The sequence below is a fragment of the Pituophis catenifer genome, unplaced genomic scaffold (assembly GCF_029215685.1).
Source record: "Pituophis catenifer annectens isolate HBS135680 unplaced genomic scaffold, rPitCat1.0.hap2 SCAF_10, whole genome shotgun sequence".
Lineage (NCBI taxonomy): Eukaryota > Metazoa > Chordata > Lepidosauria > Squamata > Colubridae > Pituophis > Pituophis catenifer.
Window position 1 is genome coordinate 826,721 of NW_027256890.1, and position 246,568 is coordinate 1,073,288.

At 48.2% G+C, this 246,568-nt stretch overlaps 7 protein-coding genes across 10 annotated transcripts; 2 read left to right on the forward strand and 5 right to left on the reverse strand.

Moving 5' to 3' along the window:
- Window positions 1–7,318: 7,318 nt before the first annotated feature.
- Window positions 7,319–15,232, forward strand: LRRC75B (leucine rich repeat containing 75B). The gene is made up of 4 exons (XM_070951311.1): window positions 7,319–7,609; window positions 10,929–11,057; window positions 13,106–13,218; window positions 14,078–15,232. Exons 1-4 carry the CDS (start codon window positions 7,319–7,321, stop codon window positions 14,631–14,633), a joined length of 1,089 nt encoding a protein of 362 aa, XP_070807412.1. The 3' UTR covers window positions 14,634–15,232.
- Window positions 15,233–17,384: 2,152 nt separating this feature from the next.
- On the reverse strand, window positions 17,385–18,674 carry SNRPD3 (small nuclear ribonucleoprotein D3 polypeptide). The gene is made up of 3 exons (XM_070951312.1): window positions 18,549–18,674; window positions 18,268–18,460; window positions 17,385–17,530 (listed from the first exon to the last, which is right to left on the reverse strand). The coding sequence occupies exons 1-3, from the start codon at window positions 18,672–18,674 to the stop codon at window positions 17,469–17,471; spliced, it is 381 nt and encodes a 126-aa protein (XP_070807413.1). The 3' UTR covers window positions 17,385–17,468.
- GUCD1 (guanylyl cyclase domain containing 1) lies at window positions 18,625–29,357 on the forward strand. Its single transcript, XM_070951310.1, is given in 6 exon segments — window positions 18,625–18,694; window positions 18,697–19,081; window positions 19,661–19,826; window positions 20,198–20,289; window positions 26,330–26,571; window positions 26,759–29,357. Coding segments are annotated over 6 exon segments (1,047 nt in total). The 3' UTR covers window positions 26,851–29,357.
- A 1,626-nt stretch (window positions 29,358–30,983) lies between these two features.
- Window positions 30,984–46,935, reverse strand: UPB1 (beta-ureidopropionase 1). Its single transcript, XM_070950683.1, has 10 exons — window positions 46,646–46,935; window positions 45,501–45,672; window positions 44,187–44,274; window positions 43,149–43,243; window positions 42,069–42,230; window positions 38,973–39,142; window positions 36,846–36,927; window positions 36,370–36,412; window positions 33,114–33,268; window positions 30,984–31,298 (listed from the first exon to the last, which is right to left on the reverse strand). Exons 1-10 carry the CDS (start codon window positions 46,744–46,746, stop codon window positions 31,215–31,217), a joined length of 1,152 nt encoding a protein of 383 aa, XP_070806784.1. The 5' UTR covers window positions 46,747–46,935; the 3' UTR covers window positions 30,984–31,214.
- A 20,319-nt stretch (window positions 46,936–67,254) lies between these two features.
- Window positions 67,255–89,907, reverse strand: ADORA2A (adenosine A2a receptor). Its single transcript, XM_070950469.1, has 3 exons — window positions 89,869–89,907; window positions 76,056–76,690; window positions 67,255–69,030 (listed from the first exon to the last, which is right to left on the reverse strand). Exons 2-3 carry the CDS (start codon window positions 76,403–76,405, stop codon window positions 68,166–68,168), a joined length of 1,215 nt encoding a protein of 404 aa, XP_070806570.1. The 5' UTR covers window positions 76,406–76,690; window positions 89,869–89,907; the 3' UTR covers window positions 67,255–68,165.
- A 7,298-nt stretch (window positions 89,908–97,205) lies between these two features.
- Window positions 97,206–156,084, reverse strand: SPECC1L (sperm antigen with calponin homology and coiled-coil domains 1 like). 3 transcript variants are annotated; one of them, XM_070951569.1, is made up of 18 exons: window positions 156,038–156,084; window positions 148,375–148,563; window positions 141,538–141,697; window positions 137,629–139,262; window positions 136,402–136,609; window positions 129,743–129,816; window positions 120,803–120,978; window positions 118,014–118,177; window positions 117,739–117,831; window positions 116,970–117,092; window positions 116,482–116,573; window positions 114,182–114,272; window positions 112,292–112,375; window positions 111,563–111,719; window positions 106,688–106,790; window positions 101,854–101,970; window positions 100,397–100,456; window positions 97,206–99,947 (listed from the first exon to the last, which is right to left on the reverse strand). In XM_070951569.1, the coding sequence occupies exons 2-18, from the start codon at window positions 148,525–148,527 to the stop codon at window positions 99,858–99,860; spliced, it is 3,579 nt and encodes a 1,192-aa protein (XP_070807670.1). In that variant the 5' UTR covers window positions 148,528–148,563; window positions 156,038–156,084; the 3' UTR covers window positions 97,206–99,857. The 3 variants fall into 3 exon arrangements, with proteins under 3 accessions (XP_070807670.1, XP_070807667.1, XP_070807668.1); XM_070951566.1 differs by lacking the exon at window positions 117,739–117,831; XM_070951567.1 differs by lacking the exons at window positions 116,970–117,092; window positions 117,739–117,831.
- Window positions 156,085–162,700: 6,616 nt separating this feature from the next.
- BCR (BCR activator of RhoGEF and GTPase) lies at window positions 162,701–241,135 on the reverse strand. Of its 2 annotated transcripts, XM_070951618.1 has the most exons (24): window positions 240,670–241,135; window positions 239,655–240,627; window positions 210,030–210,214; window positions 206,668–206,772; window positions 206,048–206,233; window positions 204,280–204,387; window positions 202,909–202,969; window positions 201,538–201,590; window positions 200,590–200,730; window positions 194,340–194,461; window positions 193,561–193,729; window positions 192,876–192,995; window positions 190,802–190,877; window positions 190,230–190,334; window positions 189,233–189,307; window positions 188,879–188,976; window positions 187,783–187,914; window positions 185,891–185,950; window positions 184,887–184,996; window positions 183,376–183,515; window positions 182,669–182,803; window positions 181,546–181,651; window positions 168,240–168,402; window positions 162,701–166,204 (listed from the first exon to the last, which is right to left on the reverse strand). In XM_070951618.1, exons 1-24 carry the CDS (start codon window positions 241,033–241,035, stop codon window positions 166,115–166,117), a joined length of 3,879 nt encoding a protein of 1,292 aa, XP_070807719.1. In that variant the 5' UTR covers window positions 241,036–241,135; the 3' UTR covers window positions 162,701–166,114. The 2 variants fall into 2 exon arrangements, with proteins under 2 accessions (XP_070807719.1, XP_070807718.1); XM_070951617.1 differs by having other exon boundaries at window positions 239,655–241,135.
- Window positions 241,136–246,568: the final 5,433 nt, after the last annotated feature.

Genomic DNA, 246,568 nt, shown 5'->3' on the forward strand with positions numbered 1-246,568 from the left:
GTAAAGTATTTGGGAATATGGATATCGGCAAGGTGCTCGGCCCTTAAGGAAGACAATTACGTGCCCCTGATCAGAAACATTAAACAGGACTTAGAAAAATGGGGGAAACTTCAGATATCATTTTTAGGCAGGATCACAGCAATAAAAATGAGCGTGCTACCAAAGTTGCTGTACCTGTTCCAAACTGCCCCTACCAAATTGGATAAAAAATTCTTCTCAGAACTTAACTCCATCATAAGAAAATTCATTTGGGGTGGGAAGAAACCCAGGATAGCGATCAGAAATCTGCAAGATAAAAAGGACAGAGGCGGGTTCAGACTCCCAATATGGGAAATGTACTACAAAGCAGCGAATTTGGTATGGTTGAAGGAGTGGGCAACCCTGGAAAATAAAAGACTCCTGACTTTGGAAGGGCACGATCTCCAGAAGGGTTGGCACGCCTACCTCTGGGACACAGGGAAAAGAGCAAGAACATATTTCCATAGTCATAAAATAAGGGATACACTAATGTATATGGGGTGAAATAAGACGAAAACAATATACAAAAGTCCCAAGATGGCTCTCCACAATGGAGGCCATGATATATCCCAACACATTGGAAATGGGGAAAATTGTCAAATATAAAGAGATATTAGATGGGGGAGGGAACCTTAAAACAAATGAAGAACTGAAAGAACAGGGCATTCACATCGATTGGTGGCCATACGCACAAATAAAATCCCGTTATAAAAAGGATAAGGAGGAGTTTGGCATTGAGATAGGTATCAACGGATTCGATAAGATATGGATGGGAACTGACCAAAAAATATTAGTTAAATTGTATAATTATTTGCTGGAATACGACATGATAGAAGAGGTGGTTAAGAAGCAGATGATAGCATGGGCCAAAAACATTGGACAAAGTATAAATTTAAACGAATGGACACAATTTGGAATAGCAACCTTAAAATGACTAGGGCGATGATTTATAAGGAAAATCAATATAAGATGTTGTACAGGTGGCATCTAGCCCCTGCCAGGATAGCCAAAATTTATCCCAACATGAGTCCCAATTGTTGGAAATGTGGCCACCACCAAGGCACCTTCTACCTTTGTTGGCGGACTAGCCCCCAAGTGAAGAAATTCTGGAAAATGATTTGGAAATGGATTATGGAAACAATAAAAGATAATATTGATTTTGAACCAAAAATCTTTCTCCTGGGAGTCCTGAAAACAGAATACGAAAAAAAGAAGAAGTATCTAATTATACATATAATGACAGCGGCAAGAATAACCTATGCTCAGTATTGGAAGGAGAAAAAACTACCACCCGAAGAACAAGTAATCAGGAAAATATTAGAGCGCGCCGAAATGAACAAGCTAACATTAGAAAGAGAGAACATGGAATATTATAATGTGTGGGAGTTGTGGTATGAGTGAATAGAGAAAAGAAACAAAAAGTGAAGTTTGAGAAGTATAAAGATTAACCAATAATGATCATAAAGAGTTGATTATTATTACTTGCATTACTGAATGAAGGATGCAATTTATGTAAACAACAAGTAAACAACGTGTATATATGATCATAAAGAATTGTGCATTACTATCTGTAATATTTTTCAAATCATATACAAGCAAAGATGCAATAACATGTAAATAATATGTAAATAATATGTATTTATATCTTAACACCACGGAACCGAAAAACGTTGAATTGTATTTCTATATTTCATAATAAAAACCAATAAAAAAAAAGAGAGAGGGAGGGAGAGAGAGAAAAAGAAGGGGGGAGAGAGAGGGGGGGAGAGGGAAACAGAGAGGGAGGGAGGGAGGGAGAAAGAGCAAAAGAGAAAGGCACCACCTCTCTTTGCCTAGCTTACGGCTCAAAATTGTTCTCTGTCCAGAGGGTGGCAAATCTCCCCCCAACAAACTGGACCCTTTGCACGGCACGGCAGCCCTCTCCCCTCCGCATTCCTACCTTTCTGCCCACCCAGAGCCCTGGGCTCAAAGTGCCAAGACGCTCCCCTGCAGTTGCCTCTCCTGGTGGCCTTTGGCTTGCTGGGGAAGAGCCGTGTGAGGACAGTGGTGGCAGCAGCAGCCACAGGTGAACTTACTGAAGGGGAGGGGCAAGGAGGAAGGGAGCCAATGGCCTGGGCAGGAGATGGGCTCAAAGGTCTTGGACTTCATGCCCTGCCTCTGGGCTGCACCTCACAGGGAAAGGCCAGAAGGGCACCGTTTGGGGTGGATCAAAAGTGCCAGAACCAGCCCTTTGAGGGATCTGGAGGAGCATCCCAAGGAAAGCAGTTTCCTGCTTTCGGCTGAAGAAGGGGTAGCTCCCTTCCTGCCTGGCTGGCTGCAAAAGAGCAGCAAAGCCACCCTGCAGAGAAGGACGGCTCTCCTTGGCTGGAGGGGCTGATTCAGGGGTGGGTTCTACTTACCTTTACTACCAGTTGGCAACGGGAGCGCGCCCCTGCATGTGCAGAAGTTTCTGCGCATGTGCAGATCACTCATGATGTTGTGGCGGGTGGCCAGAGCCTCCCACCGGTTTTACTACCGGTTCTATAGAACCGGACCGAACTGGGAGCAACTCACCACTGGGCTGATTCCATGGGCCCTTCCAACTCTAGGATTCTCCCACCCTATGAAAGGAGACTTGGGGGCCCAGAGAAAAGGAAAGACCCCAAGCCAGCCCTGGGGGCTCCATGGCCCGACTCTTAGCCGGGAAGCTGAAAAGAGGTTCCATTTTTCCTTCTCGCTAGACTGGAATCCAAGAAGGATGCTTTCCCTGCCCTGCTGAGTCGATTAAGATCCATTGCAATTATAATAGAGCTGCTAATGTAAATTCAAATCAAAGGTGGGTCTTGCCCGCCTTCTTCTACCTGTGGAATGAAGGTGCCTCCCTTTGTGAGTGAGTCGGCTCAAGCCATCTGCAGCCCCCTCGCAGCCCTCTGGGGCAGTCTGCCAGACTTGAAGGAGAAAACCCCACTGGCATTCTGTCTCTGCCCACTGGCAAGCCCTGAGCCTGCAGCGGCACCAGTGTGACAAACTGTGCCAGCCTCATTCTCAGGCATTGGCCATGTTGAGCAGAGGGCTGGGGGCGTTCCTAAACTTTATTCTTCCCCTTCCCTCATCGTCAGCTGTAAGGGAAACATCCACCCATCAGTCTCCTTAACCCTGCCTGGGAGTGGCTGGAGGTGCATATCAAATGGTTTGGTTCCACGTGAGTCAGTCTGGCCCCAGACACAGGAGTCCTGAATGGGCCGGGAAGATGGGGCCTGGTGACCAGAAAGGCTCTCTCTGTGTGTGTGCACAAACCAATGGAACCAGGACTGACCTCTGACCAGAGCAGAGGCCAAACAGTTGGTGGTGGGCAGATCGTCTCCGCAGCCCAAAGCAGAACAGCAAAGAGGAAGACCAGAGGAAGGGAACACCAGGTGGCTGCAACATGAGAAAGAGGCAGCTCATTATGGGCCAGTGAGAAATGACACATTGAGGCAGCGTGTTTTCCCCTCTTTCAACACGGGCTTGGGCAGCCCCAAAGGGGGAGAGCTTTGTGGAGGGAAGTCAAGAACTGTGGCAACTGGAAAGGGGGTCAGCCATGGGGCAGTCTGAGAGGGCTTCTTCTGGTCAGATACTGCACCTCCTGAAACTACTCCACTCGCCAGACGCCCCTTCAAAGCACCCTCAAAGAAGCACCAAAGAGCCGGCTGATGCTGGACTTCACGGACTCAACGTGGGGAGGGGCCTCCACGAGAGACATTTGGCAAATGAAACTTCTTCACATATATGTAAAGTCTTCATCTAAGCGTGTCTACACTGATTGATAGCAACTTTATTCTTGGCTCGGATAAAGTCCAAAGTCCCACCAGTGGGCTGCTCGCTCTCCCAAGGGCTGCACTGGGAGGTTTTCAAATGTTCTGCCACCCAAAGCAGGGACCAGCCATGTCTGAGAGGCTCTGGGTTCAGGCTGACTGAGACAAAAGTGGAAGGTGGAGAGGAAACCCGCAATTAGGTGTTGACAGAAACGAGAAAATGGCAGCTCACCGTCTGTCAGGGAAGTTCCAACCGCCTAGTTTCCAAAACAACAACAGCTTCACTATGAGGAAGTTGGCTTGGAATGGGAGGGAGGATGGGCGAGATCCTTGTGCGATGTGGAGTGTTGTGAACCAGGTGAACCAGCAACCAGGTGAAGCCTGATCCGTAGACAAAATGCCAGTTGGACTCTGGCCAACTGAAGCAAAACAATGACCGACTTTGTTTTGGCTGTTGTTACTGTAACCCTTTGGGACCTCTTGTACCAGTCTCAGCTGAGGTATCCCGTAATAACCAGTAAGATGAGACCCCTGCTGAAATACGTTCTGCCAACGGGGTGGATGAGCTGGGGAGGGTTTGCTGACATTTGGCATTAAGAGTGGCTGGGTGCAGATCTACCTGGGCAGAATAGCCCCTGCTGGGCATCTGTGCAGTGGGCACAGCCAGCATCGCCCTTAGGGCTGAAACTGAAGGGGAGGAAGGGCAAAAAGCATCAGCCATTTCAGAGGAATTATTCAGTCTGTCATCTGCATCTCTATAACTGTCTGGTTTGGTTCTGCAAACCAACAAGACAGACACAGATTTCAGAGGATAATTAGAACTGCAGAAAAAACAATTACTACCAACCTGCCTTCCATTGAGGACCAGTATACTGCACGAGTCAAAAAGAAGTCTGTGAAAATATTCACAGACCCCTCGCATCCTGGACATAAACTGTTTCAACGCCTACCCTCAAAACGATGCTATAGAGCACTGCACACCAGAACAACTAGACACAAGAAGAGTTTTTTCTCCAAACGCCATCACTCTGCTAAACAAATAATTCCCTCAACACTGTCAAACTAGTTATTAAGTCTGCATTACTATTAATATTCTCCCATCTCCTCCCACTTACGACTGTATGACTGTAACCGTGTTGCTGGTATCCTTAAGATTTATATTGACTGTTTCCTAATATGATTCGATTGCTTATTTGTTCCCTATGACTATCATTAAGTGTTGTGCCTTATGATTCTTGATGAATGTATCTTTTCTTTTATGTACACTGAGAGCCTATGCACCAAGACAAATTCCTTGTGTGTCCAATCACACTTGGCCAATAAAGAATTCTATTCTATTCTATGGAAAGCTTCTTGTGAGCACCAAGAGTTGATAGGTGACTAATTTCTCTCTCCATTTGCTATGAGGGCATGGCCTTCCTTTCATGCGGTAAAAGTCCACTCTGGCCAAATGGTTTCTTTCTTTGATCTCTCCAGGGTGCCACCCAGACCCCCAGTCCAGGGCTCCCAGGTGAAGCCTACAATGGGACCGGGCTCTGCTCCAGTCCACCACCTTCACTCCAGGGCAATGGTTGGGAAGAGAGAGAGTTCACGATCAGTTTGCTCAGAAGGACAGCTCAACAACTTATCAAGGGCCACTAGAATGCCAGCCAGTTCACATGGGGGGGAGGAGGGAGCATGCCTGACTAAGCTGGACAACGGCCCTTGACAGATGCCATCTCCCAAACTGAGTCTCTGGCTTTATGTCCCCATTTGAGCTGACCCAGGATGGGGCTGTCTTCCTGCTCTTCTGGTGATGCCCTTCTTCCCCGGCTGAAGCAGCCCAGCTAGCAGGGAGTCAGTTCCCTGGTTCCAGACCAGGAAGTGACCCTCTCTCTCCTTCTGCTAGACTTTGAACCTACCTGCACTGTGACCTCCAGGTACCAGTACAACCACCCTCAGGCAGGGATGGAAGAAGCCTCTGCAGGTAAGAAATCAGTGCTTGATAGGGTGAAGGGTAGCCCAGAATCGGCTCAAATCCTTTCTGACATAAAGAAAAGCAACCCAGGCCAACCCAACATTCCCCACCTGAAGAAGGAGACCAGTGGAATTAAATGGGCGCTTGCCTGGCACCTCTGTGCCCTGGCTAAATCCTGAGCGGCTAGCACTCTTGAGAAGGCAGTTGCAACATGAAATCACCACATTTTGCCAATGGCCACAAAGGATGAAAGCGATCACAGAGGTGCTCAACTCACTTAACCGCCCTCTTGCAAGAATCCAGCCCGGTTAGCCTCTGCTTCATCCTTCCCTGGCCTTGGTGAAGGATCTGCTCCAAAGCCCCTGGCTGATTCCACCACTCTCTGGGCAGGGGGCTCAAGACAGTCCCCACATGATGCTGGTTCCAGAACCCTCACCTAATGAGGCCCCTGCTGCGTCTTAGCCCCGAGTTCGCTCTTTGCTGACATCCAATTATGTGATTGGCAACCATGGGGGGAGGGGTCCTCAGGTGGGTTGGGGAGCACAGACTTCTGCTGCAGGGTGAGAATTGCGGCTGCAGCACTGAGTCTCTTTTGGCCAGCTCAAATTCCCAGTGTTTTTCCTAGAATATGGAGGATTTTCCTTTCTGGCTTAATTCTCTTGTGTGTTGGTCTTCCACTTAATTATCTTAAGGCATTCTAGTCTACTGCCTAAAAAGGCAGAGTGGAAATTTTATGACATTTATACACACCATTGAAACCTATGGTATGGCGCCCTTAAGCACACAGCTGATATGCTCCAGATGTTCTGAGTGGCCACTCCCTAATTTACAGCGGGCAAAACAGAGGGGGCATCTTTATTCCAGGAGCTCAGAGACGTGGAACAAGACCCCCCACTCCCATGGTGCTGAAGAAAGGGAAAAGGACGGCCCAAAGGGCTGGGCCACTCTGCGAGGATAGGTTATAGAATCGGTAAACTTAGGCCAAGCAAACTGAGTAAAAGAAGTCAGTGCAATGTAAGAGACGGAGGGACCTTCGAGATCATTAAGTCCAACCCTGCCAGAATCCGGAATCCAGCATCTCCCACGGTTGCACCACACAGCCTGTTTAAACGGCTCCGGGGCTCTTCAGGACCTTTTTCCTGATATCAAACCAAAACCGACTTCTTTTTTATCTTTTTCACATCGGAGACTCTTCCATTGCACCCATCAAGCGGAGCCTCTCTTCCCGCACTCCAGCCTGGCTCTGCACCCCCAACCCCAACGGCCCCACCGGAAAGCGAGCTGGCCTAAGCCGTGACCCCCCCATTGCTGGCCAGCGGAGCAGGCGCCTCGAGCGGGGTTCGGCGGAGACCGGCCAGGGACGGGAGAAGCCTCTGCAGGTGAGAAGTCAGTGCTTGGGAGGGGGAAGGGCAGTTGCGTCCCCCGGGACCACAGGGGCTCCTCCCCGGCTGCGCGCCGCGGGCACGTGCCCGGAAAAACAGAGCCGCGTCCCGCGAGCGGAGGGCTGCAGGGGGCTCCGCTCGCTGCATTGCGCCGCCCGAGCCCCGCCAGCTTCCCGGCGCGACGGGCGATGGGCTCCCGGCTGAGCCGGCCGAGCGGCGCGGAGGCGACGGGCGTTCTCGGCCGCTCCAAGGGGTCCCTCGGCGGCAGGAGCCGCCCGGAGGAGCCGCCGCGCCGCCTCGGCCCGGGCTGCCGGCTGGCTTCGTTGCTGCGGGGCTCGGAGAAGCGGCCGGCGGGGCTGCGCAAGAGCCGGCCGGCGGCGCCCTACGTGCGGCGGGTGCGCTGGCTGCGCGAGATCCAGGCCGCCCTCCGCGAGCACCAGCGCGAGCGGGCCGTGCAGCTCCTGCGGCTGCTGCGGAAGGTGAGCCCGGCCCAGGCGGGAGGGATGCGCGCCGCGCCTTTGCTTTCCTCGGGGTCGAGGCAGCCGCGAGTCCGAGGCCCGGGAGGGAGGGAGGGAGGCGCTTCTCCGGCAGAGCCAGCTGGGCGGCCGCGGCTCGGCCAAGCTCCGCCCCGCTCCGAGCGCGGTTGTCGGTCGGGCCGGCGGGATGGAGGCGGCGCCGCTGAAGCCCTGGCCGGCCGCGGGGCTGGGGGCGGAAGCGCGGCCGTGGCGCTTGGCCTCTTCGCCCGACGGCGGGCCGCTTCGGCCTGGGGAAGGCGGGGCAGCGGGAGCGTCTCCAACTCGGGGGGGGGGGGCGGCGGGCTGCCTCCGAAGGCGGGTCAGACAAAGAGGAATGGAATGCAGTGCGAGAGAATAGAACTTAATTGTCACTTTCAATGTACACTAATCAGCATACATTACCATGAACTTTCATTAGGTTCAGCTCTCAGAGGATAACCGTTATGCATATATCCACATGCACACACATACATGACACAGAAACATCACAGTCTAGTTCCAAGGTATACATGTGGGGGGGGGAGAATCCTGCAAATTTACAGACGGATGACATAAGGAACAAAGCTGTTACAGAAGAACCTAGTAATCCTGCTATAAATACTTCAAAACCTCCTCCCAGAGGGGAACAACCGATACAGACATGGGTGTGTGAGGTCCAATCGCACACACACTCACAAGATTTTGTACTAGCTGACGTTTCAGGATCTCCTCCACCCCAACACCAAAAAAGTCCTCTAACATAGAGGCAGAAATGTGGCAGATGTGGGGCCAGTTGCAAGAGGCTCTCCTAGGGGTCCCTTGCATGGGCATTGGGATGCCCCGGGCAGTGCCAAGCAAAAGAGCCCTGTCGGGTTGGTCCAGTCTTTCCAGGCCCACTTCCATGGGGCAGACCAGGCTTTGCGTGACTGCTGGAGAGCGATTGTGTTGCCCAGTCAGTTGCTTTGACTCTGTCAGTTGTGGGTGCACGGAGTTTGCCTTTCTGCTTCTTAGTAGAAAGTGTTGCCCTGGTCCAGAGAGACGCTACACCGAGAGCAGGAAGGGTGGGCAGTGGCACAGGGTAGATGAGTCCCCACCCACTCGCATTCCAGGATTTGAAGAAATGCTGGAGGAAGCAGCTTTGCCAAGCAAGCCCTGATGGGGGTGGGAGGCAGCTGCTCTCAGACCTTTTTTTCCATCAAAAAATTCAGTTGGTTCAGTTGCCTCAAGAACTGTGGCCAGGATCCGATGAGAATCTGAAAGAGTTTTAGGGGCTGCAGCTGCAAGGATGCCATCTTTCCAGCCTCTGGGGCTACCCCACATCTGGATGACAAGATCTGCATCCTCGCCCCAATGGTGAAATCCAAAAATTTTCCCTACCAGTTCTGCGGGTGTGGCTTGGTGGTCACTCATGTCACCCACTGTTAGAGCCAGGAGCTGCGCATTCTGAAGCACATTCTGCCCTTCTGAAGCCCTCAACGCTTTGAGTTTCCCTCCACCATCTGGCTTGACTGCCCAAGCGATTCTCGGAGCTTTCTCTTGCCCCACTCTCCATCCTGAAGGGCCACGCCCCCCCCCCCCCCCCGCTAATCCTCCATAGAAACCGCCCGCCCTGTTTCTGCAAAGGCAGAGGCCACCCCCTGCAGGGCGATCCAAAGTGGGGAAGGAAATGCTACAGAAAAGGCCGCCTTCCACTCGGGCCTGTGTGCCTCCCGTGCCGGCTCCACGGGGCTTGGGGTTCTGAAGCAACCCATTGGCTTTCCACCCGGCCACCTGCCTGCTCTCTTTGCAGATTGGCTCGGCCGACCGCTGGCACCACTCTGGGAGTTTGGCCTGCGGAGTCCTGGCTGAGCGATCACCAGGCCTCCCCAGCAACAGGTGCGCCGGGGCCGCCTTCTTGAGCTATGCTTGGAAGGGGCTGCTGCTGCTGCTCTCACCACTCTCCCTCCCTGCCTGGCTGCAGAGGTCCGCCTGCCCTCCTAAAGCACCAGTGTGGCAGCGCCATACGCTTTTTTCCTTCCCCCACCACGAAACAAAAGTGAATGGCAGTGGTGATGCTTCGGGAGGGCAGGCGGCCTTGGCGGGGGCTGCATCAGCCTCTCTGCCAGTGCCATGTCCTGCACTGGCCGGGCACATGACTACAAGTGTGGCGACCTGGTCTTCGCCAAGATGAAGGGCTACCCGCACTGGCCTGTTTGTGTAAGCGCCGCCGCCCAGGCCAAAGGAAAAGTGCTGCGGGCTCCACAGTGTCGCGGCCAGGCCTGGCCCTCTACCTGTGTGGAAGGCTGCCGCCCAGCCGCCCACCAGTAGCTTCCGCACCTCTTGCTCCTTCCCCTGGAGCACTGGACTCCGCAGGCTGAGTGTCAGCGGTCAGCGGACCCAACTGCAAAGAGATGGCGAGGTGGGATCTGCAGGCTGGTGGCCAGATGGGAAGCCAGTGGGTTGCTTCGGAGCCCCAAGCCCCGCAGAGCCAGCATGGGAGGCACGTGGGCCCAGATGGAAGGCAGCCTTTTCTGCAGCATCCCCCTTCCCTCTTTGGATCGCCCTGCAGGGGATGGCCTCTGCCTTTGCAGAAACGGGATGGGCGCATGTGCAGCAGCCCCGGGACATCTGCCTGCCCTCCCAGAGCACCGCCGCCCCTCTCAGCCCCAGTGCAGTGTCTGTGTTTCCACCAATGGCCTCAGAAGGCAAGGGGGCATGGGGGATCACCGGGAAGGCCACGTGGAAGGCAAGCAAGCATGGCAGGGCTGCGGGGAAGGGAGTAGGCTGCTAGCTCCCTTCCGCATGGCCCACAGCCCCTACATACTTGCCTCCCTTCCACGTGGCCTTCCGCTTGCCTGCCTTTGCAAGCTGGCCACGGGGATGCCGGGAAGGCTGCGTGCGTGGCAGGGAAGCATGGCAGGGCTGCGGTCTGCGGGGAAGGGAGTAGAGGTGGCAGGTTGGGATGGGTGGGGCAGGGGCAGCTAGCTAGGCTGCAACTCGCAGGCTTACCTGGCAGGCAGATCAGGGCCGCTCAATTGGGGTGCAGCGCTTTGGGCAGGCAAGCTGCATAACAGAGACTGGGCGGGGCGGGTGAGCGAGCAGCGACCGGGAGACCGGTTTGGGGGCGCGGCCAGCCAGCGGTTGCTACCAGTTCAACGACCCAGGCCAAATGTCCGCTACCGGTTCACCCGAACCTGTCCCAACTGGTTAGATTTCACCCCTGCCTCACCCTCCAGAGGCCTGCCTTGCTTGCTGGCCAGTGGTATGGGGGGTTTCCCTGTCCAGTGCCCCCCAGTTCTAAGCCACTTTCGCTCTTTGCTCGTAGGACCTTGGCCTGGAGGGGACGTTCCTCAATGATGTGCTCTATAAGAAGGCCACCTTCCTCAACCTGGTGGATCCCATCTCCCACGACCTCCTGATGAACCTGGCCAGAGACCTGCAGTGCCCCAAAAAGGTGAGCGCCACCAGGCCCCTTGGGAGGAGCACATACCCTAATGTACCATCAGCACTTAGATCTCTGGGTGGGGAAAGGGCCTGATGGCTGCAGTAAATGGGCCAGTTCCTATCCAGCCCTGTACAAGACTTCCTCTTCAGCAGAGTACAGGGCACGTGAGGTCTCCATCCCATCCCATTCTGGCCTGGCCTGGCCGAGGAACTCCAGGCCTCAGACACCCCAGATCCTCCTGCCTTAGGAAGAAGGACAGAAGCAGGTTGCAGCTTCAGGCCAACATCACCCCAGTTTGGTGTGCATGTGAGGAAAGGGGCCGTTTCACACTGCGCCCCTCCTTGCTCTGCCTTGAGGCTCATCTTCCTCTCCCTGGCTCTGAGTTCAGTTGAGGGAGGGGAGATTTCAGCTAGGAAAGATCGGAGGAGCTTCCCAGCAGCAGGAGCAAAGAAGGCCCTTGGTCCCCCTTGCCCTGACCCCCAGCCTTCTTTGTCCTGAGTCGGAGCATTGGGTAACCTCGCGTGGGCATCTTGTCAGGTGGCCCCGCCTCCCAAGGTTATCCAAGTCTTCCCAAGTCCCCCCCTGGAGAGACCTCACAGGGTCCCCTCTCCAAAAGAGCATCCTGTGCAGTGAGCCAGTCATCTCAGCCCGGAAGCCCCAGCCAGAATCCCAGCCGGGGCCTCCTGCTTCGCAGCAGGAAAATACCGGCTTTTCTATGCCTGTTTGGTGTTCCTGCACTGGATGAAAGAGAGGCAGAGGCAGCACAGGCTGGCAGATGAAAAGGAAAGGTTTTGAGGCTGGCCTTCAGTAGAGACTTGCTAGATTTTTTTAGATTTAAAAACATTCAGATTACTCTGCTCTTCTTTTAAGAGGTACAAAAGTCCTATTATAGTTAGGGGCTCCAAAATTTGGCTTGAGATCTCTGGATTTCTGAGCAGAGAAGAAGGAAGAACGAAAATGATCTAGTAGAATCAAGCCCTCCTGAAAGTCGGAATTCTTGGATAGCTAGGGAGATCCCATATTGGGGGGATTTATTTCTTATGCACAACCAGTTCTTGAAGAAGTCCAGGCCTTGTTGTTGAACAAGAGCAGAGCTGATGTGGCTCTCCTGTCTGTATTTTCAGCCACACAATCCTTGTTGCTTTTCAGCAAAGATCCTGATTCTCCCCCTTCCCCTCCCGCCTCCTCCAGGCATTAAGAGAAAAAGGGAAGGGCGAGGTAGCTAGCCCAGAGCCCCACCTTGCCCGTCCTCCCCGGATATTGCAGCCATTGTCTTCCTTATCCCAGATTTGGCTTTGGAGTCTGCGCTTCAAAACATCAGGGATACATGGAATTGTCCCACGTTGCATTGGGGAGGGGGGGAACCAACGGAAAGTCTTTGGAGACTGCCGGTTTGCTTTCTCCTTCCCAGCTGCTATTGAGGGATAGAAGAGGGAGGCTCCATTGGTGGTGACCTTTGCTCATGGCTCTCCTGAGCCAGCTTGTCCAGTAGGATCTGCTTCTGCCAGCTGTGCTTTTGATTCTGGCCAAGGGCTGGGTGGATTCCCCCATGGACTAGCAGGAGACCCCTGGCTGCTTTCTGTCCCTTGCCCTTCCTTTCTTTGCCACACACACACATACACTGTGCTCTGGTGTCCCCTTCCTGTGGAGAAGGGCCAGCGGGGGTGCGGGGGCATGTCCTGATGCTGCCTGGGGGGCTGGGGCTGCCGATTGCAGCTGGAGAGACAGGGAAGCAGCTCCATATCTTGGGGTCCCTTCAGCCCTTCCGAGCCCCTCCTGGCAAAGGTCTCTGATCTCACAGGGCCCCCTGCAAGGGATGATTGGCATGGCCCCCGATGGTTGCATGGAGTTCTTTGATTCCTGGCTGATATTCACCCAAGCCTTTGGAAAGGCAAAGCAGCTGACTGGGGGCTGAGCTTGCAGGTTGGGCATCTCCCAGGGCCCAGAGAGCCCTCAATGGCAGAGTTCAGGGTGTGAGGAAAGGATGCCAATGTGGGGCTGTCAGCTCTGCAAACTGAGAGGGCCCCTGCCGATGGCTGCCACTTCCCTGCTTTCAGGAATACGATCCGTGGAAATCCTCTGACCGGATTTGCCGGCAACTGATCTACCACTTGAGTCCACATTCTAAATGGCATCGATCTGGGCTGCGCCATCGCAAATCCCACAGCAGGTGAGCAGGAATGGTGGGCTACAGAAGTCCTTGGTTGGTGGTTGCAGGAGCCAGGAGGACACCAGTTTTAGAGGGTGTGACATGTGCTCAATTCCCACAATAGATGAAATCCAAAGTAACAAAACAAGCGGCCTTCCAAACATATCATAATATGACATAATGCGATAGCCTAGTTCACGCAAGGCCTGGATTTCCACCCACAACATACTGAATCACAAGTTGTGTGAAGCTGCATCTCTAGAATCCTTGCTCCTTGCAAGCATTCATACATGCAGTGGCTTTGAACACCCCTTCTTCCTATTTCAAGAACCATGGTTACTGACTTTACTGTTGCAAAGACAACAGCTCAGCCAAAGCTGCCCCCTCCCCCCCATGTCATTCTGCCCCTCTTCGGCCAAGGCAAGCCCCCAGGGCCATTCCCAGGCAGCCAGAACACAGAGCAAATGCAGCACACAGCTCTCCCACCTGGGCAGGAGGATGGGAAACTGGATCCAGTGGGTGGAACAGTTGCAAGCACTTATTTTGTGTCTAATGCTGTAATCCCTTCCCCCGCTCCAATCTTGGGCCGGAGGACCTCTGCATAAAAGTTACTCAAACTCCTTGACCGATGAGCATCTACCAATGGAGAGGGATGGCTTGGCCAAAGTAGCTGGCTCATCCTGTAGCAAACAATGGTGATGCCAGACTTAGACCGGCCTATGGCAATGCTGTCATGCAAACACAAATCCAACCCAAACAGGCCAGCTGCAGCATTTGTGGTCCATTGCGTATTGTCCCCCTCTGCACACACCCAGTTTTCTAAAGGGAGTAGCCCTTCCTTCTGAAGCCCCTTGCTTCTCTTTTCCTTCTTCTTCTTTAGTCTGAAGAGTAGCCTGCAGAAGAAGCTCAGCCAAGAAGCCATCCATCTATCTGGAGTCCCTCTCTCTACACACGACATCCAGCATCTGGCCAGCTACTTGCAGGACAGAGGGGGCCCCCTTCTCACCCTCGACCTGAGTTTCACCGACCTGAAGGATGAGGAGATGCGCTTCCTGATGCCTTTCCTGCGGTCGCTGCCCAACCTCACCCACCTCTCCCTTAACGGGAACCACTTGACCCGAGCCACTGTGAAGGACCTCACCGATGCCATGAAGGACATGGCCAAGTTCCCCTCCTTAGCCTGGATCGATCTGGGCAACAACATGGACGTCTCCTCCATGCCGCAGCCTCTGCTTGTTGGCCTACGGAAGCGGCTCAGCCAGCAGACCACGCTGCCCACTATTTACGAATCCTTGGACTGCACTTCTGAGGCATCCAGTGGGCCTGAGACCAGCCTGCTGGAGGAGGAGGAGGAGGAGGAGGAAGATTTGCAAGGGGAAGAGGGGATCCCACCAGTGGCCAAGCACCGCTTCCACCAGCAGTCGTGTGAAAGGTGACTGGACATGGAGGTGTCCTCTGGAAGACAGAAACCACTGCTGTGGAAGCTCTGATGGAAGAGATGCCGCATCAGGCCTCACCTGCCCACTTCCTTGAGCCTTTCCTAACCTTTCTGACTCGCTCCCCTTGCCCTGTCCTCTTCCTCCTAGTCGGACTTTCTCACATGCACCAAATCAGGCTGGTCACTTACCATGATGCCGCAAATGGAGACCATCTGGAGATGCAGGAGGTGGGCTCCTGTTGTGGGGAGGCGCATGGAGCAAGCGAGCCCTGGGCCCATCCTTTCCCAGCTGTGCTGGGTCCACAAGCCCAGAGAGCCCTGTGAGAATGGCATGGAAAGACTGAATGGGGGCCGAGACGGCACCGGGATGGCACAACTTGCCTCCTCCCCCTCCTCCCCTCTGAACAAAGGGTGGCGGAATGCGAGGCATGCCGGTGTCTGCAGCCCAGACATGTGACTGATGGCACTGCAAGAACTTGAGGGCAGCTGGATGTGGTTTGCGCAGGTGTTTGTCTGGGGGGGCCTGTTTGGAGCATCCCCTTCCCCCCTAGTGTTTCTGCTCTTCATGGACGTCTGCATTCAAACACCTCTGTGCTTTCTGCTCTGTCGGGCTAGGATGGTAACTCTGCCTTATGCCCAGGAGGAAACGGTAACCTGGGCAAGCCCAGTTCAGCAGAAATATCTCGTGGTGTGTGATTTATGATAGTAAATGACTTTCCTGGAAAGAGGATGAAATCATTGCTCAGCACTTTGTTGGGCAATTATTTGCCAGAGTTGCAGAAGCCTCGTTCTCTCTAGAAACTCCTATTGAAATATTCCCAACCTGTTTCTTCATAATGGGGGTCTCCCTTCTTTTGACACCATTTCTCTCAAAAGGAAGAATGTGCACATTTTCAACTGTGCCTTGGTGCCAGGGGAACTGCAGTGCTTTTCTCATCCATCCAATACAAGGATGCTTGGATTTAACATCCCTTGTGATGTTCCTTCATGGAGAAAGGAGAAATTGGCTCTCCTCCATTTAATAGAACCCCTCCCCCCCAAATCAATTTGGGGCATACAAAATAGTGATGACATTTAAGCCACAGTGGAACAGCCAGTTAGAGACGAGGGGTTTGCAGAATGCATCGCTCAATTAGGGCTTAACATCTGTGGCTCAGATGTGAAAGAAAACGGGGCACTCTGAAGAATCTTTTAAGACAACAAGAACTCCCAGAGAACTTGAGCCGTTTGATGATTCGAAGCACCCAGCCTGCTCCTGAGTGGTTTCGTTTCAAAGTGTGGCCATTTATGCACACCTTTGGGGTTCTTTCCACACAAGCCCCCTTTTGGAACTCAGATCCTGTAGATAAAAAAACGTTTAAGATGCAAATAAATTCCCCCCCCCCCCCAGAAAGTGCAATCCTCTAAGCCTTGGGCAGCCACTCTTGAACACCTGAAAGGCTTATTAGACATCTCAGATAATAATTTAAGAAGAGATTGGATAACAATTTGTCTGAAATGGTATAGGGCTTCCTGCCTGAACAGGGAGTTGGACTAGAAGACCTCCAAGGTCCCTTCCAGTTCTGTTATTCTGTTATAACCAGGATGGATTTGATTTAAATCAAGTTGATTTAAATCACAATTTAAATCATGATTTAAATCACTAGTAAAAAGGCTTGATTTAAATCAACTCGATTTAAATCATAATTTTTAAAGAGCAACTGTCGTTTCTGCTACTCCTTTGACCCACTGTTGACTCACTGGTAGTCCCAGTGTTGCAGAATATACAGCCTCATGCTACATAACTAAGCTCCATTTCATGCTGAATAAACTAAATTATTTATGTATCTTAAATAGAAAACTATCTTACGATAGATTTTTACTCCAAAAGTTTTTTATTAAAATAAATCTGATTTAAATAAAAAAAATCTGATTTTTTTGATTTTTTTTAAAAAAATGATTTTTATCCACCCTGGTTATAACCAAAGCTAAGAGTTCTGCTTGTAAGACTTGCAGCTTCCCAATTAAGAGGCTCTCTGGCTGAGAGACCTGCAGGCAGCAGAGGAAAGCTGGTCAAAATGGATTGAGCAGGCAGGAGCACCGGTCATCTTCAGTCAGAGGGAGGCAAACTTTCTTTTCTCAATATGCAATATGATACTCTCCCTTACAATGAAATTCCCAATTCTGGTCTAAAAGGTTTTTATAACCTCTGAGAACAAACCAAGCACTTCATCCTCTACTTGTCTCTCCAATCCACCATTGCATGCTCAAAGATAATTAAAATTTTAGAAACATACAAGTGAACACAAAGATACTTGCTAGATAAACCTTTTAATTTTTATTTTGCATTTTGCAAAGATTGGAAGAAAAAAAACCTTGAATTAAGGAAACACTAAATAAGAGGTCTTATACCTTACCATGATTTAGATTTTATGGACCTGTCTGTTTTCATTTTATGCATTACCCGGAGACTTGGGTTTACCGATTAATTGAAACTACAATAAATTATTTTAAAAATCAAACAGGACATTTTTAAACTCATGGCCATTCTTTTAATACTGCTAACAACCTGTTTATTAAACCTCACATAGGAAAGCTACCCTGAAAGATTGTCTTATTAATATCACCTAAAAGGCAGATGACTGATTTTAGTTTAATTAATTTCTTTTTATTTTTTAAAAAACAGCTCCTGAGTCATGTACTGCAAGGTACTGCAAGCAGCCAATCTATACCACAGTTAAGTCAATGATACACAGATGTTCTCTTCCTATTTTGTAAAAAACATATTTATTAAAGTACACACAAGTACAATTAGCACACTTTTCTCTTCAGCAAAGCAGGGTTTGATCCCAAGTTACCGCCGCTTCTGGAAAATGTTGCCACGTCCCATTCCTCGTCCCCTTCCTCTTGCAGCCACTGAAGAAAACAGAACACAAAAATCAGCAAAGGACAAACTTCCCTGTCTGAGTGCAGAGATGTTTCCGAGAAGATTAAAAAGAGGTGAGAAAGCAGCAGGTAGAATTAGTTGCTTGTGATATTTTAAAGGCAATAAAACAAAAGCCTATTCACTATTCTCAAATAGTGAACTCCACAATAGGCAACACAAATCTCTTTCTGCCCTCCAGCACTTATAACGTTGCTGGAACCTCTCCACTTCTGGAGTTCCATTTGCAGCCCTTCATGGTGAGGAAGGATGAGCGAAAGGGAGGCGGAGGAGGATGCAAAAGCTGGTCCAGAGAAGGCTGAAGGTGGGAACCCTCCCCAACCTCTCCCCCTTGTGTCCTCTGGGCAGGGCAGTTCTCAAAATTTCCTCCCCCCCCCAAAGCCCGAAGCCCCAGCTCCTCCTCCTCCTCCTCCGCTCCTGGAATAAGAGACGGGGATGAGTTTGAGCAATCGGAGATTCGACTTGGGGCAGTTACCAAACGATCCCAGATTGTGTTTAACCCCAGCCGAAGCTCAACGGCCGCCTGGCCAGCGGGCGCAGAGTCGCCACTGAGGCTTCAGGTGTTAGGTGTCATTCGTGCCAAACGGAGAAGGTCCCGTTCAAGGAGGCGCCTTTGACGGGGCCCTCTGGCCGCCGTTCTAACCGGGCTAACGGAGACCCTCCCGTGCCCCCGCCCCCCACCGCCCGCTTCCGCGGCTCCCAGGCTCACCCTGCGCCTTGAGGATGGCGGCCTTGCCGCGCCCGGCGCCCGAGCCCTGGTTCTTGTTCTTCATGCTCTTCAGCATCGGCGCGTTCTTCAGCATGTCGGGCAGGATCAGGAAGCGGATCTTGCTGCCGCGGATGTAGACCTGCTCCAGCTGCGCCACGCGCCCGTCGCGGTAGGTCACCGTGATGTTGGACATCTGAGGGGAGGGAGGCGGCGGTGAGGCCCGGCCCACAGACCCCGCGCCCGCCCGCCCGCCCGCCCGCGACCCCGGCCCGCAGCCCTGCCTGGCAGTTCATGTTGTCCTCGGCCTCGATGAGCTTCCCGCGGTAGACCTCGCCCGTGTTGGTCTCGCAGGTGACGATGTGCCCCTCGGCCTCGTGCAGCACCTTGATCGGCACCCCGATGGACATGGCGGCCAGTGGAGGAGGAGGAGAGGCGTTCCCGGCCTGCCCCGCGCGCGCGCCGCTCTGCCCCGCCGCCTCTATGGCGCGCCGCTCTCCGCGGGAGAGGAGCGGCGCTCCCGGCCTGCCCCGCGCGCGCGACGCCCCGCCCAGGCCGGGCCCGGCCCCGCCAGCGCCATGAAAAGCCCGGCCGAGGAGGCCGCCGCGCCGCCGCCCTCAGGTGGGTGCTCCGGGCCTGGGGCGCCCTCTTACGCGGCCGGGGGAGGAGCGGCCGAGCTCCGGAGCCCCCTGCCCTTGGCTGCCCTTGCCGACGCGGCGGCCGAGGGCGTCGGGGACGCGGTGCAGCTGAAGGTGCCGGCGCTGCAGCAGCTCTACCACTGGGACTGCGGGCTGGCCTGCTCCAGGATGGCGCTGCGGTGAGTCTTCCGACGGGACTGCAACTCCCGGCATGCCCCTCCCGCCAGGCCCCGCGACGCCCCCCCGCCAGCTGTCAGGGGCATGCTGGGAATCGTAGTCCTCGCTTATAGGCGGCGGCGGGGGGGGGGTTGTTTGGTGTTCCGCCTTCCTTCTCTCCTCCTTGGAGCTCCGAGCGGGAGAGAGAAATCCTGGCCGGTGCGGAAGGTCCGCTGCGGGGGTCGCAGAGGCTGCGAAAAGGAGAGCAGAGCGAGGCCTCTGGAGGGTGGAGCTGCTGGTCTCTGCTGCGGCTGGGACTCCAAGCGAGAGCGAAGCAGAGGCCTTCCAAGGCCAGGGGCTTTATTAGATGTGGACCCCCACTCTGGCCGGGCCCAGCTGTTGACCTCTGTCTGTTGAACTTCTGTCTGAGCTAAAGGTGACGATGGAATCTGCTTTGTCGTGGAAAGAATGGCTGGCAAATCCATGGTCTCCAGAAGGAAATGGTTATTCTAACTGTAAATTGCTTTTTTTGTCCCCTCCTTTTGACTCTGATGCCCACCCTGGTCATCCCCCCCTCCACCCCCCATTTGACCTGACCTCAGGTACCTGAACCTGCTGAATGATGAGGACTTCCAGAGAGCAGTCCGGGACCTCCAGTTGACCAAAAGTATCTGGACAATTGACTTGGCGTACCTGATGCGTCACTTTGGGGTGAAGCATCTGTTCTGCACCCAGACGCTGGGCGTGGACAAGGGCTACAAAAACCAGGTAGCTTGTTTGGATGCTGCTGCTCCAGACACAAAGGCAGCTCTAGGAGGGACGCTTGCACTCTCTTAAGAGGCGTAGTGGTACTCACACATTCGTGGCCATTTGCTGCACAACTGACATTGGGCGCCATCTACTAGAAATCCCAGGGTTGCCTCAACGGCAGGTTTGCCCTTTGCTCACAAGATGCCTCAAAGCCTTCTGTGAAGTCTTCCAAGACGATCTTCTTTGGCAGGCTTGATTCAAGACGGCTGCCCCACATGTGTTCCCTTGGGGGAGGCAGTGGGGGTCTCCCCTTAGAGATCCTAGCAATCCCTCCCTGGGCTTTCCGCCAGGAGAAGGGTTTGTCATCTGACATGGCTCCTTGTCTTTAGTCTTTTTATAGAAAACACTTTGACACAGAGGAGAACCGTGTAAACCAACTATTTGCCCAAGCAAAAGCCTGCAAGGTGCTGGTGGAAAAACGGTGAGCTCTCAGTGGATGCTTTGCCTTTCTTTCTTCTAGCAGGTGATCCAGCTGTTTATCCGCGGGTCTGTACCTAAACAAGCCTGCATCACCTTCCTCTGGCTTTTAGGATGTAGCCATGAGAACTGACGGTCCTTTGGATGCAGGGTTTGAGCTCTTCCGCTGGGAAATAAATCTGCCTGAGATGAATGGGATATGCTGAGCAAGAGGGTGCAGTGTGACCGAGGGTGCTTTTTTCCTCGCATAAAAAGCGTTAGAAATAATAAAGGATGGCGTTCCGAATCTGCTTCTGCATGGACCAGGGGTGCCAGTGAGAAAAACAACCAGCTTTGGCTGTACTGCTCTCCCTGCCACTTGCAATTTCTCCCACATCCTCATTTCTCACAAGTTGTGGTTCCCCTGCACTGGGTAGGAATGTTCCACGGACGTTCCTAAGGGACATCCCAAGGCATAGGGTGGCTCTATGGTTGAAGGGAAGAGTTGGAGAAGGAGTGATGTTGAGGGACCAATTTGTTCCCCAGTCCCTCACCTTGAGGACAGGAAGAGAAGGATGGAGATCCCACTTAATACTTTTAGGAAAAGGCAAAAGGTTCCACACACAAATCCGTTTATACACAGAGCAGGCAGTTTCAAGTAACTTGAACTCAAATAGAGATGTGAATGTTAGATGTTTTGGTGCATGCCCAGACTGAAAGGAGGCTCTTTGGTTTTGAGAGGGGTGGAGGGGTTAAGAGCAGGAGGAAGGCTGTCAGTGGCAGTGACTTGGTCCCAGCAGCTCATCTGTGGCCTGCATGACTCTTGCAGGCCACAGTCATGCAGGCCACCGATGAGCTGTTGGGACCTTGTGGCAGCTCAGGGGAGTGAGGAAAGTGCTGGAGGGATGGGAGGACAGAGAGGCAGGTGGATATTCCACCCTGGGAGCTTCTCGGGGGTTCCCACATCTGCCCTGTTCTATTTTTTCCCCATAAAATCCCTCTGGCTTCTGCTTTTATTTTTACTTAATTTTATCCCATCTTCATTACTTTTACAAATAAGGTGGCAAGCATGCTTAATATTTACAGAATACAGAACAGAGTTGGAAGGGACCTTATAGGTCATCTAGTCCAATCCCCTGCTCAAGCAGGAGACCCTATGCCATTTCTGCCACTTCCTCCTCTTTATTTTCCCCATGGCAACCCTGTGAGTTGGGTTGGGCCAAAAAAGAGAGACTGGCCCAAAGTCACCCAGTTGCTTTTTATGGCTGATGCAGGACTTGTACTCCTGGCCTCCTGCTTGTTAGCCTGGTGCCTTCACCACTAGACCAAACTGACGTTCTTCTAAATGCAGAAACCAGCAAAACATTTCAGGCTTTGTTTTCTTCCCAAATCTTATATTTGGCATAACAGTTCGGCAGAATTTCTGGAGCATGGTATGTAGTAGTTTGAAATAAAACATCCAAGGGTGTGCATCCCTGGGCACTGCCAGGCATTTTGGGATTGGTTTATTTTGATTGTAGCAGTAGGTCTATTTTTCTGACTAGAAGCAGGAAGCAGCAACCGGTCGGTTTCCTTTGCAAGGGGATATACTGAGAGGGGCAGGATTGTCCCTCGTTGCTGTTGGGGTTCAACCCCAAGTATGTGAATGACGGTAGAAAAGGTGCAAAGAAAGTGGGTTATTCTGCTTCATTGGTGACTGTCCCTCCATTTTGAGGATGCCAGCCGCAGGCATGCCCAGGATGGGGTGCACAAGCTTCATGCAGGGAAGATCCTGATGGTTCTTTAAGTGGTCATCTGCAGATTCCCCTGGAGGGGCTTCTGGCCTGTGTTGACATTGGAAAGCTCCTTCAGGGCCTAACTCAGCCTTTGGGCAGGGAGCCGCTGTGGAACAGCTGCATCTGTCCGAGGAAGTTCCCTCCCTTTATCTCAGGCTTCTGAACTAACACAGTGGTCTTTTACTCGCAGAACTTTCTTGGCAAGGGGATGGCAGATGGCCACTCAAAGAACCAGAGTTACAGGTAAGCAACCTGTTCTTATGCCTTGTGGTCTCCACATTCACACAGAGGAGAGAGTAGCAGGCTGTGCACCCAGAAGTGGGGCAGAATTCTAGCTAAGTAGATCAAGACTAGAAACTACTTCATTTGCAAATGAAAAACCCACCTTGTGCTTAATGGAACCTGGGAAAGGAGGATGTGCTCTGGCTTCCATTCGCAATGGTAGACGTAGTTGCATTATTACATACTTTTATCCTGCTTTTTTAAAAATGTAAATAGTTGCTAGCAAAAGAGAAAGTGCGTATAAGTAACTGTTCAAGCTGCAGACATCTATGAAGATGGAGCCCAGTGGAGCCCAGGATGTGCTGTGAGGGATACGCACATTTGAAACTTCAGAAAATGCTTGGCAAGGGAAATTGTGGGTGAGAATGCTAAATTCACTTCCAGGGCAAAGGAAATCTTGGGCCATAGAAGCAGGGAAGATATGTGTCAGGGTTCCAAGTAACATAGCAAAGAGAACTCCAAGGCAGGTAGTTTCCTTAAAGAACAGTTTAATTGGATATATCATATTGGTACAGACTGGTGAAAACCGACTCTAAAGGTTTCTGCAGATTTCACCTAATTAAAAGTAAAGTTTCCCCCCTTTCTCAGTCAGTCAGTCAGTCACATGGTCCAATCAAGGTACTGTTCGGTTGCTCCAGTAATTCTGAACTTGGGAGATGAATAAGAGAGGCACTCGTTTTAAGTTCATGTGGGTGTATGAAAATCCATCAGCTGTATAATTTACGCTAATGAATTGTACTATTTTAATTAGATTTTAGTTTCTCTCTTTCACCTCTTTTTATGCAGCCTCAATCCTTTGACGGGGAAGCCACCAGCAGGCAGCTCTAACCTTAGCATGGTCCTTCGGTCAGAGAATGGCGTTGGCCGTCCCTTCTCTCGAGGAAAATGCCAAGATGAAAAATGTACCAAGAGGGGGAAAGTCTTTGCTGGAAGTGGGGTCCCTGCTAAGGCTGCTGCTAAAGTAGACCAAAAGGAACTGGGGTCAGCAGGACCCCCTCCTTGGGCAGATGTGGGGGATGGTTCTCATTTGCACGGGTCCCGCTCGCTTGCTGAGCCATTGCTCATTGCTCCAGTGCCAGGCCTGCGGGGGGCTTGGTTTTAGACGCTGTCGCAGTGCACTTGAGGGACGGTTGGGCAAGATTCTCTGTTGGAGGCAGATTTGGTACTTTTATTTTTAGCAACATGAAGATAAATTGATAATGTTTTTGTACAAGGAGGCAGCACTGTGTGCATAGCACCTGATCCGTATCGAGCTCTCAGTTGTTTGTGGGATAGAATCACAAAGAAATAAACCACAGGTGAAAACAAAGATTTCTCTCATTTTCTTTACTTAAATCTCTGCCCATGAGGGAGTAATTTCAGTGCTGGATGATGGGATGTCTGGCACTGCTTTGGGGAGGGGGCGAACAGGGACTGGCAGGGCACGTGCTGCACACAGAAAGGAAGTTAGGTCAATCTTGACCATAGGACTTGATCTTCCCTACTCAGACCTGTGAGTTTCTGTCACAGTTTCCAGCGTGGAGGAGAGCTTTAACTCAAGTTGGCTCAGAGCAGAATTCACTGCTCTGCTATCTGCTGTAGGTATAAATAAACGATACCTTATTTGTCTTGCGGCAGCAATTGGTGGCGGGGGGGGGGGGAATCTGCCATTCATGTTTTATAACCTTGCAGCCCCTCCTGGGGTTCCGGATGTGTTTCACATAGAGCAAAATTTCTCCAGCATACGGAGTCCCTTGACGTGCCTCCTCAGACTCTCTCATCCTGGGATCTTGCTGGACTCTGCCATAAAACCCTCCAAACTAGGTGGCGGCTGACATTGGAGCAGGAGGATTTTCAAAGTTTTCCCTGCAAAAATTGGTGATGCAGCTGCCTCTGCCCCCTTGGTGGCGTTTGGTCAAGTTTGGCTCCTTTCATGCTCGGGGCCTGGCCCAGCTGCCTTGAATAAGGGGGGAAATGAGGATGGCCGAGCAGTGTCTCTGTGGGATGGACCGGATCCAGTTCAGAGGCCGCTTCCAGATCCTTTTCAGGCCCATCAGAATGAGAAGCGACCTAGGAAGGGCGACACCAGTAAAGTGTGGAAAAGCTGTTCCTGTGTGGCAGATGAAGGCAGATAAGGGAGGAGCTGCTTGCTGAAGTGGCTTTGACTGCAAAGGTCTCAGCTGGAGGACAAGAACAATCCAAGCTCTTTTTGTTGACTCCGCTTGTCTCCTGGGAAAACTAGGGAAAACTAAAAGCTCAGACTGGCTTCCCGAGGGCTCTCTCATTACATCCCACAAGAATCCTCTGCGGGGGTTGTGCAGAAATTGCTACCCAGGAGTGGAGGGATTCAGGCCTGGGTCTCCTCAAGCAGCTTCTCCCTATGTCTGGAAGTTCTGGGTGTCCATGTGAAGAGACTTGGGGGGCTGGGGAGAGGCTGAGGGGCATCTTTCCCTGGGCCTTGTCAAGTCATGGCTAAACCGCCATCTCCTGCAGGCCTCAGTGAGTGTTGTGAGTAGGCCCCCCAAGACTCCCACCCCTGTAAGAAACTGATGGAAGACCCCTGAGGAGGAGCCCATAACGTTGAGGGTCAGGAAATGCTCTTCCTTCATTGCTTTTATCTCTCAGGAGAAAAAGTGGCAGAAAACGTTACGTCTGTAGATGCATACGTCTGTGCTTTCATTGTAATTCTTCTATCTTTGTCTGTCTTATTAAATAAAGCAGAAACATTCATTTCAGGTCAGAACGGTTATACTAATAGGTGCTTCTGAAGGGAAAGCCACTTTTATGCATCAGGAGATAGTTCCTCTGTGAGGGAGATGGGCAGATGATAAATAAATAAAATAAGTATTCCTGAAGTAGAGGTTTTTGGCCCAAAGTAGTCCGGGCTCCCCTTTCACCCCTCTGGACTCCTGGCGTGGGAGACCCTCTTGAACCCAGGTCTCCTCCTCCCCTTTAATTCTGCTTTATGTAATTGGATACTGGATTTCCTTATTGATAGGCCCCCGTTTGTGCGAGTTGGAAGAAAAGTTTCCAACTCCACCTCAAGTGCGGGTTCCCCACAGGGCTGAGTCCATTACTGTTCACCTTGATAACCCAGGACTGCTGTGCCAAATCTGCTACGAATCATACTGTGAAGTACGTGGATGTCACGGCAGTGGTGGGTCTTATCCAGGATGACAACGAAGATGCTTATAGGGAAGAAGTGAGGGCTCGGGGGACTGGTGCAATAAAAGTAACCTGGTTCTAAATGTTAATAAAATGAAGGTCGTCATAGATTTTAGAAAGAGCCAGCACGGTCATACTCCTCTCAGCATCAAGCATGCAGCCGTACAGGTGGTCAACAGCATTAAGTATCGGGGGGTGCAGATAACTAACAATCTGAATTGGTCTTGCCACATGTCATTCTTAGTGAAGTATGCAAACCAGAGTCTGCATTTCTTGCATCGGAAGACAAGAACACATCTTTCTCCTGTCCTGGCCACTTTTTACTGAGGCACAGTTGAGAGTATTTTAACAAACTGAATCCCTGTTTGGTTTGGTGGCAGCAGAGCCTCAGTTAGAAAGTCCATACAGAGAGTGATGAGGACAGCAGAGATTATAGGAAGCTCGCTTCCAGTTATTTAGGATACAGTTTATAAGCACTATGTGCTTAGAGCTCAAAGCATTGTTATAAGAGACCCCACATCCCCACTCTACTTTCTGTTTCTGTTGCTCCCCTCTGAGAGGTTTCAAACGATTTCTAGCAGGACTTCCAGATTCTGTAACAGCCTATGCCATCTGTCTGGTAAACTTGCAGTATTCATTTTTCTCGCCGTGTACATGTATACATCCGGACTAGACTGTGTTGTTTCTCTGTTTCATATATGTGGGTATATGCATAATTTTGTATTTATTTTGTCATGTTTATGTAGGGTATATTACAGCTCTCAACCTTTGAGAGCTGTATGCAGTGAAATTTCATTTTAATGTATGCCGATTAGCGTGCATTCAAAGTGACAATGAAGTTATGCTAAGTCCCTTCTCCGGCAGCACGGTGACCATCAGGGACATCCAGGAGCACCTCTCACAGGGCCACATCGCCATTGTGCTGGTCAATGCCGTCTTGCTGCTGTGCGACCTCTGCTCCAGCCCAGTCAAGTACTGCTGCTTCCTGCCCATCGGCCAGAAGTGCTTCTGCCGCAGCCCCGACTACCAGGGTCACTTCATCGTCTTGTGTGGCTACAACAGAGCTTTGGGGTGTATTTATTACAACAACCCTGCCTATGCAGACCGTGAGTAACTGCACCCTCGCCCAGGTGTCGGCCTCCAGGCCCTCCCTCCCGTCCACAACTCTCTGGGCTCCTCGTTTCTCGGGCAGTGTGGTGGGGTCATTCCCTCTGCAAGGGGTCTGTGTGTAGGCTGAGGGCGGTGGTGGCACGAGGCGGGCTGGGCCTGTCTGACTCTGGGCCTGCTCCACAGGAACATGCAGCACCAGCATCCATAACTTCGAGGAAGCCAGGACCAGTTACGGCACAGACGAGGATATCCTCTTCATTTACCAAAACAGCTGACCTTCCGGCTGGGGCTCCCAACTCACCGCCATTGCGGCAGCCATCTCAGGACTCGGAGACCTCCGCTCCTAGACCGCGCCGTGTTGGAAGCAAAGGAGGCGTTAGACTCGAGGAGACGGAAGGGAGGAGAATGTATTTTATGCCACCTTAAAGCAAAATACCCATTGCAGTCACAATGAATAACAGAACACGTTTTCCAGTTGGGGTCTATCTGGGGACCCCAGGTGATTTTGCTGGGGGGGAGGATCCCAACTCTGGCCCCAGATTAAAACTTGGCCAGTCCCCCCTCCCTAAAGAAGACTGAATTCTGAAACAAAATGAGTGTGCTCTCTTCTGACGCCGCAACCAGATTCGGTGTGGTCGCCCAGTCCTAAGCCTGCACCCATCTTCCCTCCCTCTGAGCCTTTCTCAGTTCGGCTCTCTTGGTCTGCTCCGGCCAGGCTGTTACCTGCTTCTTGGCCAGGCTGCTGCTGCCACCCGAGGAAAAAGCAAATCCGTGCATTTTTGCACATTTGAAGTTTTGAGATGCGGAAGGTCCTTTCACAGGAATGAAACTCAAAGGCAATCCAGCTTCCTGAATCCCGTAAGAGCAGCTCCTTCCTAACTACCATTCACCCAGTTTTTTAATCTGCTGATAAAAATCAAGCCAATAAATTAAGTAATAGAGGGAAGAGGCAGAAAGGAAAGGAAGGAATCAGTGTTTTAGAAAGCAGAGTTGAAAGGGGTGGTTCCCAGAACCAACATCCCACTCCCTCCAGAAACTGCAGTCAGTGGCTCCTTCTGAAGCCTCATCCCCCCTTACAGGGACTTTTCAGGTGAGATGGAAGTTTGGCAACGTTGGCAGAAGATGGAATTCCTTTTTGGAAAAGGTTTTTTCAGAGGACTTAAATCCTTTCTTTATGACTACAGGTTTTGGATTGTGTGAATCAGTACAATCGATCATTTGAATAACGTCCATTTAATTGATATTCGGTGATTAGATTACTTGTGAAAGGCTGCTAGTCCAGATTGTGCTTAATTTCGTCTTTAAAAAGACCACAGCTACGTCGTGTTAGTTCAGCGGTCCCAGTTCATCAGCATTTTCCTCCTGGAGCTCATCCGAGGCTCACCTTCACCCAGAAGCCAATCTTGCTAGATGCAGTCAGCTCTTCCTCCCAACTCAGCCAAGATAAGACTGCCGTCTGAGCACCATCAATCCTAAGGGGCTGCACTTTTAGCCGTCCTTAACTCCTGCCACTTAAGCGAAGCTGTGGGCCTGCTTCCCACCCTTTGCCCCAAATTAGCTGCCCACGTAATGGCCACTCTGGACCTCAAGCTTGCTCTGCCAGTTTTAAAATGGCCACAGCAAGTCCAAATGTGATCTGTTTTGGCCTCGAGAAGTGCCAAAAGCATTCAGGAGAAGGGCAGGTGCCTCCTGCTGTCGGGCAGGGAACTGGCCTTGGGCTGGAAATCCGCCAGGGAGTCCCAGCTCCTTGGTGATGCCTGCTGGGCGGGGGAGAGCTACGCCCCTCTGGGAGGCCCAGGTTTCTACCTCAACACACCATATTTGCCCTCAGATGAGGGCGACGGGGGTGGCTTCCCTGATGGCTTGAAATAACTGCTGTATGCTCTGCGGTCAAATTCTTGTAAGTGGCTATTAATGGCAGAGAATTCTGGGTAGCATCTTTGAAGTTATCCAAGCGAAGCTTCTAGCACAAAGAAAGGGAGTTGGGTGAGACGACGATGGAAGTAAGACAAGTGACGGAGCCTCTGTGGCTCCCATCCAGATCGTGTCCCTTTGGACTTTCTGCAGTTCTTCCACAGGGAGGAGTCCAGCTTTCAAAACCTTTAGTATTGTTGAGGCTTCAGTGCTATTTCCGTCTTGCCTGCTTGTAGCATTGATTTTGTTCATAAATAGTAAAGACTTAACATGCTGCTTAATCTTCTAGTCTCCAGTTTAAGGGTGCTGCTTTTCAGGGGCTCCCTCTGGACCGAGCTGAAGCACAGCAGCTGCTTCCATTAAAAGCTCCTTAGCAAGGGTGAGGATGCAGCTCCACTGGCCAGAAGGATTGCTTGGTTACAAGACGCCACTTTCACAAAGAGAACATTCACACGGCTGAGGTTGGCCGTCTGTCTTGGCATCCTCCAGTTACGGGATGATGCGCCATCTGCCTTAGAGGCCAGTGGGGGAGGCTCTCCAATCTTGGTGCAGAACCTGCAAAGGGAAAAGGAGAGGCTCCGAGTTCTGCCTTGCCGTCCGAGAGGGCAGAGCTGCTCCTGGCTGAGCTGCTGGTGCAAGAGAAGGGGCAGGGGGCTGCCTTGGGAGGGGGACGGAGGCATTGGGGAAGTCGAAAGAAGGCCTGCCTGGGCCCTGCACGCTTTCTCTTTATTTGGGTGCTCTGAACAAGTAAATGTTTATGCAAACTTCACGATCACATGACAGTAAAAGGGAAGAAAATCTGCAAAATAAGTTTTATACACAAAAGTATATTTGTTTGTAAACCATTCAATAAAGCCTGCTTTCTTGAGCATGCTTAGACTTTTTTTTTTTTAGATGGAATGGGCAAAGTGACTATATAAGGAAACATTCACTTATTTTTTTGCAGGTCTTTGTGTTGTTCTTTCTAGGCTAATGCTTTGCTGCTTCCCAGAGCGTGGAAGGAAAATCCGTCTTTCAAGGAGATGAAGTTTGATTCTTTAGGGAAAAGCAGGAGACGGGTTCATTCCCCAAAATAGTAGAAATGGCTGGCTGCTGCAAAGCGGCTGCCACTGAGCGCTTGGCCCTTCCACTCTGCTGCTCCCTCCTTGTTCAGAAAGTGGCTTTGGGAACAGCCCCACCCCCACCCCAAGCATCTACTTTAGAGGGAGTCCTGATGGGCAGGGAGTGCTCAAGGGTGACAAACTGAAGCTGGGAAAAGGAGACTCCCAAAGCCACAGGGTAAAGCCTGCCCAAGGTGTCCTCGTGCCTGGTGGTCTGCCCACCTTGGGAGTGCAGGGGAGGGTCTTTGCCTCTTTTCAAAGCAGGTGAGGAGGGGCCCCCAGAGGGCAGCTGCCAGCCTCTGAAAGGAACTAGTTCTTGAGGTGGGAGAGGGACCAGCAGAGCCCAGCAGCTAGGAACCTTTACAGAAAGCTGGGCTTGGAAGCGGCCAGTGAGACCGTGGTGTGTTTGTGTGTGTCCTGCTTCTCCATGCAGGAAGCCAAATGAAAGCCCTCTCCCCCATCCTGCCCTTCCTTAAACACAGCCCACCAACCCTCTAGTGGTTGGAAGGTCCAGTCTCTCTCTGCATTCTGGAACAAGAGCCCCATCTTGGCCTGTATGACTCCCTTGGGGAGGTGAGCAGTGCTGTGGGCCACCAGACCAGTTCAATGGACCTGGTTGTCTGCCATATTTTTCCTTCCTCCTTGGACCAAGCCAGCTGGGCCTTTGGCCTGAAGTCCACTTTGGATTGGGGGGGCAAGGGGGGGCTGGTTCCCTTGGCTCTGATCTGGTTTCTGCATGTCGCCATCTTCACTCTGCCTCCTTTTTCTTAATGTTTTAAGCGATTTGCAAAGCACCCAGTGTTGCTGGGAGTCAGATACATTTCATTAATGTCCCAAAGGTGTTTTTTTCAAAAGGAAATTGGAGTTTTGTTTTTCCTTGGAAGACATTTCACTTCTCATCCAAGAAGCTTCCTCGGTTATGACCAAATGGAAGGATTTATATTCCTTGCAGTCATCTGGTCATTAGCACTCTCTGAGAATTGCCACCTGGAGGCTCATTTGTGCCCTCACAGTCACCTGAATAGTGCACATATTCAGGTGACTCTGAATGAATTATTTCATTAATAATCTCCATCCTCTTCTAGGCGTTTCATGCTTGTTTCCTGAATGAAACATTCTGCCCTTGTCTCTCTTAAGTTTGACTGACTCTAACACTATCGAGATACCGTGCTGAAACTGATTTCTGGGTTCCATCCAGGTATCTATCACCCCTTGGCTCTTCCTCCAGGTCTCCAGTGAAGGAGAGGGCTCCTGGGTCTCCCCGCTCTCTTCCTCACGGACATCGTCCACCAGACCTTTATCATACCTGATAATTTGCCTTTCTGAACTAAGAACTTGTCTTGAGTATTTCTCATCTTCATTTTTCATTGTTTTTAGGACAGGATAGGACCAAATATTTATTTATTATTTATTTATTAATTCAATTTGTATTTCCATTTAATGGGGGAGACCCTCAGTGCTTGTCTCCATGCCCCATTTACAAGACCTTTTGCAACGGAGAAGTTATCAGGGCAGCTTTTAATATATGAGAGGAGACCAGTCAGGAAGAGACAGTTTGGAAAGAAGAGGCCATTCCTGTACAGGTGGAAATATCTGGAGAAGAGCCTCCTCCGTGGGCAGAGAGGTCACTCTCGGATGACGTTGGGCACAAAATTGGGTTGGGCAAATGCAGAAAGTGCCTCTGCGTACATCTTGTACCTTCCAGTCATCTGGAAAAGGGAGAAAAAGAAACCACTATTTTCAGCTGTTCCTGCAAAGCATGTCCAAATTGGGGCTTCAGGCCTAGGGGCTGCCTTGTCTTTTTAAGCAATCCCTGCTAGCAACCCATAACAAATATTCACACTAGTGGTGGAAAAGGAGGCCCAATTTTCCAGGATTAATTTACCAAATGCTTCATAAAATGAATTGCTCCTAACCATTATATAGCTGAATATGGCAACAGTCTGCTCAGATGCAATAAAACCACAGTGAATAAGCCATCCCCAGAAAATGAGATGAAAAGTACTGTTAGGGCAACTTGTGTTACCCCCATTCTTCAGAGACCCTCGATGGGCAGCTACAGGCCAGAAGGCAACCAGGTTGGTGGGGAGCAGACTTGTTTTGGTAAATCACTGAATAGAATAGAATGACAGAGTTGGAGGGGACCTTGGAGGTCATCTAGTCCAACCCCCTGCCCAAGCAGGAGACCCTATACCAAATGGCAGTCTAGTCTCTTCTTGAAAGCTTCCAGTGATGAAGCTCCCACAATTTCCAAAGGCAACTTCTGTTCCATGGGTTGATTGTTCTCACTGTCAGAAAATTCCTCCTTATTTCCAGGTTGAATCTTGCCTTGGTCAGTTTCCATCCGTTATTCCTTGTCTGGCCTTCGGGTGCCTTGGAAAATAGCTTGACCACTCCTCTCTCTGTGGCAGCCCCTCAAGTATTGGAAGACTGCTATCGTGTCTCCCTTGGTCCTTCTCTTCACTAGATTAGCCATGCCCGGTTCCTGCAACCGTTCTTCATGTTTTAGTCTCCAGTCCCCTAATCATCCTGGTTGCTCTCCTCTGCACTTTTCTAGAGTCTCAACATCTTTTTTTATAGTGTGGTGACCAAAACTGGATGCAATACTCTAGGTGTGGTCTTACTAAGGCTTTATAGAGTGGTCTTAGTACCTGACTTGATCTTGCTCGTATCTCTCTATTAATGCAATTTAGGATTTGATTGGCTTTTTTGGATGCCGCCGCACTCTGTTGGCTCATATTTAGCTGGTTTTCCACTAAGACTCCAAACATGTTTTGCACCAGGTGAAGGTTCTGGATTTCTTCTGAAATAATGCAAAATGTCTGCAGCTAAGCAACTCACCGCTGAAGCTGAGACTGGTCAGAGGTGTTTTGGCCAGAGAAACTGCTCAAAACTGTAAGGACCAGTCCAAAAGCAGCCTCGGCTTTGTCTCTGGTGCTTCATAGGGTGCATTTCCCTCCTCAGGTCCCACACAGCAGAGGCCCTTCTGGGTTGGAGGTCCTGTTCATCTAGGTTCAGAGGGGATTCTTGCCCTTTTGAGAAGCAGCCACACCACTGCTAAGCCTGAACTACTTACGGAAAGCAGGGGGTCTTCTTAAATAAGTGACATGGTGGGCAATTTTTGAAAATATCTCCCATCTTCTTAGGTAATTCCTTAAAGGAATGTGTGTGACTAACTGGGATCATCATGATGGAATTATTCACGTTTAAATTAGAGCACTTTTTTCAAAAGAAAGGTTTTAAAACTTCAGAATGAGCATAATGAATGTGTTTTTCCAATCTAAATGGCAAATATCCTGTAACAGTCTGGTTCCCCTTGGTCACTTAGAATACAATACTGTTTTCCAATTGTCGATGATAATTTTTTGCAGATCCTGCAACATATTAACCTTCCCAGAACAGATGTGTTTCTCCAGAACACACATATAAAAGATGATATTCAGAAGAATAAAAGCCAGCAGAGTTCCAAATTCCCAGATCAGACATACACATTGAAGAGCTTAGAGAGAGATGGGAAGTCTTACCTTGAAATTCCATTCATCATTAACTTGTCTGCAAAGATTCAGGTCCATCTCTGCCACCAACAGTCCATCTCGGGTTCGTGACAGTCCTGGGCTCCGACTTCCGTTTGGAGCGGCTACGTAACTTGAGCCATAAAAATAGCCCAAGTCACGATGGGCTTCATAAATCAATACAGAACAACGGGATTTTATTAATAATCAACAAAGAGATCCACCACAGCAGAGAGTGACAATTGCACGTGACCAGGGCTGTATTGTTCTCCTGTTGGAGATCATTTAAACTCAGTCCATCCTTTGCCCATCAGGTTCCAAATTCAAGCACCCCAAATACAAGCTTGAGGCTTTCCAAGTGCTCCTTTTCTTAGGCACCATGAGAATCTGCTTTCCTGTCTCTTAAATCCGTTAATCCTGACCTTTGGCAAGAGAGGGACACCTTGACTCTTGCTGGTGTGACCTCTTTCCAGCTGCTATCTTCTCTTCAGGAATCTTTCCTCAGAGCTCTCTGCCCATCTACCTAACCACCCATGAGACTTTTCTTCAGCTCGTGGAATATAAGTAGCCCCCCTCCAAATTCTCCTACAATGTCCTTACAAGGTACAGTTGCAAGAAAAAGTATGTGAACCCCTTGGGATTACGTGGAGTTTTGCATGAATTGGTCATAAAATGTGCTCTGAACTTCATCTAAGTCACAACAATAGAAAAACACAGTCTGCTTAAAATAATACTACACAAACATTAGATGTTGCCATGGTTTAATGGCACATAACATATAAACATTCACAGTGCAGGGAGGAAAAAGTATGTGAACCTTTGGACTTAATAACTGGTTGACCCTCCTTTGGCAGCAATAACCTCAACCAAATGTTTCCTGTAGTTGCAGATCAGACCTGCACAACGATCTGGAGTAATTTTGGACCACTCCTCTTCACAAAACTGTTTCAGTGTAGCAATATTCTTGGGATGTCTGGTGTGAATCGCTCTCTTAAGGTCATGCCACAGCATTTCAATCGGGTTGAGGTCAGGACTCTGACTGGGCCACTCCAGAAGGTGTATTCTGTGCTGTTGAAGCCATTTTTTTGTTGAATTACTTGTATGCTTTGGGTCATTGTCCTGTTGCATCACCCATCCTCTGCGGAGCTTCAGTTGGCAGACAGATGGTCGTACGTTTTCCTGCAAAATGTCTTGATAAACTCTGGAATTCATTTTCCCATCAATGACAACAATCCATCCAGGCCCTGAGGCAGCAAAGCAGCCCGAAACCATGATGCTGCCTCCACCATGTTTTACAGTGGGGATGAGGTTTTGATGTTGGTGTGCTGTGCCTTTTTTTCTCCACACATAGTGTTGTGTGTTCTTCCCAAACAACTCAAATTTGGTTTTTTTTGTTTTTTTTTTAATTTGATTTATATGCCGCCCTTCTCCGAAGACTCAGGGCGGCTTACAATGTGCTCAGCAATAGCCTTCATCCTTTTGTATATTTATACAAAGTCAGCTTATTGCCCCCACAAACTGGGTCCTCATTTCACCTATCTTAGAAAGGATGGAAGGCTGAGTCAACCTTGAGCCTTGGCGAGATTCGAACCCTGCAGTAATTGCAGGCAGCTGGTCTTAAGCAGCTTAATAACAGGGTGCCTTAAACCCTTGTACTACCAAGGTTTCATCTGTCCACAGTATATTTTGTCAGTAGTGCTGTGGAACATCCAGGTGCTCTTTTGCAAACTTCAAACGTGCTGCAAATTTTTTTGGGGACAGCAATGGCTTCCTCCGTGGTGTCCTCCCATGTACTCCATTCTTGTTTAATGTTTTCCTTATTGTAGATGTGTCAACAAAAATGTTAGCATGTGCCAGAGATTTCTGTAGGTCTTTAGCTGACACACTAGGATTCTTCTTTACCTCATGAAGCATTCTGCGCTGTGCTCTTGCAGTCATTTTTACAGGACGACCACGCCTAGGGAGAGTAGCAACAATGCTAACTTTCTCCATTTGTAGACAGTCTGTTTTACCGTGGATACATGAACATCAAGGCTTTTGGAGATACTTTTGTAACCCTTTCCAGCTTCATGCAGTCAACAATTCTTGATCGTAGGTCTTCTGAGAGCTCTTTTCTGCGACGCATGGTTCACATCAGACAGTGCTTCTTGAAACCAGTAACCCCAAAACAGGTGTGTGTTTTTAAAGGGCAGGACAGCTGTCAGCAACATATCCAATATCATCACACTGATTGGAGTCAAGGTTGGCTCACTCCTGGCTCCAATTAGCTCTTGGAGAAGTCATTAGGCTAGGGGCTCACATACTTTTTCCTCCCTGCACTGTGAATGTTTACATGTTATGTTCCATTAAACCACGGCAACATCTAATGTTTGTGTAGTATTATTTTAAGCAGACTGTGTTTTTCTATTGTTGTGACTTAGATGAAGTTCAGAGCACATTTTATGACCAATTCATGCAAAACTCCACATAATCCCAAGGGATTCACATACTTTTTCTTGCAACTGTAGGTTGGGTTGCACACAGAGGGGGGGAGGGGGAGAGGGAGAAGGAGAGAGAGAGAAAAAGAGAGAAAGGGAGAAAGGGAGAGGGAGGAGAAAGAAAGAGGGAAAGAAAGAGGGAGGGGGAGGGAGAAGGAGAGAGAGAAAGAGGGAAAGAGAGAGAAAAAGAGAGGGAGAGGGAAAGAGGACTTGGCCATCAACTGAGCTTCTACAGTTGAGGATGGGCTTCAATCTGCTCTTCCCACCCTGAGTCCTTCACCCCAACTTTACCCTGATGTTCCCAATCTGTTCTCCTGTTCTCGGCACATTTCTTGGTTGTCTGTTCGCCATCGCTGTCCTTCACAGAAGCCTTTCCAATTTGTCTGAATTCTTTTCAGAAGCCCAGTGTTCAACACTGACCAACGTTAGTTCATGGAGAGCAGCGGGAAATCTTGTTCTATTTCTGGGTCATGATCGGGTTGTGCCCAATTGGAATTCTAGGCTCTTTTCATGCTCACTTTCCCAAGCAATAATGTGTCTGACTATTCCTCAGTGCATGACCGCCTCGTGTATTTCCATTGTTGTTTCCCAGCTACCATCAATATCACTTTCTTAGGTGGGTGGAGGCAATAGAGCCCCTTGGGAGTTGGGCGGCATAGAAATGTGACAAAATAAATAAATAAATAAATCGCCAAGCTGACATTCTCCTTTGGGGAGACCAGTGGGAAAAAGCTCCTGCAGTTGCCAGCCAGCACATCAACCCCCCCCCCCAAGGAAAAAGCCATACGCACCTGGTTTTCCATCTCCAGATGTAAAGGGGTGTGGGAAAAGTTCCTGTGAGAAGCCAAGAGGTACAAACTGAGACCCCTTTTACTCTAAAGCAGGGATGGGGCACTATGGCCCTTTTATGACTTGTGGACTTCAACTCCCAGAATTCCTGAGTGAGCCATGTTGGACTTCAGCATACACACAGGTATCTTTACCAATTTCTATACCAAGGGCTTATTAAATATTTGTTATATATGGAATTCTGTTGCCCCTTAAATCAACTATGTTTCGTGTTAACTGCTCCATATTTAGCGCAATTCGGTTTAGCAGAGACTTATAGCCACAATATAGTTAACAAAGCACTTAAGACTGGCTGAAATTTGATTCATGGCATGAGGCCCCCACCCTCCATTCCTCAGCATGGGGATTATGTCTAATTTCTCTAAAGTCGCAGTTTCTAAACCCAAATCTTTGGCCAAGGAGAGCTGAAAGATCTTACCGTCCCCACGCGGTTGATGGCACAGGTGAAGCAGTGGTTGGCAATGGCGGCATTTCTTGCTTCGATGGGCCACATGGATTCACTGTAAAGGCCACCAAGAAAATTATATTCTGCAGACACATTTTCTCTTCCACCCAGGCAGCTTGTTTGGTCAGGAAATGGGCCCAGGGCGCCCTGACAGACATACAAATGCAGCAAACCATGTAAGACCATGAATAACCAGGAGCAAAAAAGGAACCTGCTCCATAGAAACCAGGAGCTACAGAAGAGGGTCAGACTCCGTGAAGGAGCCCCTTTGAGAGGGCCACAACATGTTCCCCCTGGGCAATGGGGCACTCAGCATAGCAGAGCCCTGTGGGAAGAGGGCCCCTGTGGCATTCCTCGGGTGCCTCAGGGCAAACTCGAAGCCAGCAAAACTCTTTCTGATGGAACCCCAGTGCCACATTATGCACCAGCACGTTTCAAGGAAAGTCCAATTCTCAAAGTGTCACTGTTGGAATGACAGACCAGCTAAGAGCAAGTGCCAGAGCTTCCCCTTGACTTTCCCAAAGCAGTGGTGACCTGAGGACCACATGCTAAATTTCTGGAGTCAGCATTATCCATCCAACCAACCCAGTGGCCTCCTGAATTCTACTGATCACCCAGGACCTCTGATGGGTGTGTTTGGGCTGAAGCAGGTCTGCTTATTTTCATCCTATCCTTTGTTGCATCCAAACTATGATTTAGGCTTTTTCTTCCCCTCCCAACAGTTGAAGAAGAGATAGGGAAAAATTACGGGGGAAACCCAACTTCCAAACCCTGGGGGAGGGGGGGGCAGGGGTGTGTGAGGCTCCTCTGGGTCTTCTTGAAAGAAACATGATGGTCTACGAAATCTGTCATCTAAAACAGCAAACAGTACATAAAGTTAATAAAACCTGATCAGGAGGAACCTGCCTGCAACTAGTTATCTGCGGAGTTATGGGTGAACTCGTGCACACAGGTTACCTGCTTATGAAGCATCCCTTTACCTTTCCTGCATAATCTTGGACTATTCTGCATTAAATCTTAGTCTTGCTAAGACTAAGACCAGTAATGGGTGAAGGTTGCATTTGGCTGTTTAATCTTTTGCATTTGTGTAACGTAGGTTCCTTACATGAAAAAGATTCCACCTCTAAAACTGAAAATCAGCTTACTGTATCGTCTGCTTTATGCAATTGATGTGTGAGACTATCACAGATCTTGGAAGGCCCTTTTCTGAAAGGGAGACTTAACATGTGAAATCCATCATGAGTCAAGTAAAGTCCCATGTTTTGCCTTGGACCTTCAAGAGGCACAAAATGGAGCAGATTCCTCTCTCTTGTTGCATTGCAATATTTGGAGAACTGGCCAGGTGGCTGTAAAAGCCCAAGGGAGGTCAGGAGAACTACCAGCTGCACTGAAAAAGCTGAAAGTTTTCTCACAGAAGAAAGAGAGACCCTCACCTGACATGACCTCCCCATCACAAGACCTACTGACCACACAAAGCCCCTATAGCCAGAGGAACACCAACACTGACACCCCTAAACTCCACTGACGGTGCCTGGTAACAAAATGTTTGGAACGCAACACACAGGCTCAGAGAACAAATCTCCACCCTCATCCTACACTCAAGCCAGATATTTGCCATCGCTGGAGAGAGGGAGAAAGGGGGGGGGAGATGATAGAGGGATAGAGAGAGGAGAGGAAGAGGGAGATAACAGAGAAATGAAGCTAGCAAGTCTGCAAGTCTGTTTTGAAAAAGGCTCCCAGACTTCTCATCAGTACAAGAAGCAGATCTGAGAGAAGCGGCTCAGATATCTTCTGGCTTTTCTGATGCAAAGAATGGAGTTGGAGAAGGTCATGGCCTCCTTTTGGCTCTCCTGGCTGAAGGGGGCAGAAGTGGGGGGAGATCCACACATGCTGTCCACTTGGCAAGCTAAGGAAAATGCCAGAAGTGCTGCAAAATGGATGGAAGGATCTGAGCTTCTGGAGACAAGGTTTTCCTTCATGACAGATAAGTCACAGACCAAGAGACTATCTCATTAGGAAACTGCAAAATCCTGCTATTCATGGGATCTATCCAGCTATTTATTCCATTTTACTGCAACAAAAAAATGATGGTAACTATACCTGAGTTTGCCAATAGTGGCCGAAGGGTTAAAGATGATCTCTGCTCCATTCAAACTGTACATGAGCCAGTTGAGCGGATGATGGCGACCAAAGCAAATATTCACCGCAATCTTCCCAAACTGGGTCTCAAACACTGGGTGTCCTCGGTCCCCTTCCAGATAATATCTCGACTGTAAAAGAGATGATCCAACACCTCAGGACTAAATCACGGTTAGAACTCAGGAGCCTCCGCAGGAACAGCATTAAGCCACCATGCCTGAATGGCTGATGTCCAGCTTCTTCTCACAAATTTCAAGATGGAGAAGCCACAAGCCTCTGCAGGTAGGCCACTCATCTTCAGAGCAGCACTTACCGCCAAAAGCTTTGTCCTTGCATTTAACCCAAGACGTTAAATGGTGTTTCCATCATGAATCCATCACCGTGTACCTGTGTGCATCCTATATTTTACCTCCCTAAATATAATACCTGGCATTTCTCTGTGTCCCGCTGATCCCAGACCGTCTATATTATCCAAATGAGATTGCAATCTCCGTCTGGGTGTGGGCCAGATCTCCCAGCTTTGTGAATGAGTCTGGGTGGTTGAAATCTCCCATCGCAGCCACTTCATGGTGTTTTGAAGCTTCAGTTATTGCTTTAATAAATATTCCAACTGGTTGATGATCTGTAGCCAAGCCCCAGCAGGACATCTTTCCTATGAGATTATCCTTTTATCTTAACTCAGACGCCTTCCACGTCTGGGTTAAAGGATAATCTGGCCTTCCATGACCAGCAGGACTGGGTCCAGCCAGGACTTCAATACCTTCCTCCCCTTTGGTGCTGCATCTTCCTCTGGTTCAAGGTGTCCAATGTTTCTCTGGTGGGATCTTGGGATCCTTGATAGGTCTTTGTGCCTCATGATATTCAGCTCATGTTGTTACCCATATTTCAAAATTTAGTGCAGAAACAGTGAAGATAATAGGCTTGATTCTCTGACTTCAGTCTCCCCTTTGCTTTTATTTCCTTAGTTTCTTTATTAAACATGTAGCCTCCAAAACATTTTATTTCCCCACTCCATTACATACAAATTCATTATTTCCAAATGAATCTCTAAAATCTCTCTAGATACACTCCATTCCTTGATGTTCCCTTCCTTGAAAAAAAAATGTTAATTAGAAGGAAAATAAGCCAAGTTCGGACACAGAACAGGCGGAGAGATTCATTTCAGGCCCTCCTCTCTCATTCATTTAACCCTTTGTTGTACTACATAGCTCTAAGCTGATGGTAAAAGCTCTGTGGCTACATCTGAAAATATTCAAAATAGCTAAAGAAAACTTTACCTATTTCATTCAAGAGCAATTTCACTTGTTTTGCTGGCCTTTGCACAAATATATTCCTATCCAGTCTATGTCCAGCCCAGGGGTGAAATGCTCCCGGTTCGGACAGGATCGCCCGATCTGGTAGCGATGGCGGTGGGTGGTTCGGAGAACCGGTAGCAAAAATCTCTGCGCCCCTCCGATGCCCAGCTGAGCCGCGCGATCATCAGAGCCTTTTTTTTAACTTTTTTCTACAACCTCTTCGGCCAAAAAAATGCTTTTAAAAGTAAAAAAAAAATGCCTCTGATGATTGCGCGGCTCAGCTGGGATCGTCAGAGGCTTCTAAAAGCATTTTTTCTGCAACCCCTTAAGGTTGTAGAAAAAATGCTTTTAAAAGTAAAAAAAAAAAAAAGTTGGCCACGCCCACCATCACATTTCTCCCCCCCCCCCCAAAGCCACACCCACAGAACCGGTAGTAACAAATTTTAAATTTCACCCCTGGTCCAGCCCCATCTACAGGACACCCCACCAAGACTGAGCTGTTCATGGGGCTGACCTCCACCCGTGTCCTCTTCCACAGACCCCTCCCCAGCCCTGTTTCTCGCTTCCACATGAAACCCAGACAGCTGCTCAGCACCAATCTTAGTTTTCAAAATTCATTGCTTGATCCATTGCATTGATGCTTGAGAAGGCATTTTGATTGCTCCCACATTCCCAGGAAGTCCCTGTAGTTAAGGGAGATGCTTGGCAGTGTGTCTGAAGGTGGGGGGGGAAGCTGGATGTTTGGCTAAGCCAAATGTCTGCTTGAACCCAGAGCCGCTTGGTGGGTTGGCTCCCTAATAGCTGACAGATTTGCCCCAATGCTCAGGTGATTGGAGGTTTTGTCCTTTGCCCGGGATTATTCCACTATCACAGTCTGAGCACTAATAAAAATAAATCTGCAGTAGAAAGTGAACTTTCTGTACAACTGGTAAAAAAAGCAACATGGAAAATATTCCAGGGAGGGAACTATTCTAATTGAGTCCCCAGTTGCTGGGGGTGGGGGGGGAGGATACATGTCACTAGAAATCTGGTGGCCATTGGTCCCTTCCTTGTTGTTTGCTTGGTTAGGAGAGGGAGACCTAATGGAACCTGTTCCAGAGAACCTTTGCCCCTCAGGAGATACGGGCCTTTCGTTCCACTGCTGGCACATGGACATCTTCCTGGCTTCGCTGGGCGTTGATGAGGTAATTGCAGGTCCTGATACCTGTTGCAGAACTCCAGGGCTCCTCCGTCCCTCAAGAGCCCCTCCTGATACGGCCCCACAATGCAGCTTCTCTGACTTGAATCTCAAATCCTCAAAATAGCCCATTTCACCTTGAGTTTTGCCATCAAAATGGGATCCAATGTGAAAGTTTGTCCTGGAGCCCTTTCAAAACCAAACACTGTACACCCTCTATCCTTCACCAAATGCCCATGTCTGGAGAGGTTCCCGGCCCTGCCAGGTCGGAGGGAAAAGGCCCCAGCCTCACCCCCGATCAGATGATTGCAGCCTCTGCTTGCTGGATGCCAATTTTTTTCTTTGGGCTGCTTAGCTGGATCATCCAACGTGCTCCGAGATCTTTGCCTTTCCATCGGCTACTTTCCCTTGTGGGGATTAGGCCAGGAGTTCTTCCCTGCACACGACTCCCTCTCAGTGCAGTGGGAAGGATTAACCATCATTTCCAGTCTTCGGAATGTTTTCCTGCCCCCCTCCCCAAAGCATCAGCCCTGCAGAGGTAGTTGGGGTCTTCATGCCCCCCCCCCCGGCCATCCCACAACTCACCTCATTGAAGTCGCCCACCCGGGGGATGTGATTCTTCCTGCTCTTCCCCAGCACAGAACCAGAGCTGGAAATGACCACGGCTGAATTCCACAGGGTTCCTCCGTGGGCAGCGTCCCTTTCCAGGATGGGAGAGACCACAACCAGATTGTGTTTCTTAGCCAGCTGCAAACAAAATTATGCCACGTTGTATGCCGCACTTTTGGGGGTTTGTTCATTCAGAAAGGGCAACGGTGAGCAGAACTGCCCTTTCGCAAAGCCCATCGGAGATCAGCCAAGAGCATCGGGTTCATTTTCTAGAAACATAGCAATTATCCTCTCTGTGCAACTGAAGAGTGAATGAATTATATTATTGTCCTTTCTGGAAAGAGCATTTTGTATTATATTTCATTGATCCAATTACATTCTCTCTTCCTTCCCCTTGGGTCATCTTGTGATCTCATATGTCTGAATGTTACCACAACATCCCCCAGGATGCAATCAACTAACAATCCACACTAACAGTCACCCATTCTTGAACTTAGACTTTAGTGGAAACAGTGGAGATGTGAACCAGAGCAGACCATTTGCCCCTTTGGAGTCAGCAAATCTCTTCATAGAACAAGATGCTTCCCACTCAAGAAGGAAGGATCAACTTTCAGGCAAGTTCACTTGGATGCACAAAGCTGCAAAGATGCAGCCCCTCTCTTCTTCTTCTTCTCAAGGTCATTCTTATCTTATCCATCCATTTTTGACTGAAACAATATATGGAGCCAAATAGCCCAGGCTATTCGTTTCTCACTGTTAGTTCCTTCCCAACACACATTCATAATAAACAAATTGAGTTAAATGAGCCTGACTCCAAAATGACGATGCATACAATCACAAGCATGATCAGTCATAACCTCCTTTTGGCAAAGAGTTGCTGGCTCCTGTAGTAAAAGACAGTCACAGCCCTCCCAATTTGCAGAAGGATGAGGACGTATAGAGAAAATGCAGGATATGAATGGAAAATAATATGCAGACCCCAAACTGTGTGCCGCAGACAATGTTAAAAGCACTATTTGCAGGGAGGGAGGGGGGGAGCAAAAAGGACTTCTCTACCATCTGGCAGAATCTTGTGGTGGGTCCGTCTTCTGCTGATTCCGCAAATTCAGTCCAGGGCAGTTTCTCTTGCGTACAGAAAGCAAAGGGCATGGCTGGTGAAAAGAGCATAAAAGGACATCAGCACCAGCTTTGCTCTGGTTAAACAAAGCAGCTTTTAAACTGGCCAGGAAGCCTGTAAATATTGACTCTGCCTCTCTGCCACTAACGCAATCACCTCTGCAAAGGTGGAACTCTAAACCAGGAGAGGGTTTAGGCATTGATTTTGCAGGTTTTCATTCCTTAAAATCAAGTCAAGTATTTGCAAAATAGTCTTCAATTTTATTTTAAAACTCAAGTTCCTAACAGAAAAGATTACAACCAATTTCAGAGGAATACTGGTTTGGGCCTTAGATCAGCCCGTTTCCGCCTACCCCCCATCCATTCACTCTACTGAAGCCAATCAGGATCAATCGATCTATCTATCTATCCTCTCTCTCATTATCATCTATCTCTATCAATTGATTCAGCCATTTATTCATTCAACTTATATGCTGCCCATCTTGCCTAGATGACTCTACGCACTTTACAAACAGAGTGAAAACAGCAACGTAAAACAACGAAGTATTTTTCCCACTGGGAGCCAGTGCAGCTCGCGCAGGAGGGGAGTCACACGGGCACAATGGGTTGCGCCCATAACCACCCACGCGGCCGCATTCTGGACCAGTTGGAGCCTCCGAGTGCTCTTCAAGGGGAGCCCCATGTAGAGAGCATTACAATAGTCCAGCCGGGAGGTGACAAGGGCATGAGTGACAGTGCGCAGGGCGTCCCGGTCCAGAAAAGGCTGCAACTGGCGGATCAGGCGAACCTGATAAAAGGCCCCCCTGGCCACGGCCATCATATGCTCTTCTAAAGACAGCCGTGCGTTCAGGAGGACACCCAGATTGCGAGCCCTCTCTGTGGGGGGCAGAGACCAACATTTGTCAGGTTACTGAACTACTCTATGAATCCGGGCTTTGAGTGGGCAGAGGTTGAGCACGGAGACCACCTGGGACTTACTCCAAGCCTCCTGGAAACAGATCACATTTACTCCACATATTTCAGCCACTTCCACAATCTCTTGTATGCGGTTGTGCAGTGCAGTTACCTAGGTAGAAGCAACATCCCAGGTTAAAGCAACACAGAGTGTTAATAAATTACTATTACTCTCCTTCCCCCCTCCGGCTCAAAAACACAGGAAAATGCCAAGTGAGGAAAGGGGTAGATGCCCAAGGATTGTGAAAGAGCGGTTTTAGTGAGTTCCATACTTAAAAACCTCTTAAAAGATGTAAAGGAGCATCTCCCCCCGCCCTCTTTGAAAGAATAAGAGCTAGCATTTATTTGAAGAATAAGACTAACAATGTTCTAAACCAGGGATGGGATTCAAAATTGTTTACTACCAGTTCTGTGGGAGTGGCAGGGGAAGGATACTGCAAAATTCCCATTTCCTCCCGATTAGCTGGGACTCGGGAGGCAGAGAATAGATGGGAATGGGGCCAGACAGAGGTGGTATTTACTGGTTCTCTGAACTACTCAAAATTTCTGCTACCATTTCTCCAGAACCTGCTAACTACCACCTGCTAAATACCACCTGACCTGACCAGGTTCTGACCAGAACCTGGTCAGAACCTGCTAAATACCACCTGTGTTCTAAACCCAGCAAAAGGGGCAGCATCCCCCCACGCCAAAGGGGCTGCTGCCAGGGACATCCTGGAATCACGAGCAGCTGCTTCTTCATCATCCCAAGAAGGGCTTCCTTTGCCACGGGCTGGACAAGAGGTGCCCCGCATTTTGCTCACTTCAAGCCAGTGCTCAGAGCCAGGATGGCATCCCAGTGGCCATAGGACCCGCACACCTCGAAGTCGCATGCCAGGCACAGAACTAAAGTCTTGAGTAACAAGAAGGTTATCAAAAGAGGACAGCCTCCGCTGTTGTGCACTTCATCAAAATGACTTTTGGATAATTTATTGTACTGAAGGCGATTGCATGAGTTACCCAATGATGGGCACCCAAACTTCCTTGTGGCCTTTTGAAGGAGGAAGCATCTTTTGTGGATGATATCTGAGGATCTGTATCTGTAGCTTCAGTGGCCTAGAGCCCACCCCAAAACTCAGGCTGCCCCACCATCTCACCACCCTTCCCTAAACTTGCAAGACGAGGAGCAGGCAGCAGCTCCCCGATAAACATGCGGAGGGTGCAGCAAGAAGAAAGCCAAGTTTCTAACTGTCCAAAAGTGCTGGTTCCACATCTTCCTTCCAGGTCCAAAGCCCACTGCAGATGAATGGTTAATACGGAGGCTGTGTTGATCTCCTTGAGAAGCCCCACAGCTCCTACCTGCTCAGCGACTGGCGCGTCTGTAGTCAGAGGAATCTTGTTCTGGATCAGCCCCACTCGGACCAGGCGTGGCTGCCGCAGCTGCTCTGCTGCAGCTTCAAATTTGTGGCCCTGCAGCTCAAAGTCCCTCTCTGCAGCAGCCGAGAGAGCCTCCTTGGGCAGTTCCAGTGGCCTGCAATAAATTGGAAGAAAAGGAGGAAAGCCTCTCTTTTTTCTGTAATTACCTACCAGATAATAAAGGCATCTTCAGACTTTTTAGATCCAAATGAAATGGGGAAAATGTATAATTGGACTGAAGAGTAAAATACAATCATAGGATCATACAATCATACAAACACAGGATCTAAAGCGTCACCAAGGATAGTTTTTCAATGTATCCTTAACTATGAATAAAGTTGGGACAGGTGATATATCACAAACCAAAGGAATTTCTAAAAGTCTCCCTTAAACTTTGAGCACTTTTTATTCACTTGAAAAGCACAACCGATTTTTCAGGGGGACACCAGGCACAATCTCCTGTGGATGAGCTCATGGATCATTCTTCATGGCTCTTACTCTCAAAGTGAACATGGCTATTCATGTCTGAGCCCTTCTTCCCAATCCCTGCAATCCCTGGACAAACACTGGGGGGGGGGGCTGCGCCTCCTCCTCCCAGCGCCTTGAACCAGCTGCGAGGGAATGGGATGGGGGGGCAAAGGAAGGGGGAAGTTGGAAACGCCACAGAGACCCCCCTTCCACCACGTGGGGGAGGAGGGCCGGCCCACCCCAGGAAGGAAGGGGAGCCTCTGAGGGCCTTTCCCGGGGCTGCTGAAGTGGAGTGGGGATCCTGCAGGCGAGACCCCCGTGGCTCGGGTGGGCCAGCGTGGAAGGCCAGTCCAGGCTGCGGTCCTCCCGCCCTCCAGAGCTGGAGTTGCCAGGGCCGGGGCGCCCGGGAGGCTCCCCTCTTCTGCTGCCCCGAGAGGCGGCCGCTCCGCTCCTTCGCCCGAGGAAGCGCCCTTCGCAGCCAGCCGCGCTCCGGGCCGGGCTCGGGCACCCCCGGACGGAGCGACCGGCCCAGGCTCCCGCCACGGCCGCCCAAGCCCGACGCCCCGGGACCTGCTCAGCGGTCTCTGGGCGGAGGGAGGGGCCCGGCTCCCCCGACCCACCTGAGGGGCTCCCCGAAGAGGAGCCGCTTCGCCTCGGCCAGCTCGGCGGCGGGCAGGTGCCGCTCCAGGCAGCGCTCCAGCGAGTCCAGCCGCGCAGCCATCGCCGCCGCCGCTCCGCTCTGCTCCGCTCCGCTCCTCGGCCTGGGCGGCGCGGCTGCTGGGCGCGGGATGCGGACGCCGGTTAACCATTAAGCCAAGCTGGGGGCAGCTGCCCGGCCGGCCTCCCGCCCCACTCCACTGCCGCGGACGCCTCGGGTCACGGAGGCTGCGGAACCCGCGTGGGCAGCCGCCCTCCTGCCTCGCCCCCCGCCGCTCAGTTGCGGGGGCCTCTCAAGGCAGTGAGAGCGAAGCCCAGCGGGCGGGGGGGGAGCGCAGGACCCCCGGGCCAAGCTCAGCGTCCAGCCCAGGCCGGAGGGTTCGTCCTCCCTGCCCTGCATGATTGGCACATTGCGCAGCCGCCAAGCCAAGGCAAGCCGCGGGGGTCCCCGGGCCCGCTTCTCCCGGCGCTCCCTCGGATTCCCCAGGCGGGTCCCCGCAGGGCCTCCCTCGGCCGGCTCCTCAGCAGACTCAGCCCTGGGACGGCGACGCCCCCCCCCCCCCCCAGACAAGCTCTGGCCTGCTTCCCACGCTCACCCAGCGTGCCTTCCGGACGGGCTGGTCTCGGTGTGGCGAAATAGGCCGGAGGGGCTGAAGCAGAGGCCGCTGCGTTTGTCCCCCTCCCCACTGTTGAATTGGGCAGCCGGCTGGAAGTCGCATCTCTCCAAAGGGAGGAGCAGAGTAGAGTGTGCAGGAGTTTTACTCCCCAGCCATGGCGACCAAGCAGCTGCCTCCCCCCCCCTTGCTAAACGTTGCCCAAGCGACTCTGGGGATCCAGGACTCATCGGGCTTCCCTGCCAACCCATTTCCCATGACTGGATGGGATCCTAAACCTGCAATTGAATTGCCCTCAATGGGACTGGTTGTTGCATGGACTTTGTATTGTGGCAGCCCCTCAAATACTGGAATCCTGCTATCATGCACCCCCCCTTCCTTTCTCCCCACATGCCCAATTCCTTCCACCGTTCACCATAAGTTTTTGTCTCGTTCATCATCTTAGTTGCTCCTCTTTTGAAGGAGCACAGCCAGCTGGGTCTGGGGGACCCCTTTGGTGGCTCGGCCTGTGTGGGTCTGGTCCCAGGATGGCTTCCAGCTCCAGCTGATTCTGCTGTGGGACTCATGCTCCCTCCGTATCCCTGCAGGCTTCGGGGCTCCAGGAAGAGGCCTGGCCTTGTTTTGGTGTCCAAATCCTCAAGGAGGTTGCCTGGCTGACCTTTTGCTTTTCTATTCTTAGTCTGAATTTCCAACATTCCTCCCCATGCCTTGTTTGTTTGCAAAGCCGTCTTGCCCAAACTCTGTACGTGCACAAGGAGCTGGGATGAAGATTGGAAAGTGGATCCCACAAAAGGAAAGATGACTTGGAAAAAGGACTTTTTACAGCAGCTTAGCTCAATGGAGAAGGAGGCCCTTTTGCCTGCAGGAGGTTTCTTCCTCAAGTACAAAATGCGCACAGCGAAAAAGGCAGGCGGCCTGTCTGCTCACAGGAAGCTGTGGGTGTCCACGGAGGGGTCAAGGTGGCAGCCCCCAAACTCTGCTCCATGCACATAAAAACGGGGGTGTCGATTGCACCATTGTAGCCACCGTCTTCACTACATTGATCAGAACCTGCAGATACCCCTGGAAAGCAGATTCACTTGCTGAACTTCATGTCAGCAAGAACAATTAACCAGTGAATGGCTTCCCTCCAGAAGTTGTGGGGGCTCCATCACTCCATTCTTAAGAAGAAATTGGTCAGCCGTTTGTCCAGAATGATAAAGGATTTCCTACTTGAGCAGGGGGCTGGACTAGAAGACCTCAAAGGTCCTTTCCATATCTGTTATTCTGTATTCAGACAGCCTGGAAAGCATGACCGAAGTCAGTTGGTGGATCGCAGCGCATTATGGCATGCTGAGTTTTGCTTTCAAATGGGATGGAAATGTTCAAGTTAATCCTAGGTTTGTATTAGTTTTTGTTATAATTTGGGGAAGGCAAATACAGGAGGTGTATATTTTACGTGCATCACAATTCCTTCGGTCCTTGTGCAGTGCTACTGTCTTCTGATCCCCTTTTAAAAAATAAATCTGGTAGCCAAGTTGAATCTCCCTTCCCCAGCCTCACGCCCACTTCACCCTTCCTTGCATTGTTTTCACCAAAGAGAACAAATAACCTAAGGATCAGTTTCCCAGATGGGACGGGTCTTTGGTGGCCTTAAGAAACACAGCCTGGAGATAACTACGAGCAAACCCTGGATTTAGGCCAACCTGGGAAAACGAGCATGCGAGTACTTCCCATAGCCCAGTGTGGTCAAAATTTTCCTCAAAGGGCTCGGGTCACATCTGCTTTTCTCTACTTCTGCAGCAAGAACTTTTCCCTTTAGTAAGAGATGCAAAGGTTGAATCCAGATGTGCATCAGAGCAAAACCCGAGGCTCCCAATCCTCTGCTCCATCCATTGGGGATGAGGGCCCGTGTGCTGGCACTGGGTGAACTGGGAATTTTTTCTGAAATCAGTGTTGGCCTTGGAAACTGGTTTTCAGGAGACAATCCTGGGTGGGTGGGATTTTGGGTGATGATTCAGAAAAAATGAGCCAGACTATTCCAATTATAATATTTGAAGAAAAGTAAGAACTTCATCAAAGTAAGTTGTGCTTATTTCTTGGTTGCATCATGTGTGACTCGGTTTCAGAGAAAAAATGATTGTTGCAAAAAGAGGTGAGAAAGAAATTTTTCCATATGGAAGCTTAATCTTTTCTTTAAAACCTGAGTGACGGATGCGTCCCATCAGATTTATTATTATTTTTTTAGTTAAGCTTGAGTTCCACTTTCTTGCATCCTTTTATTGCTTCTCTAGACTGGAATGATCAGAATAAGCCTGAACATCCCTTTTGCTTCTCCCTCTTTTACACAAGAGAATGGTGAACATTTTCTCTCTTTTTTTTTCTTTTTCCTCTCTCTCTCTCTCTCTCTCTCTCTCTCTCTCTCTCTCTCTCTCTCCCCCTTTTATGGCTGTTGGGATGCAACTCTTCCTGTTGGCTCCGGATCAAAGGATCAGGACAAAGCTTCTCTGAAGCCAGGGTGTTCCTCCTCTCAGGCCTATTCTGAGCCTGAAATCCTGCTCTGAGTCACCCACTCTTCCTTGGCAACATATTTATTGGGCCTGGGAAGGTCATCTCACAGGGCAGAGATTGACCATCTCTGGTTTCCCTTGCAGACAAGGGAAATCTACCTACAGCCACAAGGACAGTTTCACCTGCTTTGGACAAAGGTCCCTGTAGCTCATGAGCGGCTCCTCCCTCCCTGCTCCCAGGTGGGAGTCTTTCCAGCATCTGCTAGAAGAAAAGCTCTGAGTCTGCGGAGCCTAAGAGAAAGGGGGCATTCTTGGAGGGTCCTGGCTGGCTTTTTCTGCCTGGGCTGGCAGGTCTGAGCTTCCATTACACCAACCTGTCCTGTGGAAACAGATGCTGCCTTTTCTCCCCTCAGAACCCAGAGTAAGCGCAAGGGCTGCATCTGCTTCAGATAAACATGGATATATTTGTAGGAGAATTTTAATAGTTCTCAGCTGAATCACAATCAGATTTTGCTGAACATTGTGCAGAAAAAAAATTGGCTTTCAATTGGAGCTACATTATCATCATCTAGAAGGGACAGTTGTCTTTTGAGATAAGAATCTTTGCTGAAACACACATTGTTTTAGTTATGATCCACGTGGGGACAAACGACACACCTGACACAGCCTTACAGCCACTGCCAGGACTGACTCTCTGGGCGGGAGTGTGAAGGGGCTGGGTGCAGAGGTGGGTCCCTCCCTCCCATTATTTCTTATAAATCTTATAAAGCATTCTGTTTCATACAAGCATACAGTATTCCATACAAACATATAATACATTTAGAAAAGATTAACATTCTGTTATTTATATGGATTAGAATATTTAGAATAGAAAAAAAAATGTTCTATCAGAGTTAATTACTGTTTAGGATGGCATAAAATGCATCCACTTCAGCTCACATAAAAATAATCGTTCCTATACAAAGTTTGAAGCTTATTACATATTAAAACCTTCCTTAAAACCTTATTGGTTAGCATGTGCACGTGTGTGGTGTTTTCTTCATGCCTTTCTGCTGAAGTACCTAGTCTGGGGGAGTGACACACAGAGACCCTGAACATCTGTCTGCAGAGATGGAGCCCCCCCCAAACTGTTTGGGTTCTGCAATTGTGGAAGGCCTTTGTGGGACTCAGAGAAAGTCTGGTTGCATCTCACGAGAACCAGGAAGGCGGAGTTTGCTAAATATGAGCCAGCAGTGTGCAGCGGCAGGTAAAAAGCCAATGCAATCCCAAATTGCGTTAACAGAGGGATACAATCACGATGAAGTGAGGTACTAATACCACTCTATAAAACTATAAAGCCCTAGTAAGACCATACCTAGAGTACTGCATCCAGTTTTGGTCACCATACTATAAAAAAGATGTTGAGACTCTAGAAAAAGTGCAGAGCAGAGCAATCAGGATGATTAGGGGATTGGAGACTAAAACATATGAAGAACGGTTACATGAACTGGGCACGGCTAGTCTAGCAAAGAGAAGGACCACGGGAGACATGATGGCATCTTCCAATATTTGAGGGGGCTACCACAGAGAGGAGGGGGTCAAGCTATTTTCCAAGGCACCTGAAGGTGATACAAGGAATAATGGATGGAAACTGACCAAAGAGAGATTCAACCTAGAAATGAGAAGGAATTTTCTGACAGTGAGAACAATCAACCCATGGAACAGAAGTTGCCTTTGGAAGTTGTGGGAGCTTCATCAGTTGAGACTTTCAAGAAAAGATTGGACTGCCATTTGTCAAAAATGGTGTAGGGTCTCCTGCTTGAGTGGGGGGGTTGGACTAGATGACCTATAAGGTCCCTTCCAACTCTGTTAATCTGTCTGTCTAAATGGGGGGGGCACCTTCTAAAGCTGACCTGGTTTAAACTGAAGCTTCTGGCTGAAGTAGGCAAGCTCCTCCCACAAATAATGATGCCAAGTGACTGAGAAAGGTATGTAACATGTTTGCAAGGAATAAAGAGCACAACGTCTTCAAAATATGTGTTTTTATATGTGCAGGAAACACACACGTGCATTAAGGTCCAGAAATGTGAGCAACAGCATAAAATTTGAGCATTGGGGAAAATGTTCCATACCAACCTTCTCCCCCCCAACCTCCCTCCTAGCTGAGTCCTGCCCACTGTGATCAAAGGACGTGGAGGGAGCTGTAATTCTGTCATGAAGGAATCTCGTAATGCATCTGGGCTACACCAACAGCGTAAATTATGACGTTTAGCCAAACCGTTTTTCATTTCATTTGCCACCCTGAGTTCCTTGGTGGATGGGGTGGCCATATCAATATATTAAGTATAATCAAACTTAAGAGCCTGTAGTACAGTGGACTAAAGCACTGTTATTAACATCTGCTGCTTGCAATTACTGCAAGTTCAAATCTCACCAGGCTCAAGGTTGACTCAGCCTTCCATCCTTTCAAAGGTAGGTGAAATGAGGACCCAGATTGTGGGGGCAATAAGCTGACTTTGTATAAATATACAAAAAGTATAAAGGCTATTGCTTAACGCATTGTAAGCCGCCCTGAGTCTCCGGAGAAGGGCGGCATATAAATTAAAGCAAAAAATGAAAAATGAAAAAAAAAGAAGAAATACAAATCCAAGGACACTGATCCATGCAGCGCCTTCAAACAAGCATGTGATTTACCTGCACAATGTAACTTGCCTCAGCCCTCAACAAGCCCTGAATGGGAAGAATAACGGCTCCTGTGAGAAGGGAGGGAGGGAGAGAGGGAGGAAGGAGGGAAGGAAGGAAGGAAGGAAGGAAGGAGGGAGGGAGGGAGGGAGGGAGAGAGGAAGGGAGGAAGGAAGGAAGGAGGGAGGGAGGGAGGGAGATGGAAATGAGAAGGAGGGAGGGAAACAGGAAGGCAGGCAGGCAAAGCACATTCCTGGTCAATTGGTGGGGAGTCTTAAGTCTTTCTAACCATCCTCCAACCCCACACAAATAGTTACCATTAGTAGAAGATGGACGAATGAATGTGAAGAATGACATTTTACATTCCCATTTCAGTTAACAAGCACGTGCTCTACCTAAGGCCCTCATTACACCTGGCTCTCTTCTTGCCCGAGTATTGATTGCCCACGTGGCCCACTGACTTTGCCCCTTATTAAGATACAAATAATTCCCTCCGCCCCTCCCCCACTGCCTGCCTGCCTGCAGCCCCCAACAGAAAAGATGGATCTGCTTCTGGGCATTTGCAATTGTGGGCCAGCTGGACTCTCTCCCTCTAGAAGAGCTCCGTGTTGGGACCATTACTATCCCATTATGCTCTTCCTCCCTTGGAGACCATCAATCGGGCAGTGACTGTGCTGGACAGATGCTAAGAACTGGACCTGCTCCTGGGAGGGCAGAGATGGCCCCCCAGTGGGGCATGCTCCCTCTTCCTGGAGATCCGGAGGTAAGTCACCTTCTCCAAGTAGTTTTATTTTGCAGAGCCAAACAGAGCCAAACAAAACAGCAGAAGAGGCTTGAAGCTGCACCTGGCCAAAAGTTGATTCGGTTTCACTCTGTCCCCCAAGGGCCAAGCAAAGCCTTTTTTTCATGACAACTACCAGAAGCAATTGCCACTGGTGGCCAGGCCTTGACGTGGAGAGTGGATAAAATGAGGAGAAGCTGCTGTGGCCACCAATACATGCCCACTGCCATTATGGGAAGCTGCCACTGACTCTTCTTAGGCAGAGCAGCCAGGAGGCTATGCACCCCTTCCCCTCGTGAATGTTTCCTCATCCCTTTAAAAATCCAGCCATGATGGTGGCCACCACCACATCTACATCTCTCCAGTCAATCTCAGCTCCTGGACAGGTCCAAGTTCTTTTCTTAACAGCTCCAGCTTTCTTTCACAATTTATTTATTTATTTCCCCCTCCCTAAGATGATCAAAGGCCTGGAGACTAAAACATATGAAGAACGGCTGCAGGATTTGGGTTTGGCTAGTCTAAAGAGAAAAAGAATTTGGGGTGACATGATAGCAGTATTCTGGTATTTGAGGGGCTGCCACAAAGAAGAGGGGGCCAAATCATTCTCCAAAGCACCGGCGGGCAGGACAAGAAACAATGGTTGGAAACTAACCAAAGAGAGAAGCAACCTGGAATTAAGGAGGACAATTAACCGGTGGAACAGAAATTGCCTCCAGACGTTGTGGGTGCTTCATCACTGGAGATTTTTAAGAAGAAGCTAGACAGCCCCTTCTCTGAAATAGTATAGGTTCTCCTGCTTGAGCAGGGGGCTGGACTAGAAGACCTCCAAGGTCCCTTTATTTCTATTATTTCTATTTTATTCTAGATACCCTTTGCTCCCCTGGTCTTTTAACCTTGAGTTTTCTTGATCATCTTCCACCCAACTTCAGATCAGGCCTGCTTCTGCTCCTCTAGATTGCAAGATCAGCCAAGATCAGTTGGATACCCAACTTGCTGCAACCCTTTTGATAAGTAGCAGTAGAAATATCTGGCAAAACCAACTCCACCTAATTCCCGTGGTTTTCATATAATTAAAGAATAGAATCTTCCTTTCCCCCATTAGTGCAGGTCACATTGTCCAGGCATTGTTATGGGAAAATGTTCAAGTCTTTGCCGAACACCTGTTTAAATGACCTTGGTTCCCATGGGACAATTTCTTGTGGTCTGGAACTGGCATTCCAAACCTGCCCTCCTCTCCTCCCTGGTTCTGTGGCAAGCTGAGAAGCAAAAATGGCTATGACAGCATAAGCACGCTTCAAACTTGACAGGTTTCCCTTGCTCAGTCGTGTCTGACTCTAGAGGGCAGTGCTCACCTCCGTTTCTTGGCCAAGGGAGCCAGCATTGTCTGAAGATGCTTCAGGGGTCAGGTAGCCAGCATGGCTATATGCCAAAGGCGCACAGGATGCTGTTACCGTCCCACCAAAGTGGTACCTATTTATCTACTCACATTTGCATGCTTTCGAACTGCTAGGTAGGCAGGAGCTGGGGCAAGGAAGGGGAGTTCATCCTGTTCTGTGGCGCTTGGGTCTTCAGCTTTCCATCTGACAAGCTCAGCATTTTTAACTGCTGAGCCATTGCAACCCTCTCAGTTGCAAAACAAACAAAAACAGATAGAAAATAAGAAAAGGAGAAAAGGGAAGGAAATGGGAAAAAATACAATTACAGGTAGTCCACAATTGAGCCCAAAATTTATGTTGCTAAGTGAAATATTTGTTAAGTGAGTTTGCTCCATTTTACAACTTTTCTTCCCACAGTTGTTAAGTGAATCATTGCAGTTGGTAAGTTAGTTACATGGTTGTTAAGTGAATCTGGATTTCCCATTGACTTTGCTTGTCAGAAGGTTGCAAAAGGTGATCTCACGACCCCAGGACACTATAATGGTCATAAATATGAACCATTTGCCAAGCATCTGAATTTGGATCCGAATTTTGATCATGTGACCACGGGGATGCTGCAATGGTCGTAAGCCTGAAAAACAGTCATAAGTCATTTTTCTCAGTGTTGTTGTAATTTTGAATGGTCACTAAATGAACTGATGTAAGTCGAGGACTACCTGTATGCCTTCTACCCTTCTATCACATAGTTATCATTTTAATCTTTTTCCCAACCTCTTCATTCCCTTTTAATCCCCAAATCATCTTCTTTCAGCAAAACGTGACACATCCATATAAGGTTCCCAACCTTTCAGAAAAGTCTTGTCATTTTTTTCTCTGATTAAACTGCTCAGCTTTCTACATTTCTGCAAGTTCAGTTAGTTTTGTCACTAACTGTATTTCATTGTATTTCAATGTATTTCATTGCTTTTCCAATTTTTTGCATACAATGATCTTACCACAGTTACCGTATACAGTATTAATTTTCCATATTTCTTTTCTAATTCTTTGTCCATGAAACCCAGTAGGGGTAATTCTGGTAAATGTTACCAATTGTTGTGGATTGAAGGTTAAAAAAAGACAACCGTTCCCAGAATCAATCCGTGTCATTTTCTCAGGGACCAGGTGGAAGGTCTCTGACCTCTTCCAGAAGGTTTATGAATTATGCCTTGACAAGGAAATACTTTTCTTAAGGCCACGGAGCTTGTCAAATCCATATGTTTTCAGAATACTGTATAGCAACTAGCCAGAAGTCAACAACAAAGGAGGCTAAAAAAAGCTCAAAATAAATAGAAGTTAAATAAACAACATTCCTGGGGGCAGCAGTTGGGGTTTCAGTGAATTAATGATGGTGGAGAACTTCTCTGGCACCAGAGGGCCTCCTTGCCCGCACTTCCTGGGTCGGCGAAAGCCCTGGAGACAGCCGCTGTCTGGCCAACAAGGTCCGGTCAGGGAAGACGGAGCCAGACTTGTCTGGCCAGATTCAGCAGCCGGTGCAGGATGACCAAGAAAAATCCACCTCCTTTTTGCATTTTTTGCTGGCCCATTTCTGAAATGTGCTTAGAGCTCGAAGCATTGTTAGAGACCCCACACACCCATTTCACAGTCTGTTTCTGTTGCTCCCCTCTGGGAGGAGGTTTCAGAGCATTTCTAGCAGGTGCAGAAGGCTACATTTCCATTCCTTTGGGTCAGTGAAAGTTCTTGTATTAAGTTTCTTTTTTTTTCTTTTCTTTCTTTTCTTTTTTTTTTTTTTTTTGTGTAGAGCAGAACTGCCTCTCGGCAGGACAAGGGCTCCTGCCATTCCTTCTTCCTCCTGCCCAGAGTGGTGAGTGTGAGAGAGATGGGTGGCTTCATAAATCGATAAAACATGTGCACACACAGTTACTTATTGGCATTTACTTAAAGTCATTTATTTGGGGTCAGAGATGTAACGTCCTCAGGTAGAAGAGCCTTTGTTTGTAATGTCACCAGAACAAGCAGCCGTTTCCGGAAGGCAGAAATGAATGGCATCACGGGCATTAATCACCCATTCACCACCCATCCATTGTGCCCTCTTTTCTGTGCTGTGTCCCCCACCCCACCTCAGCGCTCCTGTCCGCTTGGCAAGAGTGTGCTTGGGTTGAGTGGGTGAGGGCCAAGCCATCGATCCTCAGCTACTTTCTGGAGAAGAAAACCCCCTTCCGCTGAGTCAGTGCTTAGTGTGCGCTTTAATAGCTTTTAAAACTCTCTTTGCCACAAGTGCCGAAATAGCACATGGGATGGATATCTCTCTAGCACATACAAAGTGGCTGATTCAAAATCCAATAAAAACATGATTTCATTACCATTTTTCTTTTCCTAAACTGGTTAGTTTTCCTCCTGGATTTGAGCATGGGAAAACTAGCCAGCTCTGGAGAACAAAAATAAAAATTTGTCGGCATCTCTGATATGCTAGGTTGGTGATTGCTTTCTTGGTGACGACAGCCACCTTCCACATCTTATACGTGTCCCTGTTAAATCTTAGATTTGGCCTAGTGGTGAAGGCCCCAGACGAGAGAGCAGGAGGCAGAGTTTCCGCCTTAGCCATGAAAGCCAACTGGATGGCTTTGGGACAGCCCCTCTCTCTCAGCCCAGCCCACCTCACAAGGTTGTTGTTCTGGGGAAAATAGGAGGAGGAAAGGGGGTATACCATCTTGAGCCATTTGAAAAAATAATAAAGGTAGAATACCAATGAATAAATTAAATATTCCTCTTGCTTCAGTTTTCTGGCTTCTTCCTTTTTTTCCTCATTGAAATGATAATCACTTCCAGACCCATATTTATATTTATGAGACATTTCCATCTTTGGCCTGAAGGTGTCTGCATACGGCTGGGGTGTCAAACGCCCAGTTTTGTACCATCAGGTTTCAGTAAAGACTCTGAAGTGTATTCCTAGGCTCATCTGTCCTTACTTTATTATTGACGGGCCCTGGAATCTCTTTTGCCGCTCCAGAAAATAAGCGTTCTTATCAAAGGGCTTGGTACTTATTTCTTGGTGCTATTTTACCTCCATGAAGGCTTCCTGGGTCCAATCCAAGAATTCTTCATCAGGAAGATCAACACATTTGCTTCCAGCCCTTTCCCCCTCCCTCCCAGGTGGCAATCAGCCTGCACTGGCAGCGGGGACTCTTCAGAGAGGACTCGGAGCATGGCCCATTCCCTACAGCTCATCCTTCCATCTCCACAACTACAAGAGAGGAAATTTCTCCATCTTCCCTGCTTCCCACTTTAGTCATTTTTTTTAAAAAAAGAAAGTTCTTGGCAGACTTGAACACAGGGACCTATCCAACAAAATGTGTTTCAGTGGTGAGAAAAGTAAGATTTTGCACACAGGCAAGAAAAATAAAAAATGTACAGGAATAGAATACAGGACTGAAGAGCAGTAACTGTGAGGGGGAATCACTTAACCATGAGCTACTGCCAGTCAGGTGTTGCAGCAGCCAAAAATGTTGCCAGCAGAGTCCTAGAGTTCTGCATCAACAGAGGGATAAAATCAAGATCAAGTGAAGTGTTAGTGCCACTTTATAATGCCCTGGTAACACCACACTTGGGGTATTGTATCCAGTTTTGGTCGCCACAATATAAAAAACATGCTGAGACTAGAAGGAGTGCAGAGAAGAGCAACAAAGATGATTAGGAGACTGGAGGCTAAAACATATGAAGAAAGGTTGCAGGAACTGGGCACGGCTAGTTTAGTGAAAAGAAGGACATGGGGTGACATAATGCTGTAGCAATTGTCCAGTACTTCAGGAGCTGTCACAGAGAAGAGGAGGACAATCTCATCTCCAAAGCACCTGAGGGCAGGACAAGAAGCAATGGATGGAAATTAATCAAGAAGAGATCCAACTTAGAATTTAGGAGAAATTTCCTGACAGTAAGAACAATTAATCAGAGGAATGGCTTGTCTCCAGAAGTTGTGGGTGCTTCAACACTGGAGGTCTTTAAGAAGCGATTGGACAGATATTTGTTCAGAAAGGGCCTCCTGCTTGGGCAGAGGGTTGGATTAGAAGACCTCCAAGATCCCTTTCAACTCTGGAAAGGCTTTGCTTCGCTTTGATTTTTCCTGACCTTTTCCATCACTGCAGAACAATATTTCTCAACTTTGGCAACTTTAAGACATAAGGACTTTTAATTCCCAGTATTCCCCAGCCAGCCATGCTGGTTGCATGGTTGCATGCATAGCTGCAACACTTTTGCATGCTGACTGGAGAATTCTGGGAATTAAAGCCCACAGACCTTAAAGGTGCCAAGGTTGAGTACTGTATTTTATTTCTGTAAAAATATGTTAATGCATTCTTTGCCGAGGGATTAGATTACAGAGAGCATGCAAAGAATTGAGACCGTGGTGTCTGTTCACTCCTTTGAGTGCTTTGGCAGTCTGACAGTGAGGAGACTCGCCTGGCAGCCTCTTCCTCTGCTGCTCCTTGCAGGGTTGAGGCAAAGGACGCCTGGTCTCATCACAGCTGTGCTGGCACGATGGTGGGGTGACTCAAAGATACTTGGTGCTTCACTAAGTGCTCTCCATCCATCCTGGAGCTGGCATGAAATGTGGTGCCTCCATTGCCAGTCCCTGCCTCACCTCGGGCTTCCCAGTCACTGCTGCCCCACCGATCCCCATGCAGGCCAAACTAAGCAAAAGGTTTTGGTTGAATCCTCCAGCTTTATTTCCCTTCCCTGCTCTGAAGGGCACCAACTGGCAGGAAACCATCCCCCAGTCCAAACCAGATGCTGGAGTGAGGGGAGTCTGGTGGCCGGGAGCTTCTGCAGCCTTTTTTCCCTGATCAGTAAAACCTAAGGAAGCATAAGAGTCCTTGGGCATCAGATGGCATGTAAATTCATGATTACGATTATACTGATTATTGGATCACAAAGGGAGCGCAGTCTCATACATACAAAGCTTTTGCACAAATACAGGTGTGCTGTTTTGCACCTCTGCACCCACATAAACAAATACAGCTTCTTAAGGTTTCCATGGATTACCCCAAGTGTCTCATGGGGGGGGCATGGATCAGCCCAACCAAGCCTGTTAGGGCATCATATCTGTGCATCACTACTCCCCACCCCCACCCCGCTTGGCACTCCCTGCTTTGGGCACCCTCCAAGATGGCAGAACAGGCTGCAGCCAGCAGGGCCAAGACTTTTGTCTTCCCAGCTCAGAAGAGATGTTGCGGTCACCAGCTTCTCCTCCTCCTCCTCCTCATCACGGAGAGTCAGGAGCCACCAGTTGATGACCCCACCAGCCAAATCAGGAGACGGTGCTGCCCTTGGTGTGCGAGTGTTTCAACCAGAAGGCATCACTTGGCAAGACCTGGCTGGCAGTCCACAGGCCAGGCCAGGTTCCTCCCTGGCATTCCTGCCTCTCTGGGCCAGCCAGGCCCATTGTTCCCTGGGACACACATGCTCATTGTTTTCTCAGCTTGGGGCAAAACAGCCAGTTCTGTGGGGCCAAAGGCTTCCTGCCTCTCATTTCTTGTATGCACCACTCACCTCACTGGCTCCGGCTCCTTTCTTGGCGTCTCAGGCTGCACAGTCCGCTGCTTGGTTCCTCCAGCCTGTGTCCCAAAGCTGTCTTGCCTGAGGAGAGCCATATATACCCACCCCCAAAAGCCTACTAAAGCCCAGTGCCACCTGTAGGCCATTTAAGGAGGTGCTCCTCATGCGCAGACTCGGCTCCCTGGAACTTGTGCACAGAAGCAGCCAACTTCTCAAGGCCCCTGGCATCCCTTTAAAGTCTGTTATGGGCTGCCCTTTCCACTTGCCCCATCACTAGGAGGGGCCACTCACCCCCAACCCATTGCAAGGGCTCTCCGTGTTTTGAAGCTCTAGCCAAAGAGCCCCCTCACTCTCTCCTGAAGCCATGATCTGCAGTGCTTCCTTTGGGTGTAATGACAGACCCAGATCAGATTTACAAGGCAGCGCATGCTTCCCTTCCAGGAGCTGGAAAGGGAAAGTTTGCAGGAGGCCCCAGCAAGCATTGGGGGAAGTGAGGCTCAGCTGACATTTCCTACCACACTCACTTTTTACCCTCTTCTTTTGGCACCTTTAATTTCACAACTGGGCGCACTTTCCAGTCCAGTCCACTTTCCACTGCCTAAAACTGAACAAGGGGAAAAAAAGGAAAAAGCAAACAAGGGATTGTTGCTTCCCAACCTGATCCTCCCAATTCCCCCTCTTTCGGTTTCTTCTTTCTGATTTCAGAGCTCTTTTGGGTAAGAAATGTAGAAATCCAAATTTAGCAAGACTTTAAAAAGCTTTTCACCAACACAACTGCTCAGACTTCCCATTGAAATCCTGTTTGCAGGTCCAGGGCCTGATCTGCTCATGTCTGGATTGCTGCAGCAAATTTGGGGTAAAAATGGACAAATAGAGAAGGAGCAGTAATGTGAACATCCAGGAGGATTATGGCTGCTGCTTCTCAGCAGAGGAGGGAACGGGGTTTGTTAAAATCAAGGTGGAAATGGATACATAAGCAACCCCCCCTCCCACCTCCCCCGTGGAAATTCCCTCCCCTGCCTGATCTCTAGTGAGGTCCTGACAAGCCAAGAACAAAGAGAGTTTTGCAGCCCATCAACTATTCCCCTTCCATTAAGGAAAAAGCTCCCATTGCAGTGGGAGAGTTTAACTGACAATGAACATGGCCTGTTCTTAGAGGCCAAAGTCCAGCATTTAGGCAGAGACCCTGGTTCAGAAAGACCCCCCAGCCGGGAGGGGTTCAGGACCCTTCAGTGGGACCAGGAGAAAGGCTGAGCGGCCTTGGGGGGACTTGCAAATGGAAAGCAGCAGCCTCTGAGGGATAGCACCTCCACCACTGCAGAGATGTCCCCAGGAGGCACAGGAGGGGATTTTCAGCCCAGTGATTGGGGCAGATGCTGTGGGGGAAAAGGATGGAAGATTGATCAAAGCACCAGTTCCCTCTTTCCCAGAGTTAAAACTTGGATCGCTGCATTCTTTGGAGTAAGCCATTAATCTACCAAGACAAAGTCTCCATTTTTTTGCAGGAAGTGCCCCAGGCAAATCAGGAGGGACCAAGAGCTGCCATTACTTAAGCAGAGACTCGGATTAGATGCAGGTTGGAATCAGTGAGGTCAGCTCAAGAATTTATTTGCCTCAATGGATATGAGATGTCCAAGGAGTGACAGTTTCATGAAGTTTCCTTGTAAGTTACTGCTTCTGGAGGTAGAGCGTGTTCACTTTTAAATCTGATTGTTTTATGTTCAGAGGGTGTGAAGCAGTTACAGAAGCATCAGGAAAAGAGATGAGGATCAGATAATCGTCTAACTTTTTTTTTTTTAATTTGATTTATATGCCGCCCTTCTCCAGAGACTCAGGGCGGCTTACAATGCGTTAAGCAATAGCCTTCATTCTTTTGTATATTTTATACAAAGTCAGCTTATTGTCCCCACAAACTGGGTCCTCATTTCACCTACCTTAGAAAGGATGGAAGGCTGAGTCAACCTTGAGCCTTGGAGAGATTCGAACCAGCAGAAATTGCAGGCAGCTGTGTTAATAACAGGGTGCACTAAACCACTGTACTATCAAGGCTCACATTATGTGACATGTTTTGTTTGGTATGTCAACTCAAACGCACTGTGTGTTAAACTCCCAGGGAAATGACAGGATAGAAGCAGGACAATCAGCAATAAACAAACCCACAACCTAATTGGAAGCTATTGAGTAATAATGTCAGTGTCAACTTTGAATGGAACCTGACAGAAGCCATTTTTCTATTCCTCAGTTGCCACATAGAGGGGAGAGGGGGAAGGAGGATGAAATGCGTTGTCAGACAAAACACAGAACTTTCTCAAGGGAACCAAGGTCATCTCTACAGGTGGTGGATAAAGATGGGGAGGAGTGCCTGGAGAGCCCACCAGTTAACCCAATTGCCAACGTGACCTGTGAATTTTTTGGGAGGGAGTTATTTCCTACTTTAATTATACTGAAACCTCAGGAAACATTTAGAGTTGGTTTTCCATTTGATCATGCCAATATGATGTACCCAATAAAAAAGTTCTTAAGAACTTTTCTGAGTTCTTAAGAACTCAGCCTCAGAGTTCGGGATCATGACAGTCAGCTTACATCTTTCAAGCTTGCTGCCAGCTCCATGAAACGGTGGGTGGGGGAAGCAATGGGTATTTGGAAGGGGAAGCGTGAAGGTGAGAGTGGAATCTCTGAGAAGGACTCAGAGATTGGGTTGTTTAAGGCCAACCATCCTGGGATTGGCATGCACCTGGACCGGAGTCATTCCCAAAATATCTTCCTGGCTGATGATTGGTCACTTGGCTACTAGGTGATGGGCTCTGGGGTTAGTTTGATTTTTTTTTCTTTGAGCGTGTTTTGCTTCAGACCTTGCCTGACTGAGGAATTCTGGGAGTTGAAATCTACAAGTCTTAAAGTTGCCAAGGTTGGAGACCCCTGTTCTATTGGGTAAGTTTTTTTCCCCTTTGGGAGCTTTAAAAAAATAGTTAATTGGGGTTTTTTTTAGTTGTTCTTTTTTTAGACCTAGCCATTTAAAGTTTAGGAAGTTTTAAATTTAGCTGCTTTTATATAAAAATAAAAATAAATTAAAATAAAATAATATTTGTGCAGCTTTCTGAGATTTAGTGTGTTTCTGTAGTGTTTCACTCTAACTACACAAACACACAAAATCTCACAAAGCTGTATGTGGAATTTTGTGTGTGCTCTGCCAGTGGGTCCTCAAAATGTTGGCGAAAGGCTCCCATAAAGTGGGAAAGTTGGTTTTTTGGACTTTTTGTGGCTGTGTGAGGTTCCTGCTTGTTGCAGGGGCCATTTTGGGTCTAGCACAGCTGCTTTTATATTATGGCTGAGCCAGTTGTGTTGTGTTGTGTTTTGTAGTTAAAAAAGGGCAAAGAAGTGACATTGACTTGGCCACGCCCACCTGACCAACAAGCCATGCCCTCCCAGTCACCTTATCACCAAGCCCCACCCACTAATTAAGCCACGCCCACAGAACCGGTAGCAAAAAATTTTAGATTTCACCCCTGCCCCAGCCCCAGCGGTGCAACCAGCAGCAGCTCCTGCTGCACAAGCCCCTCCACTTGCAGGAGCTGCCCCTCGGAGATGCCGGGCCCAGAAGGTCCCAGCCTTGGGAGTGAAGTATGGGGGGGACCCCAAGCAACTGGGGTTCCTTCTGGCACAAGTCTGGGGAACTACATGCAAGAGTGTGGGGCTGAACTGGGGCTGGAGGCAGCCTGTGTAAGATGCGTGACTGTGGCTCTTGAGGGTGCAGCAGCCGAACGGATGGTCTCCCTCTGTAATAGTGCCCCCCAGCTGTGGAACTACGACCACTTTATGGGACCCTTTTGCCAACATTTTGAGGACCCACTGGCAGAGCACAAGGCACGGACCCAGATGAAGACCCTCACCCAAGGTCAGCGTACACCCAGGAGTCCTGAGAGTTGGCATGCCAGCTAGCCACGTCCTGATTGATTGCTTCAAAGATGGCCTCAACTACGTCTACCACACCTGCATCTTGCGTGGAGTCTCACACCCCCCACAAGATTGGTATGTGCTGACAGATGAAATAGAGCCTGAGACTGACACCTGGTGGCCACAGGTGATGCAAATCCTCGCCTCCTGGGCGTAAGGAACCCCTGAAGTCAATGAAGGGTGAATCTGGGCCCAGACTGCGACCCACGGTGTGCTTCAAGTGGGGCATCGAGCTGTGGAATGCCGATCCACCAAGCCCAACCTCAAAGTGGTGGTGACCCGGGGGAGGAAGGCAGAGAAGCCAGCTTCAAGAACCTGTGAGACAGCACTGCAAAGGGTGGAGGTCATTGAATTTGTCCCTCCTGATTATGAGGGGCTGGGACCAGCCCAGGTGAAAGTGAAGCCAACCTCAATGGGGACCCCCCTGGTAAGTTGACACGTCATCCCCGTAACCATTCCAGAGGAACTAGTGGCTCCCTCATGCCAGGGGAGGATGTTGACTCTCCTGGACTTGGGTTGCACCAGGTGTGCAGTTAGCCCTGAATGATGGAAAAGATGGGATTGAGATTCAAGCAGCTGAAGGTGCCAATAGCTTTTTGCCAACTGGATAGGACAGGTGTGTGTGTGTGTGTGTGTGTGTGTTCCTGGCTCATTTTAAACTGAGCCAGTGGAGAGGAGAGTGGGAAAGCCCAAAGAGACTCTGAGTTTTATAGTCACGCAGGGGATGGAGAGACTGTCTTGGCTCCAGAAATGGAATCCTTCGGTGAACTGGAAGACAGGGCTCTTGGAAATCCGGCAGAAGGCGTCCAAAGAAGGGGAAGAAGGAAGGAAATCTGATTTAAAAGAAGAGAGTGTGCAAATTCCCAGAGTGAAATGCAGACATTTTCTCCCTTAAACTGCAGCTCACACCAAAGAGCCCATCCTTTGTGAGCCTCATTGCAAGAAAAGAGTCACTGACTGAAGTGTAGCAGTGCTGCCCATCCTCGTCTTCAGAGAAATCATCTTTAGCTTCCCAATATGGATTTCAGGATAAATAACGCTGCCACAGATGCATTGGGCATTATTGTGCAGAATGTGCTGGTCTCTGCAGAAGGTCTGCACCACAGTCCTCACTTTGGAAAACCAGCTGCCTCTGAAAAGACTGGCCTTCTCAGTGGCCAACAGGAGGTCAGCAGCATCTCTCAGTAGCCTGGGCTCCATTTGGACCCTTCAGCCAACAGAGTTTCTTTTGTGGCTTCAGCAGATGACGGCCGAGCTTCCGTCTGGTTAAGCAGCTGCTCCCCACCATTTTGAATGGGGAGTGAAGCTCCCGGAGGTTTATCGCCTCCTTGCACTCGCAGCCGCCTCTCTTATCAGGACACAGCAGCCTGGCAGTCAGTGGGGAAGCACCACCTATTCCTCCTTCAAGAGCTTCGTGGGCCCAGCCCCTTCCCAACCCAGGGCAGGGCTCCACGCTAGAGAGAAGGAGCCCCTTTGCCTGCCTTGCCAAGCCCTTACTCTTCCTTACTCGGGCACTAAATTCCTTTTCATCAGCTGTTTAATGGTTCAATGCCTTCTCTTAACGTGTTTCTTAGTTTTTAACTGCTGCTTTTGTGGATTAGTGCTGTTGCATCCGTTATCCTTTGGGGGTAGGAAATGTGTGTCTGGAGAATGCTTTCTTCCTCTGTCACCCAATGTCGCTTCCATTTCCTGCCAGACCAGCCAACTATCACTGAGGTTTCCCCTTTGCTTTGGCTTGGAAAAGCGACCTGGGGGGGGGATGTGTGTCACTATCTGGTGAGACAGTCAGAGGCTGGGAGGGAGGGAAGGGGGCCCACCACTTCTTCCACCAGCCTGGAGGACTTCCTGAGGTCAGCCCTTCCACCTCTGGTATTTTCCCACACTGGGGCTGCCTGTGGATCCCAAGTTCATTAGCCCAAAGCCAGCCTTGACCTGCGCACTCTTCGTCTTCAGGATGAAGGAGGAATTCTCCTTTCCAGTTGGGAAAGAGTGAGCCAAGAGAGAAGGCTGGAAGAGAAAATACTGGGAAGGGAGCTGGCCCAGAATCGGACTTCTCTTCTCAGCAGCCCTAGTGGCTCTGCTCCTCTTTTGCACCAGGCCAGAGGCTGCCAGGTGGGGCTTCTTTGCCAGGCTGGCTTCATGACTTCAAGCTCAGAAGCACGAATTGTGGTCCGAGGGATCAGAATATGGGGGAGGGGGCTGCAGTCCTTCTTGCCTTTGATCCCCCCCTCCCCTGCATCCAGGCATGTTATCTTGCCAGAGCTGGGCAGCTGGAAAGGAGCAGGGGAGGGGAGCTTCTGAATGACTTGACTTTTTTAGATTCCAGATTTGTCTGGTGAAGGCGAGGTCCTTCCAGGACTTTGTTTAAGGTGCCAAGGAGCAGCACAAAGCTATTTTTAACTGGGGGGTTCTGCTTGCATGGAACGCAATGCCAGTGCAGCCTGGGCATCTCTTCCTGCCAGGGGGGATATTGCCCACTGGACAGACCAACAGGAACTGTTGCCTTTGGCTTCTTGGAATCCCTGCCCGGCAGTGGCTTTGAAGAGGCCCAAACGGGCTCCTTCACCCTCTCCTTGCCCCAGGCACTGTCCAGAAGAGCTCCACATGAGTGGTCTCCAGAGAGATCGGATTTCAACCACCATCATCCTGGTTAGCATGGCCGGTGATTATGGGAACTGTAGTGGAGACATCTGGAGATTAGCTACTTGGGGACAGATGCTCAGGAAAGCAACCTGTGTCCCAGGTTTCAACCTCATGCGAGATAGGTGGAAAGTAGGACTTTCCATTTGCACCACTCCAAGCTACAGTTGAGGGGACGCCTGCACAACGTATGGCCCACAAAGTATGTGCAGCCGGTCAAGCACCCGTGCCCAATCTTGGAAACCCAATCAATCCGCCGCTGCCAGTGTTGCCACCGCTGCCTTGAAAGGCCTGGTGCCAAGGGCCTCCAAAGCCTCCAGGCTCCAGTGGCCCTTGGCTCCATCACGGCTACCCTGCCACTCTTCCACCAACAGCTGATGGCCATGCCGGCCACTCCGTGGCAGCTCACAATTATTTCTAATTTGCCAGTCTGGCCTTTCCTTTCTGAGCAGTGAAGTCCCGGTCTATGGAGACATTTTCAATTAAAATGGCACGATAGACAGGTCACCCTTTCATAGTTCCAAATCTATTTTATGCTTCTGCAGAAAAGTATAATGTTTAGTTAGAACAAAATTCGAGAGAAAGCAAAAAAGGCTCAGGGGAAGGATCCTAACAGGCGGCAGGCTTAGCAAACCCAGCAGCAAGAGGAAGCCTGGAAAGATCCTCAGGGGTCCAGAGAGGCAACAATCCCCCATCGCATCCTGGGTGCAGAAGACCCTTCATCAGCCTCCCAACAGCCATTTTCTTAGAGCTGCTCCTGCTGCCCGGTGGGGGCTCCCTCCTTCACATCAGCCCCCTCCCTGCTCTGCCCCCTGGACTGGGCCTGAGCAGCCATTTACATCCAACAAGAGAGCCCCAAACAGCTTTGCTCTCCCTCCTGGGGGTTTTGGGGGCACAGAGCCTGCCCCCCCACACCCCCAGGAGAATAAGAGTAGCCAGACAGCAAAGAGTTTGCACTGAAGAATGCTCTACTTGTGTTCTTACATGAACAATGGCATTTACACAATGATTGTTGGGCTTCTGGCCAGCCAGCCGGATGGACTCCGCGACCACTGGTCCCTCCCCCCACATGCAGTTTCCTTGCCCTGTGATTCAATAAGTACATCTAGACTGGCAAAATTTGGCCACCGACTGGTACGATCACATGGGCTGCTGCCCCTCCCCCATCCTCCAAGACCCCTTAAGCAGCCATGAAGTCGTTGGCTTGCTGGCCCTGTGCCTGCAAAGGTTTCTGCCTGGTTCTGGTGCCCTTTCCCTCTCGTGGCAGTCCTCTTCTCCCTTAACCGAAGAGAGGGATGCCTCCTTTCTTAAACCCTGCAGCCTAGCAAGGTTCAGCTCCAGCACAGCAACAGCCCCACCACCCTCAGGACGCCTTCGAGGCTTCCAATGAAGTTGCCATAAAACCCAGGAACCCCAAGAGGCTAAGGGGCTCCGTTTTTCTGGAGCTCCCCATTTTTGCAGGAAAGTACAAGGTGCCCGTTCACTTCTCCAGTCAGTCCATTCTGGCTTGGGGTCCATTCCATGCAGATGCTTTGCCCCCCAGAACCGCCCCCATGGATGCTCCTGAAGTCTCTGCTGGAGTAGAAGTTGAGCGAATAGTGGCTCATCTGTATGGCCGTGTTTTCGGTCTCACCATCGTGAGCGGAAGTCCTGCGGCTGGCAGTGGCGGATCTGAAGCCCTGTTTCCTGCACAGGATGTGCCGCTGGATGATCTTCCTGAAGGTGCAGCGGAACTCTCGGATCTGATACGCGTAGATCAGGGGGTTCACCACGGAGTTGGCATGGGATAAGATAATGGCCAGGTACATGACCCCGGGGGGAGGGTCGTTGCAAGTGGGGCAGAAGAGGGTGAAGCAATTGATCAGGTGTAATGGCAGCCAGCAGATAGCAAACATCCCAACAATGAAGGCCAGAGACTTCGCTGCATGGACCTCTTTTTGCAGAATGTATCGGGATCGTTCCCCATGCATCATCTTGTTTTCCATCTGCTTGAGCTGCTGCCGGGCTGTCATGAAGATCTTCAAATAGATCCCAAACATCAGAAGGAGAGGAACCAGCACGCATGCAAAAAAGTTGTAGTAGACCATGTAATCCATGGTGACCACAGTTGCAAAGAAGCAACGCACCATATTGCTGCTGCAGTTGGTTCTATTCTCAGTTTGCCCATTCTCTTCCAGAGCCTTCCTGTGCCAGCCCAGCATTGGCGTCAGGCCAATAATGAAGGATAAGAACCAACAGATGGCGATGACTCCCTTGGCACGTGAGCTGGTGACTAGAGCATTGTACCTGGAAGAAGAGCAGAGAAAGGCAATGCATGAAATTCCATCTACACAGGAAGAGAAGATAGCAGAACTGATTAATTGATAGAATCTGTCTAGATTCCAGCTTCTTGCTGCAGAATAACTCCATCGCAACAGGAGAGAGCTGGGATCTGATGCTGTGGAACGTGGCCAGCACTGTGTGGACTGACCGACATGGGATTCAATCCACCTCCTCAGCAGATCTCAAGCCATGCCTGGCATTGCCCTCAGTTCCAGGGCAATGGAACAATTAGAGGTAGATGAGAGAACTGAACCCTACACCTTTAAAAAAAAAGTTGTTAAAGTTCATCCTAAAAGGATCCTCTATCAACAGGAAGCCAGGGATTTATGATTCTATCCACACTGTAAATAATCTGGGAAAATGTTCACTGTGGAGTTCCTCAAAAGAATTCTGGAAACTTAATCTCAGAATAGTGAGGGTGTCTGTTGGAAACTGCATTCACACAGCTCTAGTTCCCAGCCATGAAGGTGGGGCCATTTTAAGGCAGAGGGAATTGCCTTCTGGGTATCACCAGGACTCGGCACAGCCCAGCTGTAAGGGGGTGGAGGGCCTGGGGGCAGAATCAATGCCCACCCCCTTGACACTATCAGTGGAGTGGAAGGAAAACCCAACATTGCCCCGTAGACTCATCTTTGGCCAGTGCACATTCAGACCCAAAGTGAGCCAATCCGTTGAAATCAAGTTTCATGTGGCATTCGTTGTAATAAAGACGAGGGTCATGTAAATTGATGATTGACATAAAACAGGGTAATATCGATTCTTGGAACCAATGACATGAGGGTGCTGATAATAGTTTTTTTCCTTTAAACAGAGATTTCTGATCAGTACTGGAAGCGCTTCCTGTTCCAGCTGGAACTCCCTGGGGCTCCACAGAAGGGCTTTGAGACCAGCAGTGATGGGGCTGATGGATCCCGGAGGTTCCTCCTCCAGAGGTTGGGGGGGGAGACTCTCTTGGGCATCAACAAGGGAAGGGGGCCTTTGTCCCAAAAGACAGCTTGCAAGTATTATAAATTAATTTTAAAAATTAAGAATGGGTCCTAGTTTTATTTGGAGAAGCCCTGGGACTGGCCGTGCCCAGAGTGGCCTCTGCCAGGCGACAGATCCCCTGATGCATTTGTTGGAGGCACTGCCCGCTCCCTTTCAAGTTCCATCCTTATTTGCTGCGCAGAGCGGGCCAAGAGCAGAAGCCTAACAAGGGCTGAGAAGAGGCAAGGAGCCCCTTCTGAGGAACATACAACCAGCGACTTAATTTATGCTTATTTTTCCAGATAAACCATGGCTGGATTCTCTAACCAAGGCTGGGAAGGAAAGCTATTTAGATTTCCGTCTTTGTCCAGGTCCTGCCTTTAGGCCTGGCTTCTGGATGGTCAAGCTCAGATTATTGATCACACAACTTCTGACCTATACAAGAAAGGAGGCAGATCGGCCAGTTCTGCTTCCTGAGGCCGGAGGCTGATCTGCCCCATCATCTCAAATTGAGGGAGGCAAACTGAACACCTCAACATCTGGAGGTGCTGTGAAAGAACTAGAAATTGTTTTCTAAAGACGTTGCTTTAAAAAAACACACACAAAGAGTTTCTAGAAAAGTGCCTTTTAGAGGGCCGGTCTTGAAGTTGGATATAAAATTAATAAATAATGTTCACAATCTTTTGTGCCACTGACGAACACGGAGTGTGGTCTGGTGAATCCTGGGTTTGAAGCATTCGGTGCAATGTTCTGTGTTTGAAGATCCTTTGTAAAGAGGACTCAGCTTTCCATTTTCCTGGAGTCAGAGGAGAAGAAGAAGGGGAACCTGGATGGCTTCCCCCCCTCCTTATGAACCGCTCCTGGGCCAAGAATTCTGGGCAAAGCCTTGGCATGAAGGAGCCTCACTGTGAAGCTGGGGGATCATCGGAAGGCTCCAGAGAGAGGGAACCAGCCAGTTCACCCTCCCCTGGTGCCTGCAGAGATACAGTCTACACAGGCTGTGCTCCCAATCCATCTTCCTGCGTTTGAAAGGTCCCAAGAGGCTCCCGGAGAATTCTCTTCTGCGGTGATGGTGGGAGAGACCCTGGGAGACTCCGAGCTCAGAGTCCTTCAAGGCCTTTGAGAGGCCCTCGAGCAGCCTGGGGAATTTTGTAATTGAAGACGATTCCTTCCGGGCTCATAAAGAGAAGTCAAAGGAGATTTCTAAGAGCCACATTCATTAAAGATTGAACGTTACAATAAACTGCTTGAGTGGATTCAGAAAATTGTGATAAGCCAAGGAGGAAATCAACGGAGCTGAGAGGGAGAGGGCAGACAGATAAATCACCCAAATAAATAAATGAAAATAAAAGTGGTCCCTGTCTAATTATGTTTGCAAAAAGGAGCCTGATGAGAACCCATTGCTGGGAGTTAGGAGGCAATTGCAACATAACGGTTTTGTGGTGTGAACCCCCCCTAAAAGACAATAAAAGGAGAGTTTGAAAAAGGGAGGAAGATGGTGATCAGGAGAGAGAAAAAGCTGTTTGGACTGTAACAAAGGCTGCAGAACTGTAATTCATTTCAGCTCCTAAAGAAAGACCTCCCCATGTGGAGTAACATTTATTACAAATAAAACGCTATTGCTATTCCTTCGTTAAAACAATGAAGAAATTCTTAATGTCCATTTCCATTAAGTGAAGAACTTGGCATCTCTCTCTATTAAACGTAATTTTGCTATTTTCAACCGATTTACTTGTGCTATTAAGGTTTTTTAAAAATATATTTCTGTCTTTTAGGATAGTAGTAATCAAACTTGTGCCATCTGCAAATTTATTAAGCATTCCTGTGTTTGTTCACCTGAATCATTATTATAAAATCCTGAAAAACAAAAGTTCCAGGTCCGATCCTTGCACTTCACTCAAATTTGATTCTCTGGTCAATTTTTAGCCAATTATATATCAACTTCATTTTCATCCCATCCAACTTGGTTGTTTTTAATGTTTTAATTGGCTGAGTTTTATAGTCTTTAATGTTTTTAAATTTTTGATTAGGAGGAGCCCAGAGTTGGTTGAAAGATGGGTGGCTATGGAAATGTTTACTCACAATTAACTAATCTTTTTTTTTTTTAATTTGATTTATATGCCGCCCTTCTCCGGAGACTCAGGGCGGCTTACAATGCGTTAAGCAATAGCCTTCATTCTTTTGTATATTTTATACAAAGTCAGCTTATTGCCCCCACAAACTGGGTCCTCATTTAACCTACCTTAGAAAGGATGGAAGGCTGAGTCAACCTTGAGCCTGGTAAGATTTGAACCAGCAGAAATTGCAGGCAGCTGTGTTAATAACAGGGTGCACTAAACCCCTGTACTATCAAGGCTCAAGAATCTGCGATCAGAATGCCATGGACTAGTTTGTTAGATGCCCTACCTCAATCAAAATAGATTAAATCTGCAGCATTTCATCCAGGCTGTTATAGGTCTGCTTCTGCTTCTAGGATCTTCCCAAATATTCATGTCAGACTGGTAGTTCCCCATAGATACTTTTCCCCTTCCTTTGAAGGAAGGACCTCCGCTCGCTTTCACTTCATAGTTTGTCCAGGTTTTCCCAAAGAGAAAGCTTTCCCCGGCTCATAAGCTACTTTATTCTTTGTAGATGGAAACTCAGATGTTCCCTACCTCAAGCTTCAATTCCGCCCCTTTGTTTGGTTTCCCCCAATTGCCTAGTGGAAAGCACTTATCTCCTCGCTGGAGAAAACTGGAGCAAAAAAGGATTTGGGTATCTGTCTTTTTTGTTGTATAGCATTTCATTGCCCCCAGTAAGGAGCAAGTATTTTGATTTTTTTAATTTGTGCATATCTAACGAAACCTTATGCTGTTCTGAAAGTCTTTCTCCAACCGTAGTTCAATCCTACCCAGAGAGTCTTGTTGCTGAACAGCTCCAGAAACTCTTGAACAAACAGCTTTCTAGATTCAGTTTCATGCAATTCTAACCCAGGTTTTGAGCTGAAATTGCTCGGGCCGCCTTTTAAGGCCTTGCAAGAAGGAAGGGAGGCGGTTGGCAGTTGTCTTGGACTGTGTAGCCACTCAACCTTGGCATCCTATTGGAGCCTTCCTGGCTAGGAAGCTGGGACTCTGTGTTTCAGGGGGGTGCTACTACTTGTGTGCTACTACTTCCAGAAGGAAGCGCTGGGGGATGGCTGCTTTCTCCTGGGCAGTTTTGCTATGGGTTTGCCTCCTGGAACCGGAGCCCATGTCCTTTAGCCTCTGGGGCAGCTGATTCAGGGACAAGGGTTGAGATGTCACAAGATGCAGAGAACACCTGCTTTATTTCTCATTGTCCAGCAAAAAAGTGCTCTGCGTGTTTGGAAGGAGGCTCCCTGGGGCCAGCAGGAACTCGTTCTGCTGCGCTTGACAATCACATGCACAGGCCCTGCTAAACCACAACCTGGGAATTCTGCAGAGAAGTCCCTCCTGCCACAAAGATTTTCCAAAGCACCAGAAGGCAAGACAGGAAACAATGGATCAAGGAGAGGAGCAACCTGGAATTATGGAGAAACTGCCTAACGGTGAGGACAATTAACCAGTGGAAGGGCCTGCTTTCAGAAGCTGTGGGTGCTCCATCACTGGAGGTCTTCAAGAAGAGACTGGACAGTCGCCTGTCTGAAATGGTCTAGGCCCGCAGTGGTTCTCAACCTTCCTAATGCCACGACCCTTTAATACAGTTCCTCATGTTGTGGTGACCCCCAACCAGGGGTGGGTTCTAATTTTTTTTACTACCGGTTCTGTGGGCGTGGCTTATTTTGTGGGTGTGGCTTGGAGGTCATGTGACCGGGTGGCCGTGGCTATGTGTATAGGGACTACTCAGAGGGCTGAAAAAAGTCATTTCTGACAGGTCCTCGCACTTTTGACCATCCTTACATTTATGCCCGTGCAGCATTCTTGACAACCATGTCACTCATTTCACAACTGCTTCTCTTCACCATGGTGATAAGATAGGGCAAAAAACATAAAATGTGAGGATAGTTGTAAATTCGAGATCTGGTCAAAAGTGCGAGGACTAGTCAAAAATAACTTTTTCAGCCCTCTGAGTAGTCCATGTGCACAAAAGGACTACCCAGAGGGCTGAAAAAAGTGATTTCTGACAGGTCCTCGCACTTTTGACCAGTCTTCGCACTTATGACTGGTCATCATTTATGTCCATTGTAGCATTCTTAACAACCATGTCACTCATTTCACAACTGCTTCTCTTCACCATGGTGACAAGATAGGGCAAAAAGGTAAAATGTGAGGACAGTTGTAAGTTCGAGGACTGGTCAAAAGTGCGAGGACCAGTCAGAAATAACTTTCAGCCCTCTGAGTAGTCCATATGCATAAAAGGATACAGCAATAGAGAGGGATGAAGGAAGGGAAGGGAAATTAGAGTAGGAGTGAGGGTAAGAGAGGGAGGAAGAGAGGAGGAGAAGGAGAAAGGAAGAGGAAGTAGGGAGGAGAAGAAGAGGGGGAGGAAGAGAAAGTAAGAAGGAAAGAAAAGAAAAAAGAGAGGTGGTAGGTTTGAGGAGAAAGATTGCTGTACAATAAAAAAGATGAAAGGGAAGAAAGCCAACCTCAAACAAATATAAAGATATTAAAATAAAGAATGAATTGTTAAACTTTAAAGAATAAAAGAGAACAAATATGAATAAATAACAATAATTAGAAACACACATACAAACATACAATGTATTTTCTTTGAACAGAGTATTTGGCCGGTTCACAAATTTAAACAGTGTTTAGTCATTTCAATTAAATTTACAATTTCTATATTTCCTTTTTGCCATATTTATTCCTCATCTATTTTTGAAAAAAAACAATATTACCCTTCATCCTCATCTCTAATCTTAATCAAATTCAATTTTTCCTTTCTATTCTATATTATACCCCTTCCCATTGTCATCTATTTTTATATCCATCCTCACATTGGTTAATTATGTAATATTACAGTTGTTTAATATAAATTCAACATTTTAATATAAATCAATTAGTTATATAACTACCTTTTTTGTATATTAATCAATATGAACATGAATATTCCAATTATTTCAATGCAATCCAATTTCTTATAAATCAATTAATTATATTTACCAATAATAATAAACCAAATAATTTCCCCCATATATTTCTCCAAACCATAACTTAAACCATTTCTGCTTTCAACACAATATACAATTAATAGTATCTCAATTATTACAATTCCCTAGTTAAATAGAGCTTTTTTTCTTTTGTGCTTTAAAATCTTGAACTCTCCTCTTTTTCCCTAAATTTCCCATTGTTTGCACCTACCTTTTTTGGTGAGGAAAAAGAAAAGAAATCTGCCTGCCTAATTTTCCAATGTTACAGCAAAGCCAACAGCCTGCTTTACTTTCAGTTTCGTTTTTCAGCATAGATAGGAGAAAAAAAATCTGCACTCTTTGCAAGCAAGCAGCAGAGCCCTGCGCAAAACAGCTGAGAGCAAATCAGCTGAGAGTTGGGAGCCGATCTAATCAAGGGCTAATTAGCCTATGCTGAAGCTCCGCGGGCCAATAAAATTACAAAAAAAAACACCAAACAGTTTGTTAAATTGCTGGCTCGCCCGCCCCTCGCCCACCACTATTTATTGGCAATAAATAGTGGTGCGGAGGGGTGGGGCAAGGGGCGGGGCGGAACCAGCAGAATCCCACCACTGGCTGTAGGGCGGCCCTTTGAAGCCCCATGGCAAGAATTTAAACAGTTTTTTTCCTCTAGCCATCAGCTGGGACTCAGGAGGCAGCAATAGATTGGGAGTGGGCGGGGTAAGCGAACGGCCGGCGATCCAACAGAGCAGAGAGTGAGGGTGAGTGAAGGCATGGGGGGGGGCGAGAGGGCTTTGGCGACCCCTGTGAAATGGCCGTTCGACCCCCAAAGGGGTCGCGACCCCCAGGTTGAGAACCGCTGGTCTAGGTTCTCCTTCTTGAGCAGGGGGTTGGACTAGAAGACCTCCAAGGTCTCTTCAAACTCAGTTATTCAATTCTGCACCTTTGGCATATTTACCTGAGAGGGATACGGATAGCAATAATCCGATCGATGGCAATGGCCAGGAGGCTGAAGATGGAGCTCTGGGTCAGCACCAGGACAAAGCAGGCGATGAAGAGGCAGCCGTAAAAGAAGGCGCAGAAGCCGGTGCTGATCGTGATGGCGAAGGGGATGGCCAGGACCCCCACCGCGATGTCAGCTACCGCCAGGGAAGCCACAAAGTAATTGGTGACGTTCTGCAGGTTGCTGTTGAGATAAACGGCCCAACAGACCAAGACATTCCCAAAGATGGCCAGAAGGGCAATGACCAGCTCAAAGGCAATGTAGATGACGTCGGTAAGGAAGTTCTTGTCCCCAAGCACTAGCATGGTGAGGGCAGCTCAAAGCAGGGGTCGGGGACCCTCGTGTCCATAGCTGCAGGCCTCTTCAGGCTGTGATGGCAGAGAGGGTGGGCCGGCCTTCAGGAGGCCAAGGCTTGGCCAAGCTCCAGGCAGGGCAGAAAACGTGGCCTCCCGCATGGAGCCAATTCATTCTCCAGATGGCAGCTCAACACTTGTTTCTGCCCAAAACTCCCTGCAGGGACAGCAGCTCTTCACTTTTCCTCCGAGAGGAACCCCTTTGGAGAGGGTGCAGAGGAGATTCCGTGGGACGTTCTGCATGGGGGAGAGGAGAGGAGGAGGAAAAGAAAAAGACGATGATGAGATGGAAACCAAGAGACATCCTTCAACGTGGGGGTGAAATCTACTTACCTTCCTTACTAGCTTGGAAGCGCACGTGGTGCGCACACTGGCTTGCTTCACTCACGCGCGCAGACCTTCTGCGCATGCGCAAAAGGTAAAAAACATTACTTCCTGGTTACAACCAGGAAGTAATGACACCCGGCCAAGATCGCTACCAGATCAGGCGATCCGGTCCGATCCAGGAGCATTTCACCCCTGCTTCAACGGAGCAGCCTCCACTCAGGCCACCCCTCAACTTCCAGACTGATAAAGCTCATTGTTTGTTCTTTAGTATATTCCGCCTTTCATTCAGGACTTCAAGTGGCTCCCTCTGCCCCTCTTCTCCACACCACCATCCTGTGAGGAAAGCGGGGATGAGAGAAGGGGACTTGGGCAGGGGCAGGGGTGAAATGTTCCCGGTTCGGACCGGATTGCCTGATCCGGTAGCGATGGCGGCAGGTGGTTCAGAGAACCAGTAGCAAAAATCCCTGCTCACCCCCCCCATGCCCAGCTGAGCCGCGCGACCATCAGAGGCTTTTATTTTTAAAAGCAATTTTTTTTTGGCCGAAGAGGTTGTAGAAAAAATGCTTTTAAAAGAAAGGGAAAAAAAGTTGGCCACGCCCACCCATTACCCCCCACCAAGCCACCACATTACCCCCCACCAAGCCACACCCACAGAACAGGTAGTAACAAATTTTACATTTCACCACTGGGCAGGGGACTCCCGTTCCTAGACCAGCACTCATGTGGCTGTACTTTTCCAAGCTTTGGGCCTCAAAGGGAGGGTCTTGGCTTCCCCATCATCTTACTCTAGACCAGTGATTCTTAAACTGTCTGACTCAACTGTCCTCCCCTCTTCTCATTACCTCCCCAAAAGCCCAGACTCTGTTATATTACATAAGTATCATGGCGGTGGCAGTCATTTCAATCAGGATCCTCAGGTCACAGACAAGTGATGGCAAATCACTTGCAGGGCGGCGCTGAAAATTTTGTGCAGTTCCTGCATGACAAAGTCACTCAGATTCGGGAAGGTCTGGACTCTGATTGGGTAGATCCGGATGGAGTGATGGAGGGGAATCTTGAGAATGTTATCTGGGAGGGGTTTGACCCTGTGACTCCCGAGGACGTGGACAAAATTCTGGGGAGGCTTAGCGCTGCCACGTTTGTTGGATCCGTGTCCCTCCTGGTTGGTGCTCCCGGGAGGTTACATGAGGCTGGCTCCAGGGGATCATCAACGCTTCTTTGAGTGAGGGTTATTTCCCCCACCTCTTTGAAAGAGGCAGTGGTGAGGCCTCTCCTCAAGAAGCCTTCCCTGGATCCGGCTACATTAGCGAATTATCGCCCAGTCTCCAACCTTTGCTTCGTGGTGAAGGTTGTTGAGAGTGTGGTAGCGCGACAACTGCCCCAGTATCTGGATAAAGCCGATTATCTAGGCCCGTTCCAGTCGGGCTTCAGGCCAGGGCACAGCATGGAAACGGCATTGGTCACATTGGTTGATGATCTCTGGAGGGCTCGGGACAGGGGTTGCTCCTCTGTCCTGGTCCTATTTGATACCATCGACCATGGTATCATGCTGCGGCTTTTGATACCATCGACCATGGTATCATGCTGCGACGATTTGAGGAGTTAGGAGTGGGGGGCACTGTGTTGCGATGGTTCTCCTCCTTCCTCTCCGATCACACGCAGTTTGTGTTGGCAGGGGGGCAGAGGTTGACCTCGAGGCGCCTTGTTTGTGGGGTGCTGCAAGGGTCAGTCCTCTTGCCTCTTCTGTTCAACATTTATGTGAAGCCGCTGGGCGAGATCATCCGTGGTTTCGGAGTGAGATTCCATCAGTACGCTGACGACATTCAGCTGTACATCTCCACTCCGAACCACCACAATGATGCCCTTGACGTGATGTCCCGGTGCCTGGAGGACATGCGGATCTGGATGGGGAAAAACAGGCTCAAACTCAACTCCTCCAAGACTGAGTGGCTGTGGCTTCCGGCGTCCCAGTATAGTCAGTTGGCACCATCGCCGACTATTGGGGGTAAGATCTTGGCCCCCACAGAGAGGGCTCGCAACTTGGGTGTTCTCCTGGATGCACAGCTGTCTTTGGAAGAGCACATGACAGCCATAGTCAGGGGAGCTTTCTATCGGGTTTGCCTGATGCACCAGTCCTTTCTGGACTGGGATGCCCTGTGCACAGTCACTCATGCCCTCGTCACATCCCGTCTGGACTACTGCAACGCTCTCTACATGGGGCTCCCCTTGAAGAGCACTCGGAGGCTCCAGCTGGTCCAGAATGCGGCCGCACGGGTGGTTATGGGTGCAACTCGGTGCGCCCATGTAACACCCCTCCTGCGCAAGCTGCACTGGCTCCCGTTGGTCTTCCGAGTGCGATTCAAGGTGTTGGTCACCACCTTTAAAGTGCTCCATGGCTTAGGACCGGGATACATACGAGACCGCCTTCTGCCATCAACAACCTCCCACCAGCCAATACGCTCCCATAGAGAGGGGCTCCTCAGGTGCCGTCGGCCAAACAATGCCGACTGGTGACACTCAGAGGGAGAGCCTTCTCTGTGGGGGCATCAGCCCTTTGGAATGAGCCTCCCCTAGAGCTTTGTCTTAGCCCCGACCTGCGTACTTTTCGCCGTGCCCTAAAGACCTTCCTGTTTCAGCAAGCCGGATTGGCCTAATATGAATTTTAAGTGGGTGTATGTGTGTTTTAATTTGAGGGCCAAATTGTATTAAAACAAATTGGTTTTAAATTTTATAAATTCATGTTTTAATGTGAGTCCCCTGGGAGAAGGGCGGTATAGAAATTCAATAAACTCTAAACTCTAAACTGCTCCATTCCCTCAGGTGCCCAAACCACTGTGTGTGTGTGTGCGTGTGTGTGAGAGAGAGACCGCCCCCAGTTTAAGAAGCACTGCTCTGTGTGGTGATGAATGGTGAGATCAGCTACAAAGCCATCCGATAGCCCCCAAAGCATTTTTGCTTTGCAGAAAGCCTCTGGAATCCACGCAAAATAAAAAACAGTGAAGCTGCACCTCAAAACTTTGTCTGGAAGCCTCTCCACTGGTTTAGGAGTCTCCTCCATCACCTGGGGTGGCTGCGATGTCCCAGTGGGCTGAAATATGGCCAAATCTGTAGCCAAATTTGTTAGCACCTACAGTATAGCACATGCCCAAGTTGCGTTGGGGAGACTTCGGAGCTGCACTTTCATCATTAAAAAGAAAATTGTGCACACTTAACATGTGTTTTATATACATAATGTATGCATGCTTATCTAGTTTCTAATTTGCCTGATTTATTTTAACAGGAAATGGCTAGAAACCCCAGTCTAAGTCTAAGTCTGAGAATCTTATCCAGGCACAGATGAGACCTAGAAGCCTTTTGAAAACAAAGACAGAGTTGCTCAGGAATCTGGACCAATTTCTTCCTGGCTGTGGAAGAATCCCATCAGCTTCAACCCCCTGTTCATGTAAGTCCCCGTCTTCAAGTCCTATTTCTTCTGGAGTTATTTATAAAAAGGAAGACATGAGGGAAGGACCTAAAACTGAAAAGTAATTTTCAAGCTGTCTCCCCCTCTCCCCCCAGCAGCCCTTTCTTAAAAGCACATTCCTGATCTAGTCCACATTTGGCCTGAGTCGAAAGATCGCTGTCCTGGGAAGACGGTCTCATGTCAGCTCAGCCTTCCTCATCCAGGATGGTGCTGGGGAAAGCCGGAGGAAGGGCAGGAAGCTCCAGAGAAGGAAGCTACCGGTAGTGAATCTGATGAACGAATAACTGAAGTGTTGTTGTTGAGACTACTTTATTATCTGCTGATCGCCAGAGGCCTCAGAAGTTATTTGTATTATTTTTGGCTGCAGGATGTAATAAAATAATAAAGATGGATAGTCTCCATGAGGGGGACACCCCCCACAGCAGTTGCATTCTTCACCGATTGCCTGCCCACAAGGAGTCCAAATGTGGTTTTATGGTGGCACAGTATGGAGTAGCAACCATGATCCCATGGCCGAAGATTGCTGGACTTCCCATGCTCCTTGTTCTTAGGTGATTTCAACAGGAGGAGGACTTGGACCAAATGACGTGATGGACCAGAACTTTTAGCCAATGTAAAAGTCATTTGGAAGACAAGCTGGAGGTCAACCTCAGGATGATTTCTGCATTGTCAGTTGGATAATTTCATGTCACACTCACACTGGAGGAAACTAGACAACTAGGAAGTCACCTTATTTGTCTGTGGTGGGTGTTGCATCTCATATGTTGCCTGCCTCCCTGGCAGGAAACAGAGTGCTTTCTTCTCTGGTGCCCACCAATGGGCTTTGGGCAATGCAGGTGAAGACATTGCTGATAGGCACCAGAAAGAGCAGTTTTTGGGCCCCTGAAGCCTGACGATTAGAAGGGTTGGGAAACGGGGTCCAAAGAAGAATCCTTTGGACAGTATGACTGGCCTTTAGATTAGCGTTTCTCAACCTGGGCAATATTAAGATACCTGGACTTCAACTTCCAGAATTCCCCAGTCGCCATGCTGTCTGGGGAATTCTGGGAGTTGGAGTCCACAATGTGAACCTCGGCACACATTGCCGAGGTTCAGAAACACTAATGTAAAGGCCAGTCATACTGTCCAAAGGATTCTTCTCGGTCCCCATGGGATGCAGTGAAGCCAAAAATGCCAGGATGGGGCATCAAAAAGGGCAATATTAAGGTACAGGTGACAATATTATCACTGCAGCCCAGCTCCACAAACACCACACTTTGGAATTTAAAACTAAATATCCTCAAGAGAGAAATCTTGTAAGATCCCACAGCAATATTCCTTGTGTGTCCAGTCGTATTTGGCCAAATAAAGCTATTCTATTCTATTCTATTCTATTCTATTCTATTCTATTCTATTCTATTCTATTCTATTCTATTCTCTATTCCATTCCATTCCATTCCACCATTTATGGAATGCGATTCTGTCCTTCGGAGATGCTGTTATTTCATTCCTACCTGGGATATAGCAACTTGTCGAGCACCCAGTTTCACTTAATACAAGTGAAGGAGTCATGCTATTAGACACAACCAGAGGTTTTCCTGCTAGTACAACATCTGGCTGTTTGTGTAGCAGTTGATGTACCTAGAATGACCTCTGTATTCTTATGCTGTCTCTGCCACCACAGTCCAATCTCTCTCAGGCTTCCTTGATGACTACTTTTAAAGGTACAGGTGGTCCTCCTTTAACAATTATCTAGCAATTGTCCAAATTTATGATGGTGCTGAATGAGTGGTAGTAATGACCTGTCCTCATAGTTCAAGTTGTTGCAGAATCCCACAGTCACATTAACCATGATTTCTGATATTCCTTGCCAAGGGCAATGGGGAAGCCATCAGGAAGTCAGCACGGTCACATGAGCATGCTCCAACCAGCAATGCCAGGACTGCCATCATTGAGTAGCCTGGTCAAATGACAAGCACTTTAGAACTGCATCGCTTAGCAATGGCAATTCCAGTCCTAATTGCCATCGTTAACTGGAGAATACCTGTATGGCAACATTGATTCAGCCGAGTCCCCAACTGCATCAAACTTCAAAAGAGCATTTCAAAGGTAGGCACCAGCCCTTCTCCATTTCCTCTTCTTGGATTAGAAGATCATTGTTAAGTAGACAGAATGATTTTGGAAAATAGAAGTTTACATCTCTAGCATTTTATTTCTCATAAAATCTGCATTCCTGCACAGCTGCTCAGCTCTTCTACAGCTTCAGCCTTAATCTTCTAGGGCAGCCCAACCTCATTCTGAGAGTCATGTCGGGGTAATGGCTGAAGGCACCAAATTACAAACTAGGAGTCCAAGTTCTCCTCCAGAATTCAAGTTGCTGGAGGACTTTGGCCTGGTCCCTCTTGGCTCTCGAACAGGAAACCACTTCAAAAACCTTGCCAAGAACACGAGAAGGGCTCATCCAGGTTGACTCGCAGGTGCACAGCTATACACATTCACACCCCTTTCTCTCACACAGGAATCTAAATAGTCTCCCAAATGCTACCAGGTCCATTTTTGAAGGAGGGAAACTAACATTCACAGTATTCTGGCAGGGCAGTCTGGGCTAAAGTGTGGACCGATTGCCAGTCATGTTTGCAAGGGCAAGAAGGCGAGCCAGCCATTTTATGGTGAAACAGCCATTTTATCATAATATCGGTGTGCTGATAAAATAATAGTAGCCATGGAAACAGAACATAAACATTCTCATTTCCTTTGCCACTAATTGCATTTCTAATGTATCTTGGATATTTGGTCTGTTTCCGGTAATAAGAGGAAATTAAGTATTAAATCCAACAATTTCCCTTATGGTTGCTTGAAGGAGGCCCCACACCCCTCCCCATGCTCTGCTCCCTGCCCAGGTGCCTGCTAGGCTCTCCCTCTGGGGAAGGTCTGTGTTTTTGCCCAATGCAGAGGGTCTCCCTCTGGACCTGGCACCCACGGACCCCAGTGGCAGAGATCTGGTTTTGCTCCCCTCTCTTCCCTCCAGGAAGACAGACCAAAGAGTCTTTCTCAACTCTGGCAGCTTTAAAACACGTGGACGTCAACTCCCGTGGCTGCTTGCCGAATTCTGCTAGTTGAAGGCCACGTGTTTTACAAAGAGAGACGCATCCTCAGCTCTACAAGTAATCTTTGACTTATGGCCACGATTGGGACCAGAATTTCTATTGCTAAGCAAGGTGGTTGTTAAGTGAACCATGCAGCTGTTAAGTAAATCTGGCTTCATTGACTTGCTCACCAGAAGCCAGCTGAAAAGGTCATAAATGGTGATCACTTGATCCTGGGATATGGCAATCATCACAAATACAGGTTGGTTGCCAAATGCCTGAATTTTGATCCTGTGTCTGTTGGGATGCTGCAAAGAGTTGTAAGTGCAAGGACCGGACATCACTTTTCAATGCTGCTGTGGCTTTGAATAGTTGCTAAACAAATCGTTGCAAATCCCTTGATTTACAACCTCAGCTGTACATCTCCACCCCAGACCACCCCAACGATGCCCTTGATGTGATGTCTCGCTGCCTGGAGGCCGTGCGGGTCTGGATGGGGAGGAACAGGCTCAGACTCAACCCTTCCAAGACCGAGTGGCTGTGGCTTCCAGTGTCCCGATATAGTCAGCAGGTGCCATCGCTGACTATTGGGGGTGAATCTTTGCCCCCCACAGAGAGGGCTCGCAATCTGGGTGTCCTCCTGGACGCACGGCTGTCTTTAGAAGAACATATGACGGCCGTGGCCAGGGGGGCCTTTTATCAGGTTCGCCTGATTCGCCAGTTGCAGCCCTTTCTGGATCGGGACGCCCTGCGCACAGTCACTCACACCCTTGTTACCTCCCGGTTGGACTATTGCAATGCTCTCTACATGGGGCTCCCCTTGAAGAGCACTCGGAGGCTCCAACTGGTCCAGAATGCGGCCGCACGGGTGGTTATGGGTGCAACCCGTTGCGCCCATGTGACACCCCTCCTGCGCGAGCTGCACTGGCTCCCAGTGGTCTTCCGGGTGCGATTCAAGGTGTTGGTTACCACCTTTAAAGCGCTCCATGGCATAGGACCCGGGTACCTTCGAGACAGTCTTCTGCCACCAATAGCCTCCCACAGGGCAGTTCGCTCCCACAGAGAGGGTCTCCTCAGGGTGCCATCGGCCAAGTCATGTCGGCTGGTGACACCCAGGGGGAGGGCCTTCTCTGTGGGAGCCCCAGCCCTGTGGAATGAACTGCCCCCGGAAATACGCAAGATCTCCGACCTCCGGGTATTTCGCTGCGCACTCAAGACCCTATTGTTCCGCCAGGCTGGGTTAGCAACATAATTTTTAATTGGATGTTTTAAATTTTTGGGGTTTTTAAATTAAGCCAAATTTATTTAATACTTTTAAATTATTTTAAATTGATGTTTATTCTGTTTTTAAATAGCCTGTACATCGCCCTGAGTCCTTCGGGAGAAGGGCGGTATAGAAATAAAATTATTATTATTATTATTATTTCTTTAGCAACTCTTCAATTTGTTGGAGTTATTTTCCTTCTTGAAATCCTGTCCAAGGGCAGCCTCAAAGTGGCTGAAATCCCACAGCAGGCTGGGGATCAGCACTGGGGAGAGCCTGTGTTGTGCTGCTCTTTTCTCTCAAGGAGGCATTTAGAGCACTTCAACTCAGGAATCAGGAAAGGGAAATTCTGCTTTGCAGGAAAAGGCTCCCATGCAGGAGAGTGTCCCTCTGGATGGCCCCTTCTTTAGTCAGACAAGGCAATATTCCTACCCTGCTAACAGAAAGCAGAGGAGATCCACCTGTGTGGGAATCTGAACTGTACTGCACACAGGTTGCCTTCCAAAAGTATGTCTAAAACTTATTTAACCAAACTTTCATTGCCTAACTCAGAGGCTTGGATGGCCCTTCCCAAAGGCTAGTCTCCATCATTCAGGATTTTCAAGCCTCCCCTCCCCCCCCCAAGCTTATGCAGCAGAGCTTCCTTGAGCTTCCCAATCCTCTCGTGTGGCTGAAGGCCTGGAAAACAGCTTTTCTTCAGGACATGGGACAGCTCCAAAGAGTCTCTCACCTGATGGGTGCCAGATTTCCATTTGAGCTGACTTTAGGTTCATCCTGCGTAGGAAGGAGATGGTGCTCCTGTCCATGCCCCACAACTCAAGCCATGGAAGTGGCCCCCTGACTATATGGGAAGAGGGGAGATACAACCTGGAGATCAAAACATGCTCCAAGAACCCAGAGACACAGTGACAGCTGCCCAATTTTGGTACAGCATCCCTCAATATCCCTACTAGGGTAAGGAGGCAATATCCAATGCCACCACTATGGCCCTGGCAATGCAAATTTGCACCTCATCCAGGACATCACACCCCCTTTTTCCCATGAACTGCCCAAAGAAGCCAGCTGCTGCCTGGATGCCAGATTCTTGGTTGGCTCCCTCCTCTTAGCACTTTCAACGCTGCTTCCCAGCTAGTTTTACATTCTGAGTCAGACATGCATTCCCACGACACAGAGCAGCCCTGGCACTTCAGGGGAAGGGGCACCGTAAGTAGACTTGGCTTAGCACCAACCCACCTCCTCACCAGCGGATTCCTCCTATTTGTGCAAGAAAACCTGTTGAGGAGGAAGCAGGCGCCCGGCCCTCCTTTGTGTAGAGGGGCCAAGGGTGGGTTCTGGATGGGCTAAGTATGCAGCATTTGTAGAAGTTGGGACCTCCCAGTGAGTTTGAAGAGGGGACAATTCTTTTCTTGAGGCTGCAACTGGTTAAAGAACATCACTTTCGTACAGGTTGTCCCCGAGTTATGAGTAGTTGCTTCACATTTTGGGCTCTCAACAACTGACCCAGGTTTACGGCTGTTTGCAGGATCCTGCAGTCACAGGCCTGAGATTTATACACTATTAGTTTTTTTGTAGAAAACTACCATTTAGTTCCTCCCATTGCAAACAATGGATTTGCTTAACGACCACAGTGTTTGCTTAACAACCATGGCATTTGCCAACATATTCTTTTAATGACAAAAATGTTGTAATAGTAGGACTGACCCATTTAACAACTGGCATGACTTATAACCGTAATGCTGGGCTCCGTTACAGTCATACGTCGAGGACTACCTGTATGGGAAAATTAGTTAGTGTTCCTTAAGAATGTCTTTGTTCAAAGAGATGTGGAATACAGAGGATACTCAGACACAGATGATGCCCAGTTGTGTATCTTCACCCAGGCCATCTGAGGGATGCTGTGGAGGTCCTGCTTTGGGCTGGGAGGGGTCTGGATGGGGGACAAGGCTTCAGCTCAGCCTCCTCAAACCAAGTGGCTTTGGGTTTTAAGATGTCTTGGTTCTCTTGTTCTGGGTGGGGCTGCACTGCCCCAGACAGATCCTTCCTGGACTCGGTAGCTAGTAAAAAAACTTGGCTTTGTCATCAAACCTGCAGCCCCGAGAGCACGGCTGGGCCAATGTTGGAGCTGTTTGTGTTTGAATTGTTTGTTGAGTCTTTACTCTGCTTTTGTCTCAATTGTTAGCCCACCCAGAGTCAGGTAAACAAATAAATGAATAAATACCGCACAATACTGAATTCAATAAAATTGAGAAAAAGCAAAATGAAAGAGTGAGGTGGGTCTGCCTCCCCCTTCCCAAAATGTAACCAATGCTCAGAGGAGCTGAGGATCTTCCAGCTGATCAAGAGGTGGCAAAGCAAAAGGGCTTCTTGAGTAGATCAACGACCTGGGTGGATCCTCCTCCAAATGCCCAGAGAACATAAGCAGCACATTTCTTTGCAGGCTGTGCAAAACACAGCTGTTGCTGTCCAGGTGTTTCAAAGGGCTTGGCAGGAACTCCCAACATCTTGCAGCAGCCGAGTCTCGTCACCACAATGCCAAGCACATTTTTGTAGCTGGAGAAGCAGCCAAATCCCCCTTTCAGAACTGACCCTTTCAGGACCCAAAGGAAGCCCAGCCTTGTTTCCATACATGACCACCTTGGTTGGGACTGGTCAGAGTAGCCGAAGGCAGGCTCGGAAACACCCGACCCCACCAGCCGTCCTGAGTCTGGCACAGCAGCCATGAGAAGGACAGACCTGCCAATCCCAGCGTTCTCTTTACTATTCCTGCACAACATACCAAACACACATAATCTGCAAGCTTGCTTTGTCTGGGGCTCTTTAGCCAGGAGCCCAGTGAGGAAGGGGCTCCTCCTGAGTGCAAAGGAAAGAAAAGGGGGGACTGTTGTTGCCTCACCAGCCAATAGCAGCACTCCGAGACCCATAGACCCACTGCTGGACCCAGGAGAGAAGCCAGAGAGACTGGCCTGTTGGCCACCGCTTGCAAGGCCATCTGTGGCTCCTCCTGGAAGTTCCCTCGCTCTCCAGCATATGCCACACAAGCTCTATTGGACTGAAGCAGGTTACCGTGATTTGCATCTCCATCTTAGTTAAGCCTTCTAAGCACTACAGAAGCCATAGCAGCAAAGGGCCGGCCTTGTACACACCTCCATAAAAACCATGGCTTCAGGGGGAAACCAACCTTATGTAACAGCTGGGGTGGGGGCAATAGTGCTCCTATGCTGAAAGAGAGCAAGGAGGCTGGAGGCAGAGAAGGACCTAATGGGCAGGACACATCAACCCTCACCTGAGATGCCACATAGATGCTCCTCTCCGTTTGCCAGGGGGCAGTAAAAGCAAGACTTTGGTGCCCTGATCTTGAAGGGCAGTTCGATCCAAGAGGTTGTCCCAAATTCCCAGTCCTGAATCTGTTGCTACAGATGGACTCTGCTGGTTGCCAAGCCCGGCCCCCTCCCACAAAAATGGCCCGGGATGCCAAAGCTGCAAACTCGGAGGATCGGTTTGTGAGCAGCCCCTCCCCAGAATGGGAGCTATTCTGTGGTAAGATGGGCAGCCAATAAATTTCATAAACTAAATAAATAAATGGGGAGATGTGGAGACCAGGTTCTCAGGGCTGGGCTGTCCTTTTGCCAAGCTCAAGTTGGAAACAATCTCCCATTTTTGAAACTGTCTTGCAGGAGGGCTCCCCCAAAATCACTGGATGGGGGAAAGAGGCCTTTTTAAGGGGAGTGGGAGGCATCCCCCCACTCCAGAGAAAAGATCTTGGTTGCTGAACTGGAACTCTTTTTGGCAAACATTTTCTGCTTTGGCAAAGACTCTGGCTGTTAAACAGAGCCAAAGATGTTTTCAGCTGCTGCTGCTTGTTATTTATTGGGTTCAGCTCTTGTTCTAATCCTGGACGTATTTTACAGGAAAGCAATAATTGCATAAAAACTGGAGCCTTATTTAACATTTTTGGATGGCAAGTTTCTTGGGAGGATGTTCTGTAATGAACAACAAGGCCAAACAGCTGGAATACGCTCAACTGTTTCAGAAGCTGGGCTATTTTAGGGCTTGCTTCAGTTTTTGTGGGTTTCTTTTTGGCAGTGGTGGCTGTGGGGCTCCACGGTTGCAAAAAGGGACTATGGGGGGCAGAAGTGAAATGCACACCCCGCCTGCCCTTGGGCTCAACTATATCAGCAAGGTAAAGTAGCCACACATTAAAGCACCCAGGTGAGAGCTGGAAAGGCCCCATCTTTGGTGCCCAGGACACCAACCCCAAAGAAAGTATCCAGATGGACCACCTGCCCTGGGCTTCAGCACCTGCAGGGAAGGGAGCCTCCATCTCTCTGGGCGATTGTGCCAGGCTGGGACCCCTTAAGCCCTGCGTCTGTGTCCACATGGCCATCTCTCCCAGGGCCTCTAATTGGAGGAGGAACTTTCAAAAGACAATTAGGAATTAGCTCCCAGTGCTACTGCGAAGTCTGAGAAGGCTGCAGGTACAAGCACCTGCGTGAGAGATCAGCCTTGAAAGTGGGGCTTGTCTTTCACACCAACCCCAAAGTCGGAGCGGGGCACAGCCATTTCCTGGGTCCTCAAGGGTGGGGAGAGGTGAGGGAAGGTTTAAGGGAAAACTTCCAGGGACAGAGGCAGCCTCTCCCTGAAGGGCCCAGCTGACCACCCACGGGAGCCCCCCCCCCAAAGAGCCACTCCAGGAGGCCCCCGCCTTTCTCTGGGTCTGCCCCCCCCAAGACGGGACCAAGCTGCTCAAGAGAGGAGGCGGCCACAAGCACTTTTAGCTGGCGGGTCAGTTGGGCTGGTGGTTCCGGGCGGGGCCGGCTCTCTCTGGGGACTGGAGCTCCAGCAGCAGATTCTGACCTCTCTTCCTGCCTCGCTTCTGGCTTTCCTTGCCCCCCAGAAGGCGCCCCCACCGACGGCCCGGCCCTCCGTCTCCCCGGACTCCCCCAGCAGCGCCTCCCCGGAGCCCTGCAGCTGCGGGCGGTGCCGGGCAGAGCGAACCCGCCGCTCCCGAGACCCCACGGCCCGGCATCTCAGCGGCGGTCCTGGCCGCTCCCAGCAGAGCCCGTCGGGCAGCGCCCAGCGACGCCTCTCGCCCCGACCAGCCTCGCCCGCCCCGAGGGCTGCGCTGCCCGGCCGCGGAAGGCGCGAGGCAGGGGCGGCGGGGCTCCGTCGAGGCGCCTTTCTGAGCCGACGGAAACTTCCCCGGAGGGCCGAAGGGGGCCGGAGCCGCCTCTCCGTTGCAGCCTCCGCAGCAGCCCCGCGAGGGTCGCCCCGGACGGGACGCCCCGCCCGCGCTCACCTGGTTGCCGCCGGCCGGCCGGCCGCTCCTCCTGGCTCGCTGCTCTCCCTCGAGTCCCGCTGGCCGCCCGCCCCGCCCCGCCCCGCCCCGCCCCTCCCGGCCCGCCGGGCAGGCGCGACCTCTGCTGGCCAGGCGCGGCGCCTGTGGCTCGTTCCTCGAGGGCAGAGCGGGCGGAGCTGCTCCCACCGCGGCCCTTCCCGCCCGGCCCTCGGGGACTGCGGAGCGCCTGGCGGCAGTGGAGGCGAAAGAGCCCGGCCGGTGCGGAGCCTGCCCTGCGGAAGGCCGCTGCTTGGCGAGGGAGACGTCGAGGCGAAGCGGGGCGGCCCCGAGGGCTGAGGTCTTCTCTTCGGGGAAGCCTCCCCCCAAGACCGGCGGGAGAGCGAGCGGGAGGTCTTCACGTGGGTCATTTGAGGGAATGTGATCGAGTGCCCCCCCCCCCCGTCGGTGATGCTACCACAGAAGGGAAGGGGCGGATCTCAGCCCGGAGGGAGGGAAGGAGGCAGCGGCCAGCAAGGTCCCTCTCGCTTCCTCGGTGCAGCTCCTGGAAGAGCCCCGAAAGCCACCAGAAACTCCGAGAAGTAGCCCCTCCCCACACCCCTCTCCCACCCAGGTGGGTACCAGGGCAGCCCTCTCATCCTGGATTAGATCCAGTCACGATTAGATCAGGGGCCTCATTGCAGGTGCTGACCAGTATCTCTTGTGACCCAGGACTGCTGGACTGCAGGAGGGTTGGGAGGCGTTTCTGCCCAGCACTCCTGCTGACGCTTTGGCTGCCCCATGGGGAAGAGAGCTCATCCATTGAACCCCGTTTTTCTGGGACTCCCAAGCACCCTTTCCCACAAGGTGGGGCACCTCCTGCCCTTTGGCAACTTCTCAGCTCAGGAGGGAAGCAGGCTGGGAGGGATTCATCTGAATGCTTCTTCTTGAGCCTCTGGTGATCTGGCCAGCTGCAGAGTTGGCTGCAGTTGTGAGTTGCTGGCAAGGCACTTGGAGGTGGGATGGGACAACCTGCCATGGCCAATTCAACAAATACAAAAGTTAAATTAATTTTGATGCAACTGTGGCTAATGATAATAAAATAAAGTCAATCCAGAAGTACAAGTGTTACAATAATTTCAATGAAAACATGGTCACCAATTATAAAAAGACCCAAATGAAATGATTAATTCAGCAGTGAATTGTCCCCTAGTGAGTTGGCCGTGGTGAGTTGCCCCTGTTCATCATCCTTTCCACTCCTGTGCTGGCAGAGTTGGGCCCCGTCTGTCTGGACAGACTTTGTGGGACAAGTTTCAGTTTCCATAGACGGATGAAGACCACCGGTGCTGCCCTGGGAAAACCAGCACAGGTTCCTTGTTTTTGTGGGTTGGCACATCCAGGGGGAGAGAAGATACCTAGTGGGGTGTGGGGGTTATTAGTGCCATTAGTGCCTGCAAGAAGTGGACGTGGCCTGATTAAAGGAGGCCCAGAATCACAGATGCCTCTCCTGAAGAAAACAAGTTTTGCAACCTTAAGAGGTTGCAGAAAAAATGCTTTTAGAAGCTTCTGACGATCAGGCAAGTCAACTGGGATCGCCAGAGGCTTTTAAAGGCATTTTCTTTCTTACAACCTCTTCAGCCGAAGGGGTTGCAGAAACAAATGCTTTGAAAAGCCTCTGACGATCCCAGCTGAGCTGCGCAATCATCAGAGGCTTTTTTTTTTTACTTTTAAAATCATTTTTTCAGCCGAAGGGGTTGTAGAAAACAGCCTCTGATGATCGCGTGGCTCAGCTGGGCATGGGGGGAGGGGGTTTGCAGGGATTTTTGCTACCGGTTCTCCAAACCACCCACCGCCATCGCTACCACATTGGGCGATCCGGTTCGAACCAGGAGCATTTCACCCCTGGTTTATACCTAGAATTTATTTATATTGTACAGAAACTACAAAATGTTGCAGCAAGAGTGCTGGCTGATGTGTCTTCAATTCAACTAGCAAAAGGTTTCATTGCCTGAATATGCGCAGGAGGCGGCAATGAGGCCCAGTTTCAGCCTACCCAGTGTTCTCCATCTCATGACTGCATCATCCCAATGAAGAGAGTAAACATCTGCCTGGAAATTTAGCTGGTCTTTGGTCTACTCTGCATTTTATTTATTTTTTATTTATTTATTTATTATTAGATTTATATAGACTCAGGGCAGTGAACAGCCAAGAGATAAAACACACAGAATTACAAAATTTAAAAACAGTATAAAAACCTAATTAAATAAATTTGGCCCAGAACAGATTAAAACACCCCTAAAATTTTAGACAAATTTAAAATTTACAATTAAAAATTAAAAAGGGAGGTTAGGCCAGGCCAGCCTGTTGGAATAAAAAGGTCTTGAGGGCGCGGCGGAAGGTGTGTAAATCCAAGATCCTCCGTATCTCCGGGGGGAGGTCATTCCAGATAGATGCCCCCACAGAGAAGGCTCTTCCCCTGGGGGCCGCCAGTCGACACTGTTTGGCCAATGGCACCCTGAGGAGCCCCTCTCTATGAGAGCGTATTGGCCGGTGAGAGGCGGCCACCAGAGACTGGTGGCAGCAGGCAGTCCCGTAAGTACTCGGGTCCTAAGCCATGGAGCGCTCTAAAGGTGGTAACCAAAACCTTGAAGCGTACCCGGAAGACCACTGGGAGCCAGTGCGGCTCACGCAGGAGAGGTGTTACATGGGAACGCCACGTCGCTCCCATAACCACCTGCGCGGCCACACTCTGCACCAGTTGGAGCCTCCGGGTGTTCCTCATGTAGAGAGTATTACAGTAGTCCAGGCGGGAAGTGACGAGGGCATGAGTGACCGTGTGTAAGGAGTCCCAATCCAGAAAGGGACGCAACTGGCGAATCAGGTGAACCTGATAAAAAGTCCTCCTGGCCACAGCCGTCAAATGCTCTTCTAAAGACAGCCATGAATCCAGGAGGACACCCAAGTTGCGAGCCCTCTCTGTGGGGGCCAACGACTCGCCCCCAATAGTCAGTGATGGCACCAGCTGACTATATCGGGACACCGGAAACCACAGCCCCTCTGTCTTGGATGGGACCGAGTTATTCTCCTCACAAGGACCCAAAGTAGAAAGCCTGCTGCATTCTTATTTGGTGGCTGCTCTTAAGGAGAGCCCATTTTCCTGGCTGCTTACTTATTGGTTCAGTCTGGGGCCAGAGCCATAAAGGATTAACTGCCCTCCGCTGCACCTGAAGATCCTGTCCAGTGGGGAAAAATGCCTGGGCAATGGTCTGAACCTTTATCTTCCGTGATTTACTCATCCTGCACTATATAAAGAAATGCCTGCATCTGTGCAGAGATTGCACCCCAAGTGTAGCAGTATCTGAAGAGTTGTCCAGAGCAGCCACCAGTCAAGCTTGGGGGATTTTCAGTTACTGAGGCTGGACGGTGTATATAAATTGCTTGCATCTGTTGTCTGGCTCTTTGTTTATCCTTATTGTTAAGATCAAGCCAAGAGGGAATGATGGAGAAGCAGTATCGGTTGTGTTATCCTTATTGGTTACCATTGATAAAAATTTGAGCAAATGAGACTAGGAAGCGTGCAGAGAAGAGCAACAAAGACAATCAGGAGTCTGGAGGCTAAAACATATGAAGAATCATTACAGGAATTGGGTATGTCCAGTCTAATGAAAAGAAAGATTAGTGATGACATGATAGCAGTGTTTCAATATTGGAGGGGCTGCCACAAAGAAGAGGGGTCAACCTATTTTCCAAAGCACCAGAAGGTAAGACAAGAAGCAATGGATGGAAACTAATCAAGGAGAGAAGCAACCTTGAAAGAAGAAGAAATTTCCTGACAGAACCATTGTGGGTGGTCCATGACTGGAGGTTTTTAAGAAGAGATTGGACCTCTGTTGTGGTATAGAGTTTCCTGCTTGAGCAGGAGGGTGGACTAGACCTCCAAAGTCCCCTCCAACTCTGTTGTTCTGTTAAATGTGAGTTGTGCATTGGACTTTGGACTTTGGTAGGAAAAGTATGAGGACTTCAAACAACTCCAAGCAGCAGAGGAAACAAAATAAGCTTCATGATGGTCTACAGATTTGCTGGGTTGTCCTTCTCTCAGGGAAAGTGCTCATTTGTCCTTATTGGAGAAAGAAAAGGGGGTTAAAAAGAGTTTCTACACTGTAACACATTAAGGCAGGGTTTTCTGGCTGAGGAGTTCTGCATCTTGAAATCCACCCATCTTAAACTAAAGATGATGAAATTCCTGGAGGGAGGAAGTTCCTCAGGAGGGGCAGAAAAAATAAATGCCAGAGAACCCAAAGATGTAGAAGCGTCTGATCTGGAAAAGTCAGAAGACCAGGAGGCCCTCAGTCTGATACAGCTCAGCAACTGGCATCAGGCTCTAGCAAACAATCCAAAGCCACCTCGGGAATCTTGTCTTCTTGAAAGTGGAAGAGTCACCCCTCCATGGGTTGAAGAAATCCAAGGATCTCTGAAGAAGAGGAACACTGCAGGGGATGACTCCACCAAGGCTGGTGGGAAGACCTGACACAACACAGTGAGAGTGAGAGTGGGCTGTCTTCTAAGTGTCCACTGCAGGATGTGCGGGATGGACGACTGAGACTCTTTGAACTCACAAATACCGATCCCTTCCCAATACTTCTTGAAGGAGAACACAGAGAAAATGACACTGAAATAAAAGACCCTGAGCAGATGTCCTTGCGAAGGATGGAGAAGGAACAGGAAGTGCAAGTGAAGTGGAGCATTACAGCATCAAAAGAGAGACCAGAATCCTGGAAGTGAACAATTGGCAGCATCAGCAACCAGACATCCCCAAGGCTTTAATCTAGCCAAGACATAAAGTACGGAAAGAGCCTCAGCTTCTCTTAGTAGCACCTTGAGGGCTGTCCAGCCCAAGGGACCCATCATTTGACATTATTATAGTCTGTAATTTTATGTTTTTTATATTTTGTATCCATGGAACTCTATATACGCTAATTTTAATCTGAAACACTAGATCAACAAATGAAACTGACAATATAGGCTAAGAACTTTGGGCATAATATACTGATAGAACAATGGGAAAATGTGTGGATGAAAGGACTGAAATTTATATCTTAATTTAAAAGAGAACTTTTATAAATGGATGTACACCATGTGCACAATTATTAGGCAAGTGAGTATTTTGACCATATCATCATTTTTATGCATATTTCCCACCTCCAAGCTGTATAAACCTGAATGCTTACTGGATATAAGCAGATCAGATGATGTGTATTTGTGTAATGAGGGAGGGTGTGGCCTAAGATCAACAGCCTATATCAAGGTGTGCATAATTATTCGGCAGCTTTTTTTCCTCAGGCAAAATGGGCTAAAAAAGAAATTTAACTGACTCTGATAAGTCAACAATTGTAAAAAGTCTTTCAGATGGATGCAGCACTCTTGAAATTGCTAAGATATTGAGGGTGTGATCACAGAACCATCAAACGTTTTGTTGCAAATAGTCAACAGGATCGCAAGAAATGTGTTGAGAAAAAAAGATGCACCTTAACTGCCAAAGATTTGAGAAGAATCAAACATGAAGCTACCAGGGGCCATTATCCTCCAGGGCTCTCATATTCCAGAACTGCAACCTACCTGGAGCGGCCAGAAGTACAAGGTGTTCAGTGCTCAGAGACATGGCCAAGGTATTAGTGAGTTATTATTCCCACTGTTGTTGTTAGTTGTGAAGTCGTGTCCAACCCATCTCACTTTAACAGATGAAAATAAATGAGAATGGGAAATTTTTTTTTCATTTAGTTGCATAATAATTCTGCACACTAATAGTGCACACATTAATTGTGCACACATAGATATTCTAAGAAAGCCATAAACTCACTTTTACTTTAAATATTCAGGTTTGAGGTTTATTAACATTTTGGATTGACCACTGGACCACTAGTGTTGTTCAATAACAAAATTAATCCTCCAAAATACAGCTTGCCTAATAATTGTGCACAGAGTGTAGTTGATGTAGGACTCCAGAATAATTATTCAGAATGTACAAAAGTACTTAACATTTATGTTGGAAATATGGATAACATGAAGGGACATATTATGTCTGGTAGACTTGCTAAAAGCCAGAACATTTTGGGTTCAAATATATAGGGCAATACAAGCATTTTAAAAAATTAATATTCAGTTTGAAAGCAGAAATCTTCTTGTTGGGACTAACGGACCAATAATTAGAAAAGAGTTATGGGAGACTGTTATATACGGTAACTGCTGCAAGATTATTACTGGCATATGCAAAAATAAAAATGGACAGACTCTGAAATGCCCACAATGGAGGAATGGCTGCTGAAGAGGACAGGATTAGCAGAGATGGCAAAATGGCCTTGTTTGATTTGAAGGACAATAATTACATTTATTACTGGTTGGAAGATGGACTTTTTGCTGAAAGAAAGAAAGAAGAAAATGTGCCTTCCCCCTCTCAAGACCTCTGGAAGGCTTTGTCGTCTTCCCTTCCTACCTTAAGAGCAGATGCCAGAACGTAACTTTGGGAGGGCCCACCTTCTCTCCATGGCCTTGGGGATATGGAAGTCTACCAGGCCCTCCTCTGAAGGTCCCAGGAAGGATCAACTGGAATTCTGGAGCTGGATATTATTTTATGGGATAACCCGGAGATGTTTATGCCTCTGGTCATCAGAGGTGTTGACTCTATGGGAGTCTCCGGCTTTGGATAAGATGAAGAAACCAGGGAAGTCCTGAGGGATTCCTGGTTGGTGATGATTTCTATGCAGTCATACCTGCTCCCCCTGAAAAAGCAGACTCACGGGGTGTGTGTGTGTGTGGTTATATTTGAGCCTAGTCTTTCCTTGAGTGCTCAGGTGAGACTTGTGGTAAAGGGATGCCTCCCTCCCTGGATAGTTGTCTCCTCTAGCTTCCATCATCCATGCATGGTAATACAATTTACGTGGGGATCTCAATGTAGGAAGAAGTATTTGGAGAAGGGACTGCTCCTCAGTAACCACACACAAACAACAATGGTCTAATTCCAGGAGAGGAGAAAAGGTGAATGGCCACCAAATAGGGGCCTGTGTGTGTGTGTGTGTGTGAGGCCCCCCATGGCAGGGATAGCCCAAGGCAGCTAGACCATAAGTTGCCTAAACTCCTGTTCTTGTTGGAAGAGGATGAACCATCTGAACTCCCACTGGACAAAGAGGCCTCCCCTCTAGTTCACCATGGCCGCTCTCTCTCTCTCTCTTCCCCTCCCCCTCCCTTTGAGACATCTTGGTAAAACTTCCCCAAATAGTAATGAGGAAAATCAAAATACAAGAGCATTTACCTACAGGTACCTACAGGAGCATTTACTGAAACATAGAAACATTGAGCAGAGCAGCTTTTTTATCGCATATTCAAAATATTTAATAAGACAAAAGTAACAAGAATATATCTTTACATAAATTAGTTGGTTTTTAGAAGATGGCTAAAGAATTCAAGAATATTTAAAGAATCTAACAAAGAACTTCCCTGTTAAACATTCTTCTATTGTAGAGTAAGAACTTCTTTAGATTTCTTTCACCCTTTTGAGTGCTTTCCTTGATAAAATAATTTTTGGGTGAGATCTTAATAAAATCCCATCTCTATCAAAAGTTACAGATCATCACTGCCAGAAAGCAGGTCAGACGCTTTCTTCCCCTGCTCTCTCTGCCTTTCATTCTCCAGGCTTTGCTTCTTTGCACGTCTCCCTTTCACCGAGGCCTCCTTCCCTCCCTAGAAGGCCAGAGCAAGAACTCCTGGAGAGATTCCTGTATAAAACTCACCTCGCTGTTGCTGGGCTACAATGAGTTGCCATCTGCTTAGAAGAAAAATATATGTCTTTCTATAGCCGTGATGGCGAACCTGTGGCACGTGTGCCACAGGTGGCACGCGGAGCCATATCAGTGGGCACGCAAGCTCAGCTCTGGCGTGCATGCGCGTGCTGGCCAGCTGATTTTCAGGCCCTCGGGGCCCACCGGAAGTCAGGAAACAGACTGTTTCTGGCCTCTGGAGGACATCCGGGGGTGAGGGGTGGGAAAGGCCTTTTCTGCCCTCCCCAGACTCCTAGAAAGGCTCTGGAGCCTGGGGAGAGCAAAAAACGGACCTACCAGGCCCCCTGTGCCAAAAGCGGGGTGAGCGGGCACATGCGCAGGGGGGTGGGTGGCATAGAATTATGGGTGTGGGCACGCGCACATGCGACCCTCCTACACTCCCCCCACTTTTGGCACACAATGGCAAAAAGGTTAGCCATCATTGTCCTATAGGGTGCAATACAATTGTGGGGAAGGGGGGGGGGGACGGGCCTCATAATTTAGACTCTGGAAGAAGAGACGAAGGCCGCCTTCCTTCCTTCCTTCCACCACCACCTCCAGAGAGTCCAGGGATGGCCAGGGCACCGTTTGGTGCAAAGGCTCCTTTTAAGACAAACAGAAGAATGCTGGGAGGCGTAGAGCAGGTTCCCCATGTATTTCCTCCAATGCGAATCTCCACGGAAGGAATCCCAAGGCAAATTTGTTGGTATTTGCAGGCTCCTTCAGGAAAACCAGAAACAGACATCGAGCACTGGAGTGGGGAACCCACTAGGCAGCTTAGAGACGAGAGCAGTTTGTAAAATGCTTTTGCGCTGTGAATGACATACATGAGGCACAAGAAAACTTTTTGGCTACATTCTTCAGAGTTCATTCTGACTAGTTGCAAGACCTAGTCTGGTTTCAATGCCTGTCCAGAGCGTTTTCGAGGCTAAATTGTGGAACTGGATTATATCCTCAACAGCTCACAAACCAGCAACATTCAAAGTCCTTTGCCAGGCACATCGAAGAATGCAAAATTACGTTAAGTGGGAAAAGCAAAGTACATTTGCAAACAAAGGTAACAGACCTGTATTCAAAAAGGCAACGGGTTTTCCCTCTGGCGTGAGCAGATTGACACTTGGCCCCTCCATGGAAGGGGGGAAATCCCTTATTTCATTGCCCAGCAGCAAATCCTAGCACTGCCTCTTTGCCAAGGCCTCCCGGGGAAGCGGGGGGGGGGGCACTAGACACTCCCTGGAGCTCCCTGGTCCTGGAGGCTGCTGCTGCTCTCCCCAGGGTCAGGTGGGGCACTCGCCTCCCCCCACAGGGTTGGGCCAGGTTGACTGAAAGCCCCAGGCGGAGATCCAAAGTCTTTCTTCCGTCTCCTTATCACCTATTAAACCAGTTTTAATCCAGCAGCCTGCAGAGCTGCACAGGGAGAGCCCCAGAAGCCGCTTTTCCTTCAACCCATATACAGGAGCAGCAGTTAAGCAAAGCCCCTTGCAGACCCCACAGGGGCAAGAACTTTATCTTGACCAGTTTTTGAAAAGCTTATCCTGTCCTGTGACCCAAACATTCTCTTCATCTGAAACAAACTTATCCGGAGCACCACCAAAAAGAAAAGCCAAGAAAGAAGTTAGTTCTTCCCAAGGAAAAGTCAACTGATCTCCATATGGTTGTCTCCTGGAATCTGGGGCTGATTTGCCTGCTCTCCCAGATCCCCCCCTTTAATTGAGGCAGGGCCTTTATTACAATCGAACCTCGGAAGAGGCAGCCTTAAGACACGGACTCCTCGGCTGCGCACAGCCCTGGTGGGACAGCACCTGCGGTCAGGTGAATGTGGCAAGGAGAAGGCACCTTTGCACTTCTTTTACTGAAGAGACGGAGATGATCTCAAATGGCTTTGATGAGGTTACAAGAAGCCGCTTCTTCTGCTCTGGGGAGCACTGGGGTGTCACAAAAGTAATATTTACTGAACCTTTAGGAACACTTTTTAAAGAAAGTCTTTGTGATACAATCAGATGACCTTCTTTAGCCTTGTGCTTTTTGCAGCTTATATTCAGTTTGGTCTCTGGCAAGAAAGGACGAAATCTTCGTTAACACTTAATGTTGAGTTTGCCCAATCATTCTGGTAACTAAACTGACCAGAGGGGTCCATCAAAAGAGGCCAGTTGGTTTTAGGGTACAGTCTTGAGTTTCTGCTTCTCTCCACTATTCCTGTTCTCAGGTTTCAAAGTATTTGTAAATTGCTGTGACGTACAGCATAACATTCTGCCAGTCTGGACGCTCCGTTCGTACCATTTCATTAATATCCTACCAAGAAAACAAGAAGAAAAAAACAGGAACATAAAAAGATGCCAGTCACGTAGAAGTAACTTCTTCCCCTCTGAATATAAGCTTGTCTATGGAAGTAATTACATTAATAAATAAAACTCTGCAGGCTTTCAGCTACAGAAAAAGCTGTCTCAGAAAGCAGGTCAGGGCTGGGCTGCTTTCCTTACCCCAAAGGCCTGGCTGGCATTCAGACAGCCTGTGCTCCTGGTCTGTGTGAACCAGCTTCAGCACTCCTCTGCAAAGAGAGCAGCGGCTTGTGATGCCCTCAGGCCTTCCTACTGGGTTGGGGAGGGAGGGAGAAAGAGAGATGGAGGAGAAAAAGAGAGAGGGGGGGGAGAGGCTGCCCTTCACATTCCCCAACTTCACACTGTTTTCAATCCTAAAACTGCCATTTTGGCACAAATGGAATTATCTTTGCACAGACTTACCAAAGTGGATTTGATGCCAACACTCTCAGCGGCCTGGAAAGCCAGTGTGAAGTTTCTTCTCTGAAATAGAGTTAAGTCACAGTAACTGCACAGCAAATAACTTAAATACAAAAAAAAAAAAAATGGCTTAAAGGTCTTCCCTCTTAATCACTGCTAGATAGTCCTCAACCTACGACCTATGTATCTATGTATTTTATTGTTTGGCTGTTCACCGCCCTGAGTCCTTCGGGAGTAGGGCGGTATACAAATCAAATAAACTAAACTAAACTAAACTAAACGACCACAATTGAGCCCGACATTTCTGTTGCTAAGCAAAGCATCTGTTAAGTGAGTTTTGCTCCTGCTTTCAACCTTTTTGCCATAGTTGTTAAGTGAAGCACATGGTCATTATGTGGATCTGGCACTGATTTTGCTTTGTTGTAAACCAGCCGGGAAAGTTACAAACGGTGATCACGTGACCCCACGACAATGCAGCCGTTGTAAGCGCTCAAATTTTCATCATGTGACCATGGGCATAAGTGAGGAAACCAGTCATAAGTCACTTTTTTCAGTCATTAAACGAATGGTTGTAACTCAAGCACTACCTGCACCTGAGGGCTCCTTGCTTGTCGTAACATCACAGGTGCTAGTTTGGGGAATGAAACGTCTGCAAGAAAACAAGGAAGGCCAGAGAGCACCAAGGACCCCTCGGAATTGGAAGGGACCTTGGAGGTCTTCTAGTCCAACCTCCTGCTCAAGCAGGAAAACCTGTATCATTTCAGACAAATGGCTGTCCAAACTCTTCTTAAAAACCTCCAGTGTTGGAGCACTCACAATTGTCGGCAGTTTGGCAGTTCGAATCCCTCGTCTCCTGCGTGAGGAGGACTAGATGACCTTCCAACTCTGGTACTGTTACTGTCCTCATTGTCAGGAAATCCCTCCTTAGTTCTAGGTTGCTTCTCTCCTTAATTAGTTTCCACCCATTGCTTCTTGTCCTGCCTTCTGGTGCTTTGGAGAATAGCTTGACCCCCTTTCCTTTTTGGCAGCCTCTTAGGTTTTGGAAGACTGCTACTGTATCACCCCTCCTCCTTCTTCAGTTAACTAGCCATTCCCAGTTCCTGCAACTGTTCTCCATATATTTTAGCCTCTAGTCCCCTATCATTATTATTAATTTTTTTTTGCTCTTCTCTTTAAATGAAAACCTCCAGAGTCCCTTTGGATAGTGACAGTGAGATGGGAGGCATGTAAATTTAATAAATAAGCATATTTGCAGAGCCTCCCTTGAACACAATCACTCCAGTCTGTTCCAAGCGGGATGCCTGCTAGGATGCAGGTCAAGGGGAAATGACTGGGCTGCAGCCTTGCCTAGTTCCTCTTGGGCCTATACTAAGAGGAAAGAACTGCAGGCGTACAAAGGGAGCTGTGAAGGCTGTGCCCAGAAAGAAGGTTCCTGGCATGGGCAGGTTTGGGTAGCGTACCTTGTCCTGACTGTTCAGCTCCTGGTAGGGAATGTGTGCCGGGAGGTACGTATGGAGGACGGCACAGAACGCCAACCCATCGTTCCAGCTGCTGCTGAAGTTGGTGATATCAATATTCTGAAATGGGGGAAACCAAAGCAGGTAAGAGAAAGCATGTCTTCTAGGAGGAAGGGCCTTATATTCTTAGACCCAAAACCAAAGTAAAGATAAAATGGAACAGTAAGCAAATAAAAACAAGGGAGGGACGGAGGGAGAGGAAGAGGAGCATGGGCTGCTAGCCTCCAAGTATCACAGAGTCACTTAAGCAATCAAAGCCAATCTGCATCCTGCTCAGAACGGGAAACCAAACTGGAGCATCCTGGATGGATGGATGTTTGTCTGCTTCAAAATCCCCACTGTGTCTCTGGATCAAGGGATGCTCTGCCTCCCTGCCCTGCCCTCTGCGATGCCCTAGGAGGAATACTGGCTCCTTCTCTTTTTCTTTGGGGTTCTCAGCTTCCGGTCATACAAGCATCCTCCTGCCCTCCCCTGACCTTGTGTCAGGTTCTCTCTGCATCATTTCACACCCTGCGGCTTCAGGGTTTTATCAAGCAAATTGTGACTCTTTTATAGAAGTAGAGTTAACATGTCGGGTTTATGGAAGAAGAGCATCTTTCAGCCATTTACACGAACCACTCAAGAGAAAAGTTTTGCACTTTTCTCTTGTTTTGCTTTGTCACAGAAAACGTCTCTACTTGGCTTCTTCTCTCCCAAGGCAACTCTGCACACAGGATGTTCCCAAATCAAATTAAAGCCCCAGAAGAGCAGCGGAGAAGAGATCCCTTCCATCCCTCTGATCACTATAAGATCTATGGCTTGTGTGTAAGAAGTCTGAAAGTGATACACAATGGGAATTTTGAAAAAGATTGAACGTGGCTTTCCCCCACCCCCAAAGTATTCTTAGAAATACAGGGGCTGGAAAGCAAGATGTGGACAGGGTTCTCACTTGATTTCGTTTGTCTCGTGGATGGTGAGAAAATGCTTAGCGCTCAAACCCATCCGGTGGGGATCTCTGCCATAGTCAGTAACCTCTGGCAGCCCTGGAGATGACTTAGGTTCTTGATACATTTGGGAGGGTGTAAACTTCCCCTGATCAGGGAATTTATATGAGATCATTTCAACTATTTAAGGTCACTGGCAAATGCCCAACTATGCTTAGCGTTAATTCTAAGCAAGCAAAGGTAGACAAAGATTTCTGCAAAGGAACTTGTAATAACGTTACAGGTTTATGGAAGAACTGCTGACTGACGGCAACCTTGCTACCATCCATGGCACTGTTTGCTCAATTTGCTAAGCCACCGACAACTAAATGCTGAGGGCTTATCTCTCTCTGGGTGATGCTCAAACACCAAGGCATGAGGTCTCTAACATTTTGCTGAGAGACCACTTAGAAATCGTCTACACAAGTTGCTAAGTTTTTTTCTCAATTAAATATATTTGTCAGCACAGAAATGTCGGTATAGGTAACTATTGCCAACCAATACATGGTAAGCAATTGTATTTCTCTATATGCAGGATTAATTCCACTATCAGGTTGGTTTATGTATTTGTTAGCTAGACAATCCTTCTCTGACAATATTATTCTGTTTGTTCCTTTCTATTGTAAATAGAAATGTCAGAATATCAGAAAACTACAGCGACATTTGATAGCTGCAGAAACAAACCGGTGGATTAACTGCCCTTTAATGGAGGCTGCAGATTGATTAAAGGCTGGGAAAATGTAGTCACGATGTAAATGGAAAAAACAAATTCTCCAGAAATAAATGAACACTTTTCTGAATTTGGACCATCTACAGTTACACATGTGTAAAAAGAAATAGAACAAAACCAAAAAAACCATGAATAAATCTTTTTATAGGCATATCTTGATTAAAAAGATCTATCTAAATATAAAATATACAAGGCAGAGAAACTCAACTCCCTTCCCATAAAATGATTCCAAGTGATGTCAGAATTCTTTGGAATTGTCTCCCCACCTCTCTTTTCCAAGCCACAGAGTTCACCACACCTCAATATTTCAACTTTAGCTCCCTATAATCCTCTTTAAGGTGCCTGTTTGGGATTCATAATACAGTAAACCACTTGACTTCGTTAAAGAAAACAAAAGTATAAAAAACAAACAACTACAACTTGTCATTAATTCCTTAAGTACTTTCCTAACAGAGTTTTCTTTATCTAACTGGTGTCAGATCTGCCAGAAACACCATTTTAGACAAGTGGCACTGAGATTATGAAATGAAGCAGAATACATCCAAAGTAAATATTTATGGTATAGAAATCAGGCACATGTTTACTAACTCGGTGGCAGTTAGGAGGAGTCTGTCTTTATGGTATACTGAGGAAAATATACAATAATTAAATTCCTCTTTGGGTAGTGGTATTAATGCTAGTAGAGGGGCTAGTGCAGAGGCCCAACAAACAGGTTACATTTTTAATAGTTTTGCAAAACTGTACAGTAACTGTATGGTGCCAGATACACACACCCACACCCACACAGATAGACAGACACACTCAGAAAGAAAAAAGTCTATTCTTTCGTTCTATAGCAAAAAGGAGGACGTGTTGACCAACAACTGCATGAGGTTGAGATTTCTCTCCAGAAACCAAAAAAAAAAACCCTGGCCAGAATGGCAGCCACTTAAAAATACCAAGCAACCAGGCAAATGAATGGCAAAGCAATCGGGGCCTGCAGGTTGGCTAAGGAATGAGTTTGGAGCATTTAAGGATGTGGCATAAACAATTTGATGGGCCTGGAAAGTCAGAAGAATCGTTCCATTTGGGCCATTTTAACAGAATCTGAAAGTAGTTACTATTATTCAAATTTCACTGATTTTTAAGATGATGCAATTAACTGTTTTCAGGGTTGTTTGATAAAAACGAAAGATAAATATTTTAAAACATTTTCTAACACAAGTGACCTCACAACCAACAAGCAGATAACAACGGGGAGGACATATGTTAATTAATGTCATTCCACTAAATCAGGGGTCCCCAACCTCTGGACCACAGCCCACTAGTGGGCCATGTGGTGTTTGCAACCAGACCACGGAAACAGCGGGCGAGTGCACATGCGTGCATCCCCGCTTCCATGAGCGGTGGGTGAGCGTGTGCATGTTTGCTCCATTTGCGTGAGCAGCGTGCACGCCACATGCCATTCCCACAAATGGAGCTGAGCACGTGCTCGGCTGCCGGCTGCTCATGTGGAACCATCCCCTCCTCCCCACCCCCACCCCCCACCCCCCGGTCCGCAAAACCGGAAAGGTTGGAGAATTCTGCAAAGTGATCCAAAGAGGATTTGTACCGCAAAACATTTTACACTGTATTGTTGAATGCTGATTCTGGTTGTTTTTAGAAATATTATTTTTATTCTAATTCTTTACTGTGGACATTCTGTTGTCTACTGAATAGGCTTGTGACAGCAATTGGGACCGCAATTGCCACGGCTAAGTGATGCGATCATCAAGGGCAATGTCATGTGACCATGCTGCTTATTATGGCACTTCCAGCAGTTCCCATTGCTGTCACTGAGATGTGCATGGGTTGTTAAGTGAGGATTTGCCAGTGACCTATAACCTCCCCACTTGTGGGTAGCCAGCAGAGAATGTCAGAAATTTCAGTCGTGTGATTGCTGGATGCCTGCATCTCATCCCATGGCTGTGGGAACACTGCAATGGCCACAACCCCAAGGAACGGCCTTAAGTACCACTTGTTGTGTGGCACTATAACTTTGAATGGTTGTTGAACAAATGGTGCTGTTGAGGACTACCTTTGTCTTATGAATTGCCATGAATCTTCCAGACTGGCTGTGCAGCAATTTGGTAACTGAATTTATCAGTAGTTACATTTCCTGAACAAATCCTTGAAGTCTTCCATCTGAATTACAAATTTTATAAAACCAACCTGCTTGGCATACAGTACCTGGCATATTTAAAGCATTAATACCAAAATTTAGAAAATCTGGGTAACATGCAAAAATAATGAGCACAAGGCTTACTGAAATCTAATTTGGGAATTTAAAATTAAATAATCATTCTATTTCTTCAAAAAAATAAACCTATCTAGGCAGAACGAGCTTAGACTGTTCATGGCTAAGTTTTCAGCCTAACCAAGTTGGAGTGTGAGTGTAAAAAACAGACATCCCCCCCCCCCCCCAAGATTCATTCCACAAGTGTCGAAACAGAAGAGCTAGGCAGAGAAGAGACAGCAGGGAGCGATTCTGCTTAAAGCTGCCAAGGGACTCTCTGAGGCTCGATGCTCAGAAGCAAAAACCTCTCCGTACAGGTACAGGTGAAGCAGGCCCTCAGCTTCGGCATCTCCGGGTTTTTGATAGCACTGATTAAAATGAGCAGCTTTAATGGTTCACAGGCCCTCTTTCTGAATAACCCAAAGGAGAGCAAAGGATGAGAGAACTGTGATTCTTTTGAGCAGGGAATAAACTTCCACAGTCTAAGAGACCAGCAGAGATTATTCCAAGTCTCGGCTGCTTTTTGTTTTTTTCCCACCAAGAGGTTCCGTTCTGCACTCTTTCTCTTCACAGACGTGTGAGGAAAAAACAGCGATTTTAACCTCCTGGAACAGGAGTGTCAGCTACTCTGTCAGAAAAGATATTTACCTTGTGCAAAGTAACCAGAGTAGCTATTAATAACTGTTCAGCTGGGACGCACAGGATCTGTTCCTGCAGGCACAGGACATACCGGCCCCCAAGGTGGAGGTGGCGGAGTGTGGCACAGCCTCTCTGCCCTCCGCCTGGCTCTCCCCCCACCTGTGCTCCAAGCAGACGCCCAGCCACGCTTACCTCATAGCCCTCTGTCTTCTTCTGGCACCACTTCAGCAGAGCGTTTCTCTTGGAGCCCCCGTACTCCCTCGCCAGGGCAGACAGAGGGTCTTTCCTCTCCTCTCTAGAAAAGAAGGAACAGTTTTTACTCAATGAAAGTCCCCCAAATATTGAGACGCGCCACCTGTGTGCTGTGCTGTGCCATGCCTGGGCAGAAGGCCCTGGATACCCCTTCCGCCACCCAGGAGCGCCCTTGCCTAAGAGGTTGCAGCCAGGCTGGGTGGGTTGCTCAGCACACCGGGGCAGATTTGGGGAAATGGGGGCAGAACGGGCATTTTTTTTAATAATCATAGAATCAGTCAGAAGCATTTGATACATGAGATGTAAACATAAAGTGTTCCTAAACTTTAATTCAAGTTTAGAGAATCAACTGATAACATCTCCCTGCAACTCCTGGCTGTTTCAGAATGTCACCTTGACCAGTTGGGGCGTTAACTACTGAGACACTTTCCACCGAGGCAAGGCAAGTGGGTGGAAAAGAACAGCCCACCTCCTGAAATCTCCAGGGGCCCCCCTGTTCTCTGGCCAAGAAGCCAAGGCGAGGCAGGAACCAGGCACAGACCGATGGGCCGTAATTCTTTTGGGAGGGGCAGCAGCCCTGGAGCATTAATGCCCCCCCCAGATGCACTGAGCTTCAAGTCCCAGGAGGCCTTGCATGTGCTGACAAGTGGGGGAGGGGATACAGTTTGAGACAGAAATCCCACATTTCATAGGGCTTCTTTTTCTCAAATAACTGAGGCCTTTTCCTTTAAGAAAAAAGAAAGGAATGCATAACAGCTTTCAGGACCAGAAATGTACAGACATCTGGCAGTGCCGTGGCCAAATCCAGGAGGGCCCTCTCCTGTGCCAATTGCCTGGAAATGAACAGGAGAAGCAGGTGGTTGTTTATTGCCAAAATCCATTTATTTCAAACTTGGAAAGGTAAACTCCTCCGATCAAGTCTTCATGATTTGTGCTGTTTTCTTTTAAAGTTAATTTTAATTTATGTAAGGCATTTAAATGCCACACAACCTGAACATTGTGGCTCTAGGTACTTTACAATAAACCAAAAGACAAGAAAGCAAAATAAACAATGAAATGAAAACCCAATGAAAATTCTAGACAAAACCCACAATAAGCCACTCTTCCTTGGCCACTTGAAGATGTGTGGACTTCAGTTCCCAGAATTCCCCCTAGGAGTTGAAGTCCACACACCTTCAAATGGCCACGGTTGAGAAACAGATGGGGCTCCAGGCTTGGAATGCCTTCCTAAGGTCAACTGGGTTGGGGCCAACCATGTATCAGGAGGGGGGGGGCTGCTCGGGGGGAGGGGGGTCTCTAACCGAAAGGCACACATCTCAAATCCCGTCAGATAGTTCCAGTTTCAAGGAAGAGGCCCAAGTGTGGCTGTCTATTAGCGGCAGTGTGTGGGATGAGCCAATACCACTTTTGCTGCCTTTTCCAGGGTACTTTTCCAATTCTTAATCCAGCCTTCAGCCTTGACATTTCCCGCCAAGGACCAATCACATTAGGGTCTGCTTATGCTTCCTAGGATCGGCCAAGGATACTACCCTTCCTGCAGCTCTAGCAGGAAGGTCTTCAGGGAACTGTTTTCTATCGCCCAATTTCGGAAGTGGCAGAGAACTGCAAGAAGCCTGTTACAGTCTCTTTGCAAAACTGGACTTTTTTGTATTTCACCAGGGATGAGCAAAATTTTATGTGTGGCCCTTTTCAGGAAGACACAAATCTTGGGCACTGGCATGGACCCAGAACAGAAGCATTCAGGCTGAAGGACAAGGAGGCAGGTGGCATGCAGCGGCTGTGGGAAGATAGGAAAAGGTGGCACAGGGGAGACAAGGAAAATGCCAACCCTTGGATGAGGCCTATGACAACTGGCCACGGCCAACTCACTGTGACACAATTCGCCACGGCCAACTCACTGCAGGACAAGAGTTACACTAATATCAGAGAAATGGTGGAATTAAAGAAAGGATGCAAAAGGAGGGACAGAATGAAATGTGAATGACAAAGATTAAAACAGTTTTATTTATTTGTTTTAAATAATTAAATAGAATTGTTAAATTGTCCCACGGCAAGTTAGTCCCATGGTGAATTGACTTGCAATGACTTGGCTGCGGCAGGTTGTACCATGCCACAGCCTTGAATGCCTGCAGCTCACCCATTCTCCCTGGTACGGTGCCTTCCTTCGTCTCCCTGACTTGGCTCCCAGCATCACCCGTGCATTCCCACAGAGCCAACTGGATGTGCTGGGCTTGAATTCATACATGTGATGGTGCACAGTGGGAGGAAGGGAAAGGAAGATCCCGGAATCACTGAAAGACAGGATAGCCCAGGGGCCATGCAGAGGAGAGAATGTGCTTCAGCACTGTCCTGCTTGCTGGTAAAATTCCTCTAGGATTTTTTTAGCCCAAACCAGTCAAATATTCCAGGTTTTAGTGTGACTGCAATCCACCTGGGCTGAACCTCTGAACCACAGTGCATTTCCTCTGAATGCTACAGAAGTGCAGTTTCCATTTGATGCACATCTTCTATAGGGTGTGCAAAATCCAGAATTGCCATATTGGTGAGAGGGACGGCGCATACATTTAATAAATAAATAAAAATCCACCTGCAACTGAAAGCAGAAGAATCAAGGACCACGTTTGCCTCTCTGCTGTTTTGTATGGACTACCTTTCTCTCTCTATAAGTGTAACCACAAACTAACTGCTGATCCACAAAGAATGCAGTGCTTCCAATAGGGGTCCATCAGGATCAGATGTAGGAACACTCAAAACCAAGTTTTGCAAGTTGTCATATCTCACCTGACAAACCAGAAGTCTAAATAATGCTTTCTGTAGATCCTCTTATTTTCAAAATGTGCTGGCTAATCTGACTTCCAGGGCCCACTAGTTCCTTGCCATTTTCAGAAAGGAAATGCATGGAAAATATAGTATAAGTCTTCAAGTAGCGGTAAAATTGTTTCAACATAATGTTTCAACATAAACAAAAGCATTACATTCTCCCCACCAAAAGGAAAAACCTGCAAACACCACTCCTCTGTTTTTTTCAACTTTCATAATTCTGCAGTTCTCTCAGTTTCAACATCCTTCTCTTGCCTGATCATTTTTTCCCTACTTTGAAGCAGAGACTATTTAGCAGTCGCCAGCACGCTAAAATATGATTTAAGAAATGGCAGGTGTTACGTTTTATGGTGTGGGGTTTCCTCACTCCCACCTACCCAGCCCAGTTCAAACCCATTTTTTTTTCTCATTCTGCACCCATTTTCAGTCGGTCCGTAATCTTAAAGATCTTCAATGTCTCTGTAAGGATTCCCTAGAATTACCACTGCTTTGCCAAGCTTTCTCGTCTATGGGTCTGACTGATAGTTTGAACTAGATACCTATGGATGTAAGAACATAAACTACATGTTAAGAATATTTTTAAAGTCTAAACCAAATCTTTCTTGAAAAAGAAAACAAAAATCTAGCCACCCGTAACACTGCAAAAGAACAGTACAGCTTGTTTCTAAATTCCAGAGAGGAACACATTTTATGTCAAGTTCTTTGTTTTGAAAATAATGTTTCAGGAAACAAATAAAATGAACTGTGTGGACACAATGAGAAGTGGTTTACAACAAATATTAATCTTATAAATGAGTCTGTCTGTTAGGTCAGCTACATTCCAAGCCCAAACCAGTTTAACTGTTTTTTATGCTGGCATTAGAGACTTTGACTAGCATATTGTTTAGGCATACTTTTTTCATTTCTAAGGATAACCTTATTTTAATACTTACATATCTAATAAATTATTTAACATCCATACTAATATATTAAGTAAATATACAGAAATAGCTTAATAACCTATCCTTTCATCAGATGGCACTATGAATTTACATTTGGTTAGCTCAAAATAAAATATCTATTCTTTACAGTGCAATTGTCAACCTAGGGTGCTTTACTACAAGCTGGACAAAGCTGGTTTGAATCAAAGTAACATCAGTACATGGATCCAAGCAGGTACTGACTCATTAATTGAGAATATTCCTGTGTACTGACATGATTGCAATAAATCAGTTTAATCTGATCTTTCCTGCCCGACATGGGAGAATAATGTAGAAAAGCAACTCAACAGAGACTCAACTCAAGAAACGGCCGGCGGCTGTAAATGCAAGTGTGGAGAGTTGCTTAACGGTGAATATCTTCCTCAAGGGCTCCTGCTGCTGCTGCTGCCGCTGCCACCATGTTCTCTTTAAAGGGTGCTGAATTGGAAGACTGCTCTAACTGCACCTAGCAAAGCACGGGGGGTTGGACTATGCAAGGTGCAAAATTCCTCCCAAAAAGTGTAACAAGGGAGTTAGGTATGAAAAGTTCCTTTTTTCTCAGAGTACCAAAGCAGTTGAGCAGAAACGCATGTTTTAAGTTCCCTTCAATGGACTATTGCTGTCTTCTCAGACTGCTGTTTGTTGCAGTATCCAAATATGCTTCATGCACCATTAAAGGAGCTCACCGGGTGTAATACTACTCAGCTCATTCACTCCATGCAGCACTGGATTTCAATGGGTGCAGGAACGAGAGAGAGAGGGGCATTCTTGCTCCATGCTGGGGATTAACACAACTAGCCAGAAGCAAGAGGGAGAGTGCCCTGCATCCAGCCAAGGAGATCCTTCAAAAGCACGCAAGCAAAGGCCGGTAAATGTTGTGACAATGGCCAGCAGACATGTTCCCAAGCGGCGAGGCAGATGCCAGTCAGCCCTTGCTGGCATGCTCAGAGTTAGGAAGCCCAACCAGGGGTCCCAGTGACGAACCTCACTAGCTCTGCCGGTGAGGGCCCGAATGGAAAGGAGCAATGAGTTGTACCTTATTCGACTCCGTGTTGTAGGAGTGACCGATGCTGTTGGTGAAGATGAGAGCGACAGTTGTGGCGAAGCAGTCCCAATTGCTACGAGGGAGGCTGGAGATGTTCCATCGGGAGCAGTCATCTCCCGTTTGATTTCTTCACTGCTTCGGCGAGACACTTGGATGGAAAATTGGAAAGCCTGGAGTTGAATTTCATACCAGATCCTACATTTGCAATCTGAGTATTTTGGTACTGTTAACAACCCCACCCTGGTCACAGTAGATGCTGCCACTACTGAGTTTGGTCAAAGGAGCAACATACACTAAGGGCTTAAGTTGTTATTCAGAAAGAAACCATTTTTATTTCATTGCACTTACTCTACTGATTTAGATCTTAAGTTGTAGAAGTTCTAATCCACACACAACATCTCAAAATGTGTTTGGCAAGGAACGAATCTCCTGTGTCTGCTTTAAACCATCTACATTTCTTCTGTCCAGTTGCAAACAGAGAAATATCACATAGCAATAACCATTTTCCTAACCACCCGTTAACTGTGCTCACTGGAATTAGACTAAAGCTAAGGTTGAGATTCACCCATTTCTATGCGTTATTTCACAAATCACCGATATTATAATGAAGTGGCCCTTCATACCAACATATCCAGAAGTCCTATTTGTATATAATGTACATTTTCTAAGGGTGCTCATAGCACAGTATATGAAGAATACCCATCATTACCCCATTATTACCAGAGAGCGATTTAGCACTTTCCATAGCAGGAACTCTTGGCAGAGAAGCTGGTCTGCTGGTAGAAGAAGTTCTCAGCAAATGATCTGTTCAGAAAGGGAATGAGGAAACGTCACCTCAATCTCAGCACAATTCTGGCCTGATTAGGGAGAGGTGGCAGAGTGGATGACCCAATACAATAAAGACCGAGTACTTGTGTGCATGCGCATATGTGCATGTATGTGCAAGCTGGCTTACTGCTCCATATGTGGTGGGTCTCAAACATGAGACTTAAACAAGTCTGCAGGGGAGAATCATGCTGCCTTCAGCTATGAAGAAGTGGTCACTTGGGCTGCAAGACAGAATTTTTCTGGTGCTGCAACTTGGCTGGGAAATTACTCTGCAAGCAAAAATTGGCTTTTCTTTTCTCTCAGATATATTCTTCCATGGGCTGAATATACTTTTCTTCTACTGAGAACCTGATTATGTCTTAAATTGTTAGCATGCATACTGTAGCTTCTTTTCTCTAGCTTATCACCCTCTTTTCATTGCGTTGTATTTGTTTAATTTTAATTTTGGAATGCTTTTATTCCAAATCACACTGAAAATTATTTTTCAATTAAAAGAATGGGATAAAAGTGGTTAGGTAAAATAAACCAATTGATGCTGCGTAAAACCCAGGTATGTAGTATTTTCTGATCTGGGGCAGAAGGAAATGCTGCTGAGGCAAGGGTTTGGCAGGCAGGGCCCTTTCCCATTTCTGTATACAGTACACTAATTTGGATTCCAATTTACTTTCCCATGTATATTAAATAATGCCAATGGCATTCAAAAAACAACTAAAAAAGACTAGAACAAAGTATTATTTTAAGCCGTGAAAGAATTTCTATTGTTGATGCTTTGCTATTACTTGTCCAAGTTCAAAAGGAAGCCTATTCCTTGTTCACATGAAAACTATTCTTGTGAAAGTCTATTTTAAAAAGCCCAGCCATAAATCAAAGAGCTACACCCAGATCTGAGAACCATTCATTCTTACCGGAAGGGGCCTTTGAAAGGAAAAGTTGATAAGTAAACCTACCAAGCACCAGAAAAATATTTGGAAATGGAGAAATAAACATTCTAGTTCACTATCGTCTCATTTTTTTGTTCAAGAAATACTGTCCCAGTAGAAGCAAATGTGAATAAGGAAAGTAGGTTGTATCCGAGATCTGTGCAGGTGTGGTATGGAGAACTCTCTATACAAAGGAAAATTTGAATTTGGATTTTTAAACACACGAGTCGGGGCCCTTCTGAATAATCTTTCAAAAGCAGCTTGTTCATATGTGCAGAGAGAAGACGGTTTCTAAAATGCTCCACTGGTAAAACACAAAACACGCTTCTTATAGCTTTTGGGATCTCATCCCATCCACTTTCAAAGTAGAATATCTTCATCAATATGAGATGTCCTAAAAGGAAAGCCTCAGCATAGGGCAGAAGGGATCTGTCCCGATGTGATTATTTTCCAAGAGAAGTGATAAAATGCACAAAGCCACACAAAGTTTTTCTAAACAGGCAACTTTAGCAACACTCCAGGAATTGACATGGTTTTAAAACATTCATGGGGGAATTGGCTGAGGGAACCTTTTGCCCACTGGAGCAGTGAAGTGTCTCGCCTTTGGGCTCAACCATCATCGGAAGACGCTTCCAAAGACAAACCACTCGCATGTTCCGGAAGGGTCCAGCAGAGACAGGCAACAAACCACAATTCAGCCCAGCCAGGTCTTAGAAAGATATAGCAGGCTACCAGTCAGGTAGGTAAAGCTGTGGAGCTGATCTGCCTTCTGCAAAGATCCTCCCAGCTGAAGCCCACGGAAGATTCTGGAGATTTCTAAAAATGTTTTCTGGTGATGTTCATAGCAAAAGACGCTTCATACCTTGAACTGGAATTTCCGCATAGCTGGACCTTTTGTCTGATAACGTTGCAAGCGCCTTAGGAGCAGATATTGGTCCACTGATGGAGTGTCTCTAAAGGGGAGGGAAATTATTTTTGAGAAAAGAAACCAGCTTGCTAAATCTCAACTGTTGTCATTCACCACTTGAATATTATGCCCCTATCTGAACTGTAAACACATCTCCAAGAGAGGCACCACTAACCCCAGTAGGTCATTATGATTTAGCTGAGCAAGTAATCAGGCTCAAAACTAGCCATCAGCTTATGCTGGACTCTCAGTCGTGGGTCTCTCACTAGCTTGGCTGGAGACCTTGTTTCAAGATTCCCTAGAGCAGTGGTCCCCAACCCCCGGTCCGCGGACCGGTGCCGGGCCGTGGAGTACCTGGCACCGGGCCGCACAGCGGCCGGGGGACATGAACGCTGCAGCGCAAAGGCTCCTGGGCCGTGCGCAAAAGCTCCTGGGCCGTGCGCAAAGGCTCCAGGGAAGAGAGCCCCGCGCAGGTACGCACGTGTGGCCCAAAGCCCCCACCCCTGCGCGCGCTCAGCGGGCCACGGTAAAATTATCAAAGGCTGATTGGTCCGCGGCGATAAAAAGGTTGGGGACCACTGCCCTAGAGCCATGATGGCGAACCTATGGCATGCGTGCCAGAGGTGGCAGGCAGAGCCCTCTCTATGGGCACGTGCGCCGTCGCCAGCTGCTCTTCTGGTTTCCAGTGTGCCGACCGGCTGGTCTTCGTGGGTGCCGGAGCGCTGGAAAATGGCCTGAAAGCATCCAAAAAACAGGCCCTTTTCCGGGCCATTGTCAGGCCTGTTTTTGGCCTGAAAACGGCCCCCCAAATGGGCAAAAACCAGACTGTTTTTCAGACCGTTTTTCGGGCCGAAAACAGCTCTGAAAACAGGCATGCACATGCTGGCTAGCCGGTCTTTGGGTTTCCGGTACTCTGGCGCGTGCACACGCATAGATGCACGCGTGTTCCAGTTTGGGCACTTGGTGCCATCACTGCCCTAGAGGGTAATTGAGTATTTTAATTACATTGTAATTAATCATCACAGTCACAGTGATGAAGACTGAATTGATACCTTAAGGACCTTTTGCAGGAATCTGTTAGGCAAACCAGATGTAGGCTACCCTGGGGGTCACAAAGCCTTGTTTAGCCATTGTTTATTTAAATTGATTGGCTGCCCAAGCCCAGTAGACTCTGGGCTCTGTAAAAGATATAAAAGCAGCTAAAAACATTAAATAAAGCCAAAAGTCAAGATTATCATAGTCTAATAAACAGCAAAATATAGAAACCCAAACAGGGGCCATTAAGCGAATAACAAGCATCAAGTGACCCAACGGCAGGTTTCCAAAGCTTTCTGGAACCTCAGGAGAGAAAGTCATGATCTTTTGGGGGGGGGGATCCTGCTCCAGAGAGAGGGGCCTTAATAGAGAAGGCATCCTGCCTAGGTCCCACAAGATGCCAACGTTTAATGGAGGACACCCAATCAACTGGGTGGGTAGGCAGAAACCAATCTCTCAAGTATTATACAGATAGTCCTTGCTTAATGACAGCCCTATTTGGTGACAGTTCAAAGTTACATACTGCTGAAAAAGTAACTTATGAGCAATCTTCACATTTACAACTGTTGCCATATTTCACACTCACAAGATCTGCACAGTTGGCCGTGTAGAGGCAATGGAGCAGCTGGCAATAAAATTATGCTCATGTGATGTCTTGCTTAATGGCCATGTTGCTAAGCAATCAACTTGCCACCTCAACTTTGGTTGTTAAAGAAGGACTTCCTGTATTGCTGGTATTCCTGACTAGGGGCGCTTGCAGAAACAGGAACAAATAATAAGCTAGCGGGTTTGCCCCCATTTCTACTTCTCAGACAATCCAGTGCTGAAAGGGCTCCCCGATTTCTGATCTCAGGCACTGCAATTCTGATTGTTCCAGTTAATCTGGGTTTGTAAGGAGTTTTAAACTAGCATTTCTTACTTTGGGTCTCACTGTTTTCCCAACTGTGGCTCAGTAAAGAAGGCTGTCCCCTTTGCAACCTAAGAAATATGTGGACCGTTCCCTCTACGAGACCTTGAGACATGTGAAGCCACGTGAGCAGTCATGGCTTCTCCAAAGAGGCAGCAGAAGGTACACAACTTATGTTGTTTGGCCACTATTATGGGAAGCCAATGATAAATAATACTCTTTCCCGAAAAACATTCTCTGCTTGTTTTTTGCTGTAAGGCTATCACTGTTGCCAACCTGTGCAAGGCCCGATCAAACCCGTAAATCCACTGACCTGCATTGGGGAGACGGCAGCTGCCGGAGGGGTTTTCAAAGGACTTGGGCTCAGTGGAGTTCGGGGGATTGTAGCTCCAGCAGGACCAGGAACTATGGAAGAAGAAGAAAGCGGCTCCAGATTTATATCTATTGGCATAAATAACCTAGCAGAAACCCTCTCCACCTTTTCTCATATCAAGTAAACAGAAACAAACATGGCCGGCAAGGAAGTTTAGCTCTCCCTGGATATTTTTTGTGTGTCCCCATGCAGTGCCATTCAGAGCTTTCTGATATGGAACGCAATATGGGAGTTTTTGTGTTTATATCAGAAAATTAAAATATCTTTAAAGTGGAAATTATCAACATTTATGATGAATGGAATATTGTAGAGCTGGAATATCTGATAATAGAACATCAATGGATGCAAATCTTTAAAAGTATCAAGTTGTTTCTTTGAATTTGAGGTTGAAAATCAACTCATTTGGAAATTTTTTATTCCATGCTCACCCCAAAGGACGGAGTGTAGATTTTCTTTGTAGGCAACAGAAAAGTCTGATGATGCATTGTCCCATATGATTTGGCCCGAAGTGCGACTGGTTCCTTTCTGGTTCCTTTCTGTAGCATATATAACTAGATAGGTGGATAAATGTTCTAATCACATTCCAAAAAAATTTGTGGAACTTTGGTCGTATTGGTTGTGGGAAATAGCTAAGTAAATTACACCAAGAGATTGAAAAGGTGTTATTGCTCCATGCTTCAAGGGCTGGGTTCAGAAAATGTGCAGTTCCTTTAATTTTGGAAAATTATTTTTTGTTTATTCTTTTTTGTTTGCTTTGTTAAAAGAACTTAAACAGATTACTCACTGGATGGCTGTATATAACCTTTCTTAGCAATGTTTCTGGGTCTGTTCTTACTGTTTTTGTTGTGCTGTAAGTCAGGAGTCCCTGACCTGTGGGTCAGAGCCCACTACTGGGCTGTGGCCTATTGGCCACGTGAGTGGCTGGCCAGTGCGCGCACCTCCATTTGCGATAGCATTGACACAAGTGTCGTGCAGGCGCTCTTGCTGTTTGCATCGTGTGGGTGCTCACGACCCCGTTCACATGTGTGGCTATTCCTCCTCCCCTCCGGGCCACCAACCCAGAAAGGTTGGGGACCTCTGTTGTAAGTTGTTTTGTCTGTATTTTTAAAAACTGCAACAGAATACATATCTATTTTAAAACAGATTCCAATTAGTGATGATCTTATCTGGGAAGGCATTTGTCCCACTGGAAAGTACCTCTTGAGCTGCCGCTCCTTTCAGCCACTTTTCTTCGGTAACTCCTACACACAGACCTACTCATCCCTGTAAACCCTTCTGGACTAAGTAGGGCTATGCAGAGTGCAGACAATCAATAGGGAACAGTAAGACATACAAATTAAAGGCAGAACATAAGAAAACAAAACAAAATACATCTCGTAAAATAAAGCTACATTTATCATCAATAAGAGTCTGATGTGGCGTTCCTGTATAATATTTCACTAATTTTATGCAGCTCTTTAAAGAAAAATTACCTTGTGAGGCGCTATCAAAGGACTTGATGAGTGTTTTGACTGTGGGGGTTGGTTCCGAAGAAGTGGAGGACCTCCGGCTCAGCCCCATGCCTTGCCGCAGGGCTGCCAAATCTCTTTCCACAGCATTCATGTAGTTATAAACTCGGCCACGCTCCTCTTCTTGCCTATGGTCAGAAGAAATCCAACAAGGCGCACTTTCAACAGTCTGACTAGCACATCATACAGTGTGCCTGAAGGATGCAGGGACTACTTCATGGCTTCATCTTTTCAATGGCTAAAAATCTTAAGGGAAATAACAAGCAGGATCCCTTTTACTACATGAAACACATGGAACTAAGACAAAACAGGGGCATTTTGGAACGAAGAAGGATTTTTTCATCCTTTGAAGTACTGTCAAGGCGTCAGTCAGATGCTCCCAAGAGGTGAAAAAATGGGGATACAGGGTGTCACAGGGAAGGGACATCACATTCATATATACTTTTGCCACCACTATCCCAATTTCTGAAAACAGATTGTTATGCAATACCAATTTTCAAAACAATTTTTGAAAGGGACACAAATCTATTCTAAAATACTTCTAATACTGAACTTTACATAATGTTCATGCATAGGTCCTAAACATCCATCATTTTTTTTTAGAATGAGAAGATTAGAAAAACCTAGATAACAAGCCATTAACATTCTAGAGATGTTTTGTGATAAATATTTAGCAACTGACTGCCAATTTTCCATAGCAAATGGGGAGTTTCTGTTCCGAATCTCCGGAGGTGGTTCTGACTTCGATAGTCTCCATGTACGGGTGGCTCCTTAACCTCAAGTCCAGAAGGACCCTGGTTCAAGGCCTCTTCCAGCAGTACAGAGGCAACGAGCAGAAGTTTTAGAAATCCAGGCTTGGTTAAAAATGTTTTTCAAAACAAAACAGACAGGAGGCTCTTACAGAAGAATCAAAAGGGAAATTTTCTAGCGAAATTAAGGAAAGAAGATCTTATTGCAATTGGCTTTTAATGCCTTAGAGGAAGACTGGGACGGGGAGCCTCATCTCTCTGTTGATAATGTTGGCTATTCTCCTCTCTCTCTCTTGTCCTCGGTGGCAGCTCCGAGGTGAAGTGGCCCTTTCCAGTCTGCTTCAGTTCAGTAATTCGGAGAAAGTCAATGTTTGGGCTGACCTTTCTTTTCACACAGCATCACGTTTGCTTTAGTCCAGGGTTCTTGCATGCCACATACCAGCAGGGCACATACCTTTGCAGCATTGCATACTTTGTGCCTCTTCAATCCTGCCACATCACAAGCACTCCTGCCCTCTGCTCTCCATTACAGGGTGTAACAAAGATTTCAAGTCACTCTTTAAACTATATTGTGATAGCTACTTTCGTTTTCCATTTCAGTTCTGCATGAGCCTAAACAGCCACAATTTGAGTCTACAGAAACTAAGCAACTGTTTTTTTTCCCCCAGAGGAAGAAATTTAATATTAGAAAAATCTATAAATGAAGAAAACACTGAAAATTTGGGTGGCTCTAATTCAGTCATTCCGGTAAACAGCCTGAATGTATCCAAAGCCCAAGACCCCCCCCATGTCCTGAGTGTGGGGTGGGGTGGGGAAGAGAGAAAAGGGAATGGACCACTCAAGAGAGGTGGTGATCAGGGCTACCCCTTTCTCAGTTAGGCTCGGCTTTCCTTCTTGCAAACACAAAGGAGTGGTGGGGCAGGAATAGCCACAGGGCCAGTCCAAATGGGGAGAGACTTCCAAGGTCAGCCTTGCTATTTAATCTCTTGTCAGAAAAGATGAGTGGGGGAAAAAGGCCCAGTGATTGGAGAGGACTACAGGTGGTCCTCAACTTACAGCCATTTGTTTAATGACTGTTCTAAAGTTACAACAGCACTACAATGATGACAAGTGACCATTCCTCATATTTATGACTGTTGCAGCATCCCCATAGTCGCATGACAAAAATTCAGGTGCTTGGCAACTAGCATCTATTTACAACAATGGCTGCAGCGTCCCAGGATCACATGGTCATCATTTGCGACCTTCCCATTCGGCTTCTGACAAGCAAAATCAATGGGAGAAGCCAGGTTCATATAATGACATGTGATTCACTTAACAACTGCAGCCATTCGCTTAACATGGCAAAAAAAAAAAAGAAAGAAAAGTTATCAGGCGCAAGTCATTTAACAAGCACTTTGTTTAGCAACGGAAATTCTGTTCCCAACAGAATTCTGTATAGGTAGTCCTCAATGTATGACACTAATTGAGCCTGGAATTAAGTCGTGATGTTTGTTAAGCAGGTTACTATGTGACTTTACAACCTTTTCCGTGGCACTCGTTAAGCAAATTCGTTGTCTAGAATGGGAGTTTGTTGGCAATCAGAAGCAAATGCTGGTTTCCGCCAAAAAATGTCATCAATTGTGGTGACGTGAGCATGTAAGTCTGTAAACAGCCATAAAGGCAGGCTGGCTGCTGAGTACCCAAAATATGATTGTGTACCACTGGGGGTGTGTGGCTGTGGGAACTTCGAATCCAGTCATAAGTAGCCCTGGGGAGGGTTGTTGTAACTTCACATGGTCACTGAGTGATTAGTTGTAAATTGAGGACTATCAGTAGTTAAAAAAAAGAAAGGATTTTAATAAATTTTCCGTTTTTATAAACCTCCTCTAAGAGATCTAGCAAAAAAAGCCCCTGTAAGTTATCTGATCTGCTCTTGTCCTCAACAACTGCTGTGCAGCTTTCAGAAATGTAAGAAATTACCATAAATAAATTATAGATGATAATTAAGTTTGATTAACATACTTGCGTGACTTTATCTCCTCGAGCTCTTTGGTGAGCTTTTCATTCTTTTCTTGAGCTTCATGCAGCCTGCGCTTCAAGTCTCCAATTTCCTCCTGGGCTTCAGATTTGATGTCATTAGCAATGACCACCGCAGTCTGCAAGTCTGCTTGAAACTGGCGCCATTCTGCAGACTCTTCCTGAAAATAAGCAGGGATCAGGTAGCGGATTCCCAGGCAGGGACCTGACAGGGGTGCAACTCAACCAGAAGAGACAATGGGAAGCAGCATCTTTTGAGATTGTGTGCTCAGCTGGGGGAGGGGGGCGAAATGAAATCCCAAACAGCTGCCGACTGCAAGCCTGACAATTGACAGCCTGCTTGGGAACACCTGGCAGGATGGCACTCTCTCATCACAATACCCTGCCCTCTCCAACAACTCTTGCCCTCTTCTTGGGGTTTGCAATCAACACTTGGAGAAACAGTGGAGCGAAGGAAGACATCGTTATTTTGAGTGAATTTAAAATCCTTTACTTCAGTCGTAAGTCCTATACTTCAGCCCTGGGGAAGGCTGTCGAAACTTCAAACAGTCAGAAAGCTAGATACCTTGAAGAACTCTAGGATGAGAATTTGATCGGTAAACACTTTGAAAACAAGATGGTGAATAAAAATAATTAGCAAAAAAAATTGGTCAAAAATAAATTATTCCAGATTAATCTTATTTTTTGATCTGGAAATTTCTTAGTAGCAGAAATGCAATAGATAAAATGCCCTTGATTATAGCAAACTATTTGACAAAATATCCCATGGCATGTAAATCAGCCGAATGCCGAGACAATTAAGTAGCTCGCTCAAAAATCAGACATGTCCTTCTCAATGTTCTTATTAAATTGGAGGGAACGGGTGTTGGTCCTACCTGATACACCCCTTTTCAGCTGGAAAGAGAGACTCCAGGCATGGGTACCACTCTGTCTTCTTGCTCTATGGACTGGGTTCAAATTGTAGAGACACCCCCTCTTGATGACACTCCCAGTTTCAACAATGTACCGCATCACCTGACCGATCCATACGCATCACCTATAACGACACCCCACGAACGCCCCCTGACCAGACCCCTGTCTTTTAGGGTGGGGCTGGAGTCTCTCGTTCCAACTGAAAAGGGGTGTATCAGGTAGGACCAACACCCATTTTCCAGCTAGGAACTCGAGACTCCAGGCATGGGACTTACCAAAGCAGGCAGTCCTCAAGGGTGGGAAGTCGTCTGGTCCCGCAGTCCGGGCGTCTCCACCAAACTGTGCCGAACTCACTGACCCCAATCCACCTCTTCCGAAACCCAAGCTTCAATATGGTAATGTTGGAAGAATGGCGACGGAACCACTCACTGCTCTGCAGCTCCTTTTCACAGATACACTAGTGTCCCACAACGTGGACGTGACCGCCCTTCATATGGCACGTGTGTTAACTACCTCTGGGTCATGGTAAAGACTGAGCATCGAAGCTCAGGCAATTATAGCTCTTATCCTAAGAGCTCCCTCCGCCTGGTTGACTGGAAAAAAGACATAAAGGGGTCCTTTCTACCTTGAACCCCTGTGTCCTCTTGATGAAATTCCTCCTGACCCGGCTTACCCCAAGTGTCAGCCAGTCCCCTTTCCGGCAGACAATGGATAACAGTAAGAATGGTGGAATCCACTCCTGTGCCCGGTGAAACCCGGAGGTGAGATTGATCTTAAAGACCAGGTCTAACGTAAACACTCCTCTATCACAGAGAAAGTGCTCCGCTGTGATATCTTTCTGGTCGATGTAAGGGCCACAGAAAAAAAAACCTGTCTGTACTCTAAGAACTGAGGTGAACCATCCTAAACAGCTCAAACCCAAAACAAAAGGGCTGAAGGGAGAACTGAACCCCCCCCCCCGGTGTCCCAGTTGGTATAGCTGTGACCCACCGCCGGTCTCAATTAGTGGCCCTCCGGATAAGCTTTTGACCTCCGGAAGTAATGTCATCACTTCGCTTCCTCCACAACCTAGCACTCTGCAATACTGCTATGCACTGCCTAGCATTGCTGGATCTAATCCTGTTTTCCACCTGCTTGCCCACTCGATGAGTAGTGGAACCACTATCCTTGTCGGCTGTATATCTTTGGAGGAGCACCATAACTAAACACCTTTCAAGTAGCAACAGAATTGGACATTGTGAATGGGCGTCTGGCCATCTACAAAGACCGGGGCACGCTGAAGGAGAAGATCTGCCCCTCCAGCACTCCCTGCTCCACCGCCACTCGGTCAAAATTAGCCCCCCGGGTTTCTGGATGGCCAAAAGACCCCTGGTCGAGGGATACCCTGTCGGACAGAAGTCTCCGCGGAGGCCAACCGACAGGCTCACCCGTCCCACGACCTCCGGGTGTCAAGACCAATGTGGCATTGTCCAGGATACTCTGTCCTGGTTTGTAGAATCAGCTGAAGAACCCCAGTAGGAAAGCCAGAGCAAAAAGCGGACCGTGGGCTCTGGGCCACAGAGAACGAAGTGTGTCGACCCTTGCTGCCCCCTGAATCGGGCACCATGGGAAACAACGGGATATCTGTCTGGATGCTGACAATGTGGAGAGATCCCTGGGCGGTCCACCGAACCAAATCACAATCACTTTGAACCACGCTAGAAGCAAATGCCACACCAAGTGGTCTAAGGGCCCTACTCAACCACTCTGCCCTCATATCGTTTGCCCTGCTTACACTCCGCCCTGATGGATCCCAGTTGTGTCCAGCCAGCCGCCAGAGGATCCTCGTCACTGCCTTTAGTGTCTAAGAACGAGTTTCTCCCTGTCTGTTGACCTGGTCTTGACTGCCTGAGAGTCGGTCATAGGAAGCACACGGTAGCCTTGGAGACACTCTGAAATGCCAGTGCGCCATCTGACCTCTTCCTCTCCAGCTAGTGCTACTCTTGCCTGCCTCCGCTTACAACCAAGTCTCTGGGTCACAGGTCCAGACAATGGGCTCCCAACCGACGCAACTGTCGTCCTGTGTTACCACTATTCACTCCTGGACGATAAGTAACATCCCTGAATCATGTGCCTATAAGTGCACCAACGGGTAGTCCTGAAGACGTCCCCCGGAACCTCAACCCTGGCATGATGAGTGTCTCAACCGTTCCTCTGAAACGGGAGCCCGAACCATTACCGAAACCGTGCAGGAATCTGCTCCAGGCACAACCTCTATACCAGAGATCATCGTGCCTAACCCTAACCCTAACCCTAACCCTAACCCTAACCCTAACCCTAACCCTAACCCTAACCCTAACCCTAACCCTAACCCTAACCCTAACCGTGACAACAGTACTTCTAAGAATCGTACTGGCCCACCGAACTTGACGCATCAGACCCGTGATACTGAACGGTTCCCTCCGGGAACAGGAGTCCCAGACTAAATCCGTAAAGACACCGAGGATGGTGCCTCGGCACCCCATATCCTCCTGCCAATTAGCTGCCCTAAGGGCCCCTGGCCCTGATCACAGTTGTGATGAAGCAACTGCGGAATTCTGGGCTGCATCAGCTGTAACTACTGCATCCTGTCAAAACTAAACTGGCCAGGCACCCTGGGAATCCTTCTGCTTCTGAATCGTCTCTACCCATGATAGAAGAGCTGATCTGTTCTAATGTCCTCCGCAGGAGGATATGGGGTGCAGGCGGCACCATCGCATCGCATTTCATTTCATTGCACTTCATTCCATTCCATTGCATTGCATTTCATTGCATTTCACTTCACTTCATTGCATTGCGCTGCACTGCATCACCCTGCACTGCATTGCATTGCATTGCATTGCATTGCATTGCATTGCATTGCATTTCATCTAGTTTCCTTTCCTTTCCTTTTATTCCATTTCATACCATTTCATTCCATTCTTTTCATTCCCACAAAAAGGCCCCATCATCCATTTGGCGCCAAAACAACAAATCCAAAAATTTTCTCTTCCTGGACACAGTTCAGACCAACAATCCTGAAATCCCAACCATTTCCTCCTTACTGTTCATGGCTCCATGCTGCCTTAAACAAGCCGTGGGGAAAGCAACCCTCACCAAAGGCTACAATCAAACTGTGAAAATTTCTATACTTTACCAAACTCCTAATCCATCTCAGAAATCCTATCAGCCAAATTGCTATGATTAATTTTAAAGAGAACCCCATAGTATGTCCTAACGAGCTCAGGACTGAGTTGAAACCAGGAGTGTCATCAAGAGGGGGCATCTCTACAATTTGAACCCAGCCCATAGAGCCAGAAGACAGAGTGGCCTGGAGTCTCGAGTTCCTAGCTGGAAAATGGGTGGCACAAAATTCAGTCCAGGGCCCTTCAGTGTTTATATTAGCAATGTGAATGAGGATGTGGAAAGACTGCTTAGAAAGTCTGCAATAGAGCAAAATTCAATGAATAGATAGCATAGATCCCAGAACACAGGAACAACATTGAAAAAGACCATGACAGTTTAGAGAAACGAGCTGAAAATATCACTATGGGGTTTAACAGAAACAATGTGAAGTTGAAATGAAAGACAGAGATCAAGGGAAAGGGATCTTTCATCTAACAGTAATATTGTGGCAAGATCTTGTGAGTTGATCAGTTACTGAATATGATCCAGCATACGCTGTGGCAGCAAAAAGCCCAAAGCAGGAGCGGTTCCTATTCCAGTGTATATCCTGTGTTGGTCTGATCTCCCTTTTGGTAGGAGCAGTTTGAGAGCAGAATGGAAGACCAAGACCGAGGACCCAGGGGAGGGGCGGGGGGGGGGGTGGCGGTTATTATTAAAGAAGATCTTGGTTCGAGGGAAACCACTGTGCCACAGACGGCTGGATGTGAAACCCTCTTTGTGAGATGGGGTCATGGGGCTCAGATGGGCCTGTTGCTCACGTACCTGGCTCCCTGCCGCGTGGCAACGGCCTTGCCCGAGCTACTCGACGTGATAGCCACGGTGGCAGTTGACACACCCAGGCTTATGGTCATGGGTGATTTCAACCTGCCATCCGTTGGCGAGACGTCTGAGATGGCCCAGGAGTTCATGGCTTCCATGACGGCCATGGACCTGACCCAGTTAGTTCATGGCCCCACCCACAAGGGGGGTCACACTCTGGACCTGATTTTTGTCTCTGGCCAGTGGTTGAGTGGCCTTGTTATAGGGGATATAGACATGGAACCCTTGTCATGGTCTGACCACTCGCTCCTTCGCCTAGATCTCCGAACCGCTACACCCTGCCGCAGGGAGGCGGAGCCTACAAGATGGGTCCGCCCCAGGCGCCTGATGGATTCTGATAGATTCCAGATGGAGCTTGGGCCATTTCCTGAGGTTCTAGCACGACTTGGTCGGGGACCTGGTGGCGGCCTGGGATCGGGCCGCTAGCGGAGCCTTAGATCGAGTCGTGCCTTTGCGGCCTCTGACCCGGTGCCGATCCCTCGCGGCTCCTTGGTTTACTGAGGAGCTGAGGGAGATGAAGCGCCGGAAAAGATGGAGAGTAGTTGGAGGGCCAGTCTCACCGAATCTGATCGAACACTGGTAAGGTCGCATATTAAGACCTACCTAGTGGCGATAAAAGCGGCGAAGTCCAATTACTTTTCCGCTCTTATTGCCTCATCAGAGAATCGTCCGGCGGCCCTGTTCAGAGTGACCCGCTCCCTGCTTCAACTGGGAGTGCGGGAGGACCCCCTGGAGGGCAGGGCTGAGGATTTCGGACGATATCTGTATGACAAAATCGCTCAGATCCAGCGGGATTTGGACTCTGACTGGGTAGATCCGGGCAGGATGACGAGGAATAGTCTTGAGAATGTTATCTGGGAAGAGTTTGACTTTGTGACTCCGGATGACATGGACAGGATTTTGGGGAGACTTAATGCGACCACATGTTTACTGGACCCGTGTCCCTCCTGGTTAGTACTGGCTTCCCGGGAGGTCTCACGTGGCTGGCTCCAGGGAATTATCAACGCTTCGTTGAGTGAGGGTCACTTCCCTGCTACCTTGAAAGAGGCGGTGGTGAGGCCTCTCCTCAAGAAGCCCTCCCTGGACCCAGCAGTATTGGCTAGCTACCATTCTGTCTCCAACCTTCACTTCGTGGCGAAGGTTGTTGAGAGTGTGTTGAAAGAGGAGAAAATAATTCAAATTTGGTTTCAATATGTACAATTACAAGCCAGATGGAGAAAAGACCAGAAAACTGGTGTTATACAAAGTGATGAAAATTTAATTAAACAAATTAGAGACCAAAGCCCAATGCACATAAAAAGATTGTATAATTTATTGATAGAGATGCACTCGGAAACAGAGTTAGTTAAGGACTGTATGATAAAATGGGCACAGAATTTTGAACAGCCAATAATGATGGAAACTTGGGAAAAAATATGGGTGACAAATGTGAAATTTACCAAAGCGCAAAATTTAAGGGAGAACTTTTATAAAATGTTTTATAGATGACATCTAGACCCAAAAAAGTTATCTCGTATGTATCCGAATATACAACCAAAATGTTGGAGATGTAATTGTGAGGATGCCACTTATTTTCACATTTGGTGGACATGTAAAAAGGTTAAAGCGTTTTGGATAAAAATTTGGTGGATTTTACAAAATATTCTTAAAAAGAGGTTGAAATTTACACCACAGCTGTTTCTGCTGGGTATAGTTACGGATTGTACAGTTATAGAGACTAAATTGATTTTGAACTTAATAACTGCAGCAAGACTGTTGGTGGCACAATATTGGAAGAAGCAAGATTTACCTACAATCCAAGAGTGGACAATGAAAGTTACAAACCTAGCGGAAATGGCAAAAATTTCGGCGTACTTGAAGGATCATTCAAATGAAAGATATTTAAGAAACTGGAGAAGATGGATAGATTATATTCAAAATAAATATCGGAATAAGAAATTGCAGATAGGTTATGAATGATTATATAGATATTTGGTGTGTCTTTAAGTAATTAAGCTAGGCGGGTAATTAGGGAATTGAAGGAACAAGAGATGTGGAATGTTATAATTATTTAGACTAGGATTGATTATGATTGTTGAAGGTTATACCCTGTAATTTGTTCTGGGAAGAGGAGGGGGGAGGGGGGAGGTTGGGGTAGGGAAGGGGGGGGGAATATGTAAACTTTTTGTAAAACCTTTCAATAAAAAAAAAAAAAAAGAGAGAGTGTGTGGTCGCACGACAGTTCCCACAATTCCTGGAGGAAACGTCCTATCTGGATCCGTTCCAGTCGGGTTTCAGGCCTGGGCACAGCACGGAAACGGCATTGGTCGCGTTGGTTGATGATTTCTGGAGGGCTCGGGACAGGGGTTGCTCCTCTGTTCTGGTCCTATTAGATCTCTCAGCGGCTTTTGATACCATCAACCATGGTATCATGCTGCACCGGTTGGAAGAGTTGGGGATGGGGGGCACCGTGTTACGGTGGTTCTCCTCCTTTCTCTCCAACCGGTCGCAGTTTGTGTTGACAGGTGGCCAGAGGTCGACCTCGAGGCCTCTCACCTGTCGAGTGCCGCAAGGGTCGGTCCTCTCGCCCCTTCTGTTCAACATTTATGTGAAGCCGCTGGGTGAGATCATCCGTGGCTTTGGGGTGAGATACCACCAGTACGCTGATGACACCCAGCTGTACATCTCCACCCCAGGCCACCCCAGCGATGCCCTTGAAGTGATGGCCCAGTGCCTGGAGGCTTTGCGGATCTGGATGGGGAGGAACAAGCTCAAGCTCAACCCTTCCAAGACTGAGTGGCTGTGGCTCCTGGCATCCCGATATAGTCAGCTGACTCCATCGCTGACTATCGGGGACGAGTCTTTGGCCCCCGTGGAAAGGAAGCGCAATCTGGGTGTCATCCTGGATACGCAGCTGTCCTTGGAGGAACATCTGACGGCTGTTGCCAGGGAGACCTTTTGTCAGGTTCGCCTGATTCGCCAGTTGCGCCCCTTTCTTGATCGGGATTCCGTGTGCACAGTCACTCATGCCCTCGTCACCTCTCGCCTGGACTACTGCAACGCTCTCTACATGGGGCTCCCCTTGAGGAGCACCCGGAGGCTCCAACTGGTCCAGAATGCGGCCGCGCGGGTAATTATGGGAGCTGCATGGCGCTCCCACATAACACCACTCCTGCACGAGCTGCACTGGCTCCCAGTGGTCTTCCGGGTGCGCTTCAAGGTGTTGGTTACCACCTTTAAAGCGCTCCATGGCATAGGACCTAGTTATCTTCGAGACCGCCTTCTGCCACCGATGACCTCCCATCGACCCGTGCACTCCCACAGAGAGGGCCTCCTCGGGGTGCCATCAGCCAAGCAATGCAGGCTGGTGACCCCCAGGGGGAGGGCCTTCTCTGTGGGGGCTCCCACCCTCTGGAATCAGCTGCCCCCAGAGATAAGGAGAATCCAAGACCTCCGTGCCTTCCGCTGTGCCCTTAAAACTTTCTTTTTCCAACAAGCCTAACAAATCTTTTAAATGATTTTAAATTTGTTTGTCTTTTTAAATTTTGGGCCAAATTGAGATATTTTCTTTTAATCTGTTCTTAATGTATTTATTATGTGTTTTTATTTGGCTGTACACCGCCCTGAGTCCCTAGGGAGAAGGGCGGTATATAAATTTGAAGTAAAATAAAATAAATAAATAAAATAAAGAGAGGTGGCAGTTTCCCTTCAGTGAATGTGCTCAGGTGGGGTCTTAGGGGCATCCAGCATCCCTCAGCTCTGGATTCCTACCCAAAGGAGGGATCTAATGACCTATGTGGCTCCTTATGAATAAAGAACTGCAGAAGAGACATGCATTCTTTTCAAACCCTTTCAGAATAGAACAAGAAGGTAACTGGACTAAATAAGGAGCCACTTTGGTCTAGTGGTTAAGGCACTAGGCTAGAAAAAGGGAGACTGTGAGTTCAACTTCCACCTTATGCATGAAAGCCAGCTGGGTGACTCTGGGCCAGTCCTTCTCTCTCTCTCAGCCCAACAAAGATGATGACTTACCCTCAGCCGCCTGTGCAGGGTCTTGATCTCTCTTTCCATGTCATGCTTTTGATCCTGAAGCTTCTTAACTGTGTCTAGCAAATAAAAAGTAGCACAGGATTTAACAATACACCTGAACACATTTCATGTATTTATTATATATTTATGTGTCTAATGACCAAAGTTCTCTGGATAGACTGCAAAACTGTTATATAAAAGTAAGTATCCCTCATGTATAAAAATAATAAAGGTCTTGGGAGAGGTAAATATATTAGACTGGCATCCTAAATGCCTCAGAATATGTGTTCTACAGCAAAAATGGTAGCCTACACCTAAGACCACCTTCCCTCTCTTGGGACTCAACTCACTTCCCTACTTTTACGCAAACACGTAAGGGCACTGCTGAATTTCAATGTAAGTTCCTTAGCTTGTCTCCGGGACAAAATATGTTTATTTCAGATTAACTTTTCATGTACTGCAGTTTTGCTCAAAAGCTGCTATTAAGACAGGTTAGCCGCTGTCTTTCAGGGTTTGGCTTTGATACCAGCTTATGATACCAGCTTTCAAAGTCTAAGATCGCCATCTAGTGAGAAGTTCAAGGAGAAAGCAAAGGCCCAATTTGGGAAAACCTTTCTATATCTACGTTCTTTTTTAATTAGTGGCTGTAAAATTATTTCCTTTATATCTTAATCTTTGAGGTATGCAAGACCGTGTAGATACTGTAACCAGTTTAGCCGTAAAATGTTAAATTTTCAACATCCATCTTTTAGTTATTATTACACCTGGTTTAAAACAAATGGTAACAAATTTATTTCTCTGTCTCATTGTCTACAATACTTCTAAATCTGTGAGACAAATTTGGTAGAAAATAGCACCAGATAAACAGAAACGGCCAAGGAAGAAAAGATCCACTCAAGAGTGTCCTGGTTGCATTTGAACAGGCCAGGCAGCTTTGCTGCCCCCTGCACAGATAGGAAAGCAAGTTCAATCACCTTTGGGGAAACCAACCTTTACGTTTTCCAGGCAAGAGTGTTTTCCATCAAAGCATTAATGAGGTTAATTTTTTTCAACCATTTATTCTACACTCCCCCTTTTTATAAAACATTATCTTCATCCCATTTAATGCTATCTCATTTAGAAAAAGGAACTGAATCATATATGCATACGGGGCTCTTTAACCTACTTTCAAAATTTATTATTCAGTATAATGGCAATATTATATTTCACTTGAAAAGCTATACAATTGTGAACCTGCATCCTCCTTCCAAGGTTTAAAATATGCTTTTCTACTTATATGCAGCTTTTTCTTTCTGAATACAAATTTTAGAAAAAAATGCTTCTTATGAATTCCAGAGTTTCCGGAGACTGGCAATGTTTGAGAAAGGTGTAATGGCTAATACTCCAAAATATAATTTTCCCTAACACAGATAATTTTAATGACTGGTTTAAGTAAAGTTGATCTTTACTTTTATGCATTAAGAAATCCTAATGTACCATGCTCAGTTTGGAAGTATGGTGGGGGGGGGGAATAAAACTCTAAGATTTATGTAATAGCAATAGCCCTTAGACTTATATCCCGCTTCCCCGTGCTTTCCAGCCCTCTCTAAGCAGTTTACAGAGTCAGCCTATTACTCCCAACAATCTGGGTCCTCATTTTACCTACCTCATTTTACTGACCAATATCGGAAGGATGGAAGGCTGAGTCAACCTTGATCCAGTGAGATCCAAACTGCCAAATTGCAGGCAGCCGGCAGTCAGCAGAAGTAGCCTGCAGTACTGCACTCTAACCACTGTGCCACCATGGCTCTTAACAGTAATAGTTTTTTTAAAGACTTCTCAAAACTAAAAGTAATGGGTAGACTATAACAATGATAAATTATATGATAAACAAAACATGATAAATTATAAAAGCAAAAATAACCATATCAAATTTTAAGAATAAAAGGAGTAACTAATCAAATAATGTATCTGCCCTGCCCAAGATGGATACTGCTAAATCTATAAACTGAAGGCCCAGTGAAATGAAACCATCTTTTAAGCCTTCTAAAAATGGGGGGGGGGGGGAGAGGGGGGAGGCAGTTCTAAACCTGGAGGGACGTGAGAGAGACAACCTGTTGCCTCATGCACGTCCCCTTCCTCTCAGGCAGGGCTCTTCACAAGCCTCCCCAAGATCTTCTCAATGCATGTGCAAGGCAACCCTGGCAAGGGGCTGCCTGATACTGTAGAAGACATGATGCTGTTTGGAGCACTCCCTCCCCCCTTCATTACCTTTCCAGGGACTTGAGAAACAAGCAACCTTCAGCACAGCCTCAAATGGCCTGGAGGGTGAAGCAACGTTGAGGAAACAACGTTGAGGTTACTAGATCATGGGCAGAGCCCTGGGAACCAGGGACCGTTGAATAGTAGCTCTCTAAAAAGAAGCCACTGTTCTCCATTACTTCCTTGTTCTGCCTTAATTACCTCAATAAACCTCTTGCACGACTCTGTAGAGGTAAGTTGCATCCTGCCCTTCTTAGGTTAGCTTTGCTGGCTCCAGTTTGGAAAATAAACCAGATGGGTATCAGTGAAATTTTGTGCTGGTCTCCAGGTTTGAATAACACTGTGGGAGAAATTTCTCCCACAACAGAACCTAGCGCTCTCCTATACAAGGCTGTCCGGATCATTAGGGGATTTGGAATGGGGCCCTGAAGCTTCCTGGTAATCGGGGTGGTGACATTTGGAGAGAGGTCACCCTGCAGCAGAGAGACCTTCCCACCAGGAGTATCCCCTCTGTGTTCGGATCTCTCAGCCTTCTAAAGCAAGCAAGGTCAATTATCATTCAGCTGCCTGCAATTACTGCAGGTTCGAATCTCCCCAGGCTCAAGGTTGACTCAGCCTTCCATCCTATCTAAGGTAGGGAAATTGAGGAGCCAGTTGTGGGGGCAATAAGCTGACTTTGTATAAATATACAAAAGTATGAAGGCTATTGCTTAACGCCCTGAGTCTCCGGAGAAGGGCGGCATATAAATCAAATTTACAAAAAAAAGAGACAGCCACTGACAGGAACGTCCTTCATTTCTGTAGGGGAGTTGGTGAATCAGGACAGCTGGTTTAGGAAGTGTGAATGGCCCACCCTGCATCTGTCGCCATACCTTCCCCAGCCCATCATGGTTTCAATTCAGGCCCCCATCCAGACAACCTGTAATGGTATGTGGAACAGTTTTGGGAGATAAGAGGAAGACCTGCAGCCTGATAAGAGGTAGCTCAATCAGCAGATGGGGAAGCATTTTAGAAGAGACCCTCCCTATTTTTCCACTGTCTAAAATGAGAGGAAGGGAACTTGCGGGGTTCTGTTAATGTAATCTTACCATAAAGTAGGATTAGTTCATCTGGGTGTGTTTCTTGTTTGGACTCCCACACAAGGCTGACCCAACCCAGAGAGAACTGAACCCGCCCTCTTATTTTCATGCACTGCACTCATTCTGCCAGAGTTAGCCGCCTTGGGTGGTCACTTCCCCAGAATACGCTGGTTAATTACATACACAATAAGCATTCCTTCCAACCACCCATCTTGCCTTGCCTTGCCTGCCCTGCCCGTCAAACTAAAGATTCTCCCCAATTTTCCTCAGGTATCTCAGGCTGGGAAGTGCCCATCAACCCTACCAGATCTCTCCTCCTGGCCCCTTCTTTTTTCTCAGGGGGTGCCCTGGAGAGCACAACATAGAAAGCATCTTACATATTCTTCCCAGCCAAGTAAAGACTACGTACCTCTCTCCACATCACTTATCAGCACTCCGTAGTCTTCTTATTCAGACACTGGGCTACCCATCCCTGCCTCTCAGTTTCATTTCAGGGCAGACCCTGCAAGCTCAAAGCTGCACTCTCTCTCCCTTCCCCTTTTGTAGCACTTAGGACAATAATGCCCGACTTTCCCTGGCAGATTCTAAGAATGCTTGCTGGCAGTGCTGCCTCCGCAGCTCACGTGCCACAGGTTGTCCTTCAACTAATCATCTGGAGGCCAGTTCTCCTCACGATGCCTCACTGAGCATGGAGTGCCCAGGGTTCCCAAGCTCCTTTATTGTCCAAATGGCTTCTCTGAAATGCCTGGCATCTCTTCCTTCACCCTCATGCTCTTCTACTTCCCTAACCCCGATTATCACCATTTTGACCCTTGTCAAATGTCCTGATTTCACCCTTCACTTCCCACATCCCCTTCCACTGAAAAGCTTATAATCCATTTTATCCAAAATTACCTGCATTCCATATCCCGCTTCCTCAAGTAAATTCCAAATCTCTAATCTTAACATTTAAGCTCTCCCAAGACAATATTTTCTACAATGCCATACTAAAATAATTGGGGCCGTGTTGATAAAACCTTAGTCCGCTTAAAATTTGTTTTCAAATCCCTTACTCTATTTTAATATTTCAACAAGAGGAGCATAATATTACCTCTATTCTAAGTGCAGATTAATAATCCCCATATTTATAAAATCTTGATTTCATAAACATCTTTGCCATCTCTATTTTATTTGCATCTATGATGCATTTCTTTCACAAATGAAATCAAATGTATCTGCAGATTTGATCATGCATTTTCTTTATTTAAAAGATCTAAATGGCCACCTATCTCATAAAACACAACTCTGGCTAGGGGCTTGCAACAATAATAAAAGCAAAAGCAAGCCAAAAGAAGAAATCCAGGCTCCTGACCCACCACCTCCAATCCATCCATTCATGCTCCAACCTTCCTCGACTCCAGGGCTGGAGGAAAACTGCCTAGCCCTTCAAGGCTTTAAAGGGTGTGTGTGTGTGTGTGTGTGTGTGTGTGTGTGTGTGTGTGTGTGCACGCGCCAGATCCCAGGGAAGGGGCAGGCACAGTTTAAGAGTCACAGTGGTGGTATAATAAGAACCTGTCATACCTTCCCAGAACCAGAACTCAAAACTATTACCTATAATGTTTTTTTAAAAAAATTCTGGAGAACTGGTGAGATGCCAGCAGACTCACTAAACGTAGTTCAAACATTCCAAAAGGGAAAGGAGAAGACCTGGAACACTACAGACTAGTTGTTCTGAGCAAACAAATTACAACAAACAGTCAAGCAACATGCTTAGGTAAGAGTGCTACCGTCACCAGCAGCCTACCTAAGTTCACCAAGAATTAACTGGATCAGAGCAATCCTTCCTCTTTTTTTTTTTTTTTTTTTTTATTAAAGAGTTTTACAAAAAAATTTACAAATATTTCCCCATCGCCCCCTCCCTTCCTTACCCCCCCAACCCCCGAACTTCCCGGAACAAAATACAGGGTATAACAATTAACAATCATATACTAAACTGAGCTAAATATCTATGGACTCCTATCCCCCCCTTGACATTTTAACTCCCCTTTTACTTCACTTTACCTTCCTCTTTTTATCAGCAAGTGGCAAGTTTCTTAGACCTTCAGAATGAGCCTTGACCTCAGTAAAGCAACTGGCTCTCTCGCTCTCTCTCATGAGACCCTGATATTTAAAACAGATACTACATCCAGAAGATCTGTATTTATTTGAAGAGTCTCCTAGATAATTTAATTTAAGTAGATTATATGCATCTTGCTTTTATATTCTCACTATATTGTAAATAAAAGTTTTTAAGAAGAAAAAGGAAAAAAAAGGCTGTTTGTAAATAATTCTGTATCAAATTGCAGCAGGCTATTGAGAGAGATCCAAGGCCCCCTTCTTGGCCTTCTAAATGGCCCAGAAGATAAGAGGAAGGGGCTCCTATTGAGTCTGCAGAGGGACGAAGGAAAGGGAAGCCTGGCTGGGCTGCATTCAATAGGAGAAGAATAGAGACCATCAGCCACCAGACGCAGCTTCCCTGCCCTCGGGGTGGGGTGATCTGCTCAGGGTGGAACACTGCACTAGTCATGCATTAATCAAAATAAGCTTTAATTAATTACATGGTTAATTTTTTAGGCATTCTGGACAAACATTTGGTGTGATTTCTTGACAATAAGAACCTTAAGAAATGTATCCATCTGCCCAGGACAACAAGAGTTCCCCCCTCTGAAGTTTTCAAATGACAGCCGTCTAGCTCTCTTTTGAAGGGGTGATTTAATGGATTCCTGCCCTGGCAGCTGAACTGGATAATCTATAACCTCCAACTTTCCTGTTAGTTCACAACACTGCGATTTAATCGTTTTATGCATTCTTTTCTTCTTGTTAAATTACAATCTTACAGTCTGACCGTGTTCATAATATAATGTTTACATGACAAATGTGATGATTAAAGCATGGAGAAAGTCATATGAAATCAACCAAAAAAGCAATAAAAATTAATTACAATTTGTACAACTACAATCCTACAATCAATCTCATCTGAGCCAAGGAGAGATCCGACCACAGAATAGGGCTGATTGATCTGCCCTCCCCATCCAGATCATCAACTATCTTTCTAGTAACCCCCCCCCCCCCTTTTTTTTTATAGAGAAAGCTGTTTGTGAAAATGTCACATTGTCACAATCCACCTAATTCAAATTCAGGCATCATGGTCAAACTGGGGACATCTATTTCCCCAGTAGAAAATAACAACACTAACAACAATTAAAGCACTGCAAGTTCTTGCAGTGCTTTAATTGTTGTAAGAACTTCACACACACACACACACACACACACACCGAGAAAAGCAACTGCAAAAGTCCCAGGGAAAGCCGAGAGGCTACTTACTCTCCAAGTCAGTGATGATGAGGTTGTCGTGGAGTTTCACTGCTCGATGCTGCTCCACTTCGTCCTCCAGTTCAAATATGGTTTCTTTCATGTCACTCCTTTCTGTCTCCTTCTCCTCCAAATCTGTGCGTATTTTCTCTAAGGTGATGTTCAGATCCTCAATTTGCTTTTTGGCTTCTTCTCGGAAAGCTCTGTACTCATCCTCTATCTAATTTAAGACAAATGGCCAGACTCTAATTGCTTCTTCCAAACAGATTTCAACACTTGTGTCCAGGATTAAATTTGTATTACACACTGGAGAGTGCCAATTATCTCGGCTGAAGTCTCCCTTTACGCTATCATGCTAGATAGTGCAATAACTGAATAAGTAAAGAATTATTAGCTTCCTATCAATGTGAGAACCAGACACCACTCCAGCTTAGCCTCCTGCCTCCAGTAGCTCCTCGGAGGTGTCAGCCTGACAATAGCAGTAGCACTTAGACTTATATCCCGCTTCACAGTGCTTTACAGCCCTCTCTAAACGGTTTACAGAGTCAACCTATTGCCCCCAACAATCTGAGTCCTCCTTTTACCAACCTTGGAAAGATGAAAGGCTGAGTCAACCTTGAGCCTGGTGAGATTTGAACTACTTCTGGCAGTCAGCAGAAGTAGCCTGCAGTACTGCAACCTAATCACTGCACCACCATGGCTCTTATCCTTTGCCAGTTGCCTGAGAACTCTTTGAACAAGATCAGTCTTTCTTAACCTTGGCAACTTGAAGACGTGTGGACTTCAACTCCCAGAATTCCCCAGTCAGCCTTGCACTCAGCCTTCCTGAGTTGAAGTCCACACACCCTCAAGCTGTGAGTCATGTATGCTCCCTGATGTGGAAAACTCAATTATGGTTAGTTCCAATTTTTATTCAGGCCAATGTATTTATCATGTTACTGAAAACCCTCTCATCACCACTGGATACATCTATGTTTGTATACCTGCTCACAGGTGAAACTGAAGGATGGCACTCCTACCTTTATCCTTCTGAGGGAAAGTGAGGCTTAACTTTGAAGGACAGAGTGGGCCTGAAGCAGAGCAGCTCAGCACTAGCTCTAGGCACTTAAGGGAGAACCAAAGGACAGGTCCGGGAGGTCAGGCATATGGCTCACAGAAGCTTCCAAGTGATTTGTCTGCCTCCCACTTTCAACACACCTGGGAAAGCCTTCCTATTCAAACACATTTTCGGACCTTTACCTTTGCAATGGCATCTTGGAGACGATTGGCATCGTTACGTGTCCGAGCAAGCTCTTCCTGTAAATTGCTGGCTATCGTCTCTGCTTTCTCTTTGTCAAGCCTGACGCTCTCTAGCAAGTCCTGGATGTCTGACTTATCACCCGATTTGTGTATAGAATAGAGCTCAGCAACTTTCTGCCTCTCGTGTTCCAGCTGTGCTTTTAACCGGTTCATCTCAATTTGGTCACTGGAGACAGTAGCTTTGTACTCATCCAAGGTAGCTGCCAGAGTGGCCTTGCTTTTCTGCTCTGAGTCAAGAATTCGCTCCATGTGGTGATTCCGTTCCTTCAATGCCCCAATCATCTCTTGGGCTTCCTTATTGTCTTGTTCAGCCATCTTCAAAGTGTTGCTCAGATGCTGCTGGACACCCAGAAGCTGCTCTCTTTCAAAACGTGCATTCTCTGCAAGGTCCATAAAACGTTGCTCTAGCTCCATGTAGCGTCCACTTTTCATGTCTTCATCAATAACATAGGATATATGATGCTCCTCTAAAAGAGAGCGGAAATACTCGATTTGTCGGCTAAAGTGTTCCAATTTATCACTTTGCTGGCACAAAGATTCCATGAGGATAACCTTTTCCTCTCCAAGCCTTTCATTCTCACTGTTCAACTCCTGGGTAATTTGCTGCAAATCTGCAAGTTCCTGAAGAGTTGCTTGAAGTTCTTCTGCTGTGCTGTGCTGATTCTCTTCCATCTGATGAATCCGTTCTGTCAAACAAGCCACGGACACTTCGCTGGCATTGCCACTGCTCCCTTTTCTTGAGGTCTCTATGCTTGGCAATCCTTCCGACTCTGAAGACGAGGGAGCATCTAAAGCATCGTCACTGGAAGTGAGCGGCTGATACACTTCACTGCACTCACTGTCTAGGTTATCCATGGAGTTGCTGTGCTGATGGTCCATCAAAGTATTCTCGTCCTGACTTAAAAGATCTTCCATGGAACCAGGAGCGGAACCTTCTACAGAAGAAGTAAGAGTTCCTCCACCATCGCTGTGGCTTCCAGTTGTTATTTCTGGGCTCAGAGATTGGTAGCCAAACAGCTTTTCTGAGTTATCCAACCTTTGCTCTAGAGAAAAACCCAAGGCATTTAATCTATCTTTTAACATCCGGTTTTCATTTTTTAGCTGATTCAGCTCCTCTCGTATGGCAGAGTTTTGCTCTTGCAAATGCAGCAGCGTGGATTCTACATCAGTCGGCTGGTGGATCACAACTGTTTCTTTATCCTCAGATTTTTCATCACCCTCAAACGGATCTTCCTGAAGGCCCAGCTGAGCACGCATCTCTCTTAGTTCACTCCTTAAGTGGAGGATCTCAACGTCTTTTGTTTTGGCTAGCATCAGGAGATCTTTCACTTTCGCCTCTAGAACAGATTTATCACTGATCTGATTGTCTGACTTTGACTTGCTCATGCGAACATCAGAATCCTGACTGGCACGGCTGCGGGAACGTTTTGCAAGAAGGACATCACTGCTCGTCTGACTAGTCAGGGGCAGTTTTTTGCTTTGAGTTGGTCGCGAACGGTCACGAATTCTTTCCCGAGAAGAGCTGGATTCCTTATTTCCAGATGAAGTGCTACGCTTAGCTGAAGAATTTGGACCTGTGTTGTTTTTTAAAAAATAGTAAATTGGTAGGTAAAGACACAATTTTGTAAAAGGTAAAGTAATATTTTTTTCAGGAATACGTGACTTTAAATTCTAATGCACATACTTGGAAGTTAATGATTAAACAATTGTGTGTAGCAACATACAAAATAAAAATAATCATACCACAATAAGCCATAAAAGTTAATGCTGAGTACTACATATGTACTACATATAGGGGAAACAACAACATAGTAGGTCCCTGATAAGTCTCTGAGAAAGTTTCATAACCAGATGACCAAAATGGAGCTCTTCATTTTTCCAGTTGCACTGATGATCTCTACTCAGCTTACAGTCAAAGATTGTACCAAGGTCTTCCTTTCACAAGCACTATTGTTTACTACTTCTCCAAAACCAGAATTCAAAATAATTTTGTAGTTCTGATATGGAAAGTACGGGAAGTAGTAATCTCTGTTTGCTAATTTAGGTATCATGTTCAATTATAGTCAGCAGTAAACTTAATTTTAAAATATAACAAATGCACAAGTAAGTAATCTGTTCATGATCCTGGGTAATTGAATATGAACTAAACATGTCCTGACTAGCATGTCATATAGTATGCCATGATATATGAACAAGCCCCCTTCGAGCTGAGCTGGACTCATTTCATTGAGACCCAGCCATGTAGATTTTTTAGGAATAACGGAATGATTGGCCATTGACTTTTCCCTTTTTTTTACTTGTCAATCTAGTCAAACTGAAATTACATGGTGGTCTCCCATGCCTGCTTGGTTCTGAGCCCAGAGGTTAACTGGGCACCACTGTTAATGAGAGTTAGTACCATGCAGTGTCTATGGAGATTCTCAGTCCTCCAGGTCATGGTTGTCCCAAAGGGGCTTTTTCAAGAGACAACTGGACTTTCTGGTTTTTCTTTGAAGACATTTCGCCTCTCATCCAAGAAGCTTCTTCAGCTCTGACTGGATGGTGGGGAATGGAAGGATTTATACTCCTTGCAGACAGTTGGATATTTGAATTCTTTTAGTGAGTCATTAAGATCACCTGGAGATTTATCTTTGTCATCAGGGTCAAACATGGAAGAGATAGAAACCAAAGCCTTAGACTCCTTTACAGGAATTCCACCCACTCCCTGGTATAGGATGTGGATGATACTTGGGTCAAGATCAAAACACAGGAATTGGAAGCATTCACCAAACAAAATGTTAAGGAAAATAGTCTAGCCTTCCCGGACTGTGCAGTACACATTAAGAAAGACAGAAGCCTTAACACTGAAGTTTACAGAAAACCCACCCACACAGATCAATATTTATATTTTGATTCCCACCACCCACTGCAGTACAAAATGGAAGTCATCAGAACCCTACACCACCAAGCTGTAGGCACTAGCAAAGATAGGAAAGAAAAAGAATGAAAACATATCAAGGAAGCCCTCAGAACGTGTGGCTATCCCAAGTGGGCCTTCATCAAATCTCAAAAAAGACCCTACAGGAGAGCCTCCATAGCACATAATGAAGAAAACAATAAACGAAGCAACGTTGTCATTCCATACATTGCAGGCATATCGGAAAAGTTCAGGAGGATCTTCAGCCAACGTAACATACGTGCACACTTCAAATCCAAGAATACAGTAAGGCAGAAGCTTGTCCACCCCAAAGATAAAACACCCACATATAAACTGAGCACCGTGGTATATGCAGTGAGCCATGTGCAGATCTGTACATTGGGGTAACAAAACAACCACTTCATAAGTGCATGGCACAACATAGGAGAACAAACCCAACAGGGCTAGATTCAGCAGTCCATCTGCATTTAAGACAGAGGCCACTCATTTGAAGACAGCCAAGTCCAGATTTTGGACAGAGAAGACCGCTGGTTTGAAAGAGGGGTCAAAGAGGCCATTTATGTCCAAACTGAACAGCCCTCCCTCAACAGAGGGGGAGGGGGAGGACATCATCTATCTCCAGTCTACAACACAGTCCTTTCAACAGTTCCAAGAAGGCTCCAACACCATTTGCACCACTCAGGTGACCCTGATGATAAACCTCCAGGTGATCTTAACTAAAAGAACGCAAAGGACCAGCTGTCTGCAAGGAGTATAAATCCTTCCATTCCCCACCATCCAGTCAGAACTGAAGAAGCTTCTTGGATGAGAAGCGAAAAGTCTTCAAAGAAAAACCAGAAAGTCCAGTTGCCTCTTGAAAAAGCACCTTGCAGCCAACGTCCCTTGCTAGATAAGCCCCCGTGGCCTTAAGAAAAAGACCTTGGCCTCTGTACCTGCAGTGGACTTTGATTTGCTCTCCACAGGATTCATGGTGGTGTTCCCTGCAGCAGAAGGGCCTGTTGAGGTAGAAACGTTCTTCTTCCCCCCCTTGACACCGTTGCTGACGTTCATCCCTCCAGCCATTCCAGCTAGAAGGTCATCGTTGCTCTTTGTCTGCAGGACAGGGGTAAAGCCGTGCATTAAGCGTCTCCGGTCAGAAGCTCAACCTTTTTTCTTTTAACTATAGGCACACATGCCAAGAGTCAAATTTCTGAGAGACGGGTGGCATATGATAAATACAAATTAATGTAAAAGATTTGGAATTAAAATATAATTACTTACAACAACAACAACAACAATAATAATAATAAATCAGCATTCCTGCATATAAAACATAGTTGAATCCTCTTCCCTGAAGGGAAAGAATGGCACACTGATCAAAATTTGGACGCTTGGCAACTAGCATGTATTTATGACAGCTGCCCTGTCCTGGGGTCACGTGACTATTTGTAACCTTCCCAGTCTGCTTCCAAAAGCAAAGTCAATGGGGAAAGCCAGATTTGCTTAATGTCCGCATGATTCACTTAACAGCTATAGCAAAAATGGTCGTAAAATGGGGCAAAACTCACTTAAACATCTCTCTTGCTTATTTTTGGGGTTACTGTGGTCATAAATCAAGGACTATTTGTACAAAAAGCCTTGGCATTCTCTCCTAACAAGGTGCCATCAGGTATGGCCAAAAATGCCTTCATAACAGGCCCTCCCACTGCCAGGCTATTCTTCTTCTCGGAGTGTTTGTGCCTTTACATACTAGTGACTCCTTCTGTATCTCCTGCCATGGAAGCCTGGCACTGCCTGGCACTACAGACAAAAAAAAAGCCCAAAAAGCCTCCAAGTCGGGAGGGAATTGCCCACTAAACTTTAATACAAGGAAAATCTATTAAATACAATAATTACATTGAATTTTAAGTATAATAAAATCAAATCAATGCATTTTTAGAGATGGCTACAACCCATGAACTTTGAGCCGTACACATTAAAAGGGCTGCCTTTGAGGTGGATCTGTACACTTTGCACTGAACCCCTCTAAGTGTCCAATTTAACAAACCCTTCCTTATTATTCATCCCAAAGAGTTAAAATGGAATATGCAATGTGATCAATATTATTTATTTATATTTTATTTATTTGTGTATCACATTTAGAAACTGCCCATTTCTCTCACAGAGTGACAAGTAAAACAAGTAAAAAATTATGAAATTTTTTTGGGGGGGAATTAAAATAAACTCATGCACCTTCATTTGAAATTAAAAGGACAAAAATTGTCAGAATGAAAATAAGTTTCACAGAAGATTTAACATTGTTTCCAGCCCACATACTTTAAAAAAAATTTTTTGGGAAGTGTAACTGCTTGTTTAATGTAGGTAGCAATTTTTTATTTTAGATTTTGTCTTTTTATCTGCATGGAGTGGTTATGAAAATCTTTTGTCTGGTTTCTTGTCATGATCAGATGAAAACATTTCCATTTATCTATTGCAGAAAGGCACAGTGACGGATGAAGACTAAAAAAATAAATAAATCCCAGCAACACAATGGAACAAATTTCTCATCCTTTTCATGGAGGATCCACTCTCATCCTTAACAGACCTACCCAGATTAAGCATTCCTTCTCACCAACTGCATTTCTATCACATCTGGTTTTTTTCTAGGTTTTTTTTAAAAAGTTAAGTAGGTTAATTACAGACATGCTGCGTAGGTAAGAACAGTCCATTCAGGAACTAAATAGGTCAAGTTGTAAAAAGTGCTTCATGATTCAGCCTGCAAGAATCCACGCCGAAAATGGTGACCAGCATGGGTCACCCTCTTGGCTTCCAAATGCAGCCGGGAAGAAGCTCCTCCCACCTTCAGAGGGTGATGTCACTATAGGGTGGTGACAGTACTTCAAGAAAGCACACAGCAGAATTGCAAATTATTTTTTAAAAAGTAATTACAACTCCAGGGATGTCATGGGAGGCATGTAAAGCTTATGAGAGGAATCAGGGCTGGGCTTGCTGCAAATCAGAAAAAAGGCCATAATAGATGTAAATCACAATTAAAAGAGATTCATAAAAGCAGTCTAGATGAACAAGCATTGAAAGAATTAAATAAAGTTAAGCAACAATTAATTTATTGGAAATGACAAAATTTCAAAAGAAGATAAAACATGACAAATAAAACCATTTTGAAATTGAGAACAAATCAAACTCTGGTATATGGAGAGAAGATGGGAAGAAGGTGGAGGAGGGGAAGGGGAACCTACTATGAGATACAATACTGGAAATAAAAAAAAATACAATTAAAAAAAAGTAATTACATACCAGGCATAATACCGAAGAAACTAATTTGAAAACATATACAGTAGCCCTCGACTTGTGATAGCAATTGAGAGCAGAATTTCAATTGCTAAGCAAATAAAGAAGGGTAAATGGTAAAAGAGCAGCCCCGAATAAGTAAAAATTAAAAATGAAAGTTAAAAGATAAGGTGAATGAAAAATGGTGGATAAATGACATGTAAATGTAAATATGTTTATGAGAAATAAAAATAAAAATGTTTCTTTTGGGGAAAAAAAAGAATTTCAATTGCTAAGCGATGCAGTCGTAAAGCACAACTGCATCGCTTAGTGACGGCAATTCTTGCAGTCACCACCATTAATGAAATCCCAGAGTGGTTTCACTAGGCAACTTCCTGCTTGCTGGAAGCCAACTCAGTAGCTCTCAAGCAGGTGGGCAGGGAGGCTGATGCCAGGTGGGGGAGAGGGCAGGTGTGGGGCTGTGGGAATGGCTGGTATCGCGGGAGGGGAGAGAGGTTACCCCAGGGACTTGTGATCTTCCCTGCCAGCTTCCCCCTTGACTTTCTGTGGAAGTCAGCAGTGAAAGTCGCACATGCCGATCACATGGTCATAGGCCGGTCATAAGTGCGAGCCCAGATTGTGATCATGTGACTGCAGAGATGCTGGGACAGCTGGAACTCCAAAGACGCGTTCTACCCACCATTTCTTTAGTGCCTCTGCAACTTTGAATAGTTGTTGAAAATATGGCCATAATTCAAGGATTACTTGCGCTGAAAACTCAGAAAACTTGCACTGATTTTTTTGCTGAGCTGCTCTGAACATAGAAGGAAAGAAATATTAAGCTTCTTCCTTAGATAATGATTTCCCTCCTCAGTGCCCACAAACTGCCATGCATCAAAAAATGTAGAGTTCCACAACTAGTTGAACAAGTTCTACCAGTGTAAAGTAAAAAGAGTTTTTGTTGAGAAAAAATTGAATGGGCAAAAACAACATTATTTTCTACCCATTGAATCAGCTTATTCAAATCATCTTTGCTTCTAGTTCTTTTACTTCCCAAGTCAGGGTAGCCTCCTTAAAACTTGTCAGTTTGACAGACATTTAATAAATAACTATGACGGGTATGTGAATTATAATGCCGTGCTTTTAATTAACTCACATCATTCTACTTTATTATTATTGTTAGCTGCTGGGACTCTTAATAGATCCAATGGCATGTAAATAAACTGTAAGCCTTCAAACCCTAGTTATTATTTGCTAACACACTTATAATTACTATGCATGAATTTTTAATGATCACTCAACAGAGAGGCCTGAATTCCTGAGTGCAGGCAGCCCCATTCAACCAAGTAAATAAGGTACACCAAATCCTGGGTGGCAAGACATCTATGCCTATCATACAAATGTGAAGCAGTGGCCAGAGTAGCTTGGTCCCTCCTGGGCAAGGAGTGGCCACAGGGATACCTGCAGGGCTGTGCTGAGAACTATTCTAGCCACTCAGATTTGTTCAGAGTTGGAATCTGACTGTACCGGTCCTTTGCAATTGCCTGAGGCATAGCCTGGCCCAGTTACTGGGAAGAGTTCAACCTACTAGCCCTGATGTTTCTGATGTTGCTCTGAGAACCGAACAGGGTTCTTGGGGCTGTGAGTTCAAACATCAGTATTTCAGTTCCCTGTTCCTCCTGGTTGATCAAGGTCTTATGGGAGGTGAGGGACCCTCTTGCTGGAGGTTATGGTCCCATCTGCCTTGAAGCCCAATACTGGACCCAACAGATCTGACCTTTTTGTACAATCTTCAATCTTCCCTTTTTAGAGAAGTTGTTGGTTTATAGCTCCAAAGGTCCCTGAAAGCAATAGATTATATGGACTCTTTTCAGTCAGGAATCAGCCCAGTGACAATACTGAAATGGCACTGATCACACTGGATAACCTCTGGCAGGCTCAGGATAGAGATAGTGCGTCCATCCTAGTCCTCCTTGATCTCATTTGATACCACTGATTGTGACATCCAATGACATCCTTAGGAGATCCGGAGTGGGAGGCCCTGTATCACAGATCTTCTCCTTTCGTCAAGGTTGGTTCCAGTCAGTGCTGGATCCAAGGAGGAGTCAAGCTTGAAGCCCATGTCTGTGGGGTGCTTTAGGGCTCTAATTCCTCACCACATTCACTTTGAAATGGTATATGGTTTCCTCCTTGAACAGGGGGCTGGACTGGAAGACCTCGAAGTCCCTTCCAATTCTGCTATTACCATTCCTATGTCAACGCTGAAGCTGGCCTGACTGAGGCCATTTTGAGACTTCAGCACTGACACACTGGAGAAGAGGGACAGGGAGGGGGGGAATAGAGATAGTTGGGGTGTTGTAGTCAAAACAAAATACTTTCTCTTGGGAACCTAGGACATTCCTGCAGGTGCTTGGAAGGAGGGGACTGGAGTCACCTAGTAACGGGACAGGTATCCTGATTGGAGCATGTGACTGTTTTGAGAAAGTGACAACTTTCTCAAATTACTAATTACTTTTAATTAGGCAAAAACCGCAGGAATAGTCAGTTGGTTTTCACCAGCCTGTGCCAATATGACATATCTAATAAAATCATTCTTTGAGGAATCTACCTGCCTCAAGAGTTTTGTTTGCTATGGGTCTGTTACTTGGAACCCTGACATCCTATTTGATACACAGTTGTATCCTTCTTGGCTGACCAAGCAACATTGCCAAGGCCCAGGCTGTGAGGGGCAGGATATGAAATTAGGTTTGGCTGAACTCTGGCAAGCGGAGCGGTGCGTTTAAAGCCCCCCACTTGGGAGATTTCCCATCTCTGGCTCTTGCCTGGCGGTACACTTACCCAGTCAGAATCAAGTGTGCAACCTGAAGTCCTCTTGGTTCCTGCTCAAGGGCAAGTGGCAGCCATGGCTGGGGGTGCCTTTGCACGGTTTGACTTTGTGCACCGAATGCACCAGTTTCTGGCTCATTTGGCTCATGCCAGTAACCTCCCAATTGGATTACTGCAATGACCTCTACATGGGGCTGTCCTTGAAGATCATTTGGAAGCTGCTACTGGTCCAGAATGCAGCAGCACAAGTAGTTTTTGGTACCTCTTGCTACATCCATCTAACATCTCTACTTTGCAAGCTGCACTGGCTCCCAGTAAGCTTCCAGGTGTGATTCAAGGCAGTTGTAATCTATAAAATCCTGCGTGGCCTAGAGTCAGGCTATTTGCAGATATCAGCCCTACAATGTAGACCAGGAAACAGACATGCCCAACCCTAACCACTTTTATTAGAATATTTATAGTCACAAGTCTGAATATACTTCCCCTCCTGCCTTGTATTGTCATATGAATTGGGAATGGAAGGCTGCTTTCATAAATCTCTACCTTGGTAGGAACTAAAGTTTATGTTCATCTGTTTATTGCCTTGGTATAATAGAACTTCGCTCTTTGCCAAGACCACTCTCTGCCTTTCTCCCATGGTTTCTGCTTGCCCCACCAGATGTGGCATTGAGTGGGGCAAGCAGTGGAGCATGGTTTGGGTCCCCTCCACTTAAAATACATCATCTTGTTGGACAGAGAAATCATGTTTTTTCTGTGGCAGCACCTGCCTTATGGAACAGCATCCCCTACAGATACAGGTAGCCCTGACTCAGCCTTTTGCAAGGCACTGAGAATCTGGCTTGTTTCCCAGACATTTGGGTCAGGAGTTTAGAGCTCCCTTGTTGATGTGCTTTTTTGGTTGCACTGCACTATTTACCTTGGGCATCATAGGCTATTATTTATAACTGCTATGTTTTTAATCTTTTTATGACCCTCAGATCAGGAGCATAGTGGGGTGCATGATTGCTGTACAGGGATGCTGCAAATGGGGCCTAGGGAATGTGGGCATGGGTCACGAGTTGGTGGGGGCTGCAGGCTCTACTTGCTATGGACCGTGGCTCCTCATTGGCATTGCTTGTGAAAAGCAGCAGGAAAAGTTGCAAATCGTGACAACTGCATGTGATCCTGGGATGCTGCAACCACTGCAGGTGCAAGCTGGTTGCTTAGTACCCAATTGGCCCTCCCCCGCCCCGGGAATGCAGCCACAGCCAGAACCTAAAGCACCGATTATAAAAACCACTCATTGAAAGCCATCATAACTTTGAACAGTTGCTGAATGAGTGGTTGTAATTTCAGGACTAGCTGCTGTACCTAAGTGCCGGACTCAATTAAGTGCCTCATGGGAACAGGGTGAAAATGTAGAAATACTAATTGGATGAATCCAACACAAATTTGCAATAGCATCACTGAAGGGCAGAATTATTTCTAAATGCAAGGCTTCATAAACAGTGCAGGTTCTGCTTTCTCAGTGTCTGTATTTCTTTAGTTAGAAAACTTGCTATCTGTAGAGAACATATAACCCCACATAAAGGAGGCAACAATAAAAAAGCTGTCAATATACACAAGTATTTGCCGCATTTTCTCTGCTGCTCATGCTAGGGGCCTCTGTTGATATCCCCCCCCCCATCCCCCCGTACTTCAAAAGAGTTGTGGCTTACCTTCAGGAAAGAGGCTGCTGTTCCTGCTTTTGGAAGTTTCGTTACTGCAGACGTTGTGGAACTGGTCTCTGTTTTAACTTTCTCTACTGTTTGCATTTTAGTTATTCCAGGCACTTTGGGCACCGAACTAATATTCCGGCTTGCTTTCTTCATTCTTGGCTGCCTGCTTGATATACATTTACTAACAATCTGCAGAAAGAAAACAGATTTTCAAAAATTGAGGGCACTGTTATTTATATAGTAACTATTCACACACCTGAAAATAGCCCCTCCCTGCCTAGCACTTTTTGCACAGTCTACAAATCCTACAGTAATACCTCCGGTCTCCCTGGATCCTGCTCAGCTCAGCCCAAACCCAATAGAAGCCTTTCAAACATTGACACCATTTGACTTCGTAAGTATCTTCACTGCATGCAGACTGAATTGCACTAAAAATTGTTTGTATTCTGTAAGTGTTCCCTCTTTTACCCATAGCAGTATAAGCCCGTTGTTTCTTCTTTCTGCTTTTCCCAAATTCAGCAGAGCATGTGACCTGCACTTTGTTACTTAGATGCTAAGCAATTGTTGGCCGATAGATCTGAAATCTTTATCCAATCTGATTCTCATCTCTCCAAAAATATTTGTGTGTTTGGAGCAATAGCACTATGAGGCTCTTAATTGAAAATATAAATGAGAAGATTTAGTAATCAGAAAAATAGTTCAAGTTACATTGGCTTTAACACTTCCTTTCTGAAATTGGTACAGTTTTTTTTGAATCTATAGAGAGTTTATGGACTAGGCCAAGGCACCAAAGTTTCTCTCATTTTCTCATATCTGCAATTTCATATGTACATTCATGAAAAAATGAGAACCAATTTTTTTCATGTAGAAATGAATCAATAGAAGAAAGTTAATTAGGTTTTCAAAGAAGGGTAACACATTGCTTGTTGGGGCAAAAGCTGCATCAGTATAATTGAAACAATTAAAATACCCTACATACTTTTCTGTATACCGCATTAATTCCACAAGTGTTTTGCTATAATAAATTATTTAGTCTTGTAATTTGTGACACTATGTGACAGAATGTTAACTTTTGGTCAAGTTGGTTTGACCATCGCTAATTTGGCTGCAGTGACTCAAACTGTAGTCGTCCTCCTGCCAGATTATTACAATTTCTTCCACTAACGGCTGGGCAATTTCAGTTGATATGGAAGGCTGCCTTTCTGTTACTGAACGTGCACAAAATTGGAGCTCTCTAACATCTATTCTGCAGAATCCGCCTTGGCGGTCTTTGCTGCATTTTCAACCTACTTGAAAAGGTTTCCTTGTTGAGTTAGAACCCCAAGGGTTTGTTGGAACATTTCTCTCTTGAATAGCCAGATTTCTTGGTAGGGTTACTCGGAGAAATACTAAGGTGCCATGAGCCTGTTCAGGCTAATCTGGGGGGTTGGGGTTGGGGGGGGAGAACCACAGAATATTTTGTTACTCATGACCTGCTATATCCATAGAGCCATTTTTGCAATAGAGAGGGTGAAGAAGGCCCTGACTCTTTAAGTTACTTCCAAACTTTGGTCTGGAATCATATTTTGGTCAGGACTAAGCTCTAGAATGCCCTGTTTTACCATGTGGAAAGAAGGGAACCCATACACGGTAGAAAAAGAAGGAACATATACTTCATGAGCCCGATGCCAACTCTTACTCAACCTGTGAAGGCTCTACCTTCCTTGGAGATTAATTTGCCCAGGGTCTGCCAGAACTTTGGCTGATTGTGCTCTTCTCTGCACTCCACAAGTATATGAAAATGACTTGGAGGTAGCTTTCAGGCCAAGAAAGCTTTTGAGAGATAAGATGTTGGGATCATGCAAAGCTCAATCTGCTTCTTGTCTTTCCTGTGGTGGCAAATCTGGCAATAGCAGCTCTATGAGATTAATTCTAGTAATATTAGTCCCTTGTAAACCAATGGTACTCTGGGGACCATCAAGCTGCAACTCAGTTTTGGATACCTTCACATCAACCTTTCAATCATGTTAATTATGTCCACCCTCAGCCTGTACATCATTTGCTATTTGACTGGATGGTACATATAGTACAGGGATTCCTCAGTTAACGACTATTTGTTCAGCGACTATTCATACTTATGAGCAGTAAATACAACAGGTCCTCAGCATTCCAGCCATCCCAGCATCCCCATGGTCGTGTGACCACAATGTGTGACCTCCTTTGGCAGCTTCCTACAAGCAAGTGGGGAGGTCAACAGGAAGTCGGAACTCCTAGTCATGTGAGGTTCTTGCTTAATGACCTGTGTGGTCCTCTCTTAACAATGGCAACTGGGACTGCTGGAATTGCTGTCACTAAGTGGCATGGTCACATGATGTCTCACTATGACTGTATTGTTTAGCGACAGCAATTCTGATTCCAACTATCTTAATTAACGAAGCATTTGTGCTTGTCCATCTTCTTTGGTGGAGAGAAGGTGGGGGTGATGCTCCTCGATGTCTCAGCAGTATCAGCAACCATGGTATTTCTTCTGCATAGGCTGGAGGCACAACATTACAGTGGTTTGCCTCCTTCTTCAGTGATCATTCCCAACTATGCTGATGGAGGGGAAGAAGGGATCATGCCAGTGACCACCCACTTGTTGGGGGGGGGGCTCAGAACTTGACACCTCCTGTTTAACCTTTACATGAAACCACTGGTTGAAGCCATCCATTGTTTTGGTATAATCAGTATAAGGTTGTGACACTTTTATATCTTTTATATCATAGGGCATAAACAGCAAAAGATGCTTGCTATTGCTGGTACGACTGCATTCTGAATCAACTGGTGAGTCTTCAAGGGCAGCCCCATGTAGAGTGAATTTGTCAAGGTGTCAATCCAGTGTTGGAAACTGTTCAGGTCTGATGGAATGGAACAGACTTTGGGTCAATCCAGAACGGTTTGTCGAGACTGAATGGCTGTGGTTCTTTGGCCCCCTGGGTCAGTGAGTTTTCACTGTTAGTCTTGGATGGGGGCAATTTGCGATTGATGGGGGTTCATCCAGTGTGTTCCTTCCTTGACTGGGAGGCCCTTCAGATGGTCACTCATGCCCTGATCACCTGATCACTCATCACCTGATCACCTATAATGCACTCTACCCCAGGCTGCCCTTGAAGACCAAACAGTTGATTCAAAATGCAGTAGCACTAACACCAGCAGGCATTTTTGGCTAAGTAAGCCCATATGTCCTCTGGCCTCTGACCCGGCGCCGATCTCATTTAGCTCCTTGGTTTACCGAGGAGCTGAGGGAGTTGAAGCGCCGGAAAAGACGCCTAGAGAGTAGTTGGAGGGCCAGCCGTTCTGAATCGGACCGGACACTGGTAAGATCTCATATTAGGACTTACCTAGTGGCGATAAAAGCAGCGAAATGTAGCTATTTTGCTGCTCTTATTGCGTCATCAGATAATCGCCCGGCCGCCCTGTTCAGGGTGACCCGCTCCCTGCTCCATCAGGAAGCGCGGGAGGACCCCTTGGAGGGTAGAGCCGAGGATTTTGTTCAATATCTGTATGACAAAATCACTCAGATTCGGGAAGATCTGGACTCCGACTGGGTAGTCTCAGGAGGAGGGACAGGGGCAGGTCTTGAGAATGTTATCTGGGATGAGTTTGATCCTGTGACCCCTGAGGATGTGGACAGGATTCTGGGTAGACTGAACGCGACCATTTGTTTATTGGACCCGTGTCCCTCCTGGTTAGTGCTGGCTTCTCGGGAGGTGACACAAGGCTGGTTCCAGGGGATTATAAATGCTTCGTTGGGTGAGGGTGTCTTTCCTGCCGCCTTGAAAGAGGCGGTGGTGAGGCCTCTCCTCAAGAAGCCATCCCTGGACCCGGCAATGTTGGTAAATTATCGTCCGGTCTCCAACCTTCGTTTTGTGGCGAAGGTTGTTGAGAGTGTGGTCGCGAAACAGTTCCCCCAGCACCTGGATGAAACAACGTATCTGGATCCGTTCCAGTCGGGCTTCAGGCCCGGGTACAGCACGGAAACGGCATTGGTCGCGTTGGTTGATGATCTCTGGAGGGCTCGGGACAGGGGGTGCTCCTCTGTCCTGGTCCTGTTAGATCTCTCAGCGGCTTTTGATACCATCGACCATGGTATCATGCTGCACCGGTTGGAAGAGTTAGGAGTGGGAGGCACTGTGTTGCGGTGGTTCTCCTCCTTTCTCTCTGACCGGTTGCAGTCTGTGTTGACAGGGGGACAGAGGTCGACCCCGAGGCCCCTCATATGTGGGGTGCCGCAAGGGTCGGTCCTCTCGCCTCTCCTGTTCAACATTTATGTGAAGCCGCTGGGCGAGATCATCCGTGGTTTCGGGGTGGAGTACCATCAGTACGCTGACGATACCCAGCTGTACATCTCCACCCCGGATCACCCCAACGATGCCCTTGAAGTGATGTCCCGGTGCCTGGAGGCCGTACGGATCTGGATGGGGAGGAACAGGCTCAGGCTCAACCCATCCAAGACCGAGTGGCTGTGGTTTCCGACGTCCCGATATAGTCAGTTGACGCCATCTCTGACTATTGGGGGCGAATCACTGGCCCCCACGGAGAGGGCTCGCAACTTGGGCGTCCTCCTGGATTCACGGCTGTCTTTAGAAGAGCACTTGACGGCCGTGACCGGGAGGATTTTCTATCAGGTTCGCCTGATTCGCCAGTTGCGTCCCTTTCTGGATCGGGACTCGTTACGCACAGTCACTCATGCCCTCGTCACCTCCCGCCTGGACTATTGTAATGCTCTCTACATGGGGCTCCCCTTGAGGAGCACCCGGAGGCTCCAACTGGCGCAGAGTGCGGCCGCGCGGGTGGTAATGGGAGCGTCATGGCGCTCCCATGTGACACCTTTCCTGCGCGAGCTGCACTGGCTCCCGGTGGTCTTCCGGGTGCGCTTCAAGGTTTTGGTTACCACCTTTAAAGCGCTCCATGGCTTAGGACCTGGTTATTTACGGGACCGCCTACTACCACCAATAGCCTCCCACCGGCCAGTACACTCTCATAGAGAGGGACTCCTCCGGGTGCCGTCAGCCAAACAATGTCGGCTGGCGACCCCTAGGGGGAGAGCCTTCTCTGTGGGGGCACCTACCGTCTGGAATGAGCTCCCCCCAGAGATACGGAGGATCCCGGATTTGCGCACCTTCCGCCGCGCTGTGAAGACTCTTTTATTCCATCAAGCAGGCTTGGCCTAATCTCCTCCCTCTTTTAATATATAAATTTTAAATCTGTTCTTAAATTATTGGGGTGTTTTAATTTGTCTGGGCCAAAAAATGATTTAATTCGATTTTAACTGGTTTTTTAAATTTTTGTATTTATGTATCTTATTGCTTGGCTGTTCACCGCCCTGAGTCCTTTGGGAGTAGGGCGGTATACAAATCAAATAAATAAATAAATAAATAAATAAATGTCACTGATGCTATACAAGTTGTATTGGTTGACAGTTGGTTTCTGGGAGATGCTGTCACCTACAAAGCTCTTTGTATTATATAAGGCTCTTCAATGCATAGAATGTAATTATACAAGGGACCATGTATCTACAATTGTTTGCTGATGTGCTCCAGTTCCCCTCTTTTGTAAACTATCCAGAATTTTCTAGAATAGTCGGGCTATAAAACATTTAAATAATTGATAATAAATACTATTCAAATGTCTCCCCCTTCCATTCCTTCTCAAATAACTCCAACCAATTGCCATGCCCATGCCTACTGTTCTAATGATAAATGTACCCACAAACTCTGCATGGCTTACTGGAATTTTAATTACAGGATATCAGAATGCTTGGAACATGGAAGGAGGAAATTTTGTCCAAAGCTTGGAACAAAGCTTTGGAATGCAAGGTGCTTTATTCCAAGCTCAGAACAGTATTAACATTTCCACTACAAGTTTATTTTAAATCTAAGAATACATTCAAAACAAGTTACACTTCCTCTTTAACAGTAAACTGTGCATAATGTCAATTATTATATACGCCAAAGAGCACCACTCACACACAGGGGACTTGCAAGAAAAAAATATTTTTTTATTTTACAGGAAAGGGATGGGGGAGAAGTGGGTTGTCACAGACAGCTCAATGAAGACTACAGAAAGTAGGGTGGGAGAAAGAGGTTGCTAGCTAGCTCTAGCTTGGACAGGAATATGCTGCAACATTTTGTTGTGGTCCAGCTTGCAATAAGACACATTTAACTGGAGAGATACAAGCATGCCATATTTTGCATACACCCAGTTCTTGCTAAGAATTATGTTAATTTGCTCAATCACATTTGAATCAAAGATTTGAGCAACAGCTTTAGCAAATCATTTTTTAAGAGGCCAGTAAACAAACAACTTGAAGCCACTGGCTTCCACCTAAATACTGGTTTCATCCTGTATTTTACAGGGATTTCAGATTTCATTCTGATCTTTACTTAAGAGACAGATCTGCCACCGGCTTCATCTGTTCTAACCCAATTAGTCCTGCAGCTTTAATCTCATTACAGTACCCAAATCTCATATACTGGACTCCAGATGCCCAGCACAATTCAGACTCTGTTTGAATTATGGGTACAAAGATCTCTAGTGACTTAAACTATATCAAGTCCCAATTCTCTTCCTCAAATGATTGATGAGCTTGTCACGAACAGCATCCCCATCGCACTCCAGGAATCTGGGACTTACTGACTAATTGCCCATAAGAGGGTTCCCTCAAAGAGGAGCAGACCAAGCCAGAGGGACAGTCATGAGAGTAAAAGACAGTCAAGTTACAATAATACAACAGAGATAATCCTGGATGGACATCCATATTATGCTTAGCTTTTGAATTATTTTTCCCCAAAGACATAAAGCACAAATATACAATCTAAAACATTCAGGTCAAAGTCACTGTTCCCTCCATTAAAGCATCTAGTCCCAAAATCAGAAATAAAAATGTGCATGGCTTCATTAGGGACTGATTCTCTTCTTCCATAAAGGGCTTGCACCAACCTGTGCCCCCCCCCAAAAAAGGCCAGGCTTGGACTTAGAATAACTTTACTATTGTCACTTTGAATGTACACTAATCGGCATCCATTAAAATGAAACTTCCTTGCGCACACACCGCTCTCAAAGGGCCGGCGTTGCGTTGCCTCAGAGCTAAGCGCAGGCAGGGTGGACCAAGCCCTCCCCCAGGGGCTCCAGGCTCAAGTCCTCCGGTGGGACTGATGGGCAACCTGGGCCGCTTTCAAGACCGGCGGACTGCAACTCCCAGGATCCCAAGCGACGCGGGCCGGGGCATCCTGGGAGTTGCGGTGCACACACCTTAGGGACCCAGGTGGAGAAGCCCCCGCGGCACAGCCCCCCCCACCCCACCCCAGCTGCCCTTCCCCCGCGGGAGCCTTCGGGGCCTCCCTCCCTCCTCCCTCCGGGCCACACAGACGCGCCTCCCCCGCCCGGGAAGCAGCCCTTCCGCGCAGCCCGCCCCGCAAGCCCCTCTCCGGGCAAACGCCCAGCGCCGCGTCCGCCCGCCCGCCCGCCCGCCGCGCGGCCCTCTCAGAGCCGCTCCGCCGCGGACTGGCCGGGCCCACCTGCCCCGCGCGCTGAGCTCTCCGGGCCCCAAAGGCCGAGCGGGCCAGAGGGCGGGCGGCGCGGCGGGCAGGCGCCCGGGCCGCGGGTCGGATCTCCGGCGGCTGGGCCACCGCCCCGGCCTTACCTGAAACGCCGCTGCCTCCTTCCGCGGAGGGAGACCGGGCGGGCGGGCGGGCGCGGCGCTCCTCCTCCGGTCCCTCAGCGCCCTGGGCGCCACTACGCAGGCGCCGACGCGGTCGCGACAGCGCGCCCCGCCCCCAAGCCTGCCGAGGGGAGGGCGCATGCGCATCGGGAGGGGCGGGGCCAGTCAGCTGCTGCTGCTCTTCCCCGCTGTGCAGTGCTACTACCGTCCTCTTTTCCTTCCTCCCTTTTCTTTCCTTTTCCTTCCTCCCTTTTCTTTCCTTTTCCTTCCTCCCTTTTCCTTCCTTTTCCTCCCTTTTCCTTCCTCCCTTTTCTTTCCTTTTCCTTCCTCCCCCCTTTTTCTTCCTCCCTTTTCCTTCCTTTTCCTCCCTTTTCCTTCCTCCCTTTTCTTTCCTTTTCCTTCCTCCCCCTTTTCCTTCCTTCCTTTTCTTCCCCTTTCCTTCCTCCCTTTTCCTTCCTTCCTTCCTGTCTCTCATTCCCATTTCCCTCCTTCCTTTTTCTCTCTCTCTCTTTCCCTTCGTTCTTTCCTCCTTCCCTTCCCATTCCTTCCTTTTCCTCTCTCCCTCCCTCCCTGTCTCCTCTCCCCACTGGCAGCCTTGCAGGGTTCCGGCAGGCGGAGTGAACCGGCTCCCTGCGCGTTCTTCGCCGGTGCACGGAAGGCTTTCCCGAGCAGGTTGGGGTCGTGGGAGCCTCGGGCCAGGCGCGAAGGGCTGAGCCGGGGCCTCTTTCTGGCTCCGGCGGCCCTTCCGGTTCATCTCCACGTGTGGCCCCTTCTGGCGGTTGGCAACCGCGGGAGCAGCGGCGGCGCTTCCAGTGAAAGCGGGAAATCAGAAACTGCGCGATGCTCCTTCTGACCCTCTGGCGGTTGAGCCGGTCCGAGGGCCATTGGGGGAGGGGAGGGGCCCACGCTCAGATCTGTATGGTTTTGCTGAAGCCAGGCATCCATCCTGCGGCTGCAACCCTCCTGGGTTTTGTGGGGGAGCTTCCGGAGTGGCTGTGATGCTTCCAGGTGCCTTGGGTGGAATCCGAACATGCACACCTGTCAGCACCTCATGGTCTTTTCCTACAGGAGTTGCCCAAGCCAAGGAAAACACACATTTGAGGCCAGAAGGTGCCTCAGGGCAGGTATCCGCATACATGGCTGGTGCCTCACCTCAGGCCCATTTTGCTAGAATCAGGCAGCTTTCTTTTAGGACATCCTTGGCAGCCAGCTTTGTGGCCTCCCTGGCAGGAGGGTCTCGGGTAGGGATCCTCGAAGGCATCCTTGGCAGACCAATGCCAGCTTTTTCCTAATGCCCTCACCTCCAAGAGATTCTTATGAATGGCACGTTTGATTCACAGCATCCTCCTATTAGGGCCACAGTTTTTCCTCTAGTTCCCTCCTCAACCTTTGTCATCTAAAAGATTGAGGAGGGAACTAGAGGAAAAGCTGTACCAGACCTAATTCTTACTAATAGAGAAAAAGAGATGGAGGGAGTTAAAGTTGCCAGACGTTGAGCAACAGTGACCACGTCATATTGGAATTCAATATAATGCAAGCACAAGCAATAGAATCCAATCCAACCCAACCGGTGTCTTAAACAAGAGAGTTGGAAGGCACCTCTTAGTCTCTTCTCAACAACCCCACCAGGAGTTCAACGCTTCATTGAGCATGCTGTCCTGGTGGAGCAAAGCTCACAGGCTAGTGAGAGAGACTACTGAAGCGAGAAGGACTCCCTCCATGACCTTTGAGCCTGTTACTCCCTGGGAGACCTTTGTAGGGTGCCCACATGCCACCCTTCGTAGTATACCATCAGCTTCTGTTTTAAGCCTCGGGCAAAGCCTCTTGAGAAAAGGACTTTTCAACAGGATTAGGGGGTCTTTTAGTGTAAAACACACACACGCACACAAGAGTTTTGGAATGTCCACTCCACAGTGCCCTGCTTCACTCTGGGCAGTGTTTCTCAACTGTGTCAACTTTGTGTTGATTTTCAGAGTCTATGCAAGACACCGTCAATTATTCCAGCTTGCTCAAAAAAGATCAAGCTGTAATGGGTTAAGGTTTTAGACCAGTGAAATGCAAGAATGAATCAACCAGGCTGGATTAGTAAACTACTAATCTTTCATTCAAGTGCTTTAGGGCTTGTACAGCTTCCTAGGTAGTTTGAGGAAGCTACCTGGGAGTCAAGGAGGAATTCCAGCAAGCCCCTTTTCTCTCCTTTGAGGCTGTTCTTCTAAGAGGCAGGGCTGGTCCCTCCTTGGGGGAGGAAATTCCTTTGCGGAAAAGAGCATGTTTGCATTTGCTGCAATAGTGGCAAATTTATGATTTAGTGCCTTGAGAAAGTGTTGGGCCTGCATGAATGTAGTTGGAATTTAAGATCCCATTAGTGTTGCCTTAGTGACCGAATCCCTCTAGAAAATGCAGCCGGAAGGCTTGTCCCAACTTCCTCTAAAAGCTGTGCTTACATTGATAATGTGACTTCCACCACTGAGAGTTTTCCAGGTTTATCTTAGCTAACTACAAACCAAAACAGGCGGAGGGAAGCAGCGGGGATGACGACCCCGTGATCAGGGGAACTCTTCGCCCCTTTGCTCTCAAAATCCTGCTGGTAGTACCGGAAACCCAAGTCCAAGGGGAAGTAGAAGCCATCATCAATACCGGCTGTACCAGATGCCTGATCAGCCCTCACAGTCGAGCAACTAGGCATACGCACAAGGCCCCTGGCACACCCCATCAGCTTTGAGCAAGTTGACGGGCCGCTGATTGGCAGGGCCCCTGCCACCTTAGTCAGCGAACTAGTCAGACTGGAGATGGGTTGCCACCGAGAACTCCTCTGGTTCATAGTTGCCCCAAAGATGACCGACTCAGTCATATTGGGACTTGCATGGCTAGAGAAGTGGAGCCCCACAATCTCCTGGGAGGGCGGTTATCGGAAGCTAGTCATAGCTATTGGACCATTGCCACCTGTGAAGCAGGACCACCTCCTAGAGGCCACGACCCCAGAGGGTGCCAGCGCACCTGAACCTGCAGCCCCACCCCGCAACACCCCACCTGACAGCCAACAAGTGCCAAAAGAATATCGAGACCTATCAGGGGTTTTCAGCAAAGAGGATTGCAACTTTCTTCCCCCTCACCGCTCGACTGACTGCGCAATAGAATTTGTACCAGGGGCCAAACTACCTAAGCTGAAAATGTACTCCATGACTCTGAAAGAGATGGGGGAATTGAGGGAGTACATAGATACCAATCTGAAGCAAGGACTCATCCAGCCCGCAAAATCTAAAGTGGCGGCCCCAGTACTCTTCAAGGAGAAGAAAGATGTGGGGATGAGGCTTTGCGTTGATGTTCATGGAATCAACACTGTGTGTGTGGAAAACACCTACCCCCTTCCCCCCATGAAAGACATGCTTAACCATTTGTCGAAGGGCAAGGTGTTCACCAAACTAGACCTGAGGGAAACCTACTACCGTATAAGAATCAGAGAAGGGGATGAATGGAAGACTGCTTTCAACTGCCCATTCAGCAGTTTCCAATTTAAAGTAATGCCATTGCAAGCCCCCCCCCAAAATGTTTATGGAGCTCATTAACAAAGTTCTGCATGAGCACCTGTATAAGGGGGTCCTTGTTTACTTAGATAATATTCTCATATTCAGCGAGACCCTGGAGGAGCACGTGAAACTCGTCCGCCAAGTGCTGAAAATACTCCTTGCTGCCAAACTTTACGCGAAGCTGTCAAAGTGTGAGTTTCACAAGAACTCCCTAGAATACTTGGGCTACCAAATTTCCAGCGGAGGTGTGGAGATGGACCCAAGGAAAGTGAAAGCAGTACTTGATTGGCAATCCCCATGTACCTACAGGCAACTTCAGAGCTTCCTGGGGTTTGCTAACTTCTATAGACAGTTCATCCCAGCTTTTGCGGAGGTGGCTCTACCCATAACTGAACTTTTGAAAATGGAGTCCCCTCTGACAAAACAATAGCTGACCCAACCAATTGCTTGGACAATGGATTGCGAAAAAGCCTTTGAAAAACTAAAGAGACTGTTTGCCCAAGAACTGATTCTGCAGCACCCAGATCCGGAGCAACAATTTGTCATACAAGCCGACACCAGCGATATGGCAGTGGCTGTGGTACTCCTTCAAAGGAACAACAAAGACAGTTGTTACCCTGTGCCTATATGTCCAAAAAGCTAAACAATACAGAGAGACGATGGGCCATCTGGGAAAAAGAGGTTTATGCAGTTTGATGGGCTTTGCTATCTTGGAGACATTTCCTAGAGGGGAGTAAAGTGCCTTTTGAGGTCTGGAGGGATCACAAAAACCTCAAGGCCCTAAAGACCCCCAGGAAACTCTCTCCCAAACAAGTTCCCTGGGCTCAATATTTCAAGTGCTTCAATTTTGAACTGAAGTACATCCCAGCAGGAAAAAAACCTGTTAGCAGATGCCCTATCAAGAAAACCTCAATTTGACAGCTGCCGGGAGGAAGTGGTCCACACCATCATTCCCCCCTCACAATCAGCCGCCCAAGTCACCACCAGGAGCCAAGCCAGGTGGCCACCCAAGCCAACCCAGGATGGATTGATAGCTAAGTTGAGTGGCACTACCAGCAGACCCTTGACTCACAGACAATAAAGACGTCTTGATGATGAGGGATGGATTGGCATGGAAAGGTTCTAAATTGTATGTCCCCTCAAGCCGGAGACTCAAAGTGCTCCCGCGCAGCCACGACTCCAAGCTGGCCGGCCATTTTGGATTCCTGAAGACCCTGCACCTTGCTAGAAGGCAATTATGGTGGCCAAAAATGAAAGCAGAAGTGAAAGACTACATAAAAAGCTGTCCCATGTGTGCAGCGATGAAGACAAGACCAGTCAAACTGCCTGGACTCCTTCAGCAAGTGGCAAGCCCCAGTTGACCCTGGGAAGGGATCACGATGGATTTCATAGTCGACCTCCCAGAAAGTGGGGGAAACACAGTAATTTGGACAGTAATCGATTTGTTCTCCAAACAGGCCCATTTCACTGCTTGCTCTGGACTGCCTTCCAGAGAGACTCGGCAAACTATTCATCAAGCATATCTACCGTTTGCACGGAATACCCTGCCGAATCATCTCGGACAGAGGAGTCCAGTTTACAGCCAAATTCTGGAGGGAGTTCCTGAGATCCATTGGGTCCACACAAGGATTTAGCTCGGCTTTCCATCTGAGTACCAACGGAATGGCGGAATGTGCAAACGCGATGGTGGAGCACTACATAAGATGCTACGTAGACTACCAACAGAAGAACTGGGCAGATCTATTACCATTTGCGGAAGTGGCTTACAACAATGCAGTGCACATTAGCACTGGACTGACCCTTTTTCAGGTCACCAATGGCATGGGGTTTGTCCCCATGCCTGAGCTGCCGAGAGAGCCCCCTTCGTCCATGTCTTTAACATGTCTTTAATGGAGTCATTAAAGAAGTGGGAGAATATGAAAAAAACACTGACAGAAGTAGCAGAGGAGTATAAAGAACAGGCAGACAAGCACCGTTTGCTCCAACCCCCCTTCTGGGTGGGGGATAAGGTTTTCCTATCCACTAAATACATATGGTTAAGGCTGCCTAGTAAGAAATTGGGACCCAAGTTCCTAATCAGCCCGGTGACAGTTCAGCTTAACCTCCCTCTCATGCTAGGGAAAATATACCCTGTATTTCACTGTAGCTTGCTGAAACCCTCAGTTGGCTCCAACCTAAGAACTCAAACCCAACCACCTACTCCTCCTATAGTAGTACAGGGAGAGACCCATTATGAAGTCAAGAAAATATTAGATTCTAGGCTATATAGGGGCCTAGATTATAATACTTAGTATACTGGAAAGGGTACCCTTTGTCTGAAGCTACATGGGTTAAGAGTTGGAATGTGAAAGCAGATAGGTTAGTCAAACAATTCCATGACAAGTACCCTGACAAGCCAAAGGGTCCCCCTGGGGGGAGAGGGGTGGTTAGGGATATGATTAAACCCCTTGTATTAGTCTTTTCCAGGACACACGTCTTATCTGGGGGGGGGCAGCCTGTCAGACCTGGAAGCCATATTTCTACCTTTGTGCCTTCAGGCTTCAGGCCTGCCACAAATCCTACTGTGGGGAATTGGGAGGGGGGATTGCATAGAGAGAAAAAGATATATAGTCACAATAAAATTCTTTATAGAAAGTCGAGGCCATGGGGCCCTGCAGCTGTGTGGAGAAGAAATGAGGAGGTATCTTCTGGTCTGGACAGCAACTGATTGGATGCATGGTGGACATGTGGGAGAGGGCAAGGTCTTGAACTTCCTTTTGGGTGTGGGAAACCCGGAAGCTCTCAGATTCAGGCTTTGAGGAGGCAGTAGGACAGGTTTTCTTTTCCCAATTTGTCTGGCTAATTGTAGTCCATTCTTAAAGAATGCAGTAGAAGCTCCTGGTGTGGAAAGGAGCTTTCTGCCTGACAACTGTGACCTCCAAAAATACAGGTAGATCCTTGATCAGTAGAGTAGAATCCAAATACCAAAAGATTTGCACCAACAGAATGAGGGGAGAATTGCCGAGGGACAAAACTTATGGGGAAAGGACAATCAAGGCTGTGTAAAACTGGCTCTTGACTTCCTTATGATTTCATCGTTAAAGAGATGGAAGGAGGAAGGTTTTGTAATTGGGTGTCTTTGGATAACACATTTACCCGTTAATTTAATCACGGTTTATTCAAACCAGTTTCCTAGGTTTACATAACACACTGAACCACAAACTAATCCCATGGGCTGGATTGGCACAAAATTGCATCACCTGCAACATCTTCCAGGTGTTGGGTCTGTATCTCCAGCAGGAAGTCATTCAGCAACAGCCAGAGGTTGTGCGTTGTTCATTCATGTAATATTAAAACATTGTCAGCTATTTTGCAATTCAGTGTTTTGTACAAATACAGCCACTGGCTGTTTTAAAGTCAAGCAGAGTCAAGGAAAATGATTCTTGGAGCCACTTCACAAAACTGAGGACCTAGAAAATAGAAGGGATTGGAAGAACTTGAGGGATTTGATGTTGCTAATTCTTGGAAAGAAAATGAGCCCCTGGCTCACTTCCATTTGAGGCATTCATTTCTGAAGTACAAGATTATCACTTTTCAGAAAAGCATAGGTTTATAATTAAAACTGAAATTAATGCTTAAATTATACAAACTCTTACATACCTACATGCCTGCATGTAAAATTTGCCTGGATATCAAAGCAATCCTCTTGCATATCTCCAACACACACTGTCTCCCTTTTAGCTAGGTTCATCAACTCAATACGGCAGAACAACTATATATAAATCAAAGATGCCAGAAAGAACAGTCAAGCAGAAGAGATTGGCCCATTTCCCTTGGTGGGATGGCTTTGCCAATTCTTGCAGCTCTGGATATTATGGAATAACAATGCAAGGAGGAAACTGCAGCCATTCAGCAATCGTGCTGCTTTAAAGGAATCAAAATAAATAAAAGCCCTTAAAACTTTAATTTTCAAGACATGCCTCAAGTTCACAAAACAACACTGGCCTTCCTTAAACCTGTTATGACTTTTAGTGACTCAAATGAGCTTTATTAACACTCCCAATCTCTACAGCCCCACTGGGCCAGCTGTTAATATGATATTACTGGACCTATAAGGAGGACTTGGATAGCCTACAATACTTGTCTGAGGATTCAGAACAGAGGGAAAGGTATAAATTCCTTCCACTGTAGTCCAAATACTTCGTTGGCACTCAAGGGGATTTGGGGAGGACTCCCCCTTATTCTGTGGGTGAATATCTTGATGCCTAACTTCAGCAAGGCCAAGCAAAAAAGGATACTGCAGGCAAGGCGTAGGAGACTCCTGGACCAACATGTGGCCTTGAATCATTTCTCTGCATGATGACAACTGGGGGGGTGGTTCAGTTTGGATGAACAAACCTGGTATCTAAATACTTTGTCCTCACAACCCTCACAACCTTTGCCCCTGTCTCTTCATAATGGAGTAACCTACAACAGTTACCTTAGAAGAATAAACATACGACTGGCTGATGGAATGAGAAAGCGTCAGGCTAGACTTTCACTATAGGGTTATTGAATATTTGTTGCCTCAAATAACAGTAATAAAAATACGATCACATTTAGCTTTGATTTTTTTTAAAAAAAACCTTACTTAAACGATCCCCCTATTTAGAACCCTTACTTCACTGAGGCGCACTTCAGAAGGGACCTTCGGTGGATGAACCTTCTCCTTCAACTGACACAGAGGCAGGTGCTGCTTTTTGTCCCTGGATTCACAGACAGCTTGATCCTCCATCAGCTTGTCTGAAAGTCCATGGTAGAAAGTTGGGAGAAAAAAATCCAATTTTGGCAAAAGGAGGACTGAGGAACAAATATATGGGCACGTCAGCAAAAGGGTTTTGTATCTTATCTTGATAAACTGAGGTGCATCACCATCCAAACTAGGACAGCAGAACCGAGTTCTAACTTCTAGACTTCTGGGGGGCGGGGGGGAAGCAATATAGGATTCCTATTTTAAAAAATCCTGGTATGAGAGACACTGAGATAGTCAGACACCACAATCCAGCCACTCCCATGATGGGTTCTTTCCCAATGTTAAAATAGCTGAATTGTACAATTCGAGGATCAGAGCAGCTATGGAGCCTCATGCTTCTGTAGTGATTTTTAGCCCCCTTTAACAAGCAGAATTCCATTACTTGCCCAAAGTATGGGAAACTGTGGGTTAAGCTCCTCATGCCCTATTCATAACCTCTCTGAACAAAACCAGAATTTCAGTGTAGCTTCCTGGTCTCTCACCCATTTGCCAGAGTTGAAAGTTTTAGCCTTCCAAGTCACTTCTGAACATCTCGGTGGAAGTGGCTTTGAATTAAGACAAATTTATGCTGTATGATTGTATGGGACTGATAAGGACATTATTTCTGTCCATATGAAACACAAAGAGAGATCCCTTCCTGTGCGAGGATTCTGGGTTTACTCCCTATTTCTGACTGCCAGGGTTGATTCTTTTCCAGCATTACAATTCATGAATGATGCCTGTTCAATCTTAAAACAAACTGTTGGAATTTCTGAAAAATATAAAATACTCCCTCAATCACCATTGTACAAGTTATTAAAACATCTTATCAAAACATTTCTCTTTCCCAGCAAAAACAGGGTGGCAGTGAAAAAAATATTTTCCATAAGCAAAATCTTTCCAAAGTCCCAACCAAGAAAGAGCAGAGGCCCAATCCTGCCCTCCCAATTCCCGCCAGCGGATCTGAGGACTGTTTAGCTGCTGGGAGGGGAGAAGCCGGCTTTGGCCCGACTGCGGAGAAACCCACCATCAGCTGAAGTCCTTACGCTGCTGCAGCCGGGTTAAAACTGGGCCTGAGACCTTTGTTTATGAAAGGGGCGATTTTGCAGATTATCTTCTCTAGTCTTTACAATGCCTGAAGACCTCAGCATCTTCTTTGTGGGAAAAGGAGGAGGCCTTAAGAGCTGCCCATCACCTTCTTCTCCTCCAGCCTCTGGCCTTCATTCTCTTCTAAGTGATTAGATGATGCATCTTCGGTAAAACTTCCCACCAAAAGAGTCAAAGGATAAAAGGCAAGGAAAATATTTCTTTTTTTAAAAAATGTCCTGATTGTGCATGAAGCTCCTAATTTATTTACTTATTAAAAAGAAATGTTTAAATCGAGGTCTAAATTTGCAAGTAGTGGCCATGATGGGTGAACATCCTTGTGACACTTCACTCGAATCCACAACAGTGGCCATCGAAGGAAAAGCCTTCTGTTCTTCAAAGACGCCCAAGAAGAAAAGGCTCCCAGAACTTCCCAAACGTAACATGAATTCCACTGCAAAAATCCTCCAGGAATTCCTTCAGGCCCATTCCTTCCCAAGACAACATGCTTTCCTCTGTTGCTCTGCTCAGTTTTTTTCCTGATCTGGTGAAAAGAATCTTCCCCTGAAGACAATAACCTTCCTCTGGTGGCTTCTTGGTCAACAGAGGGAGGGAGGGAGGGAGGGCTTTCTCTCCTCCTGAAGGATCAGGAAAGGCTGGAAGGTCAGAGGGAGGGAGGGAGGGAGCTTTTGGTTTCTACACCTCAGTGGAGAAGAGGATACTCTGCCTCTTGCTGTCCGGGGTGGGAATTGTCTCCAGTTGCAGGAAATAGAGGAGAACCTGAACCTGGAACACAGACAAGAGAAGGGGAACAGATCAATTGGGGAGGTGGAGGTGCAATAGCAATGGCAGCCGTGGCCAGGAGAGCCCGGTGGTTCTCCAACTCTGCAGGCGTTCAAAAGACTGCACAACCACTTGCAAGGATAGTTTAACTGACTTTCCTGCACATGTAGTCCTCTACTTACGACCACAATTGGGACCAGAATTTCTGTTGCTAAGCAAGGCAGTTAAGTGACTCACACCTGATTTTTTTGCTGCAGTCATTAAGCAATCATCCTAGTTGTTAAAAACGAATCATGCAGGAGTTCAGCGCTGACTTTCTCAAGGAGAGAAACAGCCTCAAACTAAGGAGGAATTAATTGCCTGGGAGGGAAAGCAATCAATCAATGGGACAGCTCGACTCTGGGAGTTGTGGATATTCCTTCCCTGGAGGCTGTCAAAAAGAGAGTGGACAGGCATTTGTCCAGAATGGTATAGTGTCTCCTGCTTCAGCGGGGGGTTGGACTAGAAGACCTCCAAGGTCCCTTCTGTTATTCTTTGGTTCTCTGAAGCTGGCTCGGCAAGTTACAAAAGAAGATCACATGACCCTGGGAAGCTACAATCATTGTAAATACATGCTGGAAGCCTAGCACCTGAATAGCAATAGCAACAGCAATAGCACTTAGACTTATATACCGCTTCACAGTGCCTTACAGCCCTGTCTACGCCTCTTACAGAGTCAGCCTCTTCCCCCAACAATCTAGGTCCTCATTTCACTGGCCTGGGAAGGAGGGAAGGCTGAGTCAACCTTGAGCATTTCTTTGCTCCCAGAACTTACTTTCTCTGGTTTCAATATTCTCCCCCCCCCTCCTCTTTTTGGTCACTTACAGCAGAATTCCTCAATGTTTCCGGCTTTGTGGACTGGCTGGGGTGGGTGGGTAGTGGTAAGGTTTGCACAAGCAGCCGGCAAGTATACGCGCATGCAGCTCCATTTCCACAAGTGGCGTGCACGCATACCTGCCGTTCATGCGAATGGAGTGTGCGTGCATGCGCTCGCCTGCTGCTCTTGCAAGGGAGGATGTGCGTGTGCGCACCAGCTGTTTCCACGGCCCAGTTGCAAACCCCTCCCGGCCCACTAGTGGCTGATGTACTGTACTTTTCAGTTATTTCCCTCCCTGGTTGGTATTTCCTGAAAAGAACCTCTTCTGTATTCTTCTGAGAAAGGAATGAAAGAAATGAAACTGATCAAATCTTTTGGGCTGCTTCGTTGGAAATTAGGCCAGAAGGGTATCCATGATCAAATCTTCTTTGATCAACCACTGATTAGATGGCTGTGGACAAGCCGTTTTCTTTTCTCCTTTCCCTTTTCTGAGGTCCTGGTAAGAACGGTGGGATATAACATGGCTGGACATGAAATGGCCCTGCAACTGAGGTCTCCTGATGTGAAAGGTTAATTTTTCCTGCTTCCCCAGTGGGTCATGGTAATCAAATAGAAAGGGATGATCTAAATCAGACATGTCACACACGCGGCCTGCGGGCAGGAACTGGCCCGCGATAGGCCAAGAGTTGTCCTGTGGGGCCGTCCCGGAGATGGCGAGGGACCAACCTGTGCTGTCCCGACCCCCCTAGGCCACGCCCCCCCAGTTGGCTGCGACAACCAGGCCAGCCCTCCCGCCTCCCCCCAAGGACAAAGAAAATTCTGATGTGGCCTGCAATGGGATCAAGTTTAACACCCCTGATCTAAATCCTTTCCTCCCACTATGGGTTATGGGCTCTTCCTTCATTTTCCCTTTGATCTAAGTGGGTCCTAAGAGAAGTCTGGGCCCCTGTGAAACCCTGCGTTTTGTTGATCAGAAAACCCCAGCAGACATTAAGGATCAAAGCTTCCTCAGGCTCAATTTTTTTTTTTTTTGCTTTAATTTATATGCCAATTATGGCAACTTGAAGATATGTAGACTTCAATTCCACCTGCTGCCTGGGGGAATTCTGGGAGTTGAAGTCCACACATCTTCAAGCTGTCAAGGCTGAGAAACATTGACTTAGACTCCCCGTTTGCTTTTACCTGGGACATGACTTCAAGTGACCAGCTGTCAGTCATGGCCATGGGTTGCATTGGATTGGCAGGAATTTTGCTGTCTTTTTCTGACGGTCTGAGTAATGTTGGTCCAAAAACGGTGGCCAGATTGTGAAGCGACATCTTGTTGATGTTCTCCTTTTCAGCAACTCTGAAACAATAGATAGGATAGGAATAGAAAAGAAAATTATGATCCAACACAGTGGTATTCGAACTGGGGGTACTGACTCTCAAGGAGGCATATCCTGGGGGCAATCGAGCAATTTGTAATGACTTGTTCGTGAATCATGGTTCAGTTATGGACACCGATATAAAATTAGAAAGTCTGGTTGTTTGTGAGGGTGAAAATATCATTCACAATTGGGAAAAGGGATAAATAGGCCAGGCAGTTTAAAAGAAACACTATCCTAACTTATACATCCTGTCAGGGCAGGACCAAATGGAAAACAGTGGTCTTTAACAGGCAGATTTGACCTCACATGTTGTTACTGATCCAAATATGTCCAAAATGCCAGGAGAATTTATGCAAATCCCCACTTTGAAAAGAAACAACCCAGAGTGGATTTTTAAAAAATCCTGCGGCAAAAGAAGAAATAACCCTTTCCGTTTTCTCTTTCTGTACAACTATTTTTATTGCCTCTTCTTGTAAACCAGAAATAGGCTGTTGGTTTGAACTCTGAGCTTGGCAATTTGGTTGCAAATGTTTCATCACCATTCGAGGAGACATCAGCAGTGCGTTTTGAGTTGTGCTCGTCTGTCAGAACACAGGTCTTTAAATACCTTTTAGTGAGATGCAAAGTAGTCTGAATGTTGTTTGTTCAGATATTTCTATATTTTCAAACCAACAGCCTAACTACAAACCCAAGCTACTAATATTCAAACACATTTCAACTACCAGAAAACACAAAAATTCATTGGCATTAAAATGTCCAATGAATAAAAGCTACTCTGCATTCAGGATGGTGATACATCACAGAAATCTTCATCAAGTGAAGATCTGTGCTGCCCACCCTCTGGACCCAGCTGCTCAGGTAGGCATGGAACCAAAGAATCATCCTGCCCCCAGTTGCCAACCTCTGCAGCAGCTCAGAAGGTGACTATGGTCACATGTCATTGAAAGATCCAAAATGCAGGACTTCCAGCGGTGACGTCAACGTGTCTGGGACGAAGAGAACAACGCTCTGTTCTTGAAGTCCCAATATTCCTAACCAGAGAGATCAATAGAAAAAAAGAGGAGTCTTTAAGGACCTCGGAGAGAAAAGCAATCTCCCCGAAGGTTCAGGAGAAACCTCTTAATTCCGGTTAGGAAAAAAACAGCCATCTTGGCTGGCCTGAAGCGCTGACAACCGAAGAGTGGGAAGCGAAAATCGAAACAAGAGATCGCATCGGTAAGAGAAATAAACAAGAGAACAAGAAAATTGAAGATGGTACAATTATAGAGTGGGAGAAATGAGCAGAGAGAGTGAGACTCCAAGCAAATGGCGACTGACAGCCAGATAAGCGGCGATGAAAAGGTGAGATGAGCGGAAGAAGTATCTTGGACTGACAGTGACAGCGCGAAAGAGAAGGAGCAGTGGAAACGGAGAAACTCCAGAAGCTATACCAGTAAAAGAGGTTTGGAATATAAAACAAGTAGACTACACAGAGAAAAGTGCTTTGGATTAGAACTGAAAGTGTGGCGAAAGAAATTGGAGAGCGGAAGAAGCAGCAAGTGCAGGAGGTGGTTTTGATAGACAGTGACAACGCGGAAGACGAGTGAACGGCTGAGACAGAAAGTTATATTACTCACATTTGGATTTTGGATCAGAAAGAGGACTGGACTTTAAAATAAATAGACTGTGAAAAAGGACTTACAAAATAAACAAAGTAAATAGAGAAAAGTCTTTTGGATTAGAGTAGTGGGTGTGACGAGAGAAACGAGAGAATGGGAGAAATAGCGAGCGACAGAAGGCGACTTTGACAGAGAGTAACAACGCGAAAGGCGAGTAAACGGCTGAGATGGAAAGTTACAAGATATACAGTTAAAAATTGGTCTTGAAAGAAGCTTGGACTTTAAAGTAAATAGACTGTGAAAGAATAAAGACGGTGGGATTGACGGAAGTTATTAAAGTCGGAAAGAGTGATTGGGGGACTGACTCAGAACGGTTACTAGTGTTGGAGTGATATATAAAACAGATTTGAACTTAACGAAACGGAAAGAGTGAACTAAATACCTAAAAGTATTGTATTTGGACATTTTGACATTTTGGATATTTTGACTTTTGGATATTTGGATACTGCAGACCAGGGATATTAAAAAATAATTGTATAAAGTAAAGAAGAGGAAATGATGCAAGAGTAAAAGAAGATTGTAGCACAGAAGAATAACGAACAACGAGCAATGAAGTATATATATAATTCTTTAATTTGAATAGAGTTATCTATCAACTATTAACTATTAAGAGAAATTAATTGTGGGAGTTTAGACTGTTATCTATTGTTTAAAGATTGAGATATACCTACTTTATTACTACTTATATTAATTTCTTGCTCAATAATCTATCTATTCTACTTATCTATTCAGTTATTTATTTTAAATATTAGGAACGTTTAGCATTATATATTTATCACTTTAGATTGATCATTGTATCTATATTTGTGTATCTATATTTTTCTTGACTGTACACCACCTTGAGTCCTACGGGAGAAAGGCGGTATAGAAATTAAATAAATAAATAAATAAATAAATAAATAAATAAATAAATAAATAAATAAATAAATACTGTGTTAGCCATATTAAGAAGAAAGTAATGAATTGCTGAAATCCTAAACTTTTCCCCTACTCCCCTCCCCCTATTTTTCTGTTCCCTTATATAAGGATATTGAAAAACTGAAACTTACTAAATTTTGAATAAGTATATGAAAAGTGTTATAGAAAAATATGTTGTGTGACAGAGAGGTTAAAATACGCATTAAATGAATTTACTCATTAGGGAGATAAGAATACCAACACAGATAAATTTACAAGATTATTATTATTGATTGCTATTTTAGGATTTGCATATCATACAAGTCAAGCACTAATATAGATACATAAATTTAAAGACAGTTAAGTGTATGAAATTTTGGGGAAACATAACACAAAGAATAAAAATGACAAGTACAAGCACAACTATAACTAAGACAAACAAGAAAATAACTTCGAACCAGACATCACTGACAGCATCCCCTGCGCAGCAAAGACAAGTTAACACTATGTTAGGAGTAGAGAAAAAAAAGACAACTTCCACTTTTAATATGCAAAACATACAATCACTGTTAGCGATGATACAGGAAGGAAGGAATAAAAGACAAAAATCTATCACAAATAACCATGAAGAAATAAGGAGAAATCATGAGGACCTGAAGATGGATGTGGGAGAGATAAATGACAATATCAAGAGAATGGACGATAAAATAGAAAAAATACAGCAAAATATTGTGAAAAATGAACAAAGGATACAAAAGGTAGAGGCAAAAATGGAACAAACGGATAAGAAGATAGAAATGTTGGAACAAAGCCAAGTGTCAACCAACAGAGAATTGGAAGAGTCGATTACGTATCTGGAGATGGAGAAGGCACCTTTTTACCTCAGGTTCCAGAACATAGCAGAGACCTAGGAGAATTAATGGCAGGAATTATAGCAGAAGCAACCCAGAGAGACAAAGAAGATATCCGAAGGGACATGGACAAGGTCTATCGAGTATACACAAATTATACCCGCAGGTGCAAATTACCCAAGGAGGTACATATCAGATTCACCAAAAAAAACCATAAAAGAAGATATTTACAAGAAAATGAGAGATGAGGCAATCTTATACGAGGGAAAAGAGATAATAACGCTGTCAGCGTCCCAACACCGACATATAAATAAAGGGAGGAGAAGCCTGAACTTTTGCCTGCTAAATCCCTTTGAAGATTCTGTCTCCTCGGAGATGGGGAGGGGGGAGACATTCCTGTGATCTGACGAAGAAGGAATCAGGAAAGTGACTTGGAAGATAGCCAATGAGAAGCAGAGAATTGGGGATCGGAAAGGGAGGGATTGGGGGGGCAAAGGTCAGTACTGACCACGAAAGAGTCAGGATCAGATTGCTGTGCTCGAATAAAGAGAAAATTTCCTTAAAGATCGGCAGTTTGGAAAGTCATTTATTTTGAGATAGCATCGAAACCTGACAAACGCTCAAGCAGATTCCAAGAAGAGTAAGGGACCAGAGGAAAAACTATAATTTCCTAACATCACAATTAAACAAATACAAAATAATGTTCCACTGGCTGATTCCAGAAGATATATCAATCTCCTGGCAAGATAAGAAATATAGGATCGACAGTTTGGAAAAAGCTCAGGAGTTTTTTGACCAACATTTTGTGCTAGAAGAGGAGCAGGAAAGTAGAGAAGAACCAGAGAACAAGAGCCAGGAGGAACAGACTACAGAAGAAATGGAAAGAGAGTAAGAAGAAAAGAGACGAATGGAAAGAGCAAGAATCGAAAGAGAGGGAGCGAGGGAAAAGACACAAATCATAACAAGAAACAGAAGAAGGCTAAGAGCAACGAATAGATAAGAAATAAAAATGGAATGGAAAATAAAGGTGATCTCAATTAATATCAACGGATTAAATGAGCCTTGGTAGTACAGTGGTTTAATGCACCCTGTTATTAACACAGCTGCCTGCAATTTCTGCAGGTTCAAATCTTACCAGGCTCAAGGTTGACTCAGCCTTCCATCCTTTCTAAGGTAGGTTAAATGAGGACCCAGTTTGTGGGGGCAATAAGCTGACTTTGTATAAATATACAAAAGTATGAAGGCTATTGCTTAACACATTGTAAGCCACCCTGAGTCTCCGGAGAAGGGTGGCATATAAATCAAATTAAAAAAAAAAAATGCACCAGCCAAGAGAACTCGCACATTTATAAAATTACAAAAATTGGAGATGGATATTATAAATTTACAGGAGGTTCACATTAAGAAACACCATCAAAAAATATTAGAGAATCAAAGATTAGGAAAGCTATACACCTCACTAGCAGAACAAAAAAAGAGAGGAATTGCAATATACATTAAGAAACACTTAAAAATGAAACAAATATATACAGATGAAGATGGAAGGGTCTTGATGATTGAGATACAAACAGAATTAAAACAATATTATTAATATCGATCTATGCACCCAAACGGAAATCAAAATGAATTCTTCAAAAAAATACATAATATAGTTAAAGATCTGGAATATGAAAATATTTGTATTATAGGAGATTTTAATTCGACTACGGATATGGAAAAAGACTATCAAAGTAACAAAAACAACAAAATTAAGAAAAAGACTCTTCCAGATACATTCAGAGATATGGCACAGGAATTACAGCTTCAAGATGTATGGAGGGAGGTAAACAAAGAAAAAAACAATATACATTCTATTCTAGCCCACATCAATCATGGTCTAAAATAGACATGGCCTGGATGACTACAGAACTCAGAAATGACGTAGAGGAGGTTGAAATACTGACAAACATGTGGGCAGATCATAGTCCAATAACAGTAATATGGAAAGGGTATCGAAGGAAAAAAAGATGGATGATGAATAAGGAAATACTAAAAGATTATCCACAAATGATTGAAAAAGAAATGACTATATTCTTCCAGATAAATACAAAAGAGCAAACCTCACTCCAAAATTTATGGGATACGGCAAAAGCCTATATAAGAGGCTTGACAATCACATATATGGCAAAGAAAAATAAAGATAAACGACAGCTAAGAGACAATTTGTTAACAGAACTTAAAGAGCATGAATCAGAGTTGCAGAAAAATCCCCACAATAAATCAATCCAAATCTCACAAAACATAACATTAACTTAATCACACAAACAGAAATCACAAGGAAAATTAAACTAGCAAAACAGAATCATTTTGAATACGCAAACAAAACAGGATGTTGGCTGGCTTACAAATTGAAAAAAGAAAAAGAGAAAAGAACAATACACCAACTGCAAGATGAGGTAGGAGAAATGTATCATAGAAACGAAGATAAAAAGCGAATAGCAAAAATTTTTTTTCAGAATTTATATGAACAAGAAGAGATCATGGAAGAAGATATAAAAAAATATTTAAACAAAACAAATACTCAAGGATTAGAAGAAACTCAGAGAGAGCTACTGAATAGACCAATCACCATGATGGAATTAACAGAGGCAAGAAAACAACAACAACAACAACAAAAACAATAAAACTCCAGGACCAGATGGCATACCGACAGAATTTTACAAAACATGTCAAAATCCAATGGATGAAATTCTACTTCAAATTTTTAACAATGCACTTTTAAAAGCTACAATCCCCAAATCGTGGACGGAAACTATCATCACACTCATTCCAAAAGAAGAAACAGACCAAACACAAATCAAAAACTACAGGCCAATATCACTTCTAAACGTAGATTATAAATTATTTACACTGATTATTACAGAGAGACTGAAAAGAATAATTAACGAGTATATCCATCTGGACCAGAACGGCTTCATTCCATGAAATTCAGTTACAAATTTTTAAATATGATTAAAAAGATTTACTCCTCTCAAACTGCAAAGATCATGATAAATGGGGACATGACAGAACAATTTGAAATATCAAAAGGAGTGAGACAGGGATGTCCCCGTCTCCCTTATTATTTATATTAGCCCTAGAAACATTATTGAATGAAATTAGAAAGGACAAAGAAATAAATGGATTGAGAATCAAAAAAGAGGAGTATAAACTCCAAGCTTTCGCTGATGATGTGGTCTTTATCCTAGAACAACCAGCATCAACAGGAAATAAATTGTTAGCAAAAATAGAAGAGTATGGAAAAGTAGCCGGACTTAAAATTAATAAGCAAAAAACAAAGGTACTAACGAAGAATCTCACAAATCAACAAGAAAAAGAACTAGAAGATAAATTGGGAATACAATTAGTAAAAAAGGTAAAATACTTAGGAATCTGGTTTACCAACAAAGGATCATCAATCAGGGAGGATAATTATAATAAATTGGCAAAACAGATTAAAAAGGATTTAGAAATGTGGAGCAAGCTACAATTATCGTTCCTGGGAAAGATTGCATCTATTAAAATGAACGTACTACCCAGAATCCTATATTTGTTTCAAGTAATCCCGATAAGGCCAGGAAAAGACTTCTTCAGGGATATTAATAAAATGATTGCAAATTACATTTGGCAAGAGAAGAAAGCGAGGATCAAAATAAAACATCTACAAGATATACGAGAGAAAGGGGGACTAGGACTACCGGATTGGGAAACGTACTATAAAGCCACATCACTGATTTGGATAAAAGACTGGATAGAACTCAAAAATAAAAGAATACTAACGTTGGAAGGTTTTGATTTACAAAGAGGTTGGCACGCATTTCTGTGGGAGGGAAGAGACAAACAACATGGATATTTTCAACAGCATATTATTAGAGAAGCACTGTTTAAAACTTGGCAAGAGGTTAAAAAAGTACACTATGATAAAATTCCAGAATGGCTATCGACCATGGAGGCGCAGATATTTATTTATTTTATTTATTTTATTTGATTTCTATACTGCCCTACTCCCGAAGGACTCAGGGCGGTGCACAGCCAAACAATAAAACACTTACATACAAAATTTAAAAGTAGAATAAAATCAAATTAAATAATTTTGGCCCCCACAAATTTAAAACCCCAAACTTTTTAAAACCAATTTTAAAATTGAATGTATAAAATACTAAAAGATATTTAAAAATTAAAAATCTTTTATAGAAGAGGGAGAAAATTAGGCCAGGCTCGCCTGGTGAAATAATAAGGTCTTTAAAGCACGGCGGAAGGTGCGCAGATCCGGGATCCTCCGTATCTCTGGGGGGAGCTCGTTCCAGATAGTAGGTGCCCCCACAGAGAAGGCTCTTCCCCTGGGGGCCGCCAGTCGGCATTATTTGGCCGACGGCACCCGGAGGAGCCCCTCTCTATGGGAGCGTACCGGCCGGTGGGAGGCTATTGGTGGTAGTAGGCGGTCCCGCAAGTACCCAGGTCCTAAGCCATGGAGCGCTTTAAAGGTGGTAACCAAAACCTTGAAGCGCACCCGGAAGACCACCGGGAGCCAGTGCAGCTCGCGCAGGAGAGGTGTTACATGGGAACGCCATGTCGCTCCCATTACCACCCACGCGGCCGCACTCTGCGCCAGTTGGAGCCTCCGGGTGCTCCTCAAGGGGAGCCCCATGTAGAGAATGTTGCAATAGTCCAGGCGGGAGGTGACAAGGGCATGAGTGACCGTGCGTAATGAGTCCCGATCCAGAAAGGGACGCAACTGGCGAATCAGGCGAACCTGATGAAAAATCCTCCCGGTCACGGCTGTCAAGTGCTCTTCTAAAGACAGCCGTGAATCCAGGAGGATGCCCAAGTTGCGCGCCCTCTCTGTGGGGGCCAATGATTCGCCCCCAATAGTCAGTGATGGCACCAACCGACTATATCGGGACGTCGGAAACCACAGTCACTCGGTCTTGGATGGGTTGAGCTTGAGCCTATTCCTCCCCATCCAGATCCGCACGGCCTCCAGGCACTGGGACATCACTTCAAGGGCATCGTTGGGGTGGTCTGGGATGGAGATGTACAGCTGGGTGTCGTCAGCGTACTGGTGGTACTTCACCCCAAAACCACAGATGATCTCACCCAGCGGCTTCACATAAATGTTGAACAGGAGGGGCGAGAGGACCGACCCTTGCGGCACCTTGCGGCCAAGGGGCCTCGGGGTTGACCTCTGCCCCCGTCAACACAGACTGCGACCGGACAGAGAGAAAGGAGGAGAACCACCGCAACACAGTGCCTCCCACCCCTAACTCTTCCAGCAGGTGCAGCATGATACCATGGTCGATGGTATCAAAAGCCGCTGAGAGATCTAACAGGACCAGGACAGAGGAGCATCCCCTGTCCTGAGCCCTCCAGAGATCATCTACCAACGCGACCAATGCCGTTTCCGTGCTGTACCCGGGCCTGAAGCCCGACTGGAACGGATCTAGATACGTCGTTTCATCCAGGTGCTGGGGGAGCTGTTGCGCGACCACACTCTCAACAACCTTCGCCATGAAGCGAAGATTGGAGACCGGACGATAATTTACCAACATTGCCAGGTCCAGGGAAGGCTTCTTGAGGAGAGGCCTCACCACCGCCTCTTTCAAGGCGGCGGGAAAGTCACCCTCACCCAGCGAAGCATTTATAATCCCCTGGAGCCAGCCTCGTGTCACTTCCCGGGAAGCCAGTACTAACCAGGAAGGACACGGGTCCAATAAACAAGTGGTCGCGTCCAGTCTACCCAGAATCCTGTCCACGTCCTCAGGGGTCACAGGATCAAACTCATCCCAGATAACATTCTCAAGACCTGCTCCTGTCTCTCCCCCTGAGACTACCCAGTCGGAGTCCAAATCTTCCCGAATCTGAGTGATTTTGTCATACAGATATTGAACAAAATCCTCGGCTCTACCCTCCAAGGGGTCCTCCCGCGCTTCCTGATGGAGCAGGGAGCGGGTCATCCTAAAGAGGGCAGCCGGGCGGTTATCTGATGACGCAATAAGAGCAGCAAAATAGCTACATTTCACTGCTTTTATCACCACTAGGTAATTCCTAATGTGGGATCTTACTAGTGTCCGGTCAGATTCAGAAAGACTGGCCCTCCAACTACTCTCTAGGCGTCTTTTCCGGCGCTTCAACTCCCTCAGCTCCTTGGTAAACCAAGGAGCCAATTGAGATCGGCACCGGGTCAGAGGCCGCAAAGGCACGACCCGATCCAGAGCTCCAGCAGCTGCCCTATCCCAGGCAGCCACCAGGTCTCCAGTCGAGGCATGTGCCAGAACCTCAGGAAATGGCCCAAGCTCCGTCTGGAATCTGTCAGGTTCCATCAGGCGCCTGGGGCGGAACCATCTTACCGTCTCCGCCTCCCTGCGGTGGGGTGCAGCGGTTCGAAAGTCGAGATGAAGGAGAGAGTGATCTGACCATGACAAGGGTTCAGTAACTATATCCCCTATCTCAAGATCCCTCGACCACTGTCCAGAGACAAAAACCAGATCCAGCATGTTTCCCCCTGTGTAGGTAGGGCCATGAATTAACTGGGTCAGGTCCATAGCTGTCATGGAAGCCATGAACTCCCGAGCCATCTCCGATGTCTCACCCACGGACGGCAGGTTGAAATCCCCCATGACCATAAGCTTAGGGGTATCAACCGCCACCGCGGCGATGACGTTGAGTAGCTCGGGCAGGGCTGTTGCCACGTGGCAGGGAGCCAGGTATGTGATCAGCAAACCCATCTGAACCCCATGACCCCATTTCACAAAAAGGGATTCACAGCCGGCCATCTGAGGAACAGTGGCCTCCCTCGGTCTCAGACCTTCTTTAATGATAACTGCTACCCCCCCGCCCCTCCCCTGTGACCTCGGCTGATGGAATGCTTGGAAACCTGGTGGGCACATTTCAACGAGGGGAACCCCCCCCCCCCTGGCCCAACCAGGTCTCCGTAATACCTTCCAGGTCTGCCCCCCTCCTGAACAAGATCACAGATGAGGGGGGCTTTATTTACTACGGACCTGGCATTGCACAGCATCAGCCAAAGGCCTGGGTCCTGAGAGTCTATGCAACCTGAGGAGCGAGTAGAGCCTTGGGGGCCGGAGCACACCACCGCTCGTAGACAGCAAGTGCGCACTCCCCTAACACGATATGGCTCCCTGCTCCCGCCATATCTACCCCTCCCACCTACAGTACTGATGTTCGAAAAACCATCCGGACAAGCTCTAACCCCCCCCCCTCAACCCCGGGTCCCCCACCCCCCACACTGCGCTTCACTGCCAGACCCGACCCTCCCCCTTGTGGGTTATCCCCATACCCACAACCCGAATTCCAATCTGACCCTCCCCCTCCCTGGGACCCCTTAAAAATTTGACTAAAAATTTCGATAGAAAACCCCTCAATCCCCTAGTTTTCACATGCCACCTCTCTGGGTCTCAAAACCCGTCCTTGAGGTGGGCCCTCGATAGTGAGGAGGGCCACATCTGCGAGAAGGGGGAATCTCGCAGCGCAAGAAGATCTGCAGTCGTATACATCTCCAAAATGCAGCGATGGAGGCCCGGAGCTCAGACAGGGGACTTCACAAAAGATGTAACACAGCCATTTGTTCATCGATGTGCTGTTGGTATCTCTACTGTCCTCCCACAACAGTAGGAGGGTCCTAATTATCTCCTCCAATGGGGGCGACCTCCGGCCCGCCCTCTCACGGCGGAACCCCCAAGGGGCCGTAGATTGAAAAACTTCTCCCACAGACAAGAGTCATGATGAAATAGAGGACCCCTCAACAGTTGCATCAGTTTGGCTGACCATGGTCGGAGGAAAGATTTATCAGTCTATCAGTCAGTCAATGAGTCACGCCAGGGGCGAAGATGGAAAATCCTTGGCAAAGTCTTGTACTCAAGGTCACATTCGAGTAAGTCCCGATGAAGATATACCCCAATGCCATGGATATGGATAAAATGAAAACTTATAAAGACTTGTTAAACAGCAGAGGGGAACTAAAGTCAAGACAAGAACTGAAAGAACAGGTTACACACATTGACTGGTGGCCATATTTACAGATAAAATCCAGGTACAAAACAGACCTGGTAAAATTTGGATTCCAAAAAGAGCCATATGAATTAGATAAAATTTTACAAGGGACAGATGATAAATTGATAACCAAAATTTATAATTATTTACTAAGATACAAATTAGAGGAAGAAGTGGTCAAAGAAAATAATGTCTATACCCTACAAAGAGAACACGTACAAAATGTTTTATAGGTGGCACCTCTCCCCTGCTCATTTAGCAAAAATGTTTCCGAATACCTCCCCAACGTCCTAGAAATGCAAATTGCAGAAAGGAACCTACTACCACATGTGGTGGTCTTGTCAGAAAGCAAAACAGTTTTGGCAGGCAATCAGGATACAAATAGAGGAAATCGCACACCAGAAAATAGAATTGAGACCAGAAACCTTCCTGTTAGGAATAACCACAGGACATTATGAAAAAGAAATAAAATACCTAATTATTCATATACTAACGGCAGCACGGATAGTTTTTGCTCAGAGCTGGAAGCATTAAGATATACCAACAGTAGATACAATAATTAGCAAAATCATGGAATGTGCAGAAATGGACAAACTTACAAAAGAAATACAGGAAAAGGAAGAAACGGATTACTATTTAGTATGGCAAAAATGGTATAATTGGCTGGAGAAAAAGAAAGAAAATTAAATAAATAGGGTTACAAAAGAGAGGACATAACCCATGGATAACAATTGAGTACTAACTAAGGAATATAGTAAATTAAATACATAGATTAAGAAAATCCGAGGAGATGATGTATTAGGAATATATATATATTGTTTTATACATAAATATATTGATATATAGATACAAACACAAATATAGTCTACCGATGTGACAAGTTTGAAAAAGAAGTCGCAAAGACTTGATCCATGTTTATTTGTTGTCTATGTTTTATTGTTGTATGTATGTTTGTTTGTATTTTGTTGTATTTTAATCAATATTTTTTTTTTTAAAAAAAAAAGAAAGATCCAAAATGCAGAGGGCTGCACCAGCTCCATCCAAAGCCTGCCACAGGACAGTCCTCTGCCCCATGCCCAGGACTGAACTCCCAGGAGCCCAGAGGACCCATAACCTCCTGCTACTGTCACCGTCCCCAAAAGGGAAGGTTAGAACTCTCCTTGCCCCCCTTAGCAAGATTGGGGGAAGGAAGGCTGCTCTGCCAAGGATGCCCTGCCTGCCTGCCTGGACTCAGCCCTTATTTTCTTCTGGGCTCTTGGTTCCCCCCCCCCCACACACACACACGGCTGCCAAGGGAAACCCTAAGATTCTCCTTAGAAGGAAAGGCCGGAGACTGAAGGGGGGAACTCTTTCAGGCTTTTGCAGCCTGAGATGAAGGACCAAAATCACAGAGGTTATCAAATTAATATTATTATTTTTTTAAAAAAAGGGGGAGTTGGGTGAGCAGCCCTGAAGCGCCTCCAGTACTCCTTCCAGGATGCTTGAGTGAAAGCCTTCAGCGCCTGCTGCTCTTCTCCTGCAGGGCCAGGCAGGGCTCGGGAGGGAAGAGGCTCCGGCCCAGAGGCCCTGCACACCACACAAGGACCACTGCGCAACTTCTTTTACAGTCGGTCACGTTGACCGATGTTCTGGAACTTCCCTGACAACGATGGCTGGGAAGGCTGGAGTAAAGGAGCTTTGGCCTCACCTTTTCAAATGATCCAGGAGGAAAAGGAAGGTGACCAGGTTGGGCTCCGGAAGCGAAAGCAGCAAATTCAGCATACAGCTTTCTTTTGCAACTGGGTCAGAGAGCACTAGCAGCAGAGGAGGAGAAAAGATTTACAAGATTTACAAGTGCAGATACAGCTAATAATGCTCACCCTGCCTCATCTGAGTAGTGAGCTGAGGTAAAATGCGAGTGTTAAGGAGGCATCACCCTCTCTTTAATTTCAGCATGTGAAATTCAGAAAAGGGTGCTACTGAAGGGAGCCTCTGCCAGTGTGAGACCAGGCTGAAGGCACCAAGCCTAAAAGCAGTGGAGGCATGTCAGCAAGGTGGACAAAAGCCAGGAAAACCTCTCCCAGGGAAGGGAACAAAAGGACAAAATTGGGCCTGAGCACATGGCAAGATCCCTCCCCACCCAAAAAAAAGAAAGCAAGGATGTCCAGGGATAAAAGAGGTCCCCGAAGCCTCCCCAGCCTTTTTGAGTCGTTTGTTTTTCTTTTTAATTTGATTTATATGCCGCCCTTCTCCGGAGACTCAGGGCGGCTTACAATGTGTTAAGCAATAGCCTTCATACTTTTGTATATTTTATACAAAGTCAGCTTATTGCCCCCACAACTGGGTCCTCATTTCACCTACCTTAGAAAGGATGGAAGGCTGAGTCAACCTTGAGCCTGGTGAGATTCGAACTTACAGTAATTGCAGACAGCTGGTGTTAATCACAATGCTTTTTTTTTTTAGTCTGCTGAGCCACCAGGCCCTTTTGGATCCCAGACACTAATCCCTCTGGCCAGTGCCTGGCAGCCTAGTTGTGGACATTGGGTAAGTGTGGAAGAGAGAGAGTGTGTGTGAGAGAGCAAATAGATATACTTTATAATCAGCTGTTATTTTAAATTCACTGGGTTTCTGTGTATTCTAAAGAATACGTGCCTCACTGTTCAATGTTCAGTTGTTAAGTGATTTCAGTGTGGCAATTTTCCAGAGCTGTGAGTGTGTGACCGTAAGCTGAACCTGAGAGCAGTAAGACCAGCCTCTTCCCACTGCCAGCTGACATAAGGCAGCAGCAGCCCAGTTCTTCCTCCTTGGACCCGCATAATGCCCCTACGTACCAATGCCTTCAGCAAAGTTGGGGTAGAGTTCATCTGTGAAGAGAGGCTCTGGCAGCTCCCTAAAGTAGAGCTTGAGTGTTCCTGCAATCGCGTTCACGTCCATCTCGCTCATCATGATGGAGACGTCTTTGTTATCTGCAAGAAGGAAAGAAAGTCCCTTGCTTATGCAGGATTATTACATGTTCCAGCTCACAAATCTGTTCTCTGACATCAGTCATAACTGCAGGAATTTTCCAAATCTTTGAGAAATATATTCTGTGGATTTATATCCCCTTTCTCTCTTCTGTGCAACTGTTAAGAACTAATCAACTCCTCCATGATTAAGAAACGCTGAGTGCCAGAGATTATGATTGCTTCCAAATCATATTTTGTTTCATCCAGAGGCTTCCACATCTGGTTTAATGGCAATGCTTAATGTGGGGTAACTTGACATGATGACAAAGAATAAATTGAGTAGCAGCACCATTGGATGGATTGTGCATCCTAGCAGAAGTAACAATGGAAGAGGACTACCAATATGGAAAATATCTCAAGTTATGACATCGGCCAGAAACCAGCCGAGAACAATGTGCGACGGACAGATGGACCTTCTGGTCATATCTTCTGGTCACATTTTTGTGACTGGCCATAGCAAGGGGCTGTACTAGAGAAACCCCTGAGCGGATTTCCTCTTAGTAGAATAGGAAACGTCCCAAGTAAATACTCACTAATATCAAAAGCAGCTTTCAAAGCCTGGATATCTGTGGCAACTCCAGAGACCCGGTAAATGCCCACCTCTTCCATGCCCCGACGTTCAATCTCCTCCACACACTGGCGCACAATATAAGGCACCTTGGATCGCTCTCTCCTAAAGATGGATCAAGTGGTTAGAGAAAGCAGGGGCTGCTTGGGGCAACAGCCTTTTGTTCCGCAGGACAGGAGCCAGCAGCTTGACCAAGTGGTCACCCTACAGACCAGGAGCAGAATGACTTCTTAATCCTGTGCTGTGGAGGATTGGTGGGAAGAATTCTGCCAAAAGATAAATCATCATTTTCTTCATCCCATGAGCAAGCCTGGGGAGAGGAGAAGCCTGCTCTTTTCTGGCCCAGCATAATCAATAACAGCAAAATAATTTAGTGCATTTGGGGTAGAAGGTCAGGAATTGTATTTATTCAGCAACTTTAATCCTGTGACTGTTTGGACAGGAAAGAAAAACATAGATAAATCATCACTTGGTTTATTCGAAATACTGAATATAAATTTTCTGGAAAGTTTACACCAGGACATCTTTTATGGATCACAGACAGCTCTCCCATCGTCCCTTTCTGGCCATATATTGGCAGAAATTTGCGCCACTAAAGACTTGATAGCGAACAAAACTTCTTGAGGCCAGAAGTCCAAATTACTTACACAAGTTATTCAACTCTTTAGCATGCTTTCATTAAACGGAGGATGGGGGAGAACCTTAAATATCCACCATTTTAGTTACACTTTCTCAATATTGCTACCACAATGTTTAAGCAGGGAATGAGCATCCTCAGTTAGCTTGTGGGATTCAGCAGGGATACCGAGGATCCCAGTCCAAGAGGGATTGGGGCAGGACTCTCTTCTAGGGAGGTTGGAAGACTTTTGAGGGGGGAAATGAGGCCTGTAAGACCCAAGATGCCCCTTTTACTCTATAAACCTCTCAAAACCTAAAAGCATGCAAGAAGGTAGTTTGGCCCCACTCCCTCCAGAGGCCATGAAATGGAAGCTGGTGGGCCATATGTCCCCTCAGCCCACTCTCTTTGCCCCTCTGCTTTAAGAGTAGCAGAAGCAGGAAGTCCTCCTTCTGCTAAGGACAGCAGGACTTCAAGGCAGAGGATCTTAGTGGGCTGAGGGACCGAGGTCGACTGAAAGTGCCAAAGCTGAGGAAAGGGAATCGTTTCTCTGCACAACACTTCCTCACCAAAAGCTGGTGTGTTGCTGTCCTCCCAAAAGGGTGTAAGAGATAAAACTATGAGGCAACAGGAACTGAGATCTGACCATGCTCCTGTAAGGGGGTCAAAGTCCTTCAGATATTTGGTGGAAAATGGTGAACAAAACAGCACTATTGTGTTTTCTCTCTGGTCTGTGGGCCTTAATTCGTAGGAACAGAAACAGGAAGGCATTAAAGGAATTTCCCTCTCTCTCAGCCCAATTTACTGATCATAACTTAAAAATATCCCCACAGCAGATGTGGAGGGAGGGAGGAACTTACTTGGTGACAACCCCAATCTTTACTCCAAATACTCCCGTTTGTTTTCGAGATGGCATCCTTTTTAGACTGAACTCTCTGCTCGTGAACTTCACGGAGAGCTTCACTTCGACCTTGGAAAGAGAGAAACTCTCAGTTATGCTGGACTCCCCCAGGGCTGCAGAGGGCAGGCAGCAGGAGGTAGCCTTGGGGAGAGGCCCCCAAGGCTACCTGGGCCAAGGATGGCTACTCTGACATTCTTCACCCACTAAGTCCAAAAGGAATAGAAACAGCAAAGCTACAAGAGAAGGAAGCATCTAAGAAAGAAAACCTAACCTATCATCAATTGATAAGGCTTCTTTTAATTAAAATATGCAATAGGCCAGCAAATATTTTTCTGGTGTTTGCATAGTTCCATAAAAGGTCAGTTTTCCATATGCCCTGCATAAATAGCCCTTCTGATGATGGCTTTAGCTCTGACTGGTCCATGCTTTGCTCGTTTTACTTTAGTACACTTTTCCAGGTATTGTTTGTTTGGGCATAATTCCTTGTGCAGGAGTTATAATGGGATTGATTGAGTGAAGATGACGCTCTATTATTCATCAGTAATGTAAGTATAAGGAATTAGATGGCTGATTGCTTCTTTTCAGCAGAGATACTAGACTTAATTCTGACAAGAAGCGTTGTAACATGTGTGTGCTCAAACCTGATCGCATGACCAGGGAGAGCTGGAAATGAGGAATCTGCACCACAGAAGCTGCGGAGTCTGTAGACCTAACCCCAAAGGTGCTTTTTCCCAAAGGCAATGGGACTTTCTCGGTTTTTTCCCTTTGAAACTGTTTCACGTCTCATCCAAGAAGCTTCTTCAGTTCTTCTTCAAAACTGGATGAGAAGTGAAATGTTATCCAAGAAGAAAGCCCCCAAAGAAAGTCCCGTGGCCTTTTGGAACATAGCACCTTTGAGACAACCCTGACCTGGATGATTGAGAATCTCCACAATCCTGTCGCCCTGATGCTCTGCCTCCTTACCCCATTCATGAAGATGACCGTGCGTTGCCAGTCTTTGTCTTGCAAGGTTTGGGGATCCAGCTGAAAAACACATTGAGCCAGTATTGGACACACACACACAGACCCCCCTCAAGGGGCCAAATCAGAGACTTTGCCATTATTTTACCTGACAAATCCAGATCACCTGAAAAAGAATTCTACCCAGTTTTCTTGTAAGACAGAAAGTTCACAGCCCTGCCCAGCAGAAAATAAATCAGAAAACGCTCGTTTTTATGCTTTGGGTTATTGCTCATTTCCACCCCGTGAAAAGGCTAAGATGTTTGAGATACGGGTAGCTTTACTGTGAACCCCAAACCCATCTTCTTTTCTCCTGGTTTTGTCACTGGAGCCACACTGGATTTCTGGCAGTGCTTCCCAGTGGAGTCCCCCTTGCCTGAGACTGGATTGGGATATGTGATCAGAGGCAATGACAGCTCTCGAGGGACCCTGAGCCCGTCGGGTGGGATGGGATCGTATCACCAGACAGGAAACCCAACCAGATCAGCCAAGTCTACTTTATTGTGAGGCTGCCTCAACAGGCTCTTTCTCTCTGAAGTAGAAAGAAAGGAGGGAGGGTCCCTTCTGAGCCCCTTGCCCTCCTCCCCACTGCCCTGTTGCAGGTGGTGCAGTCTCTCATCTGACCATTCCCCGGGCAGCATCTCTCCCCACTACAAGGTCCCCACCACCACACGCCACTACCACTAGTGGGACCTCAATAGGTGCTCAGCAGCAGGCTTGGATCAACTGGACCTGCTTTTCTGAGAGTCCAGATGTCACAAGAGTTAAGTGACTGGGCACCTTTCTCTGCTGCAGATGTTTCCTGCTGTAACTTTGCAGACCTCCCACTTGAAGCCCCAATGTAAAAAATTGCCAGAGGTCTCCCCCCACCCCACACCCCTTTGCATCCCATTCCAGACATTTGGCAGTGCCCAAAACAATGGGCGGATGCAGTCTCCAAGGATTCCTTTGCAGAGAGAAGCAGTTCAGGGTAGAGCAGCAGCGACTGAATGAGAGGTAGCTAAAGAGGGCGCAGTTTTCCAGGCACAATCAGGGGGAAACATTTGGTGCAGAGAATTAAAAACTGTGCTCCGGTTATTCTCACAATGCATCAAATGCTAAATAAAGCAATACGCAAATGCTGAATTTGCAAACCCTACTACAGTCAACAATGGTTCAAAAGCCACCCTGCCTGAGAGGGAGGCCTGCATTCCTCCTCTCTCTACGTATGGAAGGGAGTGGAAAAGTGAGGCTTTTTGGGAAATTCTGGAAGGCAGGCCAGTTAAGAGTGACCCCAAAGCCTCTCCGCTGAAGCACACGCTTTCAACCTGAGGTGATGAATATGAAATAAACAATGGTGACATAAGAGTACAAAGAGCCCTTGACTCTTTGAAGTTAGGCTGGACCCCAAAAACAGTACTTGCGATCCAGATTTGAAGTGATGACAGCCTCCCTCCCTGGACACACTCGAGGTGCTGGATTTATGGCCATTTGCAGTGCCCTTTGGTCACCGGACTGTGATTTATGAGGTTTTTTGCTCAAAACTGGAATTTGCTTCTGATTTCTGGCAAAAAAACGCCCATCTGCTTAATAACTGTGGCATTCACATAAGGACTGCAGATTCACTTAACAACCATGGTGATCTGCTTAATGGCAGCTGTCAAGAAGTGTTTTAAAATCCGGTTGGTCATACAATGACCCACTTAACAACAGCCACAATGTACGTCTGTACTTCTGGGCTCAATTACGGTCACAAGTCAAGGACTACCTGTATATGGGATTTTCATTTCAGTTAAGTGAAAATTAAATGTGCCCATTCCTCATTGGCATGCAGCTCCAAGGTCAACCGCTCCCCCAAGCCATGGCAGCCCCCCCACCTGGATTTGGCCTCTGCCCATAATGCGGTCCGTGGTTTCGCCGTCTTCTTTGGTGAGCTTGCTCTTGTTGTAGCACTTCTCATAGCACAGGATCCGCAGCGTCTGGGAGCCCTCCAGTTCTATCTCAAACTCCTACGGGAAAGAAGGGAAGAGCTATGGGGCAATGGGGCTCAGGCTGGTCTTTCCTTTCACTGACGGAAAGGCATTTCAGCCCCCACCAGCTCTCATTTCAGAAGATCCTACAAGGACCACAAACTCTATAGCTAGCTTTGGACTGGAGAGAACAGCCAAGGAGTCTCCTTCAAAGCACTTGGGAGGTCTTTGCACTGCGCCAGCTTCAAATTGAGATATTCTGCCAATTCTTTGTGGCTTTCTTTCCAAGATTCACTGCTGCATCCAAAGTCCTTCAAACACCCTCGGCACAGCGCCTTCCTCGCCAGGAGCCCCAGGGAACCTGAGAGCCAGTGTGTTTTGTCTCCCAACCAGCCAACACAGCTCACAAGCAGCCCTTTTTCTGAGCAAGGGGCAGAAGTCAGTTACTCACTTTTACGGCTGGTTACGAAATGCAATCACGATAAAAACGGTTTGAGAAAAATAAAATTGTAATGCAAACTTAGAAAAGAACCACCATTTTGACAGAAGCACGATATACAAATATGGATAAAGATTTTTTAAGGAAATATATCACCCAATTATTTTATTCATTTATTTAATTCATACTTACTACCAGCTTATTTATTGTCCTGAAATTGTCCGTCCCCACCACAACTCAATACTGGGTTGGATCTAATGCAATACTAGATCCCTTTATTTTAAAGAGTAATTGACCTGAAAACCAGCCTTCCTGTTTTTCCTTACAAAACCAAAATTTTGTGCCTTAGCGTACAAATGGCTCTTCTTCTGCAGTGCTCCCCATTTGGAGGAAGGCTGCTGCCCCCCCTCCTTCCCAGGGAGGATTTCTTAGGTCCATCTGAACCCTGAAAGCCCCCCCACTCCTCCAGTCAGGGCACAAGGCAAGGAGGAGGCACCTGAAAGCTCAGCCACTTAGGTGCACAGACCCCCCACCCCCCCCCCCTCCAGCACCGCTCCCACCTACCTCGTTCCAGTTGGGCTCTGCGGTGTCTCTGTAAACTCTCGTTTTGGCCTTGTTCACAAAGTACCCGAAGGAATCCACTTCCAGGGTACAGTACAAGCCTGTTGAAGAGACAAAGCCACAGCTCCGGGAAGGGTCCCCTGGGGCCACAGGGGGTCTCTGCCTACCCAACAGGGCACACTGGGCAGCCCTTGGATCAGGAGGGCACGTTGCTCCTCGGCCACGTTCCATGGGCTTTCTCGCACTGAGCCCCCCACCCCGCTGGGACTGTAAGCCAGACCTTTAATTCAGGCCCGATTTTAAGCACCGAGGAGGCTCTCTGTCCCATTGGCAGACCTGCTGGGCATCTAGACTCACTGGAGCTCTGCTTGAAGCCAGTGGCAGAATGGACAATCACGTTCAGGAATCCGTACAGGCCGGAGGGCTCGTCATCTGTGTCAGAAAGAAACCAGGGGATGATCGGGGCAGCTCCATGCGGCTCCCCAGAACAAGGCGAAAATTCTACATGAGGGAGGGAGGGAGGAAATGTGCACATTCGGAGCAGCCAGGTAATGTTGTTGCTTGAGAAACCCAGGAAGCATCAATTTAGTTCTATACATTTTACTGTTCCGATTGTTCTAAACAAATCTTTTGAAATCCCTTCCCAAATCCACTGATCAGGTTATAGGCAATCCTAAACTTCCATTCGCAACTGGGATCGGAACCACCGCCACTAAGCAAGGAGACCACTAAGTGGATCAAATCCAATTTCATGACTTTTTTTTTGGCTGGCCATTAAGCTAATCACCATGCATGTTGCGAATCACGTGGTCACTAAGTGAATACAGCTTTCCCCATTGCTTGTTGGAAGTCGGTTGGGAAGACCACAACCATGTCAACTGCCACAAATACATGCTGGTGGCCAAGGGCCTGAATTCTGATCGTGTGACTGCAGGGATGTTGCAGAGCTCTTAAATGCGAGGACTGGTTATAAGTCACTTTTTCAGTGCTGTGGTAAGTTTGTACAGTCACTAAACAAATAGTCGTAAGTGGAGGACTATCTGTGGTACAAAAGCTGTTTATCATCAGACAGCACCAAACTCTTCCCAGGGACTGCAGGGAGGGGCCTTCCCCACAGAACGGGAGGAGGCCCCCATGCCTTGCACATCTCCTAAGGCCTGACCTCCCCTCCTTCCTCGCAGCTCCCCTCCTTGGGGAGGAGGGCAGCCCACTCAGTCCAGGAGCCCCGCTGACTTCACGCTTGAAGGGGGCTCACAGCAGGGGCTGGGCAGATGGAGCCTTGCTCCGTTCTGCAGTGGGCGAGGCAGGCAGGCAGATGAGTGCAAGGCAGGGCTGGTCCTTCTCACACACTCACCTTCTTTGTTAATTGTGAGGGGAATGTGATGCACCGTCTGAAGCTTCACGCAAGAATTTGTCAGCATCTGGAGTTCCACCGACGTCAGCGAAAAGCTTTTGAAGCCTGCAGTTGAGAGGAAATTGACATGCTTGGGGGACGGAGACTCCTTTGCTTGGAAGGAGGAAAGGACCATCCTGGGATTTGGGAACTCTTGCCGGGAAGACCTGGGACACCCCCTCTTCCATCTGTGTGGACAATGCCAAGCCTTCGGCCCAGGGGACAAGGTGCCTTCTTTCGCAGCAAGAAGCCTGGCCTACCCCAGGACCCATTTAGCAGAGGCCAGCGTGGTGGGGGGATATGGAGCCAGATGCCCACCCTTGAGGCTCGGTGGAAGGAGAAGCGCTAGAAGAGACTTCTGCGGCCAGCAGGGACCGCATGCAAGTCAAGCCCCACATCCACCTTTGCCCTTCCCCAGCCCATGCAAGGAACTGGGCTGTGATGCACTCCCTGGGCGGAAGGACTGGCCTTGGGGCACACCCCAAGTGCCACTGGGGCAACCCACAGGGAGAGGATCCCGTCGGGGCACGTACATTTCTTCTGCTGCTCTCGGACGATCTCTCGCCACTCGGCCCGTTCATAGTCCGAGGAGATGAGGAAGGTGTAGCTCTAAGGGAGAAGCAGCAGGTTGCAACACACAGAAACCACAATCCCAAAGTTGTAGGGTTTTATCCAGCAATGCTGATTGTCCAAAATCTACTCTAGAAGTTTCCTGTCTGATAACTCAACCTATGCTGCTTCGACTTTACTGAAAGAATTAAAATACGATGTATAACGCATGGATCCCAAGATATCCTTTTCTATTACATAATCCACTATGTAAAACTACACCGCAAACAATAATGAAGAGTATGAAGTAATAGCCACCGTGGCTCATGTTAGGCAAAGACTGCCTACATTCCCCGGAAGGATATTAAATGTGCTGATGAGCACATTGCAAAACTTCTGGGTGGAGAATTTGCCCAAAATTATATGAAACAGAGTCCCTTGCTTCTCACTTTCTTTCTCACTTTGTATACTTTGTGGCTATTATTGGCACTGCAGGCTCCTTCTGCCGACTGCCGGCTGCCTGCAATTTGGCAGTTCAGATCTCACAAGGCTCAAGGTTGACTCAGCCTTCCGTCCTTCCAAGGTCAGTAAAATGAGGACCCAGATTGTTGGGTCCTATGAAAAAAGCACTATGAAGCGGTATATAAGTCTAAGTGCTATTGCTATTGCTATATACCGCTTTCCAGCCCTCTCTAAGCAGTTTACAGAGTCAGCCTCTTGCCCCCAACAATCTGGGTCCTCATTTTACCCGCCTCATAAGGAGGGAAGGCTGAGTCAACCTTGAGCTGGTGAGATCTGAACTGCCGAACTGCAGCTAGCAGTCAGCTGAGGTAGCCTGCAGTGTTGCACTCTAACCACAGCGGCACCTCGGCTCTATTAAGTCTAAGGGCTATTGCTATTGCTACAGCCACAGTCGGGCTTGGAGATTCTGCTGCTAATCAGGACCTGCTCAGTGAGTTGTGTGGTTAAGAAAATCCAGCTTCCCCCATTGACTTTGCGGCTGGGAAGGCCGCCAGGCCTGTCACGTGATCTGGGGTGCCACAACCATTGGAAATCTGTGCCAGTTGCCAAAAGCCTGAATTCTTGTCAGGTGACGTGGGAATACGACAGCTGAGGACCGGCCATAAGTCATTGTTTTCAGTGCCATGGTAATTTCCAAATGGTTGTTAAACAAATTCTTGTAAGTCAAGGACTCCCTCTGTATAAACCCAAAAGAACTGTAAAGAGAAAAAGGAAGCACATAAGGCAGGCGGATCTCTTGACCAGCAACCACAAGGACTTTGCCCAGGCTGAGAAGTCTGGTGCTGTGGCACAGAAGCCAACTCCGTGACCCTGCTGCAGGGTGGCATCTCCTCCTGGCTGTAGGACCTCAAAGCTGGAGACCTTCAGCCACTCTGGCCAGTGGGATGGCCAGAGTGGAATGGAGTAGACATGGGATGGAGGAGAGGCTGCACAGAAGGCTAAAGCCGCGTGGGAACAACGTAGGTGCCAATCTCTCCTGGCTGCTGACATGATTCCCAAAACTGGGACCAGCCTTGACTGCCACAAGCACCTCTCCTTTCACAGCCCTGAGGGGGGCTGGCTGGAAGCTAAGAGTGCCACATCTGCTTCCCCTGACGAAGGGCTGACTGGGGCTCTGAGGCATTACAGCCCAGCTGAAGCAAGCAAAGCGTCTCGGGGAACTCCATGCCAGGGACGGTTGAAATGAAAACCCTCCTGAGGTGCCCAACTCTGAGAACACTGATCAGAAAAACAGCTTCCGCGTCACGTTGAAGGCAGTCTTTCCTGTGCCTGGATCTTTAAGCAGGCCGAGGCAGAGAAAGTCTCCAACCCCAAAGCTGCAGAACCAGGAGTCGGTGACAGCACTTCAAGAGAGAGCCCAGAGACAAGCCACGTCCTTTGCCCCTGAGCTTTCCGAGAAAGGGCTCCACCTGCTTCCGCAAATAACTCCTTGCCTTGGGAAATGGGCACGGATGCTGGGCCACCCAGATCCAACCGGAGGGTTCTGGGAGAAAGAGAGAGCTTTGCATACCACTAGAAATCCAGAAGATCACTCACTTTGCCATTGCGATTGTGCACCCGGAAGGCCATGTTAGGAGACATCAGGAGAAGCAGGGATTCCTGTTCGGACAGCTTCTTCTTCAACCTCTCCAAGTTCTTGCTTCCCTTGTTAGCTTTCTGAGGAGGAGAGAAGCCCAGACAGAGGTTGTCTTCTCCTCTGTTCACAACTCGAGGGTTGCGGGGGACCCAGCCTCTCTCTTCCACAAACGACACGGGCTCTGAGTGGGGTCTGCTTCCACACAACCCATCAGGCCTTCTTAGGCCGAATTCTCCTTCTCCTTCATCTGGAAACAGTGGCATTCGGGGCTCTGATATCCTAGTGCCTGGAGTCCAGAGGAGGAGGAAGAGGAAAGCTTTTTCCTGCCTCGACAGGTGTCTGTCGCACTCCTGGCCACTAAAAAGTGGAGGGTTTCCACAGCACCCAGCGTGCTCAGCATTCCTAGTTGAATCTTCTAAGCCACCTGGCCTTGGTGTGCAGGGCTCCCATTAGGCTAACCCTCCTCAGAATAAAGCAGTTGTGCAGCTGCCTGGTTTGCTTTAAGGGTGGTTAGCTAACCAGCTCACTCTAGGCATTCCCAGTGAAGGAGCCCAGTGAAGGAGCCCTAAGCAAATGTGTCAGTCTGTCCAGTGGTAAAGAGTTGATAGCCTGCCACCACAAAGTGCTCCACATCCCTCCTTCTACCTTTTCACGTTGGACGTCACTCTTGAGTTGGGAGATCTTGATCTTCATGGCATCCAGCTCCTCGTCTGGCACAAGGGAGATGTTTGGCATAGTCTCTGAGTCATCCACCATCTGGAAGCTGAGATCTGAGAGGGGGATGTACCACTTACAGTCATACTGCTGGCTCTTCCTGCAAAGGGGAGAAGGACAAAGGTGAGCGACTCATCCCTGACCTCATCCATCCCCAGAGCCCCCAGCAAGAGAAGGTGAAGCCAACGGCAGGCATTTGCTTTGGGGAGCCGCTTGAGTGGGGGTCTCTCTCTTGCACACGTTTCGAACTGCTTCCCTTTCTCCTTCACTACCTTGATACCCCTGAGCCTGGCTTTGGAGGTTAAACTCAACACCCCCACCCCCCAAAAAAGCTGGAAAACAGATTAAAATGTGCTAGATTTGGTTGCAAAGAAGCATCTCATGGACAGTAGCAGGGATTTTTTTGGATACCTCATAAAGTATCATTTTCCAACGATGCAAACTTTCTTTGCAATTTCTGCCTCAAAAACATCACATAACTGTCAGCTGCAGGGCCAGAAGTGTAGAACATCTGGGGGTTGGCAAGGACATGGGCTCTAAAGTGGAGTTCCCCCTCCTCACTTAGAAAGAGAGACCCCCAGTGTAGTTCAGAAGTGCTCTTTTCGCCACTGGGCATCCGTCCCCAAGGAGGTTCTCTCAGGGCCTCCTTCCTTCCATCCAATCACGGCTCCTCCCCCCCCCCCCCATAACTGCTCCCAGGTGGGGCTCACCCTCCAATCTGCTTCTTAAGCTTGGCGCAGAGGAACAGATCCGTGAAGAGAAAGACATGACGCAGCTTCCGAGATCCCTCCACCAGCTCCACCATGAAGCTGTCCTTCAGGAGTTGCCGGTGCTGTCAGGAAGAGGAGTCAGGCCAGTTAGCTAGAAAAGAAGGGACAAACAGGCCACACCCCACCAGGTTTTTTTAGAGGGGGGAACCCAATGGTATCGTCTGCCAGTCTAGGGAAGGAGAAAGTGGCCAACAGAAAACCATAATCCAACTATGGAGGAACTCAGCAAAGATGACAAGGCAACTCTTTAGTTTTGAGCTTTTTAATCAGAGCAGATGTTAAATCAGGGAGTCTAAAGATGGAAGCAGCCAAGAGATGACCCAGTAGGCAAAGAGGGAGTGATGCAACTCCTGTCTACGGAGTAAGAAGCCGCTACCCTGGAGATGCCGCAATAAGAGCAACCACTTGACTACCCAACTTGTCCCCAAAGCAGCCCAGAGGGACTCAGAAGTAGCTCATGACAGAAGAAGGCCACAGCCTGCTTTTCTAATGGAAAAACCCTGACATCTTTCTTTGAAATGAGGGAGAAAACAGCCCTGCTCAGAATGTTGTAACCTGGTTGTGTAATGATAGGACCAAGTTTGAAGGACCTCAAGTACTGATGGCAGCTCAAACCAAACTTGACTACTTTTTGTCCACCGGCCACTGTTCACCGGCAACTCTCCATGCTCAATGCTGCTGCATAACTTCCAATCCATAAAAAACAAAACCAGGAGAGTTGTCCTATTCTTGGTTTTTAGGTTTTGTGGAAGTCAACTGGCTGAAATTCAACACAAAGAAATAGTTCCCAAGTCAGTGAAAAAACAATTATAGAGCTCAAGGGTCTCAGCACCCTTGAAACTGCCCAGTTTATGACTCAGGTTCTGGACAAAACTCTAGAAATGCAGATACTTTATTTCAAGCTGAGAATACCTGGAACAGTCGTTTCGAACTTGCAATACTCTGTACATTACAGATAAATGGATAGCCAGGAAGATTATGCCCAACACCACAACCCAACCTTCTTGGTCAGCCTTTTGAACTTGAGAAAGGTTCACCTGCTAAGTAGCCATCACTGAGCCCACAAAGGATCTTTGCTCACTGCCAAGCTAGTGAGCTGCCCCTCCCCAAACCAGCCCAAAGCCTCCTGTCCCATTGCCCTTCCTCGCCTGCCTTCCTTTCTCCCTCTGTTTCAGTTACTGCAGTCACCGACTTCCTTCCAAGGTGGCAGTCTAAGAGATCTTACACCCCTGGAGCCACCATCAGATTTTTGTCAGGAGGGAATACAGGGACAGCTGGGGAGAACTTCAGCCTCTCTCACTCACCAGGTGTAGACAAGATGAAGGCAGCATTGCAGAGCTGGAATGGAAAGAAGGGGCTGCCAGGCCAGGTTTCTTCCATGATTAGGCACAAGTGAGGAAAAACACCATGGATTCCACCTTGGCATTCTCCGATTGCCCAACGAGTGAACTAAAGCCACTTTTAAGCAGGGTGTGTCCAATCCTTCCTTGTGGCAGAAAGTCTAAAGTAGGCAGGACTGTCCTTAAGCTATTTATTGCTCACCCGGGACTTTTATTACTTTGAGATCCCTCAGTTAGAGGACTCGGGAGATACAGTTCACTATTAAAATTGAAAAGTTGAAAGAAAAGTCCTTTTTACTCAAATTACTGGCTGCATGCTATGGCCAGTCAAGCCACATTCAGCATGGTTCACTTTTTCAGTTGCTCCAAACAAATTCAGAGATGCCAGAAAACCAGCACCAGGACCTAACTTTTCCAAGCAGATGAGAAGTCTGGGAACATAACCAGACAATTCATTATTTGGGGGCATTTGCACTCCAATCACCTGATGAAAATCTCAAGGCAAAGTAAAACCTAATAAGAAGCATTAAACCATATAAAGTCAAAAGTTGGGCATGACTGATCCTGGTTGGCATTTGAATGGGGGGCCCTTAAAAATGTCCAGGGCCCTTAGGCCAGCGGGGGAATCCACTTACCTTCGCTACCAGTTCGGGAACGGGAGCACGCAGGAGTACGCATGCGTACATAAATCTGCACATGCGCAGAGGGTAAAAAATGGGACGAAATGAGGTCCCAGCCTCCCACCACCAGGGCTACCGGTTCATGCAACCCGGACAGAACCGGCTGGATTTCACCGCTGCCTTAGGCACATTGAAAAACATCCTGGAAGAAAGCAGTGGCAGACCCCACTTCCATACCACCCCAAGAAAACTGCAAGGAAGCATCTAGGTATGTTATAGGGAGTCAAGCTGATGAAGCCTTTACTTCATCTTTTATTTCCATAATATGTGAAGTAGGACTAATCCAAGGCCCCGTGTTTCCAGGAGGAGGAGGAGGAGGAGGAATAGGTAACTTCCAATTATCTCTTCACCTCCACAAGACTTTTGTGCTAGAACAAACGCTGGTAGCCTTTCTAACCAAGCTGGTTGGAGGTGTGTGGATCTGGCCTGTCTTATCTGTACCCTTTAGGGAAGGGTGGTAGAGACTGTGAGGGTTTTTTTAAACAACAACAACAACAAAACAGCAGATGGAATCTGCTTCCCTATGGCATAAACCCATTATTCCTGCGCTCGGAGCAGTCACGTTCTCTGAGCTGAAGAGAAGCAGGTCAGGGTCTTCTCTTTCAGAATATTCCCTGTAATACTTCCTTGGTCAACCGGCCAAGAGGAAGTAATGGTTACATAGTGATTAAGTTTCCTCTTTCAGCAAGTCAAAATTATTGCCAGCAAAAAGTTTTTAGGGTTAGAAGCAGGAGACAGAAGTGCTCTTGGAGCCCTGTGAAAAAGGAGACCCTCCAGACAAGCTTCGGGAAGTATCTCTGTTTAAACATTTGTTAATCTGCAAATTCCTCTTCAAGAAACACCCTTGAGGTTGCCAACCAGTGGCTCCAACAGATGTCCAGCACGCTCAAGACATTTCCGAGGCCACCAACATAGAAAACTCCCCAAGCGCAGTCCATGCACAACATTCCAAGCATTCATTGGTAACCGAACTCCAAACAAGTGCCTTGCAAGCAGAGCTTCTCCTGTCCCCTCCCTCAAAAGCTCCAGGGCCAGGGTCTGGATGCAGCAAATGAGAACAGCCTGCAGAGCTGACTTTTTCAGCTAAATGGACTTTAGGATGCAAAACCTCCAATTTTCCTGCCTGCAGCAAAGGGGCATAGAAAGAGCTTTAGAAAGTACCAGTACCGCAGCTTTATTATTGGTTCATGCTTGTCCAAACAAAGCTAAGCCGAAATTGGTTTCCTCTGGTTGCAAGGGAGGGGCAGGGAGCCCACAGAAGTTTCATCCATACTGCATCTGCTCTGCTCACCAACCCCCCCCCCCCCCAAGGCCCCCTCACCTCTCCAACAGTTTCAGGTCCACAGTGGTACTTGGAAAGACTAGAGAGATGCTCACTAGAATCCAAGAAGCCACGTTCTTCTAGGGGATGAAATCCAGTTCAGGCTCTTGAGGTGAAAATGCTTCAAATGCATTAGCAGCAGTTGGTTAGAAGACTTCCAAGGGCTACTAAGAAATTACCCTTTGTTGACAACGATTTGGCACCCAGAGCCTGGAGCAAACACAAGGCCACGTTCGAGGCCATCAGTTGCAATCTCATGAGAGCATCGGCAGGAACCCTCTGAACCACATTTTCCCCACCGTGGCAGCTTGAAGAGGTGTGATTCTCCAGCCATCTCTAGAAACTGAAGTCCACGTCTCTTCAAGCTGCCAAGGTGGAGAAACCCCTGGAGCTGAAGCCTGGATGGGGGGTGGGGGGGAGACTGAGTGCTGGCTAGACTCCCAGACTGCGTTTCCCAGGTGCTGACACAACATGACACAACAGCTCTTTTCAGTTGTGAAGGAGAGTTTCAGACTTTTCAGGCTTCCGGCTTTAAAAACAGAATTCTTGGCCAAAACACATTCTTGTGCCCAAAAACACCTTCATGGATCTCAGCTCAAGAACCACATTATAGAAGAAAAACAGCAGATAAATATTAGACATACTGGGACCTACTGGAAAATTATCAAGGGGAATTTAAAAATCAAATCAAGAGAACAATGAATAGCGGAAGGATATACTGTAATTACCAATGGTTGTCCCATTTATAATTATCTGAAAGATTTAAAATGGATAAAAAGATTGTGGCATCGAACAAAGTAAGTCAAAATTTGAAATGCAGTTGTGGATGGACGTGTATTTGCAGAGGAAAGCAGGTTAAAGAATGTATGATAAATGTATATAAGAACTTTGGTTGTAATGTACAGATGGATCAATGGGAAATTGTATGGTTAAAAGAGTTGCAATTGACATTGTGTTATGATCCCAAAGAGATTTTTTTAATAAAATGATGTATGACGACAGAGAAATTATCTAGAATGTATAAAGGCACTTCAAATGTATGTGGGAGATATGTAGGATATGAAGGAACATTTTATCATGCCTGGTAGACTTGAAAAAGTTTTAAAAATGGATCCAAATACGGATTTTGAAACAGAGGATTTTAAAGACCAATATTAAATTGAACCTGGAACTTTTAGGTTTAATGGACAGTTAGAAAAAAGCCTTGGAAGATTATTTCAGTATGTGATCTCAGGCAGTGAGATTACTGTGTGCATCGAGGTGGGAAGATTCCAGAACAAGCACCATGGAGAAGGGGCTGGGGAAGAATCACCAAAATTTAATAAATAAAAAATAAATAAAATTGCACTTTTGTTGAAAAGGATAAAAACTTATTTGGATCAGAAAAAAGTCATTATCTACATTTATTGCTGATTGGAAGCCTCTTATGGACTTTGTCCATAAAGACCAAAGAATGAATTTGTGAACTTCGGTTTTTGACAGACTGTAGAAAGAAGAGCCAGGTGATGATGCATTTCAGAGACAGAGATTAAAATATATTCCTACTTATAATTGCTGTGAAGAATGTTGGAAGTCTCTACAGGTAGTCCTCGACTTACTAAATAGTTCATTTAGTGACCATTCAAAGTCACAACGGCAATGAAAAAAGTGACTTTGGACTGTTTTCACACCACGGTTACAGCAGCCCCCTGGACATGGGATCAAAGCTCAGACGCTTGGCAACTGGTTCATACTTATGACAGTCGCAGCATCCCGTGTGTATGTGTGTGTGTGTGTTTGTGTGTGTCACTTGCTCCCCTTTTGTGACCTTCTGACAAAGTCAATGGGGAAGCCAGATTCACTTAATGACCTTGTTTCCAATTTATCATACTGCACTGATTCACTTAACAACTGTGACAAGAAACGTTCTAAAATGGAGCAAAATTCACTTAAATGCCTCGCTTAGCAACAGAAATTTTGGGCTCAACTGTGGTCATAAGTCGAGGACTAACTGTCCTTTATGCTTTTTTTTTTTCTTTCTACTGGTTTGTGTTAATAGCTTTTATCTTCTTGCTGATAATAAAATATAATTTTAATGAAAGTTACTGTATATATGCAAAATAACCCACAACAGAATTCTTGGGATTTGTTCTGGTTTAGCTACGTTCCGCTGACTCTCTTGGCTCCGTTCACCATTTTCACTCTCTCTGTCAGGACTTCATCTACCTGTGGGAAGTTGGCTCTCTCCCACTCTAGACGTGTTGCCCCCTTGGCAGGCAGATGCTCCTCCAGGGTTTCTGGGCTAGAGCGCCTGGCCAGGCCATGCAGAGAGCCCAAAGCCTGGCTCAGCTATCAACCTTTCCCCAAGCTCTAGCAGGCGAGTACAGAAACAGGCTGGAGTCCCTTGTGCCCAACAGCCCATCACTGTCCGCCCTTAGAGAGACTCCCCTCCGTTCCTTTTTCTCCCCTGCACTGTATAATCACCTCTGGAAAGGGGAAAGGGGCCTCCTCGCCACTGAGCCAAGCCTGCATCTCTGCATTTCAGTAAGTCCAGCGTTTGAGTCAGGCTGGCTCACATTCCCCTCCCCCCCCCAGGACTGCCAGGTGCTGCTGGGCCGAGGGCCTCGCTGTCCTTCAGGGGTTCAACCCGCAGCCTATTGTTGGCAAGAAAGGATGAGGCTGCCAACCGAATGGCCTCAAGAGCCAAAGCCAGGGATAGAAATGGCGGCTGGTCTGGAAGAGCGATGTGTCTGTCTCCGGTCCCAGCACAGCTCCTGCCCATTCAGAGCTTTTGCAAGCCGCAAACAGTCGCCCCTTCTGGGAAGTCCTGCTAACCAGACCAAAGGCGGCCTGCCTCGTTGGGCACTCACCTCCCCCTTCTGGACAGTCATAGATTGTCTCCTGGGCGTGATCTCCTCGTTGATGCTGGACAGGAAGTTCTGGGAGATGCGCAGGGCGTCCTGCAGGAGCAGGTAGTCGGGGTGACTCGACGGGGTGTGCTTCAGCAAATCCTGTTTGTCAAGAGGGAAGGGAGAAGAGCATAGCACTGGCAGTCCGGGCGCTTCACTTCTGAAGGGTTTTCTGTCTAACTTAAAGCTTAGAACCAACCGTCAGATCCAAGGTCCTCCCAGACAGACGGCTGCCCAGACTCTGCTTGAACCCGCCCATGGCCTCCCTCTCACGGGTTCCACGGCCTCCATCCACTCGGATGTGTTTCTTCTCCTACTCTGCTGAAGTCTGCTCTCCCTCACAGTTGCATCTGTACCTCCAGGAGCCCAGAACGTCTTGCTTCATCTCAGCTCAGAGACGAGAAAAAACCTCCACAAGTGATCAAGGCCTGGGATTCTCCACGGGTGGATTTCGGGCAAAGCTGTTTGTGGTTCTGCGTGGAGCAGTAGCTGCACAGGCGCCCTTATGTTCCAAGCGCTTCAAGTCAGCCCCTTTTCCTATTAGCAGCATTGCTTTTACAAATCCTCCACCCAACTTCTTCTCCTGGGGTGTCTTGCCTGCCCCCCACTCCCCTACCCTAACCAGGAGTCATTTGAATGTGATCCAGTGTGCTGTGGGAACCCAACCTCTATTTGACTCGGCTGTATCAAGCAGCCATCAAGTTAAGCCAAAAAGATGCTGCACGGAACATGTCAGGTGAAGGGAACACCTGTGCTTTGTTAACCTGCGTTCTGCAGCAGGTGGAAAAGACCCCATATCTGGTCACTCTTTGTGTTATTTCCTGCTTGTGCATTGACTTCTCTGAAACAAAGCAACCCCTCCAGTTTCCAGCAGAAAAGCCAACAACATTAATATTCATGGCAACTTACGTGGAGCACAAGTGTACTGCGTGTGACCCGATCCACCGGCTTGTAGAGGAGAGCTACGGGGAAATAAAGGAAAATTAGAAACTGTAGGGCAGTGATGGCTAACCTTTTTGCCATCGTGTGCCAGGAGAGGGGGGGGGGTCGCACGCCCGTGTGCCCACACCCATAATTCTATGCATGCACATGCGACACCCCCCACCCCCACCCCCACTCCCGGCACACGATGGCCCGGTAGGCCCCTTTTTCTCTCTCCCCAGGCTCCAGAGCCTTTCTAGGAACCTGGGGAGGGCGAAAATCGCCTTCCCACCCCACCAGAGGCCCTCCGGAGGCCGAAAACAGCCCATTTGCCGATTTCCAGAAGTCGGGATTTCTGACCTCCAGAGGGCCTCCAGGGAGGTGGGGAGGGCCGTTTTTGCCCTCCCCAGATTCCTAGAAAGGCTCTGGAGCCTGGGGAGAGAGAAAAACAGGCCCTCCCCACCACCCCCTGAGGCCCTCCGGAGGCAGGAAACAGCCTGTTTCCCTACTTCTGGTGGGCCCAGAAGGCCTGAAAATCAGCTGGCTGGCGTGCGCATGCATGCCGGAGCTGAGCTCGTGTGCCCACCGATATGGCTTGTGTGCCCACCACAGGTGGCACATGTGCCATAGGATCGCCATCACGGCTGTAGGGCAACACAATTCTATGAGGAGCAAAATAATCAAAATGGAGGAGGAAAAAGGTTCTAAGCAGAAGGTTCATGGGAAAACATGTCTTCTTTGACAACATGCCTGCTGCAATCCTTTGCAATTCACCTCTGCTACTCCCCGCCCCCACACAGCTAGTCAAGCCCTTCCCATCCCCTGCACCATGGATGGCTATAGGATGCTGAGTCCCCTGTTGCTGTTAATCCCAAGGGCTTCACTCCAAGAATTTGACTGATCAAAAAAGAAAAACAGCCTTGGTAGTACAGTGGTCTAAGGCACCCTGTTATTAAGCTGGTTATTAAGACCAGCTGCCTGCAATTACTGCAGGGTTCGAATCTCGCCAAGGCTCAAGGTTGACTCAGCCTTCCATCCTTTCTAAGGTAGGTAAATTAAGGACCCAGTTTGTGGGGGCAATAAGCTGCCTTTGTATAAAATATACAAAAGGATGAAGGCTATTGCTTAACGCATTGTAAGCCGCCCTGAGTCTCCGGAGAAGGGCGGCATATAAATCAAATTAAAAAAGAAAAAACAACAACAAAAAAAACCCAACCAAGCCAGTCAGCCCTGCTTATACACGTCCCTGCAGAACAAAAAAACCCAGAGAACCCCCTTGCGCCATATGGAGCTCCTCCTGGGTGGGGTGGGGGATTCTTATTGTCCAGAAAACATCCACTGGACCACCACATGACTTACTTTCCAGGGAGTTCTTTGTTGTCTGGTCCCTTGCATCCTTGGAGCTTCTAGCTCTGAGGTTCTGCAAAAGATGAATAAGGCTCAGGTTAATTTTCTTCAGCCTGCATCGTTCCTTGTCTGGCAACAGATGCTGCCTGGTTCACACACCAAATCCAGATGAGGCTCACAATCTTCCAGCATAGAAAGCAACAGCTCAAAGGTTATATCTCTTGTCCAGGGATGAAATCCAGCAGGTTCTGACAGGTTCTGGAGAATCGATAGCGGAAATTTTGAGTAGTTCAGAGAACTGGCAAATACCACCTCTGGCTGGCCACAGAGCGGGGAGGGAATGGGGATTTTGTAGAATCCTTCCCCTGGAATGGGGTGGGAATGGAGAGTTTGCAGAATCCTTCCCCTGCCACGCCCACCAAGCCACGCCCACAGAACCAGTAGTAAAAGAATTTGAATTTCACCACTACTCTTGTCATGATGGTTGCCGCCACCACTACGCAGGTTCTCCCCTGCAGTTTACGGGGGGCTTGATGAGTACCTCAGACGAACTAGCTGGAATTTCAGCAAGCCAAGAAGGCCTCTGTGCCTTAGAAGCAGCCCCTGAGGGCCAGGGAAAGAGCTGCTCTCAAGTGTCCTTCAAGCCCAATTGAGATATTTCTGGAGGGGGTTTGGCCCTCTGCTACTCACCTTGCAGCAGTGGTGAAATCCATTTTTTTTTACTACTAGTTCTGTGGGCGTGGCTTGGTGGGCGTGGCAGGAGAAGGATCCTGCAGAATCTCCATTCCCACCCCACTCTGGGGCCAGCCAGAGGTGGCATTTGCTGGTTCTCTGAACTACTCAAAATTTCCGCTACCGGTTCTCCAAAACCTGTCAGAACCTGCTGGATTTCACTCCTGCCTTGCAGGTAATGTGGTGGGGGTGGGGGGAGGATTTTGCTGAAAGTATTTCTCTGATAAAAGCCACAATGGAAGGAAGGAGTTCTTGAAATCACTTGTAAGAATATTTGCTAAGAAAGAAAATGGCTCCACTGGCTGGATGTGACTCTCCTCCCACAGCCAAGACTTGAGTTGGGATGAGTCAAAATCCAGGCCAGGTTTCCCAGGTTCCAATAACAGCCCCCAAACTAGTTGGGTTTCCCTGGAGAGCCGTATGCCAGGAGAAGCCCCCCTGCACTAGGGTTTCTGGCCATCCTCACTGCCGAGAGACCCACAGAACCTGCAACATCAGCTCCATTGTGGGTTTAACCCAGGTGAGGTGGGGGCAGAAGAGCCCCATCAGATCCCTGCGAGGACCCCCCCCCCCCACATACAGCCGGCAGTCACTATGCAGGAAGAGACGAGGGCTCTGCACCCCCTGTGCACGTCGCACGGCCTCACTCACCTCCGAGATTTCTGCAAACTGCGCGTTGGCTTGGCAACACTTCTCGGCCGTCTCCATGGCAACCTCGTAATTATCCACAAAAGCCCGGTACACTCCCAGCTGGCTGGCCTGTGGGGGGGCAAAGGCGGAATGAGACCCACCCCGGTGCGGAAAGGCAGGAGAGGGCGGAGACCATCTCAGGAGGCTGTCTGGAGATCTGGAGAAGCAGGGGACACCTCTGGACGAGCCTCTGCCCGCCACCAGCAGGCAACCCCAAGCCGATGGCTGAGTCACAAGGGGGAGACACGCCCAGACTGGCCCCATCGCCTTTGGCCCCCAGGAGGAAGACGCCCCTCTCTGACGGGACAGTCCCGCAGGTCAAAAGCTGGCCACGCAACTGTTTCCTTTGGGAAAGAACGACAGTCCTGCAAGGACAACACACTCAGAGTGACCGAGGAATGCTTTACGCCCGAGGAGGGGGGTGGCCCATATGACACCACTGGGGCAGCATCTCTGCAACTGGATGGCCTCGGCCAGGGGTGGGTTCTACATTTTTTTACTACCGGTTCTGTGGGCGTGGCTTATTTTGTGGGTGTGGCTTGGTGGGGGGGGGTAATGTGACTGGGTGGGCATGGGCCAACTTTTTTTTTTTTTACTTTTAAAAGCATTTTTTCTACAACCTTAAGAGGTTGCAGAAAAAAATGCTTTTAAAAGCTTCTGACGATCAGGCAACTCAGCTGGGATCATCAGAGGCTTTTAAAGGCATTTTTTTCCTACAACCTCTTCGGCCAAGGTTGTACTTTTAAAAAATGCTTTTAAAAAAAAGGCTCTGATGAGGTGGGCGGGGTAAGCGAGCGGCAACCAGGCCAGGGACCGGTTCGGGGGTGTGGCCAGCTAATGTTATTACCGGTTCTCTGAACTATTACAAATTTTTACTATCGGTTCTTGCGAACCGGTGCGAACCGGGAGCAACCCACCATTGGCCTCGGCACTTCCGACATTGTAAAATGCCCTCCACCACCCTTCGCAACTACGTGACCAAACTTGGCAACCAGCCAGCATTTATGACCGGTGGCTGCATCTGTCCCACAGTCGCTGGAGTGATTGGCACCCCTTTTTGCCAATTTCAGCAAAAAACAACCAATTGGAAGAATAGGTTCACTTAAATGACTGCACCGTTCTCTTAATAACTCTGTGATTCACTTAATGACCACTGTGAGAAATATCAGAAAAAAAGTCTGATCATGTGGGTGTCTCCATTTCCAACCATGACTTCCAACCAGATTTCCAGTCCCAATTGTGGTTTTAAGTTTTTAAGTATTAAGAGTGGTTTTTAGGACTACCAGCCACTGCCAACTGAGCGGTTCAAAAGCATGCAGAGGCAGGTAGGTGAAGGCAGCAGGTGCCGCTCCGGTGGGAAAGTAACGGTGCTCGGTGGCCTCATGCCGGCTACAGCGGCCTTGAAACAGGGGTGGTGGGGTGGTGGTGGTGAGCAGCGCCCCCTAGAGTTGGCAATGACTAGCGGAGTGAAATCCACAGCAATTCCTTTGCCTATTATTATCATCATCATCATCATCATCACAGGCTCCCTCCAGCCAAGAGGGACAGCCCACAGCATGCTGCCAGCCTTCCTTCCTGTCCCCCCCCCTACTGGTTTCCAGCACTGACCCCCCACTCTCCTCACACTGCACATACCCAGCAACCCACTGGTAAAAGAGAACCGGAGCCTCAAGCTGGCTCTGAGCCGGGCAAAAGCCCCCTCCCTGCCCCCCCCAAACGCCCTGCTCACCAGTTTCTGGAAGAGGTCGCCCACCCGCTGCTGGTGGCTCCACTGGTGAACGCGGGGGGAAAGCCCATCATAGAAGTCCTTGTGGATCTCGTAGAGCTCAGGCACTTTGAAGAAGATGGTCTCGATCTGCTGGCTCGTCAGGACCGGCTGGGAGGTGGTGGCAGCCGCCTTCAGAGGCTTCATGGGCTGTAAGAGCCAAGACACAGAGCCGGATATGCCCTCTGTGGCTCAGTGGCAACTTCCTGGACATTGGCCTGCCTCTTTGAGCCCCCTCCCCCCTTGAGGAAAAGCCGGAGCTCTTGGGGGACAGCGCTACAGGCCATTCAGCGCTTCCCACTGGGTGGCACAACGGATGCCCCCCCAGCCCCCAGCCCCATCACCAGAAATGGCTCCAGCCATAAGGAACTGAGCAGAAGCTGGAAAAGAACCCAGCAACTTTCTTGCTTGGCTCCCAAGCGGCTGAATGGAGGCCAAGCAGGAGAATTTCTCAGTAACTGCCCCATGTTGTTACCCTTGGGGAGGGAGTCATTTGGTTGTTTCTGCCCAGGTCCACCTGCAGTTTAGCTGGAGAATAAACTCCCCCTCCGCCTCCCTCCCTCCCCCTCCCCTGGCGCCCTTACCAGCAGGAGAGCCTCAAGGTGACCCAAGTAGGTTTCCTCACTGGCCAGGATGCCCGACAGGACCCACTTCCTCATCTCCAGACCCTTTTCCAGGTCCGGCTCGCTCTGGAGAAAGGAAGAGAGGGGAGACAATGGGAGGCCAGGCCTTTGGGCCCAAGGTGGAGATTTGGGGAGGGGGTGGAAAGGGCCAATGAGAATGAAGCTAGGGTGGGGAGGGGCTGCTCTCTCCAAGAGAAAGGGGCGAAGTATTGAGGTATTGAGTTCATGGCCAGCATCCAAGGGCAGCAGAGTAGAATGACCGGCTCTGGGCTTGCAGGAGCCAACAAAATCCAAACTGGCCTGTGAGAAACGGACCAGTTCCTCCCTCTGGGACCCTTCCTCACAGAGCCCCTCACTGCTGTGGAGCCCCTCTGTGGAGCCATGCCCGCCCGCCACCCACCATAATGGCTGCCATGTCAAGATGAGGCAGGGCTCAGGAGAGACCAGGGAAGGCCATCCCCTCCCCCCACCAGCCCTCCTTGAAAGCAGCCCCAATGATCCCCCCACCCCATCCCCATCAGACAAGGTTTGGATCTCACTGGATCTTTGGAGACCAGGGGACCAAGGAGGGCCCCCGGACTCTTATTTATTTATTTTATTTATTTTATTTAAATTTGTATACCGCCCTTCTCCTAGTGGACTCAGGGCGGTGCACAGCCAAGTAAAAAACATCCAATACAAAATTTAAAAATTTAAAAGAATTATACCCTTTGGCCGAAAATTAAGAACCTTACGACTAAAACCCATTCAACAATTAAAAAATCGAATATCTCAAAAACGGGGGGGGGGGATTTCACGCCAGCCCTGCTTGATGGAAGAAAAAAGTTTTTAGGGCACCGCGAAAAGCCCGGAGATCTGATATCCTCCGTATCTCCGGGGGCAAATCGTTCGAGAGGGCAGGTGCTGCCACAGAGAAGACCCTCCCCCTGGGGGTCGCCAGCCGACACTGCCTAGCTGACGGCACCCTGAGGAGTCCCTCTCTGTGGGAGCGTACTGGCCGGTGGGAGGCTATTGGCGGCAGAAGGCGGTCCTGCAAATACCCAGGCCCTAAGCCATGGAGCGCTTTAAAGGTGGTAACCAGTACCTTGAAGCGCACCCGGAAGTCCACCGGGAGCCAATGCAGCTCACGCAGGAGAGGCGTCACATGGGAGCGCCCTCTCGCTCCCATAATCCCCCGCGCAGCCGCATTCTGCACCAGCTGGAGCCTCTGGGTGCACCACAAGGGGAGCGAATTGAGTGCCATTCGCTCTGGACCGGCAGGCATGGTGCCAGCAGATGTGCCCGGCCAGCCCCAAGGGGGGGGGGGGCACTGTCCTCTCTCAGAAGGCGCTGCCAAGGAGGTTTGGGGGGGTGAAGGAGGAGAGAAGCAGAGCCAGCTTATTTATAACCTGCCAATGGCATCCTTGCCAGCTCAGCTCAGGAAGGGCCTGCCTATTCCAGCAAAGCCATTGAACAGCAGAGAATAAGGAGAAGGGGGGGCGGTGAGGGAGGAGGTTAGTCAGTTAGGTAGGAAGGAAGCCAGCTGTGGGGGGGTTCTTGGCACAAAAGGAAAAGGCTGGCAAAAGCTCCCACTGAGGGTCACTCTCTCAGCCTGCAAGATTTCAGCTTCAAAGCCACCACACAGGGTCCTACTAAGCTCTCTCCACACACCCATTTCGGGGCCTGATCACCCCCCACCCCATCTCTGCAAAGCAAAATCTCCCCGTCCCTTCCCTCCTCCTTCCTCTCTCCCCACCCCCCTAGGGCACACAGCCTGGCAGATTAAAAGGAGTGAGGAGCCAAGGGAACTCAAAGGGGCAGGACTGACTGGCTTGCAGTCCCCAGAGTGGCCCTTCTCTCAGGGCATGGGGCATGCCACAGCTCGGAAAGGACTGCCTCAGGTGCCATCCAGTCTGGGGGGACTCCTTCCTCGGCTTTTGCTCAACCCTGCAGAGGATGCGGGGAGGCCCCTGCCAAAGAAGCCCCTGCGCTCTCTTGGTTCCATCTGCAGAGCTGTGCTGGGGGAAAGCACTGAGGCCCTGCTCCAGTTTGGCACAGGCACCACAAGGGACAGGAGCAGAAGCCTTGTGGCCAAGCCTATTCTTCATCTCTATAGTTGGCATCTTGACTTATTCTGGATCCCAATTGACACTGAGAGGCAAGGCCCAGGGGTGGGGGTCCAGATCTGCAAAATGGGGGCTGCTGTGGAGCAGAGTCTACGAGCAAAGGGTGTCCTGAATTCTGCCAGGCTCCACCTTCCCTCTGGGGGCACCAAGGCTCTTTGGGTGCGAGGATGGCTGTGGCTGGCCCTTGGTAGGGAAGGACGGATCCTGTCCAGCCAGAACAACAGAAAGTCGCCTCCCTTCACCCAGACAGAATTCCGCAGGGAGGGGAATGGAAGGAAAGGAGGTGGGTCCTTCACTTGGGGACCAGTCTGAAAGCTCGGGTGCAGGTGCCTTAAGAGAGACCCAGGCCCTCTCTGTGGGAGCGCACGGGTCGATGGGAGGTCGTCGGTAGCAGCAGGCGGTCTCGAAGATAGCTAGGCCCTATGGCATGGAGCACTTTAAAGGTGATAACCAACACCTTGAAGCGCACCCGGAAGACCACCAGGAGCCAGTGCAGCTCGCGCAGGAGCAGTGTTACATGGGAGCGCCATGCTGCTCCCGTCACTATCCGCGCTGCTGCGTTCTGGACCAGTTGGAGCCTCCGGGGGCTCTTCAAGGGGAGCCCCATGTAGAGAGCGTTGCAGTAGTCAAGGCGAGAGGTGACGAGGGCGTGAGTGACTGTGCACATTTGTGGGGAGGGTCGCTTCCTGCCTGGAAGGAAGAGCTTTCAACCCAGCACAGCCCTGGGCAAAGACACAAGAGAAGGGAGTGGGCAAAGCAAACAGAGAAAACATATAGAAAAGTTGGAGGGATGCAGGAAATGAATCCAGGTTCACTCAGCAAAAGGAATTCTATCCTGAGCGCTTTCTTTTCCTCCTGTTTGGGCCATTTTTTATTTTATGTGAAGCGACAGCCTGAGTGGTCTGAATGGTCAAAATATCCTGACTAAACCAACACCTCAGCAGATTCCCAAGGACCTGTGTTGCTTCTAGACCTCTGGGTGAAGTTGCCCTTACTCAGAGAAGATGGCCCTGCACAAGGATGTCCAGGCTTACAGGCTAGAGGTGCTGCGCATCGTCACTGGGGCGGCCAGTCTGGGTGCAGTTCTGGCTCCTGCCATCAACCCAGGCACGGCAAACACCTCCACTGGCGCCAAGGGGCAGATGCTACAGAATCCAGAGCTGCAACTGCACCCCCAAAGCCGAACCTCCAACTCCCTGCGACGCAGCAACAACTCACTGATTTTGAAGACTCCAGGGACCCCAAGGAGAAGCCATCTCGGCTGCCTCGGCTCTTGGAGCTGAGATGGGGTGAAGAGGAGGGGGAGTCATCGATGAAGGGCATCATGTCATGGTGGTGCCTCTGCTCTTCAGCTCTGTCCACATCGTAGGTGTAGCCTGGTGGGAGGCCCCCAAAGGAGAGCTCTGCAAAAGGAAGGCAAGGGAGAATGGGAAGGGGGACCCACAGCATCCTTGGGCTCTTCCGCTTGATCTAGGCCTTCAGGAGCTGCTCTGTGGATTCCTGATCATCCCAATTTTCCTGCAGAGGGGTCTCCAGGAGATCTGGCTAATCCGGCACCCTCAGACAGACGTCTCAACCTTTCCAATGAAAGCATAACTGAGATCAATTCAATTTCAGAGCATGCAGAAAAACAGTCTTGTGACCAGGAGAGGACTGGAATGCAAAGCTATACATGTTGATTTTGTTAGGGTCCAAAGTCTACTAGAGTAACACTTATTGGACTCCTCCCAGCACAAACCTGTGGGGAAAATGGAAATCTGCATTTTGTAGATTAATCTGCAATCGCAGGTGTGATGTGTGACTTGTGACTCCTTTCCAAACAGAGAACTGAAAACCCTGAAGGAGCCCAGGTCTACCAGGCCAGCTCCTTCTGCTTCAGGGGGACAAGTGGGGTCCCCCTGAAGTCCAGCAAACGGCTATCTACAACCTTTCCATGTGGACATTCATGGTGGAAAGAGAGATTTGGGGATCAGAACAGAGGGAAAAGGAGGCAAAAGCCCTGAGGAGAATGTCCACAATGACAAGTGAGGCCATCACCACACAACGTGCAAGCTCAGGATTTATCTGCTGAACCCCCTTCAACCAATTCCTTGCTTCAGGGAAAGAGGAAGGCTGGCTTGTCTCCTCCCAGAGAGGCTTCCGTGGCCCTCCTCTCCCACCACGTAAACCACCTGAACAAGATGAGGTGGGAGAAAAACTGGCTGGGCAGGTGACCATGGGCAGGGCTCCCAGGTACCAACTCTGACCCCAGATCAGCACTAACAACTTCAGTGTAGGAATTACTCCACCAGCAACTCTCTGAGGGAGGCCAGGTCAGGAAACAGGCCCACCGGTCTGCCTGGAGCTGGAGCACATCAGCCGGGCTCCGGTGACAGAATGGCGAAAGCTGAATGCGATTTCCCCACCACCACCACCTCTGGTATCCTGATGAATTTGGGGAAAATAAGAATCCGTCTGAGTTTCTTTCTCCATTTCCCTACACTACCTCTTGTTAACGAACTCCCTCCAAATGTTCTACCAAACCAGCAAATACAAAATAAAAATAATACTAAAACTCTGTTTGTTTATCTGTAACCTTCAAAGGAGCAAAACGGCTGCATCGTAGGGCAACAATTTTGAACTGAAGTACCAAAAGGGCTAATTTAAAGAATGCATCCAAAATCTGGGACTCAGGACTCCCATGGGGCTGAAATTCCAAGGATCTTCAGACCAAGTCTATTGGCAGACTGGCAGCCACAGCGCCACCACGGTCTAACCCCCCCACCAGCTTCCCACAAGGAAAGTCAACGGAGAAGCCAGCAGGAAGTTAGAACATATTCCTGCTCCCACTGCTTTTCTCCCTGCCTTGGTCACTGTTTATCAGTTTAGGTAAGGATACATCTCTGAAACAAGGACTCAGTGAGGCACAGATTGTCTAATATATAGATAGATAGATAGATAGATAGATAGATAGATAGATAGATAGAGAGAGAGAGAGAGAGAGAGAGAGAGAGAGAGAGAGAGAGAGAGAGAGTATATATATATACTTATATAGAGTTTGTGTGGAGTACACAAAGGTATCCTAAACACAAGGAATGACTGCATATACCATAATCCAAGGGCATTGCATGTGATAAGTCTCAAATGGCCTTTTGAAACAATCTAGACCCGTGATGGCGAACCTATGGCATGGGTGCCACACGTGGCACGCGGAGCCATATTGGTGGGCACGGGAGTGTTGCCCTAGCTCAGCTCCAGCGCGGATGTGTGCACCAGCCAATTGATTTTCAGGCCTTCCGGTCCCACCGAAAGTCAGGAAGCTGGCTGTTTCTGGCCTCCGGGGGGATGGGGAAGGCTGTTTTTGCCCTCCCCAGGCTCCTAGAAAAAAACAGGCCTACTGGGCCCACTGGGCCATCGCGTGCCAAAAGCAGGGGTAAGTATGGGGGGGGGGGGGTCACGTGCACATGCGCGGGAGGGCGGGGCGCATTGAATTATGGATGTGGGCACCCGCACCCACGACCCCCCCCGCTCCCCCCGCTTTTGGCACGCGACAGCAAAAAGGTTAGCCATCACTGATCTAGACTCTGGGGGTGGGGGGCACTCACAGTGAATGCTCACTTCTGAACCCTACCTGCCAAACATCCCAACAAGGGGAACCTTCCGCAGGTATCCTCCACGTGCCCTGGCCATGCAGATGCTACCTGCAGCAGGCATTCGTGGTCTCATCCTATGTAGGACTTTAACCGCCTTGAATGGCACTTAGAAACAAATTTAAAGCCAACACAGCTCCAACCAAAGTCGTGTCATGTTAACAGGTCCACTGAGACATGAGCACCAGCTGAAGTGAAGGCCAAAGTCAATTGACTGACTAAAGCGAGAGAGAATACAGAGACAGAATACAGAATAATACGAGTTGGAAGGGACCTTGGAGGTCTTCTAGTCCAACCCCCTGCTCAAGCAGAAGACCCTATATCATTTCAGGACCAGAACATGGCTACCCTCCACCTACACCATTCCTGAATGACCACAACTGGGACATCGATCAAAGCTTTCCTCGCCCGTCTTCTAGAACGAGGGGAACCCCTTGAAATACAGTTAAGGCCGGCAATCCTCCTCACAACGCTCACGGCTCCTAGGAAAGTCCACGAATGGCTCTCCGTTGACCATTCCCAAGTCCTGCTGCTCCTCTATAGAGCTGAATTCCCCGCAGGGTCTCTGCCCGCCCCTTTGCGATTCAGGACACTCGCAATTCTTGGTGATTCTGGCTGTGGATGACAGGACTGAAATCCAAACATCTGGAGCGCCCCAGCTGCCAACTCTGCTGCTGGTGCTGGAACACGGATAAACCCGAGAGATCCATGCTCTTATTTGATTAAGATCAAACTTTAGTCAACATGAAGCGATGGATCGTGAATTGTTTGACCAAATTACGCCCTTTCTGTCTCAAACAAGGCCACCGTTCCTCAAAAAAGCTGACTCTGTTGTTTCATGGAAGCATCTTACCAGTGGCAGCCCAGCCTGGGCCATGGGCTCCGAAACAGCAATTACAAATTGTTCCAACAGCCCCAGGATGTGTCCAAATTACTCCCTTGGATAATATCTCCCCATTTAAGAAGTACTGAACTCAATGAAGAGAGGGAGGGAGAGGGAGGGAGGGAGGAGAGAGAGAGAGAGAGAGAGAGAGAGAGAGAGAGAGAGATGCCAAAGCAACAAACCCTGTGTAGAAACAGCAGCATTCTCTACTCCGGACTTCCAGTCCCACAGATAAATGAAGGGGGGGGGAGTTGCCACTAATAAAGAGAAAGATATTCTACTCAACCTCAGATTCTGAGCATTCAAAAAGTTTGCCAGCATTTCAAACTGCTGCATTTAGACACCTTGTGGCTTACTTTCTCTACACCGTCTTTTTATTGTGACGATGATTTCAAAAGAGCCTGGTTATCTGAAGAATGCAATCCTGCACCCACCGAAAGCAGATCCCCCCTCCCTCTGCTCAGGTAATTAATACAGCCCACCAGACCACCTTTGTGGCCATCCAGGCTCCTGGGCATCCTCCCTCTCTGCCACCTGCTCCATCCAGCCAAAATGAGGATTTCTGACCGGCTGAAGGAGCTGCTTTGGGCTTCTTGGACCAGAAGCTCCGAGTTGTGTAGCTCTCTGGAAGGAAGCCCAGCCTGTCACCCTTGCCAGAGTCACTTTCACATGAGCAGCTGTTCCACAAGCTTTTTCCTGTCCCTGCTGCGTTCTCACCAGCAGGTTCAGTTCAGAGACGATATTGTCAGAGCAGCAGACAGCAGATTCTGGGGCTGTTCAGCAAATCTGCCTCACGGTGCAGAGACCAGCAAGAGCGACTCTGATACAAGCCCTCGTGCAACAAACAGGAGCCTTTCCACGCAACCCCCATCCGCTGGAATCTGGGAGAAGCGTTTTCACCAGAGGTGGCAGGAGGTGGGGGTGGGGGTGTCTAATATGGCAATCTCCTATTGATCATAAGCTCAAGAAGATCCCATCTAGGTTGGGGGGGAGGTAAGTAGTGGGGGGAGGAAATGCCCTGATAACTAGCAACTGACTACCGTGTTTCCCTGAAAATAAGACCCTCTCTTATATATTTTTTGAACCCTGAAATAAGCCCTTGGCCTTATTGCCATGCACTCAAAAGCCCAATTGGGCTTATTATCAGGAGATGTCTTATTTTGGGGGAAACAGGGAAGGTGGTGGCTGTGGGACTCCCAGCCCCTCAATTCCAGTGGCAATTCCAGAATTTGTCCATATGGGTGGATGCAGCACTGGGAGAATGTCCATTCCTGCTGAAAATCTCCCAGAGTTTCACTGGAACATTCCTCCATTGATATAATCCAATCCCCACCTGCATTCCTAAGCTTCGTGGTCTTCTCGCTGAGGCCAGATGGCGAGGCTGCCGAGGGACCTGGCCTTGTGCCGGTTTTGTCAAGGGTCGGGCAGGGGGATGGCCTCTGCTGCTTCCTGAGATCTGTGGTTGGGCAGCCCTTCCGGTCTGCCTGTCCTACCCCAGGATCCAAAATGTGTCCAACTTCTTCGCCTACCCCAAGGTGAAAGAGTTTAGTAGGGTAGAGCCTTAAAGAGCACAGAGGAAAGGGTGCAAATCGATATTCATAGTAGCTACCAGCAAAATACAAAATGATGTAGTAACCTATGGAGTTGATTAACTTAGCATCCGGCTTCTTAAGCAGTTGTGTGGAATGGAGGAATCTGAAAGAAAGCTACGTGTGATTTCCAAAAAATGGGGGGGGGGAGGGAATGTGGGTCCTTTAACGATGATGGCAGCCAGCAGACCGTTCTTTGGAAGCCTTGGAAAGAACTACTAGTTTTTTGAGAAATTGCACAACACGACAGGTGTGACCAGATGCTGCTTAGATTTCCTGGAGAAAGTCTGAGTCATCAGGCACGGAAGCAAATGGGGAGGCATCCGGCACCAGGATTAGGCTAGAAGGCAGCCAACAATCAAACTGCAGGCCGGCTCTCTTGCTTATAGTTGACATGGCAATGGAGGGATTGTTCCTGCGTAGAACCAGCCTTTCAGTTTCACTATCAAACTTAGAGTTGTAGAAGACGATCTAAAAGAAATGGAGATCTAAAGATCTAAAATAGAGAGCTTAACAATGGACAGTAAATTGGATAACTTTATCGGAAAGGAATAGGTGGGCATGCTTGGTTTTGGAATACAGTCTCTGGAGTGGAGGGAAGGCTGGGATGAAATGAGAAAGAAAGAGTTTGACTACAACCAAGCTAGCACTGAGGCTGTTAACAGGTGGCAAGTCAGAAATAAATCCCAGGTAAAGTCCCAAGGTCTTTCTGACGAAGTTGCTGCACAACAGGTAAGACAGAGGAAGCAAAAGCCTTTACATCTGCTCAGGCAGCAAAGCCTGGAACACAAACCATAGTTTTATACCCTCGAGAATATCCTGCTAGCTGGTTTTCGTGGCACAGCTACAAAGTTCTGCCTCAGGGAAGGAAGAATGCCACCTTCTCTTGTGGAATTGTTCATTGTGTGTCCCCCCCCAAAAAGGAGCGGGGGGGGGGGTCACCCTGAAGACCAGCTATCCAAGTCTGCATGGATGAAGGCTATCAGTGCTACGACAGGAGTGGCTTCATGTTAACTTTTTCCAAGCAGCTCTGTAAGGTTGGTCCGGGCCTTAGAAGCCAACCATCCATCAACAGCTTCTACCCTACCCTGAGGTTCCACAGCCGGGATAGACAGGGTGATCGGAATGGAATGGAACAGCACAGGAAGCTCCCTGTGGCACCAGAATTACCAGGGTTTGGAAAGGCAGTCTACCAAGAAATATACGGAGGACATTCTCAATGCTTGGCATTACAGACGCCCCTTAATTCTGGATGCCCCCCCCTTTGAACTGAGATGGGTAACTCACCACGCAATAAGCAGCAAGGTCTAAGTGCAAGGCTGGCAAACTCACGACCCGCGGGCTGGATGCGCCATGCACTGGGCACGTCCACATCTGGTTTGGTGAAGGGGAAAAAAGTTGTGATACGTCATGTGATGATGGGAGTTTGACACTTCTGGCTTAGTGCATCTGTGGGTAAAATGCCCCTTTTCCACAAGTGTGGCCCTTATGCTTCAGATGGAAGGTGGGTTCAGCAGGGCAACCTAAACTCCCACAATATAAGCACAGACCGTGTGTGTGTGTGTGTGTGTGTGTGTTAAAGTGAATCAGACACTTTGCCGGCATTGATTCAAAGAGGCAGCTCTGGGACTGTTTACCGTTAAAGCAGAAATCCAGCAACTGCCAAGTGTAAAAGGACTTATTTATAGTCAAAGCAAAGGTTGATTCTTGCACCTCTTTCTCCTGCTCGATAAACAATGGACCAAATCCTCAGCTTTTGAGAGAAGGGAGTGGTAAACACTTGTGCCTGGTTATTGTAACAAACCGCTGGCCTCAGGCCATTTTTCCTGACCTAGTAGGTATCTCGCCCTCCCACCAGCCTTGCTCAGCCCACCCCATCCAGCATTCTCAAAATCTTCCAACGATAAGTGGATCCTCCCTATTCTTGTTAGCCCAGCTGTTCTCCTGCCCTATGTATGAAGCTGCATTGCTCTCCTACTGCTTCTATGAAACCGCCCCCCTTTTTTCAAATAATACCCTGATAGTCAGAAAGTTTTCTTTCCTTAAAGCCTCCCCCTCCTTCAGGGAAGGCGGCTCCATGGGCTGGCTCAGCTGAGTAGGCAGTCTGAACGCCTGATGTTTCCAGCCAGACACCTGTAATCTAATGCAATCCCATCTGTCCACCAGCCCCTTTGCATCTCAGCTTTCCATGAAGCGGCTCTTCCCGCTCGCTCCTCCTCCCTTCGGCACTGAGGGGCAGAGGGGACCAATCCCCAAAGGACCCCTCAGCATCTGGGCTCGGACAGCACAGCATTCACAAGCTACAAACATGGTAGGAAGCAAGGGCAGCCAAGGCTCGGCAGGAAGCAGAGGAGGGGATGGTGGGTGGGTGAGCAAGCTGGTCAGTGGAGAGAATTAAAAGCAGAAGAGAGAATTTCTATCCAGCAGATCAGGGGGCTCCAAACTTGTCAACTTTAAGATTTGTGGACTTCAACTCCCAGAATTCCTCAGCCAGCAAAGATGGGAGTTGGTCCCAAGTCTTAAAGTGACCACGTCCGGGGCCCCCGCTGTAGATGCCACCTGCTTTATCCACTCCTGCTGCTGTTGGGAGGGCTTTTCTGCCCTGCCCAGCCAGCCCCGGGAGCAGGAGAGCAGCAAGTGCTGGAAAGCCTGACAAGCGATGGAGGAAGGCTCCTCCCAGAGGCAGGCTGGCCCAGGGCGATGTGGGGGGGGGTGTTTGGGGGTGGGGGGGGGTGCATGTGCACAGCAATGAAGTGAAATGAAATGTCAAGCAGGAAATTGCAAAAGCCTTTCAAGTGTTCACACCTACTTTTCCAGGCAGGAAGACTGCACTAAAAGGGCAAAAAGCTCAGATTCAGTTTGTTTACAAAGAAATCAAGGTTGAACTAGCAGACTCCAGCAGAAATCTTCCTTTTCTAAACTGCCTTCCGAAAGAGACAATCCTGAAACCAAGGAGGTGGCTTGGGCACATTCATTGCCCAAACACACACACACACACACACACACACACACACACACACACGACCCCCCCCCCAAAGCCATGGCTGGGGTCAGCCCCTCCTCTCAACCCACAGAACAAAGCAGAGAGAGATTTATCTCAGTGCAGCAGCCTGTAAATTCCCCTTCAAAGGGAAGAGAAGACAATTTTATTCTGCTTGCTTTCTAATGAAAGCCTATGTAATTCAGATATACAGAACAAATATGCAAACTGAGACACAGGATTTGGTTTCCAAAATTTAGCCCACAAGCTCTCTACACTATTTTTTTTAAAAGGATTAAAAAATAAAAATAAGCATTTTAGGGAAAAATGTCTTTTTGCCTGCAAACATAGATATATATATATATAACACTTAAAAACCATAATAGGAAAAGCATAGATGAATTTCCATGGAGATTTGTTGCAGAATCATTGAAATGGAAAACCCAAAAGAAATTATTTTGATTGGAAAAATTAAAGCTGACACATTCATCCACCCATCCATTTCCAACGCTCAGTGATTCAGGACCAGATTAATATTAACACTTAGCTCAGAAACTAACCGATGCAGCTGATATAAATTGCTTTAATACACAGGCACATTAACACTCCAGTTGCTCTTGGAAACATCATTAAAACAGCACAAAGCAGAATTCACGACAGGAAACCTGAAGCAACACAGGAGGAACCAAAGCTGTTTTTCCTGGCAAGGGGTGCAAAGGGCAAACCAGCTGCTGCCCCCCCCCCCCACATGAACTGAGACATCTAGGCAGCCTCTCAGCCCAGCGTTCCTGAGCTGGACAGGCAGCCCTGGGAACTTCAAGGGGAGGAACTTAGCGAGCCAGTGCTGGAGTCCAAGGGATGATAGGACACAAGCAAGAACTTCCTGCTTGGACCAACTGTAAGGCAGCAGAGGGACCAAGCCTCACATCTCCACACACAGAGGCTACCTGGGATTACAAAGCATTTCTTTAGAGTGAACAACCTGCACTGCAAGTTTTAGAGGCAATCACTTGCACCTGTGCAAAAGTAGTGCAACCTCCAAGGGCCACTCCAAGGGTCGATTTAAATCACGATTTAAATCATTAGTAAAAAGCCTTGATTTAAATCAACTCAATTTAAATCATAATTTTTAAAGAGCAACTGTCATCTTTGTCCCGCAGTGGCTCCTCCTCTGACCCGCTGTTGACTCACCGACAGTCCCAATATTGCAGAATATACAGCCTCATGCTGCATAACTAAGCTCCATTTCATGCTGAATAAACTAAATTATTAATGTATCTTAAACAGAAAACTATCTTTAGATAGAACTTTACTCCAAAAGCATTTTATTAAAATAAATTTGATTTTAAAAAATCCAATTAAAAAAAATCGATGTTTTTCCTTTAAAAAAAAAAACACAGATTTTTACCCACCCTGTGCTGAAGGTATCAATCCAATGGACTCACTACGAGCCCAGCAGCCCTCTTGCCATAGACAGGGAGAACATAAAGGATTTTCACCAATATTATCAACTCAAACATGGTGGGAGTGGACAGAAAATGAGGAGGGGGCCCAGATCACTGCTACAAATGTCTGCCCTCCAGACTCCCTTGCAAGTGGTGCCTGAAGACTCTCCACAGTCTTGCAAGCGCTGGCCTTGATGCAGTCAGCACAGCATGGCCCAATTCTGGAGAAGGGGACAAGGCTGCACGTTGGTCTCCTCAGAGGGGAAAAAGCCCATTGTCCACAACATAGTGCGCTAGACTTGTTCTGCAGATCATGTGGCTGTTTCTCGTGCTACAACAGCCAAAGAGCTGGGGGGGGGCTTTATTAATCCTCATTCTTTTTGCTGTTCCTGTGATAGACCTTACTCTCCAAGGTTGGAGAATGGTTGCACCACTACAGAAGAAACAGAGCAGACGTGGTTTGGTGGGAACCATGGTTGATACCACTGACCGCTGGTTCCTGGACTGAGCCCAGGAAGGTGGTGGTAGCCGTCTCTCAAGTTACAAGGACACGCATGGAGAGCCAGGAGGAGCAAGGAAATCAGCCTTTACCAATGTGGAAGAGGCCAAATTGGGTAGGAGGACTTCCCAAACGACTGATACAGAAATAAGTATCAGCAAGAGAGCCCCCTCAGCAGCCACACCCAAAATACTAAAACCATCACTGCCATCTATGGAAAATGTGGTTTACCTCAAGTTGGGCAATAGGCATGCTTGTAAAAAGAAGAATCTGGTTCCAGCTGGCAGGGCTAGGAGCACAAAACGTCTTCCTGATGCGGAGAATTACAGGGCAGCACTGAAGCCAAACTTTCCATTTTTAGTTAATAGTGGTCAAGCCGGCTGCAGCTGATGGATTCTCAATTCCTGCATGAATTATTTAGATGCCTTGCAAGTCACCTCAGAGTCCCTGCTGAAATGGCCAGGGAAGTTCCAGATGGCCACCAGGCTGCCTAGGCCTTCATTATGTGGGATAAAGAATTCTATTCTGTTTTCTTGGGGGGCCCCAACCCCACCCATTGTGCTCGTCCTCTGATCCAGCGTGCTTTTTCTCAGCGCCACAACAGCGCAACTGTTTTTTGTAGGAGAAAGATGCTCTGAGAAGCCCCCCCTCCACTAAGGAATATGGGGTCAACCCCCTGGAGGGGTTCTGCAATCTCTGGCTGCCCCAGAAAATGTCAATCCAGTGGTTGCCGGCAACGCTGGGACGCATCACTTTCTTCCACCAAGCCTTAAGGGTCCCACGGGCCCTTTGCTTTTGCGATACCTGCCCGCCACCAGGGCCGTCACCATCCCCACGAGTGACAGCTTAGCCGGCTGTGGGACAGGTAGAGGAGACTCCATTGCCTCATCCCTCCCCATCCATGGAATCCTTCCACCTTCCCTCCACCGGCTTTGGCTGCATAAGGTTTCGGGACGTCTACCCATTCCCACAGGATCACCTGGTGCTGATATTTGCAGGAAACAGATGGACATTTTTATTGCATTTTCCCCCAACCTCATTGCTTCCAATTTGCCCAGTTATCTGTTTAACCAGCAACGTAAGAGCAGAACCGGCCTTTGCAAGGAGGGCTCTTTTCCCTGCCTCCAGCAAAGGCCACGTGAGCTGCCCGCCTCCCACCGCCCTGCTCTGAGGGTCCTTTGTTGAAGCCGCCCTTCCATGGTCTGGGGAGGCGGCCAGCCAAGGATGAGGGAGCAGCCCAGAGGAAGCCTTGAAACAGGGAAGGCGCCCCCAGTTCTTCCGTCGGCTGCAACCCAGGAGCCGGGCAGGATTACAGCAAGGCACCACTTGAGCCTCAATGGCCTCACTTTGCATAATACATGGAGACAGGATCCACAGATCCTTGCTTGCATCCCAACATGGTGGATTAGCACAATGCAGGAGGCACGAGGATATATTTGCTGAATGGGAGGCCATGCAATAAAACTTCTTCCCAAACTCCAAAACAGCTGCGGCCTTCAGGAGCACAAGCCCCCCAAATCCTTTGTAACACTTTCCATATTAAAAAAAGAAGGAAAATCAAGAGGCAGCTGCATGGAGCTCCAGAAGCTCGAAAGAGGAGGAAGACCTTCATGGAACAAGCTGTGCTTGATCCCCGCCCCCACATGCACACCCACACAATGCTCAACTCACACGCTGCCACTTCCTGAGCCGGCTTCTTTCCATCATGCTGGCATCGGCCGGAAAGCCATCCCGGCGTTTCTTGGGCTCCTGAGGGCAGGCGGGGAGGGGCAGGGGCAAAGATGGATCCACTCAGGAAGGAAGGATCTGGGTTTATGTGCCAGGCACTTGGTTTCTAAACTGGCAGATCCTTGACTGGTTTAAAAGATACTTGGCTACCTCCTCGTTCACCTCGGAGCACCCAGCGCACGTAAGGATGCCGTCAGTGACCAGCTGGGAAAAATACGGAGCACCGCGGGTGCCAAAGGTCTAATTTTAGAGGAGGGTTTAGACATTTCCTAAAAGCCTTGCCAGCACAACATTTCAGAGCTGAGGGTGTTTTTTTTTTTTTTAATGTAAGACATGCCTGAATCAGAGATGGTAATCTACCGCACTGCAGAATAAGGCTGAACATGGATTCCTCTGGAAACTGTTCTGGGTTTTAAGAGCTGCGCCTCTGAAGTATCCAGGCGGTCATCACCTGGGCCCTCCCACTGGTGCCCTTGGGTTGAGCAGACAGGATTTTAAGGCCTATCGTGGGTCTTTAAAGGCACTTTGCCCTGCCGAGATGTCTGACTTGGAGACAGAGAGCAGCCCCCTCCCCTCCTGGCTTCCCTCTGACCCAGAGTGGGCAACTACAACAACTTTACAACCTGTGGACTTCAACTCCCAAAATTCCTGAGCCGGCAAAGGAGAAATTCATATGCAACATTCTCCAAATATTGTCGGTCTTGAATGAGGAGCCCTCTTTATAAAAATTGTATGAAGTCTATTGGTATGCTGCAATAATAACACACCAAGGTGGGGTAGGAGGCTGGGCTGAGGCCACTGCGGTATCCAGGGGCCCTACTGCACCCCCCCCACACACACACAAACACAATCTGTGCTTTTCACTGGCTGATCTGCTTTTCCTCAACAGTGACTTGACAGAATTGGCACTTTGCAGCCCAGAGATAAAACAGAGCTGAGCTTCTCCATTAGCAGAAAAGATTTCCTGCCTCCGAACCTGGCAAATTTTGGCTATGCAACTTTAGCATTTCCTCACGTTTAGTTATCCTTCACTAAGAGTCTGGTGGTGTCAGGTAAACATGTAACATTGTATTATATTTCATATATGAAGTTCATCTTTTGCACTTCAGCTAGAAGCCCCTCTGAACAGGTGGAAAAGGCAGAAAGTCCAGAAACAGAGCCTCTTCTCTGCCTCTGGCAAGGATCCGAAGGGAAAGAAGAAAGGGCTGCTATTCCCCAAAACAGGCCCAACCTGTTTGCTGGGTACAGGGGACATTTCCCTCTGGGTGCTCCGAGTGTGGCCAGGCCCTGGGCATGCGGTATGCTCCACAAACAAGCCTTCTTCCCACACACGTCCCTCCGAGGCAGCACATTCCTTGTGCAATCCAGAGATTGCTGGAAGCGTTTGAGAAACCGGAATAACCATCATACTCCAGAGCAGAAAATACAGTAATCCTGGACTTACAAACAGATACTGTCTTGACCTCCTTGACTCTACTCTGAGGCTTGTTTTAAGGTTATACTGCAGCCTCTTTTGATCACGGCCGTTCAAAATGGAGAGCCATAATACCAAATTAGGTTGTTTCAAAATGTAATTAACTTTTTTTCAGACGGTTGCTACTGAACAAGCTGCATATTCATTAACACCAAAACTAAATTAGCAGTAACACACAACTGCAACCAGCCTGTCAACTGCACACCTTAGCACACGCTCATACAATATCGCACCAGTCATGAACATGTTAGCAGAAAAGAAAACCTGGCAGCCCCAAGGGGAAAATCAGCCCCAATAGCCACCTTCTCCAGTGAGCATCTACAAGAGGGGTGGGCAGTCTCCAGGGCCACCCAGCCCCCTGCCTCTCCTTCCTGACGCCCCTGACAGGCCAACCAGTGCCAGCATCCTTCCAGTCAAAACCAGCAGCCCCAGGTGACCCCGAGTGGGTGGCTGAGCTTTCCTTTGGCCGAAACCCAAATGAGACCCACTGATCTGATTCATTCCTTCATCTGTCTATATGATGACTGCCCTTCTCACACAATGCAACCTGAAACCAAAACCACCAAGCATGACCCCCCCCAAGGCCAGTCTCCTTCACCCCAACGTCCTCTAAAGGCAGCTCATCAGCCATCCAGGCTCAGGGCCCAGGGACAAGGCGCCCTACGGAGGCCAGCAGGGTTAGGAAGTGCTGCAACCTTTAACACTGGGGTGTGCCCGGGCAGTTTAGGTCCAGAGAAAAGGTAAGCAGAGTATTAGGAGAAAGCCACGCTTGCATCACAAACGCTGCTGTGTTGGGTAGTAGCAGCTGACAATATGTTGGGCTAGCAAACCACAAATACACCGGATACCTTGCAAGCAATCTCAGTTATGACTTCCTCATGCTACTGGCGACATCGGGGCAGGGCGGGGGGGGGGGGAGAAGAGGGCTAGCAAGGTGTGATCTTCTCAACAGTGCCCCTTCCAAAGAAACTCACTTGGCATCCACTTTGCCTTCCTTTAGGTACCACGAGTGTTTTCTTTTTATTCCGATGGTTTTTCAAAAGATTTGTGACTGTTGAGGCTTCCTTTTAAAAATCATTCTTCTTTCCTGGCATCACTAAATATAGTTAGCATTGTTTTATTGTAATGGGTGTGCGTTGGGGGGGGTGTGCGTGCCACTGCTACGGATCTTCAATTAAGATCTTCAAATATAGGCAGTTAAGTGCAGTGGGACTTGCAGACTGATTCTTTCAAACATCGGCACCACCCCAGCAATGTCAGAAACCTGCCAAGCTCTGCTGGAGAAGGATATTTCTAGCTGGATTATCTCTGAATCCAAAGGTTTATTGATTCCTTCCGAAGACCCAGCCAGAATTGGATATGGCATTTTGGGGAAAGCAGTCCAGCCCAACGGTGTCTCTGAAAGCTGGGGTGGGGGTGGGGGGCTCAATCTCATTTATTCCCTCTGCCAGCCGGTTTCCCCCGGGGGCCCCGGAGCAAGAGATAAGCCTCCCTTTCAGCAGTGCAGTGCAGAGAGATAACAGTCATGGCTGCTCACCATTATTTATTCAAGGCTCTGCCGGCCACGCAAGGCTGGGCCTCTGCAGGAGAAAAAGGGCCGCGCCAGCCCCCTCCCCCCCCTCCCCCAGCCCTGGTGGACCCACAAAGCTGTGCTGCCTTTTCTTCGTCTGGCTACTTCCTCAAGCAATCCCAAGGAAAAGCTTCCAAACAGGGCCGGGGGCAGCAGCAACTGACTCAGCCCCCTTTGTGGCACCTTCCTTAGCCCAGAAGTGGTCAGCACCTCAATCCCCCCCCCTCCAATTTGGAGGCAAGAGGGAATCACGGTCCTCTTTCAGGCACAAGCTCCACATATTTCACACCAGATTGGGAAGACCTTACACGAGTAGGACCCCTCCCTGTCGCTCATTAGAGCAGCTCCTCTATTCTCAGCCTTCTGTGCAAAGCCTGGGAAAAGGCAAGGTTGCTTTAAGAAATGTATTAAATTGAGGGTGATTTTGCAAGCAGATGCTGGAGGCTCATGCAAAAACCTGAAAAACACCAGAGGATTTGTGATGCTTGTGGAAAGTCAAACTCTTCTGTGAACCTTTTGCAATATATGCAGATTTACACATTAATAGTCCGGCCACATCCCTGGCCGTGGCTTTAGCCCAGGATGTGCAGGGGATGCCAAGAGCGGAAGGTGCCTTTCAAAGCTTTGGACCAAGCACGGCTCCAAAGCTGCCAGAGGAGAGGAACAAATGACGCTGGCCACGATTCTGCCCCAAGAGTTTCAAGAGAAAGCTCCCTGCCATCTCTGGATAACACCCAGGTATTCCTCCGCTGACGGGAAAAGCCTCAGGCCGAGTCCTTGCTTGTTTCTGCCCTTGGACAGAAAAGCCAGCTCACACCTTTAGAGCCCCACATGATTTAGGAAAGGGAGCTGGGAATTCCCAAAAATCCCAGACGGTCCCCTGTCTCCCCCAGCCCTGCTGCTCTGGGGAGAGTTCCCAGGTTTCTCCTTCGTCCCACCAAGTGCCACAGATTTGGGCAAGATCAAGGGAGCAAAAACAAGGCAAGCTTCAGGAAGGAGTTTTTAATGCTAATCCAGAATAAATACTGCATCCGGACACTACAAGAGGAACTGCCAACTCCAAGTTAACAGCAGAGCCTGAGAGATCGGAAAGGTTCCCCCCCATCTGGGCTTGAGCTGCTGCTGCTTATGGGCTTGAGCTGCCAAAGGATTCGATTTCCAACCCTTGGAGGTTTCCATCCACAACCCCTTCCCTTCTCTCACACCTTCCATCCAAAAGGTTGCAAAGCATCTTGGGAAGGATCCAGCCCTGAAACAAGGCAGCTTAATCAGAATACTGCACTTTCTGAGAATTTACTTCCAGAGGATGCCAAATCAGGGAGGAATTTGGTCAGAAGCGAATGTCCCATTCCTGGATCAAGGAGCTTTGCATATCCCTAATTTGGATTCACCAGCATACCTGAAGGACCGCCCCCCCCCCCCCAGTGGTGAAATCCAAATTTTTTTACTACCGGTTCTGTGGGCATGGCTTGGTAGGCGTGGCAGGGGAAGGATATTGCAAAATCTCCATTCCCACCCCACTCTGGGGCCATGCAGAGGTGGTATTTGCCAGTTCTCCAAACTACTCAAAATTTCCACTACCGGTTCTCCAGAACCTGTCAGAACCTGCTGTATTTCACCCCTCCCCCCCAAAAAAAGCTAATTTATATTTCATATGGCCACCTGTATCACCTCTTTTACAAGAAGAGACTTCCACTCCTCTGCTTGCAACAAAATACCTTATGCCACCAGACTTGAAATTCTGGGCTTAGAAAACTTAGAACTACGCCGCGTTCGGTATGACCTAAGCGTAGCTCAAAAAATCATCTGCTACAATGTCCTACCTGTCAATGACTACTTCAGCTTCAACCACAACAATACACTAGCACACAATAGATACAAACTTAAAGTGAACAGCCCCAAACTCGATTGCAGAAAATACGACTTCAGCAACAGAGTGGTCAATGCCTGGAATGCACTACCTGACTCCCCAAACCCCCAAAATTTTAATCTAAGACTGTCTACCTCACCCACTGGTGAAATGTAAAATTTGGTACTACCAGTTCTGTGGGCGTGGCTTGGTGGGAGGGTAATGTGATTGGGTGGACGTGGCCAACTTTTTTTTTTTTTACTTTTAAAACCATTTTTTCTACAACCTCTTCGGCCGAAGTGGTTGTTTAAAAAATGCTTTTAAAAGCAGGGGTGAAATGCTCCCGGTTCGGACTGGATTGCCCAATCCAGTAGCGATGGCGACGGGTGGTTCAGAGAACCGGTAGCAAAAATCCCTGCCCCCCCCCCCCACATGCCCAGCTGAGCCGCACAATCATCAGAGGCTTTTTTTTTATTTTTAAAAGCAGTTTTTCTACAACCTCTTGGGCTGAAAAAATACTTTTAAAAGTAAAAAAAAAAAGCCTCTGATGATTGCATGGCTCAGCTGGGATCGTCAGAGGCTTTTAAAAGCATTTTTTCTACAACCTCTAGAACCAGTAGTAACAAATTTTACATTTCACCACTGTTTAAAAGCCTCTGACAATCCCAGCTGAGCCACACAATCATCAGAGACTTTTTCTTTTTACTTTTAAAAGCATTTTTTTGGCCGAAGACGTTGTAGAAAAAATGCTTTTAAAAATTAAAAAAAAAAAAGCCTCTGATGATTGCGCGACTCAGCTGGGCATGGGGTGGGCAGGGATGTTTGCTACCGGTTCTCCGAACCACCCGCCATCACTACCGGATTGGGTGATCTGGTCCGAACCGGGAGCATTTCACCCCTGACCTCACCCCATTCCTAAGAGGTCTGTAAGGGGCGTGCATAAGAGCACCAGTGTGCCTTCTGTCCCTGTCCTAATGTTTCCTCTATTTGTATCTATTTTATGTATCCAATCCATGTTTATACTTATTACCTAATACATTCTTGACAAATAAATAAAATAAAAATAAAAAAATAAAAATACGTGACTCTGGATGGCTAATAATGAAGACCAAAAAATGAAGTAAAGTCTCAACAGATCATTCAAAACATAGATAGCAAAAGTAGCAGCTGAGACGCTCACAAAACTCTCCAAGAAGCCACGATACGGGCTGAGCCACACTATCGGGGTTCCAGATTGGATGGCAAAGCCATTTTACTGGCTAGGTCCAAAAGGCCAAGCAGGGCCATGGCAAGGCTGATCTTGGGAGACCCGACATTGCAGGGGCCACCACAGAAAAGTCCCTCCTTCTGGGCCCTGCCAGATGGCCTCTCTCGCGGTAGATCCAGAGCAGCCTGTTCCTATCCGGTCTAATGGGACAGGCAGACGCCCCCGGGGAGAGACATAGTCAGCAGGCCCCGGGCCGTGAAGGGCTTAAAGGTAACCACCAGCACCTTGAATTGCACTTGGACGCACACCAATGGACAAGGCAGCTCATGGAGCACACACGCGGAGTGTGCCCCTCTGCATTTTGTACCAGCTGCAGCTTCCAAATGTTCTTCAAGGGCAGCCCCACCCAGTTGCCTTGCAGTAATCCAATGCTGGGCCATTAGGGCAAGGGTGGGACTTTTTCCCTCCTGTGCTCCAAGCTTGAAATGCTCCTCCCTGGTGAGCAGCCTCACCACACCCTCTTTAACCAGCCTTCCGCCATGCTATTAAAGCCACGGTTCTCAGCAGCCTCCCGCCATTCCAGGGAGGCAGCCAGAAAAGCAAGAACATGACAGCTGACTTCACAAAATGGAAACTGAAGATCGGCTGCAGCCTCAGAGGAAAAACAAAGACAGGAAATCCCACAGAACCCCGTTGCTCCAGAGCTTGTGAGTGAAACCCATGAAGGCACCTGGGACCTCTGGCTTGTAGCCTCCAGGGGTTGAGCTGGGGGGACCTTTCTCACCCCCCCCTTCTGTTGGAAAAGTTAAGGTCTGACCATCCCTTTGCACCCAGAGCCTTCCAAGAGGGAGGCAGAAGCAGAGTCCGGGTCAGAAGCTTGCTTCCTCAGGGATCTTAGGAGCTCATGGCCAGATGTCCCTGAAACCACTGGAAAGGCTGTTGGGAAGTTGCAGGAGACACGGCTCTCGTAATGCCAAAGTCATCCTTGGTCCAGAAGCAAGATGCTTGGAGGTCATCTCACCATGCCTGGTGCTGTTGGGTTTCCAAGCCGCAGACCTCCTGAAAGAGCTGGCTGAAGCTTGCCTGAATGAGCAAGGATCTGTCTGGATGGCAATTTTCTACTGCCTGAAAGTTAGAAAGATGCTCAGTTCCTACTGCATGCAGCTCTATGGCAGGAGCTCAGGTGGCTTTTTCCTCTTCTGCATAGATCAGGGGCCTCTTGTTAAGAACTCCCAGAATTCCTCAGCCAGTCCACCAGTCTTAAAGTTGCCAAGTTTGCAGAGCCCTGGTAGAGACGGTGCTCCATTGGGGGGTGGGGGAAGGATCTCCCTCTGGCAAAACACTCCAGGCCAACATCGTGTCCTCCCACCAGAGCAGTGGCTCTGCCTTCAGGGCAAAGGAAGAACCTGGTTTGGCCTTCCTTCAAGAGCTGAGTATGGCACGTGGTTTTAGGGACTGGTATGGCTGCCTTTGTGCTGGAAGAACTCAGCAAATGGAGGGAGAACAGTGCTCAGTTCTGGCCTTGGAGGGCAGCTGGCTGATGAGTTGACCGGCTGCTACCCAGGCCTGTGGTGGGAAGATGTTAAGACAGCAGCCTCCCTTCCTCCCGGACATGGGGACATGCTGCCCGACTGCCCCAAAATTAGAGAGAAGGAAAAGAGAGAAAAAGGAAGTTGCTAGGAGGGAGGTTGGAAATAGAGTCACACCAGTTGTGGGATAGTTGTGGCTCCCTGGTTGGAGAGGGAGAAGAGGCCGTGGGTGGCTTCCCTGGAGGAAGGGAAGGAAATCCCAAAGAGACACATCTTCACCCAAGATGGCAAGGAGGGAGTTGACCAAGCCCTGGGATCTGGGGCAAAACTGAGAGGCTCTTCTTCACTGTGGGGGAAGGGCATTGGCTGAATCAAGCCCCACCAAGCGGTCTCCCTGTTCCTCCCTCCCTCCCTCTCAGGTATTTCTCACACTGAACCTTCGCATGGAAGATGGAGCTGCGCTTGTGTCTCTGTGTGGAAGAGACAAACCAACGTCCACTGCAGATGCTCAGGCACATTTGACCAAATGCTGCTTTTCCCTGAGAAAAAGCTCTGCTTTGTCCTAAATTGTGTGTGCTGCGTTTCAGACAATCTTTGGGTCCCAGAAATTGCCAAAAGAACACAAATTGCAGGTCCTGGAGATGCAAACGGTGCCTCCTCCTCCTCCTTTTGGTCACACCTCTCCTCCTTTCTATGAAACAGCATTCAGGCCCCCAGCCCCAGTGGTGAAATCTAAAAATTGTTGCTACCGGTTCTGTGGGCGTGGCTTGGTGGTCATGTGACTGGGTGGGTGTGGCCAACTTGACATCACGTACGTCACCCACTGTTAGAGCCAGGAGCTGCACATTCTGAAGCACATTCTGCCCTTCTGAAGCCCCCAAAGCTTTGAGTTTCCCTCTGCCATGTGGCATGACTGCCCAAGCGAATCTCGGAGCTTTCTCTTGCCCTACTCTCCATCCCGAAGGGCCACGCATCCCCCCCCTCTAATCCTCCATACAAACTGTCCGCCCCGTTTCTGCAAAGGCAGAGCCCCCCTTGCAGGGCAATCCAAAGAGGAAAGGGGGATGCTGCAGAAAAGGCCACCTTCCACCTATGCCAGCACCGTGGGGTTTGGGGTTCTAAAGCAGCCCACTGGATTCCCACCCAGCCACCTGCCTGCTCTCTTTGACCGCTGGCGCCACTCCAGGAACTTGGCCTGCGGAGTCCGGCATTCAGGCGGAAGGAGGCTTAGCTGCACCGCTGCTTGATGGCGGCGAAGAAGCAGAGTGAGAGGGGCGGAACCCCCCCCACGCAGAGAGAGGGCCAGGCCCGGCCACGTCACCGCAGATCCCGCAGTGCTTTCCCTTTGGCCTGGGCGGCGGCGCTTACCCAGCCAAGCCAGTGCGGGTAGCCCTTCATCTTGGCACTCCCTTGCCTGCCGCTGCTGTTCTCGCTGCCCTCCCTCCCTGCCTGGCTGCAGACATCTGCCTTCCCGAAGTAACCTCCTGAAGCAACCCGGCCACTGTTCACTTTTGTTTCACAGTGGGAGAAGGAAGAAAGCAAAAGGCAGCAGCGCGGTGGTCCTTGGTGGAGATGCAGCCGCTGCTCTGGGGCTGAGAGGGGCGCCACCGCCGCAGTGATGCTCTGGGAGGCAGGCGGATGTCCCAGCCCTGGGGCAGCGCAGCGGCAGCATCTCCACCAAGGGCTGTCCGCCCACCCACTGGCCGGGCCAGGCTGGACGCCAACCTCGGAAGGCAAGCGGGTGTGTGGGATTACCGGGAAGGCTGCGTGGAAGGCAGGGAAGCATGGAAGGACTGCAGGCCGTGGACATGTTTGGGGGCATGGCCAGCCAGCGACTGCTACCGGTTCAGCGAACCAGCCCCAAAATCTGCTACCAGTTCACTCAAACCGGTCCGAACCAGTAGCATTTCACCCCTGCCCAGCCCCATCAAAACGGACTCCTCCAGTAGGCCTCGGGGTCAGGGTGTGGAACTGTGGATCCCTCCAGCACTAGAACTGTTTGTGATTGAAGTAATTGGGTTTTTTTTAAAAAAATTCATTACTGTATGTGGACCGTTTTAACCTAATTTACGAAAGTCAGATACATTATGCTGCTTTAAGTCCAGGCAACTGAGCAGTCTATTAGCCAGTCAGTAAATACACCATCCAAACTCACCAGGTGGTTCTTGTCCTTTGTTCACTTAATGAGCTGAGCTCTGCAATGTCGCCAAGATTCAGTATGGATGTTTATGATTCTTTCTCCTGAAGAACCCAACCGTCCCATCAACGAAAGCCTTCTTAAGCTGACCAGAGGCTCTGAGCCCTGAGAGAAGAGCAAAGAGCCCAACAGACCTCGAGTTTCACTGGCTGGTGAAAGTCCTGGTGGCCCACCTAGAGAACGGGGGGAAATAATCCCAGGATTTGATGTGAACGTTCTCAGGGTCGTTCAATGCAGCATCAAGGAGGAGGAAAAGGAAGTTGGAAGACATGTAACAAATCATGTTTGGAGCCTCCTCTCTAACCACGATGGGAGAGAGTCTTCCCTCACCTCAGGACTGTCTCCTGCCTGGTTGGGAGCAGTGGTGAAATCCAAATTTTTTTACTACCGGTTCTGTGGGCGTGCCTTGGTGGGCATGGCTTGGTGGGTGTGGCAGGGGAAGGATACTGCAAAATCTCCATTCCCACCCCACTCCAAGGGAAGGATACTGCAAAATCCCCATTCCCTCTCCACTCTGGGGCCAGCCAAAGGTGGTATTTGCCCGTTCTCCAAACTACTCAAAATTTCCACTACTGGTTCTCCAGAACCTGCCAGAACCTGCTGGATTTCACGCCCCTGGTTGGGAGGCTGCTGAGTTGGCTGTTCTTGCAATTGGGGCCAATTGTCAAGGTAGTACAAAGAAACATAAGTGAAGTGGGACTACCAATTGGGTCTTCCAACTGGAACTATTATGACTGGATGTATTATAGCTTATGCTGTAATTATGTGGCAATTTAGCCTGGGCACCAAGAGGGAAGCAGGAGCCCCTAGGGCTTTCTGGCAAGGAGCTCAGAGGCGCAGCCCAAGGAATGTGGGATAAACAGCTTCACCACCAACCCGTACCCAACAAGTAGTCCTTAATGGAACCACATCTACATGGCGGGAAGCAAGCGGTGGGTATCCCAAGATCCATCTTAAGCCCAGGACTCTTTCAGTATCTTATAAATAATTTAGATGAGGGAATAGAAGGGGAACTCATCAAATTTGCAGAGGAGAACAAGCTGGCAGGAATAGCCAACACCCCAGAAAATCCAAGGCTCAAAATCCAGATGGATCTCAACAGACTGGAACACTGGGCCCTGCCTAACAAAATGAAATTTAATGGTGAGAAAAGTAAGGTTCTACATTTATGCAAGGAAAAACAAATGACTAGGTACAAAACAGGGGGCACCTGGCTCAATAACTGCGAGAGGGATCTTGGAGTCCCAGTGGACAGGAGCCACCACTGTGTCGCTGCTGCCAAAACAGCCAAGCCCAGTCCTGGGCTGCATTAACAGAGGGATAGAATCCAGATCATAGGAAGTGTTAATACCACTTTATAAGGCCTTTGAAAGAACACACTTGGAATCCTGTGTCCGGTTTTGATCGCCACAATATAAAAAAGATATTGAGACTCTGGAAAGAATGCAGAGAAGAGCAACAAAGATGAATAGGGGCTGGGGACTAAAACATAGGAAGAATGGTTGCAGGCACTGGGTCTGTCTAGTCTGGTGAAAAGAAAGAAATAGGGGCGATATGACAGCATTCTTCCAAAATTTGAGGGGCTGCCACAAAGAAGAGGGGGCCAACTTAATTTTGCAAGGCATCAGAAGGCAAGAAACAATGGATGGAAACTAATCAAGGAGAGAAGCAACCTGGAATTAAGGAGAAACTTCCTGATAGTGAGAACAATTAACCAGTGGAACAGCTGGCCTCTAGAAGTTGTCAATGTCCCAATGTCCCATCACTGGGACATCAATGTCCCTGGACAGCTCTTTGTCTGAAATATTATAGGGTTTCCTTCCTGACTGGGGGTTGGACTAGAAGACCTCCAAGGTCCCTTCCAACTCTGTTATTATGAATGTGTGGAGGCCAAAAAAAGCTTTCTTGAATGCTTTCCCGTCTCAGCAGCCATCTACAGGCGGGGGAGGAAGCTTCCTCTCAAGAGCATTCTGTTCAGCAACGAAGCCCTTTTGCAGTTGGAAATCAAACGCGTATCCATCGATTTAAACAAGAGCAACAAAGCTGAAATGCGGCTGCATCCTAGCAGGCTTCCAATTAAATATCTGGTTTGTGGCACACGGTGTGCTCTGGATACAGAGCAGGCCTCATTCTCAGCAAAAACGCTCAGCCCGGCGGTTTACAGGCCCACCCATGCGGACATGGGGGGGGGGGGGGGGTTTCAAAGAAAAAATAGGTTAGATGCCCACCTCTTACTTCAGCCAGGCCACACCTTTCCCAGGGGAGGAAGATGAGGGGCAAATCCGGCATCTGGGGGCGATCTGGCTTTGGCCACTGCCCCCGGGGCCCTTCTCTCCAGCCACTGCTTGGTCTGCCATTGCCACCTAAGCCACAGCTCTGGGTGCCAAGGTTGAAAGTCTGCTTCACTGAAGGACAATGTGCTAAACGTTTCTGGTGTCACCTTAAGGGCAAAGGAAGGCCGAACTCCCAAGGCCCAAAGGCAGGGCAGGCAGCTTAGCTACGCTGCAACTGCTTTACAAACACACCCATGTGTGAGAAAGGAATGCCAAATGAGAGGCCAACTTGGCTGGAAATGGCTGGGGGTGAGGTGGGGGGGGGGAGTCTGCATTTCACCAGGAAGTGAGAACTGGTTTGGTCTCTTGAGAAACAGCCAGGAAAGGAGAGGAACCAGAGCCCAACCGCCCTCTCCCTTCAGCCCTGCCTTAGTCTGGCCAAGACCCAAAAGATTCACAATGGTGGCCAGAACATCAATGGTGCCATTCATGCTTCACCTTCACTTCTGGCTCTCAAAGGCCGGATCTCCCCTTGGGAAGGACTGAAAGCATCACGGAGTGGAGCAGGGAGGGAGGCTTCGCATCTGGCTGGTCTCTCAACCAGGCCAAGGAGGCACCACAAATATAATTACAATGCCTCGGATGGGTGATTTGTCTTGTTTTTAGTATTTCAAATGACTACCTTCCTCCCTCCCTCCTGCCTTCAAGTCAGTGTTGACTCCAGCACTGTTTGGCAAGACTTCAGAACTAGTTTGCCTCCCTCCTAGGCTGAGAGGGAGGGATTCGTCTAAGACGGAACTAGAATTCACAATCTCCTGACGCCTTAACCACTAGGACAAACCTCAACTTACAGGACAGCCCAGACTGTCAGTGAGAAAGCAAAAGATTCCTGCTTCTTCTCTGCCCCCCCCACCCTGCTTTAGCATCACCCACTCCCCGTCTTCAAAAGGAGCCCCCTTCACAGCCCTCGATTCTTCCTCTCCTGCCTAAGCCCCCTGAAGCATGGGCTTTGGTGCTCTGGGGACAAAACACATTCCATCTTCTCATTCGATCCGGAGCTGGCAAGGCTGGTGTTGGGATGCTAAAGCAGCCCAGACTGTCCAGAGGTGGTCAGCTGGATTTCAAATGGAGCCCCTGTCACCTCAAGACAAGGCCTCCCGACCCCCCCACCCCCCCACCCAGCCAAGTTGAAGTAGCTGGAATGGCCATTTTAAGTGATGCGATGTATTCAATTATTCATAGTCAATTAATGTTATATTGGAAAACTCCCCGACATAATTAAATATCTTAGTCTTTTATTTTTATTTTATTCTTTCTTCTTGTTCCCCTTTACCCGTATCTCTAGATTTTCTTTAAAGTAGCTCATAAAAGCATTTGTCTAGGGGGTTAAGGTACCAGGCGAGTTCAGGAGACGGTGAGTTCTAGTCCTGCCTTAGGCATGAAAGCACCTGGGTAACTGTGGGCCAATCACGAGGAGGCTGAAAGCAGGCTGGGTGTTTTGGGGCCAATTAGTCTCTCTCAGCCAACCCCACCTCACAGGGATGTTGTTGTGGGAAAAACAGGAGGAGGAGGGAGATACCTTTGCTGCCTTGAGTTAATTATAACAATAATAATGTCAGGATATAAATAAACAAAATAACAATAAATCAATCCATGGCAAAAGGGTATCAAGAAAACAAGTCTCAGCACTCCAGATTGACCCCAGATCCGTTTCCCATACCTCATGAGCAAGGCTGACGAATCCACCAAGACAGATAATTATGACCAGAGCCTGCCAAAGTCTTGGGGTCACCTCCACCACGAGCAATATGGAGAGATGCATCAAAACAGGCTGGTGACACCTCCCAGCCCTGCAAAACACTCACCCAGCGAGCGCCTCCCAGCCCTTTGATCAGCCAACCCAGCCGAAAGACTTCCACCTGCTGCCAGGTGTTGCGAAAGAGGGAAAGGCTGACTCACTGGAAGAGGATTGCAGGGGCTGAATCACTGCAGCCAGAAAGTTGGCAGTTTCCTATTTTTTAATGTGATTATTGACATTCCCTCAAAAGATTACAGGTAGTCCTCAACTTACAACCATTTGTTTAGTGACTGTTCGAAGTTACAACGGCACAGGGAAAAAGTGACTTATGACCCTTTTTTCACCCTTACGGTCATTGCAACATCACCAGGGTCACTTGAGCAAATGTGGATGCTTGGTTGCAGAGTCCTGGGATCACATGATCCCCTTTTGCAACCTTCTGATAAGCAAAGTCAGTGGGGAAGCCAGATCCACTTAACAACCATGTTACTCACTTAAGAACTGTGGCAAGGAAAGTCATAAAAAGGAGCAAAACTCACTTAACAAGCGTCTTGCTTAGGAACAGAAATTTTGGGCTCCATTGTGATCGTAAGTTGAGGATTACCTGCTCACAAAAGGTTAACTAAAAACAGTGTTTCTAAGCTTGGTCACTTGAAGATGTGAGGACTTCAACTCCCAGAATTCCCCAGCCAAGAAAGTTGAAGTCCACACACACCTGGAAGTAGCAAAGGTTGAAAAGCACAGATCTAAAGTGGCATCCAAAATAATTCTTGCCTTGCTGGGCATTGCTCTATGTAAATCAGCAGAAAGGCCTGACCTGTGAGGCCAAGTCCTAGAACTGCTGACCCCCTGTCAAAATTGGGGTCTCAGCAGGATGGAAAGCGAGGTCAGGGCACCTGGAAGCCACATTTTAAAACCACCTCCACAGCCACACCTGCTTCCTCCCTAGCCTAGGACATCCTTACAATGTCAACAACAGGAGTCCAGGTAAATTCCTTTTATAATATATTCATGCAGGTTGATGTCCTGCTCCTCCTGAGCAAATGGCCCAGTTGCAACCTGTTTTCTTCCTGTTTGCAGAGCAGGCAAAGTGAAGCATCTGTCTAAAAGGCAGGCCGCATACCTGAGGCCCCAGTGGAACACAGAGGCCTCCATCTTTGGGGAACGTAAGGGAGGAAACAGAGGTTCCCTCTCCATAGAGATGCCTAGAGAGGTTGTTGCTCAGCCCCACTCCTGTGATTTCACTGAGGTACCCCCCATAATTCTCATCAGGGACCAAGGAAGCTGTTGGCGGGAGAGACGGTCCTGTAAGTAGCTGGGAGACCTACAGGCAGGGCTTCAATGGCACAACCAGGAGTTCAGATTATACCCCAAATCCTGTTGGTCACCAGCGCAGCGATGGTAGCCTAAGTGTCCAAGCAGCAGCCAGGCCACTGTAGGATAGATGCATAAATAAAACAAGGTGACAGAGCCAAGCAAGCCTGCGCTTGTCCAAAACAAAATTATTTGTTCAGCTGGAGCACTTTTGATTTGCCATCTGTTTCGAACGATGCCCAAATTGGCAGAGCTTTCTAGTCTAGGTGGGTAACTGGCTAAGGAGACGGAAACCGACTGTGGCTCCACAGAACAGAGACAAAGCCACAGTGCTACTCGCCCCCAAATGGAGGGGGAGGGGGCTCCTGTCACTTGAGATCTATCAGACTCCAGGTGACTCCCTGAGATGGCCCACCTGCACATCCCCTCGTGATGAATCTGCACAGACGGCACCTGACCTCTGTCATCAGAACAATTGGAAAGCGCCACCTGCATAAAAGCTGCAGTCCATTTCATGGGCTCCTCCTTGGACAGAAAGAACCTCCTCCTGCAATAAGGAATGATGTCCAAGACCTCTGCAGATGACTGAGCGTTTTTCCGTGAGTTACTCCAGATCAGCTCTTCCTTGCAAGGGCAGCAGGAGCCTGGCATGTCCCGAGCTCCTCTCTCTCTGCCCACCACACAGGGTTCCCAGCCACCTGAAGGCATCCCTGGGAGGATGGCCACCCCCCAGCCTGGACCAGCCCCCCCCCTTGTGCCCACAGAACTAAGGAACAGCACGCCTCCACAGATCTCCAGCCAGAAAAGAGGCAGACCTGGGGGGGGGAGGGACTTCTCAGGGTAGCCCACAAAGGAGCTGTTGCCAAGCCAAACAAAGCTCACAACGCAAACCCACCTAATGGAGCAGAGAGAGAGAGAGAGAGAGAGAGAAGATAAATAGTCAGATGATAGAGTAGATAGACAGACAGACAGACAGATAGATATGGATGGATGGATGGATGGATGGACAGAGAGAGAGAAAGATACAGATGACAGATAGGTAGGGAGAGAGAGAGAGAAAGATAAACAGACAGATGAAAGATTAGATGGAGAGAGAGGGAGGGAGGGAGGGAGGGAGAGATTGATTTGCTGGGGTGGATGGAGAAAATGAGCCACCCTCCAAAGCAGTTCTGGTTTCACGCAGACAAAAAGCATCCCTGGGCTCCTGGGGACCTCATCCAACACAGAAGGTGCCAACCTCCGTGGGCACTTTGGGGTTTCCAAAGGCAGCTCCCTCTTAAGTATCAACTCCGAAAGACGGGCGAGGATCACGCTGCGGCAGAGACTAAGGGGGGACTTATTTCTCCTTATGGCTTGCCACCCCCTCACCCCCCATGCATTCCATCCAAAAGCTCCACTTTCAGGAGCCAACCTGGTTCTGAAGAGCTGAGAGATACAAATATTCCCCTTGCTATGGTCTCCCCCCTCCCAGCCCCCCAGCCAAGGCCTGAAAGCCAGGATCTAATGGCTGCTATTAGATGTGCAGAACCTGCAGGGCTGAAGACTCTTGCCAGGCAATCAATACTGGCAGAAAAACAGCGACAAGTTATGCCATTATAATCCAAAATTCCCAGGGCGACCACAATTAACACTCCTTCTACTTTATTAATCCCTTCCTGGAGTCCTGCCTCTTGCCCCCCCAACCCTCAAGCCCCGCCCCCAGTCCCGCCCCCACTCTCTGGAGCAGCAGGGCTGGGGACCACCATCTGCTCCGCCTCCCAGCAGCTGGTAGAGACAGAAGTGATGCTCAGAAGTGGGACCCCGTCCAGGACCCTTCCTGCCCCTGGGACCCATTGCAGCTTCCCGTTCCCTCCTCCAGGCCTGCCCTTCAACCACTGACCACCAAGTTTCCCCACACGGGCCTGCAGTTGGGCTCCGTCCAGCCCAGCCACTTCGCTTCCACATACACTGGGCTCTGCCTGTTTCTTCCAAGCCATTCGGATGGGTGGCTGGCAGACAGGAGACCCCCCCCAGCAAAGGCAGCCCATTTTCTTCCATAAAGGGAGGAAGGACCTCCAGGCAGGCCCCTCTGGGCTGCAGGCCACGGGGTGGGTCAGCCGCCTCTGTGTGGCCAATGTCTCAAGAGAAGTCCCACCAGGGCCCGCCTTGTCTCAGAGGTGGTGAGACAGACCCCCATACCCAGATGGGATCCACTCTCCAGTCAGGTGGCCAACTGACGCTGATCTGCCAGCTGAGCTCCAGGCACTGTTGCTAGAAAGGAGCCCCCGCCTGTCTCAACCCAACCAAACGGCACCGTGATGGGGGAGCCAGGAGAAAGGATCAACTGCCCCTCCTCTGAAACTCAGGATTTCTGCAGCCCAGATTCTTGGAGACTCTCTGCTGCCTTTTGAAGCAAATGGAGGGGGGGGGTGCCCTTTCTGGCTCAACCACGGCAGCCCCCAGGCCAGGCAGGCAACTCCAGGCCTCCCAGGATCCCACCCCTTAGTGGGAGACTCTGGCCTTGCTGCCCAGGCAGCCCACCAGGGACCCTGGCTGCTGTTTGGGGAGGGGCCTTGGAGAGAGACCCTGAACCTGGTGGGATCTGGCAGGCCTGCCACAGCCTCAGGGAAGGAGGGGGAGGGGGAGCTGAAGGAGCTGGGATGGCAGCAGGGCCCCTCCCCCCCATGACCCCCTCCTCCACCACACCAGGGCTGGGAGACTGCAAAGGGGGGGGAGAACCCCCAAGACTTTGGGAATGCCACAGAAGGCCTGATCTGCGCAGGGGTGTTGTGGGGTACCCATCGCGGGGAAATGTCAGTTGGATTGAAACGACGGGATCCACTCCCTCCCCCCCGCAGATCCCCGCCGGCCACCATTTCCGCGGAGCCCCCGGGACTCACCTGCGTCGCCATGGAAACAGCCGTCGGCGGCGGCCCTCCCGGAGGGCGGCTCTCGGTCGCAGGGCCAGGGCGGCGCGCTCTTCCTGGGCGCCCCGGCGGCGGGCTCGGGGCCGGCGGCCTGCGGGTGGTGCCGGTGGCGCTTGGGGGCCTGCGGGGTCGGGGGGCTGCCGCTGCTGTCCAAGGACTGCTGCGAGTGCTGCGAGGGCGAGCGGCTCTTCTCGCGGGAGAGGCGGCAGGCGGTGGGGCTGGGCGACACGTGGCTCGACTGGCCGGACGAGAAGTCCTCCTCGCTGGACGTCAGGTTCTCGTTGGAGCTGCAGTCCGGCGTGTAGCCGCCGCCGCCGCCCAGGTCCTCGAAGCCGCGCGGCGAGTAGGAGCGGCGCGGCCAGGTGAGCGGCTGCTCGGCCGCCCCCGCCGGGCCGCCCGCGCAGAGGCTCTGGTAGGGCTGGAAGGCGGCGGGGGAGGCGGCCGTCCAGGCGGGCCGGCCGGCGCCGTCCAGCAGCAGGTTGTCCTTCAGGAAGCGCGCGTTGAGCTCCGCGTCCTCGTACTCGGCCCCGTCGTCGGAGGCGGCGTCGGCCGAGCGGCCCCGCGGCGGCCCCGGCAGCTTCTTGCGCGCCTCCAGCTGCATGGCCTGGCTGCCCAGCGCGCTGAGGCGCTCCGAGACGTCGCGGTCGTTGACGCGCACCAGGCCGCGCTCCCGGTGGTACTCCAGGTTCACGTAGAAGGGCTTCTCGGCCGCCTCCCGGCCGTCCGGCGGCCGCGAGGGCGGCGGCGGCGGCGACGAGGGCGCCTTCCTCCCGCGCTCCAGGCCGGAACGCAGCAGCCCCGCGCCGCCGCCCCCCTGCCCGCGCTCCCTGCCGCCCGCCTCCAAGGCGGCCCCGTCCCGCTCGACCGAGGCGGCGGCGGGGAAGCGGCGGCGACTGCCGCTGGGGGCCGGCCGCGCCCTGCCCGGGGAGCCCGCCGCGGCACCCTCCTCCCGGGGCTTCTCGTCCGAGGCGGCGGCGGCGGCGGCGGCGGGCTTGGCGCGCTCCTCCTGGCCGGGCTGCGCGGCGTCCGCCTCCGAGCTGCCGTCGCTGTGCGCGGAGAGTTTGCGCAGGGCGGGCGGGCGCGGGCGGGCGGGCCTGTCGTCGTCGGCCTCGGGGCCGCGCTGGAAGCCCCAGCGCTGCCGGTCGTAGCTCTTGCGCTCCTTGGCCAGCAGCGTCTGCAGGTAGATCATGCGGAAGCGCTCCTTGTTCACCTCCAGCTCCAGGCGGCGGATCGACGCCTTGCAGCGCTCCAGCTCCGCCTCGATGTCGCCCACCGAGCGCAGCGCCATCGCGGGCGGCTCCGCGTCGTTGAACTGGGCGCGCCACGCCTCGGCGAAGCCCACCGGGTCTACCATGGCAACGGGCCGGCCGCCGCCGCCGCCGCGGGGCAAGGCGGGATCAGGGCGGCGCGCAGGGCCGGCAGCGCCCGGCGCTCATCTCCGGAAGGCGGCGGCGGCGGGCGGGCTGCTCCTGGGCGGCGGCGGTCCCGACCCGCCTCCAGCTCTCTGGGCCGCCCCGCCGCCCATGGCCGGGCCCCGCGCCCCTCGAGCCGCGGCGGCGGAAGGCAGGCAGGCAGGCAGGCAGGCAAGAACAAAGAGGCGGCGGGCGAGGCGAGGCGAGGCGAGGGGAGAGGGACGCGGCGGCCGGGCGGGCGGGTGCGAGGCGGGGGGGGGGGGGGCTGCGGCTCCTCCCCGCGCGTCTGCCTGCGCGCCGCCCCCGATCCCGCGGGGCTCCGGCCGCGCTTAGCCGGGGCGGGGCGGGACGCACTCAACCGGCCCCAGGTGACGCGGCGGCCCGGCTCGGCTCGCCATCGCGGCTGGCCCGGCCTGCCTCCCTGTGGGGAGCGGGCGGGGCGAGGGCGGGGCGGCCCCTTAAAGGGGCTGCGGCGGGCTCCGCGGGACGGCGGCGGCTGCGGGGCGGAGTGGTCGCCTCCTCTGCGCACGTGCAGAGCGCCGGGGTCGCCTTCCCCGAGGCAGGAACCGGCGCTGGGGGTCGAGCGGCTGCCCGGCCAGAGACCGCCGCTCTCTAAGCCGAAGCCCGGGCTTTCTGCGGGGCGGTCGCGCTGGGCTGGGTGTGGACCGCTCCTCCCAAGGCCGGAGGAAGAAGCGCTGCCTCGAACCGGGCCCGGGCGACGCCAAAGGGAAGGCCGGAGACGAGCGCGTCCTGCCCGCGGGAGCCCTGCCCCGCCCCGCCCCGCCCCGCCGGACGGCCTCCCACGGGCAGCGGGGCCAGGCGCGGCCTTCTTCTCCGGGCCCCCCGTTCTGCAGGCTCGCTTCGGTCCCCGATGAGCCTGGAGCTAAGCAGCCCTGAAAGGCAGCCAGGGCGCCTCCGGGCTTCTCTTAGGTCTGGAGAATCGAAGCTTCTGAAAAGCCAAGAGGCCGTTCAGCGCCAGCAGAAGCAGGATTACCGGGCCCCCCAGGAGCGCCCACCCCAAAGTCTCCCTTGGTGGGCAGGGAGGAGATGCGGGGCTTCCTGTGGCTCCCCAAGGCTGAATCTGGGCTGCTTTGAGGGACCAAAGCAAGCTCATCCATCCCCAAATCATTGCAGGAATTTGGAGCATCATTTTCCATTCCAGGAGAGACTGAACCCGGAGGCCCATGGAAGAGAAAACGGGAAGACTGGCAAGTGTTGGTACTGTGGGTCTTATGGAGGGCGAAGAAGAAGCACATCAATGCTTGTCTCTTGAAAACGGGGCAGCAGCTCAACCTGAGGAGCACCGAGAAAGCAGGAGAAGCAGAAAATCCTTGGAACCTTTCGGCTTTTCAGATGCCTTTCTGCCTCCATCCACTGAATTGGTCTGTCCCTTCATATTTTACTTTACTTATTTATTACATTTGCTTGCCGCCCATCTTGCCAAGAGATTCTTCCTGGGAATCTGGGCCCAGACCGCTTTCCAGGGCTTGTCGTCTTCTGCCATAGAACCTCCCTGTGTGAAAATTGCTGTATCTTTTAATGCTGGTGGTCTGTAACAGAATAACAGAGTCAGAAGGGATCTTGGAGGCCTTCTAGTCCAACCCCTGCTCAAACTGGAGACCCTATCATTTCAGACAAATGGCTATCTAGCCTTAAAACCTTCCAGTGTTGGAGCATCCACAACTTCTGGAGGCAAATTGTTCCACGGTTAGGAAAATTCTTTTTAGTTCTAGGTTGCTTCTCTCCTTGATGAGTTTCCACCCATTGCTTCTTGTCCTGCCCTCGGGTGCTTTGGAGAATAGCTTGACTCCCTCTTCTTTGGGGCAGCTCCTCAGATACCTGAACACTTGCTATCAAGTCACCCCAGTCCCCCTTTTCACTAGACTAGACATAGCCAGTTCCAGCAACCATTCTTCATGTTTTAGCCTCCAGTATCCTAATCATCTTTGTTGCTCTTCTCTGCACTCTATCTAGTATTAGTATTAGTATTTATTAAATTTTTATACCGCCCCCTCTCCCGAAGGACTCGGGGCGGTGAACAGCCAGAATTAAAAACACACGATACAAATATTAAAATACATTAAAACAAAATTAAACTATCTTTGGCTTCTCCAATTTAAAACCCCGTTACCCATAAAAATTCCCCAATTAAAAATTTTTTAACCCAGCCCAGCTTGCTGAAATAAAAAAGTCTTCAGGGCCCGGCGGAAGGTCCGGAGGTCCGGGATTAGTTGTATCCCTGGGGGGTAGCTCATTCCAGAGGGTGGGTGCCCCCACAGAGAAGGCTCTTCCCCGGGGGGTCGCCAGCCGACATTGCCTGACAGACGGCACCCTGAGGAGTCTCAGGGTATCTAGAGTCTCAACATCTTTTTTTATAGTGTGGAGACCAAGATATTCCAATATCCGAAGTGTGTTCTTACCGAGCCATTATAAAGTGGTATTAACACTTCCCATGATCTTGAGTCTATCCCTAAAATTTCACTTTCTCGCAAATCCCTGCCTTAAGAGAATCCCAGGCAGATATTTCATTTAATTGCTCCTTCTCTGGAGTCAATAAGTCATCTATTTTATCTTGTACAGCTGCTCTGTGGGCTTCTCTCTGTGTTCTCTTCTGAGGTGGGCAATATGATGCCGAGAAAAGGAGTCAGAAATAATCAGCAATTCTATTTTTCCAGACTGAGACGTCTGCCAGGGGGATGAAGAGCAGCATGGAGACTTAATGCCAGGATGGCAGAAAGTCTTGAGAATGGCACAATCATTACAAAGAAATTGCCTCCAGTTATCTGAGTAGAATAGTTCATTGGCCAAGTGTGATTGGACACACAAGGAATTTAAAAGGGTGGGGGGGGGAGAAACGCACTGACTTCATGAGCCAGAGGTATCCATGACACCTCTCCTTCCCACCCATGGCGTTTTGCAAAACGAAAAATGAACTTTGCTTGGTGTTGCTGTACAGTATTTTGCAAATCAGACTCACAACCAAATGGGGAATAGTGTATGGTTCCTGGTTAATGAAACTTTTAACAACAAATTAAAACATGCTGGCTCACCACCAAAAAGTGACTGGCTCTGCCCTGTAGGACCAGCTGGTTGAAAGAGAGTCGGGGAGACAGTGTTGAAGGAAATATGCAAGAACCAATACTGAGCAAAGGGGGTATGCCTGATACTGTTTCTAAGCCCCGAAAAACAAGATGATATTTGCAAGTGGAACAGGCAGAGGCTAAGGAGGGATAGCACACTCCGTCCTGTACGATTTGGTCACTAGAGCCACTCTCAATGGAGGCTGTGCTGGTCTTCCTGGGGTGTTGATTTCCTGGTATGGCTATCAGGTGCAATTGGCAGCCTCTGAAGCTGCCTGCATTTAGAATATGGTAGGAGTGGCAAAACCTGTGTTGTCACGTGATGTATCACAACTTCTTTCCCTTTTGCTAAACCAGGCGTGGGCATGGCTAGTGTTTGACGCATCTGGCCTGTGGGCCAGGAGTTGGACAGGCCTGTGGTGGACTCTCCACTGTGTGTACTGTATTGTATGTACTCTACATGCACGCCTGAGTATACTGCCATGTATCCGTGGTCCAAAAAAAAAAATTCTGGAGAAATGTCAGATGGTAACATTCAGTGCAGCCTCGAAGCTTAGTGACAGCACTGCAATTTGGGGAGAAAAATAGAAGAAAACGATTCTCTCTGCTGTGACTTTGTACCAGTGTAAAATTTGTTACTATCAGATCTCTGGGTGTGGCTTGCAGGGGGTAATGCGACTGAGTGGGTGTGGCCAACTTTTTTTTTTAAAAAACATTTAAAACCATTTTGTCTACAACTTCTTCGGACGAAGAGGTTGTAAAAATAATGCTTTTAAAAGCCTCTGACGATCCCAGCTGAGCTGCGCGATCATCAGAGCCTTTTTTTTACTTTTAAAAGCATTTTTTCAGCCGAAGAGGTTGTAGAAAAAATGCTTTTAAAAATAAAAAAAAAAAGGCTCTGATGATCGCGTTGCTCAGCTGGGCAATGGGGGGGTGGGGGCAGGGATTTTTGCTACCGGTTCTCCAAACCATCCGCCTCCATCGCTACTGGATCGGGCGATTTGGTCCGAACCGGGAGCATTTCACCCCTGCTTCGTACCCCAAATCCTTTTGCAAAGCTGTGCCTCTCTCACTGCTGGGCGCTCAGGCTGTTTACAGGCAGGGATGGCCTGGCTCCTTTCTGCTTAAAAAGCACCAGGGCTTTTCACCCAGCGCAAGCTTGCCCTGCGATGCTGGGGGTGATATGGGAAAGAAGCTTTTATGTCAGTGGTGCCTGTCCAGGGGCGCCCCAGAACAGCTCCGGAGGCAGCAGCAGCGTTTTCTCTCTGTCTGCTGAAGGAATGACAGAAATGCTGCAGAAAAGCATCTCCAGACAATGCAGATGTGTGGTTGGAAGAGATCCCCCCCACCCTCCCGACATGCACCACACAGGCTAGCATCTCCTTCCCAAAGCAACTCTCTGCTGGCCACTTGAGAGGCTACCAATGGGGGCTGCCTTTCAGTGCAGTGCCAGGGCTGCTTCTAGCCAGAAGCTTCCCCAGTGACAGGCTGGACCTTGCAGGAGATTGCCAGCCTCCTGGGTGCTGGGAGCACGGTGTGTGTGTGTGTGTGTGTGTGTGTGTGTGTGTGTGTGTGTGTGTGTGTGTGTCTTACCCTTTAGAGGGATTTCTTTCCCCCGTTGCAATGGCAAAAAGCCTCCAAAATTATTGGGGCTGTTGACATGTTATTTGACAGACAGCACTCTTGTTACTTGCGTGCATTTAGAAAGGCTAAAGAAAGGCCTGCTTGCACCCTTTGTTTCTTGAGCGTCATCAATACAGGTCCTCGACTTACAACCCTTCATTTAGTGACAGTTTGAAGTTGCAATAGCACTGATTTTTCACACTTATGACCGTCCCAGCATCCCCACGGTCATGTATACAAAATTCCAACACTTGGCCACTGGTTCATATTTATGACGGTCAGGGTCACGTGATCCCCTTTTGTAACCTCCTGACAAGCAAAAGTCAATGGGGAAGCCAGGTTCACTTAACAACTGTGTTACCCACTTAGCAACTGCGGTGGTTCACTTGGCAAGTGGCAAAAGTGACTCAAGTGGGCTCAACTGTGGTTGTAAGCCAAGGACTACCTATACTACTAAAAGCTAACGTATGGTGAAACAATTACAACCCAGAGGAAAATCTCTGCAAACAAAGCCATTTCCCACAATGCATCATTTGGCAGCAGGAAACATTCACTTGTCTGGGATGGGTAAATTTTCCCTTCAACCAGGGAGGGCGTTCTCATGCCTGGCATAGTATGTAGCAAGGTTACTTTGTGTGCTGTAGATAACATCCACTGGCGAGGGGGCGAGTTGTGGAAATTTCCTTCTCCTTCAGAGTTCCCCTGTGATGCTAGACCTGCGTCTCCACCACTAGCTGAGATGTCTCCCTGAAGCGAGCGTGAGAAGTGGCTT

Bases quoted from the DNA above. Each gene is read 5' to 3' on its own strand.
- LRRC75B (XM_070951311.1), top strand. From the start codon at position 7,319: ATGGGCTCCCGGCTGAGCCGGCCGAGCGGCGCGGAGGCGACGGGCGTT. The intron at 11,058-13,105 runs GTGAGCGCCACC...CCCTGCTTTCAG, and splicing joins ACCTGCAGTGCCCCAAAAAG to GAATACGATCCGTGGAAATC. The intron at 13,219-14,077 runs GTGAGCAGGAAT...CTTCTTCTTTAG, and splicing joins CATCGCAAATCCCACAGCAG to TCTGAAGAGTAGCCTGCAGA.
- SNRPD3 (XM_070951312.1), bottom strand. From the start codon at position 18,674: ATGTCCATCGGGGTGCCGATCAAGGTGCTGCACGAGGCCGAGGGGCAC. The intron at 18,461-18,548 runs GCAGGGCTGCGG...CCCTCCCCTCAG, and splicing joins AGGACAACATGAACTGCCAG to ATGTCCAACATCACGGTGAC. The intron at 17,531-18,267 runs GTGAGCCTGGGA...TGTTTTCTTCAG, and splicing joins CGCCATCCTCAAGGCGCAGG to TGGCTGCAAGAGGAAGGGGA.
- UPB1 (XM_070950683.1), bottom strand. From the start codon at position 46,746: ATGGCTGCGCGGCTGGACTCGCTGGAGCGCTGCCTGGAGCGGCACCTG. The intron at 39,143-42,068 runs GTGAGTTGTGGG...TCTCTTTTACAG, and splicing joins GGGTGGGCGACTTCAATGAG to TCGAGATATTATCTGGAAGG. The intron at 36,413-36,845 runs GTAAGATCTTTC...GGCTTCTCACAG, and splicing joins CCATCAACCGCGTGGGGACG to GAACTTTTCCCACACCCCTT.
- ADORA2A (XM_070950469.1), bottom strand. From the start codon at position 76,405: ATGCTAGTGCTTGGGGACAAGAACTTCCTTACCGACGTCATCTACATT. The intron at 69,031-76,055 runs GTAAATATGCCA...CTCTTCTTCCAG, and splicing joins GCTATCCGTATCCCTCTCAG to GTACAATGCTCTAGTCACCA.
- SPECC1L (XM_070951569.1), bottom strand. From the start codon at position 148,527: ATGAAGAAAGCAAGCCGGAATATTAGTTCGGTGCCCAAAGTGCCTGGA. The intron at 114,273-116,481 runs GTCAGTGGATTT...CCTCCCCTTTAG, and splicing joins CTGCCGTCTCCCCAATGCAG to AGACACTCCATCAGTGGACC. The intron at 101,971-106,687 runs GTAAGCGTGGCT...CCCCCATTTCAG, and splicing joins AGAAGACAGAGGGCTATGAG to AATATTGATATCACCAACTT.
- BCR (XM_070951617.1), bottom strand. From the start codon at position 241,035: ATGGTAGACCCGGTGGGCTTCGCCGAGGCGTGGCGCGCCCAGTTCAAC. The intron at 187,915-188,878 runs GTAGGTGGGAGC...TCTTTCCCGTAG, and splicing joins CAGAGCCCAACTGGAACGAG to GAGTTTGAGATAGAACTGGA. The intron at 184,997-185,890 runs GTAAGGAGGCAG...TCTCTTTCCAAG, and splicing joins CGGTCATCTTCATGAATGGG to GTCGAAGTGAAGCTCTCCGT.